Below are 246,165 nucleotides of genomic sequence, written 5' to 3' on the forward strand. Positions count from 1 at the left end.
AAAACTCATGCAAAGAAATATGTTTGAATGGGAACTTCAAATCTAAAGGTTTGGTTCATTCTTCACTGGTGACCTAAGGTAAGAATTTTTGTCTTAGATAACATGAGCCATCTGATTTCTTTAAATCTAATCAACAAAAAATGTTACTTTGCATTTTCTTCTGTTCTAAGTTCCCTAAAAAAGTAATACTTGATAGGTAATTATGTTATTCACATAATCTAAAAACAGTGCCTGTTTTTTAAAACAGGAATGGATTTCATGAGCAGTTTATGCCTGATATAATTCAGTATTATTGCAAATGTTATTCATATATATCTTTTTCTTTGCATCAACTAATAGGCAAAATAACCAGCTAGCATCATAATGACAGGATCAAATTCACATATAACAATATTAACCTTGAATGTAAATGAGATAATGCCCCAAGTAAAAGACACAAGACTGCCAAATTGGATAGTCAAGACCCATCAGTGTGCTGTATTCAGTAGACACATATCATGTACAAAGACACACATAGGCTCAAAATAAAGGGATGAAGGAGAATTTACCAAGTAAATGGAAATAAAAAAAAGCATGAGTTGCAATCCTAATCTCTGATAAAACAGACCGTAAACCAACAAAGATCAAAAGAGACAAAGAAGGCCACTACCTAATGGTAAAGGGATCAATGCAGCAAGAAGAGCTACCTATCCTAAATATATACGCACCCAATACAGGAGGACCCAGATTCATAAAGAAAGCTCCTGGAGACCTACAAAGAGACTTAGACTCCCACACAATAATAGTGGAAGACTTTAACACCTCATTGTCAATATTAGACAGATCAACGAGGCAGAAAATTAACAAGGATATTTAGGACTTGAACTCAGCTCTAGACCAAGCGACATAATAGACATCTACAGAACTCTGTACCCCAAATCAACAGAATATATATTCTTCTCAGCACCTCATTGCACTTATTCTAAATTGACCATGTAATTGGAAGTAAAACACTCCTCAGCAAATGCAAAAGAATGGAAATTATAACAAACAGTCTCTCAGACCACAGTGCAATCAAATTAGTACTCAGGATTAAGAAACTCACTCAAAACCACACAACAACAGGGAAACTGAACAACCTGCTCCTGAATGACTACTGGGTAAATAACGAAATGGAGGCAGAAATAAAGATGTTCTTTGAAACCAATCAGAACGAAGACACAACGTTATCAGAATCTCTGGGACACATTTAAAGCAGTGTGTAGAAGGAAATTTATAGCACTAAATGCCCACAAGAGAAAGCAGGAATGATCTAAAATTGTCACCCTAACATCACACTTAAAAGAACTAGAGAAGCAAGAGCAAACAAATTCAAAACCTAGCAGAAGGCAAGAAATAACTAAGATCAGAGGAAAACTGAAGGAGATACAGACACAAAAAAACCCTTCAAAAAAATCAATCAATCCAGGAGCTGGGTTTTTGAAAAGATCAACAAAATATATAGACCTTTAGCCAGACAAATAAGAAAAGAGAGAAGAATCAAATAGATGCAAAAAAAAAAAAAAAAAGATATAGAGGATATCACCACTGATCCCACAGAAATATAAACTACCATCAGAGAATATTATAAACACCTCTATGCGAATAAACTAGAAAACCTAGAAGAAATGGATAAATTCCTGGACACATACACTCTCCCATGTCTAAACCAGGAAGAAATAAAATCCCTGAATAAACCAATAACAAGTTCTGAAATTGAGGCAGTAATTAACAGACTACCAACCAAAAAAAGTCCAGCACCAGACAGATTCACAGCCGAATTCTATCAGAGGTACAAAAAGGAGCTGCTGGTATCATTCCTTCTGAAACTATTCCTAACCATAGAAAAAGAGGGAATCCTCCCTAACCCATTTTATTTATTTTTATTTGTTATTTTTAAAATTTTTTTATTATACTTTAAGTTCTAGGGTACATGTCCACAACATGCAGGTTTGTTACATAGGTATACATGTGCCATGTTGGTTTGCTGCACCCATCAACTCGACATTTACATTAGGTATTTCTCCTAATACTATCCCTCCCCCTCCCCAACAGGCCCCAGTGTGTGATGTTCCCTGCCCTGTGTCCATGTGTTTTCATTGTTCAACTCCCACCTATGACTGAGAACATGCAGTGTTTGGTTTTCTATCCTTGTGATAATTTGCTGAGAATGATGGTTTCCAGCTTCATCCATGTCCCTGCAAAGGACATGAACTCATCATTTTTTATGGCTGCATAGTATTCCATGGTGAATATGTGCCACATTTTCTTAATCCAGTCTATCGTTGATGGACATTTGGGCTGGTTCCAAGTCTTTGGTATTGTGAATAGTGCCGCAATAAACATACATGTGCATGTGTCTTTATAGTAGAATGATTTATAATCCTTTGGGTAAATACCCAGTAATGGGATCGCTGGGTCAAATGGTATTTCTAGTTCTAGTTCCTAGAGGAATTGCCACACTATCTTCCACAATGGTTGAACTAATTTACACTCCCACCAACACTGTAAAAGCGTTCCTACTTCTCCACATCCTCTGCAGCATCTGTTGTTTCCTGACTTTGTAATGATTGCCATTCTAATTGGTGTGAGATGGTATCTCATTGTGGTTTTGATTTGCATTTCTCTGATGACCAGTGATGATGAGCATTTTTTTATGTGTCTGTTGGCTGCATAAATGTCTTCTTTTGAGAAGTGTCCATATACTTTGCTCAATTTTTGATGGGGTTGTTTGTTTTTTTCTTGTAAATTTATTTAAGTTCTTTGTAGATTCTGGATATTAACCCTTTGTCAGATGGGTAGAGTGCAAAAAAATTTCTCCCATTCGGTAGGGTGCCTGTTCACTCTGATGATAGTTTCTTTTGCTGTGCAGAAGCTCTTTAGTTTAATTAGATCCAATTTGTCAATTTTGGCTTTTGTTGCTATTGCTTTTGGTGTTTTAGTCATGAAGTCCTTTCCCATTCCCATGTCCTGAAAGGTATTGCCTACATTTTCTTCTAGGGTCTTTAATCCATCTTGAATTAATTTGTGTATAAGGTGTAAGGAAGGGATCCAGTTTCAGCTTTCTACGTATGGCTAGCCAGTTTTCCCAGCACCATTTATGGAATAGGGAATCCTTTCCCCATGTCTTGTTTTTGTCAGGTTTGTCAAAGATCAGAAGGTTGTAGATGTGTGGTGTTATTTCTGAGGCCTCCGTTTTGTTCCATTGGCCTATGTATCTGTTTTGGTACCAATACCATGCTGTTTTGGTTACTGTAGCCTTGTAGTATAGCTTGAAGTCAGGTAGCGTGATGCCTCCAGCTTTGTTCTTTTTGCTTAGGATTGTCTTGGCTATGCAGGCTCTTTTTTGGTTCCATATAAACTTTAAAGTAGTTTTTTCCAATTCTGTGAAGAAAGTCATTGGTAGCTTGATGGGCATGGCATTGAATCTATACATTACCTTGGGCAGTATGGCCATTTTCACGATATTGATTCTTCTTATCCATGAGCATGAAATGTTTTTCCATTTGTTTATGTCCTCTTTTATGTCATTGAGCAATGGTTTGTAGTTCTCCTTAAAGAGGTCCTTCACATCCCTTGTGAGTTGTATTCCTAGGTATTTTATTCTCTTTGTAGCAATTGTGCATGAGAGTTCACTCGTGATTTGGCTCTCTGTTTGTCTGTTATTGGTGTGTAGGAATGCTTCTGATTTTTGCACATTGATTTTGCATCCTGAGACTTTGCTGAAGTTGCTTATCAACATAAGGAGATTTTGGGCTGAGATGATTGGGTTTTCTAAATATACCATCATGTCATCTGCAAACAGGAACAATTTGACTTCCTCTTTTCCTAATTGAATACTCTTCATTTCTTTCTCTTGCCTGATTGCCCTGGCCAGAACTTCCAATACTATGTTGAATAGGAGTGGTGAGAGAGGGCCACCTTGCCTTGTGCCAGTTTTCAAAGGGAATGCTTCCAGTTTTTGCCTGTTCAGTATGATATTAGCTATGGGTTTGCCATAAATAGCTCTTATTATTTTGAGATACGTTCCATCAATACCTAGTTTATTGAGAGTTTTTAGCCTGAAGGGCTGTTGAATTTTGCCTTTTCTGCATCTATTGAGATAATCATGTGGTTTTTGTCATTGGTTCTGTTTATGTGATGGATTACATTTATTGATTTGTGTATGTTGAACCAGGCTTGCATCCCAGGGATGAAGCCAACTTGATCGTGGTGGTTACGTTTTTTGATGTGCTGCTGGATTCACTTTGCCAGTATTTTATTGTGGATTTTTGCATCGATGTTCATCAGGGATATTGGTCTAAAATTCTCTTTTTTTGTTGTGACTCTACCAGGCTTTGGTATCAGCATGATGCTGGCCTCATAAAATGAGTTAGGGAGGATTCCCTCTTTGTCTATTGTTTGGAATACTTTCAGAAGGAATGATACCAGCTCCTGTTTGTACCTCTGGTAAAATTCAGCTGTGATTCCATCTGTTCCTGGACTTTTTTTGGTTGGTAGGCTATTAATTATTACCTCAATTTCAGAACCTGTTATTGGTCTATTGAGAGATTCAACTTCTTCCTGGTTTAGTCTTGGGAGGGGGTATGTGTCCAGGAAATATCTATTTCTTCTAGATTTTCCAGTTTATTCATGTAGAGGTGTTTATAGTATTCTCTGATGGTAGTTTGTATTTCTGTGGGATCGGCGGTGATATCCCTTTTATCATCTTTTATTGTGTCTATTTGATTCTTCTCTTTTTCCTTCTTTATTAGTCTTGCTAGTGGTGTATCTATTTTGTTGATCTTTTCTGAAAAACAGCTCCTGGATGCACTGATTTTTTTGAAGCGTTTTTCGTGTCTCTGTCTCCTTCAGTTCTTCTCTGATCTTAGTTATTTCTTGCCTTCTGCTAGGTTTTGAATGTGTTTGCTCTTGCTTCTCTAGTTCTTTTAAGTGTGATGTTAGGGTGACAATTTTAGATCTTTCTTGCTTTCTCTTGTGGGCATTTAGTGCTATAAATTTCCATCTACACACTGCTTTAAATGTGTCCCAGAGATTCTGGTACACTGTGTCTTCATTCTGATTGGTTTCAAAGAACATCTTTATTTCTGCATTCATTTCGTTATTTACCCAGTAGTCATTCAGGAGCAGGTTGTTCAGTTTCCATGTAGCTGTGTGGTTTTGAGTGAGTTTCTTAATCCTGAGTACTAATTTGATTGCACTGTGGTCTGAGAGACAGTTTGTTGTGATTTCTGTTCTTTTACATTTGCTGAAGAATGTTTTACTTCCAATTATGTGGTCAATTTTAGAATAAATGTGATGTGGTGCTGAGAAGAATGTATATTCTGTTGATTTGGGGTGGAGAGTTCTGTAGATGTCTATTAGGTCTGCTTGATGCAGAGCTGATTTCAAGTCCTGGATATCCTTGTTAACCTCCTGTCTTGTTGATCTGTTTAATATTGACAGTGGGGTGTTAAAATCTCCCACTATTATTGTGTGGGAGTCTAAGTCTCTTTGTAGGTCTCTAAGGACTTGCTTTATGAATCTAGGTGCTCCTGTATTGGGTGCATACAAATTTAGGATAGTTAGCTCTTCTTGCCATCTTAATCCCTTTACCATTATGTAGTGGCTTTCTTTGTCTCTTTTGATCTTTGTTGGTTTAAAGTCTGTTTGTCAAAGACTAGGATTGCAACCCCTGCTTTTTTTTTTTGCTTTCCATTTGCTTGGTAAATATTCCTCCATCCCTTTATTTTGAGCCTATGTGTGCCTCTGCATGTGAGATGTGTCTCCTGAATGCAGCACACTGATGGGTCTTGACTCTTTATCGAACTTGGCAGTCTGTGTCTCTTAATTGCAGCATTTAGCCCATTTACATTTAAGGTTAATGTTGTTATATGTGAATATGATCCTGTCATTATGATGTTAGCTAGTTATTTTGCCCATTAATTGATGCAGTTTCTTAATAGCATTGATGAGTTTACAATTTGGTATGTTTTTGCAGTGGCTGGTACCAGTTGTTCCTTTCCATGTTTAGTGCTTCCTTCAAGAGCTCTTGTAAGGCAGGCCTCTTGGTGACATAATCTCCCAGCATTTGCTTGTCTGTAAAGGATTTTTTTCTCCTTTGCTTATGAAGCTTAGTTTGGCTGGATATGAAATTCGGGGCTGCAAATTCTTTTATTTAAGAATGTTGAATATTGGCCCCCACTCTCTTCTGGCTTGTAGGGTTTCTGCTGAGAGATGTGCTGTTAGTTTGATGGACTTCCCTTTGTGGGTAACCTGACCTTTCTCTGTGGCTGCCCTTAATATGTTTTCCCCTCATTTCAGCCTTGGTGAATCTGACAATTATGTGTCTTGGGGTTGCTCTTCTTGAGGAGTATCTTTGTGGCGTTCTCTGTATTTCCTGAATTTGAATGTTGGCCTGCCTTACTAGGTTGGGGAAGTTCTCCTGGATAATATCCTGAAGAGTGTTTTCCAACTGGGTTCCATTTTCTCCATCACTTTGAGGTACACCAGTCAAATGTCGATTTGGTCTTTTCACATAGTCGCATATTTCTTGGAGGCTTTCTTCTTTTCTTTTCATTCTTTTTTCTCTAATATTGTCTTCTCACTTTACTTCATTAATTTGATCTTCAATCACTGAGATATTTTCTTACACTTAATCGAATCAGCTATTGAAGCTTGTGCATGCATCACAAAGTTCTCGTGCTGTGGTTTTCAGCTCCATCAGTTCACTTAAGGTCTTCTTTACACTCTTTATTCTAGCTAGCAATTTGTCTGACCTTTTTTCAAGGTTTTTAGCTTCCTTGCAATGGGTTAAAACATGCTCCTTAGCTCAGAGAAGTTTGTTATTACCAACCTTCTGAAGCCTACTTCTGTAAACTCATAAACTCCTTCTCCATCCAGTTTTGATCCATCAATGGTGAGGAGCTGTGATCCTTTGGAAGAGAAGAGGTGCTCTGGTTTTTGGAAGTGTCAGCTTTTCTGCTCTGGTTTCTCCCCATCTTTGTGATTTTATCTACCTTTGGTCTTTGATGTTGGTTACCTACAGGTGGGGTTTTGCTGTGGATGTCCTTTTTGTTAATTTTGATGCTATTCCTTTCTGTTTGTTAGTTTTCCTTCTAAAGTTCAGGCGTCTCAGCTGCAGGTCTGTTGGAGTTTGTTTAGGTCCACTCCAGACCCTGTTTGCCTGGGCATCACCAGTGGAGGCTGCAGAACAGCAAATATTTCAGAACAGCAAATATTGCTGCCTGATCCTTCCTCTGGTTGCCTCATCCCAGAGGGGCACTTGCCTGTATGAGGTGTCTGTCGGCCCCTACTGGGAGGTGTCTCCCAGTCAGGCTACATGCGGGTCAGGGGCCCACTGGAGAAGGCAGTCTGCCCATTCTCAGAGCTCAAACGCTGTGCTGGGAGAACCACTGCTCTCTTCAGAGCTGTCAGACAGGGATGTTTAAGTCTGCAGAGGTTGTCTGCTGCCTTTTGTTCAGCTATGTCCTGACCACAGAGGTGGACTCTAGAGAGTCGGTAGGCATTGCTGAGCTGCAGTGGGCTCTGCCCAGTTCAAGCTTCCCGGCCACTTTGTTTACCTACTCAAGCCTCAACAATGGCGGATGCCCCTCCCCTTGCCAGGCTGCAGTGTCACAGGTTGATCTCAGACTGCTGCACTAGTAGTGAGCAAGGCTCCGTGGGCGTGGGACCCCCAAGCCAGGCACAGGAGGGAATCTCCTGGTCTGCCAGTTGCTAAGACTGTGGGAAAAGTGCAGTATTTGGACAGGAATGTACCATTCCCCTAGGTACAGACTGTCATGGCTTCCCTTGGCCAGAAAAGGGAAATACCCTGACCCCTTGTGCTTCCGGGGTGAGGCGACGCCCCACCCTGCTTCAGCTCACCTAAGTGGGCGGCACCCACTCTCCAACCAGTCACAATGAGATAAACCATGTACCTCAGTTGGAAATGCAGAAATCTTCCATCTTCTGTGTCAATCTCGCTGGGAGCTGCAGACTGGAGCTGTTCGTATTTTGCCATCTTGGAAGCGACCCCCCTAACCCATTTTATGAGGATAGCATCATCCTGATACCAAAGTCTGGCAGAGACACAACAAAAAAAGAGAATTTCAGGCCAATATGCCTGATGAACATCAATGCAAAAATCCTCAATAAAATACTGGCAAAGCAAATCCAGCAGCACATCATAAAGCTTATCCACTATGATCAAGTCAGCTTCATCCCTGGGATGCAAGGGTGGTTCAACATACACAAATCAATAAACATAATCCACATAAACAGAACCAATGACAAAAACCACATGATTATCTCAATAGATGCAGAAAAGGCCTTCGACAAAATTAAACAGCCCTTCATGCTAAAAACTCTCAATAAACTAGGTATCAGTGGAACGTATCTCAAAATAATAAGAGCTATTTATGACAAACTCACAGCCAATAGCATATTGAATAGGCAAAAACTGGAAGCATTCCCTTTGAAAACCATCACGAGACAAGGATGCCCCCTCTCACCACTCCTATTCAACATAGTGCTGGAAGTTCTCCTCAGGGAAATCAGGCAAGACAAAGAAATTAAGGGTACTCAAATAGGAAGTAAGGAAGTCAAATTGTTCCTGTTTGCAGATGACATGATGTATATTTAGAAAACCCCATCGTCTCAGCCCAAAATCTCCTTATGCTAACAAGCAACTTCAGCAAAGTCTCAGGATACAAAATCAATGTGCAAAAATCAGAAGCATTCCTATACACTAATAAGAGACAAACAGAGAGCCAAATCACAAGTGAACTGCCATTCACAATTGCTACAAAGGGAATAAAATACCTAGGAATACAACTTACAAGGGATGTGAAGGACTTCTTCAAAGAGAACTACAAACCATTGCTCAAGAAAATAAGAGAGGACATAAACAAATGGAAAAACATTTCATGCTCATGGATAGGAAGAATTGATATCATGAAAATGGCCATATTGCCCAAAGTAATTTATAGATTCAGTGCTATCCCCATCAAGCTACCAATGACTTTCTTCACAGAATTGGAAAAAACTACTTTAAAATTTATATGGAACCAAAAAAGAGCCTGCATAGCCAAGACAATCCTGGGCAAGAAGAACAAAGCTGGAGGCATCATGCTACCTGAATTCAAGCTATACTACAAGGCTACAGTAACCAAAACAGCATGGTACTGGTACCAAAACAGATATATAGACAAATGGAACAGAACAGAGGCCTCAGAAATAACACCACACATCTACAACCTTCTGATCTTTGACAATCCAGACACAAGCAATGGGGAAAGGATTCCCTATTTAATAAATGGTGTTGAGAAAATTGGCTAGCCATATGCAGAAAACTGAAACTGGATCCCTTCCTTACACCTTATACAAAATCAACTCAAGATGGATCAAAGACTTAAACGTTAAGCCCCAGGACTATAAAAATACTAGAAGAAGACCTGGGCAATACCATTCAGGACATAGGCATGGGCAAAGACTTCATGTCTAAAACACCAAAAGCAATGGCAACAAAAGCCAAAATTGACAAATGGGATCTAATTAAACTAAAGAGCTTCTGCACAGCAAAAGAAACTATCATCAGAGCGAACAGGCACCCTACAGAAAGGGAGAAAATTTTTGCAATCTACTCCTCTGACAAAGGGCTAATATCCAGAATCTGCAAGGAACTTAAACAAATTTACAAGAAAAAAAAAACAACCCCATCAAATAGTGGACAAAGTATATGAATAGACACTTCTCAAAGGAAGACATTTATGCAGCCAACAGACATATGAAAAAATGCTAATCATCACTGGTCATTAGAGAAATGCAAACCAAAATCGCAATGAGATACCATATCATACCAGTCAGAATGGCAATCATTAAAAAGTCAGGAAACTTTTAATGCTGCAGAGGATGTGGAGAAATAGGAATGCTTTTACATTGTTGGTGGGAGTGTAAATTAGTTCAACCATTGTGGAAGACAGTGTTGCGATTCCTCAAGGATCTAGAACTAGAAATACCATTTGACCCAGCGATCCCATTACTGGGTATTTACCCAAAGGATTATAAATCATTCTACTATAAAGACACATGCACATGTATGTTTATTGCGGCACTATTCACAATACCAAAGACTTGGAACCAGCCCAAATGTCCATCAACGATAGACTGGATTAAGAAAATGTAGCACATATTCACCATGGAATACTATGCAGCTATAAAAAAGGATGAGTTCATGTCCTTTGCAGGGACATGGATGAAGCTGGAAACCATCATTCTCAGCCAACTATCACAAGAGTAGAAAACCAAACACTGAATGTTCTCACTCATAAGTGGGAGTTGAACAATGAGAACACATGGACAGAGGGAGGAGATCATCACACACTGGGGTCTGTCGGGGGTGGGGGCTTAGGTGAGGGATAACATTAGGAGAAACACCTAATGTAGGTGATAGGTTGATGGGTGTAGCAAACCACCATGGCACGTTTATACCTATGTAACAAAAGTGCATATTCTGCACATTGACCCCAGAACTTAAATTATAATAAAAAAGAAAGAAAGTATAAGAAAAAGAAACAGGAATAGATTTCATGAGCAGATTATGCCTGATATAATTCAGCTTTATTGCAAATGTTATTAATATATATCTTTTTTCAATATTTTCAGCCTTTGATTCAAAAGATACACAACTTCAATCTCCCTACCAAGTTTATCTAATAGCTCTTGCTCTTTTTAATAAGAAACAAATTTGTGTTTTAATTGGTGTATTTTTATTTGATATATATTTCAATTGATGTTTTCATTTTTTGCTTATTAATAGCTGCATGTATATATTTATTTAATCTTTACCATTAAAACAAGATCACAGTTACCATCTTCACTGCTGAGCACCCTACCTGGTATGCCTAAATACCAAACTTTTCTAGTATACTGGGAAATGCTGTTGTAATCCTTTTAACGTAATGACCCCTAGAATGTAAAAAGCTTTTAAGAAAAAATGCCAAGTGAACATTAGAGTGCCAACTAAGGCAACAGAAACACTTTCAAATTTTAATCTTGTATTTTACATAGATTTATTAGTATTTCTAAATCATATTACAAATGAAGTATTTTTTTCCAAGAGGTAAAATAAGATTAATTATTGTTTTGCTGTTGCTATTGAACTATTTTATGGTTTCATTTCTTTTAGTAAATCCATGGAGTTTTGATTATTGATTTATATAGTAAAAACTACGAATAAATAGTCTAGACCCAGTTATTTTTTAAATAAGAATGTAAAAGCAATCAGGTATTAAAGAGATCAGTTGAATCCTTGGTGAAGGAAATTAGCAGCAATCTGAAAGGGATGGCGTATAGAATCTATGAAATTAAATCAGAAGATAAAAGAAGAGTAAGAATCAGATAAAACCTTAACATGATTGAAACTGGAAGATGCTCAGAGATCTATGACACTGCAGACTTGCATAGCTGAGACCTAGCTTAAACTCAGCCTTAGGGTCCCCCATTTACCTGGCTGGCGATTCCTAACTGTAGGAAAGGGTTTGGCATGTTCACTTCTAGTTCAGGTAAATTTACCCAGGAAATATGTAGTGCCCATGTTTCATGTCCTGGTATCCAACTGCTGCTCCCTAAGTGAAGAAGATGAACTTACCCCTTGTCCTGCTGCAACATCATATACCACAGTCAGAAAAAAACAAAAGTTCTTCGCTATTTAAAATAAAAACTTCAAAAAGGTACTATCTTTAGCAATAGGTGAAACTGATTCTCTTACAAAAATAAATGTGACCATGAAATTTGCATAGCTGACTTCTACAGATTGTGATGATTCTAGGAGATACTAATCAAATGAAGGGAAAAAAATTTTGCTTTCCTGCCATGAACAGATTAACTTTGGTAACTTTTGGAGTATTGTTGTATTTTTGATTTGGTGAACTAATTCTTTTTAAATCTGAAGTTTGAAAGTAAGAGTCATTTTATTTTCTCAATGCTTTTGTTTCTGAGTATTTCCTTAACATAAGTAATTATTTCACGGTCCAAAATATTCTATCTAGTAACCTCAGCCCATCTTAGATGTTAACTCTGATGATAAAGTTTGTATTCATTGGGATGAGCCCTGCATATTTTGTTATTTAAGGTGTTTGCAAAAGCTAACTTGTTAGAGCATCTGATATTCCGAACATGTGATTTTTTATCTGAAATGTGTAATTTATGTTACATTTGTGATTTGGATTAGCATGTGTAGAATTTTATTAAATCTGTAAACTGATTCTGAATGTTTAAGAGAATTTGATTTACAAGAGTTAAGTACTAAGAATGATCTTGCTGATGTGTTTTGTTTGGCTACCTCAATCTATGTTTGAAGTGTTCAAGAAGGTCAGATACATTATATCTGTACTTGTTGCTTTAAATGATAAAAGTTGTAATTCTCCAAGTGTGGTTCCCACATCAGTAGCATCAGCATCATCTGGAAAAGTGTTAAATGTGCATATTTAACCTCAGACTTACTATATCAGAAACTGTAGGGATGGAGTCCAGCAGTTTGTGTTTTAATAAACTCTCTAGACTTTTGAGAACCACTGGCTTGAGGTAACTTAATTAAATAAGTTTATAAATAGGTTATTTGTTCAGGGGAATTTAAACTGTTAGGGGAACATTAGTTAAAGAGTACTTGAGGCCAGGCGCTTTGGCTGACACCTGTCATCCCAGCACTTTGGGAGGCCAAGGCAGGCAGATCATGAGGTCAGGAGTTTGAGACCACACTGGCCAGCATGGTGAAACCCCATCTCTACTAAAAATACAAAAAATTAGCTGGGCATGGTGGCACGTGCCTGTAATCCCAGCTACTTGGGAGGCTGAGGCAGGAGAATAGCTTGAACCTGCGAGGTGGAGGTTGCAGTGAGTGGAGACTGTGCCACTGCACTCCAGCCTGGACAACAGAGTGAGACTCTGTCTCAAAAAAAAAAAGTGTTTGATTTTTCTTAAGAGATTTAAAATTATTTTATTTATAAATGGAAAATCATGATTTTTTTAGTTGAACCCAATGCCTTAAAAAACTAGGTTTTAACATTTTTGACTTTAATATATTTAATATTAATTTAAATACAAGCAATGATAAGCAGTTTTTCAGCACATGAAAGTCCTTTTTGAATTTTAGAAAATTCAACTAATGAAGACCTAGATATATTTTAATTTTGCTTGTGTATTTCCCTGGTGACACCAATGTCAGGTCCAACAATTACGTGAGCTTAGGGTTCCTTCCTCCTCATTTCATATGTTTCAAAAATATAGGAAAAAAAGATATGCTAGGTTAGAAAAGTTATAACAAAGGAAGAGTTTTAAGGCTGGTTAGTAAACCAGCATGCTTTAAGAATTGCAGATCATAGTACTAAGAACTGACCACTTCAAAATTACTCATATTCTGTCTAGTGCTAAATTGTTTTCCAAATGTCACAGGAACAATTTTCATTATAATAGAGCTCCTGGTGCTTTATATCTCCACAGTAAAGTGGTGGTGCCAAGTACTGCATTTTTAGTTTTATAATTCTTCTAAATTTGTTCAAAATATTCAATGATAATAAACTACATAACCTATGTTACTTTTGTGTGGCAAAAGATTTTAGTAGTTCTGGGAAATCAATGGCCATAGAAATTACGCTTAGAACATGTAGCACTTGACAATAAAAGTATTGCTACTGACAATAAAATGTATTGTTGCTGACAATAAATGGCATTGTTACTGATAGATATGACAGAAAGTTTGTTAAAGTGTATCAAGATATACTGGACTTATTCAACTGTTAGTCATTTCTGCCAAACCACTTTAGAGGTAGAGCTATTTTTCTCTTGAATCCTCAAGACTTTGTAGTGTACTTAAAATCAATTTTACTACATTAGGGATTCTGCATTAATATGAATCCTAACCATCTCACATTTATGACAGTTCAAATAAAGACATAATATACTATAAAGTACATAAGGTACTTTTCTTTTTATCCACTGTAATTTCCCTTCTGCTCCCTGAAGCAGTGTTTGACCTTAGGAAGCCATTTTCTTCCTGAAATATTCTCACACTTTTAGTGATGATTTTCAGTTAGCTCCTACCAACTTATGAGAGCCAGTTGTTAATTTTTCAGGAATTCCATGAGCCAGTTGATTAAACTAGCCATTATTAAACATTAAAGTACAACAATTTACAATTAGATAAGTTACATATTTTTATTAATACATAATAATTATACACATTTATGGAGTACATGTGATATTCTATTACATCCATAGAATGTGTAATGATCAAGTCAGGGTATTTAGGATATTCATCACCTTGAGCATTGATCATTACCATGTGTTGGGAACATTTCAAGCCCTCTTCTCTTGCTATTTTGTAATATATAATGCATTATTGTTAGCTATAATCATCCTAGTCTGCTATTGAACATTAGAACTTATTCCTTCTATCTAACTCTATGTTTGTACCCATTAACCATCTCTTCTTCATCTCCCTACCCCTACACATAACCTTCCCAGCCTCCTGTAACTATATTCTACTTTCTACCCCCATGAGATAAACGTTTTTAGCTCCCACATATGAGTGAGAACATGTAATATTTGTCTTTCCATGCCTGGTTTATTTCACTTAACATAATGACCTCCAGTTCCATCCATGTTGCTGCAAATGACAGAATTTCATTCTTTTTTCACAGCTGAATAATATTCCATTGTGTATATATGCCATATTTTCTTTATCTATTCAACCATTGATAGACACTTGGGTTGATTCCATATCTTTGCTATTGTGAACAGTGCTGCAATAAAAATGGGGGTGCAAGTATCACTTTAATATACTGATTTCCTTTCCTTTGGAAAAATACCCAGGACAGAATTGCTGGATAATATGGTAGCTCTATTTTTTTAGTTTTTGACAAATCTGCATACTGTTTCCATAATGACTGTATTAATTTATGTTCCTACCAACAGTATATAAGAGTTCCCTCTTCTCCACATCCTTGTCAGCATCTGTTTTTTTGTTTTATTTTATTTTTTTGATAACAGCCATTCTAGCTGGGGTAGGATGATATCTCATTGTGGTTTTGATTACTGCATTTCCTTGATGAATAGTGATGTGCAGTTTTTCGTATAACTGTTGGCCATTTGTATGTCTTTTTTTGAAAAATGTCTATTCAGATCTTTTGCCTGTTTTTTAATGGGATTGTTTGATTTTTTGCTATTGAGTTGTTTGACCTCCTTGTATATTCTGTATATTAGTCCCTTGTTAGGTGGATAGTTTGCAAATATTTTGTTCCATTCAACAGGATGTCTCTTCACTATGTTGATTGCTTCCTTTGCTGTGAAGAAGCATTTAATTTAATATAGTCTCATTTATCCATTTTTGTTTTCATTGCCTGGGGTTTTGAGGTCTTAGCTATAAAATCTTTGCTTAGACCAATGTCCTGAAGTGTTTCCTCTATGTTTTCCTCTAGTAGTTAGTTTCAGGTCTTATAGTCAAGTCTTTAATCCATTCTGAATTGATTTTTGTATGTGGTGGGAGATAGGGGCCTAGTTTCATGCTTCTGCATAAGAATATCCAGTTTTCCCAGCACCATTTACTGAAGATAGTGTCCTTTCCCTAATGTATGTTCTTGGCACCATTATCAAAAATCAGTTGGCTATAAATACATGGATTTATTTCTGGGTTCTCTAATCTCTTCCGTTAGTCTATGTGCCTGTTTTTATACCAATACTATGCTACTTGGTATTGGCCACTATAACCTTGTGATATATTTTAAAGTCAGGGCATGCAATGCTTCCAGCTTTGTTCATTTTGCTCAGAATTCCTTTGGCTATTTGGGCTCTTTTTTAGTTCCATATGAATTTTAAGATTGTTTTTTCTATATGTGAAGAATGTCATCAGTATTTTGATAGAGATTATATTGAATCTGTGGATTGCTTTTGATAGGATGGTCATTTTAACAATTTTTTTTTCCAATCCATGAGCATGAAATATCTTTCTATTGCTTGGTGTTCTCTTCAATTTCTTTCATCAGCATTTTGTAGTTTTCCTTGTAGAATCCTTTTACTTTCTTGGTTAAATTTATTCCTAGGGTTTTTTTGTAGCTATTGTAAATAGGATTGCCTTCTTGATTTCTTTTTCTTTTAGTTCATTATTAGTGTATAGAAATGCTATGACTATTGTATGTTGATTTTGTATATTGAAATTTTATTTAAGTTATTTATCAAATCTAAGAGTTTCTCGGTGGAGTCTTTGGGTTTTTCTAAATATAAGGTTATGTCATCTGCGACGAGGGATAGTTTAACTTTCTCTTTTCCAATTGGGGTGCCTTTTATTTATTTATCTTGACTAATTGCTCTGGCTATACTTCCAGTACTATGTCGAATAGGAGTGGTGAAAATAGGATGGGCATTCTTGTCTTGTTCCAGTTCTTAAAGGAAAAACTTTCAGCCTTCCCCCATTCAGTATGATGTTAGCTGTGGGTCTGTCATATTTGGTCTGCATTATGTTGAGGTATTTTCCTTCTACATCTGGTTTGTTGGGAGTTTGTTTTATCATGAAGTGATGTTGAATTTTATCAGATGCTTTTTCTGTGTCTATTGAAATGACCATAAGGTTTTAGTCCTTAATTCTGTTAATGTGATGGATCACATTTATTGATTTGCATATGTTGAACTATCCTTGCATCCCTGGAAGAAATCCCACTTGATCATGGTGCATTATTGTTTTGATGTGCTGTTGGATTCAGATTGCTAGGATTATTTTGGGGATTTTTTGTGTCTATGTTTATCAGGGATATTGGCTTGTAGTTTTCCTTTTTTGTGTCTTTGGTTTTGATATCAGAGTAATGCTGGCCTTGTAGAAGAGTAAAGGAAGAATTATCTACTCTTCAATTTTTTTGAATAGTTTGAGGAGAATGGTGTTAGGTCTTCTTTGTAAGTTTGGTAAAATTTTGGCAGTGAAGTCATTTGGTCTGGGACTTTCCTTTTTTGTAAAACTTTTAAGTTTCTGATTCAATATTGTTACTCATTATTGGTCTGATTAGGTTTCCTATTTATTTCTGATTCAATCTTGGTAGGTTGTATACATCCAGGAACTTATCCATGTCTTCCAGGTTTTTCAGTTTGTTAGTGTTCATAATAGTCTCTGATGATCTTTTGTATTTCTGTGAAATAAGTTGTAATGTCTTCTTTTTCATTTCTAATTTTGTTTATTTTGGTCTTCTCTCTTCTTTTTTTTGGTCAGTCTAGCTAGTGCCTTATCGTGTTAGGCTATTCTCAAACTGCTATAAATACATACCTGAGATTATGAAGAAAAGAGATTTAATTGACTCACAGTTTTGTATGGCCAGGAAGCCCTCAGGAAACTTACAATCATGGCAGAAGGTGAAGGGGAAGCAGACACATATTCACATGGCTGGAGGAGAGAGATAGAGAGAGAAGGGAGAGGTGCTACACACTGTAAAACAAGCAGTTCTCGGGAGAACTCTATCACAGCAAGGGGGAAGTCCATATTTATGATTTAGTCACTTCCTACCAGGCCCCTCCTCCAACATTGAGGATTACAATTCAACATGAGATTTGGGTGGGGACACAGCCGACCATATCATTCCACCCTCAGCCCATCCAAAATCTCATGTCCTTCCCACATTTCAAAATACAAGTATGCCTTCCCAACAGTCCCCCGAAGTCTTAACTCATTCCAGCATTAACTCAAAAATCCAGACCACAGTCCAAACTCTCATCTGAGACAAGGCCAGTCCCTTCTGCCTGTGAGTCTGTAAAATCAAAACAAGTTAGTTACTTCCAAGATACAATGGAAGTACAGGCATTGGGTAAATACTCCCTTTCCAAAAGGGAGAAATTGACCAAAACAAAGGGGCTACAGGCCCCATGCAAGTCCAACACAAAGTAAGGCAGTCATTAAATCTTAAAGCTCCAGAATAATCTCTTTTGACTCCATTCTCATATCCAGGCCACAATGATGCAAGGGGTGGGCTGCCAAGGCCTTGGGCATCTCCATCCTGGTGGCTCTGCAGGGTATATCTCCCATGGCTGCTTTCATGGACTGGCATTGAGTGCCTGTGGCTTTTCCAGGTTTACAGTGCAAGCAGTAGGTAGATCTACCATTCTGAGGTCTGGAGGATGGTGGCCCTCTTCTCACAGCTCCACTAGGCAGTGCCCCAGCGGGGACCCTGTGTGGGTGCTCCAACTTCACATTTTCCCTCTGCACTGCCCTAGTAGAGGTTCTCCATGAGGGCTGTTCCCCTGCAGCAGACTGCTACCTGGACATCCAGGCATTTCCATACATCCTCTGAAATCTAGGTGGAGGCTCCCTTGCCTTCTCGGCACACAACTGCAGGCTTAACAGCATGTGGAAGCCACCAAGGCTTGGGGTTTGCACCCTCTGAAGCAATGGCCTGAGCAGTACCTTGACCCCTTTTAGACACAGCTGGAGCTGGAGTGACCACAATGCAGGGTGCCATGTCCTAAAGCTGCACAGAGCAGTGGGGCCCTGGGACAGGTGATGAAACCATTTTTCCTCACTTGGACCTCCAGGCCTGTGATGGGAGGGCCTGCTGCAAATGTCTCTGAAATGCCTTGGTAGCATTTTCCCCAATGTCTTGGCTATTAACATTGGGCTCCTCTTTACTTATGCAAATTTCTATAGCCGGCTTGAATTCCTCCCCAGAAAATGGGTTTTTCTTTGCTACCACACTGTCTGGCTGCACATTTTCCAAACTTTTATGCTCTGCTTCTGTTTTAAATATAAGTTATAGTTTCAGGTCATTTCTTTGTTTGTGTAAATGAGATTAGGCTTCAGAAGTAGCCAGGCCACATCTTGAATGCTTTGCTGCTTAGAAATTTCTTCTGCCAGGCTGGGTGTTGTGGCTCATGCCTATAATCCCAGCACTTTGGGAGGCTGAGGCGGGTGGATCACCTGAGGTCAGGAGTTTGAAACCAACCTGGCCAACATGGCGAAACCCGTTCTCTACTAACAATACGAAAATTAGCTAGGTATGGTGGTGGCCACCTGTAATCTCAGTGACTTGGGAGGCTGAGGCAGGAGAATCACTTGAACCTGGGAGGTGGAGGTTGCAATGATCTGAGGTCACGCCATTGCACTCCAGCCTGGGTGACAAGAGTGAAACTCTGTCTCAAAAAAAAAAAAAATTTCTTCTCCCAGGTACCCTAAATCACCTCTCTGAAGATCAAAGTTCAACAGATCTCTAGAGCAGGGGCACAATGCCACCAGTCTCTTTGCTAAAGCATAGCAAGAGTGACCTTTACTCCAGTTTCCAATAAGTTCCTCATCTCCCTCTGAGACCACCTCAGCTTGGACTTCATTATCCATATTACTATCAACATTTTGGTTACAACAATTTAACAAGTGTCTAGGAAGCTCCAAATTTTCCCTCATCTTATCTTCTTCTGAACCCTCCAAATTGTTCCAACCTCTGCCTGTTACCCAGTTCCAAAGTCACTTCCACATTTTCAGGTACCTTTATAGCAATGCCCCAATTTTCTGAGTACCACTTTTCTATATTAGTCCATTCTCACACTGCTATAAAGACATACATGAGACTGGATAATGTATGAAGAAAATAGGTTTAATTGACTCACAGTTCCTCATGGCTGGGGAGGCCTCAGGAGGCAGAATGGGAAGGGGAAGCAGGCACATCTTCACATGACTACAGAAGGGAGGCAGGGCAAGGTGCTACATACTTTTAAACAAGCAGTTCTTGGGAGAACTCTATCACAAGAACAGCAAGGGGGAAGTCTGCCTGTATGATTCAATCACCTCCCACCAGGCCCCTCCTCCAACATTGAGGATTACAATTCAACATGAGATTTCAGTAAGGGCACAGCCAAACCATATCACTTATTGACTTTACCTTTTCAAAAAGCCAACTTTTCATTTTATTGATCATTTATATTGCTTTTTTTTTTTAGCCCCTATTTTGTTTAGTTCTACGTTGATCTTCATTTCTTTCCTTTTACTAACTTTAGGTTTGGTTTGTTCTTCCTTCTCTGTTTCCTTGAGGTGCATTGTTAGATCATTTATTTGAAATCTTCTTAGTTGTGAAAGGTGTTTACTGCTATAAATTTCCCTGTTAGCACTGGTTTTGCTATATTCCATAGGTTTTGGTATGTTGTATTTCCATTTTCATTTTTTACACGAAAGTTTTTTTTATGTCCTTCTTAATATTTTCATTGACTCAATAGTCATTCAGGAGCATGCTGTTTAATTTCCATGAATTTGTACAGTTTTCAAAGTTCCTCTTGTTATTGATTTTTAATTTTATTCCATTGAGATCTGAGAAGATACAAGATATGACTTCAATTTTTAAAATTTGTTGAGACTTGTTTTGTGGCCTAAAATAGGGTCTATCCTGGTGAATGCTCCATATGCTGATAAGAATCATACATATTTTGCAGCTCTTGAGTAATATGTTTTGTATATGTCTGTTAGGCCCTTGTGCTCTAAAGTGCAGTTTAAATCCAATGTTTCTTGTTAATTTTTAGGCTAGATAATTTGTCTAGTACGGAGAGTGTGTTGCTGAAGTTCCCAACTATTATTGCATTGTAGCCAATCTCTTTATTTAAATCTAATATTTGCTATACATATAAGGGGTGCCCAGTTGTTGAGTGCATATATACTTACAATTGTTATCTCCTGCTGATTTGATTATTTTATCATTATGTAGTGACATTTTTGACTCTTTCTACTGTTTTTGACTTAAAGCCTGTTTTATTTGATACAATTATGGCTACTCCTGATCACTTTTGGTTTTCATTTGTGTGAAATATCTTTTTCCATCCCTTTATTTTCAGTCTGCGTGCCTTTACAAGTAAAGTGAGTTTCTTGTGGGCAGCATATAGTTGGGTCATTTTTTAAAAATCCATTTGATTTAATGGATTAAATTTATTTTTTTTAATCCATTCAGCCAGTTTTCTGTCTTTTAAGTTGAAAATCTAATATGTTTATATTCAAGGCTCTTATTAATATGTGAGAACTTTTTCCTGTTGTTTTGTTCATTGTTTTCTGTTTGTTTTGTATATCCTTTGCTACCTTCTTTCTGTCTTATTGTTTATCATTGTGGTGTGTGATTTTCTGTAGTGGTAACATCTGATGTCCTTTTTCTTCCTCATTTGCATGCCTGCTCTACCAGTGAGTTTTATACTTTTGTGTGTTATTATGATCATATATATTTGATCATAATATAAAATATACTGATTGATCTGAGTTGATTGATCTGATCAATCAACTGAATTGATTGATCTGAGTCCTTTTGCTTCTGCATTTGCATGCCTCCTCTACCTATGAGTTTCATACTTTTGTGTGTTATTGTGATCATGTATATTTTTCTTTGGCTGCCAGATATAGGAGTCCCTTAAGCATTTCTTACAGGACCAGTCTAGTGAAGAATTCCCTCAGTTTTTGCTAATCTATGAAACACTTTATTGCTTCTTCATTTTTGAATGATAATTTTGCTGGTTGTAGTATTCTTGGCTGATAGTGTTGTTTTCTTTCAGCACTTTGAATACATCATCTCATTCTTCCTGAGCCTGTAAGGTTTTTGCTGAGAAATCAACTGTTAATCTGATTAGAGTTCCCTTATATGTGACTAGATATCTTTCTCTTGCTGTTTAGGGAATTGTTTCTCTGTCTTTGACTTTTGATAATTTGACTATAATGTGTCTTAAAGAAGATTTTTTTGGGTTTGTGTCAATTTGGAGATTTTTGGGCTTCCTATATCTGTATATGTCAAACTCTTGCTAGACTTGGGAAGTTTTCAGCTATTATTTCATAATATAGGTTTTATATGCGTTTGCTCTTTTCTTCACCTTCTGAAACACCCAAAATTCAAATTTTCTTTGGTTGCTACATAGTATTCTATATGTCATGTAAGCTTTCTTCATTCTTTATTCTTTTTATTTCTCTAATATGCATCATAAATTTTAATTTCAGTAAATGGCAGAGTTTGACAGAGAAATAGCTTTGTAGGTAAACATTGAGATTATATTATTACAACATGTTTCCCCTTCAGGTTTTTTACGCAGGTTTATAAATAAATATATATATATATACACACACACATATATGGATACGTGTGTGTATATGTAAAAAGAATATATAAATATATAAAGGAAATATAGATATATGAAATGTAAGCATTGCTTCTTAAAAATTCATCATAAACTGCTTTTCTTTGCAGTGAATAAAAGTGTTTGACAAATCAATACCACTTCTAACTAGTCTTTAGAGTATAAGAACATGTGAATATCTCCATTGGGCCCTAATAGGCTGTGATGGTTAATACCGAGTGTCAACTTGACTGTATTGAACAATACAAAGTATTGATCCTGAGTGTGTCTTTGAGGGTGCTGCCAAAGGACATTAACATTTGAGTCAGTGGGCTGTGAAAGGAGACCCACCCTTAATCTGGATGGGTACAATCTAATCAGCTGTTAGTGCTGGTAGAATATAAGCAGGCAGAAAAATGTGAAAAAGAGAGACTGGCATAGCCTCCCAGCCTACATCTTTCTCCTGTGCTGGACGCTTCCTGCCCTCAAACATCAAACTCCAAGTTCTTCAGTTTTAGAACTTGGACTAGCTCTCCTTGCTCCTCAGTCTGCAGATGGCCTATTGTGGGACCTTGTGATCATGTGAGTTAATACTTAATAATCTCCTGTATATATGTATATTCCATTAGTTCTGTCCCTGTAGAGAATCCTGACCAATACAGATTTTGGTACCAGGAGTGGTTCTAGAGGAACAGAATATTAAGGTTGGAGGTTTTTTGTTGGTTTGGGGGTTTCTGGAGTTGGCTGCTTAATATGATTAGACCCAAAAATGCTAAGGACTCTGCTTCTAATAGTATGGAGAACACTGATAGTCCTTGGTGTGAACTGTTTAAAGAGTTATGCAAAATAAATGCATTTGACACTCCTGATTCATTGGTCATGAGAGGCAAGGTGTTTAGTGGCTCTATACATAATATCTTTGACCGTATGTGGACAACCAAGGAACATAATGAAGCTAGTTGGTTGCTCCTAAGTTCAGTGGACAATGATGAAAGAAAATGATGAACTCAGGGATTCTATCTCCTGGTCTCAGAAGCAGATACTGAGCCTCAAATCTGCTAAGACTGCCCTGAGTGAGAGTCTTATCTTCGGTAGAGAAAGAGCTGAAATTGTGGAAAAACAGACACAAGCTCTTATCATGCAAGTGGCTGACCTGCAACAGAAGGTGCATGCACAGCCTCACCAGGTATCTACTGTAAAAGTGAGGGCATTGATTGGAAAAGAATGGAACCCTGCAACTTGGAATGGGGATGTGCTAGAGGACCTGATGAAGCTGGGGACACTGAGTTTGTAAACTCTGATGATACTTCTTTTGTCAGAAGAAACAGCTTACCCATCCCCAGCAGTGGCAACATCCCCTCTCCAACCCATGTTGCCATCAGCCTTTCCACCTTTGTCTGAAAAGATAAACCCTGCACTGCCTGAGGGAACAGTGATGGCCTCCCCTGAGGCAGTTGCCAGGTAAGATAATGTTGATTCTCCTCAGGAGCCACCCCAGCACCTCTGTTTGCTCTTAGATGTATAACTAAAGTCCCAGCAGACCCCTAGAGACAAGTGAGGTTGAGACTGTGACCCATGAGGAGGTGCACTACACTCGAAAAGAACTGCTTGAATTTTCTAATTTGTATAAACAGAAATCTGGAGAACAGGCATGGGAATGGATATTAAGGGTGTGGGATAATGGTGGAAGGAACATAGAATTGGATGGATTTATTGATTTGGGCCCCCTAAGTAGGGACTCTGCATTTAATGTTGCAGCTTGGGGAGTTAAAAAAGGTTCTAATAGTTTATTTGCTTGGTTAGCTGAAATATGGATTAAAAGATGTCTCACTGTGAACGAGCTGGAAATGCCTGATCTCCCTTGGTTTAATGTAGAGGAAGGTATCAAAAGGCTTAGGGAGATTGGGATGGTGGACTGGATTAGTCACTTTAGACCTACTCATCTCAGCTGGGAGGGCCCAGAAGATACATCCTTAACCAATGCCTTGTGAAATAGATTTGTGAGGGCAGCACCTGCATCTTTGAAGAGCCCTGCAATTGCTCTCCTCTGTATGTCAGATCTAACAGTGGGAACCACAGTCATTCAATTACAAAATTTAAATACAATGGAAATAATTGGATCCTGAGGTGGCAGGGGCCAAGTGGCAAAACTAAACCATCAAAGGCAAGGTGGGGATAGCTACCATAATGGACACCAGAGGCAAAGTGGCAACCAGAATAGTCTGACTCATGTAGAGCTCTGGCATTGGCTAATTGATAATGGTATTCCTAGAAGTGAAATTGATAGGAAGCATACTGCATTCCTACTTAATTTATAAAAGCAGAAAACTTCTAGGTCAAATGGACAAAAGACTAATTTGAATTATAAAAACAGAATCATGGCCGCTCAATCAATTTCCAGACTTGAGCCAGTTTACAGACCCAGAATCCCTTGAATGAAGGGAAGGCTGGGTCCCCTTGAGGAAGGGCCCAACTATATTACCGACAATTTATGCAGTGAGTCTTTCTCCTATCCTTCCCCAAGGAGACTTTTGGCCTTTTACCAGGATAACTATGCATTGGGGAAAAAGAAATGATCGGACATTTTGAGGACTACTGGACACTGACTCTGAGCTGATATTGATTCCAGGGGAACCAAAATGTTATTGTTATTCTCCAGTTAAAGTAGGGGCTTATGGAGATCAGGTAATTAATGGAGTTTTAGCTCAGATCTGACTTACAGTGGGTTGAGTGAGTCCCTGGACTCATCCTGTGGTCATTTTCCCAGTGCCAGAATGCACAATTGGCATAAACATACTTAGCAGCTGGCAGAACACCCACATTGGCTCCCTGACCTGTAGGGTGAGGGCTATCATTGTGGTAAAGGCCAAATGGAAGCCATTAGAGCTGCCTGTACCTAGAAAAATAGTAAATCAAAAACAATATTGCATCCCTGGAGGGATTGCAGAGATTAGTGCCACCATCAAGTACTTGAAAGAAGCAGGGGTGGTGATTCCCACCACATCCCCATTCAACTCTCCAATTTGGCCAGTGCAGAAGACAGACGGACCTTGCAGAATGACAGTGGATTATCATAAGCTTAACTAAGTGGTGACTCAAATTGCAGCTGCCGCTGTACCACATATGGTTTCATTGCTTGAGAAAATTAACACATCTGCTTAAACTGGTATGCAGCCATTGACTTGGCAAATGCCCTTTTCTCCATTTCTGTCCATAAGGCCTATGAGAAGCAATTTGCCTTCAGTTGGCAAGGCCAGAAATATACCTCTACTGTCCTACCTCAGGGGTTAATCAACTCTCTAGCTTTGTATCATAATCTTATTCGGAGAGACCCTGATCGCTTTTCACTTCCGCAAGATATCACACTGGGTTTGTTACATTGATGACATTATGCTGATTGTATCCAGTGAGCAAGAAGTAGCAAACACACTGGACTTAGTGGTGAGATATTTGTGTGCCACAGGATGGGAATAAATCCAATTAAAATTCAGGTACCTTCTACCTCAGTAAAATTTCTAGGGATCCAGTCGTGGGGGGCTGTCGAGATATTCCTTATAAGGTGAATGATAAGTTGCTGCATTTGGCCCCTCCTACAACCAAAAAAGAGGCACAACGCCTAGTGGATCTATTTGGATTTTGGAGGCAACACACTCCTCATTTAGGTGTGTTACTCCAGCCCATTTATCAAATCACCCAAAAAGCTGCCGGTTTTGAGTGGAGTCCAGAACAGGAGAAGGCTCTGCAACAGGTCCTTGCTGCTGTACAAGCTGCTCTGCCACTTGGGCCACATGACCCAGCAGATCCAATGGTGCTTGAGGTATCAATGGCAGATAGAAATGCTATTTGGAGGCTTTGGCAGGCTCCCATAGGTGAATCACAGCAGAGGCCTCTAGGATTTTGGAGCAAGGCCCTGCCATCTTCTGAAGATAACTACTCTCCTTTTGAGAGACAGCTCTTGGCCTGTTATTGGGATTTGGTGGAAACTGAACCTTTGACTATGGGTCATCAAGTCACTATGTGACCTGAACTGCCAATCATGAACTGGGTGCTTTCTGACCCATCTAGCATAAAGTGGGTCATGCACAGCAGTATTCCATTATCAAACGGAAGTGGCTATATGTGATTGTGCTCAAGCAGGTCCTGAAGGCACAAGTAAGTTACCTGAGGAAGTAGCTCAAATGCCTATGGTCTCCAATCCTGCCACCCTGCCTTCTATCCCCCAGCCTGCACTGATGGCCTCATGGGGAGTTCCCTATGATCAGTTGACAGAGGAAGAGAAGACTAGGGCATAGTTCACAGATGGCTTTGCACAATATGCAGGTACAACCCAAAAGTGGACAGCTGCAGCACTATAGCCCCTTTCTAGGACATCCCTGAAGGACGGTTGTGAAGGGAAATCTTCCCAGTGGGCAGAACTGTGAGCAGTGCACCTCATTGTGCATTTTTCATGGAAGGAGAAATGACCGGATGTACAATTACATATTGATTCATGGGCTGTAGCCAACAGTTTGGCTGGATGGTCAGGGACTTGGAAGAAGCATGATTGGAAAATTGGTGGCAAAGAAATTTGGTGAAGAGGTATGTGGATGAACCTCTCTGAGTGGTCAAAAACTGTGAAGATATTTGTATCCCATGTGAGTGCTCACCAACGGGTGACCTCAGCAGTGGAGGATTTTAATAATAAAGTAGATAGGATGAGCTGTTCTGTGAACACTACTCAGCCTCTTTCCCCAGCCACCCTGTCATCTCCCAATGGGCCCATGAACAAAGTGGCTATGGTGGCAGGGATGGAGGTTATGCATGGGCTCAGCAACATGGACTTCCACTCACCAAGACTGACCTGGCTATGGCCACTGCTGAGTCTGAATGCCCAATTTGCCAGCAGCAAAGACCAACAGTGAGCCCTCAATATAGCACCATTCCTTGAGGTGATCAGCCAGCTACCTGGTGGTAGGTTGATCATATTGGAACTCTTCCATCATGGAAAGGGCAGAGGTTTGTCCTCACTGGAATAGACACTTACTCCAGCTATGGATTTGCTTATCTTGCACACAATGCTTCTACCAAGACTACCATCTATGGACTCACGGAATGCCTTATCCACTCTCATGGTATTCCACACAGCATTGCCTCTGACTAAGGCACTTGGTCACATGGCTGAAGAAGTGCAACAGTGGGCTCATGCTCATAAGCCAGGCTCATTCAGAGGTGGTATTGTTTCATTCTTCCATTGCTCATGGATCTCTCTGGTCCTACTATGTTCCCTATCATCCTGAAGCAGTTGGATTGATAGAATGGTGGAATGGCCTTTTTTTTTTGTCACAAAATACCAACTAGGTGACAATACTTTGCAGGGCTGGGGCAAAATTCTCCAGAAGGCTGTGATGCTCTGAATCAGCGTCTAATATGTGGATTCACGGGTCCAGGAATCAAGGGGTGGAAGTGGAAGTGGCACCACTCACCATCAACCCTAGTGATCACTAGCAAAATTTTTGCTCCCTGTTCCCACAAAATTACACTCTGCTGGCCTAGAGGTCTTAGTTCCACAGGGAGGAGTGCTGCTGCCAGGAGACACAATAATAATTCCACTAAACTGGAAGTTAAGATTGCCACCTTGACACTTCGGACTCCTCCTACCTTTAAGTCAACAGACTAAGAAGGGAGTTACAGTGTTGGCTGGGGTGATTAACCCAGACTATCAAGATGAAAGCAGTCTACTACTTCACAACGGAGGTAAGGAAGAGTATGAGTGGAATACAGGAGATCCGTTAGGGTGTCTTTTAGTATTACCATGCCCTGTGATTAAGGTCAATGGGAAACTACAACAGCTCAATCCAGGAAGGACTACAAATGACACAGACCCTTCAGGAATGAAGGTTTGGGTCATTCCACCAGGAAAAAAAACTGGACCTCCTGAGTTGCTTGCTGAAAGTAAAGGAAATACAGAATGGGTAGTAGAAGAAGGTAGTCATTAATACCAGCTAGGACCACGTGACTAGCTGCAGAAATGAGTTCTGTAATTGTCATTAGTATTTCCTCTTTCTACTGTTAAAAACATGTTTGTGCACATATACACTTGTACTAAGAAAAGATCTTCATTTTATTTCCATCTCAATTGTCATGTGATATAAGATTTATTGACTTCACATCAGCATTTAAGTATTATTAACTTTATGTAATAGTATTTTGGTTGGGGATTGGTGTGTTTCTAGTTATACAAAGGATAGTTGTAGTATGTTAGGTGTAATTATGATCTTATTATTGTCTTTGAAGATTATGTATAATATCAGGAGATATGTATGAGTTCACATTGACAAGGGATGGACTTGTGATGATTAATACTGAGTTGCAGCTTGATTGGATTGAAGCATACAAAGTATTGATCCTGGGTGTGTCTGTGAAGGTGTTGCCAAAGGAGATTAATATTTGAGTCAGTGGGTTGGGAAAGGCAGACCTACCCTTAATCTGGGTGGGTACAATCTAATCAGCTGCCAGCACAGCTAGAATATAAGCAAGCAGAAAAATGTGAAAAGAGAGACTGGCCTAGCCTCCCAGCCTACATCTTTCTCCCTTGCTAGATGCTTACTGCCCTCAAACATCAAACTCCAAGTTCTTCAGTTTTGGAATGCAGACAGGCTTTGTTTGCTCCTCAGCCTGCAGATACCTTGTGATTGCATGAGTTAATACTTATTAAACTCATATATATATATATATATATATATATATATATATATATATATATATATATATATATAGTTCTGTCCTTCTAGAGAACCTAGACTAATACGTAGGCCAAGTAGCAAAATCCAGCAGTAAATGGTAAATGTAACCATGCCTTATTTAAGATGCATCATAAACTCTTTTCTTTCAGTGAATGGCAGAGTTTGACAGAGAAACACCTTTATAAGAAAACATTGAAAATATGTTATTAGAACATGTTTCTTTCTCCATTGGGTGCTAACAGGTCAAGTAGAGAAATCCAGCACTAATAGGCAAAGATAAGCATGCTTTCTTTAAGAGGCATCATAAACTGTTTTCTTTCAATGAATGGCAGAGTTTGACAGAGAAATGCCCGTTAAGCATTGAGAATATGTTAATAGAACATGTTTCTTTTTCCATTGGTTTATATTACACAAGATTACATATGCAGCTACAAATGGAAAATATAAGCATGGTTTCCTAAGGATTTATCATAAACCGTTTTCTTTAGGTGAATGAAAATGACTGACAAATAAATACTTTTGAAATCTAACTTTTAGAACATGTTATTAGAACATGTTCATGTCTCCATTGGACCCTAGAAGGCCAAGTAAAGGAATCCAGCAAAAATAAACAAATGTAAGCATGCTTTTATTAAGATGCATTGTAAACTGTTTTCTCTCAGTGAATGGAAGGGTTTCACAGAGAAACACCTTTGTAAGTAAATGTGAGAATATGTGGAGAGGCCAAGATGGCAGACTAGAAGCTGCTCATTCTTCTCTCTTTTCTTTTTTATTAGTCTGGCTAGTAGTCTACCTATTTTGTTGATCTTTTGAAAAAACCAGCTCCTGGATTCATTGATTTTTTTGAAGGGTTTTTCATATCTCTATCTCTGTTCTGCTCTGATCTTAGTTATTTCTTATCTTCTGCTAGCTTTTGAATTTGCTTGTTCTTGCTTCTTTGTTCTTTTAATTGTGATGTTAGGGTGTCAATTTTAGATCTTTCCTGCTTTCTCCTCTGGGCATTTCATGCTATAAATTTCCCTCTAAACACTGTTGTGGCTGTGTTCCAGATATTCTGGTATGTTGTGTCCGTGTTCACATTGGTTTCAAATAACTTATTTATTTCTGCCTTCATTTTGTTATTTACTTAGTAGTCATTCAGGAGAAAGTTGTTCAGTTTCAATGTAGTTGTGCAGTTTTGAGTGAGTTTCTTAATCCTGAGTTCTAATTTCATTGCACTGTGGTCTGAGAGACTGTTTGTTATGATTTCCATTCTTTTGGGTTTGCTGAGGAATGTTTTACTTCCAATTATGTGGTCAATTTTAGAATAAGTGCGATTTGGGGCTGAAAAGAATGTATATTCTGTCAATTTGGGGTGGAGAGTTTGGTAGATGTCTATTAGGTCTGCTTGGTCAAGAGCTGGGTTCAAGTCCTGAATATCCTTATTAATTTTCTGTCTCATTGACCTGTCTAATATTGACAGTGGGGTGTTAAAGCCTCCACTATTATTGTGTGGGAGTCTAAGTCTCTTTGTAGGTCTCTAAAAACTTGCTTTATGAATATGGTTGCTCCTGTACTGGGTGCATATATATTTAGGATAGTTAGCTCTTCTTGTTGCATTGATCCCTTTACCATTACGTAATGCCCTTTTTGTCCTTTTTGATCTTTGTTGGTTTAAAGTCTGTTTTATCAGAGACTAGGATTGCAACCTCTGCTTTTTTTTTTTTTTTTTTTTTTTTTTTTGCTTTCCATTTGCTTGGTAAATATTCCTCCATCCCTTTATTTTGAGCCTATGTGTGTCTTCGCACTTGAGATGGCTCTCTTGAATATAGCATACTGATGGGCCTTGACTGTTTATCCAATTTGCCAGTCTGTGTCTTTTAATTGGGGCATTTAGCCCATTTACATTTAAGGTTAATATTGTTACGTGTGACTTTTATCCTGTCATTATGATCTAGCTGGTTATTCTGCCAGTTAATTATTGAAGTTTTTTTCATAGTGTTGATGGTCTTTACAATTTGGTATGTTTTTGCAGTGGTTGGTACTGATTTTTCCTTTCCTTGTTTAGTGCTTCCTTCAGTATCTCTTGTAAGGCAGGCCTAGTGGTGCTGGTGCCAAAATCCCTCAGCATTTGCTTGACTGTAAAGGATTTTATTTCTCCTTCACTTAAGAAGTTTAGTTTGGCTGGGTTGAAATTCTGGGTTGAAAATTCTTCTCTTTAAGAATGTTGAGTATTGGCCTCCACTCTCTTTGGTTTGTAGGGTTTCTGCAGAGAGATCTGCTGTTAGTCTGATGGGCTTCCCTTTGTGGGTAACTTGACCTTTCTCTCTGGCTGTCCTTAACATTTTTTTTCTCCATTTCAACCTTGGTGAATCTGACGATTATATGTCTTGGGGTTGCTCTTCTTGAGGAGTATCTTTGTGGTGTTCTCTGTATTTCCTGAATTTGAATGTTGGCCTGTCTTGCTAGATTGGGGAAGTTCTCCTGGATAATATCCTGAAGAGTGTTTTCCAACTTGGTCAGGTCGTTTATGTTCTTTTCTAAACTGGCTATTCTAGTTAACATTTCCTCTAACCTTTTTTCAAGGTTCTCAGCTTCCTTGCCTTGGGTTAGAACATGCTCTTTTAGCTCAGAGGAGTTTGTTACCCATCTTCTGAAGCCTACTGCTATCAATTCGTCAAACTCATTCTCCATCCAGTTTTGTTCCCTTGCTGGCGAGGAGTTGTGATCCTTTGGAGGAGAAGAGGTCTTCTGGATTTTGGAATTTTCGGCCTTTTTGCACTGGTTTTTCCTTATCTCTGTGGTCTTTGGTCTTTGATGTTGGTGAAGTTCGGATGGAGTTTCTGTGTGGAAATCCTTTTGGTTGATGTTGATGCTATTCCTTTCTGTTTGTTAGTTTTGCTTCTAACAGTCAGGCCCCTCTGCTGCAGGTCTGCTGGAGTTCACTGGAGGTGTACTCTAGACTCTGTTTGTCTAGGTTTCACCAGTGGAGGCTGCAGAAAAGCAGAGATTGCTGCCTGTTCCTGTTTCTGGAAGCTTAATCCCAGGGGGGCACCTGCCACATGCCAGTTGTAGCTCTTCTCTATGAGGTGTCTGTTGACCCCTGCTGGAAAGTGTCTCCCAGTCAGGAGGCACAGGGGTCAGTGATCCACTTGAGGAGGCAGTCTGTCCCTTAGCAGAGCTCGAGTGCTGTGCTGCAGGATCTGCTGCTCTCTTCAGTGCTGGCAGGCAGGAGTGTTTAAGTCTGCTGAAGCTGCACCCACAGCCACTCCTTCCCCTAGGTGCTGTCCCTGGGAGATAGGAGTTTGATCTATAAGCTCCAGACTGGAGCTGCTGCTTTTCTTTCAGAGATGCCCTGCCCAGAGAGGAGTAATCTAGAGAGGCAGTCTGGCTACAGTGACTTCATGGAGCTGCAGCGGGCTCCGCCAAGTTCAAACTCCCCAGTGGCTTTGTTTACACTGTCTGGGGAAAACTGCCTACTCAAGCCTCAGTAATGGCAGATGTCCCTACCCCCATCAAGCTTGAGCATCCCAGGTTGACTTCAGACTGCTGTGCTGGCAGGAAGAATTTCAAGCCAGTGGGTCTTAACTTGCTGGGATCCATGCGGGTGGGATCTGCTGAGCTAGACCACTTGGCTCCCTGGCTCCAGCCCCCTTTCCAGGGGAGTGAAACAGTTCTATCTCACTGGCTTTCCAGGCGCCACTGGGGTATGACAGAAACTCCTGCAGCTAGCTCGGTGTCTGCCCAAAAGGCCTCCCAGTTTTGTGCTTGAAACCCAGGGCCCTTGTGGCGTAGGTGAGAGGTGACAGCATGCTGGCAGCCTTCACAGCTCTCACTCCCTCTCGGCGCCTCCTCTCCCTGGGCTCCCACTTTGGTGGCACTTGAGGAGCCCTTCAGCCCACTGCTGCACTGTGGGAGCCCCTTTCTGGGCTGGCCAAGGCCAGAGCTGGCTCCCTCAGCTTGCAGAGAGGTGTGGAGGGAGAGGTGCAAGCGGGAACCTGGGATGCGCACAGTGCTTGTGGGCCAGCTGGAGTTCCGGGTGGGCGTGGGCTTGGCGGGCCCTGCACTGGGAGCGGCAGGCTGGCCCTGCTGGCCCCGGGCAATGAGGAGCTTAGCACCCAGGCCAGCAGCTGCAGAGGGTGTGCTGGGTCCCCCAGCAGTGCTGGCCCACTGGCACTGCGCTGGATTTCTCGCCGGGCCTTAGCTGCCTTCCCATGGGGCAGGGCTCGGGACCTGCAGCCCACCATGCCTGAGTCTCCCCCGCTCTCCATGGGCTCCTGTGCAGCCCAAGCCTCCCCAATGAGTGCTGCCCCCTGCTCCATGGTGCCCAGTCCTATCGACCACCCAAGGGCTGAGGAGTGCAGGCGCATGGCGTGGGACTGGCAGGCAGCTCCACCTGCGGCCCGTGTGCAGGATCCACTGTGTGAAGCCAGCTGGGCTCCTGACTGGTAGGGACTTGGAGAACCTTTATGTCTAGCTCAGGGATTGTAAATACACCAATCGGCACTCTATAACTAGCTCAAGTTTTGTAAACACACTAATCAGCATCCTGTGTCTAGCTCAGGGTTTGTGAATGCACCAATCTACACTGTATCTAGCTACTCTGGTGTGGACTTGGAGAATCTTTGTGTGGACCCTCTGTATGTAGCTAATCTGGTGGGGACGTGGAGAACCTTTGTGTCTAGCTCAGGGATTGTAAACACACCAATCAGCGCCCTGTCAAAACAGACCACTTGGCTCTACCAATCAGCAGGATGTGGGTGGGGCCAGATAAGAGAATAAAAGCAGGCTGCCCGAGCCAGCAGTGGCAACCCGCTAGGGTCCCCTTCCACATTGTGGAAGCTTTGTTCTTTCGCTCTTTGCAAGAAATCTTGCTGCTGCTCACTCTTTGGGTCCACACTGCCTTTATGAGCTGTAACACTCAACCGCAAAGGTCTGCAGCTTCACTCCTAAAGCCAGCGAGACCACAAACCCACCAGAAGGAAGAAAGTCTGAACACATCCGAACATCAGAAGGAACAAACTCCAGACATGCCACCTTTAAGAACTGTAACACTCACCGTGAGGGTCCACGGCTTCATTCTTGAAGTCAGTGAGACCAAGAACCCACCAATTCCAGAAACATAGGCACTGGAGGGAATTTCCTGGTCTGTGGGTTGTGGAGACCATGGGAACAGCGTAGTACCTGGACTGTAGTGCGCCATTCCTCATGGCACCGTCCCTCACAGCTTCCCTTGGCTAGGGGATGGAGTTCTCTGACCCTTTTTGCTTCCCAGGTGAGGTGACACCCCACCCTGCTTTGGCTCACCCTCTGTGGGCTGCACCCACTGTCTAACCAGGGAGATGAGTTGGGTACCTCAGTTGGAAATGCAGAAATCACCCACCTTCTGCATTGATCTTGCTGCAAGCTGCAAACCTGAACTGTCCCTATTTAGCCATTTTGCCAGCCCCAAAAAAACAGGTGATCCTTTTTTTTTTTCAGATGGTGTCTCCCTCTGTTACCCAGGCTGAAGAGCAGTGGGGCAATATCGGCTCACTGCAACTTCTGCCTCCTGCGTTCAAGTGAATCTCCCACCTCAGCCTCCTGAATAGCTGGGATTACAGGCACCCACCATCATGCCCGGCTAATCTTTCTATTTTTGTAGAGATGGGGTTTCACCATGTTGGCCAGGCTGGTCTTGAACTTCTGACATGAGGTGATCTGCTCACCTCAGTCTCCCAAAATGCTGGGATTACAGGAGTGAGCCACCAGACCCGGCCTATTTTTGAGCTTTAAAATTTGATGGCCCTGCTGGATTTCAGACTTGCATGGGCCCTGTAAGCCCTTTGTTTTGGCCAATTTCTTCCATTGGAATGGTGTATTTACCCAATACCTCTACTCCCATCATATTAGGAAGTAACTAGCTTGCTTTTGATTTTACAGGCTCATAGGCAAAAGGGACTTGCTTTGTCTCAGAAGAGACCATCAAATGTGGACTTTTGGGTTAATGCTGAAATGAGTTAAGACTTTGGGAGACTGTTGGGAAAGCGTGATTGGTTTTGAAAACTGATGACATGAAATTTGGAGGGGCCAGGAGCAGAATTATATGGTTTGGCTGTTTCCCCACCCAAATCTCAACTTGAACTGTATCTCCCATAATTTCCACATGTTGTGGGAGGGAGCCAGGGGGAGGTAATTGAATCATGGGAACTGGTCTTTCTCATGCTATTCTCATGATAGTGAATAAATCTCATGAGATCTGGTGGGTTTATTAGGGGTTTCTGCTTTTGCTTCTTCCTCATTTTCTCTTGCCATCACCATGTAAGAAGTGCCTTTCACCTCCTGCCATGATTCTGAGGGCTTCCCAGCCATGTGGAACTTTAAGTCCAATAAAACCTCTTTTTCTTCCCAGTCTTGGGTATGTCTTTATCAGGAACACGAAAATGGACTAATACACCTACTTTTGTGTGAACCCAGCCAGAGAGCACAGCTTCCTGCTGTCCTGGGAAGCACCTGGATAGCTGGGCATGTGATCCTACCCACCTCTGTTATTGATAGCCAGGGAGGTGATGCTTGCTAGAGCTTCTGGCTCAGTAGGCCACTTCTGTGTGAACTCTGCTGGAGGGCATAGATTCCTGCTGTTCCAGGAAACACCTACATGGCAGGGCACATTACCCCACCCAACCACACTATTGATAGCCAGGCAGACAACTCTTGCTAGAGATTCTGGTCCAGTGGCTTTGTTTCTGTGTGAACTCAACTGGAGGGTGCAGCTGCCAACTGTCAGAGGAAATACCCAGATGGCAGAGCACGTGACCCCACTTACACCACCATTGATAGCCAGGCAGGCAATGCCTTCTAGAACATTGAGCCCAGCAGCCCCACTTCTATGTGAGCTCAACTAGAGGGAGCAGCTTCTTGCTGTCCTGGGAAGCATGTATATGGCAGAGCATGTGACCCCACCCACCCCTGCCACTGGTAGCCAGGAAGGCAACACCTGATGGAGTTTTTGGATCAGTGGCCCCACCTCTGTGTGAGTTCAGCTATAGGGCACAGCTTCCTGTTGTCCCAGTAAACACCTGGACAGCAGCACACGTGACCCCACACCTCTGCCACTGGTAGCCAGGCAGGGAACACCTGCTAGAGCTTCCGGCTCAGTGGCCTCACTTCTATGGGAATTCAGCTGGTGGATGCAGCCTCCTGTTGTCCCAGGAAGCACCTAGATGGCAGGACAGGTGTTTGCACCCACTGCCACTGCTGGTAGCCAGGTGAGCCATGCCTGCTAGAACTTCTGGCCCAGCAGTCCTACTTCTGCCTGAAATTGCAGAGAGGCACAGTCCCCCTGTTGCCCTGGACACCCTGTGATCACAGGGTAGGCAATTTCACCCACCCCTACCTCCCACAGCCAGACAGGCCACACCTGTGAGAGCTTCCAACCCAGCAGTCCCACTTTTGCCAGAACTCTGTAGGGGGTGCAACCCTGTGTTTCTCCGGGAAGCACACAGACAGCAGATTAAGGCCAACCTGGCAAGGATACATCTTGTATGCCAACTGTGGCCCCTGCCTGATGGAGCCCCATAGACCAGAACACTCAAAAGAAGAAATGTTGGCACAGACAGTAATTGGATGGGACTCCTCCAAGATCCAAGAGCAGACTAGAATCAAAACCAATCAACCAAGCCTACCATATACCATAATCTAACCCCCAAGGGCATCAAAGAAGAAAGAAGAAAAAAAAATCCATCCAAAGATGGCAACTTCAAAGTAGAAGGAATATCAGCCTACACAGATGAGAAGGAATCAGCACAAGAATGGAAGTATTAGCAGCAGAATGGACAAAGCTGAGGAAATAATCTCAGAACTTAAAGACTGGCTTTCTGAAATAAGACAGTCAGACAAATTTTTTTAAAAAACAGAAAAGAAAGGAATGAACAAAACCCCTGAGAAATACGGTATTATGTAAAGAGACCAAATCCATGACTCATTAGTGTTCCAGAAAGAGAAGGGGAGAAACTAAGAAATTTAGGAAACATATTTCAGGATATAACATGAAAACTTTCCCAACCTCACTAGAAAGGTCATCATTCAAATTCAGGAAATGCAGAGAACCCCTGAAAGATACTATGCAAGAAGACCATCCCCAAGAAACATACTCATCATATTCTCCAAGGTTGAAATAAAAGAAAAAATGTTAAAGGCAGCTAGAGAAAAAGGGCAGATCATCTACAAAGGGAATCCTATGAGGCTAAAAGTAGACCTTTCAGCAGAAACCCTACAAGCCAAAAGAGATTGGGGTCCTATATTCAACATTTTTAAGGAAAAAAAAGTCTCAAACCAAGAATTTCATATCTGGCCAAACTAAGTTTCAAAAGTGAAAGAGAAATACAATCCTTATCAGACAAGCAAATGCTGAGGAAATTCATTACCACCAGACCTGCCCTACAAGTGCTCCTGAAAGGAGCGCTAAATAGGAAAGACCATTACCAGCTGCTATAAAAACACACTTAAATACACAGACCAGTGACACTACAAAGCAACCACACAAACAGATCTGCATAACTAGCTAACAACATGATGACAGAATCAAATTTGCACAGATGAATATTAACCTTGAATGTAAATGGGCTAAATGCCCCAATTAAAAAGCACAGAGTGGCAAGCTGAATAAAGAAGAAAGACCCAGTGTTACACTGTCTTCCAGAGACCCATCTTGGGGGCTGGGTGTGGTGGCTCACACCTGTAATCCCAGCACTTTGGGAGTACAAGGCGGGTGGATCACCTGAGGTCGGGAGTTTGAGCCCAGCTTGGCCAACATGGCAAGACTCCATCTCTACTAAAAATACAAAAATTAGCCAGGCATGGTGGCACACACCTCTAATCCCAGCTACTCAGGAGGCTGAGGTGGGAGAATTCCTTGGATCTTGGAGGTGGAGGCTGCAGTGAGCTGAGATCTGCCACTGCACTCCAACCTGGGCAAAGAGTGGGGTTCTGTCTCAAAAAAAAAAAAAAAAGAGAGAGAGAAAGAGAGAGACCCATTTCACATGCAATGACAGAAAACAGAAAAAAGCATGGGATGCAATCTTAATTTCAGACAAAACAGACTTTAAACCAACAAAGATTAAAACATAAAGGAAAGGTGTTCATTATATAATAGTAATGGGTTCAATTCAATAAGAAGACCAAACTATCCCAAATATATACACACCCAACACAGGAGCACACAGATTCATAAAGCAAGTTCTTAGAGACCTACAAAGAGACTTAAATTTCCACACAATAATAGTGTGAGACTTCAACACCCCACTGACCATATTAGATAGATCATTGAGGGAGAAAATTAACAAAGATATTCAGGACCTGTACTCAACACTTGAACAAATGGACTTAATAGGCATCTACAGAATTTTCCACCCCAAAACAACAGAACATACATTCTTCTCATTGCCACATGGAACATACTCCAGAATTGGCCACACAACAGTACATAAAGCAATACTTGGCAAAGTCAAAAAAATCAAAATTGGCCGGGTGTGGTGGCTCAAGCCTGTAATCCCAGCACTCTGGGAGGCCAAGGCACTTAGGGAGCATGGATCACGAGATCAGGGGATCAAGACCATCCTGGCTAACATGGTGAAACTCCGTCTGTACTAAAAATACAAAAAATTAGCCGGGTGTGGTGGCAGGCGCCTATAGTCCCAGCTACTCAGGAGGCTGAGGGAGGAGAATGGCGTGAACCCAGGAGGCAGAGCTTGCAGTGAGCTGAGATCACACCACTGCACTCCAGCCTGGGTGACAGAGCGAGATACCGTCTCAAAAAAAAAAAAAAAAAAAATCTAAATTACACTCTTGGGGCACAACACAATAAAAATAGAAATTAATACTAAGAAAATCACTCAAAACCATACAATAACATGGGAATTAAACCACCTGCTCTTTAATGACTTTTAGGTGAACAATAAAATTAAGGTGGAAATAAAAAAAAATGAAACTAATGAGAACAAAGATACAACATACCAAAACCTCTGGGACACTGATAAGGCAATGTTAAGAGGGAAGTTTATAGCACTAAATGCCCACACCAGAAAGTCAAAAAGATCTCAAATTAACAACCTAACATCACAAGTAGACGAACTAGAGAAGCAAGAGCAAATCAACCCCAAAGCTAGCAGAAGACAAGAAATGACCAAAATTAGAGCTGAACTGAAGGACATTAACAATTTTTTTAAAAATTTAAAGGATCAATAAATCCAGGAGTTTTTTTGAAAAAAATAATAAAATAGACCACTAGCTAGACTAACAAAAAAGAAGAGAGAAAATCCAAATAAACACATTAGAAATGAAAAAGGGGATATTACCACTTACCCCACAGAAATACAAATAACCATCAGGAAATATTATGAACACCTGTATGTACACAAACTAGAAAACCTAGAAGAAATGGATAAATTCCTGGACGCATACACCCTGTCAAGACTGAACAGGAATAAATTGAATTCCTGGACAGAGCAACCAAAAAAAAAAAAAAAATGCCCAGGACCAGACAGATTCACAGCCAAATTCTACCAGATGTATAAAGAAGAGCTGGTGTTATTCCTACTGAAACTATTTTAAAAATTGAGAATGAGGGACTCCTCCCCAACTCTTTCTGTGAGACCAGAATTATCTTGATTCTAAAACCTAATGGATACACAGCAAAAAAAGAAAACTTCAGGCCAATATCCTTAGTGAACATAGGTGCAAAAATCCTCAAGAAAAGTCAAGCAAACCTAATTCATCAGAACATCAAAAAGCTAATCCACACTATCAAGTAGGCTTTATTTCTGGAATGCAAAGTTGGTTTAATACACAAAAATCAATAAATGTGATTCATCACACAAACAGAACTAAAAACAAAAACCACATGATTATCTCGATACAGAAAAGCCTTTTGATAAAACTCAACATTCCTTCGTGTTAAAAAAAAGAACCTCAAAAAACTAGGCATTGAAAGAACATGTCTTATAATAAGAACCATCTGTGATAAAACCACAGCCAACATAGTACTGAATGGGCAAAAGCTGAAAGCATTCCTCTTGAAAACCAGCAAGCACAAGACAAAAATGTCCTGTCTCACCACTCTTATTCAACGTAGCATTGGAATTCCTGGCCAGAGCAATCAGGCAAGAGAAAGAAATAAAAAGCATCCAAATAGGAAGAGAGGAAGTCAAACTACCCCTGTTTGCAGACAACATGATTCTATAGCTAGAAAACCCCAGAGTCTTATAACCACCCAATGAGTCCTTCCTTTTGGCTGCACAAATGAAATTGATGCAATGAGACTATGACATTGCAGTAAACAGAGAGTTTAATAAACACAAAGCCACACATGCCACATGGGAGATAGGGTTATTACTCGAATCAATCTTTCCAAAGGCTTGGAAGTTAGGGGTTTTTCAAATATAGTTTGGTGGGCAGGGGTCTAAGGTAGGGAGCATGCTGATTGGTTGGGTTGGAGATGAAATCATAGGGAATCAAAGCTGTCACCTTGTGCTGAGTCAGTTTCTGGGTGGGGGCCATAGAACTGGTTGGTGGGTCCAGATGAGACTATCCAGTTGTCAGACATGCAAAAACCTCAAAAGACATCTTAAAAGACCAATTTTAGGTACTATAATGGTGGTGTTATCTACAAGAATAATTGGGAAATTGCAAATCTTATGACCTCTGGAATAATGGCTGGCAATTATTTAGAATTCAAGCCTCTCTTATCCTCCCTAACTAGGTGGCCTTTCATTTGCTATACAAGAATAGCTTAGTTTTGGGGAAGGGCTATTATTATCATTTAAACTATAAACTAAATTTCTACCAAAGCTAGCTTGGTCCACACCTAGGAATAAGCAAAGACAGCCAACCTGTGAGATTTTAAGCAAGTTGAAGTCAGCCATGTCAGATTTCTCTTACTATCTGTATTAGTTCATTTACATGCTGCTGATAAAGACATACCCGATACTGGGCAATTTATTAAGGAAAAAGCATTAATGGATAACTCACAGTTCCATGTGGCTGGGGAAGCCTCACAATCATGGTGGAAGACAAGGAGGAGCAAGTCACATCTTACATGGATGGTGGCAGGCAAAGAGAGAGCTTCTGCAGGCAAACTTTCTTTTTTTAAAACCATTAGATCTTTGAGACTCAGTCACTATCATGAGGGCAGTGCAGGAAAGACACACCCCTATAATTCAATCACCTCCCACCAGGCTCTTCTCATTACATGTGGGAACTGTGGGAGTTACAATTCAAGAGGAGATTTGGGTGGGGACACAGAGCCATACATATCACTGCCAAAATTTTGCAAAGATGATTTCAGTCCCTTCCCAAAAGCTCCTTGATCTGAAAAACAACTTTAGCAAAGTTTCAGGAAGCAAAATCAACATTCAAATATCAGTAACATTCCTGTACACAAACAACATCCAAGCTGAGAGCCAAATCAGGATTACAATTCCATTCACAACTGCCATGAAAAAGAAAAAAAAACCTAATACAGCTAACCAGGAGAGTGAATGATCTCTACAACAGTAATTACAAAACACTGCTCATAGAAACCAGAGACAACACAAACAAATGAAAAAACATTCCATGCTCATGGTTAGGAAGAATCAACATTGTTAAAATAGCCATAGTGCCCAAAGTGATTTACAAGTTCAATGCTATTCCTTTTAAACTACCAATGACATTATTCAAAGAACTAGAAAAAAAGATTTTAAATTTTACATGGAACGTAAAAAGAGCCCAAATACCCAAGGCAATTCTAAATAAAAAGAAAAAAGCAGGAAGTGTTACATTACCCAACTTCAAACTATACTACAGAGGTACAGTAACCTAAACAGCATAGTACTGATGCAAAAACAGATACATAGACCAATGGAACAGAATAGAGATCTCAGAAATAATGCCACACACCTAAAATCATCTGATCTTTGACAAAGTTGACAAAAACAAGCCATAGGGAAAAGACATCTCATTCAATAAATGGTGCTGGGATCACTGACTGGCCATATGCAGAAGATTGAAATTGGACCCCTACCTTAAACCGTATATAAAAATCAGCTCAAGATGGATTTAAGACTTAAATATAAAAGCTAAAACCATTTCAAAAAATACCCTAGAAGATAACTATATTAGTCCGTTTTCATGCTGCTGATAAAGGCATCCCCAAGACCGGGCAATTTACAAAAGAAAGAGCTTAAATAGACTTATAGTTCCATTTGGCTGGGAAGGCCTCAGTTATGGCAGAAGGCAAAAGGCACTCCTTACATGGCAGCAGCAACACAGAATGAGAGCCAAGAAAAAGGGGTTTCCCTTTATAAAACCATTAGATCTCTTGAGATTTATTCATTACCATGAGAACAGTATAGGAGAAACTACTCCCATGATTCAATTATCTCCCACTGGGTCCCTCCCACAACACGTGGGAATTATAGATGGGAATTCAAGATGATATTTGGGTGGGTACACAGAGCCAAACCATATCATTCCACACCTGGCTCCTCCCAAATCTCATGTCCTCACATTTCAAAACCAATCATGCCTTCCCTACAGTCCCCCAGAGTCTTAACTCATTTCAGCATTAACTCAAAAGTCCACAGTCCACAGTCTCATCTGAGACAAAGCATGTTCCTTCCACCTATGAGCCTGTAAAATCAAAAGCAAGTTAGTTACTTCCAAGATACAATGAAGGTACAGACATCGGGTTAATACAGCTGTTCCAAATGGGAGAAATTGACCAAAACAAAGAGGCTACAGGCCCCATGCAAGTCTGAAATCCAGCAGGGCAGTCAAATCTTAAAGCTCCAAAATGATGTCCTTTGAGTCCATGTCTCACATCCAGGTCATGCTGATGCAAGAGGTGGACTCCCATGGTCTTGGGCAGCTCCAGCCCTGTGGCTTTGCAGGTTAGAGCCCTGCTCCTGGCTGCTTTTACAAGCTGGCATTGGATGTCTGTGGCTTTTCCAGGCAAATGGTGCAAGCTGTTGGTGGATCTACCATTCTGGGCCCTGGAAGATGGTGGCCCTCTTCTCACAGCTCCACTAGGTGGTGCCCCAGTAGGAACTCTGTCTGGGGGCTTCAACCTCACATTTCCCTTCTGCACTGCCCTAGCAGAGCTTCTACATGAGGGCCCCAGCCCTGCAGCAAACTTCTATCTAGGCATCCAGGTGTTTCCATACATCCTCTGAAATCTAGGCAGAGGTTCCCAAACCTCAATTCTTGACTTCTGTGCACTCACCGGCTCAACACCACATGAAAGCTGCCAAGGCTTGTGGCTTCCACCCTCTGAAGCAGCAGCCTGAGCCATACTTTGGCCCCTTTTAGCCATGGTTGGAGTTGCTGGAACACAGGGTACCAAGTCCCTAGGCTGCACAAAGCAGGGAGTCCTGGGTTCGACCCATGAAACCATCTATTCCTCCTAGGTCTCTGGGCCTGAGATGGGAGTGGCTGCTGTGAAGACCTCTGACGTTCCCTGGAGACATGTCTCCCATTGTCTTGGGGATTAATGTTAGGCTCCTCATTACTTTTGCAAATTTCTGCAGCCATCTTGAATTTCTCCCCAGAAAATGGGATTTTCTTTTCCATCACATTTTCAGGCTATGAATTTTCCAAACTTTTACACTCCATTTCCTTTTTAAAACTGAGTGCCTTTAAGAGTAGCCAAGTCACCTCTTGAATGCTTTGCTGCTTAGAAATTTCTTCTGCCAGACACCCTAAATCATCTCTCCCAAGTTCAAAGTTCCACAAATCTCTAGGGCAGGGGCAAAATGCTGCCAGTCTCTTTGCTAAAACATAACGAGAGTCACCTTTGCTCCAGTTCCCAACAAGTTCCTTATCTCCACCTGAGATCACCTCAGCCTGGATCTTATTGTCCATATCACTATCAGCATTTTGGGCAAAGCCATTCAACAAGTCCCTGGAAAGTTCCAAACTTTCCCACATTTACCTGTCTTCTTCTGAGTCCTCCAAACTGTTCCAACCTCGGCCTGTTACCCAGTTCCAAAGTCGCTTCCACATTTTCAGGTATCTTTTCAGCAGTGCCCCACTCCTGGTACCAATTTACTGTATTAGTCCATTTTCATGCTGCTGATAAAGACATACCTGAGACTGGGCAATTTACAAAAGAAAGAGCTTTAATGGACTTACAGTTCCATGTAGCTGGGAAGGCCTCACAGTCATGGTGGAAGGCAAAAGATACTTCTTACATGGTAGCAGCAAGAGAGAGAATGAGAGCCAAGTGAAAGGGGTTTCTCCTTATAAAACCATTAGTTCTTGTGAGACTTATTCACTACCATGAGAACAGTATGGGAGAAACCACGCCCATGACTCAATTATCTCTCACCAGGTCCATCCCACAATACCTGGGAATATGGAAGTACAATTCAAGATGAGATTTGGGTGCAAACACAGAGCCAAATCGTATCAATCACCTAGGAAATACCATTCTGGACATAGAACTTGGCAAAGATTTCATAATGAAGGAAACAAAAGCAATTGCGACAAAAACAGGAATTGACAAATGTGAGCCCATTAAATGAAAAAGCTTCTGCACAGCAAAATAAACTATCAACAGAGTAAACAGACAACCTACAGAATGGGAGAAAATATCTGCAACCTAGGCATTTGATAAAAGGCTAATATTCAGAATTTATAAGGAAGTTAAAGAGATTTATAAGCAAAAAAAAATCCAACTCCATTAAAAACAAGGTAAAGAACATGAACAGACACTTTTCAAAAGAAGACATACATGTGGCCAACAAGCATATGAAAGAATGTTCAACATCACTAATCATTACAGAAATGCAAATCAAAACCACAATGAGATAACTATCTCACACCAGTCAGAATGACTATTATTAAAAAGTCAAAAAATAACAGATGCTTGCAAGGTTGTGGAAAAAAATGAAAAGCTTAGACTGCTGGTGAGTGTGTAAATTAGTTCAGCCTTTGTGGAAAGCAGTGTGGCAATTCCTCAAAGAGCTAAAAACATAATTACCATTCGACCCAGCAATCCCATTATTGGGTATATACTCAAAGGAATATAAATTGTTCCACCATAAAGACACATGCATGTGTATGTTTATTACAGCCCTGTTCACAATAGCAAAGACAAAATTAACCTAAATGCCCATCAACAGTATACTGCATAAAGTAAATATGGTACATATACACCATGGAATACTATGCAGCCATAAAAAAGAATGAGATTGAATGAGATCATGTCCTTTGCAGTAACATGGATGGAGCTGGAGGCCATTATCCTAAGCAAACTAAAACAGAAGCAGAAAAAACAAATGCCCCATGTTCTCATTTATAAGTGGGAGCTAAACAATGAGAACACACATATGCTAGGAGGGAACAATAGACACTGGGGCCTACTTGAGTGTAGAGGGAAGGAGGAAGGAGAGGATCAGAAAAAAATACCTATTGGGTACTATGCTTATTACCTGAGTGATGTAATTATCTGTACACCAAACCCCTGTGATATGCAGTTTACCTATATAACAAACCTGCACGTGTACCCCTGAAACTAAAATAAAATTTTAAAAGTATTTAAAAAGAGGATGTTATTAGAACATGTTTCTGTCTATATTTCTTCATATAACATGGTTTTACATATGCAGCTACAAAAGGCAAATGTAAGCATGCTTTTTTTAATTTTTAAAATTTTTATAGATTCAAGAGATACACGTGCACCTTTGTAACATGGATATATTGCATAATGGTGGGGACCAGGCTTCTGGTGTACCCATCACCCAAATAGTGAACATTGTACCAAATAGGTAATTTTTCAACCTTCACCTCTCTCCCACCCTCTCTCTTTTATTCTTTATTTCTTTTTTATCTGTCTGACTGGGTTATTTCAAAAGAACTGTCTTCAAATTCTGAAATTTTTTCTTGTTTGAGCTAGTCTATTATTGAAGTTCTTTATTAAGAACATCTAAAAAATGTCAATAAAAGCATTACTGCCTCAATCATTCTCTTAATATATCCTTTCAAATCAGAGATTACATTTCTGAATCAAATAAATGTATTTTTTATTTCTTTCATTAAATTACTTAGTTTCAGAATCTCTGTTTGGTTCTTTCTTATTATATATCTATCTCTCTGGTTAGTTTCTTATTTATATCCTTACTTGTTTTTCTGATTTCTTTGTATTATTTTTTTGTGTTCTCTTATATCTCACTGAGCTTCTTCAATATCATTATTTTGGATTCTTTTTCAGGCACTTCATGAATTTCTTTTTCATTGGACTCTGTTACTGGAGAATTATTATATTCTTTTGGGGTGTTACAGAATGAGAGAGAGGCGATGAGTCACTTTAATGGTGAAGCACATTAAAATCACCTGGGGAGCTTTAAAAAATACCAATGTCCAGGCCATACAACAAATCAATTATTTCAGAACCACTGGCGTAGGATCCAGGCTTCAGGTTGTTTTTCTTTGTTTGTTTGTTTGTTTCGGTTTCCCATGTGGCTTCACTGTGTAGTCAAAGTTTCCATTTCATTATGGCAAACACACTTTATTCATCCACTGGGAGCAAAGTGTCAACTAAATCATTCATTGGATTCTGAATGATTAAACTTTATGCTCTAAACTACAGTACATTTTGAAGCCTAGCTGAGCTGCAGTACTTGTTTTTCCAGGGCTGTCTTTGTGTTCACATCCTCTGCCTTTTAAAAATATCTCCCTGGCTGAGATGAGAAGACTGCTTGAGCCTAGGAGTTCAAGACCAGCCTGGGCAACATGGTGAGACTCTGTCTTAAAAAAAAAAAAAAAAAAAGGAAATGTCTACTTATAGCCTCAAAATATCTTAAGTTCATACGATATTCTACAGCTTCACAAGAGGCTTTTATTAACTAAGTTAACTTTCCAGTTTCTGTCCTTATAACCCAAAGAGACTATCCAACACAATAAAAAATCTAAAGCTTTAATTTCCATTTTCTTTTTCTTCATGCTTGCAATTTCTGGGCCAGCAGTTCTTAAACTGGGCACCCCAGACCTGCAGCATCAGCATTGCTTGGGATGTAAATTCTTCATTCTTATACAAAACCTACTAAACCAGAAACTCTGGGGTTGAGACCTAGTAGTCTGCATTTTTAACAAGCCCTACAGGTGATTCTCATGCACTTAATATTTAGGAACCACTGCTCTAGAGACATTAACTAAAGCAGCCAGTAATTAGAGGCAGAATGTAGGCCAAACCCTTCTCTTTGAGCCTTTTTCCTCATCTGCAAAATAAGGAGACCAGAAATGTTTGCTAAAGACACTTCCAAGAGTCAAATTTTGTAATTGTGTGAAATTTGATTTGGAAATGTAACATTTGATTTGAAAGGATATATTAAGAGAATGGTTGAGGCAGTAATGCTTTTATTGACATTTTCTAGATGTTCAATTTCAAATATGCTCTACATTACCTTCCATCCATTACCCAGAACTGCTAAGATGTGTTTGTCTTAAAGCAGCAGGGTGCTGTCTGGGGAGCTCTGAGAATGCACATGTGTGACAGGCTGAGCCTAAAGACTACTGCCTGGTGTCTGCTCTCCAGTGTCCAGCGTGCTTGTGCACTATCACTCCATGTTGCTGCCCACATGTCCCTGCCAGGCAGGTGTTGGTTGTTATTTGGACACTGAAGGGTCAGACCTGGAAGATTGGGACTAGAAGATGACGTCTCCATAATTTAAGGTGCTGTACAGAGTTGGTTCAGGTCATAGGACTTGTTCTTTCATCTCATCCTTCCTCAGAATCCTCCAGCTTTCATCTGGGGATCTTTTCAAATGAAACCACTTGTTATTGTGGAGGGTGAGGTGTCCTAATGCCCCACTCTTAGAACCCGAGCCAGTCGAGGCAGCTGCATCTATCTGCATGTTTTACCTGTGGAGTCCATACTTGTTGAGCTTTTTGTTTGTCTGTTTGTTTGGCATTGTTTTATTATATCATAAAAAGGTTTTCCTCTAAAAAAAAAGTGTTTGTCTTCCATTAACTCCTTTACTGAAACCAACAATTATGAACTTAATGCCCCTGTACAAAAACAAGACTAAATTGCCAGAAATGATTTCTATGACTTTTTTTTACTATTGTTCTTTAATGAGAAAGGTGCTAATTTGAGGAATCCTTTGTCAAAGATGAACTTGAAAACATTTTTGCAAAAGTCAGTGAGTCTTTTCCTTCTGAAATCATTTTCTAACTTTAAAATTACAAAGAAATTCGAGTTAGAAAGAGGCATCCACAAAATATGCAGAAGAAGCCTTATTTCCTTTTATAAACAGAAAGGCATATATCTCCTATTTAGAAAGCTACCCTCAGTCTTGGTGGCTGGCAAGATGGCCAAACAGGAACAACTCCAGTTTGTAGCTCCCAGCAAGATCAATGCAGAAGGCAGGTGATTTCTGTATTTCCAACTGAGGTACATGGGTCATCTCATTGGGAATGGTTAGACAGTGGTTGCAGAGCATGGAGGGTGAGTGCAGGCTGGAATGTTGCCTCACCCAGGAAGCACAAGGGGTCAGGGAAATCCCTCTTCTAGCCAAGGGAAGCCATGAGGAACTGTGCTGTGAGGAACAGTGTACTCTGGCCCGGATACTATGCTTCTCCCACAGCCTTCACAACCTCTAGACCAGGAGATTCCCTCCGGTGCCTATGCCAACATGGCCCTGGGTTTCAAGCACAAAACTGGGCGGCCATTTGGGCAGACACTGCGCTAGCTGCAGGAGTTTTTTTTCATAACCGAGTGGCACCTGGAACACCAGCAAGACAGAACCATTCATTCTCCTGGAAAGGGGGCTGAAGCCAGGGAGCCAAGTGGTCTAGCTCAGCGGATCCCACCCCCATGCGGCCCAGCAAGCTAAGACCCACTGGCTTGAAATTCTCAATGCCAGTACAGCAGTCTGCAGTCTACCTGGGACATTTGAGCTTGGTTGGGGGACAAGTGTCCGCCATTACTGAGGCTTGAGTAGGAGGTTTTCCCCTCACAGTGTAAAAAAAGCTGCCAGGAAGTTCGAAATGGATGGAGCCCACCGCAGCTGGGCAAAGCCACGGTGGCCAGACTGCCTCTCTAGATTCCTCCTCTCTGGGCAGGGCATCTCTGAAAAAAAGGCAGCAGCCCCAGTCAGGGGCTTATAGATCAAACTCCCATCTCCCTGGGACAGAGCACCTCGGGGAAGGGGTGGCTGTGGGCGCAGCTTCAGCAGACTTAAATGTTCCTGCCTGCCAGCTCTGAAAAGAGCAGTGGATTTCCCGGCACAGCTTTCAACCTCTGCTAAGGGACAGACTGCCTCCTCAGGTGGGTCCCTGACCCCTGTGCCTACTGACTGGGAGACACCTCACAGCAGGGGCCAACAGACACCTCATACAGGAGAGCTCCAGATGGCATCTGTGGGTGCCCCTCTGGGACGAAGCTTCCAGAGAAAGAACAGGCAACAATCTTTGCTGTTGTGCAGCCTCTGCTGGTGACACAGACCAACAGGGTCTGGAGTGGACCTCCAGCAAACTCCAGCAGACCTGCAGCAGAGGGGCCTGACTGTTAGAAGAAAAACTAACACACAGAAAGTAACAGCATCAACATCAACCAAAAGGACGTCCACACAGAAACTCCATCTGAACCTCACCAACATCAAAGACCTAAGGTAGATAAATCCACAAAGATGAGGAAAAACCAGCGCAAAAAGGCTGAAAATTCCAAAAACCAGAATGCCTCTTCTCCAAAGGATCACAACTCCTCACCAGCAAGGGAGCAAAACTGGATGGAGAATGAGTTTGATGAATTGACAGAAGTAGGCTTCAGAAGGTGGGTAATAACAAACTCCTCTGAGCTAAAGGAGCATGTTCTAACCCAATGCAAGGAAGGTAAAAACCTTGAAAAAAGGTTAGAGGAATTGCTAACTAGAATAACCAGTTTAGAGAAGAACATAAATGACCTGATGGAACTGAAAAACACAGCATGAGAACTTCATGAAACATACACGAGTATCAATAGCCAAATCGATCAAGTGGAAGAAAGGATATCAGAGATTGAAGATCAATTTGATGAAATAAAGTGTGAAGACAAGTTTTGAGATAAAAGAATAAAAAGAAATGAACAAAGGCTCCAAAAAATATGGGACTATGTGAAAAGACCAAACCTATGTTTGATTGGTGTACCTGAAAGTGATGGGGAGAATGGAACCAAGTTGGAAAACACTCTTCAGGATATTATCCAGGAGAACTTCCCCAATCTAGCAAGACAGGCCAACATTCAAATTCAGGAAATACAGAGAACACCACAAAGATACTCCTCGAGAAGAGCAACCCCAAGACACATAATCATCAGATTCACCAAGGTTAAAGTGAAGGAAGAAATGTTAAGGGCAGCCAAAGAGAAAGATTGAGTTACCCACAAAGGGAAGCCCATCAGACTAACAGCTGAACTCTCTGCAGAAACCCTATAAGCCAGAAAAGAATGGGGGCCAATATTCGACATTCTTAAAAGAATTTTCAACCCAGAATTTCATATCCAGCCAAACTAAGCTTCATAAGCGAAGGAGAAATAAAATCCTTTACAGACAAGCAAATGCTGAGAGATTTTCGCACCACCAGACCTGCCTTACAAGAGCTCCTGAAGGAAGTACTAAACATGGAAAGGAACAGCCAGTACCAGCCACTGCAAAAACATACCAAATTGCAAAGAATAGCAACACTATGAAGAAACCGCATTAACTAATGGGCAAAACAACCAGCTAGCATCATAATGACAAGATTAAATTCACACATAACAATATTAACCTTAAATGTAAACGGGTTAAATGCCCCAGTTAAAAGACACAGACTGGCAAATTGGATAAACAGTCAAGACCCATCAGTATGCTGTATTAAGGAGCTCCATCTCACGTGCAAAGACACACATAGGCTCAAAATAAAGGGATGGAGGAATAGGAGGAATATTTACCAAGCAAATGGAAAGCAAAAAAAAAAAAAAAAAAAAAAAAAAAAAAAAAAAAAAAAAAGCAGGGGTTGCAATCCTAATCTCTGATAAAACAGACTTTAAACCAACAAAGATCAAAAGAGACAAAGAAGGGCATTACATAATGGTAGGGGGATCAATGCAACAAGAAGAGCTAACTATCCTAAATATATATGCACCCAATACAGGAGCACCCAGATTCATAAAGTAAGTTCTTAGAGACCTACAAAGAGACTTAAACTCCCACACAATAATAGTGGGAGATTTTAACACCCCACTGTCAACATTAAACAGATCAATCAGACAGAAAATTCACAAGGATATTCAGGACTTGAACTCAGCTCTTGACCAAGTGGACCTAATAGACATCTACAGAACTCTCCACCCCAAATCAACAGAATATACATTCTTCTCAGCACCACGTCACACTTATTCTAAAATTGACCACATAATTGGAAGTAAAACACTCCTCAGCAAATGTAAAAGAACAGAAATCACAACAAACTGTCTGTCAGACCACAGTGTAATCAAATTAGTACTCAGGATTAAGAAACTCACTCAAAACTGCACAACTACATGGAAACTGAACAACTTGCTCATGAGTGACTACTGGGTAAATAATGAAATGAATAACGAAATAAGTAAGTTCTTTGAAACCAATGAGAACAAAGACACAACGTACCAGAATCTCTGGGACACATTTAAAGCAGTGTCTAGAGGGAAATTTATAGCACTAAATGCCCACAAGAGAAGGCAGGAAAGATCTAAAATCGACATCCTAACATCACAATGAAAAGAACTAGAGAAGCAAGAGCAAACAAATTCAAAAGCTAGCAGAAGGCAAGAAATAACTAAGATCAGAGCAGACCTGAAGGAGGTAAAGACACAAAAAAAACCTTTAAAAAAATCAATGAATCCAGGAGCTGTTTTTTGTTTGTTTGTTTGTTTGCTTTTAAAGATCAACAGGATAGATAGACTGCTAGCCAGACTAATAAAGAAGAAAAGAGAGAAGAATCAAATTGACTCAATAAAAATGATAAAGGGGATACCACCACTGATCCCACAGAAATACAAACTACCATCACAGAATGCTATAAACACCTCCACACGAATAAACTAGAAAATCTAGAAGAAACAGATAAATTCCTGGACACATACACCCTCCCAAGGCTAAACCAGGAAGAAGTCGAATCCCTGAATAGACCAATAACAAGTTCTGAAATTGAGGCAGTAATTAATAGCCTACTAACCAAAGAAACCCAGGACCAGATGTATTCACAGCTGAATTCTACCAGAGGTACAAAGAGGAGCTGATATCATTCCTTCTGAAACTACTCCAAACAATAGAAAAAGAGGGACTCCTTCCTAACTCATTTTATGAGGCCAGTATCATTTGATACTAAAACCTGGCAGAGACACAACAAAAAAGAAAATTTCAGGCCAATATACCTGGTTAACATTGATGCGAAAATCCTCAATAAAATAAACCAATTCCAGCAGCACATCAAAAAGCTTATCCACAAAGATCAAGTAAGCTTCATCCCTGGGATGAAAGGCTGGTTCAACATACACAAATCAATAAACATAATCCATCACATAAGCAGAACCAATGACAAAAACCACATGATTATCTCAATAGGTGCAGAAAAGGCCTTCAATAAAATTCAACACCCTTCACGCTGAAAACTCTCAATATACTAGGTATTGAGGGAACGTATCTCAAAATAATAAGAGCTATTTATGACAAGCTCACAGCCAATATCATACTGAATGGGCAACTGTTGGAAGCAGTCCCTTTGAAAACCAGCACAAGGCAAGGATGCCCTCTCTCACTACTCCTATTCAACATAGTATTGGAAGTTCTGGACAGGGCAATCAGGCAAGAGAAAGAAATAAAGCATATTCAAATAAGAAGAGAGGAAGTCAAATTTTCTCTGTTTGCAGATGACATGATTGTATATTTACAAAACCCCATCGTCTCAGTCAAAAATCTCCTTAAGCTGATAAACAACTTCAGCAAAGTCTCAGGATACAAAATCAAAGTGCAAAAATCACAAGCATTCCTATACACCAATAACACACAAACAGAGAACCAAATCATGGGTGAACTCCCATTTACAATTGCTACAAAGAGAATAAAATAGTTAGGAATACAACTTTCAAAGGATGTGAAGGACCTCTTCAGGGAGAACTACAAACCATTGCTCAAGGAAATAAGAGAGGACACAAACAAATATAAAAACATTCCATGCTTATGGATAGGAAGAATCAATATCGTGAAAATGGCCATACTGCCCACAGTAATTTATAGATTCAATGCTATCCCCATTAAGCTACCACTGACTTTCTTCACAAAATTGGAAAAAACTACTTTAAACTTCATATGGAACCAAAAAAGAGCCCGCATAGCCAAGACCATCCTAAGCAAAAAGAACAAAGCTGGAGGCATTATGCCACCTGACTTCCAACTATACTACAAGGCTAAAGTAACGAAAACAGCATGGTACTGGTACCAAAACAGACATATAGACCAATGGAACAGAACAGAGGCCTCAGAAATAATGCCACACAGCTACAACCATCCGATCTTTAACAAACCTGACAAAAGCAATGGGGAAAGGATTCCCTATTTAATAAATGGTGTGGAGAAAACTGGCTAGCCATATGCAGAAAACTGAAACTGGACCTTTTCCTTACACCTTATACAAAAATTAACTCAAGATGGATTAAAGAATAAAACATAAGATGTAAAACCATAAAAACCGTAGAAGAAAACGTAGGCAATACCATTCAGGACATAGGCATGGGCAAAGACTTCATGACTAAAACACCAAAAGCAATAGCAACAAAAGCCAAAATTGACAAATGGGACCTAATTATACTAAAGAGTTTCTACACAGCAAAAGAAACTATCATCAGAGTGAACAGGCAACCTACAGAATGGAAGAAAATGTTTGTAATCTATCCATCTAACAAAGGGCTAATATCCAGAATCTGCAAGGAACTTAAACAAATTTACAAGAAAACAAACAACCCCATCAAAACCTGGGCGAAGGATATGAACAGACACTTCTCAAAATAAGACATTTATGCAGCCAACAAACATGAAAAAAACTCATCATCACTGGTCATTAGATAAATGCCAATCATACCACAATGAGATACTATCTCATGCCAGTTAGAATGGCAATCATTAACAAGTCAGGAAACAACAGATGCTGGAGAGGATGTGGAGAAATAGGAATGCTTTTACACTCATGCTGGGATTGTAAATTAGTTCAACTATTGTGGAAGACAGGGATTTAGATCAAGGATCCAGAACCAGAAATAAATTTGACCCAGAATTCCATAACTGGGTATATATCCAAAGGATTATAAATCATTCTACTATAAAGACACATGCACACGTATGTTTACTGCAGCACTGTTCACAATAGCAAAGACTTGGAACCAACTCAAATGCCCGTCAATGATCGACTGGATAAAGAAAATGTGGCACATATACACTATGGAATACTATGCAGCTGTAGAGAAGGATGAGTTCATGTCCTTTGCAGGGACATGGATGAAGCTGGAAACCATCATTCTCAGCAAACTAACACAGGAACAGAAAACCAAATATCTCATGATCTCACTCGTAAGTGGGAGTTGAACAATGAGAACACATGGACACAGGGAGGGGAACATCACACACCAGGGCCTGTCAGGGGGTGGGGGCCAGGGGAGGGATAGCATTAGGATAAATACCTAATGTAGACGATGGGTTGATGGGTTCAGCAAACCACCATGGCACGTGTATACCTATGTAACAAAACGGCACGTTCTACATATGTATCTTGGAACTTAAAGTATAATAATAAAAAAAAAAAGAAAAAAAAAGAAAGCCGCCTTCTACCTTTTACAAAATAAGGATTCCAGGAAAAGGCAGTAATTTATTCCAAGCTAGACTCCCCTTGTAATTATAACTCAGATGTCTACCCTTTTTCCCAGTTTTCTCTAATGTGTATGCATAAGCAGATCTGCATTATAGTGTCACAGTCCTCTTGGCTTGAGCACACTGTGGGATCAGATGGTTTTCCCCACTGCTCTTACTGGGTCACTGCTGGCTGCACTTCTCACCATGCATTAAATAGTCCACTTAACCAGCTAATATCCCTTCTCTGTTGGAGCTAGGGATAAAATGAGGAATTCCAGCCTCTCCTTCCCTAACCTTCTGATTCCTTCCGTCTCATTGAGGCACGTTTTCTTTGAAGGTTAGGGAAATTTTCAAAGGGATTAACACCATGGAAACAGGGACAAAGTCCTTTCTAACTGGGACTTTGCCAGAGTCCTGCAGGTACAGCATCAGAGCCTGGAGGGCCCTTCTCTTATGTATCCCCCAACCCAAAGAGCCTGGTCCATGGTCTTTCCAGATCAATCCCAACCATTTCCCTCAAGCAGCCAGCCCCTACCCACAGGGAACAGTCATAAGTCCTGAATCCATTCTCATTCCAACTGTGTACTTCACCCAAGTCTGCGTCATTCAGTCTGGAGGGGTCCCAGGGATGCGGCTAGGCTTTTAGCAATGCTGTACTCAGCTTGTACTGCAGGAGCAGGCAACTATCACTGCTGCTCTTGGTATTGAGGACTACTATGGTCTTGTGTCCTGACTTGCTTCTCAATATTATCTCCAGTATAACCTGTTGGCTTATCATCATGTTGTTTAAGCATGAGACCTATTAGAATAAGCACATGCATATTTCTCATAGACAGTTATTGCACTTTTTGGAGAAGAGATTAAACAAGAAAATATTTCTTTAATGTTATGAGTTGAATTGTGTCTCCCGCAAAACTCATATATGAAAGTCCTAACCCCCAGTACCTCCAAATGTTACTTTATTTGGAATATATCTGTCATTGCAGATATACTTAGATGAGATGAGGTCATACTAGAGTAGGGTGGGCCCTTAATCCAATATGACTGGTGTCTTTATAAAAGAATGCCATGACTGAGACAGACACACACAGGGAGGATGAAGGCAAAAATCTGTACAAGCCAAGAAACACCAAAGATTTCCAGAAAACCACTAGAAATTGGCAAAGAGACATAGAACAGGCTCTTCTGCACAGCCCTCTGAGGGAAAAACCCTATTGACACCTTAATCTGGGGCTTCTAGCCTCCAGGACTGTCAGACAAGACATTTCTACTGTTTAAGCCACCTAGTTTGTGGTACTTTGTAATGGCAGCCCTAGAAAACTAACACACTTAAGTGTCCATACACTGCTTTTCTCCTCTGAAATTAGGAATTCCATTATTGTGTTTGTGTTCTCCACGCCCCTCCATTCCACCCCCAGCCACCATTGCCTTGGGGCCCACCAGAATAACATGAGATGAAATGCCTTTTAACAACTGGTTTGTTACCTGTATCACCCAAAATGAGCTCTGGACTGATCATTGTTGCAAAGATTCCATTGACTTTTTGGTCATATGAAGTTTTCTTTTGGGTGGGACATGGAGTGAAGAGTGGGGAGGATGTGGCCAATATTTCTAATAATGTTAGATGATCTTGGTACTTTAGGCTGCTTTGTTTTTTTTCTAAAAGGCCAATGGCCAGCCAGGAATGATGTGTAAAGTCAGCAATGGAAATTATTAACTGTCTAGCCAACACTGTCACCTATCTTTGACCTTTTTGATGGAACCGAACTTGGGTCAGTGGAGTTGATTGAGATCTCTTGAAGAGGGCCTCCTAGCAGAGGAGCCCTCTAGCATGCAGTACTCCATGTGTGCCAGAAGGTGTCGCTCCATCACAGCTGGTACTGGAAAGAAAGCCCTGCTCCTCACTAAATCCATTTCTTTTAAATCTAAGACCAAGTAGTTAGTCAGCTGTGGCCAATTGTGTATTTTCCTCATGTCATTACCCAGAGAAGATATGATCAGCTATTCAAATTATGATTAAATTATTGAGGTCATTTTAAAATTAATTTATCTTACAGTCAGGTATTTTAAGATTCTTAGTAAAGTGTGTGTTTATGCTAGGAACTTTTCAAAGTGGGAGTGGGGGGCAATGTATGTCTTGCTTTCTTTCAGGATAAAGTTGTTCTAGAGATCTAGTTTCCAAGAAGAAATCTGTCAAAATGTTTTGAAAAAGTAAAGCCAACACTTGGCATTTAAGGGACTGCTTCAGAGACTGGAGCCATGGAGATTGACTGCCTTCATTCACTAGGTGATCTGATGGGGGAGGACAATAGTGCACAGAGGTAGGCAGGAAACAGGCTCTAAAGGTATATTTGACTGCTCTCTAGGTATATGGCACACCTTTCCTTAGATTATTCTCTTCCACTGGGGGAAAATGATCATAATGAATGGCCTTCATAAATACAGAGTTATACGTGCAGAAAGAAAAACACACCTCCTCAACCCAGCCCTTCTGGGGTGGGCTCTGGACAGACAGAAGTTAATTCTTTAAACTGCTCATCTACTGCTTATAAAGACTAATCTCCAAGAATTTCATTTTGTTCAAAGTAAAGGCAAACTGACAATCAGTGCTTCTGCTTGGAGTTTATGTTGCTAAAAAGCAGCCATCAGATTTATACTACCTATTGTTGGAAAGACACTCTAATGGGTCTGATTTTAAATATATATATATATATAAACAATAGGTTTCTGGTTAAGGCCTGGAAACAGAAAATCAACAAAGAAGAATGGATCTTGATCTGCAAAGTGAAGCACTCTCTCAGTTGAGGGAAGAGAAAGATGCTGGAGAGGTTGAACTTGGAGAAATGGTTCTCATTCCTCATATGAACTTAGACTCTTCCATCTCTGATTGTTTATCCTTAAAGGGTGTATATGTGGGGCTGGGAGAAGACATCCATTAGGAGCTTGCAGGAAGGATGAGGAAGAGACACAACCTCATTTCATACCTGTAGAGATTTCTCAAAGGATACCAGGAGACTTGGAGTGTCAAAGTCCCAGTGGGGCCAATCTGGCAAAGCTCCTCTCCTCGCTCTATGTTAAGATTTGGGAAATTGTTTATGGCAAATTATTGTCTTAAGATGCCTGTTGGAGAAGGGATGGGAAATACATTTATCTCTGTTAAGGGGTTTCCTGAAGGATAGGGTTTGATTTCTACTGTGCGATACTGAAGAAACTCCATTTATTCTCTTTCTGAAGAGAGTGGACACCAAGACCTTTCTGAAGAAGGTAGTAAGTGCCACCTACCCTTTTGCTGAAGGGAGATGGATTGTGTCCAGGGAAAGCCTTAACTATTTTTTAAAAATCTATAATGAGAACATTTATAATTAATATACAACTTAAGTTTATTTCCCCCTATATTGACATTTCCTATAGTCACTCATGGCTCTTTAGTAAAGTTGGTTACAGATTACACAAACAGTCTTTTGTTGGTTATATTATCATTGCCTCTGAAATTCTGACCACCCCAGAAATGAAGCACTATAAAAGGACAAGTGGAGATCAGATAGCAGCTCTAGTACTAAAAAACTGACCCAGGCCAGGTGTGGTGGCTCATGCCTGTAATCCCAGCACTTTGAGAGGCTGAGGCGGGTGGATCACTTGAGGTTGGGAGTTCGAGACCAGCCTGACCAACATGGAAAAACCCCATCTCTACCAAAAATACAAAATTAGACAGGAGTGGTGGCTCACACCTGTAATCCCAGCTACTTGGGAGGCTGAGGCAGGAGAATCACTTGAACCCAGGAGGGGGAGGTTGCAGTGAGCCAAGATCGTGCCATTGCACTCCAGACTAGGCTACAAGGGTGAAACTCCATCTCAAAAAACAAAAACAAAAACTGACCTTGAGGCTGGGCACGGTGGCTCACACCTGTAATCCCAGCACTTTGAGAGGCCAAGGCATATATATATATATAAACTCCTGAGGCCAGGAGTTCGATACCAGCCTGGCCAACATGGTGAAACTCTGCCTCTACTAAAAATGCAAAAATTACCCGGGCATGGTGGCAGGCACCTATAATCCCAGCTACTTGGGAGGCTGAGGCAGGAGAATTGCTTGAACCCAGGAGGTCAAGGTTACAGTGAGCCCAGATCGTGCCACTACACTCAAGCCTGGGCAACAGAGTGAGACTACATCAAAAAATAAAATAAAATAAAATAAAGAAAGAAAGAAAGGAAGGGAGAAAGTAAAGAAAAGAAAAGACAACCTGGATAATGGGATTGTCTGGAAGGGCCCACTCAAACCATAGATTCATGAGAAATAATGACTTGCTCTGGTAAGCCACTAAGTGTAGGGTAGTTTGTTATGCAGCAAAAGGTAACTAAACAGTTTGGGAGGGGGCCACGGTGGGGAGCTGAGGAGACAGCTCTTGGGCTATATAAAGCTTGTTATGAAGAGCAATAGGTCTGGGGTGGGCCTGCTCTATATTCATCTAAAATATCCTCTTTGGCAGGACAATATGAAGAAATTCTGGTATTATTGGCTTGGGTTGACCCTGGGTCCAGTGAATTGTTAGGATCATGACAATTTCCATCCTTCCTTGTCATCATTCCTGGCAAGATGGGTGACAACTGTCCCTTTTATAAAAGGGGTCTCTCACTTATCTCCTCTGTAGTCATTCATTTTTAACTCTACTTATCATATATGGTCGCAAATAAGCTTTGAAGTTCATACAATTGAGAACTTAACGTTGAGTCAAGCTCTGCTGCTTTCAAGAGTCAGATGTACCTTGCCTGGAACCTCAATTCTCACTGGTTTTGTATGTAGATAGTCAGTGAGGCTAATGCTGTGTTTACACTGGTGTAAATGAATGCTGATTCTAATAATTTTATCAGTTTAGAAAACATAACTTGTATTGGCCAGGCGTGGTGGCTCATGCCTGTAATCCCAGCACTTTGGGAGGCTAAGGTGGGTGGATTGCCTGAGCTCAGGAGTTCGAGACCAGCCTGGGCAACACAGTGAAACCCCGTCTCTACTAATATACAAAAATTAGCCGGGCATGATGGTGGATGCCTATAGTCTCAGCTACTCGGGAGGCTGAGGCAGGAGAATTGCTTGAACCCGGGAGGTGGAGGTTGCAGTGAGCCAAGATTGTGCCACTGCATTGCAGTCTGGGTGATAGAGCAAGACTCCATCTCCAAAACAACAACAACAACAACATACCATGTATCTCACTATGCATCTTACTACAACCCGCCAGTAAGTATCATTATCCCTATTTCCCAGAAGAAGATGCTGAATTTAAATAAAGGATTCCAGATTTTCCATTACTCAACATTATTTTTCATTTAGAAGCTCATTTATAAGCACTTCTAAATGTCAGTTCTATAACTTAGATAGGTATCTGGTTTCTGAAAACGAAATTTTGGGTTGAAATGTTTCAGGGAATTTTTTGTTTTATTGGCTGAAAGTGTGGCTTTAAAAAGGCAAATCGGCACCTTTCTCACAATCATAATATTGCAATTATTTTACATATATATGCACACACGTGTACACATGTATGTACATGTATACACACATACACACACAAAATCTGTAGCAGTTCTGAAAATATAGAAAGGTTTTGTTAGTGGACCATATGGGGCAGTGAATCTGCAGAAGTTGGTTAAATTATTTCAGCAGGCTTCCCTCACTAGGCATAATGGACTCAATAAAAGGAAGCGTTGCTGCCACAGATATGAGTCCCCTGCCCAGCTGGAAGTGCCACCTACCCTTTTGCTGCAGGCCATTCACTCCACGGAAAGTCCACCTACTCCCCTTGCCTGCCCAGTAACTTCTTTCAGGATGGGCCTCAGTATCACTTTAGGTTCCACTGACCACCAAAACTCCCAGCTGCTATTATTTGCCAGTCTAGACTACTACATAGAAATCACCTGGGGATTTTGTGAAACTGAAGATTCTGATTCAGTAGTTCTGGGGTGAGGCCCTAGAGTCTAATAAGTTCCCAGGTGACATCAATACTACTTGTTCCTGGACCACAGTGAGTAGCAAGGGTCTGGACCAGCATTTTCTAAAATGGGTTTTTGACACTTTATAAATTTAACCATGACAACAAACATTCATAAATGGAAAGATTTATTCCTAAACACTCCCTCAAAATACAGCTATAAATTCTAGGAAGTCTTATGTCAGTATCAGTAACTATCTTTGAACACTATCCTTTATTCCCTGGACTTTCCTTTCCATGGCGCTCTTCTGATGAAAAGTTTCCAACTTCTTAAATAAGAGGATGAATCTAACTAAATTCTTTTTGTATTCTTAATACAATGTTTATGCTTATTTCCTGATTTGATATGGAGTTAGAGTGACTCATCCTGGAGTCCTTGGCATGACAGAACTCAAGTTTCATCTTGTGCTTTGATTGCCAAAGAGTTAGCTGCAGCACTTGTTTATAAGTAAATTGTATTTACTTTACTCACTAAGTAAAAATCCAAATAATAAGATCCTATTCATTCACCCTGGGGGCAGCAAGAGGCACAAAGCCTATCCTAGAGGACAGGATACTTTGGAAACTGGTGGATGGTTTTTAAAAAGAGGTACCTTTCTGCTCATGGCACCTATGGTTAATTAGAAAAGAAAGAAAAAATTGCAATGACACAAGTGAGGATGGCTTCTCTTCCACAACCTCTTCACATGCAGGGATGGCAAGCCCAGGCAGAGAGGAGCTCATTTAAATTCCTGACCTTCCTTGTGCTCTCTGAAGTACAAGGAAGCTGGAGTAGCTGCGAGTAGCTGCAAGCAGCAGCAGCCACAGCCTCTGGGTTGTTTCCTGACATTCTGGGACAGCTGACAAAGCTGTACATCAAAGGTAGGAGCAGAGACTTGGGGGCAGGCCAAATTAGACAGGAATTTTAGCTCTGTTGGATGATTTGGGGCAAGTTGCTCACTTTCCTAAACCTGTACAATGGGGATAATAGTATCATCTGCTAGGACTACTGAGAGGATTACATGTGATAATGTACATAAAAGATTCAGCAGTGCAAGGATGGGGAAGCTGCTGATTGTATTAATACTATCAAGTATTAATGAATGGTAGCTATTCTTTGTATTAGTATTCATACTATTAATCTCTGCTGGGAATGTCTCAACAGCCAGCAGCCAGCTAGCCCAGTCTTGGGGTCTCTCATTTACCTCCCTCTTCCCGCGCTATCAAGAAGCTTGGGTGGAGGTGGCCTGCCAGGTATTGAGATCTAAAGGGCAGGCTGGATTTAAGACCTCAGAGAACACAGCCACAATGAAAGGCAAGTGATGTGTCAGACAGGTCTCAGCAAGTTCAAAAACCAACACAAACATGAAGTCAAGTATGGAGCTGGTTTTTTCATTCAGAGGAGACTCACAGATGTGTTGGGGAAGCCTGGGCAGGGGTGAGCAGGGTGCCTCTGTAGTGCCCACTTATATTTGTAGATGTAATATGGGGGTGGCTAGTGCCATCCTCAGGTCCACAAATTATGCCTCCATCTCCTTGCTATCATTTTCTCAACATTGCTCATGGTTGCTGAGACTGAAGAGGTGACAATGAATCAAATCTGGGTTCAGATCATGTCTCTGCCCCTTTTTCAATTATGTGACTTTGGGGAATTTATCTCTTTGTTTCATTTGGTTTCATCAACTGTGAAATTAGGATTATTCACCTACACTTCAACGTTGTTCATAACTAGAATTGCAAGATTTTGACAACAAAACTATAGGACACATAGTTAAATCTGAATTTCAGATATAACCAACAAATTATTTTTAGTACAAATTTATTTTTTGGTTATTCTAGTTAGCAATTCCTCTAACCTTTTTTCAAGGTTCTTAGCTTTCTTGCATTGGGTTAGAACATGCTCCTTTAGCATGTTTTTTGCTTTTTATTGTTACTCACCTTCTGAAGCCTACTTCTGTCAATTCGTCCAATTTATTCTCCATCCAGTTTTTTCCTTGCTGGCGAGGTGTTGTGATCCTTTGGAGGAGAAGAGGCGTTCTGGTTTTTGGAATTTTCAGCCTTTTTGCACTGGTTTCTCCCCATCTTTGTGGATTTATCTACCTTTGGTCTTTGATGTTGGTGACCTTTGGATGGGGTTTCTGAGTGGATGTCCTTTTTGTTGATGTTGATGCTATTCCTTTCTGTTTGTTAGTTTTTCTTCTAACAGCCAGGCTCCTCTGCTACAGGTCTGCTGGAGTTTGCTGGAGGTCCACTCCAGACCCTGTTTGCTTGTATCACCAGCAGAGGCTGCACAACAGCAAAAAAATTGCTGCCTGTTTCTTCCTCTGGAAGCTTTATCCCAGAGTGGCATTCATCAGATGCCATCTGGAGCTCTCCTATATGAGGTGTCTGTTGGCCCCTGCTGTGAAGTGTCTCCCAGTCAGGAGACACGGGGTCAGGCATCCACTTGAGGAAGCAGTCTGACCCTTAGCAGAGGTGGAGCAATGTGCTGGGAGATCTGCTGCACAGAGCTAGCATGCAGGGACATTTAAATCTACTGAAGCTGTACCCACAGCTGCCCCTTCCCCCAGGTGCTCTGTCCTAGGGAGATGGGAGTTTGATCTATAAGCCCCTGACTGAGGCTGCTGCCTTGTTTTCAGAGATGCCCTGCCCAGACAGGAGGAATCTAGAGAGGCAGTCTGGCCACAGCGGCTTTGCCAAGCTGTGATGGGCTCCACCCAGTTCACATTTCCTGGCGGCTTTGTTTACACTGTGAGGAGAAAACCGCCTACTCAAGCTTCAGTAATGGTGGACGCTTCTCCTGCCACAAAGCTCCAACGTCCCAGGTCGACCCCAGACTGCTGTGCTCGCGGTGAGAATTTCAAGCCAGTGGGTCTTAGCTTGCTGGGCTCCATGGGGGTGGGATCTGCTTAGCTAGACCACTTGACTCCCTGGCTTCAGCCCCCTTTCCAGGGGAGTGAATGGTTCTGTCTTGCTGGTGTTCTAGGTGCCACTGGGGTATGAAAAAAACTCCTGCAGCTAGCAGGACCAGATGTATTCACAGCTGAATTCTACCAGAGGTACAAAGAGGAGCCGGTACTGTTCCTTCTGAAACTATTTCAAACAATAGAAAAAAAGGGACTCCTCCCTAATGCATTTTATGAGGCCAGCATCATCCTGATACCAAAACCTGGCAGAGACACAACAAAAAAAGAAAACTTCAAGCCAATGTCCCTGATAAATATTGATGCGAAAATCCTCAATAAAATACTGGCACACTAAATCCAGCAGCACATCAATATCTTATCCACCATGATCAAGTCGGCTTCATCCCTGGGATGAAAGGCTGGTTCAACATACACAAATCAATAAACGTAATCCATCACATAAACAGAACCAATGACAAAAACCACATGATTATCTCAATAGATGCAGAAAAGGCCTTCAATAAAATTCAACACCCCTTCACACTAAAAACTCTCAATAAACTAGGTATTGAGGGAACGTATCTCAAAATAGAAGAGCTATTTATGACAAACCCACAGCCAACATCATACTGAATGGGCAAAAGCTGGAAGCATTCCCTTTGAAAACCGCCACAAGATAAGGATGCCCTCTCTCACAACTGATATTCAATATAGTATTGAAAGTTCTGGCCAGGGCAATCAGGCAAGAGAAAGAAATAAAGGGTATTCAAATAGGAAAAGAGGAAGTCAAATTTTCTCTGTTTGCAGATGACATGATTGTATATTTACAAAACCCCATCGTCTCAGTCAAAAATCTCCTTAAGCTGATAAACAACTTCAGCAAAGTCTCAGGATACAAAATCAAAGTGCAAAAATCACAAGCATTCCTATACACAAATAATAGACCAACAGAGAGCCAAATCATGAGTGAACTCCCATTCACAATTGCTACAAAGAAAATAAAATAGCTAGGAATACAACTTTCAAGGGATGTGAAGGACCTATTCAAGCAGAACTACAAACCAGTGTTCAAGGAAATAAAAGAGGACACAAACAAATAGAAAAACATTCCATGCTCATGGATAGGAAGAATCAATATTGTGAAAATGGCCATACTGCCCAAAGCAATTTATAGATTCAGTGCTATATCCCCATCAAGCTACCTTGACTTTCTTCACAGAATTACAAAAAACTACTTTAAATTTCATATGGAACTGAAAAAGGGCCCACAGAGCCAAGACAATCCTAAGCAAAAAGAACAAAGCTGGAGGCATCATGCTACCTGACTGCAAACTATACTACAAGGCTACAGTAACCAACACAGCATGGTACTGGTACCAAAACAAATATATATATCAATAGAACAGAACAGAGGCCTCAGAAATAACACCACACATCTTCAACCATCTGATCTTTGACAAACTTGACAAAAACAAGCAATGGGGAAAGGATTCCCTATTTAATAAATTGTGCTGGGAAAACTGGCTAGTCATATTCAGAAAATTGAAACTGGACCTTTTCCTTACACCTTACATACAAATTAACTCAAGATGGATTAAAGAATTAAATATAAGACCTAAAACCATAAAAAACCCTAGGAGAAAACCTAGGCAATACCATTCAGGACATAGGCAGGGACAAAGACTTCATGACTAAAACACTAAAAGCAATGGCAACAAAAGCTAAAATTTACAAAAGAGATCTAATTAAACTAAAGAGCTTCTGCACAGCAAAAGAAGCTATCACCAGAGTGAATAGGCAACCTACAGAATGGAAGAAAATGTTTGCAATCTATTTATCTGACAAAGGGCTAATATCCAGAATCTACAAAGAACTTAAACAAATTTACAAGAAAAAAAAACCATCAAAAAATGGGTGAAGGATATGAACAGACGCTTCTCAAAATAAGACTTTTATGCAGCCAACAAACATATAAAAAGAAGCTCATCATCACTGGTCATTAGAGAAATGTAAATCAAAACCACAATGAGATATCATCTCACTCCAGTTAGAATGGCAATCATTAAAAAGTCAGGAAACAACAGATGCTGGAGAGGATATAGAGAAATAGGAATGCATTTACACTGTTGGTGGGAGTGTAAATTAGTTAATCCATTGTGGAAGACAGTGTGGCAATTCCTCAAGGATGTAGAACCAGAAATACCATTTGACCCAGCAATCCCATTACTGGGTTTATACGCAAAGGATTATAAATCATTCTACTCTAAAGACATATGCACATGTATGTTTATTGCAGCACTGTTTATAACAGCAAAGACTTGGAACCAACCCAAATGCCCATCAATGATAGACCGGATAAAGAAAATGTGGCACATATATACCATGGAATACTATGCAGCCATAAAAACAGATGAGTTCATGTCCTTTGCAGGGACATGGATGAAGTTGGAAACCATCATTCTCAGCAAACTAACACAGGAACAGAAAACCAAACACCTCATGTTCTCACTCATAAGTGGTTGTTGAACAATGAGAACACATGGATACAGGGAGGGGAACATCACACACTGGGGCCTGTTGGGGGATGGGGGGCTAGGGCAGGGATAGCATTAGGAGAAATACCTAATGTAGATGATGGGTTGATGGGTACAGCAAACCACCATGGCATGTGTATATCTATGTAACAAACCTGCACGTCCTGCACATGTACCCCAGAACTTAATGTATAATTTAAAAAAAGACGAGATGGGTAGATCACGAGGTCAGGAGATCAAGACCATCCTGGCTAACACAGTGAAACCCTCTCTCTACTGAAAAATACAAAAAATTAGCTGGGCATGGTGGCAGGCACCTGCAGTCCCAGCTACTCGGGAGTCTGAGGCAGGATAATGGCGTGAACCAAGGAGGTGGAGCTTGCAGTGATCCGAGATTGCACCACTGCACTCCAGCCTGGGCGGCAGAGTGAGACTCTGTCTCAAAATAAAAAAAAAGAAAAAAATTACCCAATCTGTTGATAGCTTTAACTTATAAAATGTCTTATTATTGAAAACATGGAGAATATGAAAATGTAGAAAGAAAGAAATCACACATGGTTTTACCACTCAGTAATCATCATTGTTAATATTCTGAAGTATGTTTTTTGAGGTGTTTTTTCATAAAGTGGTTTAATGGGGATACTTAAAAGTTGCTAGGTGGGGGTTCTCTGTGCATTTTCCCTTCAGTGGCATTTAAGAAAAGTGCTGCTGGCATTCCATCCACTCATTTTCATCTCTTCCATATCCTTCTTTCTTACTGCTTCTCTTGAAAAATTGCATTCTTTTCTTTATTTTTTTTTCTTTTTGCCTTTAAGGGATGTTACAGTCTTGCCAGTGCACCACAATGTAGCAATCTCTCATTTTGAGGTATCACCCAGAGCTCTTTGTCTCAGGACTAAGAAAATTAAGAAGCATGGACACAAAGGGTGAGGTTGGAGCAAAAGTTTAATAAAGTTTAATAAGCAAAGAAGAAAGCTCTCCACCACTGAGAAGGGGCCTGGAAGAGAGTTGCCATTTTTACAGTTGAATGCAAAAGCTTTTATAAAAGAGGATAGCTGGGCATTTCATCTGCATAAAGCATGAATTTCTGCTAGCTCCACCCTGTCCTCCTAGTGTACATGTGGGCCCTTAGCTTGAGGTACTCCAAATTGCTTTGTTCCCCAAAGTATGTGTGAGGGGGGCAGAACTTTGCTGAGCATGTCTGGACAAGTCACCTGTGAAGCCTTTCTTATCTGTGTGGCTGTGGCCATGTCTTAGGCAAGCCGCCCTGTGCAAGTTCCCTTATATGTGCCTTCAGGCTGTTCTTTTGTTTGAAAGAATTCAACCAATGACCCACTTTAACTGCCTCCCTGACCTCTTTCTTCCTTTCTCCTGTCTTATTTCCCTCCTCAAGGGTGGAGACCCTAACTGGTCTTAGGGGGAATGGGGTGATGATTCTTCTAGCTACTTCCTACTGGAAAGGGGCACTGCATGGGGAACAGCAGCTAGGGTTTCTCCTGGGGCTGGTCTAAGGATTCCTGGAAGAAAGGCATATCCATGTATTGTTTCATTTGCATTACCATTTGGAGTTTGATAGTCTTTAGGCAAGAAGAAACAATTTGGGTTATTAGAGGAAACAAGCAGGGGATAAGCACAGCTTAAAAATCCCAAGGCTGCTGACATGTACAGATAACTGGTGGCCACAGTTATGCCCACTAAGATTTGAGTGCAAGGGGCTTGGCTTTGGTTAACTTCCTTGGTTTTATTTTCCCAAAGAAACCTCTGGGTTATGGGTACCCTATTTACTCCCATCACCTGACAGGATTTGTAGGATAATTGCCAAGAACTAGAATATTCAGATTTGTACATCACCCATCCCTTTTTGCACTTTCTGAGCTGCAGCCAGAGATTGCTGGTTGGCTTATAGGAATAAGCAGGATTAGTTTAAAATGTAGGCAAAAACTTAAAAACAATCAATGAGATTAGAATTAATGACAAGCATATGATATGTTTTGAAACATAATTTTTCTGTCTCTACTCATTTTTGTTAAAAAAACAAATCATGATAGGACTGAGTTGTTTGCAAAATCAACTTTAGTTTTATACTTGGCCTGATTATTTGTACAAAGCACAGCAAGAATAATTATTTTTACATAGGTTTTTATATTATCTTTGATGAAACTGTTCCACAGGAATCTCAGAACTTTTTAAAGCTGAGCCCAGCCATGGGTTTGTACCCTCAAATACCTATGAGTTGGGTGAATTCCTCTCTCCTTGAGGTCCTAAGAACATGGTGTTCCTGGGCCTGTAGAAAGTGATATTCTTTACTCACCACAGGTTAGGAACCCTGTTCGGGGGCTGTGTAGACAAAGTATGAGGCAGTTTTCCCAAGGGGCTTTTATTGGCTCTGCAAGTCAAGCTCGATTCCTTAAAGGGAAGCACAGCCTTTAGTCAAAACCTTGAGAAAACAACCAGTTTCTCCAATTGTGTCCTCTTGTAAAAGAAAATGATTCTCATTGTGCTGATGCAAATAATTATATTGCCATGAGTTAAGAATACTCACAAATACTTTCCAAGTTCTAGAGGAACCAGAGAGAAACAAATAAATATGCTCTGAATTTTATTTACAGAAGTATACCTTACATAATTATTAGAGGCTATAAATAGCTTAAAATAAGTTTCCTTGACTCTGAAAAACAAAATAAGGATCAGCAACATTTTAAGCAAAAAGGTTAAAAAGTCCATTTTGTTAACTCTTGTTTTGCTTGATATTCATGAATATTTTAGCTCTTCATGAGTCCTGTACATTTTTCCTTTATTCCAATGTCATAATCTCCAAAGTTATCAGAAACTTGCATTTGAGAGCATGTGTCAAAGTCCTATAGCTGATTATAAACCATCCTTTAAAGAGGATTAAAACAAGACGATTTTGAATGGTGAAATGTCCAAGGTAGTTAGTCAAGAACATGACTGACAAATTTTATTATTTCTGTGTTTTACAATAACTTAACATAATAACCTTAATTATGATTTCTAGCATATACTCAGACATTAGAATTTTAGAAATCCCATACAATTTTGGAAAATATATTAATATTATTCACTAAAATATAACCTGAAGATCATTAAACACCATTTGGCCAATCCCATGTACCTAAACATGTTAAATAATCCTGTTTACCTCTCTTCTGGATGCTTCAGGGGCCTTCTGTAGCATCCAAAAGCTAGGGGTCAAGAGAGACAATTTTGAAACTGAAGTTTGATTTTGGGAAGTAAATGTTAGAGGTTCAAAACACTTAATATTACAAAATACAATTCCAGATTACCATAAGTTATTTATTTTGCCAAAATTAGGACTCAGAAACTTTAAGACAAGGCAAAAACCTTTATTCATTAAGAGGGAAGATTTAGCTTTCCAAACAGTTTGTCTCCTGTCTTCTCATTCTTCTCCCTGGCAGTTTATCTGCAAGGCAAATAAAAAATTTTCATTATCCTTCACTATTACATGAAAATCTTGTGCAAGGGAGAGAAAGCCAAATTTTACTCTTACATTGGTTTTAAAACAATCCTTTATCCCTAGGCAAGATTTACATTTCTATATCTTTTTACAATCTTTTACCACAAACACATTTTACTGTTCTTACACACCTTTCATGTAAATCTATTTTTCGTAGTCTCATTTACATGTTATAATGGTAACTCTTGGCAATTTTTAACTTTAATGTAAAACTGGTACATTGTTTTAATTATGTACTAGGCCCAGATAAGGTCTGACTTTTTCCAGCATAGTTAGGGGTGGGGTTAATCTTGTATGTACCCAGGCCTTACCAACTTGTAAAGCAGGCAGTTTACAACCTTGAAACATTTAGCAAACCTAGTATCTGACTTACATGATTTAGGCCACCTATTTACATTTTGACATCTGCATTTTACCAATTATTTTTAAAACTATTTTTATTTCTTAAAGATTAAAGTTATGTGAACTAAAAGGCATTACAGCTTTTATATTTCCTTTAAAAAATTTGATTTAAGCACTTATTTTTCTTTAAGCCAATCAATTAGAGCTCTTTTTATAGGCATCACACACAATACATATATAACTACACAAGCAAACAGAAGCAGATCCAGTATTTATCAGATATTTTTGTTCATCAATCTCCTAATTGAATTATTGGCCTCTGGGTGGTGCTGTTTAAGAGCAGGGCTAGGAAAGCATGCAGTTTCTAGGGTCTAATAAACAGGTATGCTGGAGGACAAAAACAGATTTTGAGAGGGATCTACCTGCCTCTAATTCCTGCGGTTTCATGAGGAAAATGGAGGTTTCTCCCAAAATGGAACCTGTGGTGCCTTTTCATTTTTTTCCCAAGGAGTCCCAGGCCATCAGAAATTATCTTAGGGCCTCTCATGCATGCATTAAGAGTGGCAAAACAAAGTGGAGAAAAAGAATTCAGTTGACTGAGAAAAAAACCTGTTCCAGAAAAACAAGATCCAAGAAGAGAAAAACATAAAGGCCTTGTACATATACTTGTAGATTGGATATCCAGTTTTAATTAAGCTAAGCACTCTTTAAGAAAATCCTTTTAAATCTCATGTTACCTAATTTTAGCCACATCAAATAATTAACATTTCTGGTTTTTGAACTTTACCAAAAGTAACCTAACAGGTGAAATCAAGAAGCCTCAATTAAGGTTATGATTTAACCATGAGTGTACAAGGTACTTTCAAAGGGGTGGTAAGCAGCTTTTGAAACCACCATTGCAAAATTGTAACTGAGATAGTAAAAGAAATCTGACCTAACCAACTCCATCTTGCGTCTAGCCTCCCAGCTGTCCTTGTTCATTCCTGGGCATAGGCTGAACCAACTCTGGGAGGAACTTATAGTTTATAGTCCAAAACAAAAACAATAATAGCCCTTTCCCAAAACAAACCTCCTTCTTGCCTGGGGGACCAGAATGCTTTTGTAGAACCAAGAAACCAGCCACAAGATTAGAAACTATGGGTTAGGAGTCATGTAGCTAGAGGCCACAGATTCTGACCCTCCCTAAACTGCTCCTAAGATCAGCATTTCAGATATTCTGCAGACCCTGCACTTGATGGATCAGCTGGCACCACTCAGAATGATAAACTGGCTCATCTGATCTTGTGACCCCAAACCAGGAACTGACTCAGCACAAGAAGGTAGCCTCAACTCCCTGTGATTTTATCTCTGATTTGACCTATCAGCACTCCCAGCTCACTGGCCTCCCTCTATCAACCAGCCATCCTCAAAAACTCTGCTCCACAAATTCTCAGGGAGAGAGACCCAAGCAATAACAGAACTCCATCTCCTGCACAGCCAGTCCCACATGAATCACCCCCTCTCCACTGCAATTTCCCCATCCTGATAAATCAGCTCTGTCTAGGCAGCGGGCAGGGTGAACCCATTGTGTGGTTACACTTTTACAAAATCTAGAACCTTTAAAGGAAACTCAGAGAAGGAAGATTTAAGAAAGGAGCTAGAAGTTGTTCATGGAGGGGAAGAGAATGAGCAAATGGCAAAAGTCACACAGCTATTAACTTGCAAGTATTCATTCCCCAAGCCAGGATTGAACCTGGGCTGCCATTGTAAAATGGCAGAGTCTAAAACAAAGTACTGCCATGTGGTTATAGGTCAAAATGTAAAACAAGATGGAGTCCTGCAGCAAAGCTTGTAACTGACCAGTTTACCAGGCTAGATTGAACTGCAAGCTTATGGAGTCCCAAGCCTGCATTCCATTCTAAGATACCCCTCTCTCTACCTTTTCCCTCAATTGAATCAGGAGACAGGGAGGTGTGTTTCACTAAAGACTCTCTCAGCCTTTCCAAAAAGGCTAAGGGATTTTCATCTAGTTATTGATCTATCATGGAAAGTTTGGAGTAATTAAGAGGCTTGGCTCTGGTCCTCCCTAAGCCCTCTAATATGCACATTTGAAAATGTTTTAATTTGCACTCATCTAAGGTATCACTGGGGTCTCAATTAGGTTGTTTAAGAGACACTGCCTCTCTTCCTACTAGGAATGGGGATTCTGTCTCTTTCTCAACCTTTCCCTTTTTGACTGGCTTTCCTTTTTGACTGGCTATAGGAGACAAGCTGTTTGTCTCTGAATTTCTCTGCTACCTGTAGGGCTGCCTGTTTCTCAGCAGCAGTTAGGGTTTGATTTAAGAGTACATCACATCCTTCCAGGAGACTTTAAATACTTGGGATAAATCCTGGAAGGCCTCTATATGTGAGTGATGTTGGGGCTTTCCCAGAGTGAACTGTAGGGTCTAAGGTTTAAAGAAGATCCAGGCTGCACTCAAGGGGAGTGCAGGCTTGAAGATGGGTTGTTACCTATCTAGGAAAGAGGGGAGAAGAAGTCTCCTTCCTCCTTTCGGAGTGACCCAGAGTGGCGAGAAAGACAAAAAGGACATCCCCATTCTCCTCTTCCCTCCTGTCTCCTCTGGGTCCTGGCAACCATCATAGGTGCCATGCATGGATGCAAGCATGACCTTCACCCATGGATCTGGAGGAGCTAGTCAGCAGGAGTAGCCATGTTTACCTGTGTGATACCCTAGCTCTCTGCCCTGCTAATTTCCTAGATCCAGTTGGCCCATAAGGCTCCGGGGGTACCCCAGGGGCTCAGAAGAGACTGTATGGTAGTTGAATTTGGGCAAGGCCCTTTAAAGGGGGGAGTGTCTTAAATCTATCCCTTACATCCTCTTACTACCACCCAGGCAAAGTTATAAATTCCTAAAGAATGGGACCAATTGACTTCTAAACATAAGATCCCTTTCTCACTTAGATGCCAATATAGCTGGATGCAGAATAGATGCCTCAAAATAACATAAGAATTGACTGGCCATCCTCCCTCTGATGATTTTAGCACTGAGGCTAAAATCTGTCTTGCTAGAGTAGCTTTCTCCTGGCTGCTGAAAGGGGAGTTATTCTGATTACAAATAGGCCATAGGGACTGATTACTGGGAGAGGGATGTAAGAGGGAAAGGAATCAGGGAACTAGAGTTTCGGGGCAAAGGGCTGACAAGGCTCCCCACAGAGAAAAATCCCATCCCACTAGGTGGTGCCGTAGGGTTTGAAATGTTAGGGAAAAACTGACTTTCCAAGCAGAGGTTAGAAAGAGAGGTTTGGGGCTTAATAGGCTGTCCCCATAATATGCCTCCTAGCAAGAAAAACTTAACTTGTCTTATAAAGGAACTGCTTAAACTCACTGGACGGTTCTGAGCTCTTACACTGAGAAAAAACAACCCAAATGGAGAGGAGGGTATTCACTCAGGGTAAAATATCCTCCCACACAGTGCCATGAATGCTTATTATTAGGGGAAAAGAAAGCCTTTAATAGGTGAAAGTCTAGACTGAAATATTGAAATTCCCCCATCTCAAGGAAATCACAGAAGCAGCAATTTTTTTGAGTTACATTCCTGGTTACTAAGGCACTTGCTAACTTTACCCAACAAGATTATCTCCCCAGGCTTTAAAAAGTCCCTTAACACAGCATGCGAAGAAGGGATAGCAGATATGATAGCCATGAAAAGAAAGGAAGGAAATGCGATAGAAAAGTCTGGAAGTCCTGATGCCGATACCCTGATGGGCTGTTGGGGGCCAGAGTTAATCCAGGGGTCTTCAGGTAACACCGAGGTGTAGCCCCAACCAGATGTCTTCAGTTGCCCCAGGGTCTCCTTCTGTTACTTGGGGGGTCTTTGTTCTTAGAGCTCCCAAGATGGTGGTGGGCAGCTCCCAAGATGGAGGGGGGCGCTCCCAAGATGGAGGGGGGCACTCCCAAGATGGTGGCAAGCCTTTTGTTCTCTGTCCTGGGGTTCTTGGCCTCATAGATTCCAAAGAATGGAACCTTGGGCCATGTGGTGAGTGTTATAGCTCTATTAGAAGCCATGGATCACGGAAGAGAACTATGGAACCCAGCGACTAGTGTTAGGACAAACCTGGGCACTTAGCCGTGCAGGAACAATGGCGAGCCTCTAGCCCAGTTGGGAGTGGCAATGGGCGTCTCACTGGATCAGAAGTGCAGCAGACACCCTGCTGGATCCAGAGGGGTGGAAGTCAGCGGCTAGCCTGTGACGGTGAGCAATAGCTTAGCTTGAGCTGGAACAAACACGGACGAGAAGAATGTGCAGTTGCAAGATTTAATAGAGTGAAAACAGAGAGAGCTCTGATACAACGGGAGGGGATGTAAAGGGGGTTGCCCAATCCAGCTTGAATGTCTGGGTTTATATCCTGATCATTGTCCTTTCCCCTATGCTCTCAGGTGGTAGATGATTTGATTATTTCTTTACCTCCTGCTTTTAGCCTAATTGGTATTTTAGTGAGCTCTCTTTACTACCTGATTGGTTGGGTGTGAGCTGAGTTACAAGACCCACGTTTAAAGGTGGGTGTGGTCACCTTCCCCAGCTACACTTAGGAATTCTTAGTCGGCCTAGGAAATCCAGCTAGTCCTGTCTCTCACTTCCAGTCCCATAGATGGCTAGGTCCTCTGTGAAAGGAAACTGGATTGGAACAGAGCCAACATTCCCACCACATGAGGGCAATCGGGGATTGACAAAGTCCTCTAAAGCAAGCCTGTCCCCTGAGTCTTGTAAGGCTGGCAGCCACTCTAAAAGCTTTTAACTGGCTGACAGGGGCCCAGTGTTTTGTTTAACTTTTTAAAATGGGGTGAAAAGCCTCAGAAATGAAAGTAGAGTTGGAGGTCCACTCCTACTCATTCTTCTGATCTTTCCTTTCCCAGCCAATGCACCAAAATGTTAGTCTTGCCAATGCACCACAATGTAGAAGTCTCTCACTGTGAGGTATCACCCAGAACTCTTTGTCTCAGGATCAAGAGAATTAACGAGCATGGACACAAAGGGTGAGGTTGGAGCAAAAGTTTAATAAGCAAAAGAAGAAAGCTCTCCACCACCAAGAGGGGGCCTGGAAGAGGGTTGCTGTTTTTACAGTTGAATGCAAAGGCTTTTATAAGAAACTGATGATAGCTGGACATCTCATCTGCATAAGGCATGAATTTCTGGTAGCTCCACCCTGTCCTCCTAGTGCACATGCGGGCCCTTAGCTTGAGTTACTCCATATTGCTTTGTTCCCCTTACTGTGCCTGTGTTAGGGGATGGAATTTTCCATTGTGGGCTTGTCTGGGCAAGTCACCTGTTTAGCCTTTCTTATCTGTGCAGCTGTGGGCACGTCTTAGGCAAGCCCCCCCTGTGTAAGTTCCCTTATCTGAGCCTGCAGGCTGTTCTTTTGTGTGAAAGAATTCAACCAAGGACCCCCCCTAACTGCCTGTCTGACTGGTTTCTTCCTTTCTTCAATCTCAGTGACACCAACAGGATTGAAGCATTATTTAGTCTCACTGATATTTGAGGACCAAGATGTTGATGATCATCATGCTGTCAGAAATCACTAATGTTTAATATATTTATGATATAAGGCTCAATAATTAGATGAAAGTCAAAATGAACCACTTTTGCAAAAATTATAGCAGTGAGAAAATTATGGCAGTGAAAGAGATCTGATTTAACCAACCCCCAACTTACTTTTAGCTGCCCTTAATTATTACTGGGCTTAGGTCAAGATAACTTTGAGAGACATTCAGTTTATAGTTTAAATGATAATAGCCCTTCTCCAAAATGCAACTGCCTTAAAGCTAATGAGAGAACACCAGACTAGGAGGACAGAGGTGCCTGAATTCTGCTAAGGTGTAGACATAAACCAGCCATTATTCTGGAGGTCACAAAATATGCAACTTCCCCAATTATTCCTGCAGAGAACATCACTATTGTAGAACCTAAGTTTGGCCTTTTGAGATTTTTTTTCCAGGATTTTTGGCAAGTCTATCGACAAGTGGCTCCACCTGGATCAGCCAACTACTCCTGTGGCCCCACTCAGAAGGGACACAGAGCAAAAGGACAGCTTCTGCTCCCTATGATTTCATCTCCAACCCAACTAATCAGCACTCCCTATACCCTAGCCCCCTGCTCACCAAACTACCTTTGAAAAGCCCTCACCTAAAAGCCTTGAATGAGATTGATTTGAGTAATAACTCTGTCTCTGACGTGGCATCGCCAGCATCAAAGTCCTTCTTTACTGTAATGCCATGGTCTCTGTGAGTTGATTTTGTTTGTGCGGTGGGCAGAAAGAACCTGTTGGATGGTTACAGAAATAGGCTATTTCAAGTAACTGACTATATGTTGCTAGTGTTTTTCTATTAATGTTATATACGGAGATAAATGATACAAATCTCTCTAGTCTTTCTCATTCAAATTAGTGAAGTTTGTTGAAGCTCCCCTTCTTCAGGAGATGTGGGAGGACTTTTTCTCTCACATAATTCACTAGGCTACCAATGGTAACTCATTTGAATTCTGTTCTATCGCCAGACAGTAATAGCAGCTCAGGTTAGTATTTATGTGAACATTTTTTCCCTGTTCTGTTAAAAAAAACCATGTATTTCAAGGCTCTGTTGTAAACAGGTTGACTTTAAATTAAATGTTCTTGTTAATCATTTAAGGAGAATCATTAAGTTATGACTGCCCTTTGGAACACAAATGTTTATTTAAGTTCAGTATTCTGCTTCCCTAGAAATAGGATTTCTATACTCTTTCAGACGAATATTTGGTAAAATGACTTGGCTGCTTCTATATTTAAACTTCCTTTTGAAATGAAAATTTGTTCCAACATGGATTCTAAAGGTTCAGCAAAACTGCTCATGAATGACTGGTTTTAGAAGCATCTTTTGATGTTTTAGAAATTTCTGTTAAGGCCAGGCACTGTGGCTCACACCTGTAATCCCAGCACTGGGAAGCTGAGGCAGGAGGATCACTTGGGCCCAGGAGTTTGAGACAAGCCTGGGCAACATAGGGAAACCTGGTTTCTACAAAAAATATATTTTTAAAATTTTTATTTTGTCCTGCAAGCAAGTTTAAAAAAAAATGAATTTATAAAATTAGCTGTGTGTGGTTTTGCATATGTATGGTCCCAGGTGGGGCCACGGAGTTTGAGGCTACAGTGAGGTATGTGGTGCCACTGCACTTGAGCCTGGGCAATAGAACAAGACTGTCTCAAAAAAAATTAACAAAAAAATTTTTATTAATTAGTTAACTCTCGAATCAAGAATATTCAAAACCTGTATTTTACAGATTCAAAATCTGTAAAATGTGGCTTATCTTTTTTCTTTAAGATATGTAGGCTGCTTTTTTTCTATTTTTTGAACATCCTTTTATTCTCCTAAAAGTTTTCTCTTTTCCATAAAATTAAATTTACTGTTGAAATTGCATCCTTCTATAAATTCAGATTGTTTATAAATATGGGTTTGGAAATTAGCCCGTTTAAATTTGAAATTATTTTATCTTGTATTTTTAAAACTAAAAAATAAGAATGTTGTGAGAAACAGAAACAAAAATTTTGCAGATGCCTATATTTAATATTTTTTCATTATGAAATTAAGATATAATTTACACATCATAGCATTTACCCTCTTGGTTATACATTCAGTAGTTTTAAAAATATATTCACAAATTTGGCCAATAGTCACTAATATCTAATTCTGGAATATTTTAATTAATCCAGAAAGAAACGGCATACTCATTAGCAGTCACTCACCATTCCACCCTCCTCTCAGTTTTCTGTTCCTATGGATTTACTTACTTTAGATGTTTCATAGAAATGGAATCTTACAATGTGACTTTTTGAGTTTGGCTTCTTTTACTTATTGTATTATTTACAAGGTAAATGCGTGTTGTAGCATGTATCAATACTTTGCTCCCTTTTGTGACTCAATAATGTTCCATTGTATGGATATACCAAAATTTGTTTATCTATCTGTTTATGGTCATTTGGGTTGTTTCTACCTGTTGCCTATTGTGACTAGTACTGCAGTGGATATTTCTGTACAAGTATTTGTATGAGTGCCTGTTGAATTCCTTGAGTGTACAGACCTAGGAGTGGAATTGCTGGGCCATACATTCTACATTAACATTTTGAGGAATTGCCCATTTTTTCCATAGAAGCTGCACCATTTTACTTCCCACCAGCAATATATAAGGATTCCAATTTCTTCACATCTATAACTAGACCATCCTCTCTAACACTTACTTTACTTTTTCTAATACCCATCCTAGGTATGAAGCAGTATCTCATTGTGGTTTGGATTTGCAGTCCCTTAGTGACAAATGACATTGCTCATCTGTCATCTGCTTGTTGGACATTTGTCTATCTTCTTTAGAGAAATGTCTTTTCAAGTCCTTTGCCAATTTTTATAATCAGGTTATTTGTATTTTTGCTGTTGATTTGTAAGAGTTTCTTTTCATATATTCTAGATATTAGAGCCTTATTTCAGTGGTCCTCAACCTTGTGGGAACCAAGAACTGGTTTCGTGGAAGACAATTTTTCCATGGGTCGGGGCTGGGGAGGATGGTTTCAGGATGAAACTGCTCCACCTCAGATCATCAGGCATTAGATTCTCTCTCATAAGGAGTGCACAACCTAGACCCCTTGCATGCACAGTTCACAATAGGGTTTGCACTCCTGTAAGAATCTAAAACAACCACTGTTCTGCCACGAGGCAGAGCTCAGGCAGTAATACTTGCTCCACTGCTTACCTCCTGCAGTGTGGCCAAGGTCCTAATGGGCCATGGACAGATACTGGTCCATGGCTTTGGGGTTGGAGACCCCTGTCTTATTTTATATATCATTAGAAAATATATATTTTCCCACTGTGTACGTATTTTTTTATTTTTAATTTTTGTGGGTAGGTGCATATAATTTATAGCATACATGAGAAATTTTGATACAGGCATTCAACGCCTAAAAATTACATCGGGGTAACTGGGGTATCCATCACCTCAAGCATTTATCATTTTTTTGTGTTACAAACATTCCAATTATACTCTTATTTTTTAATGTACGATATATTATTTGTTGACTGTAGTAACCTTGTTGTGTTATCAAATACTAGATATTATTCATCCTATCTGTGTTTGTACCCATTAACCATCCCCACTACTCCCTCACCCCTACTACCCTTACCTGCCTCTGATAACCATCCTTCTACTTTCTATCTCCATAAGTTCAACTGTTATAATTTTCAGCTCCCATGAATAAGTGAAAATATGGGAAGTTTGTCTTTCTGTGCCAGGCTTATTTCCCTTAACATAATGACCTCCAATTCCAATTCCATCCGTGTTGTTGCAGATGATGGGATCCTATTCTTTTTTATGGCTAAATAGTACTTCATTGTGTACCACATTTTTCAATCCATTCATCTGTTGATGGGCACTTAGGAAGCAATTTAAGTTGCTTCCAAATCTTAGCTATTGTGAATAGTGCTGCAATAAACATTGGATGCAGACATCTCTTTGATATACTGATTTCCTTTCTTTTGAGTATATACCTAGCAGTGAGATTGCTGGATCATATGGTATTTCTGTTTTTAATTTGAGGAACCTCCATACTATTCTCCATTGTGGCTGTACTAATTGACATTCCCACAAACAAGGTACAAGAGTTCCATTTTCTCCACATCCTTGCCAGCATTGGTTATTGCCTTTCTTTTGGGTAAAAGTCATTTAAAAATGTTTGTTAGGTGAAATAAAATATTAATTTATATTTGGTGGTAAAGGAAGACTAAAGAGATAATATATAAGCTGAGATCTGAAGGATAAATAAGTGTTGCCAGGTGGAGATGGTGGGAAGTGTCCTTGAAATAGATGGAAGAGCATGTTAAACATTTTGATTTTAAATTAGTGTATTTCAATTTTTAATGGCTATCTCCCTGTCTAGCCTGTGAGTTCCATGAGACTAGAAAGCATATCAGTCTTATTCTCTTAATTTATTTCCTGCACTTAGTACCATGATGGCAACAGTAATTATTGTTGAATGGGTGAACAAACAGGAAAATTAAAATGTACTATATTAGGGTATTTAACCAGGACAAAAACTTTCACTTGCTTATGGGCTTGTGACATTTATCTAGAACTACTAATATTCCTAATGCCTGAATGTCATTTCCAAAGTCTAGGTTTCACTTACCACAAATATGATACAACTCATTGATTTCATATTTTCTGAAAACACTTATGGTTCTGTATACTATTACTCCTTTTTTCCTCAGGAGCTACCAAATTTCGGTGTTCCAAAGCACTACCATGGTGTTTATCTGGTTCCTGGTGCCAGGTACTAGGCTTCCGCCTGTTGTTATAGCTTTCCCAACGCTCATTCTCACTGTCATACATCTGAACAAAGATTGCTTATGGATACATAGTACAATGTACAAACACACAATTATTGCTGTTCTGGGTTGGGCATTGTGTAATTTAAGAAGTAATCTAGCCAGACATAGTGGCTCATGCCAGTAATCTCAGCTCCTTGGGAGGCTGAGGTGGGAGGATTGCTTAAGTCTAGGGATTCAAGAACAGTGTGGATGACGTAGACCACGTCTCTACAATTTTTTTTTAAATTAACTAGGTATGGTGGCACATGCCTATAGTCCTAGCTACTCAAGAGGCTGAGGTGAGAGGATCACTTGAGCCAGAAGTTCAAGGCTGCAGTGAGCTATGTTTGTGCCACTGCATTCTAGCCTGGTGACAGAGCAAGGCCCTGCCTCTAAAATGTTTTTGAAAAGAAGCAATTAAGTAATAAAACTGTTTCCAAACTCAGCTCTGCCAGTGTGTGACCTGGAGGGAAATCACATCATTATTTGCCATTTCAACCATAAAATAAGGAAATATGCATTATAGTAACTTTTTTATGCTTTTATTTTAAGTTCAGGGGTACATGTTCAGGTATGTTACATGGGTAAACTTGTGTCATGTGGGTTTGTTGTAGAGATTATTTCATCACACAGGTATTAAGCCTAATATCATTAGTTATTATTCCTGATCCTCCCCCTGCCACCCCCCGCCATTCTCCAAAAGGTCCCAGTATGTGTTGTTCCCCTCTATGTGTCCATATGTTCTCATCATTTAGCTCCCACTTATAAGTGAGAACATGCAGTATTTGGTTTTCTGTTCCTGTGTTAGTTTGCTAAGGATAATGGCCTCCAGCTCTATCCATGTCCCTGCAAAGGACATGATCTTGGACATGATCTTGTTCTTTTTGGTGGCTGTATTGTTACAGAATTAACAACTTTACAGAATTAACAACTCAAATAGTAATAAACAAGATTTGATAAACTCCAAAGAATTTTACTTTTTTAATTGAGAAAGTTGAAAGAGATAATAAATAAAGTCTCTTCTATTTTTAACATTTTATAATTCTGGAATAGTCCAAAGTTCTCATGAGTGCCTCTATCTTTTCTCCAGGTAAATACTATTTCTATACTTGTCCATGGGATCCCATTCCACTCTCACAATGAGAAACTTAACAGAGCTACATGTTACTGAGACTGCTTTAAGTATTATTTTCCCAAGACAATACAAACCTGAGTCTGGCATCACTATTTTTGGCCTCATGACTATTATATGCCATTCCTGTAGGACTGCGATTAAGCATGAACCTTTCCAGCTGCCTTTATTTAATTATTTCTGGTTCCCAGGCAACTTGTTATTAGTCCATACTTCCTACTGTGCCCATGCTTCCACCTGTTCAACTCTGCCCTTTCCTCAGCTGGACACACCCTTTTCCCATTCTCTACCTAACAAACTCCTGCTCAGAATCCTAATTTCAAGGACTGGCACTGGACATTCTCTATTATTTTAGTTTGTGTTATTCTTACTTAGGATTCTTAATACGAGCTCTCTAGACATGTAGGTCCTGAGATTTTCTCACTTGCTTTGCATTCCATTTGCTTAGAGGGTAGGGAAGGACTATCTTATTAAGGGGGCAGATTCCTGGGCCCCACTCCTCCCATCCAATTCAGGCAGTCAGGGGCAATGCTGGAAATCTGCATTTAATACAAACATCCCAAGTATTCTGATAAAAATCATAGCCCATCCTTTCAGCAATACTGGAGGTTTAAATGAATGAGCTTCAGGGGTCTGTGAACCTCCAGAAATTCTTCAAAACATTTTGTGGCTTTACATATATTTGTATTTTTCTAAGGAAAGGTTTCATAACTTCCAACAGATTATTAAAGGAGTCTGTGATAGAATTTTTTTAAAAGCAACACTATATAATGTTAAATATTTACCATAAATATATATATTTGGCTTTGTTGAATAAAACTTTTTCCTTACTTAAAGGAAAAGAAAAAAGCATGAACTCAGAAATATCAATATCCTTTTTATAAATAAATCAATTTTGATGACTTGGTAAACTATGAAGTAGTCATTATAGAAAATAAGAAAAAACATACGAAAGTGTAAATGAGAAGACAAATATTACCCAATAACCCAGAAGCAACCACTGCTAATGTTTTTTTGTTATAGTTTTCTTTAAGGTGTTATTACTGAGTCTAATATAAGCATTTTACTCTGTAAGACATTCTTCGGTATACAAAAAAAGATAAAAATGTTTAAATTGACTAAGGACAGTAGACACACAAACACACAAACTTGGATTACACACTTTAGGTTCTGGAATGCTAGTTTTAACCTAAAGTAAGCAGCACACATCTATAATGCTGGAGGAAAGGGTAGTCCCAAATTCCACCTGTCATTTGCATTTAAACAGGAAAAGTACAAGACTAGTAGTTAGATAAATCTTGGTTCTGATCTCTCTTCCATCACTTCCTGCTTAAATAATTCCTGATAAGTCATTTAATATTACTGGGCTTCTGATGATTGACCTCTTATAGAGATAATGGCACATAACACTTTTGAAGGCAGGATGCAGAAATTTATGATATCCTGAGGTCCATTAGATATATGGATATACATATTCACAAACATACAATTATATGTATACATAGATACATATATATTTATATAAAATTATTATTATTCATGTTAGGCCATTGGAAAATGCAGGAGAGTATAAAGAAATAAAAATATCCTATATTCTTATAACTCAGAGGTAAAAGCTCTTATCCAGTGTGCTTTTTTAACACATAACAATTCAAGCTGCATCCATTTTGGCTTGGCATTGTCTTAGAGACACACAATGTATGTCTAATAAAATGATATGTGCCATATGTTGGATTTTTATTCAAAAGCAAATATTAATGCAAGGGATAGCATTGAGAACAGTGTAAGTAATGAAAAGATACATAAGTGCAGTACTTATATTTATACAAGCAGAATGTCAAATGCACTGTGTATAGAAGTTACATACTTGGACAGTTTATGATTATTTTTCACAGTATCCTTGCTTCACCATAAAATACAATGAAGTATACCTAAGGACTCTAACCTTCTATGAGTTGTAATATCCATGGAAACACAAAACTGGAAAATTCAGAATTGTCTTATTGATTTGTATCTGTATTTAACATAATGCTGGGCAAGGAACAGTGTTCAATAAATACTTATTTGTATAGCCTTTTACCTCTTTAACTAATCACACAACAGCTTCTATTAAACAAAAAGAAAAAGAAGTGAACCTTGTGCAATCCAAAGCAGAGTCCAAAGTAGTTAAAATGCTAAAAAGAAAACAATATTAGGCAGCCTGTGCTAAGTGTATCAAGTTGCCCAGGCACAGTTAACTGTCCTGGTTAGACAACTTCAGTTGCACAAGGCCTCAGGGTGAAACTGCAGCTGTGAAGAGGTCATAATGGTTGTGAAAAAGACAGGCAGTGGAAACGATCTTTGAGGAAACAGGTTGTGTAGTTGGCCTGGGTTGCTAGTGAAGGGCCAAGAAGAGGAAAAAAGGGAGAATAATAAGAAAGGTTTCTTAAGAGGGAATAACAGACCCAAGAGACGGTGGAACCCACTTTGTTTTCTAAGGAATCCTACAAGTTTCCTGTGGTGGACTGTAAATCACACACTTGTCATGACTACTCCACTTTCTCATGGGATTTCTGCCCTGCAGGAGACAATGCCACACTGAACTCTGCTTGGAGATACCTTGTGAAGCTCACTGGGAGTTTCTGAGAGCTATAAAATAGGTAGGGATTCTGGAGAACAGAGAGCAATAATTTTATTTCCAAGAGAATGCTGAGGTCTAACTAGTAGGGTTTAAATGATTAGCCCAAGACCACATGTCTTTTAGCAACAGAATTAAGTTTCTAGACCTCCCCTTCAGCACTGTATGTTACCGTGCCTCATCCAATTATCTGAATTGCAATGATCCTGCTAGGGAATCTTGAGGCTTATCAAGGTTGTTTTAAATTTTATAAACAATGGTTTGTTATTTATTCCGGAATATTATAGGCTCATCTGGAAAATTCTATCTGGAAAAAAACGATGCCCCTAAAGCCTGAATGGTTTTATATACCAAGATAAGACTGAGAGCCCAGAAGAGGTACAGGAAACACCTCAGACATTCTCAAAACTTTATACAAAATATATTTGCCTCAAAAAGCAAGGAGATAATGCTGAATAAAAGTTGACACATTATTGTGTAAACACTAATATAACAATATCTTTAAGCTTCTTTAACAATCTTAGCGCTTCAACATTATTTTATTTTTATTGACCTAATAATAAGTCATTTGAAGTTTTGCATAAAGTTGCCAAGTTCCTATTTCTCAGGGAAAAACTTTCAGTAAGGAAGAGCCCTTAATTTCTTCTTTAGTACCTGCTTAAATTGAATGGTTCCTCAAACATTACTATTATTTTTGAGACTGAGTTTCACTCTGTCACCCAGGTGGGAGTGCAGTGGCATGATCATGGCTTGCTGCAGCCTTGACCTCCTAGGCTCAAGTGACCCTCCCACATCAGCCTTCCAAATAGCTGGGCTACTGGTGTGCACCACCATACCAGGCTAATTTTTAAAAAATTTTTTGCAGAGACAAGGTTTTGCCATGTTGCCCAGGCTGGTCTCGAATTCCTGGGCTCAAGCGATCCACCCACCTTGGGCTCCCAAAGTGCTGGGATTACAGGCATAAGCCACTGTGCCTGGCCTCAGAAATATTTTGTACGAAGTAATAAACATAACCATTAAGTGCATAATATTTAAAGTCATTCATAAAACTCACCCTCCTAAATATGGGAAAAGACACATCACACAATCACCTTGCTGTTGATTACATGGTCTGGGGTCTCTGCCTTCTCCCCTTGCAACAGCCCTCTAGCCATGGGGGCTTGTTAAGAGTAGATGTGAAGGTTTCAGGTCGCAGCCTGTGGGACTACTGCTTAGTGTGTGGGGTGCTTTGCCTGCACCCATGGTTTCTTTAAGTCTTAAATGATGCCCGCTCCAAGCCATCATCCTAACCCCCACTCCTCCACTCCCGCCCTTGGCCAAAGCATAGATTGTAACCCCCTGCTACTCTCTGAGATTGGCCTTTGATGAGGAATTCAGGGCTTTCCCCATATCTTCTCTCCCCCACCTTTATCAAGGGGCGCTGCTTTTTCTTCCCTCCTTCTCAAGTGTCTTTTCGCACCATCACCAACCAACACCTTCCAAGACACTTCCTTGCTTTGGCCAGAAGCCATCAGGTAAGGTTGGAAAGAGTCTCTGACCTCCCTTGTTTAGTTTTAGAATCTCATTTACTCACTCTCCGCCAGCCTGGGAAATGACTTTGGGTCCTCAGCCCTGCCACTCTCTGCTGTCATCATCAGCTGATGCATTGGTTTTAGCTCAGGTTTTGATAAGGTGAAGAGAATTGTTACCAGGGTTACTCAGACCTGCCAGCTCTCAGAGTCCTTGGTGGTTAAACCTGGAGAAAGAGCACATGAAGACACTTGAAAGCACATATGATCCCTCTGCATTGTTTCATTTTCTTGTAATTGCTTTCGCTTTTAAAAATTGAAGAAGTTTTAAGCAGGGCTCTCATTTGGTCATCCTTGCAATCCACTGGGGTCTAGTTTGGAATCTCACAACTGGAACAAAAAGAACCTTGGATCCAGTGCATGCCTTGGTTTTGGTGCTGCTCCTGCTTCTCAAGATCCTCAGCAGGGATTAAGAAAGAAATTGGGGTACACAGCAGATCCCTGAAATTGGCAGACTTGACCTCCTGGAAAAATTGCTGTGTTTTTCACTTTCTGTTCAGGACCACTACTAAATGCTGAAATGTGGATGCATACCAAACTAAAAGTGATTCGTTGTGTACTAAAGTTTTTTAAAATTATTTGTGTAAAATCATCTTTTGAAGCAGAATCAAGTCTGAAAAGCAACTGATGTTTCCATTAATCTTTTTCTGGGGAAAACCTCAGTTCTAAGGATTTAGCATCCTGTAAGTGAAGTTTAACATAACAGTATTCCATAAGCAGCCTTTTTATGGTCAGACCATTGCCTAATTTTAATATAATTTTAAAATGTGTGCATTAATTAAAAAATGGGAAAAGGATCTTAATAAACATTTCTCCAAAGAGGATATATAAATGGCCAATAAGCACATGAAAAAATACTCAACACTCTTAGTCTTCACAAAAAAATGTAAATCAAAACCACAAGACACCACTTCACATTCATTAGAGTGGCTGTATTTTTTTTAAAAGACAATAGCAAGGGCTGTTATATTGTTATTGTAACTAAAGGCACAGAGAAATTGAAACTCATATTGCTGGCAGATATGTAAAAACGGTACAGTTCCTTTGGAAATCAGTTTGACGGTTTTTGAAAATGTTAAACATAGAGTTAACATACGACCCCACAACTCCACTCCTAAAATACTAATTGAAAGCCTGTTCACACAAAGCTTGTACACAAATGTTTATAGTACCATTATTTAAATAGACAAAAGGTAGAAACAACCCAAATGTCCATGAACTGATGAATGGACAAACAAAAAGTGGTTCATACATTCATCAGTCAGTTGATGAATCATGTTTAATGCCTGTTGGTAACACAGAATTTAGAGCCACTTTGCTTCACTCTTTTCCCAGTCTTGTTATTTATTTCAATGGAAACAAAATGTTCCTGTAAAGATGCCTGGATTTTTGGATATAGAAAAAGTTGTGGGACTGAAAAAAATGAGTGGAACAGAGATTTGAGTATGTAGAAAATAATCTTTTTAAATATTTGAACCAAATGTTCTAAAATTAGCTTATGGTGACTGCATAACCCTGTGAATATAGTAAAACCATTGATTTGTGGACTTTAAATGGCCGAACTTTATGGTATGTAAATTATATTTCAACAAAGATGTTAACAAAATTTTTAAATGTTATATTTTGTTTAGTAAGAAGGTATTTTTTTCTGAGATGCAAAAACATCATAGTTATCTTAACTCTTCCCCTCAGATTTTGGTGGCAACTTTTCATGTACTGTAAATATCATCAAAAGCAACCCCAAATCAATGATTAGTACTAAAAAGAGACCTTTTGTATCAAACACTGTTCATCTGCTGTTGGCAGTGGAGTTCATTTTTAATGCTACATTGCCCTCTTTGCGTCCAGTGTACTTTAATTTGCTGTTGGCTGCTTCCCAAAATGACCATATTTCTACTGCCCCCCCATTAAAAAGAAGAAACATCACAAAATTATTTCTTCAACATGTTCATTTTATACATCAGAATGAAAGGAGGTTACAGGTCTCCCATAGATTAGGGCTATTTACCATATCTCCTTACTTATTAGAGTCACAAATCTTAGCAGGAAGCCAGTTATGCAGATTGAAACATGAACTTCTTAGTCTAGCATTTTAATACTTTTTAATGGTGAAATTTATCTAGACTTATCTATAAAGTCTTTTGCAATTTGTGGTATGCTGAGTAAGAACTACAGAAGAACAAAAATAAAAGATTTTTTTAATGGCAACTTAAAAAATTATCACCACTTGTACTACTTACAAATTTTCCTCCAAAAAGTTACTTTGACTCATAGTCAATTTTTAATCTTGGAACAACTTCTTGCTATCACAAATACTTCAAGTGCCTAAAACATCTTCCTTACCAGCCAATATCTCCCGCTCCACTCTAAGAAATGCAAACTCGTTCAAGTTTAACCTGAATGCAACATAATTTGGAATCTTTCATTAAAATATATATCACACATTTTGAAGCCAAACATATTTTAAAATACCTGTTTTTGGTGATTTGGGGTACATATGCTTATCAGTATAACATATTTTAAAAGATTTTTTTCTACATACTCAAATCTGTGTTCCATTCATTTTTTCACTCCCACACCTTTTTGTCTATCCGATAATTCAGGAATCTTTACAGAAACATCTTGTTTCCATTGAAATAAACAACAAGAGTAGGAAAAAGAGTGAAGCGAAATGGTTCTAAATTCTATGCACCAACAGGCATTAAACATGCATAAACTTTTAAAGAGATGCCAAGACTCACTAAAAAGGAGAAAAAAAATACAACGAAGGTTTCTGAGTAGTTTTTAGTTACTCAATTTAAAAACTTTATCTTGTAAGCAAACTTTAACATCATCCAGAGCATCGCACTTATATATGAAAGAAAAAGTTCTTTATCACACCTTCAGAAATTACAACTACAAATTCCTAATCCCTTATTTAAAATCTTTTTGGCTAGATATGTTTCAAAATTCAGAACTTTTCTTAGAATAGTACGTCTGCCATATATTATGAAACACTTCCAGCAAGCTGTACTGTAATCAAACACAATATTTCTGTAGAAAACTTATGAATATTTACACAAAGGGAACATTCAGTTACACATAGCCTCACTTCCCTTCAGGTCAAACTTTACTGCTAAAGGAGTTAGAAACGACAGACAAAGGAATGGGGCCTGTCATGACATGTTAATTTGAAATCTAAATCTTTATCTTTGATAACTAGTTCAGAGTCAGTGTAAACATTTGGTCTTTCCTTCCACAAAAAAATGAAACAGTGTATTTAAAATTAAAAATGAAACAGTATATTTTATTTCAGAAGGTAAAAGCAAAATGAATTAATCTGTGAAACTAAGTCAATCACATTATGATCTTCTAGAACTTGGGTAGCTCCACTCTGGTTAAAGATTCCATTTCTTGGCACAACAGTAAAAGACATCAGATAGGCCCGGGGGTAAGCATCCCTGGGGTATTCAAATAACTTGGGTAGCAATGAAGAGCTGCAGAAGAGCAAGGAGACCCGAGATGATGTAGTGTGCTGCGGCATACCTGAGTTGGGCAAACTCAGCCTCCGAAGATTAAAGGAAAGAGCCCAAGTAGGAATCTGTGTGATCACTGTTCTTTTGCCAAGACACGGGGTGGACAATAAGATTCCTTTACAAAGCACTGGTGTAAGTGTTCGCCTGGTGCTGCAAAAAGCGGCTCACTGGGAATGGGGAGGAGCGTGTGGTAAGCCAGACCTGCGGCGAGAAGTTGGGTGAAAATGGGTCTTAACCATCGCTTCCTGCATCTATCCCAGAGGGTTGGGTACCTTCGTGGGCGGAGCGCGGCCTGCCCAGAGTGCCTTCTAGATCCTGGGTCAGGCGCCAAGCTCCCCAGCATCATGCAGGAAGCTGCAGCCCCGCAGAGTTAGGACAGCTCATTTGGCACCCGGCGAGCCCTTCCCAGGCCCGCAGCCCAGAATAGAGCCGGGGCCCAAGACGCCCACTGGAGACAGGGTCGGGTCCCACTACCGCGCAGGCCCGGCTCGCCCCCGACGTCAGGCACGGGGCGGGACCCTTGCAGCTGTCCGTCCAGTCCCGTTCCCCGGAAAGTGAGGGGCGGGACCCTCGCGGCTTTCTATCCAATCCTGTTCCCCGGCGAATGCGGGGCGGGACCCTAGCGGCCTTCAGTCCAATTCCCGCACCTTTGAGGCCCAAGGGGGAGCGAGCCGGTGCTGCTGCAGGCTGAGGCTGCGGCAGAGGCGGCGAGGCGCGGGCGGTGAGGACGGACAGGTCCGTTGAAGCAGCATTCCCTCCCTCCCCTAATCCTTCAACTCGGGGGCGGGGGAAAGTTAAGTCGTGCAGAACCGCAAAGGTGCCTGGATTTGGTGGGGGAGTAGTGTCATCAAGCATCTCGCCTGCTGGGGTCTCAGGGGTACCCTCAAGGTTGGGCCGCGGGGCTGCTCCGTTGTAGTGCTTAGATTTCTCTCACTTGATGGCCTCTTGAGTGCAGAGTTGCTCTTGGGTTGGTGGGAAGAGCCTCCGAGCTCTCATTGCCCTCTGCTCCTGCTTCTACCCCTTGCCACTCTGCGACGAACCTGTTACCCAGCCACTGAAAACGTATCCTCTACCCTTTGAACCCGTCTAATGGAAGGTGTACTTGTCTGAAACCTACTTAATTGTATGATCATTTACTCCTGCTCTCTAGCAGGTGGACTATTTGCGTGTGTTTGCAGTGATTCACGAAAAGTTTGTCTTGGGAACTCCCAACTCCTAGTTTGTCTGCATTCCACCTTCTTTCACTAGCTTGTTCATTTCTTTTTCCCTCTTAAATATTTGTTAAGCTTGTTTCTTTCTTCCCACAGTCACCGACTTAGTCCAGTTCCCTGTGATCTCAAAACAATTGTTGCAGCAGGCTCCTGGCAGTCTCAAGCAGTTCATCTTCTTGGTGTACTGGTATGTGACAATTCCTTCACGTATTGTTCGTGGTTCTTTTCCACTTTCTGTGAATTCATATCTAATTGCCCCCAGAAAGTCAATTCTAATTAAATCTAGCATAATCATTTTCTTAGTGCTATTGGAACCATCTTATTTAACTTAATCTTTGTGGTTGAGAATTCAAGAAAACTCTTCAAGAAAGAATCCAATAATTTATATTTTTAATGTGTACCGGTTGGTGGGTTAAGCACTATAGTGGGTATGTAACTAATACTCTTGCTTCCAGTTTTCTAGAGTCTATTAAGTGGCACAGAGGTAAACAGAATAGCTTATCTTCTCTGTATGTGTGTACTAGTCTTCTATTGCTGCCTTAACCAATTACACAAATGCAACAATTAAAACAACACAAATGTATTATCTCATAGCTTCTGTAAATGTGAAGTTTGGGTGGGCTTAGCTGAGTACTTGGCTTAGAATTTCACAAAACCGAAACCAAGGTTTCTGTAGATTTGGATTCTTTTCTGGAGGCTCTAGGGGAGAATCCACCTCCAGGCTATTTCAGATTGTTGGTAGAATTCACACTGACATTTCTATATCCTTACTGTTTGTCAGCCTGAGCCTCTTTCAGTTCTTTAAGGCCATCTGCATCTTCAAAGACACCACAAATCCTTCTCAAGCATTAAAGCAGTCTTACTTGTCTGCCACTGGCCAGAGAAAGCTCTTTGCTCTTATGGACTCAAGTGATTAGATTAGTTCCAATTCGATAATATCCCTATTTTAAGGTCAGTTCTGTAGAGAATATCACAATCACAGGAGTAATGATCTCACCATATTCGCAGGTTCTGGGGATTAGCAGGGGTGGAATCTTGGGGGCCATTCATAGTAATTGTGCCTACCACAATATGGTGGTTTCAGGCAGGATTATTTTGTTTTTATAATGTGCTTTCACAGGCATTGAAAACAAATTCTGACTTTATTGAATTGTATGATTAACCACTCTAAGATAAGGAAATTCACTTAAAGTTGGTTGCCCTAGGGGCACATGGCTAGAAAGTGGCAGAGTCTGTACTTGGATCCAGATCTACATTTCCATTAGGTACAAACCCATTTTTATGGATGGTCAAAATGGTGTGCAGCCAAAGTCAATAGATAGAAAGAAGCTAAAGAACTTTGAGTTAATTATTATTTCTCATTTTCAAATTATCTCTTTATATTAGTGGTACAGGCTAAGCTCTTCTCCCTACAATAGAAAGCCCAAAATACAATGGTATGAATAAAATAGAAGTTTTTTTTTTTCCATACATCTAGAGGTAGGAGTCCAGGACTAGTAGGGAGATTCTGCAATCCTGCATATATGACTTCCATAAATGAGGCCATGGTGCTGTTTAGTTCGTCACTACCTAGCAGGTAGTAAAAAGGAGGGAAAGTGCAGGGAGAACACATGCATTCCTTTTTGGGAGCATGACCTGGAAGTGACACACACAAGGTCATCACAAAGCCACACTGAGCTCCAAGAGAGGGTAGGAAAGATAAAACTGGGGGCTGTATGCACAGCTACAACTCAGGATTCTGTTAAAGCAGAGGAAAACAGGTATTAGCTGAAAATAGTCTCTTCTGTGTCCATGTTTTTGATAGTGTTCGATTCTGTAACCTATGAGTGGAATACTTTGTTTAGCGTTGCTATCAGTTTTAAAAAATAGTTTTTGAGAGAATAGGAAGTTCAAATTCAATATTAACGTTCTTTGATTTCTCAGTTGCTATTTTAACATATAATTACATTTAATATATTACATTATTTAATATAATTAATATATGATAATTTACAAAGGCTTTGAGAAACCTCATTTTTTATTTAGCATTTGTATACCTTATTCACATTTTGAGTTAGATTTCTTTGATAGCAATTAATACACGTGTCAATATGTTCAAGATTGCTTTGGAACACTTGAGACCATTCTGTGTAGACCTCATACGACCTGTGCAATTAAAGCAGCTTGTCATATGATTTATGTATTCTATAATAATCTTTAATTCTACAGTTGGACACTTCCACACCTCTTTGTACTTTGTGCTCCAAAGTTTTCTATATCAATGCAATATCAACACATAATCCTTTTCTATACATCAAATACTATCTACCCACTAAGATTTACTGCAGGTTCCCTTACCTTCTATCATGTTGTTTTGTATAGGGGAAAGATTGTAGTCTTAACAGATCTGGGTTTGGGTCCTGTGTTTGACATTAGGTAAGTTACTAAATTTCTGAGTTTTGATATATTCATATGTAAAATTGCAAAGAATGCCACCTTTCAGAGATAACATAAAAGTTAGAGAGCTAACACATGTTTTCTGTAATGCAAACTGGAGTACCTGGCAAATGCTAGGTGTTCAATAAATGGTAACTAATTATACCAGTCCCACTGATCACTCTTTACTTCTAGCACTTTGTGTCTACACATTCTTTTTAAGTTGGTTTTCTCTATCTGACAGATTTATAAATTTCATAAAAGCTGGTACCAAGTCCTAGATATGCTGTGGTCCCTAAATACTGGTTTAGTGAATTGTGAATTGTACCTAGGATACGTAACACTATCTATGAGATTGAAGTTGTGAGGGCTCTCTCTCTTTTCTTTAGGTTTCCTATTGTGATTTTATCATGGAAAATCAATTGGCTAAATCAACTGAAGAACGAACATTTCAGTACCAGGATTCTCTTCCATCACTGCCTGTTCCTTCACTTGAAGAATCATTAAAAAAATACCTTGAATCAGGTATGTTAATAATCTTTTAGTATATATTAATATTATTAGTAACTTAGAAAACTGTGATACTGTTGCTGGAGAAGGGGTCTCGATCCAGACTCTAAGAGAGAGTTAGAGTTCTTGGATCTCTTGCAGGAAGGAATTCAAGGTGAGTTGCAGAGTGCAGTGAGAAGAGACAGTTTATTGAAAGCTTCTCCATTATAGAGTAGGACATCCTCAGAAAGCAAGCAGACTGTCTTTAAGTTTTTCTTACATAGGGGTCTTATCGATGTAAAGACTAAGCTGTGCCTATGTGAGGGTGAGCAGACAGCATGACAAAATTTATTATTCTGTTGATTTAAAGAAAACAATCCTTGACATTTTAGTGCATGAATACATCAAAGAATTATGTTAATCATCTCAAAAACATATATTGTTATGGGTATTGAGACATCTGGACTTTCTACTGTTGTAGGAGTGTGTCATTGTAAGTATCTTTAGGTTGTTTCCTCAACTGTAAATATCTTATGACTGGGTCATGACTGGCAAGGAACGTGCCTTGCTAGTCTCAAGATGGAGCTGAATTTAAAATGGTGTTACTCTGGCTCTCCTGAGCTCCTGCTTCCCCAACATTTCCCCCTCTACTTATGAGAGAACCCTTAACCTTAAGGGGAGATAAAGGGTGAAGGTTGTTCTTTTGTAACTCCTTCCTGGAGGCAGTAGATGTTGATGGTTGGGACAGGGTCTTCTCATAATAGTGTGCAGTGAGCCTCTTCAGGGAGTAAGGGAGCTCCTTGCTTGCATGATATCCCAATTGTTTCTAGAAAGTTAATATACTAGGTTAGTAAATAGAAAGGTGAAACAGCTGCTAAACTATTTTATCTTGCAACCCTATACAATAAACACAACAGAAATAAAAGCACAATAACTAATAACAATGAATATTATAATACCAAGCATACTGAAAAGAAATGCTTTCCAAGTGCTGGAAAGCTCATGAAACTATGCTGTTATGGGGTCATAAGACCGGGAATCCATAGCCAAAATACAAGTTTCTAGAGAACTCATGTCCTGGGATATATTATGGCAGTAATCAGGAACATAATATTCAGTTTTGTTCAAGACACAAGTTCCTCCCTTGGCTGCAGTTAAAGAATGTATAAAGCCATATGGTTTTGCAAGCCCACTGGTCTTATTTGGGAAGTTTCTCCTGTCAGAAGTGTGATAGCCTGATGAGTGTCATTGAAAGCCGCACCAGTATGTTTTGCTAGAGCTTTTATTTGTAATTCAATGTCTATAGCTGCTGCTTGAAGAGAGAATATGGCCATAGGATAAAACCACCAAGAAGCCTGTTTTGTCATCAACTATGGTGGGCCTTGACTATTTTTCAGTTGGTGAGGAAGGAATTTAGATGTATAACAATATGTCGTAGAAGGTAATGTTGACCCCTAGTACATTGTCCAGTCCAGTTGTAAGGTAGGTATAGCCAATTGTGAGACCCATGTGCCCATAACCATCCCCAAGGAGAAGGATGAGCATGCAATCTTAGAGATTTATTTTGCCATTCTGTCCACTTTGATTAGTTAAGACCAGGGTCTGATTGCATTGTTGGGTGGCAACCACCCCATGTTGTAGGTTTCAGCCTGGAAGTGGCTGGTGTCATGTCTCTCAAGGCATAAGAGTACTTTACCTGTCACCTGAATTTGGGTAGCCATTAATCAACTAAGCCCATCAAAAATGGTATAGCCTAAAGTGGTGATGTTATTTAGTTATCTACAGAATAATTGAAAAAGGTGTTTTTTTTGTTTGTTTCAGTAGAGGAAGGGAAGGATAGTGGCTGGTGTCTTTTTGATATATTAGAAAAGGAAATATTGGCTAGGTGTGGTAGCTCACACCTGTAATCCCAGCACTTTGGGAGACTGAGGCAGGTTGATCACGGGATCAGGAGATCGAGACCATCCTGGCTAACACGGTGAAACCCCGTCTCTACTAAAAATGCAAAAAAATTAGCCAGGCGTGGTGGCGGGCCCTTGTAGTCCCAGCTACTCAGGAGCCTGAGACAGGAGAATGGCGTGAACCCGGGAGGCAGAGCTTGCAGTGAGCCACGATTGTGCCATTGCATTCCAGCCTGGACAACAGAGCGAGACTCCATCTCAAAAAAAAAAAAAAAAAAAAAAAAGAAAAGGAAAGGAAAGCATTTATCTCTTATAAACCATTCATTGGAATTGGAATGGCTTAAATTAGCCTATTTGATATGCCAAGGTAAGCCTGAGGTTGATGAAAGAGGTAATTCACTGCGTACCCAACAGTTTTTCTGGTTTAGAAGGGAGGCCGTAGTTTGTGCCCATTCTGTAAACAAATTAGCTCTAATATTATAATAGATCAAGTTTAATATTAAAACTAGTAATTTCATTTTGAGAGTAGTACTTATCCACTGGATGGATTCTTTTTTTGAAGAGAAGCCACAGGATTCTTTATTGGCTCACAAGAGTGTGCTGGAACAGTGGTCACCACGTTGAATGCCTGTGGGACTTTATGAGAGGCAGGTTTAATTTTGGATGAATGTACCCAAGTGTGTATTCCCTTACTCCACTAGAGGTACTTAGAAGCACTTGATAGGGTCCTCTCCACTTTGGAGAAAGTTGTCTATAGGAGGTCCTTCTTTCCAAGTCTTTAATATGACTAAGTCACCTGGTTGAACAGCAGAGTTATGAATATTTATGGAGGTGGTTCTGACACATGAATATTGAACAAACGTGCATGTAACATATGACTGTTTACCCTGCAATAGAGACTTAACCCTTGCCTTACGTGATCTTAGATTCTATTTATAATTTGGTATTTTATTGCCATAAAGAGTCTGTTTTGTCAATCTTATGATTTCTATTTTAATGCTAAGCTAGTCAGTTGTGACTGAATTCCAAGAAGAGGAAAGATATGGCAAGTCATGTCCAATCTCCCTGCTTCCCCTCATGGCCTGAATTAGTTTTCAGGTGTTTTGGATGCCCTTTGGCCAAGAAGAGGGTCCATTTTGTTGGGAAAGGGCTTAGAACTTTTAAAAACTTATTTATTTTAGTTTATAGTTCCCCTTTTTTTTGTTAAGGTATGCCATCAATGGCCAAGCTCTTATTTTGTCCAGTATTGATGTCAGGGTGGTGTGCTACCTGCCCTGGATCCATCATGTCCCTTGGTGGGACCACTATGGCCAAGGGACTTAAACAAAAGACTTATGGCCAATTAAACTTTCTAGGCCAGATGGGAATGGAGGTGGGCAGGCACTCCTTAACCTTAAAACCCCTTTTAAGCAACATAAGAGCCAAAAGCCAAATGGGACGGTTATAAAATTTGCTTATTTATAAATTCTATACATTAAGCTATTTTAATCTTGACTTGTAGCAATTAGCCATATAAAATACAACATTTTGTTCAGCTATAGAGGCAGTTTGCCTGACCTTGATTTGGAGGGTCTGAATTGATTTTATTCCCCACAACAAGCCCTTACAATCTCATGTGGTAGTCTCTGGGCCTGGAAGGACTAAATAGTTTCAAATTATAGAGGAAAACAAAACATAAGGAATTAATGTTTTAAACAAAAATGTCATAAGCCCTACCTAGTTATGAGAATGACATGAAAAGAAGCCCATACGTAGCCAAATACTTAAATTATTTAATATCAAGGCATAGAAAATTATATTCAGATATAGGCAAAATTATTAAATGAATCTTAATGTTTTGAATACAGGCCTGTCCCTATGTCTCTGTCTGTAGGTCTCATGAAAATAGTTTACTTTGATTGTCCAGGTCTAAAGACAAGGCTTTGATTAGCTTCAGCTTGCTATCAGATACTGGCAGGAGTCAGTGCCTTCTTTAGATGAGCTATATGTACTCAGGAGTCAAAGCCCTGTAACTGTAAGGCACAAGGATTAGTTAATAGCACTTGATAAGGACCCTTTTAAGGAACTAGAGGGAGTCCTTTAACGGATTTTTTTTCTTTTATTTTTCTTTTTTTTTTGAAACATGGTCTCGTTCCGTTGCCCAGGCTGGAGTGCATTGGTGCAATCTCAGCTCACTGCAACCTCTGCTCCCTGGGTTTAAGCAATTCTCCCAACTTAGCATCCTGAGTAGCTGGGATTACAGTCATGCACCACCATGCCCAGCTAACTTTTTGTAGTTTTAGTAGAGATGGGGTTTTGTCAAGTTGGCCAGGCTAGTCTCAAACTCCTGACCTCAAGTGATCCGCCTGCCTCCAGTTCCCAACATGCTGGGATTACAGGTGTGAGCCACTACGCCTGGCCCTTTAACTGATTCTTTTCTAGTATATATAATTATCAGGGTGGAGGTGGTATGTGTTAGGCCATTTTTGCATTGATATAAAGAAATACCTGAGGCTGGGTAATTTATTTTCAAAAAAGAAGTTTAATTGGCTCACAGTTCTGCAGGCTATACAGGAAGCATAGTGCTGGTATCGGCTTCTGGAAAGTCCTCAGGAACCTTACAATCATGGCAGAAGGTGAAGCAGGAGCAGGCACTTCACATGGTGACAACAAGAGCAAGAAAGAGAGAGTGACAGTGAGGAAGAGGTGCCACACACTTTTAAACAACCAGATCTGGTGTGAATCAGAGTGAGGGCTCACTTGTCACCAAGGGGACAGCCCAAGCCATTCTTGAGGGCTCTGCTCCCATGATCCAGCCACCTCCCACCAGGCCCCACCTCCAACACTGGGCGTTACATTTCAACATGAGATTTGGAGGGGACATCCAAACTATATTATGGTGATAATGGAGTTCATGGTGTGACTAAAAGCTGTAAAAAGATTCTACAGTCTTGTAGTGATTAATTTTTATAACTTTAATAAATCCCAGCAATAAGACTAAGTCAGAGACTTAATTTAGGATTTTGATTTTGAGGCTGTTTATTAAACATGTTAAAAGGCTGAAAACATTTGATCAAAACAGAAGCAGAGGTCATTGTAAAATAATAGTTACTCATTTAGCCAAAGTGATAATGAAAATGCTTTAGAAGCAATACAGAAGGTTACATGATGTAAAAACCTTAAGCCTTTTAAATCTTAGTTTTGGCAACCAAAAAAACCTAATAAAGACAGCATAGGAATTATACAATCTTGTTTCTTAAGACAGTTACCAAAAAGGCAAAGAAAAATTCTGCAGTGTGACTACTTCTGCTTATGGGAAGCCCATTTAGATAACCTGGACATCAAACCTGATGAAAAAAGTGCTTGGATTTAACTGGACCTAGGAAGAGTATATTCAAGGTTATGATTATAGCATAGGATTACCTCACTCTTAGGAACAGCATTAGTTTTTTGATTACATTGACAATTTAGATGTATTTTAAAAGCCAAAAGTACAGAATCAAGTTATACTAGAGGTAAACATTGCTTTTCTAGACCTTCAAGATAAAATATTTTAGCATTAGCTCATAACAACAGTAAAATTAGAACTGGAGAAAAAAAAAGTTGATGAGAAAGCTGAAGGAAAGAATTATCTCAGACCTCAAAAAAGCAAAAAGCAGTGAGACACAGTAAAAGCTGAACTTCTGGGATATGATTCTGAGACTTTTTAAAAGAAACAGTTTATAAAAGTAAAAGTAAAATTTCTTGTAATTTTATTAAGAGCAGATTAATACCATAAAAAAATCTTGTTTTAACATCGGGGACCAAAATTTAGAAAGACTTATTTATAAATGATTTTCTTTTCACTGTAACCAATTTAATCACATACAAAATTCCTTTCATGAATTCCCCTTCACAAATCTTATCATGACTTACACAAACCGTCTATGACATGCTTGGACTTTCTGACTTGTTCTAAACTTCTCTCTTTCCTAAATAATCAGTCATTTTACTTTAGGACAAAAATTTACCATACAAGATACTTTTTCATACAAAAGTATTCCCTTCTGTATAACCTTTCTTACCAAAAATATGTATTTTTTTTTTTTTTGAGATAGGGCCTCGCTCTCTTGCCCAGGCTAGAGTGCAGTGGCAAATTCACGGCTCATTGCAGCCTTGACAGCCCAGGCTCAAGTGATCCTCCCACCTCAGCCTCCCAAGTAGCTGGGATTATAGACATGTACCACCACACCAGGCTAATTTTTGTATTTTTTGTAGAAATGGAGCTTTGCCATGTTGCCCAGGCTGGTCTTGAACTCCTGCCCTGAAGCAATCCACCTGCCTTGGCCTCCCAACGTGCTGGTGTTACAGACATGAGCCACTGGGCCCGGCCAAAAGTACATTTTTATATTCATAACTTTCTTCACATCTCTCTCTCCCTACTTGTTCCTTTTTACCTTCTTTCATAGGTAAATTTTAAATAAGCTCTAAATTATATAAAATTATTATTATTTTTCAACTTGGAGAATGTTCACTTCCCTCAATTGAGAGATGCTGAATTAAATAACCCAAAGAATGAAAATCATCAAGACCAGAAAAAAATGACAGGTGTAAACTTCAGGGCATGCAAGCACAGGGCGACATGTGTCACTAGCGAGACACAGACAGCAAATAACAGCCGATTAAGAAACAGTAGGTACTGACAAATACAACTCTGAGACTCAAATAGGTTATCCAACTCTGGGTGGGGCCTCTAACCTCAACCTGGGGAATATGAGTATTCCTGTGTCTCCTGGGGCCTAGAAGGCTGAGTATATTGCAAAGTATATTGCAGAAAGGAAAAGGGACAACAAAGGGAATGGAAGAGACAACAAAGAGCACTCACCTATACATGAATCCAAAAACTTAGGAAGCAAGAAACCTAGAACTATTTGTCAGATGTTAGCATTTTATAGATAAAATCATTCCACAATTTTATTTTATTTTATTTTTCTGAGATGAGATCTCACTGTTACCCAGGCTGGAGTGCAGTGGTGTAGTCACAGGTCACTGCAGCCTTGACCTCCCCAGCTCAGGTGATCCTCCAACCTCAGCCTCCTGAGTAGCTGAGACTGCAGGCAGGTGCCACCATGCCCTGCTAATTTTTGTATCTTTTGTAGAGATGGGGTTTCACCATGTTGCCCAGGCTGCCAACATTTTAGAAACATGTTTCCCATATTATAAACATTTCTTAATTGGAAATGACTCAGATATCCAGTGAGTCATGCCAGGAAAGCCATAGACCAAAATTTTGGGTAAAGTAGTCTTCATGAAAGTTTGAGGGTTTTTTATTTTTGTTTTTGTTTGTTTGTTTTGCCTTTTCACATTTTGTTTTTCAGTTTCAAATGAGTTTCTAACATGTACATTTCTTTTACAGTTCTGGTTGAACTGTACAAGAAAAACAAAATCTCTAAGTAACCTAAACATCAAGTTTTATTTCAATACTAGTAGACTAATAATAACAGATTCAAATCAGGCAGAAAAGAAGAGAAAAATAGAGAGCTTTAGAAGACTCTGTTTAATTTCATAGTTGCAGGGCAAAAGTAACCACCAGAATGATAACAGGCTGAAGCTTCAGATAAGAGAATGAGACTCCAGGTTTCCACAGGGGGCAAGCAGATAAAGATTGCTGCCTGTTTTAACATGGGGTGTAAAAGCATCTGAGTCCTGCAATGTTTAAGATATAGCAAGAACAGGCTGGGCACAGTGGCTCACGTCTGTAATCCCAGTACTTTGGGAGGCCAAAGTGGGCAGATCACCTGAGGTCAGGATTCAAGACCAGCTTGGCCAAGATGGTGAAACCTTGTCTCTACTAAAAATACAAAAATTAGCTGGGCGTGGTGGTGGGCACCTGTAATTCTAGCTACTTGGGAGGCTGAGGCAGGAGAATCGCCTGAACCTGGGAGGCGGAGGTTGCTGTGAGCCAAGATTGCACCATTGCACTCCAGCCTGGGTGATAGAGCGAGACTCTGTCTCAAAATATATATATCAAGAACAAATCTTGTAAGTCCTCAGGTTCCCCATGCTATCCTGAGACATGACAAAGCAAACGAAAAGGTGACAGTCAGAAGGCAAGTGTGGAAAGTGAATGCAGTAAACCTCTGGGCTGGCCATAGGGGCCACTGTAAAGCTGCAGTAAAGCAAAGGCAACAAGTTGGGAAGTGATGAGAAGTATAGCTTTCCCATATCTGGCAAAGGGGACAAAGTGGATTAGTCCAAAGCATATACTGGCGTACATCTTGCAAGGCTACTTTAATTTTTATTATACCCCAGGGACTCTCACCCCATTGGGCTGGGACTCTAACCCAAATATTATACCCTAGAGACTCTAACCCCATTGGGCTAGAAATATTATCCTTGATAGGATGCCAAGACAGACCCCATTTATCAGAGGTGGCCAATTAGTGCTGTGCAGGCTGAATCTCCTCAGCATGGGATCTCATCCTAATGTCCCTTTGTAGTCACCAGAACATGCTACCAGATAAGGGGTCTTGATCCAGATGCTAAGAGAGGGTTCTTGGATCTCACGCGGGAAGGAATTCAAGGTGAGTTGCAGAGTGCAGTGAGAAGAGACAGCTTATTGAAAGCTACTCCATTGCGGAGTAGAGCGTCCTCAGAGGGCAAGCAAAGGAAGGCACCATCCTTATTTTAAGTTTTTCTTATATAGAGCCTTTATCTATGTAAAGACTAAACTAAGCTACGTCTACATGTGGGTGAGCAGACAACATGACACAATTTATTATTCTATTGATTTAAATAAAACTATCCTTGACATTTTAGTGTGTAAATACATCCAAACATAACTGTAATTATCTTGAAAACATATATTGTTATGGGTATTGGGATACCTGGACTTTCTGCTGTTTAGGAGTGTGTCCTTGTAGGTATCTGTAGGCTGTTCACTCAACTGTAAATATCTTCTTAATGTGGGTCATGACCAGCAAGGAATTGTGCCTTGTTAGTCTCCAGATGGAGCTGAAATTAAAACGGCATTACTCTGGCTCTCCTAAGCTCCTGCTTCCTTAACAACACTGTTAGAAGTTGAAGGTTTAATTGCTTCTTTATCTAGACTTGTAATAAAGTATAGGTGACTCTTGAACAATGCAGGGCTGGTGGTGCTGACCCATGTGTATTAGAAAATCCAAGTACAGGCCGTGCGCAGTGCCTCACGCCTGTAATCCTAGCACTTTGGGAGGCGGAGGCAGGTAGATCACGAGGTCAGGAGATCGAGACCATCCTGGCTAACACAGTGAAACCCCGTCTCTACTAAAAATACAAAAAAAAAAAAGAGCCAGGAGTGGTGGCGGGCGCCTGTATTCCCAGCTACTCGGGAGGCTGAGGCAGGAGAATGGTGTGAACCCAGGAGGCGGAGCTTGCAGTGAGCTGAGATTACGCCACTGCACTCCAGCCTGGGCGACAGAGCGAGACTCCATCTCAAAAAAAAAAAAAAAAAAAGAAAAGAAATTCAAGTACAACTTTATAACGTAAACAGTTGATTAACAGATAATTTTATGTTATATGTATTATTTTCTGAATTATTTAAGTTAGAGTAAAGCAAATGTTATTAAAAAATGATAAGGAAGAGAAAAATATATTTATTATCCATTAAGTGGAAGTAGATCATCATAAAAATCTTCATCCTGATGGTTTTCATGTTGAGTAGGTGGAGGAAGAGGAGGGACTGGTCTTGCTGTCTCAGAGGTGGTAGAGGAGGTGGAAGTAGGGACAGGAGAGGCAAGCACACTCATTATCAACTTTTATTAGGTATAAATGGACCTGTGCAGTTCAAACTCGTGTTGTTCGAGTCAACCATGTCCTTAAAATATCCAACTTTTTTTCTCTCTTTATGTTAATTTTTCCAGAGTTTGAAAAGCCAGATAGTGTAAATAGGCTTGTGATGAAAAATGCAGTCCTTTGCCCATCTCCCTGGCTCCCTCCCGACTTGCTAATCCCATTCTCTCAAGCAAGGATTTCCAAATCTTTTGTTTCTTTTCCGCCACTTTCATGTTGTCAACTCTTAATTTTATTGTTCTGCTCTGCTATTTAATACAGTACTGTGTTTTACATATCTGAGTCTTAAGATTTGCATAAGTTAGTAATAATAGAGGTGAGTTGGTGGTACTTGGTCTAAATACCTTAATACGTATTTTTCCTTTCTAGTGAAACCATTTGCAAATCAAGAAGAATATAAGAAAACTGAAGAAATAGTTCAAAAATTTCAAAGTGGGATTGGAGAAAAATTGCACCAGAAATTGCTTGAAAGAGCAAAAGGAAAAAGAAATTGGGTATTTGTTGTTATAATTGAATAATGATGATGTTTAAAGAATGATAAATAAAAAGTGCATAGTTTTTATTTTTAAATTATTGCTGTAAAAATTTTTACAGTTATTATTGTTATTTTCATAATCCAAAAGAAGGAATGAATCACTTAACTTTGGGAGTTTTCAGTGGGTGGATTCGGGAACTTGTTAAAATGCAGATTTGCTGGGATAAGTGATTCTGATTCACATGGCTGGAATGAGGCCCAGAGATTCTTATTTTAACAATCACTTCATGTGGTTTGGCTGCAGGTAATCTGTAGACCATGCTGAAGGAAAACATTTTGTCCAGGTGACTAGCTTGAAAAATCAGAAACACTAAAATAGACATGTCACATAGGTGGCATAGAAATATTTTCGTAGTACAATGGAGAAAGGGAATCATTAAAAATCAGAGTGGAGAATGGTTATGTATATTGTATATTTCAGTTAGATAAATTGAGGAAGCTAGTATAATAATTATTGAAGGTCTCAATAATTTTCCACAAAATTCTTTAACTTCTTCAGCTCAACCATTTCTGTACTTCTCTACTATGAATCAGAGGATGAGGTTGTATAATTCAAAAGCATTGCCTTAGTCTAGAAATAATTATTGTACCTATCATTTAGTTTTAGAAATAAAAAGCAAGCTGATTTTTTTTGATGAACCATTTATATCTGTGATGGAATAATAAAATTTCACACTTCCGGATTCCTTTGTTCTCAATTTTGAGCCTTGAGTTGTTTTAATTAAAGAGGGGTAAAGGTAAAGAAGTTGTTGTTTTATCTGTATCTTTTTTGTTTATGTCTCTTTCTGAATTACTAATTATAGTTTATAACATCACTTTCTTCAAACAAGACTCCAGGTAATTTGATAAGATGTGCTTACTTATGCATGGAATTCAATTGCATATTGTGAAAGAGGGACACATAGAAAACAGTGTCTGTGAAAAATCTAAATTACTTTGAAGCCTACTGAAAACTTTTATTTATTTGTTTTATTTATTTATTTTTTGGAGACAGAGTCTTGCTCTGTTGCCCAGGCTTAAGTGCAGTGGTGCAGTCTCGGCTCACTGCAACCTCTGCCTCCTGGGTTCAAGCTATTCTCATGCCTCAGTCTCCCATGCACCTGGAATTGCAGGTGCGCACCACCACACCCAACTGATTTTTGTATTTTTTGTAGAGATAGGGTTTTGCCATGTTGGCCAGGCTGGTCTCAAATTCCTGGCCTCAAGTGATCTGCCTGCCTCCGCCTCCCAAAGTGCTGGGATTACAGGTGTGAGCCACTATGCCCAGCCAGTTTTTATATTTCTGATTTAGTATTGCAGTTTTTGTTTGGAAAAGGAAAATTGTTAATGCCTTAATAACTGTTATTATTAGGTAAGGATTTATTGATTATCTATTATGCCCCAAGTACTCTGAAGAAACACCTATGTACTTTATTGCATACTTGTGACTACAATACAATGATATTTCTGAAGGTATCTTTTGGTGCTTTCTTGATACTCGTTTTTGATAGTGTAGTTAAAACAAATAATACCTAAGATCCTATAGCTCCCCGCTGAAAAGAAATTATCACAATAACATTTCTCAATATCTATGATGATTTAAAACAAGAAAACATGTTTTTATTTATTTATTTTTGAGACAGGGTCTTTCTCTGTCACCAAGGCTGGAGTGCAGTGGTGCAATCATAGCTCACTGCAGCCTTGAACTCCTGGGCTCAGGTGGTCCTCCTGCCTCAGCCTCTTGAGTAGCTAAGACTACATGCAGGCCCAGCTAATTAATTTTTTTTTTTTTTGTAGAGACAGGGTCTTTCTATGTTGCCCAGGCTGGCCTCTAGGTCCTGGACTCAAGTGATCCTCCCACCTTGGCCTCCCAAAGTGCTGGGATTATAGGTGTGAGTCACCTCACCCAGCCAAAAAACATGTTTTTAAATGTTGAAGAATAATTAAAGAACAAATATAGCTTGCTTTTTAAAATTCCCAGTAGTTACACATTCATGTATTATGAAGAACATTAAGCTGATGTTCTCAATTTCTTTTAGCTGGAAGAGTGGTGGCTGAATGTTGCCTATCTGGATGTTCGTATACCATCACAATTGAATGTCAACTTTGCGGGTCCTGCAGCTCATTTTGAACACTACTGGCCTCCAAAGGAAGGGACTCAATTAGAAAGAGGAAGTATAACTCTTTGGCATAACTTGAACTACTGGCAGCTATTAAGAAAGTAAGGACACATGTGAATTTAGTGACAGGCTTACCTGAAGTCTCAGGTAGCAAAATGTTGAGAAGCTTAATTTACTTATTTGGGGATGAACACTTCAGTTGTGGCTGGTTTTTAAATTTTATAATGACTTTTTGATCAAAATCCTTTTTTTAATAGAGAAAAAGTGCCTGTTCATAAAGTTGGAAATACTCCTCTAGATATGAATCAATTCCGAATGCTATTTTCTACCTGCAAGGTTCCAGGAATTACTAGAGACTCCATTATGAATTATTTTAGGACTGGTAAGTAAAAATGCAGATATCGTTTTTAGTAAAGGCACTGGAATTTGGGTAGCCTACTATGACGTGATGGAACATACACTTTTGAAGAATATTACTGTTGGGACTTTGACAAAGAAAGGTTTTCTGTGAGCCTTATATTTGAATCATTCTGATTAGATGTAATTTATGGGAACGGATTTTCTAAATGTATCTTACATGGTTCAACACAAACCTGATGCTTATATTTCATCATTTGAAAGTTTAAAGTTTACTTGAAGAGTAGAATCAGAGTATTAAGAAAATCCTGAAACATGAAACATATGATCTGGATGCTTCTCTTTCTACCCTCATTTTTTATTACCTGAATTGTCTTTTTGAGTGTTTACTTATATGTGCTTATCATGCCACAGTCTCCCTGTGAGTCTGCTTGTCCCTCCACCTTATATGAGGTAAAAGCCTGGAGTCACTCTTCCTTTTTTTTTTTTTTTTTTTGTTTGAGACAGGGTCTCACTCTGTTGCCCAGGTTGCGACCTCAGCTCACTGCAACCTCCACCTCCTGGGCACAAGTGGTCTTCCTGCCTCAGCCTCCTGAGTGGCTGGGACTATAGGCAGGCACTGCCATACCTGGCTAATTGTGTATTTTTTGTAGAGATGGAGTTTCACCATGATGCCCAGGCTAGTCTCAAACTCCTGGGCTCAAGCAGTCTGTCCGCCTCAGCCTCCAGAAGTGCTGAGATTACAGGCATGGGCCACCATGCCCGGCTTGGAGTCACTCTTCTTAGAGACACATGAGTTCAGATTGACTCATCAATTTTTTTTTTTAAACTGGCAGTTTAATGGCAGTTTCTGCTTGGTGTCCTAGCTTATCTTGAAATGGAAAATTCTGCTGTGGTAACTGTTTTTTTCACAGTTTACACTTACTGAAGAGTATAATTGTGAATGGATTTTTTTCTTACATAAAATGTTATTTAAAAGTAAAATATTTATAGCCAATCATGCTCATAGTATGAGGGGTATGAGCTTACTTTCATGTAGAACTCAACTCTTCTTTGTAAACTTCTTTACATGCTTGAGATATTTAATGTCCTCAAGCCCACATATATTTACCTTGATGTTACCAGTGAAACAATTAAAAGATTAGGGAAACTGAGTTATTCATGGTCTAAAGTTTAATGTGCAAATATGAATGGAAAAAATGAACAAGATAAAATTAATGTAAGAAGAGCAATAGCAAAAAGAGAAAATATGCATATCAGTTAAGAACTAATATCAATAGACCTGCTTTTGAATTGTCTTTATCGCTTAGTAGGTATATCCTTAGATAAGGTAACTCTTTTGGGTTATAGTTTGTAAAATGGGGATTCATTAATAATGCATCTCTTGATATGGTGATTGAAGCTGACATAGTTATTATATTTTGGGGCTTACATGTGAAGACATGTAGAGATAGGGATAAAGTGTGAGGTAGACATGAAAAAATCAGAATTCATGGCAAATAATATACAGAGAGTTCAAATAAGATTAGTAACTACATGGCAATTTTATATTAGATAGTCAGGGAAGGCCTCTCCAAGGATCTGAATGATAAGATGAACCTGCAGAGTTTTTTGGCTTTCTTTTGTTTAGTTCACTTTTGTTGTTGTTGTTACTTTTTGTGTGTGTTGAGGGCAGAATGCTCTGGGCAGGAATAAACTTGGCAGGTTCAAAGGGCAGTATGGATGGAGCAGAGTACACAGGAGGGAGCTGGATGGCCAGATTGGAAAGGTGACTAGAAGGTAGATCATATAGTACTTTATAAAACAAGGTAAGGTTTTTGGCTTGCGTTTAAAATGTGAACAGAAACTATTAGTGAGTTTTGATAAAAAGAATGATGTGACCAGATTTATGCTTTAAAAAAGATCATTCTACCTACTGTTTGAAGAATAGACTTTTAGAGGTGAGACAAGTTTATAAGCAGGGAGGTCAATTAGAAAGTTGTTCTTGTATTCCAAGTAAGTCATGATAATGGCTTGTACTAGGATTATGGCATTGGAGTGGTGAGAAGTTATACTCTGGATGTATTTTGGATTTTGGGTTAGCAGGAATATTCATATATTGGTTGTAAGATATAAGAGAAAAATAGGAATCAGATTACTTCAACATATTTGGCTTGAGCAGCTAACAGGGTAGGTGGGTACGTAGGTAGATTCATGAGGTGGGAAATATTGGGAGGAGATGATTTAGGGAGGAGAAGCAAGTGGTCTTTAAACCGTCTTGAATTTAAGATGCCTTTTAGACATCTAAGTGGAAATGTACATAGGCAGTTGGATTCAAGATTTGTAGTTTTGGGAATAGCTCAGGACTGCAAATTACAGACTTAGGAGTCATCACTACCAGGCATAGAAAGCAACTGTAAATCCATAACAGTAGCCAAGGTTACTTTTGGGACATATGTAAAGATGATCAGTGCTGATCCTTATCACAGGTTCAATACTGTATTTTCCAATCAGAGGAGGAGGAGCCAGCAAAGGAGACCAAGGGAAGTAGGAAGAAAACAAGGACAGTGGTCTCCCAGAGGCCAAGAGAAGGAAGTGTTTAATGCTTCTGAGAAGTCAAATGAGGTAAAAATGTGACCATTGGATATGTAAACATGATGTGGACAGAGGTTGCCCTTGACAAGAGCAGTTTTAATGAAAGTTGAAGAGGGAACCCCAGCTGGAAGAGATGAAAGCAGATTGATGAAGTGGTGGTAACATTTGGAAATAATGCTTGCAAGAAAAGTTTTGATGTGCACTGGGAGATCAAAAATAATTTTTTAAAGATTGTGATATTACATCATAGGCATTGTTACAGGAGAGGAGGAAAAATAATCTTGCAGGGGAGAAGATAAGGAGCCAAAGTCATTGAGAAGGTAAAAGCCAAGAGGATCAAGAGCAGAAAGGTGGAGGGGTTGGTCTTTGACAGGATCAAAGAAGAGAGGCAATTAGGAGGGAATGCAGAAAGTGTGAATCTAGAAGCAAACAGATTGGCCAGTTTTGTTGTAGGAAGATGAGGAGGTACTTTTTATTGCTTATGTTTTTAGTGAAATAAGAACTGAGGTCATCCACTGGGGTGGATGATTTGAGGAGAAAGGAGGTTTGAAATAGTCTTTTTGGAAAGTGGAAAAAACAAACATGCTGTGGAAATAATGGAGTTACTGAACACTGCTGAGTGCCCATTTGAGATGTGTGTTCATGCATTTAAAATTAGACGAGATGACATGCTGTGTTTTTTTCTTCAGCATCAGTGAGGGGCAGGAGGGGCAGGTGCAAAGGAAGAGGGGCTGAAGGATTAAAGTTTTTGTAAGGGAGAAATAATTTGGGGCCATTGAATCTATCATGTGTAAAGTGAAAATTGGGCCAGGCCTGGTGGCTCATGCCTGTAATCCCAGCACTTTGGGAGGCCTAGGTGGGCAGATCACCTGAGGTCAGGAATTTGAGACCAGCCTGGCCAACATGGTGAAACCCCATCTCTACTAAAAATACAAAAATTTAGCTGGGCACAGTGGCTCGCGCCTGTAATCCCAGCTACGCGGGAAGCTGAGGCAGGAGAATCACTTGAGCTCATGAGTGGGAGGTTGCAGTGAGCCGAGATCATGCCACTGCACTCCGGCCTGGGCGGCAGAGTGAGACTCCATCTCAAAAAAAAAAAAAGAGAGGGAGAGAAAATTGAAAAAATGATGTGTGTTGATGGGATGGGCAGAATTTAAGCCACTGAGGTTAGTCTCAATAAGGAGGCTATAATTAAAACTAGTTTTTTGTTTTTTGTTTGTCTTTTTTTTTTTTTTTTGGTCTGTCACCTAGGGTGGAATGCTGTGGTGTGATCACAGCTCACTGCAACCTCGACCTCCTGGGCTCTAACAGTCCTCCCACTTCAGCCTCCTGAGTAGCTGGGACCAGGCACATGCCACCACACCTGGCTAATTTTTGTATTTTTTGTAGAGACCGAGTTTTGCCATGTTGCCCAGGCTGGTCTCGAACTCCTGAGCTCAAGCAATCTGCCCGCCTCAGCCCCCAAAGTGTTGGGATTACACGTGTGAGCCACAGCACCTGGCCTGTTGTTTATTTATTTGTTTTTACCTACCCCCTAGGAGACCATTAAGACTAATTCAGTCATACCTTTCATCCCTGTTTACCACATTTACACAAAAAGCCCAGACTGTTCATGTTATCCCTTGTCAGCTGGATTCACGGATTTGTGCATGGTCTAATTTGATCCAAATTTCCCATTGCTCTGATCTACCCTCACGACTTCCCCAAACCCTTCTGCTGTACTTTCTGGAGCTCACGATCAGCAAAATCCATTATATCCTCAACCTTTTCTCTAAAAGATGTTACTAAAGCTTGATTATTCATTAAGCTTACTACTTCCCCTGTACCCTCGCAAGGGGGAATTTTTTTTTTCTTTTATATAGCACTACAGGGCCTGTGGGAGGTGTTGGTATCCTTTTTGTTTCCCTCTGCCCTTTCTGTTTTCCCTTCGTCCTTAACAATTTTAGCCTTTTTGGGGAAAAAAAAATGCCTTCAGGTTATATCACCACTACATTGTTGCAGTGACTTTCCTCCTGCCCATTCCCCTTCATCTATTGATTGCTTTAGCTCCAGTGCCTGTCTTTCTTTCCATTACTACCTCAGTCATATTCTTGATGATTTTAGCTTTCAATTGTAGACGATCCATAGGCTCTCATTTCCTTCAGTTTATAGCTCTAGGAAACTACATCTTTCAGTACTCCAACTCAGCTGTTCCTTTGGCCACATTGTGATTTACAGTTTAATGATGCTACTGCTCTCTTCATGGCTCCATTCCTACTTCCCCGTCTTCACTTCTTTCTGGTTCTTCACCATCATTACTCCCAGGCATACACATTCAAATCTTTGCTACCTCTCCCCAGTACTGATGTGGTAAAACCTAAACATCGTTTAAAATTTAATTTGTCTTTTCTCTACATATCAAAGATACCTACTCTAGCAATTTACTTGGCCAGAGAAAACCATAAAACTTACTTAATGATCTCAGTTAAATCTCAAGTTGGCCCCCAGCACTACGGTGCTATCTTCCTTGGTTAGCTTATTCTTTCACTTCCAGAGAAGACTGTTTTATGCCTTTCGCTCTCCTTCTTGTTAGCTAACAAACTCTTGTTTTTCACAACAGATATGAGCAATCTTCCCATCATGACATTTACCAGCCTTTCAGTGATGGGCAGAATAATGGTCCCCCATAGATGTCTACTTTCTAATCCCTGAAATTGTTAATATGTTAGGTTACATGGTAAAGAGGAATTAAGGTTGCTAGTCAGTTGACCTTGAAATGGGGACGTTATCCTAGATTATTCACATGTGCCCAAAGTATATAATCACAAGGGTCCTTATTCATGGAAGAGGGAGGCAAAGGAGAGAACCAAAGAGATGGAAGTATGAGAAGGTTATGATCTTCCCTTGATGGCTTTGAAGATGGAAGAAGGGGTTCATGAGCCCAAGGAATGTGGATAGCCTCTAAAAGCTGGAAAAAGGAAGGAAACCAATTTTCTTCTAGAGCCTCTAGAAGGAACACAGCCCTGATGGCACCTTCATTTTAGCCCAGTAAGACACATTTCAGATTTCTGGTCCTTAGACCTGTAAGATAATAAATTTGTGTTGTTTTAAGCTACCAAGTCAGTAGTAATTTGTTTTTGCAACCAGTGAAAATATACTGATTCAAATATTTGCCCATTCTCTACCCCCTTGCAATATGTTACTGCAAATTCATATACTTTTCTTTTCTTTTTAAAATACAGATGAACTCCTCTGACTCCTAAGGACAACTCTTCTATATCTGTGCTGAGTCCCGCTTCCTCTTGCTTAGTCAAGAAACTTGCTTTTGCATTATCCTCTCTCTCTGCTGCTTATCAGTTTTTTTCTTTACTTGATTGTTCCAGTCTGTAATATCTTCCATCTTAAAAGGAAAACAATTCACCTCATGTCTCCTTCAAGTATCAGGCCCCAGTCGAAGCCATCATCCTATCTCTCTTAGATTGTTCTCACCTGGACAACTTTAGTCACCTCCTAACTTGGCATACCTTCTCTTCACCCTTGTAATCTGTTCTCCATGTAACAGCTGGAGGGATCTTTTTAGTGAGACCACATTATCACTCCCTTGCTTAAAACCATCCATTGGTTTCCTTCCCATCATACTGGAAACCACTTTCTGAGGCCAGTATAATCGGGTCTCAACCTTATCTACCACTCTATCCTTTTCTCTGTGCCGCAGCTGCACTGACCTTGTTTTCCTTTAAGCAGATCAACTCATGTTTATTCTAATGCCTTTGTGCTTGCTGTTTCCTCTGCCTGAAACACTTCTGCGGGTATTTACATGGCGTACTTTCTCACTCCATTCAGTTTTCTGCTCAAATATCCGCCAGGTTTATTGTGAGGTAGCACCCTTCTGCCACCCTCACCCTTTCCAACCATTTATTGATTAATTTGGCATCAGGTTTATTTTCTTTTTTCTTTTCCAGCCCTAAACTTTGAAAGGGGTGTGGTCAGGAGATGACAGCAATAAAAGAGTGGTGGTCGTAGAGGTAAAAGGATCTGGAGGTTTTTGAAGGGGAAGAAAGAAGAAATGGTTTGGAGGTAGCCATGAGGAACAAGGAAAACACATATCTCATCCCCTAGGTCTTGAGGAAATAAGGTATAAGAGAAAAAAGAGTATTTTTATCAGGAGACTGTTCTTCCTCATAGTTGATGAAAAGATTTCATAAGATAATGTATGTAAAGCACTTAATACTGACCCGTAAATAATACCCACCACTATATTTCCTTCAAGCGGCAGTGTATGTCTTCTCTTTCTTCCTCTTTTTCCATTTTCTTTTCTTAGAAGGTAGGGGCAGGGATCACATAAGAAGATCCTTGGCAAAAGGACAAGTACCTAAAGATGGGGTTATATCAGAATAGTCTGAGGTTTACAGCAAACAAACAGTTCTTGGGGAGTTAAGGTGTGCCAAAGAAATCAGAGATAATCCATTGTCAGTGGCTTACCAGGTGTTACCAGACTGGACAAAATTCTTTTCCTTTGCCACTGGCATACTGTATCCTTTTCTACTGAAAATTATTTTATTGAGTTATCATAGCTAGATATTACTGCAATTAAATTATCTGATGAGTAATTAACATTAAAATAATCCAAAAGAGAAACCTGTTAATTCAAATGGCTGTCCTCCAAGATTCCACTGGTCTCCTTCTCCCCTTCCCATTTCTGTTCCTAAGTAAAATTAGAAAGGTCTGTAGTAGTTTGGGATTTATGTGGTTTTCAGGGTATTTGAAACTCATTGATTTCTAGATGTCTCACATGGAACAAGTGTCAGGAGTATGTATTTATATCATAGTAACTGCAATTCCATTAATACATTATTTTTGTTATGTGATATATTTGATGACTATATGATAAATAAAATACTGGAAGAATGCCTACTTTTCTTCTATTGGATATATGCATCTTTACTCCTGTTTAACCTTAGATTTGAGTCTTGTGTTTTCTGTTTCTGTTTCCAGAGAGTGAAGGGCGTTCCCCAAACCACATTGTAGTGCTGTGTCGAGGCCGAGCTTTTGTCTTTGATGTAATACATGAAGGATGTTTGGTCACCCCGCCAGAGCTTCTCAGGTTTTCAGACTACTTTCTTGAGTTTCATTAGGTCTTATGGTGTTGCTTGAATTAAAATATACATGTTTAGAATTGCCTTTCAAGGTGATAGTAAGCTGAAAAATAAGAATTTTATGCATGCTTTTTTAAAAAAAAATCTATTTGTATTTTTTATTTAAATTATTTTTAAATTTTACTAGACATATATAAATATGTTCACTTGGAGAAAAGGAAAACATTACATATATTACCAATTCCATTCCCTGCCCCAGAATTAATCACTCTTACTAGTTTAGTGTGTTCCATTGTTCCATACCTGTTGCAATGAATTTACATGTATACCTAGCTTAAAAAATATATATAATATATAATATGTATTATATATGTATATACATATATATGGTATACATCTTCTATGTATATGTTTTAAAGTATATTACAGAAAATTTCAAAATGTATAGGGGATTATATAATGATAACTCCCGTGTACCCATCTCCTAACTTCAACAGTTACCAACTCCTAGCATCAACAGTTATAAACTCATAGTCAATGCTGTTTCAACTATACCTCTTTTACCTTTTCCCTCACTTTCCCATGGATTATTTTGAAGATAATCTGACATAATATCCTTTCACTATAGATATTTCAGTATACATCTCTAAAATAGAAGGACTCTTAAAATACACATTTAGTACCATTATCATACCTAATGACTTCTAAAAAATAATTTTTTTTTTGAGACAGAGTCTTGCTTTGTGTCCAGGCTGGAGTGCAGAGGCACAATCTCGGCTCACTGCACCCTCCACATTCCAGGTTCAAGTGATTCTTCTGCCTCAGCCTCCCAAGTAGCTAGGATTATAGGTGCGCACCACCATGGCCAGCTAATTATTGTATTTTTAGTAGGGATGAGGTTTTGCCGTGTTGGCCAAGCTGGTCTTGAACTCCTGGCCTTAAATAATCCGCCTGCCTTGGCCTCCCAAAGTGCTGGGATTACAGGCATGAGCCACCACACCCAGCCAAATAAACAGTGTTTTAATATCATTAACAGAGAATCAGTTGTTCTAATTGTTTTCTAATTGTTGGGTATATATATCTATTTATAACTTAAATTAGTTTTATTAAATATTGCAAACATGTACAAAACTGCACACAGAAATGTACAACTAAATATTCATGTAACCTGCACCCAGGTCAAAAATTAGAACATTTCTAATACTCCAAAGATTCCCGTCATCCCTCTTCCAGACTTTCACTCCTTCCCAGGGGCAGTCATTTAGGTTGTTTACAGTTTGCATTATTATTTGAAAAAGGCTGCTGTGAAAATCCTTGTGTAAGTCTTTTGGTGTACACATGCATGTATTTCTGTCTGGAGCACACCCAGGAGAGAATTTGCTGAGTCATAGGATATGTGTATGTTCAGCTTCAATAGATAATGCCAGTTTTCCAAAGTAGTTATGTCTACTAGTGTGTGAATGTTGTAGGAGTTCCTTACATTCTGGGTAAGAGTTCTTACTTGGTTGTGTGTGTTGCAATACACAGAGTAGAAGATGTTTATAATTGATCTTTTGTTCTATTAAACACATCTTCCTGATGAACAGAAGTTCTTAATTGAATGAACTCCAGTTTATTAATCTTTTAATCTTTACCATACAGATTATACATTTTGTGTTCTGTTTTAAAAAATTTTTCCCTAACTCAGTGCCAAGAAGATAATTTCCTATGTTCTAGAATTTTGTGTTGACTTTTACGTTTGTATTTATAGTCTTCCTAGAGTTAATTGATTTTTTTGTTTGACATGAGGCATGGGGTAGTTGCACATTTAAAAAATAGTGTTATTTTTATAGTTAGCTTCTTTTAATCAACAATAAATGTAATCTTTCCATATTGGTACAAATACATCTACCTTATTCTTTTAAACTATTACATAGAATTCCATCAAATGGATATATTATAGTTGATGTGACCATTTCTTTATGATATGACATTAAAGTTGTTTCCATTTGTTGCTATAACAAATAATTAACATTTTCAAACATGCCCCTTTTTGTATTTGGATAAAATATCTATGGTTTGATATTAGAAGTGAAATGTTCACATCATCTGATGTATACATTTAAAATTTTTGACTGAGTCAAATTGTCATCCACAGTGGCATTGTTTTTTCTGCCAGTATTATGTGAGGACACCCACTTCTCCTAATCATTGTTGACATGGTACTATTAAACTTAAAACATATCTGGTGAGTGGGGGACACAGTGGCTCATGCCTGTAATTGCAACATTTTGGGAGGCTGAGGCTGGAGGATCACTTAAGGCCAAGAGTTGAAGACCAGCCTGGGCAACATAGGGGGACCCTGTCTCTATAAAAAGTTAAAAAATTAGCTGGACATGATAGTGCTACTTGGGAGTGCTCCCAGCTACTTGGAAGGCTGGGGTGGGAGGATCACTTGAGCCCAGGAGGTCGAGGCTGCAGTGAGCTGTGATTACGCCACTGCACTCCAGCCTGGGTGACAGAGCAAGACGCTGTCTCAAAAAAAAAAAAACAAAAAAAAAAAAACAAAAAAAAGCTATATCTAGTCAACTGACAGGTGAAAAATGGTTTTCATTGTTGTTCGAATTGGCATATCCCTCATTACAAGTGAGGTTGAGCATTTTTATATGGTTTATATGCCATTTATTTGTGTTTTCTGTGAGTTACTTTTGCCTATTTTTCTGTTGGCTATTTTACTTTATCCTTATTGATTTATAGCAATTATTTATATAGTCTCTACATTAATCTTTTATACATTATGTGTGTTGCAAACATTTTCTTCCAGTTAACTTGAAACAAATTTTGGAAATTGTCCAATCTTAATTTTGATTTAGGCAAATTTATCTTTTTAATCATTTGCTTTTGTATCTTGGATAATATTTGTGTGTCTTCCCATTACATGTTTTAGTTAGTGTGTTTTAAATTTGACATATAATTATTAGATCAGGCTTATTAATTGGATTATTCAAAGCCACTCTTCCAGAAATTAAACACATGTGCTTCATGGGCTGCATTCAGCCTGTGACCTATTTTGCTTGGATAGCAGAATTTGAATCACTATTTAAAAATCAGGAAAATTTACATAAACATCTGGATTTCTGTTTTTGCCTTAAAAAAACCCAAAAGTTCTGACAACTACCAATCTACTTTCTGCCTCTATAAATGTGCCTATTTTATACATTTTATTAATATAGGAATGGCATCTTACAACATGTAGCCTTTTGTGTGTAGCTTCTTTCACTTAGCATAATGTTTTCAAGGTTCATCCGTGTTTTAGCATGTATGAATACTTTATTCCTTTTTATTGCTGAATAACATTCTATTTTACAGATATGCCACATTTTATTAACTATTCATCAGTTGATGGACATTTGAGTTGTTTCTACTTTTTGTCTATTATGAATAATAGACAAATAGTAAATTATTCATAATGCTGCCGTGACTATTGTATACAGGTTTTCATGTAAACATATGTTTTCATTTCTCTTGGGTATATTTTAGGGGTAGAATTGCCAGGTCATATGGTAATTCTATGTTTAACTATTGAGAAACTACCAGAGAGTTTTCCAAAATGGCGCAGTATATTAGGGTTCCAGTTTCTCCACATCTTCACCAACACTTATTGTCTGCCTTTTTTATTGTAGCGATGCTAGTAAGGGTAAAGTGGGATCTCGTTGTAGTTTATATTTGATAATGATGTTAAAGATTTTTTCACATGCATTTTGGCCATTTGTATATATCTTCCTTGGAGAGATGTCTAATCAGATACTTGGCCAATTTTTAAATTAGTTTGTTTTTTTATTATTGAATTGTAATCGTTCTTTAGATATAAGTCTTTTTACAGATATATAATTTGCAAATTATATCTCCTAGGCTTGGCTTTTCACTTTCTTGATGGCCTCTTTTGATGCACAATATTTTTCGTTTTGACAAAATCCAATTTTATCTCTTTTTTTGTTGTTACATGTGCTTTTGGAATTGTATCTAAGAAACCATTGCCTAATCTGAGGACATGAAGATTTACACATATATTATCTTTTAAGATCTTTTTAAAAAAAATTGTGGGAAGGGGGAGATAATGTTTAAATATACATTTAGTTGGAAATGTTGGCAGGAATCGAAGTAGAGATATCCAACAAGCTTTTGGAACTTTGGTAACAGAGATTGAGAGAAAAAATGGTGTTGAAGTTAGAGAGTTGGTTGCCTCTTACATAAAGGTGATCATTGAAACTATTAAAGAAGTAGACGAGATTACCAAGGGAGAAACTTATAAGAGGAGCTTGGAAAGGCCAGTGACAGAAATTTGGGAAAAGACACATTCAGCAGTGTAAGGAGAACAAATGGTCAATGAAAAAGACTTCAGTGACGTATGGAGACGACAATGGGACCATGTGAAAAAATCAAGTAAGAAGATAATTTTAACATTCATACCTGAGTGTCAAACATTCTATAATGAGGAAAATTAGACTTAAATAAAGCTACTAGGTTTCCTTAATGGGACATTATTGGTGACTTTCAAGATAATCACTGGAGAACAAAAATCGAGGACAGTAAATTAAAGAGTGAATGGAAAGCGATGAAGCAGAAGCCAGACTGTGTGGGTTATAGAATATTTAAAAAAATATATGATTCTGTAATGCAGATATTTTTAATACAAATCTTTGTGCTTTGAAATATAAAAAATTAGATGTGTAGCTGAAAAACAGGTGCATAGTTAGCCAAGTTAAAGGAAAAGAGGGATTATCTTGTTACCAAATCTGTATCTCTTAATGGTGGCGATTTGGGCAGTTATGTGACCTTTTATTATCAAACTTAAAATGTCATTTCAGGTTTAACACACTTTCCTTTGTAATTTCTCCCTAATAATGACCACCTTGTAAAACGAACATGAAAATGATCATTTCAGGGAGGAAGTAAAAGTTTCATAGTCAAAACTCGTGCTTTGAGGTAGTTGGTAAGGGAAAGGTAGCAACAAGTACCATATGGAGAGAAACAGGTTGATTTTATTTAGAAATTCAGAGTTTATGCTAGTAACCACAACTGCAAAAGCTTTACTTATAATTGGAGCAAAATCAGTAGTTACTAAAGAAAGTAAGCAGGAAGAGAGGCAAAGCAAGTTGCTCTGCTATAGATGCAGATTGGTGAAGAAACCCTTATTCTGTTCCTCAGGACACCATTAATTTGCAAATAACAAGGGGGGAATTTTTCAGCAAGAAATGTATTTCTTTATCAGTGTTACAGATATAATGAACAAACAGAGGAGAGTATGCAAATCAGTAGATAAATGATGAATTCCAATTTTGAATGATGAAGTCAGAACTGATGGCTACTAGTAGCATTTTTTGACCATTTATTAAGCTACATTAGCTCACTTCCTGAGAAATCCTTGAAAGCTTTTAAATTGAAGTAATTTCTTAACATGTGCCATGAAATTGAGCTAAATTAAAGCTCTGTGGATTTTTGACTGATGTAAATTTCTTTATGGGAGAACCCAGTTATTTATCTGCTGTATGTTTAAAGATACATGAAATTCACCAATCTAGGAGCATAAAATACTGTGGAGGGGGAGTAGTTTATCCTTAGCTAATAGAGTCTTTAAAAATATAATGATTAGAAGTAACAAAGTGGCACATATGAAAATAGTTAAAACTGATTATATGGTATTTCTATTTTTTTTTGGTAAAACACAAATATTAATTGAGTATACAGTAAGTCCTCTGGTTAAATATATACGCACATAGATTTTAGTTAGATAAGATGTACATTATATTTGTGAAATTGATTACCAGGATATTTTTCAAGTTCTCCATTGTAAGGATATTTACAGTAAAAAGGATATTTACTTGCAACCTAGAAGTGCATGCACATTTCCAAAGTATATATCAGCGAAACTAAATTTAGCCAATAACTAAATTTATTTACTGAAATTAAATTATTGTCAAATATGCTTTTGGTGTTAATAGAACACAATCACTTAAAAAAATATGTGATGTAGGAAATCTATTGGCATCATAAGTGGTTTCTTTGGGTAATATATCCAAACATTTAAATATTGATCAATGTTATGACCTTTTAAAGGCCAAAGTAGTTACTTTCTGCCTGTACTCTTTTTTAATCTTCTTTTCATCTTCCATAAGACAACTGACATATATCCACAAGAAGTGCCATAGTGAACCTGATGGACCTGGGATTGCAGCATTAACTAGTGAGGAGCGAACTCGATGGGCTAAGGTTCTGATTTACACTTTTCTTAACGAAGCTTTTCTCTAACAAACTCTTTTGATGTATTGTATTTCAGTTGTAATATTTGATCATCATCTCCTTGCCCTTTAGGCACGAGAATATCTGATTGGTCTTGATCCAGAGAACTTGGCTTTGTTAGAAAAAATTCAGAGTAGTTTACTGGTATATTCCATGGAGGATAGCAGTCCACATGTAACACCAGAGGATTATTCTGAGGTACTTAACTACCTTCTCTTTTTTTTTTTATTGCAGATTTTTCTGGAAGACTCATATTTATTGAACATGGAAGTTTTTTTTCTTTTTCTACCTTTAGGCTCTTGAAACTTTTTCTTAGTTATACAATATACTTGTGCCAAATTGAAGCTTATAAAGTAGATAGTAAATTGGTAAATCCTTGCCACATTGTTTAAGTTTGTTTAGCTATATATTATACTTTGTTTAAAGAAGTATGACTTTGCATATCACATATCAGTGTTGCTCAACCTTTTCATTGCTTGCCTACTCAGAAAATTTACACAGAGCACTAGGTTAATGAGCTTTTCTTGCCAAAGGTGAAATGATAACCTAATCATAACCTGCACTAGTGTATCTTGACACCATAGTTGGGACTGTGTCTCCTAAGAATTATGTCACCCTTGTAAGTCATTTATTTTATCATTTGGTTAATTGCTGAACACATTGATGTCAGTGACGTTAAGGGTAAATATGGCCTTATTTTATGCTCCCCTGCCACCCCCAGGGTGACATTTGTGTCCCAGGAAATAATAAAAGATAGTAATTGTATTAGAAATCTCATAGTCTTTTGAAAATACTTAATTATTTTATAGTGAATTAATCGGTATTAAATAATAGGAAAAAATATCAAGGATTGGAAAACCTTGTAGCAAGGAGAGAGATTTTTTTTTTTTTTTGAGAATCACCAGACTTCTTTTTAAGGAAGAATGTATTTTAATGCAGTGTTGTTCAAAGTTTTTTGACCACAATTTTTAGTTACAAATACATTTAGATTGCAGCCCACTATATATACATGTGTATATGCATGCAAACACATATATAAAATAGGAGTTTCACAGAGCACTAATTACTTTTATTGTCTGTGAGGTACACTGATATTTCCAGTCTATTTTATTCTCCTTTTTTGTAAGGAATATTGATTATGATGCACTGAGTTAATTTCATGATCCATTAATAGGCCAAAGTATACAGTTTGAAAAACAGGTTTAGTAGGAAACGAATTCTTAAAATATTTCCTCCTAACTAGACTTTAATGACTAAACTTTTATCAAGATCTTTTATCCTATTCAAGTTACAAAACCCTTATCCTCTCAATTCTATGTTCTGTAAACATTCATGAATATTGTACCAGCATTTTCTTTTCTGGTAGGATTTTCTTAACTTGAGATTTTGAGAAGCCCCTAAAGTCAGGGCCAGAATTACTCTCTCTTGACTTTGCATATCACATATCAGTGTTGCTGATCATAACTATATTATGATTTTATTAAATTTGGTTGACGTGAAGAGGAATGGTGAGATGATATATGTGTTTAAGATGTAAATTCTTACAAACCAATATTAAACCCTTTTAATTTGGAAAAATTAAATTTATTTTAGATTATTGCAGCCATCCTTATTGGAGATCCAACAGTACGCTGGGGTGACAAATCCTATAACTTGATTTCCTTTTCTAATGGAGTATTTGGCTGTAATTGTGATGTAAGTAAACTACTGAAATTTTTCTCTTTTGATCTTTTAGGTTAAATTAATGACAATAAACCATAAATACTTGTGCTGGGGAACAGTGTAAGTGAATAGTAATTTAGTTTTATGGCACTGTGGTGAAAAGTTTAGTTATGAATTCTCATTGAAAGTATAGGACAAGTTATTTTCTTCTGTAGTAAGGCCAACAGTTTGTTGTGTACTATATCTGCAAAATGGGATTTGCATATAATATTTATGTAATATAAGCTCTTAAAACCCAGTATTATCTGCTTGCTGAGAATACCTATTTCAAAAGGTATTATATGGCATTATGTATGTGTTCTATGCAGAGCAATGCATATGGATATATTTATAGAGTTCAAGATTCACCTAGTAACTAGGTAACTATTTTCCTAAAATGACACATAATCTTTGGAACACTATTTAGGCTGTGGATATTAAAATGGCAGTTACTACCATTTTGACCATTTTCATAAAAAATGAACAACTTTTCTTGCTTCTCCTCTGTTCCCCTCCCATGGACATCTTCACTAGCTGTCTACTAACTGTCTGATAGGCATTCAGGAGGTCTATGAACCAAGAAAATTTTTTATAAAGGGGTTTGGGGCTGGGTATGATGGCTGATACCTGTAATCCCAGCACTTTGGGAGGCCAAGGCAGGTGAATCACTTGAGCCCAGGAGATGGAGACTGGTCTGGGCAATGGCATGAAACCCCGTCTCTACAAAAAATACAAAAATTAGCCTCACATGGTGTTGTGCGCCTGTGATCCCAGCTACTTGGGAGGCTGAGGTCTAGGAGGATCGCTTGAACCTGGGAGGTTGAGGGTGCAGTGAACAGTGTTTGGGCCAGTGCACTTCAGCCTGGGAAACAGACTGAGACTCCGACTCCAAAAAAAAAAAAAAAAGGGTTCAGTAGTTGTATTAATCCATATTCAGGTTTAGGTGATAGAAACCTAAATCAAACTAGCGTTAGCGTAAGAAGATATTTGTTGGCAAGGAGTTAGCTAAATTTGGGTAAAGCTGACTTCAATGTTCAAATGCTTTCATTAGAAATCTCTCCCCATTTTTTGGTACTGCTTTCTTTTGTTTGGCCTCATATTTAGGTAGACTGCCCAATGTGATTGTTGTACCAACAGTCTCATATCTTCATAGCTTTCTTCATAGACTCCCAAAGGAAATAGTCAGCTTCTTTGTTTCCAATGGTTACAGCAAAAGTCCTGGAATAATCCTCATCAGTTGTGATTGGCCTGTGTGATTCATGTCCCCATCCTGGGGAATCAGGTGCTTGGATGAGCTTGGCCTGGGTCACATGCCCAACCTTGGAATCTAGTGGGTAGAATCAGTCTCATTCAAACCACTACAAAGTGGTGCTTGGTTGCCTAAAGAACAGTAAAGTAGCTGTTATTTCAGAACAAGGTGGATTGGTTAATAGGCACTGAAAGTAAATGTCTATTGGAGTATCTCATCAGAGCTACAGTGAAAAGTTGCCACAAGTCATTTATTTTGAAGATGTTCTCTTTACTCTTCCTTTGAGTCTACTGTTGACAGAATAGTTCTTGTTAATTGCCTCAGTTTTCTTCTCTTCAGCTCCTCATTTGATTCTCCTTGACCTTCCTCAGTCTGGTTTATGTCCTTACCATTCCTTGCAAACTACCCTTTGTAAGGTGGTTAACTGCCCCCTGGCTTCTTCCCTTCATTTCCCTTTGACCTGTCTGCTGCAGTTGGTTACCCTCTGCATACATATTTTGACACTGCCTCTTTCCTCTTAACAGTATTTTCCTCTCTACTGATTCTGAAACTGACCTTAATATTCATCACACTTTTCCCCCTCTGACCACTTTATTGACCTATTGTTATATATGTAACTTGCAGCTATACTTTTCTAGCTTTTACCTATTATTCTCATTTGAGAGTTGTGTTTCATTATATGTTAAATTGTTCAAATTGGATGTTATATTGTTATATAAGAGTAAGTCAATCTCATCAAGAATAACTCATCTTGCTTTCCGTCCCTCATCCCCAAGACCATCAAAAAACACCTTTTGCTAAACTGATTTTTACTAATAGCACCAGTATCCTGCTGTTCACACAAATTCAAGATGAAAATAATTTTGATAATCTTGTCTGTCTCTGAATAAAGAATATTGGGCTCATAATGAGCATATCTCTCAGCATAACTGAACTGCTTTTTTATAGTGTGCGGACATGTTTTATGTGTGTGCATTAACATGCATATATTCATAAAATTGATCTGATTATCTCCACCTGATAATTTGCATTAAATTCCATGGAGGTTTCCCTTCTAACCTAAGATGATTATAGAGGGTGCAGTTTAACCTTTGTAAATCATCATTAGTGAAATACATATGCTGTAGGCCAAACATGGGAGCTCATGCCTATAATCCCAGCACTTTGGGAGACGAAGGTGGGAGGATTTGATTCCAGCAGTTCAGCACCAGCTTGGGCAACATAGTGAGACCCTCATCTCTACAAAAAATAAAAAATTAGTTGGGCATGGTAATGCATACCTATACTCCCAACTACTTGGGAGGCTGAGGTGGGAGGATCACTTGAGCCTAGGAGGTCCAGGTTGCAGTGAGCCATGGTTGTACCACTGCACTCCCACCCAGGCAACAGAACAAGACCCTGTCCCAAAAATAATAATAAGAAGAAAAATAAGCATATGTACTGTAAAATAAAGCTTATTTTACCCTAAAGCCATGTTGCTGGTCCATAATTTTAATTGTTTGAATATGTTCTTTTGTGATTATATTAATTCCATTTCCCTCCTATTTTATAAACCTGAAGTCAACTATATTGTCTTCTCTATATTGTAGGCTTTATTGTAAGGCTTTGCAGAGGGTGCATAGGAAGCATGTAAAAACTTTAGTTAATAATAACAATAGTTACTAATTATTGCTGTGAGCTAGATCCTTGGTAAGTACTGTGTAAGTGGTATAAAAATCATTTTTCACAGCATCTGTATGTATGTATGCATTATCTCTACAGGGAAATGAGGCAGTTTAATTAGAAAGCAAAGTAACTTTTTTACTATTGCCCAGCTAGGAAGTAGTTTGAACTCAGAACCAAAGCCTACATTCTTAAACACTATGTAAATACATATTGCCTCTGTGTAAGTGCAAGAAATGAAAGGTAAAAATTATGTGAACAAATAAAGCATCAGGATAGCATTGGAATTTTATATATTTTCTACCTTCTTTGAGATTATTAGCTTTCCATTAGGAGATGGGTGCTTAGAATTATAGCTCAAAGAGACATCCTTCACTCTTGCTATTTCCTACTGGCTCCAGTAAAATAGTTGGAAACTGATGCTGTTTGTCTTAAATGAAACAATATATTTGATAATATCTGAAAATTCTTTGTAAAATTGTAAAGTACCACACAGTTGTGAGATACTGTTAGAAAATGGGTTTGTCAGCGACCTGTGAGTCTTGTCATGTGTGCTGTTGTTGGCAGATAAACTGCTCAGGCATCTTATACTGACCTCCCTCAAGAGCCTTTCCTGATGTAGTTGTTGCCTGGTTGGTAACAATAAATCCTGTTTATAGGCTCCGCTGGGCCATGATACAGGCTACAGAGCTATAGTGTTAGGGTGACATTTAAGACACCTAATTACTCCTCTGAAACTGGGCCCATATCTTGATACTACTTCCCTTCTTTCCCTCCCAAGCTCGCAGTGTCACGTTCAGATCATGAATGATATCTGTGTCTAATGTAAAGTGGTGACAGTCACAAGGAACCGTCTGATGTAACTTTTATCTAAGGAACATGGGGAAAATGCGGGCAAAAACTTTGTTCTTCAAAATAGATGATGGGAAAATTCACTAACTGCAATTTCTTTCTCTAAATACACCTGGCAAACCTGAAACAGCCCCGTAACACCCAGCCTATCTTTCCCACATTTCTTAAACTGAGAATTATCACATTGGGACATTCATATGTATAAAAAACACAAAATGGTTATGCTTTCTAATATTCACTAAGTGGCCTAAGTCCTTACCTAAAGAAGTTCATGCCCATCCCAAATGCTTTCAGATAGGTTGCCATCCCCATCTGCTTTTCCACCCTGTTCTTACAATTCCAGAACATCTTCGTGTTGCATATATACACTTGCTTTGACTTCTAGTAAAAATAGCAATTAATTTATCTAGATTGTTTATATGTTATTTTATACACCCTCATGACCCCAAGCCCCACCAGAAGCCCTACTAGGTGCTTCCAAATTTAAACAACTTTTTTTCCAAAAAATAAAATATAGCAGTTACTGAACTGTAGGGAATCTTCTATCTTATCATATCCTCAAGAGGTGAGGCATTTGAAGACTCTATGCTTTATTATCTGTTAAGAATGGACACAAAGTGAAAATAAAATATTGGGTCAAGTTTTAAGTTGACATAAAGTATTCAGAAATCTTGTGTGTTCTCATTTTAGCATGCTCCTTTTGATGCAATGATTATGGTGAACATCAGTTATTATGTGGATGAGAAAATTTTTCAGAATGAAGGAAGATGGAAGGTATGTTTGAATAAATATTTCATCTTTTTTCTCCTAATAGTTCTATAGATAAAATATTTTTAAGTCTTCCCTATTTTCAGGGTTCAGAGAAGGTACGAGATATACCACTTCCAGAAGAGCTCATTTTCATTGTGGATGAGAAAGTTTTAAATGACATCAACCAAGCTAAAGCCCAGTATCTCAGGGAGGTATATTTTTCACTTTTCTCTTAAATAATAATGATTTTTTCTTTTAACAACCATATGTAAAAATTTGGCTGTCATCCAAGCATGTCTGCACAAAACATTTTAAAATTATGCCTTTAACACCTTTAATTCTTTATGTCTGGTGATTACTTTAATGCAGGTGATAATTTGCTTCTCTTTGGTGTATTCTCCTTAGGTGATTTTTCACCGTTCTCATTTAATTCTTCTTGTTAGGCATCTGATCTACAGATTGCGGCTTATGCCTTTACATCTTTTGGCAAAAAGCTAACCAAGAACAAGATGCTTCACCCGGATACGTTTATTCAGCTTGCACTTCAGCTGGCCTATTACAGACTTCATGGACAGTAAGGACCATTCAGTTTCTATTTTCACAGTCTTGAAGTCCAAGGGTATATCTTTTTTTATAGCTATTTCATCCTAACTCCTCAGTATTTTTGCTCACTTTTTTCCCAGCTGGTACTGTGTCCTATTTGTACTTCCATCAATAGAGTATTAGATTTCTGATCTGTGGTGGTTTCACAGTTTTTCCTTGTTACTTTATCACAGTATCCACTTGATAACTTTTGACGTGTCTATTCTCATCTGAAAGAGGATTGGTCATCTTTGGCATTCAGATCGCTTGGTTTTCTTGCAACGTCAGTTTTCTGATGGGTTCATGAAAAGTTGTGATTTTATAAATTATCCAGCCTTTACTCATTTTTAGAATAGGAGCGACATTAATTTTGTGACTTAATACATCCTAAGAAGAAGTAGAAGTCCCTCAATGTTGCTTTTTCATTGATAAATAAGTTATAATTGAACATATTTATCAGGTACATGTGATTTTTTTGATACATGCATAAAATGTGTAATGGTCAAATCACGGTAATTGGGATGTCCACTGCCTCAACCATTTATTACGTCTTCGTGTGGGGAATGTTCCAAGTCTTCTCTTCTTGGTATTTTGAAATATACAACAAATTATTGTTAACTATAGTCAACCTACTGTGCTATCGAACACTAGAAGTTATTCCATCTAACTGTACCATTATACCCATTAGCTAACTTCTCTTCAATCTCCTCTCCCCCCTACTCATCCCAATCTCTGTTAACCACCATTTTACTGTCTACTTCCACGAGATCAATTTTTTTTAACTCCCATATATAGGTGAGAACCTGCAGTATTTGTCTTTCTATTTCTGGATTATTTCACTTAACAAAAAGTTATCCAGCCTTACCCATGTTGCTGCAAATGAAGGGATTTCATTCTTTGTTTTTTTATTTTGGCTGAGTAATATTCCATTGTGTATGTATATCACTTTTTTTTTTTTTTTTGAGTCAGAGTCTTGCTCTGTCGCCCAGGTTGGAGTGCAGTGGCATGGTCTTGGTTCCCTGCAACCTCTACCTCCTGGGTTCAAGCAATTCTCCCTGCCTCAGCCTCCTGAGTAGCTGGGATTACAGGTGCCTGCCACCATGCCTGGCTAATTTTTATAGTTTTAGTAGAGATGGGGTTTCGTCGTGTTGGCCAGGCTGGTCTCTAACTCCTGAGCTCAGGTGATCTGCGTGCCTTGGCCTCCCAAAGTGCTGGGATTAGAGGTGTGAGCCACCACGCCCGGCCCACATTTTCTTTATCCATACATCTGCTGGACACTTAGGTTGATTCTATATCTTGACTATTGTGAATAGTGCTGCAATAAACATTGGAGTGTGGCTATCTCTTTGATATATTGATTTCCTTTCTCTTGGATATATACCTAGCAGTGGGATCATCAGATTGTAGGGTAGTTCTTTTTTTTTTAGTTTTGTGAGGCACTTTCAGACTGTTCGCCATAGTGGCTGTACTAATTTACATTTCCACCAACAATGTATGAGGGTTCCCTTTTCTCCACATCTTTGCTAGCATCTGTTATTGCCTATCTTTTTGATAAAAGTGATTTTTAACTAGGGTGAGGTGATGTCTCATTGTAGTTTTAATTTGCATTTCCCGATGATTAGTGATGTTGAGCATTTTTCATATACTTGTTGGCTGTTTGTATGTCTTCTTTTGAGAAATGTCTATTAAGATCATTTGTCACTGGGCGCATGGCTCACACCTGTAGTCCCAGCAATTTGGGAGGCCGAGGTGGGCAGATCACCTGAGGTCAGGAGTTTGAGACCAGCCTGGCCAACATAGCGAAACCCTGTCTCTACTAAAAATACAAAAATTAGCCTGATGTAGGGGCACATATCTGTACCTCTACCTACTCAGGAGGCTGAGGCACGAGAATCCCTTGAACCTGGGAGGCAGAGGTTGCAGTGAGCTGAGATCGTGCCACTGCACTCCAGCCTGGGCGACAGAGCAAGACACTGTCTAACAACAACAAAAAAGATTATTTGTCCATTTTAGATCAGATAAATTTGTGTGTTGCTATTGAGTTTTTTAAGTTCCTTATATATTCTGATTATTAATTTCTTGGGAGATGGATAGTTTGCAGATATTTTCTCCCATTCTGTGGGCTGCTGATTGTTTCCTCTGCAGTGCAGAAGCTTTTTAACTTCATATGATCCCATTCGTCCATTTCTGCTTTGGCTTCCATACTTGTAGGGTATTACTCAAGAAATATTTGCCCAGTTCAGTGTCTTACAGAGCATCCTCAATGTTTTCTTTTAGTAGTTTTATAGTTTCAGGTCTTATATTTAAGCCTTTAATCCATTTTGATTTGAATTTTGTACACGGTAAGAGATAGTGGTCCAGTTTCATTCTTCTGCATATGGATATCCAGTTTTCATGGAGCCATTTATTGAAGAGCCTGTCCTTTCCTTTGCTGAAAAGGAGATGCCTGTAAATACACGGATTTATTTCTGGGTTCTCTATTCTGTTCCATTGGTCTGTATGTCTGTTTTTATGCCAGTAACATGCTGTTTTGGTTACTATAGTTTGGCGGTATATTTTGAAGTTTGGTAATGTGATACCTCAAGCTTTTTTTTTTTTCCCCTGGTATTGCATTGGCTATTCTGGGTCTTTTGTGGTTCCATATGAATTTTTGGATTTTTTTTTCCTATTTTTGTGAAGAATATTGTTGGTATTTTGATAGGAATTGCATTGAATATGTAGATTGCTTTGGGTAGGATGGACATTTTAACAATATTAATTCTTCTAATTAATGAACATAGGTTGTCTTTCCATTTTTTGGTGTTCTCTCACTTTCATCAGTGTCTTATAGTCTTCCTTGTATTGATTTTTTTACTTTTTTGGTTCAGTTGATTCCTAGGTATTTTATATTCTTTGTAGCTATTGTAAATGGGATTGCTTTCTTGATTTGTTTTTCAGATTGTTTGCTTTTTGCATATAGAAATGCTACTGATTTTAATATGTTGATTTTATATCTTGCAACTTTACTGAATTTGTTTATCACTCTAATGGCTGTTTGTTGGTGTCTTAAGTATTAGATCATGTCATCTGCAGACAGGACAATTTGACTTTTTCCTTTGCAATTTGAGTGCTCTTTATTTCATTCTCTTTTCTAATTGCTTTGGCTAGGACTTCCAATACTATGTTGCATAAAAGTGGTGAAAGTAGGCATCTTTGTCATGTTCTAGATCTTAGAGGAAAGTCTTGCAATTTTTCCATGTTCAGTATGATGTTAGCTCTGGATTTGTCATATGTGGCTTTTATTGTTTTGATGTATATTTCTTCTTTACTGAGTTTGTTGAAAATTTTTTTTATCATGAAGGTATGTTTAATTTTATCAAATGCTTTTCAGCATCTATTGAAATGATTATAGGGTTTTTGTCCTTTATTCTGTTGATGTGATATATCATGCTTATTAATTTGCATATGTTGAACCATCTGAATCCCACTTAATCATGGTGAGTGATCTTTTTAATGTGCTGTTGAGTTCAGTTTGCTAGTATTTTGTTGAGGATTTCTGCATCTGTGTTCATCTGGGATACTGCTCTGTAGTTTACTTCTTTAGTTGTGTCCTTTTCTGGTTTTGGTATTAGGATAATGCTGTCTTCATAGAATGAGATTGAAAATATTCTGCCCTCTTCAATTTTTTGGAATAGTTTGAGTATAATTGGTATTAGTTCTTTTTTTAAAGGTTTATTAGAATTCAGCAGTGAAGCCATCAGGTCCTAAGCTTTTGCTTAATGGGAGACTTTTTATTGCTTCAATCATATTACTTGTTATTGGTCTGTTTGGGTTTTCTATGTCTTTATGTTTCAATCTCAGGTTGTATGTGTCCAGGAATTTATCCATTCCTTCTAGGTTTTCCAATTTGTTGGCATATAGTTACTCATAATAGTGTCTAATGATCCTTTATATTTCTGTGGTATTGGTTACCATATCTCCTTTCATCTCTGAATTTATTTATTTGAGTCTTTTCCTTTTTCCTTATTCTACCTACAGATTTGTCAATATTGTTTATCTTGTCAAAAAATTGACTTTTGGAGCTCTTGTAAAAGTTCAGATTGCTTACTGTTGTGGACTTGGAGTGTCTGCAACGAAAGGATACCCTGGCTGTGTGGGAAGGCTGGCTAGGGCTTTATAGCCTCATGGACTCATGGAGCGTGCTTCCTACACCGTAACACTGCTGAACAACCTCTTTGATTTGGTGTCTTTTTTGGCTGAGATGAAGAGTGATCACTGAGTTTTGTTCATTGGGGATTGCTAACCCCATCTCTACCCATTGTCTCTGGCTGCCTTTAGGATTTTTTTACCCTATAGGCAAAGATGCTTCCCTTAGGTTGAAGCAGGAATGATTTTTCTGTGAAGGAACCCAGCATGGAGATAAGGGTGTCTGTCTGCCTTGATCTCACTTCTTTCAGTGTAGTATTGTGAGTCCATGGGAGTTTTTCCACATGCGGCCTGGCAGCTTGAGGGCGGGGTGTTGTGGATAGAGTGGTCTGTTTCTCTTACCTTCTGCTTGAAGTTTTTTGCTTCTCTCTGGCCCCTGGGATCATCACAGCCTCCATTTTGGTTTCTGGGATACTCCTGAGGATAATTGGTACTAGATAGTTGTTTTGGTTTTCTGTGGGGAAGAGTGAAGCCAGATTGCTTCTACTCTGCCATTATGGTAACATGACTCCTCTCAGTTTTGCTTTTTTATCTAGTCTGAGAATATCTGTCTTTAAATATGTTATTTAGATAATTAAATTCAGTATAATTATCAGTAAATTTGTGTTTAAGTCTACCATCTTGCTCTTTATTTTCTAGTTATCCCATCTGTACTTTTTTCTTTTTCTTTTGAATTTTTAGAGCTTTAAAAAAATTGCTTCATTTTATTTCCAACATGAGCTATACTTTTTTTTTTTGTACAGTTGACCCTTCAACATCATGGAGGTTAGGGGTCCCCAAGCCCCCAGTGCATTAGAAAATCCAAGTGTGTGACCAGAAGTCTTACCAATAACATAAACAATTAACACACATTTTGTATATGTATTATATATTGTATTCTTACAATAAAGTAAACTAGAGAAAGGAAATTTTTGTTAAGAAAAATCATAAGGAGGCTGGGCATGGTGGCTCACACCTGTAAACCCAGCACTTTGGGAGGCTGAGGCAGGCAGATCACTTGAGGTCAGGAGTTCGAGACTAGCCTGGCCAACATGGTAAAACCCCATCTCTATGGAAAATACAAAAATTAGCTGGGTATTGTGGTGCATGCCTGTAATTCCAGCTACTCAGGAGGCTGAGATAGGAGAATTGCTTGCACCCAGGAGGTAGAGGTTGCAGTGACCCAAGATCATGCCACTGCACTCCAGCCTGGGCGACAGAGCAAGACTTTGGCACCATTGAGTAGGACTGGAGCTGGGTTAAAGGGCTGCTTCTGTGTCCACAGTCAAATGCACAGTTTTGGTGGGTCTATTACTGGGGAGCAGGTGGGTGTGATACCTTCCAGGTCCCTAGACAGATGGGACTTCCTCCAAGACTGCACAGAGAAACAGGCCTGGAGCCAAGACTCCAAGGTACCTCACTTCAAAGAGCTGCTCTTCTCTCCAGATCTTGACCCTCATATCCTGGCTGCTCTAACAGTTGCCCCAAGTAATTTATAGATTCGATGCTATCTCCATCAAGCTACTACTGACTTTCTTCAGAAAATTAAAAAAAAACTACTTTAAATTTCATATGGAACCAAAAAAGAGCCTGTATAGCCAAAACAATCCTAAGCAAAAAGAAAAAAACTGGAGGTATCATGCTACCTGACTTCAAACTGTACTACAAGGCTACAGTAACCAAAACAGCATGTTACTGGTACCAACACAGATATATAGACCAATGGAACAGAACAGAGGCCTTAGAAATAACACCACACATCTACAACCATCTGATCTGTAACAAACCTGAGAAAAACAAGCAATGGGGAAAGGATTCCCTATTTAATAAACGATGTTGGGAAAACTGGCTAGCCATTTGCAGAAAACTGAAACTGGACCCCTTCCTTATACCTTATACAAAAATTAACTCAAGATGGATTAAAGACTTAAACATAAGACCTAAACCCATAAAAACTCTAGAAGAAAACCTAGGCAATATCATTCAGGACATAGGCATGGGCAAAGACTTCATGACTAAAACAACAAAATCAATGGCAACAAAAGCCAAAATTGACAAATGGGATCTAATTAAACTAAAGAGCTTCTGCACAGCAAATGAAACTATCATCAGAGTGAACAGGCAACCTACAGAATGGGAGAAAATTTTTGCAATCTAACCACCTGACAAAGGGCTAATATCCAGAATCTACAAGGAACTTAAACAAATTTACAAGAAAAAAACAACCCCATCAAAAAGTGGGCAAAAGATGTGAACAGACACTTCTCAAAAGAAGACATTTATGTGGCCAACAAACAAATGAAAAAAAGCTCATCATCACTAGTCATTAGAGAAATGCAAATCAAAATCACAATGAGATACCATCTTATGCCAGTTAGAATGGCGATCATTAAAAAGTCAGGAAACAACAGATGCTGGAGAGGATGTGGAGAAATAGGAATGCTTTTACACTGTTGGTGGGAGTGTAAATTAGTTCAACCATTGCAGAAGACAGTGTGGCGATTCCTCAAGGATCTAGAACCAGAAATACCATTTGATCCAGCGATCCCATTGCTAGATATATACCCAAAGGATTATAAATCTTTCTACTATAAAGATACATGCACACATATGTATATTGCAGCCCTGTTCACAATAGCAAAGACTTGGAACCAACCTAAGTGCCCATCAATGATAGACTAGATAAAGAAAATGTGGCACATATACACCATGGAATACTATGCAGCCATAAAAGAGGATGAGTTCATGTCCTTTGCAGGGACATGGATGAAGCTGGAAACCATCATTCTCAACAAACTAACACAGGAACAGAAAACCAAACACCACATGTTCTCACTCATAAGTGGGAGTTGAACAATGAGAATACATGGACACAGGAAGGGAACATCACACACCGGGGGCTGTCATGGGGTGGGGGGCTAGGGGAGGGATAGCATTAGGAGAAATGCCTAATGTAGATGATGGGTTGATGGGTGCAGCAAACCATCATGGCACATGTATACCTATGTAATAAACCTGCACATTCTGCACATGTATCCCAGAACTTTAAAGTATAATAAAAAAAATTCTGCAAAGCCTTCAAATAGATGTTTTTTAAATCCAGTTTTTGTTGTTGTTCCTAGCATTAAGACTGGCTTGCCAGAAACTAGCTCATCATAGCTGGCATTGGAAATTTCACGCGGTATTTTTTTTTTATATAGAAGATATGTTCAAATCAGGTTCCAAATAAATTTTACACATTGCATTTGATTGATATACCTTATAAGTCTTTTTTAAATATGGGAATCTTTTTCCTACCTTTCTCTTATTGTATTTGATTTGATGAAGAAACTGGGTCATTTATCCTGTAGAGTTTTCTGAATTTTCCTGATTGTATTCCCATGGTGATATTTAACATGTTGCTCAGTCTCCTGTATGTCTTGTAAACTGGTAGTTAGAGCTAGAGGATTGATAATATGCATCAGTTCCTATTTTGGTTATGTTTTACAATAATAAATCCAATAGTTAATGCTCTTTGCTTTCTACTCCATCTTTTAAGATTAAGAGTGTGTTTACTTGTCAGCCAGCATCTATTATAAAAAGTTTACTCCCTGAATTTTTTACCTAACGTTTCAGTAGTCATTGAAGATCATTGCTAAGGTTCATTATTTCATTTGAGGTTACAGTGGTAATATTTTATTACTCATTTTTACTGCTTTTATTTTTAATTTGTTTTCCTGAAAGAATGTTATTTTAGTGCTATTTAAAAATATTATTCACACTTTCTCCTTCACACTTTGAAGGGATACCATTTCACTCCAGAGAGACAGAAACACTGAACAGAAGAGGCTTGAAAACTGTTTGAGCCCTCCTAGTACCCACATTCAGAGACTTTTCACTCTCACTTTATTTGATCTCTTTGACTCTAAATTCTAACCAATAAGAAAGTAAGAGAGTTTTATACCTAAAATTGCTATATCATTCTCCAACCCAGGAAAACAGATATCACCCTGGGGAACTTCTTAAATTATACTTCTACTTTATTCTAGTCCTTCATGTTCTATATGGAGGCACTAAAGGTCAAGGACTCTGTATTACCTATTTCTGTGTAATAAATTACCCCAAAACGTAGTGGCTTAAAACACATACTTTTTTATATCACACATTTTGTGGGTCAGTAATTTTATATCACATATTTTGTGGGTCAGTAATTTTATATCACAATTTTGTGGGTCATTTTTTGTGATGCAGCTTAGTTGAGTAACTCTGACTTAATAAAGGTTTTTCATGAGGTTGTAGTCAGTATCAGCCAAGGCTGTTTTCATCTGCTCTCCTGAGGGTAGGTCCACTTCTCAGCTCACCCACGGGAACTAGTAGCATTCAGTTCCTCCCTAGCTGTTGTCCAGAGGGTCACCCTCAGTTTTCTGCCGCTAGGGCCTCTCCATCGGGCAGCCCTCAGCATGGCAGCTGGCTTTCTTCAGATGAGAAATAAGAGAACAAGAGAGAGCTCTCTTTGTAACCTAATTGCAGATGTGATATCCCATCACTTGTGCTGTACTCTCCCCATTAGATGCAAGTCACTGTCTAGCCTGCGCTCAAAAGTGAGGGGTTACAGCAGAGCATAAATAGCAGGAGGCAGGAATCACGGGGGCCATCTTAGAGGCTGTAATGTATATGACCTGACAGCAGCCACGCCTTTGAAACAGCCCACATTATCAGAGTATTTTTTGCTCTTTGGTATTGGAAATAGGCTCTTTTTTGTTGAAAGTCTCCAACCTATCTGTGTTAAAGGGCTTAGTCTCTGAACAAAGCTAGCTTTATTAGGCAACTATATCTGTAATGATATTAGAGCATTTTCTTTCTTATGATACACTCTTTTAATTTTTTCTTGTAGCCCTGGTTGTTGCTATGAAACAGCTATGACAAGACATTTTTATCATGGCCGTACAGAGACTATGCGATCATGCACAGTTGAAGCAGTGAGGTGGTGCCAGTCCATGCAGGATCCTTCTGTCAATGTGAGTATTGGAAAGGAAAAAAACTCACAAGATTTGTTTAATTGTTCTAAAGGAACCGTGGTCTTTGAGTAACTAACTTCTTTGCTTCAGTTTTCCTGGATCATTAAAATACTTTGAGACATCTTTTCTGAGGTTTTTAAAGCATTTGTTCATTCACCAGTGAAATGTGTAATTGGAAACAGGGAAGGCAGGAAAAGGATCCCATTTGTGTTATTTTCTAGGCAAAGGGTCTTCAGTACTTTAGGTATTTCAGGACTTCTAATCTACCTTTAGAACAACACCAACAAAGTGCAGAAATCCCAAGGTGCCTTTAAAAGGAAGGTTTTCTTGATGTGGTTGAATGTTTTTGAAATGACAGATTCTTGTTTCATATAGTGGAACCAGGACAGTTGTATGCTTTGTTTCATACTCTTTTTTTTGAAGCATTTAGACAACAGCAAATTTCCTTCTCACTGTTATTTTAGTATTATATTTGTTTCTTTAGTTTTGCTAGATGTGGTTATATATGAGTGCCTGTATCTTAATTTTATAGAACTGCTTTATTGTCATTTTTAGTTATGCTTTCATTTTTGAAATATCGGTTGCTTTTATCTTTATACTTGTTAGTGTCACTTCAGTGCTGCCCACAAGTTCATAGTTTCCTATTCCAGGAAAGAAATAAGAAGCAGGATATACAGGGAAGACTAGGCGATAGAATAACTGATGGAAAGATATAGGAGTATGTGTTATAGATCTTCCTAGAAATCTTTCCTCTCCCAAATTACCCCAATCCTAATTACAATGAGCTTAGGATTTTTTTCTAGTTGGGTTTTGCACAGTGTGTTATTGAAGTGTCTCTCGATTTTTAATACAGCTTCGTGAGCGGCAGCAAAAGATGTTACAAGCTTTTGCAAAGCATAATAAAATGATGAAAGATTGTTCAGCTGGAAAAGGTACTTAAGTTAAAATTTTTCTGACTTAAAAATCTCTCATGGTGAAAAATTTTTTTCTAACCTGAGATTTGGGGTTTCATTGCAGGATTTGATCGTCACCTTTTAGGTCTCTTACTCATAGCAAAAGAGGAAGGTCTTCCTGTTCCAGAACTCTTTACGGACCCACTTTTTTCCAAAAGGTAATATAGTGTAGTGTTTTACAGCTTCATCAATTGGCTTCCTCTTTTTGTATATTAAATGGTTTTTAGAAACAATATAAGCATCTGTAGGCCTAGTAAAATGTTCTTTTATTGTGCCACACAGCGGAGGAGGTGGAAATTTTGTTCTCTCAACAAGTCTGGTTGGCTATTTACGAGTCCAGGGAGTGGTAGTTCCCATGGTACACAATGGTTATGGATTTTTCTACCATATCAGAGATGACAGGTGAGGCTTCTCTTTTTTATTCTTTCTGTGCTATAGAGTAGGAAAGGTATTACTTTTGTTTTTAAATGCCTTTCCTACACTGTGATTCTTATATTGCCATCTGTCACTTGCTACATAAGTAACTATTTTTTTCCACTTAGGCATTTAATGCATATTCATGTTTCTCTGTCCTGCTTTTGAGACACTTGTCAGATTAGTCCCTTAGGTGTCTTTATGCAGAACACTGTTTCAAGTCGATTCGGCAATCATATCATCATCCTCAAAATCAGTACACCCATGAACATATTTGGTTTGTACAAGGTATTTTATAATAAGCTCAGATAAAATGTTTAAATATATGGTGGTTCATGTAGTCATAGACAATATTAATGAGATAGAGAAAAGAGATTGGGTAAATTATACTTTTTAAAACAGTTTTACCAATTCAGATGCAGTTCACTTGGGCTGTGTGGAGTTTGACTTATGTTTATGGAAAGAATGAGAAAGAAAAGATCAAAACCTGGTATAAAAAAGAGTAGTGGAGAACAAGATAAAATGAAAGTGATAGCAAGGCTTGTAAGGTCCTTATCTACAGTCTGGCAGTCTCTTTACAGGGGCTTTTCAAAGCATAGTTGGCTTCATAAAAATTACGTGACTACATTTAGCACTATGTGAATAAGAAGAGGGCAGGCTTGGAGGCACTTCAGATAGAATGTGAAAAATTGGAATAGTAATATGCATGACATATTTCAGTTTCTAATACAACTGACCCTTGAACAACATGGGTTTGAACTGCATGGGCACACTTACATGCAGATTTTAAATAAATGAGAAAATTTTTTGGAGATTGAGACAATTTGAAAAAACTCAAAACTGTGTAGTGTAGAAATATTCAAAAACTAAAGTATTCATGAATGCATAAAATATATACAGATACTAGTCTATTTCATCATTTACTACCATAAAATATACACAAATCTACTATACAAAGTTGAAATTTATCAAAATATATGAACATAAGCCCTTACAGACTTTATATGGTGCCATTTGCAGTCAAGAGAAATGTAAACAAATGTAAAGATGCAGTTTTCAATCATAATTGCATTAAATTAACTGTGGTACACACTGTACTACTATAATAATTTTGTAGCTACCTCATGTTGCTACTGTGGTGAGCTAAAGAGTTGCAAGTATCTCCTTAAGATGTCACATAATGCTAATCATCTCTGCAGAAGCAGTTTGTCTCTTTAGCAGATCACAAAAAGTGATCTTTCGTGGTTTATTCTCATGTATTTTTCATTGTGGGTAGTACAGTATTGTAAACATTGAATAATACCATGGGACCCACATGTAGTGCTTCTAGTGATACTGCAAGTGCTCCCAAGAAGCAGAGAAAAGTCATGACATTACAAGAAAGAGTTGATTTGCTTGATAAGTATCATAGATTGAGATCTGTAGCTGCATTTGCCCATCATTTCAACATAAATAAATCTAGTATAAGTACTATTTAAAAAAAAAAAGGAAATTTGTGAAGCTATTGCTGCAGCTACACTGGCAGGCATTAAAACTTTGCCGTTTGCAAAATGCCTTTTGATCTCCAATTAAAAATGCAGCTTTTTGGTGGGTGCTATATTTTTTATAGCAAAAAAAATGCCTTTCTTGCTATAAAAAGGCATACCTATAGACTCTACTATGATTCTAGAAAAAGCGAAGTTATTATATGACAACTTTACAGGAAGGTGAAGGATCTGAAGCTGGAGAATTTAATGCCAGCAAAGGATAGTTTGATAATTTTAGAAAGAGGTTTGGCTTTAAAAATGTCAAGATAACAGGAGAAGTAGAGGCAGCAGACAAGTTCCCAGACACCATCAAGAAAATCACTGAGGACAAAGGATATCTGCCTGAACAGATTTTTAATGCAGACAAATGTGCCCTATTCTGAAAAAAAAAATGCCACAAAGGACATTTGTTAGTAAGGAAGAGAAGTGTATTAGTCAGGGTTCTCTACAGGGACAGAACTAATAGGATATTTAAGAAGTATGTAAGAAGCATTAACTCACACGATCACAAGGTCCCACAATAGGCCAGCTGCAAGCTGAGGGGCAAGAAAGCCAGTTTGAGTCCCACAGCTGAAGAAGTTAGAGTCCAACGTTCAAGGCCAGGAAGCATCTAGCACAGGAGAAAGATGTAGGCTGGGAGGCTAAGCCAGTCTAGTCTTTTCAGGTTTTTCTGCCTGCTTTATATTCTGGCTGTGCTGGCAGCTGATTAGATGGTGCCCTCCCAGATTAACGGTGGGTCTGACTTTCCCAGCCCACTGACTCAAATGTTAATCTCCTTTGGCAACACTGTCTCAGACACACCCAGGATCAATACTTTGCATCCTTCAATCAAACCAAGTTGACACTCAGTATTAACCATCACAAGAAGCAAGCATCAGGCTTTAAGGCAGAAAGGGATAGGCCAACACTACTGTTTTGTGCAAATGCAGTAGGGTTTATGATCAGGACTGCCTTTGTCTGTAAAGCTGTTAACTTTGAGCCTTGAAGGGAAAAGATAAACATCAGCTGCTAGTTTACAAGAAGGCCTGGACCAATGATAACCTTTTTTTCTGGACTGGTTTCTTTGATGTTTTGTCACTGAAGTCAGGAAGTACCTAGCCTTTTAAAGTTGTTTTGATTTTGGACAGTGACCCTGGCCACCCAGAACCCCATGATTTAAACACCCAAGGTGTCAAAATGGTCTACTTGCCCCCAGACATGTCTCTAATTCAGGCTCTAGATCGGGGGTTATAAGGACCTTTAAGGCTCATTACATGCAGGACTCAATAGAAAGGATTGTCACCAAGGATTGTCTTTTACCCCAATGGAAGAGAACATCATGAAAGTCTGGAAGGATTACACCATTGAAGATGCCATTGTTGTTAAGAAGAAGTCATGAAAGCAGTCAAGCCCAAAACAATAAATTTCTACTAGAGAAAACTATGTCCAGATGTACATGATTTCACAGGATTTACGACAGAGCCAGTCTAGGAAATCATGAAAGAGATTGTCGATATGGCAAAAAAAAGTGGAGGGTGAAGGATTTCAAGGTATGGATGTTGGGCCAGTTTCAGTGGCTCATGCCTGTGTTTCCAGCAGTTTGGAAGGCCAAGGTGGGAAGATTGCTTGAGGCCAGGAGTTTGAGACCATCCTGAGCAATATAGTAAGACCTCATCTCTATTAAAAAATTTGAAAAATCACGCACTAATAGTCACCACACCAGAGGAATTAACAGAAGGTGACTTGAAGGAGATGAGTGCTTCTGAACCAGAGCCAAATGACGAGGAGGAAGACATAGTAGAAGCAGTGCCAGAACTGATGTTAGATAATCTCACAGAAGCGTTCTGATTATTCAAGACTGTTTTTGATGGCTTTTATGACATGCACTGGACCCTTCTATGATAGGAGCATTGAAACTAAAGCAAGTGGGGCAAGGGTTGGTACAGTATAGAAACATTTTTAGAGAAATGAAAAAGCAAAAAGATAGAAATTACAATGTATTTACATAAAGTTACACTGAGTGTGCCAGCCTCCCCTGCCTCTTCTTTCATCTCTTCTACCCCAAGACTAGACCACTGCATTTTAAATGTATTACATGCTGATTGTAAAAAAAAAAAAGTTGTTAAATATAAAAACTACATAAGAACAAAGTTATCTACATTTCCATTACATGGCATAAGACTATAATTATATGATGCTCCCAACCTATAATGTATGTAGACTGTATATTTACACTGTAAATATTTGTGTCCTTTTTTGTGAATTTCATTCTTGCTTATTATTTCAAGCAGTTTACAATGCTATTAAGTATGCTTTGAGATATTTTGATGGTTGTATAATTTCCAGTCTTAGGATTCCTATGATTTATCTAACTGCTTCTCTACTATTTTGTTTTTCCATCATTACAAATAATGTATAAGGTTATAAACGTATCCTTTCTCATTTCATCACACCATTGCCAACTCTAGTTATTATAAAAATTCTGTAGGCTAGGCATGGTGGCTCACGCCTGTAATCCCAGCACTTTGGGAGGGATTACACTAGATCACTTGAGGCCAGGAGTTCAAGACCAGTCTGGCCAACATGGTGAAACCCCATTTCTACTAAAAATACAAAAATTAGCTGGTGTGGTAGCACACACCTGTAGTCTGAGTTACTTGGGAACCTGAGGCACGAGAATTGCTTCACACTGGGAGATGGAGGTTGCAGTGAGCTGAGATCATGCCACTGCACTCCAGTCTGGGCAACAGAGTGAGACTCTTTCTCAAAAAAAAAAAAAGTATTTACTCATTTGACAGGCAAAAAATAACATAAATTACTTGTTTACCTATGAAGTAAAACATGTTTTCATTGTTTTTGGCATTGTGTTTCTTTCATGAATTGTCTGTACATGTAGGAAAGGCTGTTCTTTAGAAAGATAACTGAAATTTTTTTAAAAAATTGACACTTGAATAAGAATGGTTAATCTGTGGAGAGAAACATGTTTAGATGCTGCTAAATATCTGGGAATTCCATGCCAAGTGTAGCTGGAGAATGATTCGTGATCATGAATCACGAGGTGAAAACAAGGCAGGACTTCCTAAAGGTTTCTGTATTACTTTTCTGCAAATATAATCCACTCAGACATTGGTTTCATCATTATATACTGGGCTAGAGCATGTTCTTATTTTTATTTCTCTTTGTTTAACTTAAAGCACATGTTGAAGACATAATTTACTCTTTTTTTAAGTGATGTGAAAATTGCATGGTTTTCCAGAAGCATTACATTGCACATTTTAATTTTGAGCCTAATTCATATTTCGCTATAGAAACTTCTGTCTGTAAAGTGGAAGACTAGCTCTAAGTCAGGCTTCTCTCCTATTTATTTCAGCTTCCCAGGGCCACTTTTCTCACTTGCCAGATCTGGGATTTCTTATTAGGAGTATCTCGAGAAAGATGGTGGAAGGCATGACTTGATCCCAAGAGTTTCTCTTTTTGACTCCTAGAAATAGCCTTTCTCACCTATCATCCTTCTCTGCCTTTTTTTTTTTTTCAAACTTTCTTCAAGTACTCTTTAAAAACAGTTTAAATTTCATTAAAAACTGTAGCATGAATTCATATTCCAACTCATTCCAGTAGCACTTTAGGAAGGACTTTTCTAGGAAGGAGGTTTTTTGTTCTGTTTTAAACGCAGTAAGACCTAGCTTCAGAGCACTCTAGGGCTCTAGCTAATTTGTTCCCCTTTGTCCCTAGGTGCTAGTCATCTAATGAATGAGGTGTTTCTTAGCATTATCTACAGATATGGCTTTACCTTCAATTGTGTCAGGTTACATTTACCTAATGTCAGCAAGACTTCACATTTCATGTATGAATATCCAGATGAAATAAAGTCCTGGTTGTATTCACCATCACTATTTGGAGCCTTTTGTGTAATCATTAATCATTATTTATGCTTCACAGGTTTGTTGTGGCCTGTTCAGCCTGGAAATCCTGTCCCGAGACTGATGCGGAAAAGCTAGTTCAGCTGACTTTTTGTGCTTTTCATGATATGATACAGCTGATGAACTCTACTCATCTTTAGAGATGAATCATCTATTAAGCACTTACCAAAACATATCATTAAACTGAGTGCTGGGAGTGAGTTGGTAATATGAGATGGGAAGGAATGTTGACTTGCTAACATTCCTTTAACAAGTTAAGAAAACTTGTTAAATGTAGAAATTAGTAGAATCATGCTCTCTAAATTTATTCTGCCATAGAAGGTAGAAATATTTTTAAGCTCCTCTGATGCAGCAGCAATGCAAATTATGACATAGTGAATATAGAACTATGCAGTATTTAAGCCTCAACAATCCAAATCTACAAACTTTAACAATGCAAGTCTTACTCTAATTTTTAAGTATTTTTGTTGGTACTTACATGGGTTATAAATCCTCTCTCTGGACATCAATGTAGAGTCCATCTTTCAAGCACTTTAATTTTTTTAGCTGCCAAAGGGTATGAATTACATTATTGTATGCTAATTTCCCTGAAATCAATGCCTTCTATGTTCACCACAGGGATACAAGCCTGTTATGTTTGATGGGAAAGACCACTACAATCTAATGGTGATCTAAAATAACTTTTTTGGGCTGGGTGCAGTGGCTCATGCCTATAATCTTAGCACTTTGGGAGGCCAAGGTAGGAGGATTGCTTGAAGCTAGGAGTTTGAGACCAGCCTGGGCAACAGGGTAAGGTCCTGTCTCTACAAGATCAAAAACTTAGCCGGGTATGGTGGTGCATGTGTGCCTGTAGTCCAAGCTACTTGAAGGCTGAGACAGGAGGATCGGTTGAGCCCAGGAGGTTGTGGCTGCAGTGAGCTGTGATGTGCCCTTATGCTATAGCCTGGGCAAGAGCGTGAGACCCTGTCTCAAAGAAGAAAAAAAGAGAAAAATAACTCTTTTGAACAAACAGACAAATTAGCTAGTAGTATGGAGATGTATACCCTCTATTACACACATAAAACCGTAACAAAATTCATTGTGGTGTATTATAATTAGTTTTGTGAATAGAAAAATAAAGCACTTATGTTTAAATTTGTTACAGTGACTTTTAAAGGATTAATGTTGAATCACATTGTCAGAATTTTTTCCTCCTCGCTGTTCAATTTTGTAGTTTTTACTCTCAAAAAATGAAATTCTCAAAATTATATAGCTTTTTGTTTTGTTTGAATAAATGATTCATTCCTGTTTGCTTTTCTGGTGCTTTTTGACCTCAGTTATATATTGCTGTGTAATTAACCATCCAAAACTTAGTGTCTTGAATCAGTTTATTGTTTCTCATTACTTTGTCAGTTGATTGATAACAGCTAGACAGTTCTTCTGCTCATCTTGCCTGTGTTTATTTGTACAGCTATAATCATCAGGCAACCAGGACTGAGGCTGGAAAGTTTAAGATCACCTCACCAACTATCTGTAAATTTGGTGGCTGGGACTGTCTCTCCTGACATGGTCTCTGATCATCTAGTATTCAGAATTGAGCTTCCTTACTTGGTAGTGAGAGTGTTCTGAGAGGTGAAGGTCCCTTGAGGCCTAGGCCCTGAAGTCACATGCCATCACCTGGCTGCATTTTGTTGATTAAACCAAGTCACAAGAGAAGTCCAGATTCAAGGAGTGGGGAAAAAGTAATATCTTGATAAGAGAAAGTCACTTTGTAAAAGAGTGGGCACAGAGGGCATGATTATGGGTACTATAGCAATCTGCCAGACATTTTAATATATGTAAAGATTACATCATACTCAGGGTACTGATTCTATACATCCCTTTTAAGAAACATGTACGCTCTGAATTTGATAAGACTGGTTTATTGCTAACAATTAAGCCCTTTACACTGTGCCAGCCTCTGTCCTGAAAAGCATCAGTACTATTTCTCTGTGAAAACATTCAGAGTTGGCTTCAGTAGCATTTGATACATTTCTTCACAGTTGGTATAGAAAAGGAAGATGAGATCTGAACTAAGAACCTTTTCCCCTCATTCTAATGCAGGGTTTTAAACTAGATAGCGAGGACATTTAGAATCATTTGGTTGGTTTATAAATACAGGTTGAACATTCCAAATTTGAACACCAGAAATGCTCCAAAATCCAAAACATTTTGAGTGCTGACATAAGGAAATGCTCATTGGAACATTTAGGATTTCTGGACTTGGGATGCTCAGCCAGTGAGTATAATGCAAATATTCTGAAATATGAAACACTTCTGATCCCAAGCATTTTAGATAAGAATACTCAACCTATAATGTGTAATGAGTTGCGTATTTTGGAGACTGCATCACCTGCACAGAAACCTCCTCTCACTCACACTTCACCACTTTTCCTAACTTGCCTGATGTGAATAATCACCTAGAGTGTATTTTAAAAAACAGATTCCTGGGCCTCAACCCAGACCTACTGAATCAATTATTTTGTTTACGAATAGATGCCCCATGATTCTGATCAGGCAAGTTTGGGTATCATTATACAGGAATAGGTCAAACACTACTTTGGGTCACTGCAGTAATGTACTTTTTGCCCCACTTTTATCTTGGTTAATCTGAAACTTGATCCACTCACACAGTGGTCACATTTGAAAAATTCTTTGGTAATATGGCTTATTACAGTTAGAAGAACTTTGGATGATTTACTGAATTTAACAACCTGATAGAGCGCTAAGAACTAATTTGTTGCAGAAAATTGTGGAGAAAACAAAGGGAAAATTATTGAAACATTTCAGTGTGGTTAGCTTCTAGGGGTTGTCTATATTTTTTGCTTTCCATCTAAACATACCTTTCATTGTAGGAAAAACGGATTTTCTGGGAAAAGTAGTCTATTTATAAAAGAGAACGCAGTTGCTATAGAAACTCAGCATGTATCATTGATGTTTGATGTTTGAAATTATACTGATAATTGTACATTTTAAATTAATGAGTTTAAAACTTTAAAAAAATACTTAATGATAGGGCTCTTTCTTGCTTTATGGAACCGATATGTGCTTTCAGAGTTAGCTCGGTAGGGCAATTTCATTTTCTCTTGATGTTGGATGATAAAGCTGGAAATTCATTCATTTAAAAAACTTTGATTCCACAATAGAATGATTTAGAAAATTACCAAGAGAGATGAGGCTATTGAACAATTTATTTTTCTTTTGTACTTGGGAAAATTATTCCCAAACTTTCCTGTCTACCCAACCCATTCAGGACCATAAGACCATTTCCCTATGTCTGTGGCTTCTATATTTCTACACCTGTACTTACCTTGAATTTTGTTCTTTTTCTGGATGTTTCTAATAACTTAGGGAGAGCTAGCCTGTTGTTTCAATACTTCATCAAGACAGGTGTCACTTCTAACTCTCAAATTTCAAATGCCGTAATAAACCCCAAATTGGGTCTTCTAAATTGATCTAGAATGAGACAGACATACCTATGTTTTATGATGACAAACCAGAAACTTATTTTACAAGTCAGATAAAATGGTAGAATAATTTGAATTTATTTTTAAAATATACTGTAGCAAAAGTTCATAAGTTCTGTGTCCCAGCCTGGACACTGACCATTGAAAAATAGATGCCTTTCTGTGCCAGCAGCTGCTGATGCGTGCCATGCTCCTTGACTCTCCCATTCTGAAACACCACTATTAAGTCTGCATTCTGGATGGTGGACAGGCGGTGAGCAATCACAATGCAGGTGCGGCCTTCTCTGGCTTTGTCCAGGGCTTCTTGGACAACCTATTGATAAATCAGACAGACACCTTATCCCAAAAATTGTATAAATTAGTTTTAACATTCAAGTAAATTTGAAAATGTTACCTTTCTAATCAACTTTTAATTTCTAGTATCTTAGAATCTTTGAACTTTATGCATGTGTATTTTGTATAATCAACATTTAATCTACATAGTTATGTTCTGCTTTTTAAATATAACACAAATGGGTTCCCATGCTGTAAAAAAATTCATAAGTATTTAAATTTTCTAATCTTCTGTTTAACTAGTTCCCTTTTGAGTATTTTCCAGTTTTTCATTCCTAATGTGCTAAAAATGTAATTTGTGCAGCTTTTTTCTTTTGAATGCTTTACTTTATAAAATATATAATCATTTTAGAAAATTTAGAATAAAATATTCCATTACTTCAAAATAACCACTATCAGCCGGGCAAGGTGGCTCACGCCTGTAATCCCAGCACTTTGGGAGGCCGAGGCAGGCGGATCACAAGGTCAGGATTCGAGACCAGCCTGGCCAACATAATGAAACCCTGTCTCTACTAAAAATACAAAAATTAGCTGGGCATAGTGGCAGGCACCTGTAGTCCCAGCTACTCAGGAGGTTGAGGCAAGAGAATCGCTTGAACCCTGGAGGCAGAGGTTGCAGTGAGCTGGATTGCGCCACTGCACTACAGCCTAGGCAACAACGAGACCCCGTCTCAAAAAAATAAAAATAAAAACCACTATCTAACGTTCTGTGTTTTTCCCCCTGTGCTTGTGTGTGTTTTTTTCATGGTTGACAGCAAAATCCCTTCTATTTCATAAATTAAATAAGACATAAGTTGGGAGGCCACACACACCTTTTCACTTTCAGTATCCAGAGCTGATGTAGCTTCATCCAACAGGAGGATTTGAGGTTGTCTGATGAGGGCTCGGGCAATAGCAATCCTCTGTTTTTGACCTCCTGAGAGCTGAGTCCCCTTATCTCCCACTCTTGTTTCATATTTCTGCAAGTTAACCAAATTATAAATATGTTGAATGAACTGTTGCTTAACAGTTGACAGTTCTATTTACAAGAAAAACATTTAGAGTCAATAACAGTTTCTATAACGTTGTTTCAACTTAACAGAGTGTTTATTTTCAAAATCAAACTAGAAAACTAGTGACTTTAATTCTCAATGGTATTCTACAATAGGCTATCTTATAATTAACTTTCTTTAAAATAGGAGGAGGATACTCTAAAATAACAAATGCTATAACGGATATATGAATCAATAAGTCATTTGTTGTCATTATCAAGTATTATGCACTGTACATAGTAGTATGTGCTATACTCTTATACAACTGGCAGTGCAGTCGCTTTGTTATGCCAGCATCACCACAAATACTTGAATTTTGTGTTGCACTATGATATTATGACAGCTATGTCACTAGGCAATAGGAATTTTTCAGTTCCATTATAATCTTATGGGAACCACTGTGGTATACGCAGTCTGTCATTGACCAAAATGTTGTTATGTAACACAGGACTGTAGTAGTATACACAGCACACTATGAAAGATCAGAAGAAGGAGATAGAAGTTGTTATGGAGACAGGGTAGAAGGAGAAAAAAGGGGAAATAAATGAAAGAAATCTTTTTAGAGAAGTTTGGGGAGCTAGATTTTGAGAGAGCATTCTAGGCTGAGAAAGAGCATATGAATAGAGATGTAAATTGAGTCAGTTCAGTTTGCAGGGCTTATGCAGTGATGTATATCATGTGAATTAATTTCCTAAGGTCCAGTGGTCACTTATATTAAGAGCTGAAGCTGTAAATTTTTCTATTCACAGTCAAATCCAATATTTGATTCAGGTCAATGTGCATTAAAGGTTGGTAAGGCTAACCAAAATGAAAGGGTTTTAAAATTTTATTTGTGGGTGTGAGTGATTTCTAACTATAGCAGAAAATAAAAGCAAAAATAATTAAGCTCTACGTCAGTGTAACCCAGTGGAACCCCGAATGCTGGAAGAATGCCATAAAATGAATTGTCCCTACCATCACTTTTAGGGACCTCAAGCCATCCTTCCAGGGCTACACATGTTTAAAGTGAACTAAAAATGGATCATGGACTGAAATTTAAAATGTAAAGCTATAAAACTTTTAGAAAAAAACATGGAGAAAATATTTTGGGCCTAGGGCTAGGCAACGAGTTCTTAGACTTGACACTGAAAGCATAATCCATAAAAGGAAGAATTGGTAAATTGGACCTCATCAAAAGTAAAACTTTTGCTCTGCAAAGACCTTCTTATAGGATGAATAAACAAGCTACAGACTGGGAGAAAACATTTACAAACTACATATCCAACAGTAATTACAATATGTTAAACAAACAAACAAAAAAAACTTCTGAAAACTCAGCAGTAAAAGATAAAAATCCAATTAGAATATGGGCAAACAACATGGAGACATTTCACCAAGAGGATATATAGATGGTAAATAAGCATATAAAAAACTATGTTCAACATCATTTGCCATTGGGAAATGCATATTAAAGCCACAGTGATGTATCACTACACTCTTATCAGAGTGGTAAAAATAAAAACTAATGACAACAGTAAATGCTGGCAAAGATTCAGAGAAACTACATCACTTACACATTGCTGGTAGGAATGTAAAATGGGATGGCCACTCTGGAAAACAGTTTAGCAGTGGCTTATAAACTAAACATGAAATTGCCATACTGCTCCACAATTCTACTCCTGGGTGTTTATCCCAAAGAAATAAAAACTTGAATTCATACAGAAACCTGTATACAAGTATTTACAGCAGCTTTATTTGCAATAGCCAGAAACAGGAAATAACCCAGCTATCCTTCAACAGGTGAATGGTTAAACTGTGGTACATCCACACTGTGGAATATCACTCAGTAATAAAAAGCAATGCCTATGAATACACACAACTTCAGGGAATTAGCTGAAAGACAAAAGTTAATCCCAAAAGTTTACATACTGTATATATTTTTATAAAACATTTTTAAAATATAAAATTATACAAACGGAGAACAGATTCATGTTTGCCAGAGTTTGAGAGGAATGAGGGTGGGAGGAAGGGATATATGCATGGCTCTAAAAGGGCAATATGAGGGATCTTTATGGAGATGAGAATGTTCTGTATCTTTTTTTTTTTTTTTTTGAGACGGAGTCTCACTCTGTCGCCCAGGCTGGAGTGCAATGGTGTGATCTTGGATCACTTTAACCTCCGTTTCTCAGGTTCAGGCGATTCTCCCGCCTCAGCCTCCTGAGTAGCTGCAACTACAGGTGCCCACCACGACGCCTGGTTGATTTTTGTGTTTTTAGTAGAGACAGGGTTTCACCATGTTGGCCAGGATGGTCTCAATCTCCTGACCTCGTAATCCACCCACCTTGGCCTCCCAAAGTGCTGAGATTACAGGTGTGAGCCACCGTGCCTGGCCAGTGTTCTTAATTAGTGGATCTATGAATCCCCATCTGCAATACAGCTGCACAGAACTAAATCCATATGCAAATGAATGCAAGTAAAACAAGGGAAGTCTGAATAAGATGAGTGGAGTGTATCAATATCAGTATCCTGCTTGTGATACTGTATACTAGTTTTGCAAGATATTGTCATTGGCAGAAACTAGGTAAAGGGTACATAAGATCTCTGTATTCCTTACAATTACATGTAAATCCATAATTATCTCAAAATAAAAACTATAATTGTTTTAAAAGTACCATAGGGCTAAACCAAACATGACTGCAGTCTAAATGCAGCCCTCAACCACCAGTCTGTAACCTGAAGTATGGTGGTTTTGAGCTTCTCACTACATTTGTATGAGGTAGGCATAATGTATTCCCATTTACAAATAAGGAAGCTTGGTATCCTGAAGTGCCTTGTCCAAGTTGTTAATGTTAGTAAATCAACATATTTTGTTACAAGATTTTGTTGGCATAACTTTGGTAATTGTTTGGGGGATAAAAAGTAGTCTCTTCTGATTTCAGCTACTCTTTAACTTACGTGGGGTAACGTCTCGATGAAAGGATGTATGTTGGCAGCTTTGGCTGCACTCACAATTTCATCCTGTGATACAACCCGGCTGTTGTCTCCATAGGCAATATTCTCGGCAATGCTGCAGTCAAATAGGATAGGCTCCTGAGACACGATTCCGAGTTGAGCTCTGAGCCACTGGACATTGAGTTTCTTTGCTTCTTGACCATCGAGAAGCTGAAAACCAAAGTCCACAAACTATAAGAAGGGTATAAAAAAGAAAAAAAAACTAAAAAGTTACTAGATTGTCCATTTGGAGGATCGTTGCATGAGGGTGTCAGCAGCTTCAAAACAACAACCCTCCAAGACTTATACCATTGAGGCCAGCATGGCCAACATGATGATTTTTATGGTGATTAAGCCATCCCTATCTTGGTCTAACTGGCAAAATGGTAGCACATTTGACCCTCTTTTTTCACACTTCTCTTTGTCCTTGTCTGCCCTCCTCCAGCCATCTGTGTCCTACTCTGCGTTAAAGAAGCCTGCATCAAGGTGTCCCACTCAGGTCTGCTGTCCCCAGAATAATCCTAACCCTTCACCTTGACTTGATTTCCCCTTCCCCCATGCACAGCAGTGAAAAAGCTGATCAGAAGCAGGGCCCCAAAAGCTGGTTGACTCTGGTCCTACCTCTACCTCTCTTTTCCCTGAAAACTACTAGCCTTAACTTTCCCTCACCTCTCTGATAGCACTAAGGACAAGAATCCCATGGAAAAGGAACAAGTTACAAAGGGCAGTGTCTTTGGGAGGATTATTTTTGCTGGCAGTGATGGTTTTGTTTTTGTTTTACTTGCTATAGGCAGGAGGCATGGTGCTCCTAGGGAAGTGTTGTAATATGTACTTGAAAATACAGCCTCGTGTAAGGTAAAGCTTACAGGCAAAGGAATAGACACAAGTCCAGCTAGTCTTGATCTCAATAAAGAAAAAAATTCCCACCATCGTATCAGCACACCATATTTACAGAGTTTTGGTGAGCTGGTTTGCCTATGTTACCTGCAGAATAGCTATAATAGCAAAGCAGAAGATTTCCAGAGAGAAACAACTAAATTAGGCTTAACAAGGCTGATTTAGGCTTAACAACTATTAATAAAAGAAACAAGGCTTAACACTTTGGTGACTGTCTAATGGGGACAGGCTCCCAGGGCTCTGTCATGGGTGCTGTCCCAAGGTTATGGCAGATACAAGCATTATCAGTAAGAGTTGGTCTTCACTCAAGGAAGAGAGCCACGGGGCTACATGCTAGAAAATCAATGACAAAAGCCAAATATGAAAGGGCTGGAGGTTGAGGATCAAAGTCAAAGTTCGAGAGCCGAGAATTCAAGGTAAGAGAAGGCAGCAAAACTGAAAGCGGTGGGGAGGCAATAAGCAGGTAGCACCCTGTTTTGGAAGTCAGCTTTGAATTTGGGCAGGAGTCTGTAGTTCACCTTTATAAGCCAGTAAGTCAGTATTTGCTTAGAACAATCAGACTGACTGGAAAGGCCCATGACAGGGTAAAAATTAAACTTATATTCAGTATTTTCTGAGCTAGACTGAATTCCAGACATTCTGTCCTATTGTCCCCATATATTTCCCAGATATGGTGCCAGTTGGGGTTTATAGAATGTGGTCATTGTATCAAACAGGATTCTAGGTCTACATTTGTCCAATATTTTCCATTATGACAATATTGGTTGGGCCAATTAAAATATAGCCTTCAATCAAGTTATAAGGAAATGTGCTCACCACTGTCCCCGCCAAGGGGTCGTAGAACCGCTCCAGGAGCTGGACCACCGTGCTCTTCCCACAGCCACTGCTGCCCACCAGGGCTAGTGTCTGGCCTTTCTTCACCTCCAGGCTCAGCCCCTGAAGCACTGGCACGTTTGCTCGGGTGGGATAGTTGAACACGACTTCATTAAATGTTATATTTCCTTCAAATTTATCCTGAATAAATGTTTAAATGTTGCTATTATAATTGGCCTGATAATTATTGGAATAAGAAATATTATTTCAAGGAAACTTTACCAAAGACTGTAGTAGAGAAACATAAAATTCATATTTGGTATAGTTCTGGTGCCAGTTAATATTGATAGCAAGTTATTATGGTGTGAAATGAAGGTGAGAGATAGGGGTATAGGTGAGATTAGACAAAAAGTCATTACCATGAGTTGTTATCTAACTTAGTTTCTGATTTCTTTAAGATATTCATTTAGCTTTCCCAACTGCTTATTCTGAAGCTGGAATCAAGCCAGTGTCCAAAAGACTCTAAAGGCTTGGAAATTTAGCAACAGTTTCTACCCAAAGTTTCAGTGGGCAGCCCTGATGGCAAACCCTGGCAGTTTCTTAAGTTCACTTTCTTTATCTCACTCACTGGGCACAGCAATTTTATCAGAACATGAAATACCTGGGAAAGTCCTGGAAAGACTGTGTTAAGTCCTAGCCTCTTTACCTACACAGCTGCTTGTATATTACAACGTGTAGCATCTTGTGTCATACAAAGAACACTCAGATGTGAGTTTAAGTTACCTTTATAGATAATAAAGCACAGGATTATTACTCTCATTGTGAACGAACTGCCCTTCTTACCAATTACATCTTAACTATTATAAAAAGTGATTAAAGTCAAATTACTAATTGCATTAACATGGCAGAATTATACCTTTATGTAGAAATGACTAAATTTTTGTGGAAACTATTCAGTTCTAATATATCTGGTTTTCCCTTTTTTTTTTATTTTGATGTGCTAAACTTCAGGATCCTTGAAACCACCTATAAAATTTTTAAATGTCAGTCAAGTTGCCCAAATATTAGCTATATAAATATTACAAATTAAATGAAACACATGTTGGTGTAATCATCACAAACTTATCCTGTAGCTATAATCTAGCAGACAGCAAACCTTAGGGAAAAATTGATCAAGCATCATCAGGCATCAGAGAACTTACAGGCTTCAGCCCCTCTTCACTGTAGCTGTCAATCAGAGGTTGTCTTTCAAACAGCATGAATAAGTGGGCTGCAGACAGCTTAGCTTTAGCATAGTCTGGAGCAAATGAACTGGCATGTCCTAGAGCCACTGCACCAAATACAATTGCAGAAAACACCCTAGACAGAAGTAGAGGAATTCAAAAATTAGCTTTTATAATTAACTCCATGATGTTTGAAAGTCTAAAGGTATAGTGCTTACCAGTATTTTTTCCCTTTACTCCTTAATCATCCCCTTTCTCCCCGACATACATTTTCATAAAATTCTAGTAACAAGAGAAATCTAGGAGAGGGGCAAGATCCACTTCCTGAGGGTTTACCTTTTCTCGACTTGCTTTCTGACTTCCCTTTGCATAGTAGCCCCTAATTTCTTAGGACTACTGTGACTTCCCAAAGGTTTTTACTTTCAAGAAGAGGCTTATAACTGAATCTGATCTGTGAGCTCAGCTAATTTTAGTTGCTGGTTATACTCTTTTTAGAGTTGAGGGAATTGAAGCACAAAGTGTGTAAGGGCCTTGATCAGTTCCAAGTAAGCTTTTTCTGATAAAGCTCTGGCCCTGACTTCCAGTTTGTGGTTTCTTCTGTACTACCACACAAATGATAATCATCATCACTGTAAATAATTTTTATTAGGGAAAATAAGCTTTTACTAGAAATAGCTTTTTATTTACAATTAAAATAACTATGCTATCAGTTATTATGCTTAGTATCTGGGTGATGACATGGTCTGTACACCAAACCCCCATGACATGAGTTTGCCTGTATTAACGAACATGCATATGTACCCCTGAACCTAAAATAAAAGTTAAAATAACTATTGACAGCACTCTGGAAAAAAAAGTCACCTTAAACTAAAGTTCTATTTTCTAATTATATGCTCTTTAAAGATGGATATTGATTATGACAACTTTTAGGAAGGGCTAAAGATCCTGAGATCTACAACTTCACAAAGCAATTTACTTCTGATACCAGCACTACCCCAGAGAAAGGAGTGGGAGTTCTCTACTAATAATGGAGAACTTTAAGTTTTCACCTTCAAATTTCTAAAGCTAAGATATTAAAAATGGGTTTTAATACCTAGGGGCTGGGATGAGAGGTATAGTAAAACTTTCCTTTAAATGCTTGACGAAAAGGTGAGTTGCCAAAAACTAAGTTTTAAAATAGTGATGAACAACCCACATGTGGCTGCATAGCTTCCCTGTACTGCCTAAAGCTGTCTTCTAGGTTTCCATAATTTAACATTTCAATGATTTTAAAAAAGAAAGGAAGCAGGAATAATGTGACTTTCCAACGGTTTTCACTTTCAGAAATGTTCTCAATATTTTTTATACAATAAATAGTTGTACTCTAAGTTGTAATCCCCAGCTGCTAGTTCCATTTGTCCCCCAAAATCACTCCTCACTTTTTACCCATCTCTACCTTCTATCCCCCTACTCCATGTCTGGGGATTCCAACTATCATGAACTGAATCAAAAGGTTTTCTTGTCCTCTGGTTTCATAGGATTTGGCCAATGGAAGGCACAGCAGAGGATAGGGAGGCTGGAAGGGAGTGAGGCCAAGGTATTTGTTTCTTTGGCTTCTTTCTTGTCAGATTGCTTGTGCAGTTGCTGTCCCTCCATCAAAGACCACAGAAAGCACCTATGCTGAGTTCTGGCTATCTTTCCCTTCTCTTGCCTTTAGGCTTAGGGTGGTAGCAGTTTCCAGCTGGGTATTGCTGGGGTGTTAACTTCCTTCTTGGGTACTGCTTACCTTAACACTTTCCAGGCCTTTGTAAATAGACCCTTTAGCAAACTCATCAATTAACCCATTTGCTGTGCCATTTGTTTCCTGCTGGGATCCTGATACAAAGATTATATAGATACATTTTTTCATGGTAATTTTAATTTTGGATGAAAAAAAAAACCCAGCTCTTAACACACTTTCGCTTTTTTGTCTTGACCCTGTTTCAAAAATGGCTGTTCACCACTGCTTTAAAATCATCCCACCAGAGCAGAAACATACCAAATGATCTTAAAAAGAGTTGCTTCCCTCTTTCAAGCCCAGATTGCAACCTAATGGAATGTGCTGAGCACATTATGAAAGAAGGCATCAAACAGAAAGACCAGTAGTTTGCCTTGGAAACCAAGGAAAAAGGAGAGGCTGAGAGGCAAATGTTGGCAGGGCTGTCTCATCTCAGGCCTGGTTAGGGAGAGAGTGCCTTTGCCAGACTTCCAACAAGTATTCCCATCTTGTTTTCCAGGCCATGTTTTGGTTGTAGATAATAGTAAGCTATATAACCCTGTTTTGAGTCCATGGTCACCAGCAACTTTCTAATTATGATTTTTTCTGCCTATATTCTATAATGAGAAAATTTGCATCATCCTGACCAGGATCATATGTACAACTAAAACTGTGCTTTCTGATCATTTTCATAAGCTTAATTGTAGCCCGCAAAATGAAACTGCACTTGGAGTATTAACAAGATCAGATCTCTGTGCCTGCCAGGATGGAAACTGTGGTAAATTTAAATCCCTGACCTCATCTTTGGACACAGGAGTCATTTTTTTCCTACTCTAAACTTTTGCATAAACCTACTAAAACCTTATTATAGAATAATCTTAATATTTCTAAAGCTACTTACAGAATAACATCTCTGAAGCGCATATGTCCATTCACAATGAGATATGCACCAAATCGAAAACAACCGGCATAGGAAAAATACATAAATGCTTGTGAGATACTAAAAGTAATTCCATAGATGTGTGCCTTCTGCACAGAATTCCTGAAAAGCAAATCAGTATACTTGTAACCATCTCTTCAGCCTCCTTTAGCGCTGTGTAGTGGAAAGAGCACGGCTTCTAAGTCTGGCCGAGTGGGTTTAAGTTCCACCTCCAGTTATATTAGTTTGGGTAAATGATAACTTCTCTAAACATTTATACCATGGAAATAATCACTGTAATGCAGAATTGTTTTGACAAAAACCATATAAATGTCTAGCACAGTGCCTAGTTCATAGTGGTTCCTCAAATGATAACTGATATTATTACATATTAATATCTGATGACTCCAATGTTCAACTCCTATTAAGCATAGTTGTTGTTTCAAAAATACCTAAAATGTCAGGATCTGAATTTAAGTTTGAATTATCTGAATGTGATTTACTACTATTATGTTGTTTCCTGTAACTAATTGTACTCTGTTAGGTTAAAATTCATGTTTCAGATTCACAAAAGTTGAGTCCCTGAAGTTTACATAGATATACACCAGAAGTCCTTTCCCAAGCTAGATCCTGCCAGCCGCCCCTGTATATAATTTATTTTGTACAGTTTCTAATTTGACTTCATGCTATACTTTATTGGCTTCTGAATCCTCCAAAAGAACTATAATTGAGTTACTCTCAAATATGAGGGTGTTTTTGGCAAAAGGAAAAATTCAAAGTATTACTAATTTGGATGGTTTAACTTATGTGCTGTGAACATGGTGTTACAAAACTTGAGCATTCTGTGAAGCTATTGAATCTTTAAATTATAACCAAGTTCATAATTAGCTTCACCTTTCTATTCTTCCTTAACCCTCCTTGAAGTTAAAAACAGGTCATCATTAATGGTGCATACATGTTTTATGTCAAACAACAAATGGACACAAAGGTGTAGCTGCATGTTATTTAGTATCATATGAAGTGTGCATAACTGAGGAGATGGCATAAATTGAGACTTTCAAAGATATCTGTTCAAATTTGCAAGTGTTCAAAACTACTGTTCCAGTCTGCAAAATTGTAATCTAAGTTGTGTTCAACTTTGTGTTAAAACATACTCATTTATAAAATCAGGCTGCAGTGGAAATGAGTGGCAAATGGTGCCATTAGGAGTTTCTTGAATTGCTCAACTATAAACCACTGAAATAGTCTGTGTTTCTTTATCTTCAGAGTAGGTTGGATCTGGTCCTCATTCAGAGAACAAATGAAATACTTTCCTCTGGAACATACCCAATAGCAAGTCTCACTTTTGGTTCAGTCTACACACTGCAAAGAAAGGTTTGAGCAATTCCTTAAAGGAATGTTTGTCTTAAGTCACCCAGATAGGTTATTTATGTTGCCTGCACTGATAACCAAAGACTGTGCAATTCTCTATATCTTTTACGTCTTGGAGACCTATTCTTGTTGTTTGCATAAGATGTAAAAAATATAATTCTGTGTCCTAGTCACATCAAAAAGCTACTTATTTTCAGTGACAGAATTGTTGAAAAAAGGCCACCCTTATAGTCATATCATTGTTTGGAGCAGCAGAGCTTTTATTATCTTTTTGGGACAATAATTCAGCCTTAGGAAAGCACTAGGTTCTTAGCAGGAATCATATGGTTCATTACCTGTAAGGTCCATACAATTTTTCAACATACATTGATTCAAATTTTCTTTCCTGGGTCAAAGACACAACTGTCCTAATATTTTCTATTGCCTCTGTTGCAATCTGTAACACAGAATAGACCTTCATTAGAAGTGGTGTTTTCACTTCTGAAATAATGAAAAATAAGCCCTAGGGCTCTGTCAAAAGTATCCTGAAGGTTACGTTGATAGGCTTTAATTTCCTTTAAATTAAAAACCAAAGGCATAATCTGTTCAAGACTAGCTTTATGACAAAACTGGTACTTCTGGCTGTGCTAAGTATGGTAGGCAAGTCTTTGTATGCTCAGGAAGGCTGATCAGCTAAGGGCAAGAACTGTGGCCTGGGAACCAAGGGCCTGGTTCTATTCCCAGCCTGCCACCAGGCAGTTACATGACTGGCCTTAGTCACAACCCCTTTGTGGCCTGGCTTTCTTCACAAGGCAGAGTCCTAAAAGAAAGGATTAGGCTGTGATTTCTAAGGGCCTATTGGAGCTGCCAATTATTTCCTCCCTGAGTATAACTTCTTATAAAAGCTGTCCACCCACAATGGGAAGGAGATCCCAATTGTCAACAACATGAGCATGCTTTAAATCCGTGATTAAATCAGAGTCAGACATCTGACTAATCTGGGTCAATCAGATTTGGTTTCCTGGCCCTGGACACAAGTTTGAACCGTGAGGCCCTGGGGCTTCAGAGGCTGATGTCACATTGGGTATGTGTAAGAAGCTGGTCTGAATATACAGCATCCGAGGAATGGAATAGATGTATAGGAAGACTCAGATATTAGAGCCTGTGGCTGTAAGAGCCAGTTACACACAAACTGCCTGTATTTCTTGCACTTTGGAGTGTCCTTATATCAAATCGCTTTTACCCAAACCAGCCAGAGCAGTTCTCTGATTCTTACAGCCAAACCACCCTTGACAAATGTTGATTGTCTGTGACTTAGCTATTTAGTCTAAATCTTAGTTCTGTAGTTGAGTCATCTAAACCAACAGCACATGGAGCATAAGATCTTAATTTTAGGTTTTTAACAGCTTTAAGACTTTTTTTTTTACCTCAGTTCTTAGCTTCTGCAATGAGCTGAAAGGAAGATATGTGATGCTTGAGACTGAATAACCATAGATTTTTCATTTGTAATAAAGATATAACAGATAGCAATTACAAGAATAGAGAAAAATTACTGAGCTTTTACTATGTCCAAGTATTACCTCATTCACCAATATGATCTCATTTAGCCTCACAACCTTGAAAGGGAAATAGTATTCCTATTTACACAGATGAGAGAACCGAGGCACAGAGAAGTTAACTGAATTGCCTTAAGTTCTAAAGTTAATAAGTAGCAAAGCAAGAATTCCAACTGAGACTATCTGATGTGGAGTCCATGTTCCTAAGCCATAATGCTATTCTGCTACCCCTGCTGTGTAATTTACACAAGGAGAAACCAGTAATGACTTGACACTCCTCTTGACATTCTAGTCATGGATCAACTCCCTTACGGGTTAGCTGTGGCACAGAGGGCCCTTAATCTCAGTGACCAGACAAGCCCTGGGTCAAGATGGTTATGAGGCAGTCTTCCCTCCCCACTCCCTGCCCAGTAACCAACACCCTCACTACCAAGCCCTTTTTGGAAAATTGGGATGGGAATACCTCAAACCCTGTTGTACTTTAATGATGATGAAACTGTACCCAGGTAAATGAGAGTGTTTCTTTTTAAATAGTGATTTGGGGTTTTTCTAGAACCTTCTTTCCGACTCTTAAGCAAGTGCTGACTGAGTAAACAATATTAAACTATGATTGAACTGCTGATATTAACATTTAAAACATTTTTAATCTTTCATATTTAAAATCTTTCATATTTCATATTTAATCTTTCATATTTCATAACCCTATTAGGTTAAAGTAGCTACTAAAAAAATTTAAACTGGCCAGTCTGAGTTATTCAATCTCTGATGCTTAGAATAACAGGGTTTTAGCTGGAAGGAACTTGGGGCAGTATCTGGTACAATTTCTCATTTTACTAAGGTAGGACATGAGGACTAGAGAAGTTGGGGATCTTCTCCAGCCTCACACACTGTGAATAGCAAGACCAAAGCTAATAACCCAAGATTTTGTTTTGTTTCAATACTGCTCAATTCTACCTGCTCTACTCTGACAAAATTCTAACAATTAATGGAGCTAAGACTATTAACTAGATTCAAGATGTTTTCTATCATGTAACTTGTCTAAGAAAAGTTTATTTTCATTCCATCCAACTGACCATTCTCCCATATGAAATGTGGAAAGAAGCAGGATTGAGGGGCAGGGGAGGAAACAGAGCTACACAGTGTTTCTTCAGCAGTTAGTTGAGACACTCAGAAGTCAAGGAAATGATGCCCTAAAGTACCCACAGCCAGCAGCCAAGAGAATCTTCAAGAACTCTAGACACCCAGGGGTTCCCAAGTCCTGGGAACCACATATTGTCCTAGCAAGCTCCAAGTCTTGGAGAGGATGCAGCGTGAAAATGAGGAGAGTGAATTCTGATGGAAACCTGGAGATACTATTATACCTAACGCTGCATGCAGCGGCAGCTGATGCTGATTACAAGAGGACAAGAAAGGATTTCACCAGACATAATTGGTTTAGTGGAAACATGGTTAGTCCGAATGTTAATCTTCCCTCTTAATATGGTGCCTCTGAAGCTAGTCACTCACCCAGTCTCTGACGCCTTCTTCCCTATAGAGATACTGTCTGTTCCACTTCTCATAACTAGTTAAGGTCAGTTGCAGTAATGCTTGTAAAAGGGCTTTGTAAAGTGCAATGCTATAAAACCTATATCACAATTTATATTTATTATCTGCTTCACTTCCTCATGTTTCAATAAAGGATAATAATTACATAAATAAGACTAAGAATGTTCATGGTTATAATCTACATGTGAACATTTCAGTGCATGTACTTGTAAATAAAATGTTTATGTGTAGATTTAGACACTTAAACACATATAAAGAGACCATATAGTAGAGGTAAGAGCTTTGAAACTAGACCTGAACTTAAATCCCAGCCAAATCTCTAACTTCTGTTTGAATCTCAGGTTCTGTATTTCTGAAATTGGGATAACAATAGTGCCTGCCTTATAGGATTATTGTGAAGATGTAATAAATTGGTGCATATAAATATGTAGCACAATAACTGGCACGTAGTAAGGCTCAAGTAAATGTTAAGCCCAATTGCCATTATAGTGAGAACCACAAAATTGAGGCATTACTGCCATCTGGTGGCTGCCATCTTAATTATAGAAATCACAGCCAAAAAGAAGAGGATCTCTTAAATGCCAGCACATGTCCGACCCTGAACAATTCACTTACAGTCTTCTGCATGAAGGTTTGTGAAACAGGGATGACATTTGTCCAAACAGTAGCATTTGGACATGAAGTAAAATGAAATGCACTTTGAATATTCAGAAGTTCTTTATCATAACTATGTTAAGTGCTTTCTATAGGCTCAACGTTTTATGTTAATCACCTTATATTTAAGTTCTAGACATTAATACAGTAAAATATTTCATACACAATTGACAATTATTAGTTGTAGTGGGCACAAACATTTAATTATTAAAGCCTGCATATCATGATAAATAATTCAAATAAAACACATGTCTAAAAACAACACTTAACACCAATTGAAATCTTATTTGACCTACCTTTCCAGCAGCTTCCAGTTCTTTTTTATCTCTTTTGGCATTTCCAGCCAACAATTTCATTTCAACAATTCCTGACACAGCAATAATTGGAACAACTGCTAATAGCAATAGGGTTAACTGCCAACCGTAGATAAATGATATGATAATACCAGTTCCAAGGTTAGCTATATTCTGTGCAATTAAAGCCAACCTGGTTCCTGTGGCCTGGGAGAGAAAAAGCACAAAGCAACTGTAGTTTTAAGCTCCAAATGCATGCGCTCCAGCCTTAGCCTCTTGGTCAGAATGATGAGTGGGTTCTATGCCTGAGCTACATTGGCTTACTTTCATTACAATAAACCCACAACACCTGTGCTTAACTCATGAGGCTCTGCAGACATTTCTTCATTGTGCCTTTACACTCTCATTCCTCTCCTGCCCACCTGAACCAACATTCTAGAACCAAGTAATCAACTTCTCTGCTTTGTGGATGGGCACTGGGGGTGCATGTATTTTTTCATAGATGCAATGTTCAAAGAGGAAACTAACTCCAATGTACCTGGGTAATTTTAAAGACCATTTAATTCAAAAGTGTAAAAGGGAAAGAGACCATCTGTTGTTACAAAGGGTACGTGTCCTAAGAGACATCCACCACAAAGCACATATAAGGATGAATTAGTGTTGTACCACTCAGAAAACAAAGGTGGCTGTAGCAACATTGCAGTCAGCTCTCTGCATCCATTCCTCCTTCTCCTGTTGTGTGGAAGCAGTGAGCTGCAAAGTAACCCACCTCAGCTAAAGGGGTGGGGGACGTAGGCCACTCAGAACACCACCATCCCCTGGAGACAGTGGTTCAGGGTGGGGCATGTGACCCAAATTAGCCCAAATTAGATTTCAGCAAAGGGTTTTTGTTTGGTGGTTGAGGTAGAGGTGTGTGCTCTCTTTCACTGGATGGGAAATAAGGAAGCCTGTAGTTCTAATTACTATTAGCAGCCATCCTGTGACTGCAGGGAATCAGCCTTGGGATAAAGCCAAAGCCAATGAGGGAACCTGGATTCTGGATTAAATCTGGAGGGGGCAGTGGGTCAATCAACCTTGAAGTTTAATCTTCTGCTTATTGTTTACAGCAGTTTTGATTTGAGCTTTCTGCTATTTCTAGCTGGAAGCATCTTAACAAGTGTGGGTATGCTACATGCTTATCTAAAACCATGTTATGTAAAAAACTACAAGTAGAGTGCAGTCTACCTACTCCTTGGACTTGGGCAGCATCTGTGGCAAGTCTTGTAGAAAGTGCACCAGTACTGTTTTTATGGTCATCAAACCAGCTCATGTCCTATGGCATAAAATACACGTTTATGTTAGTTCAAAATTAAAACAAGCAAAGAAAACCAGACAAAGCCTCCCAAAGCTCCAATGCTGAGGAAATTTAGGGGAGACCTCATATGCAGTGTAGAGTCCCTGGCCTTGCTCTGAGCACACACCCCCAGAATCTAGCAGAACCCAGCTTCCTGACTGCTCTGTGGTAGCAGGGAGGGCATCTCTGGTCTAGGGGGGCAGGGCTCACCCAGATGGCTGCCATGCTCCTTGCCAGCTCCTCCCAAGGCTGGGAGGCTGGTAGGCATTCCATTCACCCAATCATCAGGTCTTTCACTATGGACACTTCTGCCCTGATATGGTGTTGTCTCTCATAAAGGGTGGTGGAGCTGTCTTGGACATGTTGTTCTGATAGATTCTAGGCAGGAGAAAATAAGCACTGGTTTCTCACCAAGCTTTTGTTTGATTTTTTGTTAAACACTGATTGAAAGTGTGTCTGATCTCCAGTTAGCCACAGGGATAAAAAAAGAAGCATGTCTGAGACTTAATTTTAATTGTAAGCTACTCATCCATGGCATCTTTTACCTTCACATAAAATAATTTTTCCTGCATAGCAAGAGTTTAGGAGATACTGAAATAGGATTTGTAGACAGATTTAATCAGAATATACTACCTACTATGTGCCCATTTGTGAACAGAAATGTAATCAGTTCCTGTCAATTGAATGGATAATATTCTGGCCCTCTCTTAGGCATTTTCTATAAAAATAGATAATTCATGTTTGCATATTTTCCTATGTCAGGCACTAGAATGTGAACTTACGAGGAGAGCAAATAATGGATTATACAGTACCAGCCACCAGCACAGTGTCTGGTACATGATAAGTAATGTTTGAATAAACAAACAAGTGAATTAATGTGAAAATAGACCTCAAATAAGAAATAAACAAAACTCAATTATTAACATTTGAGGATACCTACAGTTAGTATGGTAGATTGTGGTACATGAGATTAAATGCTATCAACTAGGTTTTTCTTGGTTTAAAGACATCCTGGAGTCTCAATGGACTCACCAGGGCCTGCACAGGATCCAGAAAAGAGATACAGGTCTTCGAAATGATAGTGTCTACATGGAGAGAGATATTTACAGAATAAGCCAAAGCTACCCAAATAAAGCCTATTTCTATGAAAAAAAACAAAAACAAAAAAAAAACAAAAAAAACATGAGAAGTCTTTAGCTCTTGAAGGACCAGGACAATTTGCAGGACTCTGCCCCATCCTTGCGTGAATACCCTGGGGGGAAAACATGCATATCGACATAACAATAAGAACAGTAAGAAGCTTAATATGGAAGAAATGTGAAAGATCAGAAGGCATTCTCCAGCGCACACTCCTACCTGTCTTAGCATTGCTTTAAAAGCCATTGACCGCAGTCTTCTGGTGAGGATCTCGCCAGCTTTCCCAAACGTGAAACCCTGGTTGAGAAAAAAGGCTATGGTCTCTTTTGATCTTTATGTATGTAATTGCACCAGACCAATCATGTTCAACTTTTATGTAGCAAAGTTATGAGTTGTTTTACAGTTGCCACGGATCCTCAAGTCATGTTAATAACCTGAGCAGCCCCAGATGAATCAAGCATGCAACCATAGCAGGAACCTAAGTGCTCCGAAACAAGAATCAGGGACTGAATTAAGAAGCAGACACCACATGGCAGGATGCAGGATTCAATCAGATTGAGCTCTGACACCACCCCATGGCAGGATCCAGTCAGATGGTGCTTCCCGGCATCACTTCATTGCAAGATCCAATCAGATCACACTTCATTACCATACGCTTATAAAACCTGACCCAGCCTCCAGCTTGGGGAGATACTGCTTTGGGAACTAAGCTCTGTGAGCTTCTCACTTGTGACAAGTTATAAAATTCCTTTGCTAAATCCTCCTTGATGTGGTCATTGGGTTGAAACCCACCAAGTGACCAAACCTGCCCGTTGTGTGGGTAACAGTTGCTAGTATTCTGACACAGGTGCCTATATTCACATTGATTTTACATTATTTGTATGTTAACTATTTAAATAACAAAAGTCCAGGACCAAATACGAATTCAAAGCCCCCACGTCAAATTCATGTACTGCAAAATCATCAGTATGCATTACAATCAAAGGCCAAAAATCTTAAAGGTGTCCAGTTCTGGCTTCTAAACCATTCTAAATAGGTTTATTTTTCAAAACTTTGAAGGACAACATCTCAGTGACAAAGATACTGTGTTTAACTACAAAATTCAGTGTGTTCCTACTACTTCCAATAAACCAGTTAAATACAGAAGTAACAAAGTCCTACACACGAATTCATTTTGGCTCATGCAGTGTAAAGGAAGGATGACCTTAGAAACAAGATCCAAATGAGTATGCTGGTTCCTGGTCACAGCTCCACCTGCACTCAGATTGGGGAACAATCAGGGTACTCTTCCTTCCCCAGCCTCTTTGGGACAATTTCCTACTTTCTAATTACCACATCCAAACTGGAGAGGAGTCCAGATATCCAGAAGTGGGCTTACTTCTGGGACGTGTGAGTCTCCAGCCACAGTGTGAGTGTTGGGGTAGCCGTGCCGAGGGCACACGGGGGAGTGCACATCAGAACTGTTTACTAAGCCAGGGGGATAGATGATCAGTGCACCCAGTGAATCGGCCCCAGGTGTTCCTTGTCCAGGACCAGACTGCCCTCCCCCTCCATTTGCTGGCGGATTGCTACAGGTTCTATGCATCAGCCCACTGTTCCTGCGGCCCCTGAAACACATTTTCTAGCTGCACTCCCTAGCATGCCAGGGACTGGGGCTGGATCAAATCATTGAGTTGTGTCTAGTAGGGCAATGATTTCTAAATAAAAAACTTGGTTTACTTTGCCATTGGTTCAACAATAATAAAAGAGAAGCATGCTGGCATGACTAGGAAACACTATTTTGCTGACTTGATGGATTGTATTATATTCGAAAGGCCTATGTGGTGCCCACTGGGTTAAAGAGACAAAAGAAATTACAGAGAAGTCTAACTGGGTAGAAAAGTACAATTAGAGAGTTTGACTAGTTTATTTTGGCCAGGTCTACAACGTTAGAATGCAAAATATTATGTTCTTTCAAATAGTTCATCAATTAAGTAGGAAAAGATCAGAGAAGTTACTTGATATTCTATAAAGAGTAACAACAGAAAAGAGAATGCTATTGGACTGTACTTTCCCAGTTCCCAACCTGTTGAATTTAAGTTACTCTTATGTTCTGCAGTAAACTGAGGTCTCTTGTCCTTGGTAATGAATGTCTGCTGAGGGCAAACTTGTAATGTAATATAAGTTAGGACACAGGGAAGTCACACTTCCCCCTGATAAGGAGTCTACCCTCCAGCAGAGCCTTATGCCAATCATGTTTGCAATTTATTTCACTGTAAGAATTTGGAAGCTCCATTAGGTTTAATTTAATTTCTCTAATTAAATTATAAACTTGATGAGAAAGGCAAATCATGGGTACCTACCTGAAGGAAGAAAGTAAAAAAAGAAATAATTCCCAGAAATAAGAAAATCAAAGAGAATATGTTGCACTTCTGCTGCTTCACTGCATCATCGCCTGGTCCAAAAATCTACAAAAGAATATTTAAAACGCCCACTTGGATTACATAACTGATCCTTCTTCATTCCTCTCATAAATAGTGGCTTGAGTGTCACATGTTTAAAACTAGGCTTCAAATATGTAGGGTTTTGGTAATTGTGGTAAAATATACATAACACAAAATTTACCATTTTAACCATTTTTAAGTGTATAATTCAGTGGCGTTAAGTACAGTCACATTGTTGTGCAACCTTCACCAGTATCCATCTACAGAACTTTTCGCCTTCCCAAACTTCCCAAACTTGATACCATTACACTGACTCCCCATTCCCTCCTCCTCCCAGCTCCTGGTAATCTCTATTCTACTTTCTGACTGCATGGTTGTTAACATAGGTTGACATACTGCATATGGACTGTGAGTGGTTGCACATTTTAGCATTTGTTCCTCTTCCTATATGTCCCTTGCTCCCTGTGACTCCTCCCTGTCCCAGCCCTCCACTTCTCATTCCATCAGGCTTCCACCCAGAGGGGCCTTTCCTGAGCATCCTATCTGAAACAGCACCCCCAGCTAACACCTCTCTATTACCCTACCCATCTTTTAAAACTCTTGTTATCCCTCAACATGTTACATGTTTGTGGGGTTATTTTTTTGTTTGTCCATTGCATGTCTTCCCCGACAGAAACCGCTGTTTGAGGGCACAACTTGGTTTATTTGTGTACCACTGTATCTCCAGTGCCTGGAGCAGCACTAGGCAGACAGATGCCCCAAAATATATAGTCCACATTGCCTTGAATTGCAAGAGAGCCAGAGCTTGCTTTGTTTTGAAACTTTAAAAGATTTGGAGGAGGATCTTTTCTAATTTATTTATTTTTTGGCTTGTGGTCTTAATTGTGGATCGATGTCCAACATCACAAAAATAATAAACTCGTAACATGATGGAGAATTATTTATCCTCAACAACAAAGTCTCTCCAATAACATTAGAGCTTGACTGAAATTGTAGAATATGAATTCTGGATTTCATGGAATTGATGGAGGCTTTATATTTGTGATAACTTCCTTTAAATATCCCCCAATTAATTGAATGATTGGCTAGTATGTTTTCTTTCTTAGTCTTGGACTCCCCAAGCCTTGGAAGGATTGCTAAAATGGGGTGGCTATCGCTTTTTGAATACTTACTACAAGGCACACACTCTTAAATGCTTTCCAGATAGTTACCTATATAATCTCTTAATCCTCAGCCATGTTATGAGGTAGATTTATTGTATAGATGAAGAAACTGAGGTACCGAGAGCTATTGAGTGGTGAGGCCAGTCTATACCCAGTGCCTGGACTCTTATTAAACTCTATGACTTTAACCCCTCCCTGCTCCACTCTCTCTCCACCTCACTGTGCGACTTGTACCAGCTTTTCTACACAAACAGATTGGGGATCATTGTCTGACACCAGTTTCACCAAATGAAGAGAGCTCATTAGAATGCCTTCTTCATTGATTTTACATTTTATAATTTCATTAATATCATAACTTAGAGTGATTCAAAGGCTACTTATCTTTTCCCTCACAGCTTTTCTCAAAAGGGATTTAAGGACTTTGGCTTAGTTTAATTTAAGGCTGCTTAATCCCAGAATGGAGCCAGTCAGTGAGGTTGGGAGAAGCAGCAGCTGATGAATTGATCTAATTCAGGCTGTTATGTGGTGTTTGCAAACTTACCGCTATGATCTCTGAGAATATGACTGAAAATGCCGGCTGAAGCCCCCCATTGGCAATGGCACATACTGTTCCCACGACAAAGTAGGGCCATTCTGTTTTATTCAGTTTCAGGACCTTCAGAAAGGACACTGGTGGCACATTTGCTTCCTAGAACATATAAACATCAGGGCAAACTGGTGATGACACAACAGTTACCAGAGTCTGTAGACATAGAAAAGGCATGGCCATTGCCCTCAAGGGACTCGCAAACTAGGTGCAGAGAATGACAAGCAAACTACTAGAGAGTAGGACAGTATATTATAACATGTTAACAATGTTTACTGATTACACATCATAAGCTGAGTATGGGTTGTTCGGCCAAGAAATAACCTTCATGGGATGCTTAGCCCGTCCCTATTCTGGCCTCAGCAGACTGCGAGGTAGCAGGATCTGGGCACAAATACCTTGGCATCCAGCTCTGGAGTTACACAACACTGTATTGGTGTGACAGTCATGGCTGGACCACATAAGCCGAGCTGCAGTTTTCTCATATATTATGATACAGTCCTGCCTCTCTAACAGGGATGATATCTGGGTCAAATGAGACAATACACCTGAGTAGATGGATAAACATCTTTGCAAATGTAGGAAACCATTACTAACTGGAGAACATGGGCTTGGCCTCCTCACCCCAAAACCTTGCCTTTTCTGTACCATATTTCCAACTCACAAAACCAAATTAATTACATTCCTTTTCTCTTACCACACTTTTCCCTGTGCAGACTTCTCTTATTTCATAGCTTAGCTTGTCTGTGATTTTTTTGTTTACATATTTCCATTTCTAGTATGTAACTTTTTTTAAGGTAAAGATTATGTCTTTATATTCCTAGAAAGTAGTCCAATTCCTGGCACATATAAGATTCTCAGCAAATGTTTAATTAAATGTCTGGCCAAGCATGCAGGATTTAGGTCTCATAAAGAATGTTTTGATGATAGAAGCAGTTTAACATTAAACTTGAGACAGAGGTGACTATGGAATCCCAAAAACTTGAGGTCACTGAGAAAGGTTATATTTATATCTCTATAAAACAGAGAATATAGAAGTAGGTTCTACTGAGCCTTCTTTCAAATTACCCATTTTTTCTGTATTTCAGGGTTTTTTTTTTTCCTCCCTAGTTAACATTATCTTTAAGTCCCTATCTCCAGCATAATGAATGAATCTTTTTCTTTGGTTACTGCTCTTCAGCACACAAACAGGTCCCTCTAATCAGACTTAATCTCTCCCTCTCCTTTGGCATGTTGTTTTCTCCCTATGATGGTACTTGGGACAATCTTGTTGATTGCAGCATTTCCTGCCTCCCCCTCTTCTCTGTGCATTTCTTCAAGAGACGTGCTCCTATAAAATACTGGAGTTTAAAGAGATAGCAAAATAACTCTCAAAATAAATGAGGAAATGAAAAGTGGATAATTTCATAGCCAAAAGAGGGGAAATTGCTTATCTGACTTATAATAATGACGCTCCAAAATGGTACAATTGTTATTCTTCTTTCTATAAATATACCAAGATTAAGACCTCTAAGAGAGTCCTTGTAATTTCTGCAGTAATAGCATGCACAGATAAAAACAGATGCAATAAATTATTGGTAGAATTAGTTTTCTCAGGCCAACACAAGAGTAAAAATAAACTCAGTCTTCATTAACAAATAACATCAAAATATATCAAAACTATATCTTGAAATAAGGAAATCTTTTTTTGGAATGGATTCCCTCTGTATAATAAAATTATTTGTTCCAGCCTGGGCAACATGGTAAAACCTCGTCTCTACAAAAAGCACAGAAAAATTAGCCAGGTGTGGTGGCACACACCTGTAGTCCCGGCTACTAAGGAGGCTGAAGTGGGACAATCAGTTGAGCCCGGGAAGTGGAGGTTGCAGTGAGCCAAGATTGCACCACTGCACTTCAGCCTGGGCAACACAGCAAGACCCTGTCTCAAAAAATAAAATTAAAAATAAATAAATAAATAAAATTATTTGTTAACTGGAGTTAATAATCTCCTAAATCCAACGTTGCTATTTCTCACCATTCTCCTCTTTTTCTAAGTAAGAGAATTCCAATCTAATTTAGAATGTCAATGCATACAGCAAAAAAAAAAAATTGAATTTTCCATACTCATTGCTAAGTATGGCCATGTGATCGAATTATGACCAATGACTTATAAGTAATAGTATTGTGTGGGAATTCTGGAAAACCTCTTTGTTTCTTCCTGTTGCTTGGACCACAGATGTGATAGGTAGGGCTTCAGGAGCCACCTTAGATCATAAGTGACCCTGAGGATGGAAACCTGATGCCAGGGTAGTGCAGATAAAGATGAAGGGAGCTTGTGTCTATGGGGACTGTGGAGCTACTGTTCTAGCCCTGGGTTTTTCACCTCTAAGATTTTGGCATGTGAAACAGAAATAAAAACTCTTAATTTGCTTAAACGGATGCTATTCTGGGTTTCCTAATATAGATAATCAAATGTAATCCTACCCAATAGAGTATGCAAATATCAGGGCCTCTCGTTTTGGACCAGTCTTATTACCTCTGGACCTCAAAGATGAATGTCAAATTTAATTTTAATATTAAGCATCTCAGCGTAAAGACTACATTTCTGGATTTTTTTTCCCTTGAAAACCCATTTATAATTGGAACTGATTTCAATTCATTGTCAAATACATTTAAAATTTGAAAATTTTTTTCTTTACAAAGAGTATGGCTCATAGTAGCAGTCATCTGTGCCTGAAAAATATTTGCAAGGCTAAGAATTTCAATAATTGTAGCAAAACTACAAAGTAAAAGACTTAATTTAAGTGAAAAACAACTTACAAGTCCATCGGTTTCCACATCAAGGCTCTTCTGACACATTTGTGAATTTTTAAGGTTTTTCTGAGTAGAATGCCTAAATAGGCGAGATTTCCAGCCATTTGGGGCCATTCTAGTGGCAGCCTTTTCATCATTTAGTTCAAATTCTTCTGACTGGATCTGGCTTCCTGATGTCTGAAAGAATATCAAGACATTAAAGTGTGTGTGTGTGTGTGTGTGTGTGTGTGTGTGTGTCTCCAAATGGATGTAACCTCCAAGTTTAGAATCATAAAGCAATTTGGAATATTACATGTATCAAGATTTTCAGATTTCCTAACTGCTTCTCAATCAAGGATAGCTAGAAAACTATAAAGTATAGAAAGGTTAAATTCAATTTGAACAATAAGAAAATCGGAGTATAAGAATATTTTCTAAAAATTTAAAGACACATTTTTCGTAATCCAGAAGGTATATAGGAATTTACTTAATATGCAATAATCCAGGGAACAAGTCATGGCCACCAAGAAAGGGAAGAAGACTACATGGAAACACTAACAAGGGCTTGTTTTTAAAGCTACAAACAAGAAAAGCTGAATCAAAGGGCCTGGTCACTACCCACGGGAGGTAAAACTGTCTTCCTCGACTGGCTGAGTATGGTCATCTTCCTTCCTCACAGTCCTGCTCTCATGCACACAACGAGACCCAACATGCAGGCTCAGCCTCATTGCTGGCTGTGAGATCAGTTCTCTTTTTAATGGGAATGGGGGTGGGGGTGCTGATCTAAGGACTTCTAGTTCACTGCCTAGTAAGGGTGAGGGAACATCAAGCCCTGCTGGAGTTGGACTTTGGACTGGTTCCCTATTTGCTTCCTCCACTATTAAGATGTGTCCAACTACACATCTTAATAGTTTGTTCAGGGTCTTAGTCCTTGTAGTAGTGTCTTGTTCTTGCTCCTCCCTTCAAGACCTGCCCTGAACCCAATCCTTTGGCTAGTGCCTTACTGTACATACAATAGCCAATCATGATCTCTTAGTTTTCCAGTTGCTCATTCAACATCTGACAGAACACTGCCCATGTGCTTATATATTGCCTTGAACCACATTGCAGTGATATGTTCTGCTTGGTGGATTTCCTTATTTGCTCATTACTGAATCAGTTTTATACCATCTCTCAACAAAAACCAACCTAGGCTGCAGACTTTGTAATTGATCCCTTGCATTCTCACTGCCATCTGTTCCCACACTGCTACCAGATTTATTTTCCTAAAGGGCAGCTCAAAATCATCCCCAGCTTCCCACTACCTGCCCAAGCCTGGATCCCCAAAAATCTAGCTCATGGCAAGTCAAACCAGACCACCTCTCATGAATACCTCCCCAGAACTTTTCCTCTTTTGGTAATCTCATCCATGCTATCAAGAGGTCCATCTCAATGGACAGTTCTTCCAATAAGCCCATTCAGATTTTAGCTTCCTTCTATGACCAAATGAACATTACCTGTCTCTTTCATAATATTTTTTCTGTGCCTTACCTAAAACACTCAGTTGGTGTTGGGTGCTTCAGCTGAAAGGTCATTGAGCTCCAAGCCAAGATAGCCACTTTTCCACCAGGTGTTAAAAAGTATCTATTTAAAACCAATAGCCCTCATTTCTTCCACCCAGGTATACTTCAGTTGTCTCAAAGATTTAATTGTAAAAAAGCAGAACAAAAAATGCTGAAAGGAAATGGGGTAAATATCCTTTCGGAGAACAACCTCAAATCCTGAAGACATGGAGGAAAAAACTGACAACCTAATTACATACATTTTAAAGCTTCTTTATGGCAGCCAAATACAACAAAGTGAAATTGAAAGGAACAAAGCAGGAAAAAAAAATCTCTCCAATACACGCAAGAGAAGAGTGTATTTTCTTTTTATGTAAAGAGTTCTCACAAATCAATGAGAATATCATGAACAACACAACAGAAAAATATCCTAATACAGGAACAAATACTTTCACAGAGGAAGAAAAATATAAATGGCCAATAAAAATGTAGAAATAAGCTCAATCTTATAAATAGTTAAATTTGAAGATACTGTTTAACTCTTTAGGCTGGCAAAGATGAAAAATAAATACGAAATAGCTATCAGTGGCTGTTTGTAGGGATTTGGCTTATGATGACTTTCAAGTTTCTAGAATGTAATGTTTGGATTTTTTAAAAAAATGCTTGATTTTTAAAAAGAATGCATTACCTTTATAATCAGAAAAAAATTAAGATACATTTAAAAGAAACAACTAAGAGCCAACAGTCTACCTAATGGAAAAGCAGTGATACTTGTTAGAAACAATACCAAAACAAGGGTGAATGAAAACCAGGTTGGTCTTTGAAACTTGAGAAAAGAGTACTGCATTAGCTTGAGCATCTGCTGACTCTCAGGCTCACAGTGGGTCTTTCCCTCATCTCTCCAGCCTCACCAAGTAAGTGGGAGGGCAAAACTCAAATCAGAAATGGGAAATGTGGGGGTACCCAGGTGGAACTATTCAAAGGGGCTGAGAATCACAGAATGCCAGAGCTGGTAGAAATATCAGAGGTCATCTTACCTGAAGCCCCTGCTCATTTAGCAAGTGAGGATAACAAAACCCAATTTGGTTAAATGACTTGCTCAAAGCTATTGCCTAGTTGGTGACAGATTTCTATCATGCCAGACCACTGACTGTTCAGTCTTCAAATGTACAACTTTTCCTAAGAAAGTAAGCTTGGGAATTTGATATAGAAAGGTCAGAGCTGTCTGCATCTCTTTAGCAGTCTCCCAATCCAAGTCCTGATGGAAGCAGAGGTCATTCTTACAAGAGCTTATGGCAATAGGACAGCCAAGTGGTTATTTCACTTGAGGATTCAACATGTCATTATGGGCAAAATCACAGACCCTTGGTAACCACTCATGAAATTAAAACTAAAATGGATTTAAAGTAACATTTTATGCATTCCTAACTAGTGAAATGACAAAGACCCTTTATGGTGGCTAGGCCATATGGTAGCATTCGGCAGAGACACTATCATTGATTCCCTCCACTGTAGAACACCCTCTGGCACATGCAAGCCTGAGTTATAAAACTTTTCGTCATTTCATTTGGTATTTTCATTTGGGGGAATTTGCAAATTTTAGTAACCACCATTTATCATCATCTAATTTGTGTCAGGTCTTTTTTTTTTTAAAAAAAAAAAAAGAAAAACAGCTTTTTAAAAATATAATTAACATATCACAAAATCCACCCTTTTAAACATTTCAGTAGGTTGTTTTTAGTACACAAGTATTCAGATGTTTATTTTTCTAAACTTATAGCAACCTCTCATGGTAGGTTTGGTATTCCAAATGTAGAAACGAAGGCTCAGAAGAGTTACTTGTCAGAAAGCAAGGCAAAATTTTGACAACCTTTTTTGATCTACTTGTGCTCACAGTGGCAATATTTAGAATAGAGAAATACTGGAAACAGACCAAATATCTAACTTTAGAAAAATGACTAATTTCACACATTAATAAAATGAACTTCTGAGCACCCATTAAAATAATAGTATGTGGATGACGTATATCTGAAATGTTAAGAAAAAAGAACAAAAATATGTGTGTACATGCTAATTACAGTTGTATCAAAGCAAATGTATATACTTTCACAAATAGAATCGTTCATAGAATAAAATATTCTTAGGTTATTTATTCTGCAATGTTGCTCAAGTGACTGAGTATAATAACATGTCTTAATAATATGAAAAACCAATCATTATCAATATAACCTGTTTTAGGAACTAGAATGAATGAGTGCTCTTTTCTTTCTTTTTTCTCTGAGACAGAGTCTCGCTCTGTCACTCAGGCTGGAGTGCAGTGGTGTAGTCTCAGGTCATTGCAATCTCCACCTCCCGGATTCAAGCGATTCTCCTGCCTCAGCCTCCAAAGTAGCTGGGACTACAGGCGTGCACCACCATGCCCAGCTAATTTTTTGTATTTTTAGTAGAGATGGGGGTTTCACAATGTTGGCCAGGCTCGTCTCGAACTCCTGACCTCAGGTGATCTGCCCACCTCAGCCTCCCAAAGTGCTGGGATTACAGGCATGAGCCACTGCACCTGGCCTGCTTTTTCCTTTTAAAAGACAAACTATTCACTTCCTAGAGCCACAAATCTTGATGATGGTCTTATTAGGATCATCTGGGAAACAATTTTAGATCACATGAGACCTCCCTCAACCACTAGAGATCCTGGCTGGTCAAAAGGAACCCTACAGCAGTGCTCTGGAAAAGGCGGTCACTTGTCAATGACTTCCCTAAAATGTTTCTGGTAAAGTCTCTGGCATTCCATATAACTCAGAGCCGGGGCTCCTCGGACAAGTCGAAACACTTTTCTCGTCCTCTGACTCCCAAAACTCTGACCATCCCATTATGGTAGAAAGGACCTTTTAGTTTGACCACATTCCCCAGGCAATTAGGAATCTGTCCTAAGGAATATATCCATGATGTTTTTGGCACTTTCCCCTATTTTCTCACCTGCTACCTCTTTACAGATTCTGATTTAAAGTCTCAGATATACACTTTTAGGCATCTTGTTGAAGTTTCTTCTTGCTCAGTATAGCATTCACTGGATCATATTTTAATATTTAAAGAACACTATATTGAGGAGCAAATAGCAGAAAAAATTCCTGAAAAGCAAGTACCTGCATGTTGACAAGTTTGAAGTACACCCCTTCCTTCTTCATCAGTTCGCTGTGGCTTCCTTGCTCCACAATTACTCCATCCTCAAACCCAGCGATGACATCTGCATTTCGGACCGTAGACAGTCGGTGTGCTATCACAATGGTGGTCCGGCCTTCTCTGGCCTAAAAGAACAAAAATGTGGTGCATCAGGGTTACAGTATTGGCACACTGTCAATTAACATGCACAGTTAAGCACTTGGATGAATGCTGTTTGTAGATGATTAGAGAGTAGTTTATACTCCAGATCTCTGCGTGATTATGGCAAAGGCATCACTCTTTATGAAAAATTAAAGTCAGACGAGTTTGGGACCAGACAAGTGGCTAACCCCTTCAGTAGGAGGATGGGTGATTTCTCCAGAAACCTATGGTAGTGTCAGTGTTTACTTAAGAAAAATAAGGGTTTGATCCTTCTTCAGTGTTTTCACACTTGTCTGAGAAGCCCTAGCTCTAAGTTATATGGAATGCTAGAGACATCACCAGAAATATTTTAGGGAAGTTGTTGCCAAGTGACAGCCTTTTCCAGAGCACTGCTGTAGGATCTCTTTTTAAGAGCCTGATCTTAACTAATTCTGATGAACTGAAAGCAGGCAGTTTAGGTGAAAATGTACCTTGGGATCAGGACTATTAAAATTATGGTTCAAAAGCCATCCAAAGCATAATCTCTAGAGTAAGGCAAGTAAATCTGCTCTTTAACAAGTGCCCTAGGTGATTTTTATGCATGCTAAAATCTACAAATCACCTGTCTAACTAGTTTAGTGGCCTCATATGTTTGCTGGGTGGATTTATAAATGGGCATTTAAACCCTGGATAATGCCAATAAAAGTATTGATATTATGTCATTAATAATGGCTACTCTTTCTGACACTCATTAGCCCTTTTACCCAATAGCTTAAGATCACTCCTACTCTGAGACAATCAAACCACATCATTAGGATGGTTATTAGAGAATAGTCTAATTCACCTAAGTGGTTAACATATAAATTAAAAATGAGAGGCTAGATTCATAATAGGCAAAAAGTGGAAACAATCCAAATATTCATCAATTGGCAAACAGATTTAAAATGTGGTATATCCATATAATGGAATATTGTTAGGCCATAAAATAGAATGCATTTTGATTCACATCACAACATAGATGAACTTTGAAAACATTGTGCTAAGTGAAAGAAGCCAGTCACAAAAGATGACACATGGTATGATTTTATTTATATGAGATATCTAAGAGTAGGCAAATTCATAGAGACAGAAGGTAGATTCATGGTTGCCAAGGGCTAGAGTGAGGGTGGAATGCAGAGTGACTGGTTTCTTAATGAGGTGGTGAAAATGTTCTGGAATTCGATAGCAGTGATGGTTGTACAACCTTGTGAATATTCTAAAAACCCCGGAATTGTATATTTTTAAAGGGTGAATTTTATGGCATGTGTTTGTATCTCAATTTTTTAAAAATAGCCATGAAAATTCTGAAAAAGAAGTTAATGAGAGGAGTAATGAGAAGGAAATATCTCTAACAGATATTAGCATATAAAAAGCTACAGCAATTAAAATAGTAAAACCTAGGAAAAACCAGCACGTGAATGGGTAATTTGATCAATAGAACCAAATGGAGAGTCCAGAAATAGACATAAACCATCTAAGAATTTAATTACAATAAATATGGTACTACCTATTGGTAAAGAAAAGGTGAATTATACAATAAATGGTATTGGGACAATTGTGCAGCCATTTAATAAAGTAATGTGGTATTTCTACTTTAGTCCTTACATTAAAATAAATCCAGATGAATCAATTGTTTTTAAGTAAATATAAAAGAGAAACATCACTGGAAAGAGAGAGAGGCTAGAACACAGCTCTCTTGGACAACATTTAAGACTATTATTTGATTTTTAGTATATAAGCCCCAAAGAAGCACTCACAAATATTTACTTATATGGAAGCTGGGTTTAGTCCATATATAATAAGGCATATACAAAATAATTTGATTACTGTAATTATATTCATGATGCTAACAGTGATGAATAAATTGCTAACAATGACTATATTATCATGATGATGATAATAGGTTGATGATATGTCAACATATATACACAAAGGAATTGGAATCAGATGTATGAGTGAATGATTGCTATGTAAAAGAAATAAAGTACGTGTTCATCAATTTAGAAGTAAGCAACTGTCACCTTTGACCAAGAGAAGTTGGCCAAAGTAGAGCTTTGACACAAAAAATTGTTGTTGTTTTTTTTTTTTTTTTTTTCAGAGCTCCCAGACACCCTGATGATGACAGGACATTGATAAATAAATATCCTAGATTTAGGGACACCAGCTATTATGAAATTTAGACCTTTGACTAATTTGGGATGTTCAGGGATGAAAGGTGGGCCTAAACAAAGGGAGGACTAATCTACTAGCCTTTCTGGAACTTTGGTAAAACAGCATCAGAATGAAACCTTTTGGAATCTTTTTATAAAAATCACCATAAAATCACCGTTTTCATTCTTTTTTTTTTTTGAGATGGAGTCTTGCTCTGTTGCCAGGCTGGAATGCAGTGGCATGATCTTGGCTTATGCAACCTCCACCTCCTGGGATCAAGCGATTACCCTGCCTCAGCTTCCCCAGTAGCTGGGACTACAAGTGCCCACCACCACACCTGGCTAATTTTTTTTTTTTTTTTTTTTTGGATTTTAATAGAGACAGGGTTTCACCATGTTGGCCAGGATGGTCTCAATCTCCTGACCTCGTGATCCGCCAGCCTCAGCATCCCAAAGTTGTGGGATTACAGGCGTGAGCCACCACACCTGGCCACCATTTTGTTTCTTTTCCTGTTCTTCTATGATAACACCATGATCAGGAGTGTGCATGTAGGTATGAAACTGTATTGCCTTTCTTTAAAAGAGTCAAAATACAAAATCTGCTGTTATATCTTTCTTCAAGATCTTATATTTAATAGCATTTTATTTATTTTGACAAATAGTTGCTATCTGTAGAGTCAAAAGCTAATATGGTCATCACTATTAAAATTTATTTTAGGGCCGGGCGCGGTGGCTCACACCTGTAATCCCAGAACTTTGGGAGGCCGAGGCAGGCGAATCACGAGATCAAGACATTGAGACCATCCTGGCCAACATGGGGAAACCCCATCTCTACTAAAAATACAGAAATTAGCTGGGCGTGGTTGCATGTGACTGTAGTCCCAGATACTCAGGAGGCTGAGGCAGGAGAATTGCCTGAACCCGGGAAGCGGAGGTTGCAGTGAGCCAAGATCACACCACTGCACTCCAGCCTGGAGACAGAGCGAGACTCCGTCTCAAAAAAAAAATTATTTTAATGTAGACATATTTTCTCAATGAGCTGGGCCATCATAGTCAATTTAGTAAATATTTATTTAGCCTCTACTATGTGCAAGGCACTGGGCTGTTGAAGAGATTCAAATATGAATCTTTTTATTAATTCTGCCTCCTGGGGTGGTTTATTCTTCCTAGGAAAGAGAAGGCATAAAAATAAGTAGGTAACTACAGTAAGCTGTTGCCACACAAGGAAGGCCTGATCAATGTATAAAGGATCCACAAAATAAAAATATTATTCTTCCAGGATGGGTAATTGAGTAGAAATAACAGTAGATATAATAGTGATACATCCTTATGGTCCTCAGAGGCAAGACTACAATTTATGAAATTCAACTTTTCATCATTAAAAAGAGAGTTGGATTGTAAGTTAGAGTGACTGGCTAACTGATTGATTGGTATCTTCTTTGGGGACATAGTAATAAAGGGTTTATCTTTAAAGGTATGGTTTATTGTCTGTAAAAATATTAGCATAATTACCTTGCAGTGTGGAGCCAATTAGTGCAGATTATAAACTGTTTTCATAGCAACTATGGCAGATTAATATGGCCACAAACACTTTGCAGCTTCTCCTATACAGAAGTGGAGCCAATTTCTCTGCCTCCTCATATCTGGGCAGGCCCTGTAACTTGTTTTGACAAAGAAAATGTAAAGAAATTGATTTCTACAATTTCTGGAGCCCAGGCCTCAAGGGATCTCACACAGCTCGTCTGTTTGCCATCTTCGGATGTTACCCTGGAACCGCAGTGAAAGGAAGTTTCTCTAGCCTCCTGAAGGATAACTGGCTTCAGGGAGGAAAAGCAACCTGCCTTAGGCAACAGCCATCCCCAACTGCCAGGCACATGAGTGAGGCCACTTTGAATATTCCAGCCCAGGTGACCCTGAGCTGAAATAAGACTAGGCAAAACCAACAGAAAAACCACTTTACCAACCCACAAATTTGTGGGCAATAAAAGTTGTATTTTAAGTCACTAAATTCTTGGCTTAAAACAACTGATACAGAAATTAGTAATTAGATTGGTATGCTGCTGTAACCAAAAACCTAAAACATGTGACATTGGCTTTGGGATTGAGTGGTAGGTGGTGGTTGAAAGGAAGGTGATAATATTGTTAGTGGAGACTGAAACAAGAGTAAAGAAATTGCTATTAGAGGATAGAAAAGGAGTACCTTCATTATGTAACCTTGGAAAATTTGACAAAAATATTTCCTGCAGTGACTTGGAAGAAAGACATTTTACTTAATGAACCTGTACATCTGGCTGAGGAGATTTCAGACATCTCTAGACAGACTATAGGAGAGACAAGTGGATTCCCCTAGCTGTGTACAATGAGGTTTGGGAAGAGAATGATCAGCTAAAGAATGAGCTACTTGGTTACAAGGAGAATTTAAGACAATAAAGCAGACCCCAGTACTCAGTTGGAAAATGAAGTTGTTAGTCATCCAATAAAATTAGGGCAAAAATCAGAGTGTGTAGGTGTAAGATTTTTAGCAAAAATCTCTGAAAGATTTTAGGCAGAGCCTAGTGGACACTTTCAGCTACAAAAAAAAAAAAAGCCTTAAAAACTATTTAAGAGTTTTCTGATGGCAGGTTCACTTGCAGCCCAAAGAAGAGAGGAGCCTGTCTCAAAATAAAATATATAGGCATAACTTCTGGGGCTTGAGTAAATGACAGCTAGATTCTAAGTAAACTCACAAAGTCTTTAAGACAGTCCTTCAGCTTAGTCTAAAAGAGACTGAAAAAAATACAAAATGAAAAGGGCCCCAAATTTCTATGGGCAGAAACATGCAAAGAAATCCACTCAGCTGCAGATACAGATCATTTCTTATGAAAAAGGAAAGCCCTCTTAGAGGGAAGGTAAAAGACCCTGGAACTAAAGAGAACAATGGACTAGGGAACCCACTCCTGGGGAGCAGAATCAGGCCTTAATCAAGAAACATCCCATTTCCCTGGAGTAGTGGGGTAATTGGCTGCATGTCAGAATTGCTATGGCCAAGGACTGCTATGAGCTTTCTGTTCTCATCCTTTTTGAATGAGTATCTGCTATGATTATCCTGTCCCTGCACCGCCACTCTATGTTGAGAGTATGTGTTGATGATAACTTGTCTTTTTCATAGGTCTGTGGGTCAAGATGAGCTGAAAATGAAGACCCTCATCTGTATTAGACCACATGCAGATCTTCAGATACTGGTCTTTGAGCCAGATGCTATCACTGTATGAACATTTTGAGGGTCTGAGGAAGAGGTGACCTTCTTTTGCATGTGGAAGAAATGTAAATAATTGTGACAGAGGGCATGCTTTAGAAGATTCAATATGGTCACAGATTTTTTACTGCTCACCCATTAAGAGGCACAGTCTGTTATCTCCTCAAATCTGGGCTAGCCTATGACTTGCTGTGACCAACAAGATGAGTTCTGGAGTCTAATCCTCTGGACACTTCACACATTAGTCTTTGCTCTCTGGGTACACTGCCCTGAAACTTTCATATAAGGAAGCCAGGTTAGCCTATTGTATGAGTGTGAGAAGTCACATGGAGAATTGAGATGGCCAGCCAACAGCCAGCGTGTGAGTGAGGCCACCATGGACCATTTTAATGAAGCCAGCCCTCCAGGTAAATGCAGCCATGTGCTCAGGTGGAAAGAACAGAGGATCTACTCAGCCAATACACTGAATTGTTTTAAGCGTGGACTCAAGATAGTTTCTTACATAGCAATAGGTAACCAATTTAGCAACCAAAAAATAATAATAATAATAATCCTGGTAATGCTAATCACCATAATAATAGCAGCAGCCAACAATATCAAGTGTTTCATATGTGCTAGGCATGTGCTAATAACTTTACATGCAGTATCTTGGTTATTCTTTAAATAATCCTATGATACTATTTCTGTCCCCTCTTCCCCTATTACTTCAGAGATGTCTCAGGCTTAGAGAGGTTAGTTAACGTGCCCAAGGACACAGCTAGAAAAGAACAGAGCCAGGACTCCAATCCCAGCCTAGCATCAAAGCCTGTGCTCTTAACCATCACCCTAAGCTGCTAATGGCTTTTCCTGGAGACTTTAAAAAATTATGAGTAGTTCATCAGCTATTTTTAAAGTAAATATAAAAAAGGTTATCAACTGAGGAGTGTGCTATGATCCTATAGAACACGAAGAAACAGCTAAAATTGAATGAATTGACTTGTCCAAATACGTACTAAAACTTGCAAGATCACAGTTTTTCTGGCAGAGGTCATATTATGAAAAACAATACATACTGGTCATCTCCAATAATTCTATTCTTTTAGCACAGCAAGAACTATATTGTATATTGAATATCTGTATCCTGGAAATGATTGGAACCTAGACTCCAGGGCTGAATAGGACTCTTTTTTGTTTTTGATTTTTTGGTAAATATATCTCTCATTCTACCCGACTTTACTCTAAAAAGTCTATGCCAATACATGAATGTCTAATTATATTTTTAAGTTAGAATAACTTATGCATGTATTACTTTATGATGTACTGCTTTAAGTAACTTCAGAATAACCAACCATATACCAGTCTCATATGCATTATATTTTGACTCCTTAATATCATGATTTAATATACACAAAAGCAGTATAATTCAGTGCAAGAATTTGTAAGGAATAATTATTATTGTGTTATTAATCATTATTAAATTATATAAAATAAGTCAAGATATTGGTTAGGTGCAGTGGCTCACATCTATAAATCCTAGCACTTTGGGAGGTTGAGGCAGGATGATCACTTGAACTCAGGAGTTTGAGACCAGCCTGGGCAACATGGCAAAAACCCATCTCTACCAAAAATACAAAAATTAGCTAGGTGTGGTGGCGCACACCTGCAGTCCCAGCTACTCAGGAGGCTGAGGTGGAAGGATGGCTTGAGCCCAGGAGGTGGAGGCTGCAGGGAGCCATAATCACACGACTGCACTCCACGCTGGGTGACAGAGCAAGACCCTGTCTTAAAAAACAACAAAAAGAGTCAAGATATTAAGCTGATAAACCATGAGGCATTAATTAACTACAGTTTACAGCATAAAAGGGAATTAGGTTAACTTAGGATTCAGATATAAATTTTCCTGAGAAAATAAGGTTCGTGCAGCTTGTCTCTTAAATTGTAAGAGGTGGTTCAGATAGAATTCCTTAAGGAACTTGCACATATTATTACTGAACTGTCTTAAATCAAATATATTTATGATATTTATGTGTTTGAAACTAATTTCTATGGTGTCATCTGACTCTGGTATTTACATTGTGTTGTTAATACAGATGACATCAGCATTACCCCCAAAAGTGTACCAAGATAAGGTCTTTCCTGTGACACTTCAGCTTAGTAAAAATGCTAATGAGAGACTTAGAAATATCTGAGCTGGACAGATGAACTCAGCACCCTTAAAATGAATTGTTTATTTATATGCTTAGACAAGTACAGAGTTGAACTTTATTTCCAGAAAAGCACCTGGTCACCTACATGAATAGATAAAGATGATGTCACTGCCTACAAAATAGGGTGAGTATTCTGAATTAGTTTTCAGCTGGACCAGTGTCTGGGTAACCGGATTTAAAAATATATATATTTTAACATGACTACTTTTGGTCAAAAGTAGTCTTGCAATAGCCCATGTGCAAGAAATAAACAAAGCTAAATGGCTTGTTATAAAGACCTGGATCTGGGCTCACTGCACCATGGTCAAAACAAGTCAGTACCCTTCACCTGTCTCTGAAGACAATGTAACCTGACAGAAAGGAGAAATCAATACAGCTCCATGAGGTAGCTCCATTTGCTATGTTTCTGTTTCTCAGCCCAGACTCCGGAAGCACTGGCAAGAATCTTCAATAGGTTTCAATGTGGTGGTCCTTCAGCTTTTTAGAGTCTACTGACCTTATCCAGAGCTGCCTGTACCTCAGCTTCACTTTCTGTGTCCAATGCTGACGTGGCCTCATCCAGCAGAAGGATCTTGGGGTTGCGAACCAGGGCACGTGCAATGGCGATCCTCTGCTTCTGCCCACCACTCAGCTGGGCCCCTCTCTCTCCAACCAGGGTGTCAAATTTCTAACACAGAAAACATGGATCAGCTCTTGAAGTAACTTAAATTTAAAAAGGCTAGGAATTCTATAGAACTACATAAAGACAACATGGAGCTTTGTCTTAACTATTTTAATGTATCATAAAGTATGATAAGATAAATGAATTCTGAATTATAAAAAACTGACACATGCTGTATAAAATTTTATATTAATCATCTACCATGCTATAATCCTTTAACCCCTAACTGAGTCATTCAGGGGACTTATCTAGCAAAGTTGGACAATCTTGCATCTCAAACATTATTAGCTAAACCTTTGAAGAATAAACTCAGTCCTATGAGGTGAAATTCTAATTTCAAGGACAACTACTTTATCAGAGGCTTTACCTGTGGTAATTTCATGATAAACTCATAGGCGTTGGCCTCTTTGACAGCTTTCTTTATCTCATCCATGGTTACATTTCCACGGCCATAACAAATATTTTCAGCAATTGTGGTGGAAAACAGCACCGGCTCCTGACTCACCACACCAATGATTTCCCTCAGATAGTTTACATTAAAGTTCCTAATATCCTGCCCATCAATGTTAATCTGAAAGAAAGAAATATTTCCTATTAAGTATTTAACCATTTAATAGCTGAAGTATCAGGACCATTCATGAAAAACATCCTACCTAATATTTAACTTGGTTCAGTGTTTAGAAATAATAATTAGAAATAAACAGCAATATGCAAGAACAAAAATAAAAAGCTTATGCTCTCTCCTGATATTTATTTTCATATATACAGTTTTTTCGTGGAAGGATTATTTGCCATAAACAATTTTGGGTTTTATGTTTTTGGCATACCATTATTTTTATGTTCCAATATTAAATTTAAATAAAAATGCACACTTACCTTCCTGGTCTACATATAATTTTGATAGCTTATGGTGTTCTGCTTTTTTTTTGAAATGGAGTCTCGCTCTGTCGCCCAGGCTGGAGTGCAGTGGCCCATCTCCACTCACTGCAAGCTCCACCTCCCGGGTTCACACTGTTCTCCTGCCTCAGCCTCGAGAGTAGCTGGGACTACAGGCACCCACCACCATGCCCGGCTAATTTTCTGTATTTTTAGTAGAGACGGTGTTTCACCATGTTAGCCAGGATGATCTTGATCTCCTGACCTCGTGACCGCCCGCCTTGGCCTCCCAAAGTGCTGGGATTACAGGATTACAGGCATGAGCCACTGCGCCTGGCCCATGTTTTGCTATTTTTTACATGCTTTAATTTACTTCCTTTCTTCTTAAATATTTGACTTACTTCAATATTTATTGCAAGAGTAGAGAATTACTAAGTTGAAGATTATGATTTATTTTTTCTCCCTTGACAACAATTGCTTACATGTACAATGACTGGATTTGCTGGGCATTTGTTGCTTGTTAATAAAAGGCTAAATAATTATCTTAAAACATTTTAATAACTTACATTGTCAACAGGAATATATAAATATATCTGTTTCATTGTAATTTACTAGCACTGGGTTTTATCATTTTAATCTGTTTTCTTCCAATTAATAGGTATGAGGTGATAGCTTATATCTGTTTTCATTTGTATACATTTATAAAGTTGACCATTTCTTGAAACTTTTTACAAATCTTTATATATTCCAGAGAGTCGCATGTTCATAATGAGCAGGGTTACCTTCATATATTCATATTAACTTCTCTAATAATAAATATAATACTTTTTCCATATATAATAAATCTTTTGTTCCAATTCATTATTTTTGTCCTTTTTTTTTTTTAAATTTAGAGACAGAGTTTCATTCTGTCACTCAGGCTTTGGAGGAGCATAGTGGTGCAACCATTGGTGCAACAATAGCTCACTGCAGCCTTGAACTCCTGGGCTCAAGTGATCCTCCTGCCTCAGCCTCCCAAGTAGCTAGGACTATGGGTGCACACCACCAGGCCTGGCTATTTTAAAAAATATTTTGTAGAGACAGATTCTCATTAGTTGCCCAGGATGATCTCAAACTCCTGGCCTCAAGTGAACCTCCCACCTCAATCTCCCAAAGTGCTGAGATCACAAGCATTAGCCACCATGTCAGGCCTTTATTGCTTTCTTTCATCATAGTTTTATTGGTTTTTATTGGAAAGAGGCTTAAGGAACAACTGAATTAATCAATTATGCCACTGGGCATTTTTTTCTATTATTTCAGTGGTAAGAAAATTGTTAAATCATGATGTTAACAGTGAATATCTCTGAGTTATAGAATTTCTGAAGATCTTTTTTTTCTGTTAACATATGCTTTCTTTAAAAATGTCAGTTGTTTCAATAATAATTTAATTCTCAATGGTTGGTATTTTACCAGGTTCTTTTTAAAAAATAAAGAAAATATTTACACTTGAACCAACCCAGAGTTTACTTTAGTAAATGAGAATGGGCCTATGTTCCCCCATAGTAATATCAGATTTTTCCAATAATATTAATTTTATTAAATTAAATAAATAGTTCCATGTATTGTAGAAAATTATGTATTAATTCTGGAGATCTCTGTTCTGTCCCAATGCCTTTTTATGATTTTTGGTTTTGGCATGCCATTATTTTTACTTTTTACCTTATAATCTTCTGTTTTCACAATTATTGAATTATAATCCATTTTAATATCAGATAAACTCAATGCTCTAAAATTGGGACAACTGAGGAAATTCTGAATATAGCTCGTGGACTTGTATATTGCATTAATGTTAAATTTACTGATTTTTAATCATTGTTTTGTGGTAATCTAAGAGAATGTCCTTTTTAGGAATGTATTCTGAAGTATAAGGGTATACATAATACACACACACACACATAAACACACACATACACACACACACGGAGAAAGAGAAGATGATAAAGCAAGTGGGTCAAAATATAAACAATCTAAATCTGGGTGAAGGATCTGTGAGTTCTCTAGTTACAATTTTCTGTAAATTCAAATTTATAGCAAAACTTTTAAATGGCAAAAAAACATACCCTAGGCTATTACTGTCTCTGTGTTTCTAGAATTTTCTCAAGAGACTAGTTTCTTAAGAGACCATCCCACTTTCCCCCTTAGATATTCCTAAGTTTAAGAAAACTCAACTGTCTTGGATGAATTTAATTGCTGTCCTAAAATATCTGGTGACCCTAATTGTCATCAATTGTTCCCAACAATTGCTATATGGAGTATGTTTGACCAAACTCTAACTCATTGAAAGTAATCCTCTCAGTGGTTTGTAGACTGCTTTGCAGTAATTTAATGTGTTATGAAAGCTTAGTCAGAACAGAGGAGAGCTTTGTCCAGCTTCCACAGCTTTTATGACTTTTATTTAATGCATTTGTGAAACCAGCCCAAGGGTGTGAAGGCATTATCCATCGGCATTGCCATTTTGTAGGCTTTTTACCAAAACTGGATTCACACGCAAATTTGTTACTGAAAAACCAATTTCAAAGGGCCAATTTGTATCCAGCTTCCCACTCTGGAAAGCTTGGTTCTTCCCACTTACTGTGCCCTCATCAGGGTCATAGAGCCTCTGTATCAGCTGGACCGTTGTGCTCTTCCCACAGCCACTACTTCCAACCAGGGCCACCGTCTGCCCACTCTGCACCTTCAGGTTGAGGCCCTTCAAGATCTGTAAGGAAAATGAGAAAAAAGAACACACTTCACAACAAAGCCCTAAAATGGGAATAATTCGATTCAGTTTGAAATTTGAAAAAAAAGTATCAAATAAGGGAATATAACCCCCAAAGGAAAAGGCACATAAGTATCAAAATAATAGAGACTTTATTCTTTAAAATGATTCAACAATCAACCTCAGTTAGGAATTCCTATAAATATTACTTACAGTACCTTGACGTTAGCTCGAGAAGGGTAAGAAAAGTGAACATCATTGAACTCCAAATTCCCTTTGATGCTGTCTGGTTTGTGTCCTCTCTCTGAAAAACTGTCAATTTTAGGATTCTAAATAAAACAAAATGTAATGACTATTCCATCATAGCACAAACAAGTTGCATTTTTAAGGAATATGATTCAGCAAATTCCAAAAATAGGACCTGGAATGTCACAATCCCCTTTACATAAGAAAAACCCAAGATGAAGATTGTGTGTATATGTATGTGTGCTGTTTAAAGAAATACTCCTTTTCAGAAAATAGTGTTTTCCTGAAAAGTACGTAAGAGATATTCATCTCATTTCATATAATATTTCCCTTTAAGTTTTTGGCATATCCTCATAAATTTTCTAAATGGTCAGATATGCATATTTATACAAGTGCAATAACAAAAATATGCTATAATTGATATATATTATAGCCAAGTATTTCAGCATTTAGTGAAAATTAGCTCATTCCTAAATAATAAATGTAATAGATTGAATTGAGAAGATTGAATGGTTGATTATAGCAGTTATTTAGAAATAATGTAAACTTTTAATACAATCAGAAACTGAGCACTTTTCTCACGACTTGGATCAATGAAAAAGGAAATTGCTTAGATTAAATGATCAAATTTCACTTAGCTACCTTGCAATATTTGAATGCAGTGACTTACTTTTTTACGTCAAAACTTTTTCTTTTTCACTGTAGTCAGTTTATTTAATGTAGTTTATTTAAAATCATACCAAACATGCAGTGATAATTTTTTGGAGAGGGGGAACCCACAGCAAAATATACTGTCAATTTTGGTCCCACCGATAATTTATCTACCCCCCATCCCATATAGAAATCATAAGATTCTCAGTCTGGCTACAACATGAAAGTGAAAAAGATAAAAACTAGGAAGAGAAACGTCTTTGCTCTGCACTAGTGCAGATGTCCTTTTCCAAAATGAGATCAGTATTATTATATTATCTAAAGATACATTTAAAAAATATTAATAAGAGGTATTTTCTTTCATTTATTACTAACAGGTCATTCATTTCATATAATTAAATGTCACTTTAGTCAGTACAACTTATTCAATGTAGTTGATTCAAAAATATGCAAACTAAAGCCAGATTTAATTATACAAGCTCAAAGACTTCTTTTGGCACTAAAATAATAAATGACTTACATTATCAATAATATCAAAGATCACATATGCTGCTCCTCTTGCATTGGCAAAAGCATCAATACATGGGGCAGCCTGGCCAACACTGAAAGCTCCAATTAGGATTGAAAAAAAAACCTGAGCAAAATAACATGAGGAAAAGTTTAAGTCACATTCTGGCATTCATTATTATCTAAAATGTGATGTATATGTAACATAGTACATAAAGGATTAAGTTTAGGTTTATCCTTTCCTTTTTTTTTTGTGGAAGAGCAACATTTGCAAGGCTAATATAGCATTTTATTGCCTGAGTGGGTCTATTTTCTCAAACTACCTATTGTTCTCCTGAATACATACAGAGTTAAAAAGATTTTTCAAACCTATTTCATTGACTCACTCACAAATGCCACCAGAAAGAAACATTTTCAGTCAGTATTATTATTCCATCCTATATGATTTTCTCTAACTATGCATGGAATTACATAGACGGTTCAATATAAAACATGGCAGATTTTGGCCCTATGTAATGCTCCTAAAAAGCACCATGTCACATATATTTTTAAAGATTTTTAACATAAAAAGTAACAGTTTGCACATCATAAAACATAAAATCACTCCAGTGTGCACTGGTTAGCAATTCCTTTACACAGTTATTCTGTACTGTAGCATACAACACTTAACACATTTCCCTTCACAGTATTTTTTCACTAGGAAAATGAATTGATATAAAGAAGCTCAGAATACAGCTTCAGGAATCCAGATTATTAGCATAACTTAACTGAGAAAAACATAAGTGAAGATAAATTATTTTTTTCTCTCAGGGCATGGTAAAACTTCTACATATAATTTGGCTTTTCTCAAAACACAGCAACACTTCATGTTACCCATAACTCAAATATCAGTTAAATATCTATCCCCCATCTGCAATACAGATAAGGACCAGTAAGAAAGAAAAATAATGTTGACCAAAATAGTTGCCATAAGGTTAATGCAATAGAGTCCCTGCCCTCTATGCAGAGGGCTTTGCTTGGGCTCCCTCTGGGGATAGCAATCTCAGCCCTACCGGATAGGTGTCATTATCCACATACTACAAATGAGGAAATTAAGGCCATAGAGGACAAACTCATCACCAAAGGTGAACGGTTGTCAGGATTCAACCTCCCTTCTTCATAAAACATCAATAGTAAATGAGGAAGTGAAGAAAGGGTAGCAAGCTTCCAAACCGACTGCCAGAGAGAAGATGGAAGTGAGAAAAATTAGACTCAGCATTAATGAGGGCTCACCAAGTCGAACACCCACAACCTCTCAATGAAGTCTGAAGATACCACTGCATAAAGCATTCTGAAAATATTCACTTTCATAATGACCCCAAGTCATCATCAAAGGGCCAAATTATGCTCAGTATCCTCATTTTAGCAAGATAGGGAAGTACAGATGTTAAAAGATTTCTATTTAAATAGTTACATATTGTTCTGAGTCTCTGACATGAAAAGATGGTCACAAAATATTGGTAGTTCATAAATGTGGTTACAAAAAGATATACATAGTATGATCCCAGTTTTGAAAGAAAACAATGTGTATATATATAGAAAATGACCTGGAAGATATATGCCAAAAATTATCATCAAGAGAATATAAATTATTAGATTGTAAGTAATTTTAATTTTAAAAATTCTGTATCCTAATCCTTTGTAAAATTAGTATATATTATTTTAACAATCATAAAATGAAGCTATCTTCATTTTGATAAATAAAAACAAACTAACATAACATCTCTTCTTGTATTTCAGAGAGCTGATTGTTTTAAGTGATATAAATGTAACATTTTCTTGTGCAATGACCTATTCTGTAATAATGATGCTTACTTTCTTATACAATAAAACTCAACGGCAGAGGGAGGATGGCTCCCATCCATATTTGTTTATTCCTAAATTCATCCCATTTTTATTTCCTTTTATACATTGTATATGTTTCACAAATGGTCTAACCACATGCTATTTTCTTATCCACACTCATAATTATGACTTGTATATACTAGAAAGTCAGCTCTGCCCACTGGACAGTGGAAAGATTCACCAAAAACAAAAACCTATAATCATGTTCATCTTTCAAAAAGGAGCGATATCAAAGAAAAGAGAAGGTAGATGGAGAAATAAGATTTTCATATTCTTCATAAATGTTAGGAGAACTACTTACTGTCATTGCATTTCCAATAGTATATTCTTTTGATATGACTAGAGTGGATCCATACCAGAAGGCCAGTGCATATGATGCATATATTAACAGGAAGGCAATACCCATGGAAATGTTTGCTGAAATAGCTTTTTTAATTCCAATCTCTTTGGCATTTTCTAAATGTTTCTGATACCTACCAGAAAAATGAGAGGGAAAACATTATAATTAAGAATAACAATCCATAGTCCGAGTCACACTCGGCTCCTATATAGTTGGAGGTTTAAGTAACAAAGTCAGTCAAGGTAATGAACCCATGGTGAGACCCAGATCTTTGGGAATTGAACTAATTCAGGATCAGCCAGGCCTAGAACAGATCCAAGCCTTCTCTTTACTGGCCCGGTTCCATTTCCCTTCATCCATTCCAAGCCAACCAACATTCCTGTGGTTATTCCAGAATTGAGGGCTCACCCTGGGATATGGAAGAGCTTCTCCATCACCTTCACGGCAATATCACAAGTCAGGGTTAAGAGGGAATGAGAGAAACCAAGCCAAACCAGAATTGATTGTAAATGTCACTGGAACTCATAAACAGTTAGATTCTTAACTCTGGTCAATGTCTCTTCTCTGGAGAAAAGAAAATCGTCCCTCTATTGTCCACTGGGTGAGGGATGAAAATTTTACATGTTGTTGTACATAAACATAGGCTTCTCTCTTTGACTTTTTTAAAAATCAGGCTGACCTTCATCTGTCAAGCTAGATACAGGTTATAAGGTAGTCACTACTTATGGAATATGAGTTCTTATTCAATTTTTCCAGACTTTAGTTTCATATATGAAAAATGGATTTAATAATGCCTAATTTGCAAGATAATTGTGAGGTTGGTAGATAATTGTAGAAAGTAGTACAGTAGCTGGTTCATAGTTAGCAAGCCTGATCATTTCTCTTACTATTATATTAGTATCATTGTGTTCAACTTTTATCTCTTCCTGAGTTTTGCTCATTCTATTACTATCATATCTTTGAATCATAATTCAAATGCATTATTACTGGCTGCTGGCATTTGATATAAAGTTTAAAATATCTAGAATGATTCTGTTAAATTACAATTTTTTTTCATCAAGTTAAATCAAATCTACTTTTTCATACTAGACCCAGAGGGTATGTAAAATTTAATTTGGGCTCCCTGAAATTTAAAGAAAAATCCAATGGGTATGCAATGACACTTCGAGGGGAAAATATCACACAAACTAGGATATTTTTCTTTGTGACAAAAAAAAACAAAAAACAAAACACAGCAACACCAGTTTTAGTGTTGAACCAAATAAAACATGAGAATTCATTAGTCTTTTAAAAAACATATTCTGCCATCAGAAGGTTTGTCTTTTTTATTGCGTAAAGCACCCAGGTCTTCAGGGTGCTTTCCTCTGGTTGGGGGCTGCATTCATAGAGCACAGCTGCATCTCTGGGGGTAGCCAGCAGGCCACAGCTAGCGCTGTGATTTCTCCTGTGTGGCTGAGCCTCAAGGCGTGGCAGGAAGACTTGCATCTGCCCAGTGTGACACACAGCTCCAGTGACAGCAGCGGACACACTGTAATTACCTTTGCTTAGGTGGCTCGCTTACCGGGGCTAATGGAGCGGCACAGATTACACTGACATCCTGAGGTCCAACTGAGGGTTAGTGTGGTCTGTGTGGACTATTATGTACAGGAAGCAGCAGTGAGAGAGAAAAAAGGAAGAGGTTAGAGGATCAGAAACATGTTGGCTTTGAAGAGGGATTAAGGAATAGAAAAGTAGAAAATTAAATGGGGGGAATAAGGGAAACTTTGTTTTTAATGCTAGAGAATTTCCAGAGAATTTTTATATCCAAGAGTTGTGAGTATCAAGAGTCCCATAGAATAGCCAAAGAAAATACTTTATATGGAATCATACTTCAACTACAGTAGGGGATATTGTTATTTAAATAAAACCCTAAGTAATTATTTTCATTTAAGTAGAGCAGAATAGCCTTTTTCATAGGTGTATTCTTATCCCCAAACTCATTGAGATATACACACTAAAGATGTATACACAGCTTTTCATATGTCAATCATGCCTTGATAATTTTTTCAGAGAAGAGTTTGCAACATGCCTCCAGATACTGGTCAATTTTCCAGGCTTATCCTGGATCATTAAAGTTGAATGCCAGAGGCCTGGGTGGGAAGCCCTGCCTCATTGTTATGGAGGACCCACAAGGCCCTACAAAGAATTCTGGGCTATAACTAGGAAGTCGATGTTTTCTCAGGTTTTTCTCTTCTATATTCCAGTTCATAGTCATTAAGGAGTAAAATAAAATAAAAAATATTTTGATAAGTATTTTTAATATAATTATTTTCCTTTGTAACCCTACTTATTTTGTTTTTTGGGGCTTTTATTTATTTATTTTTTGGTTTTTAAAAAATTTTTACTCTTTTTTTGTGATAGAGGCTCACTCTATCATCCAGGCTGGAGTTCAGCTCACTGCACCCTTGACATTCTGGGCTCAAGGGATTCTCCTGCCTCAGCCTCCTGAGTAGCTGGGACCACAGGTGCACACCACCACACTCAGCTTATTAAAAAAAAAAAAAATTGTAGAGCCAGGGTCTTACTACATTGCCCAGGCTGGTCTTGAGCTCCTGGATTCCAGCTACCCTCCTGCCTTGGCTTCCCAAAGGGCTAGCATATTTTGGTTTATGCATTTAAAAACAAGGGAGTCCATTTGTATTATCACATAGCCAAAAGAGTCCATGGAACATAAATGATTAAGAATCTTGCTTTAGAGTCTGACATTCAACTATAGCCATCAGTAAAGGGTGCTTATAATTTATGCGAGAAGGGTTAATATTAGGAAAGGGAAGGTAAAAAACACATACCACAAAGAAGAAGCAACAAAATGTAAAAACACATTCCTTAAACCAGTGGCTAAAGAACCTTCCTGACCTTTCCAGCTCTTTGTTCTGGCCCCCGAAAGCTATCACAGTCCTGATGGCCCCCAGAGCCTCTTCTGCCACGGCGCCTGCTTTTGCATAAGCAGCTAGTTCTTTGTCACTAAATGCCGAGAGTATCTGGACAGAAAAGAAACAGTGATCACTTTTGTATAGGGAGAAAAGTTTAAAGGCACTCTGGTCAACCCTTTAACCTACTTTTTCTTCCCAAACCCTCTCCTTTAACAAATATTAAAGTCATGTAGCAAATGCCAGTGTTCTGGATCCAATGGCTGCGTCCACATCCCTCAAAGGCTATATCTGACCCACCCTGGTGATAGGCTCCCCAAGAGTACTCAGGAAAAAAGAAAATCCACACATAATTCTCTAAATAGCACTCTTGGGAACACTGTCAAGTTCCACATCTACTGTTTTTCTTTGTTAGTTGTAAGGTAAAATAAAATAAAACTTTACTGCTTTGAAAGAATTTACCATTCTTAACTTTATTGTGTCACAATTTTTTTTTTTTTTTTTTTTGAGACGGGGTCTCACTCTGTTGCCCAGACTGGAGTGCAGTGGCACGATCTCGGCTCACTGTAACCTCTGCCTCCCAGTTTCAAGTGATTCTTCTGCCTCAGCCTCCCGAGTAGCTGGGACTACAAGTGCACACCACCACGCCTGGCTAATTATTTGTATTTTTAGTAGAGACAGGGTTTCACTGTGTTAGCCAGGATGGTCTCAATCTCCTGACCTCGTGATCCACCCACTTTGGACTTGTGTCACAATTTTTAATTACTATAAAAACAATACTTCCAGACCTCCTCATGGGCATTCTGCTGAATAATAAGATAGCCAAACAAGATGTTTCAGGAGAAAAGCAAAGGAAGAATCAAAACAAAAGAGATACAGGTAGTTCACTGTGTAAATCATCAACGTCAGGATGAGCAAAAATTGCCAGTAAAATTTCTCAACTCTGAAGTGTTGGCTAAAGTAGAATACATTTTGTGTATTTTATTGCCAGGCAAAACTGGCAGAGTGCCACTTAACCATCACAGGTAATGATTAAAACAAATAGAACAAATACAAACTCTATTTAAAATTTTTATGTTCATGCAATAATTTGAGGGAAATGTTATATTTTAAAGTTGCACTTCCTTAACTAAGGGTAATCGAAGTAAGAACTGTGAATTTTTTTTTTTTTTGAGATGAAGTCTTACTCTGTCACCCAAGCTGGAGTGAAGTGGCATGATCTGGGCTCACTGCGACCTCCACCTCCTGAGTTCAGCGATTCTCCTGTCTCAGCCTCCCAAGTAGCTGGGATTACAGTCATGCACCACCACGCAAGGCTAGTTTTTCATATTTTTAGTAGAGACAGAGTTTTGCCATGTTGTCCAGGCTGGTCTGGAACTCCTGACCTCAAGTGATTTATGTACCTTGGCCTCCCAAAGTGCTGGGATACAGGAATGAGTCACCACACCCAGCCTGTGACATTTTGAATTATGTTAAAAATTAATTTCCTTATGAAAGCATCATATTAACACCATGTTACTGGATGTAGTTTCAACTGACATTTAATGTAGACCTGAACAGGTACAAGTACGAGACTTCTGCATATTAAAGATTACTGTGTGCAGGGGTTAACACACATAAAAAGGCCCAGCTTTCACATACCTTTGCCCAAACGGCTGCAGAGAGTCCTAGAATAGGGCTGATGGCCATTATCACAAGGGTGAGCTTCCATCCTCTGATGAATCCCACTATGAATCCTGCAAAAAACGTGGCTACTGCTTGAAAGAACATTCCAACCTTGTCACCAATTCCTTCACTGATTTTGGAGATGTCACTAAAAAAGATCACACCTAAGTGGTTACAGGCAGGAGGTTTCAGTTAGAAAGATGAAGTAGACATCCAACAAACACATAGACAAGTAAAATTTGTTCACTGACTGCAAGCCTCTTTCAGAGTCTTAGCCTCTTGAATAACATCTTCCCCACCTAAACACCGCACAAAGGAAGAAATTCAGGATTGATCAATGCTTCTAATAAGTTAGTATCATTAAGTTGATACTATTAAATGAGTCAATCCTATGAGAGAAGCATTAACATTTTGAGCATAAAAATGTATCTGTTTAAAAGCAAGAATTAAGAAGAACATTGCAACAATAATAAGCAACAGTAGTAGGGAAGTATTACTGCATTTCTTCTTATAGGGAAGTAATAGGGAAGAGATCTTTGCTTCTACTCTTGTCCCTATTCCCAACCAAGTCTATTCTCAACACAGCAGCCAGTGGGATGCTTTGAAAATGCAAGTCTGACCATGCTACTCCTCAGCTCAGAAACTTCCAGCGGCTGCCATTTCACTGGGTGAAAGCTGAAGTCTTGAAGTCTTTGTGGAGGTTTACAAGGCCCTAAATGTCTTGCTTTTCCCTTTTTTTTTTTTTTTTTTTTGACTTATTTGCTCAGGATGCCTTTGCCAGGACTCCCAGTCAGGAAAGTTTATCATCTATCTCCCTCTACTGGAATGTAAGCACCAAAAGGACAGAGATCTGTGCTTTGTTCACTGATATATTACGAACACACAGAATGGTACTTCGCACATGAAACACCCTCAAATATTTGTTGAATAAGTGAAGAGTTGACAATTACTAAAGCAAGTCTCTTTGTAAATTAATTCAATCATCTATTCATTGATTCAACCATCTTTACTGACAGTCTAGCACCTGTCACGTCCTGCAGTAGAAAGTTCCATGAGAAATAAACAGGTATAAGATGTGAATTCAGTCCTCAAATAAACCTACTATGCACCTTGGGGGAAAGCCAACATGCAATGGCATAGGCTATAGATGCTGCTAGACATGGCTGCCAGATGATCGATTTCTAATATAGATCAGATGCTCAATCTAGTAACATTTTTCATTTAAAATCTTTCCTTGACATATTTTCACACAGTAATTAATTTCTATATGAAAGTGTGACATTAACAATGTACCTACTCTGTTAGCCGCGTATTGAGTTCAGTGGTGTCGTTGATGTCAAACCATCCTATTTCCTGTCGTAGAATAGCATGAAAAAACTTCTGCCTAATTTTCCTGATCTGTCGACCAGCTGCCAAAGTCCAAAATGAAACTTGTATATAGGCAGCAACAAGAACTCCAGCACCCAATCCTGAGTAGTAATATGCATATCTGAAAAAAAAGAGAAAGGCTCTATTAAATACCTTCTCTTTTCTTTTTTCTTTTCTTTTCTTTTCTGAAACTGAGTCTCACTCTGTCACCCAGGCTGGAGTGCAGTGGCACCATCTCAGCTCACTGCAACCTCCGCCTCCTGGATTCAAGTGATTCTCCTGCCTCAGCCTCCCGAGTAGCTGGGATTACAGGCATGCACCACCATACCTGGCTAATTTTTGTATTTTTAGTGGAGATGGGGTTTCACCATGTTGGCCAGGCTGGTCTCGAACTCCTGACCTCAAGTGATCTGCTCACCTCCGCCTCCCAAAGTGCTGGGATTATAGCATGAGCCACCACCCCCACCCTACCATCCTTTATTCATCTCTTTCAGGAGAAATTTTCAGAACTGGAAATTAATCAATTTACTAAACTTAAAACAAAAACTGTATAGGACATTATAACAAACAGACATTACATTTTTCTTTTTTTAAATTATAAAGTGATGAGCTCCATGATGGCAAATCTATTTACTTGAACTGTTAGCCAAAGAAAATGGATAAATTTTTGTTGTTAACTGCAAAAAAGTTAATGATTTGTTTTTAACTGATATTGATAACTTGTGGATACAATTTAACTCCTCTTTAATAATTATATTCTAGACTTGTATATCTTATTGTACTGAAAAGTTCACTACTATTTACATATTGCAAATATAGTAATAAGCAGATTGAACATGTGAAATCGCCCTTTCCATATTGATTTTTCCACATTCTTTATAAAAAGAACCAAAAAACTTTGTTCCTATTTGTCAGAATTTGAAATATTTTAAAAAAAGATATGATAAAATGTCATGAATTCAAACGAATTTGGAATGTTTTACCAAATTAGTAGAAAGTTAGTATTTTAAAAAATAATAAGTACATATCAATACTTTCAAATTTTTATTATCTAATTTTATAAACTGCTTCCAGATAGACACCTTTCAGGCCTTTTAGCATACAGACAGCACTCGTTACAATCAGCAACACTGCTATGCAGACATACAAACATCATGCTTACAGGCTTTAGAGATTTCTATTGAGAAACTAGAAGGAGGAGAAAATGCCATAAATGACATTATTGGATCAAATGACAAAATTGGAATATAGATGTTATATTAGATAAAAGTACTGAAATTTACTGAAGCTAATAGCTGTACTGTGATTATGTAAGAAAATATCCTTATTCTTAGGAGTCATACTGCAGTAAAGGGCCATGATGTGTGCATCTTACTTTAAATTGGGATTTGGGAGCAAAAATGATAATAATAGGTGAATCTGGGTAAAGAGTACACGTTATTTGTATATTCTTATAACTCTGTAATTGGAAATTATCTTCAAATGAAACTTTAAAAAAGTAGACCATATATATGAGTTACCTAGTCATTTCTTCTTCCAGAATTTTGCCTGGATTTAGCAGCGACAAGGAAAAGTTCACTAAATTAAAAAATAAAATAAAACATGTTAAAAGATCAAACTATTAATAGGCATTGCCAGGTTTTTAAAAATCTGTTAATAATTTAAATGTATGAAAGCTAGAAGATGCTATTGTTAAGTTTCTCTTTAAAAAACACTTTTCTTTGCACACTTAAGTGCATTCTTTTCACTTTACTCAAGTAAAGAGCCCAAGGGTTTAGGTACTGGACATTAAGGGCCAAGAAAGGGGAAGATAAGCCCTCCCAGGTCTTTCCCCCATCCTGGCGGTCTCAGCCTTTAGCAAAGCAGCCTTCTAAGGAGGCACAGAGGAGCCACTGAAGAGACAAGGAAGCCACAAAACACACAGAAGACAGAGGAGGGAATAAGAAATATTTAAAATAGAAAACACAGGATTTAAGAGGCATTTTTTTTTTTTGGTGGCTCAAAGCACTTTATAGAACTTCAATAAATTTTATTTTTATATCTGTGTGTTTTTTCTTTACATGTCTCATATGACATAAGTAAGGGAAAGGCTAAGTTACATCCATCGCAAAGGAGGAAAAACTAGACAGGGAAGATAACTTAGTTGCTCAAAGGCATGTCAGTGATCACTGGCAATTAGTGAACATCCTGCATTCCACCTCTTGTTTACCAGCACTGCTGTATTCTAGTATTTTTTGAAGCAGTATTAATTGGAAAGAAATCTATTGTCTATTAATTTGAGCTAATTTGATAAAATGTCAATGTATCTTTCCTGATTTCCATGTTTTAATAATAGCTAATGTTTATTGAGCATTTATTAAATACCAGGCACTGCTCTGAATACTTTAGGTGTGTTAATTCATTTAATTATCTTATGAGGTGAGACTATTTCACAAACCCCATTTTATAGAATAGGAAATGGAGGCACAGATAAATAAAGTAACTTACTCAATGTCATACAGCTAGTAAGTGGCAGAGCTGAAAGTCAGCCCAGGCAATTTGGCCTATGCTCGTAACACTATACTATACTGATTTATTCATGTGACAATGACTTATTTTTATTTTTTAGAAAAGACAAATGAAAAAATAAGAAACAGCCTACATCTACTGCATTCACAAAATAATAGGATAAAATATCACCACAGCATTGTTGAGAAAACACATCAGGGTACATATTTCTCATTTTCCATGGTCCTAGGAGAGAAATTGGTCTCTTTGTTCCTTTGCCATGTGTAAATAGCCCAGGGGTCGTGTTTTCGTGTTTTCGTGGTGCTGTGTATCCTCCTTATCTTTTTCCAAAGAAAGATAAGGTTGAAACTTATTTAAAACTCAAACTACTGTCAGGATCAATTACCAGGCATCTGGCCCCAACTGCAGCATCATCTTTCCCCCAGGATTATAATTTCTACTGATGTTCACAGTGAAATTTCCGATTATTAATCTAGCTCTTTATAAGCTATCAGAACCTTGAAGATTCATACCCTATTTTACTTTTCATCTTATCAGTTCCTTTCTGTGTGTTCATTTCCATCCTGAAGTTTTAAATAGGGCAAATTGGAAGAGTATTTGGAACTAGAGGCAGGCAAGCTATTCTAAAGCTGTGGCATTTGTAAAAATCATTGTGGTTTTTTTATTTCCCTGAACTGAAAAATTGGGTGAAATCTTAAATAAGTTTTTCCTCTCTTTCAACACCTACCTCAAACTTTTAAATTCTCTCAATAAGGATACTGATATGGTTTGGATATTTGTTCCCTCCAAATCTCACGTTGAAATGTGATCCTCAGTGTTGGAGGTGGGGCCTGATGGGAGGTGTTTGGGTCAAGGGGACAGATCCCACATGAATGGCTTGGTGCCCTCCCTGAGATAATGAGCGAGTTCTCACTCAGTTCATGTGACAGCTGGTTGTTAAAGAGAGCCTGGCCTCTCCCTCCTGCTCCCTCTCTCTCCATGTGACACATCTGCTCCCCATTCACCTTCCCTCACTGAGTAAAAGCTTCCTGAGGCTTTGCCAGAAGCCCCAAACAGATGTGGGTACCATACTTTTACAGCCTGCTGAACCATGAGCCAAATAAACATATTTTCTTCATAAATTACCCAGTCTCAGGTATTCCTTCCTAGCAACACAAAATGGACTAACACAGATACCAACTCAAATTGACTCTCCCTCCTAGGAAAGAATCTATGAGCGTTCCAGATTGGACCCGCTCCTTTCTCAGAGTCTCAAGAATGGAAATCTAGTGCTGGGTTAGTAACCTGAGGAGCTCCAGAGTCCCCGGGGAAACTCAGAGTTTCTGCTGCCTGGGACAAAGGTGAACTAAACATATGTTGGTGTGTTGCCTGAAAAGTCATGGCCTGCTAGATCTGAAAAGAGCCTACTCCTGGTCTTGTCAGATGCTACCTATTCTGCTTCAGTCTCATAAACGATATCTACATGGTCATTTGGCTTGGTGGTACTTAACGCTGTCTGTGCATTAGAATTACATGGGGAGCTTAAGAATTACAGATGTTCAGGCTCCACTCAAGCCCAATGCAGCCAGAATCTCTGGTTGAGTCCAGAGCATCACATTTTTATAAAGTGCCCCCCGCCAGGCCCGGTGGCTCACACCTATAATTACAGCACTTTGGGAGGCTGAGGCGGGAGGATCACTTGAGGCCAGGAGTTTGAGACCAGCCTGGGCAACGTGGTGAAATCCACCTTTACAAAAAGTTGGCCGGGCATGGTGGCAGGTGCCTGTAGTCCCAGCTACACAGGAGACTGAAGCAGGAGGATTACTTGAGCCCAGGAGCTCAAGGCTGGAGTGAGCTATGATCACTTCACTGCACTCTAGCCTGGGCAACAGAGCAAGACCCTGTCTCAAAAAAGAAAAAGTACCCTGGTTGATTCTAATATGCCAGGATGGAGAACTTACACCCCAGTCCACCTGAATGCCTCCCGTAGTAAGGAACTGGGGAACTCCTGAAGCTGCCTGTTCATTTTAGAGAGTACCTATATAACCTATCCATTTTACAGATGAAGAGACAGAGTGGGTTGTTTCATTTCCAAGTTCTTATAGCTAGTTTGTCCCAATATTTATTGATCATTTACTATGTTCCAGACACTTTACACAAATCATCTCACTTAATTCTATCAGTAAATTGATGCTTACCTCTCAAAGATGAGAACAGTAAGGATTATAGAGGTTAAGAGACTTGCTCATGGTCACACAGCTTATGGGTGAAGGGTCTGAATAAGCAGTGTATACATTAAGGATTAGATAGGGAAACATAGTCTTCATTTTCACTTTTGAGTCTCAAAGTAAATCAATGTCTGCCTTCCCGGATTCTGCCCAAGACTTCTTTTTTTTTCAAAGGGGAAGAAAGAGAGGTATCCATCACCTCAAGCATCTCTCCTTTCTTTGTGTTACAAACAATCCAATTATGTACTTTTAGTTATTTTTAAATGTTGCCTAGGACTTCTTTTAACACATAGAACTATTCATTATAAAATAAAGAGCTGGTGTTTGTTCAGGCACCCTAGGCACTATGGACAGTTATGAAGATATCTTGGGGGCTCAAAATGGCATTTTTCCCCTCAAACAAGAGGCAATGCAAGGACAATCAGGGTGCAGCTATTTTCCCGCAGAATTTTCTAGACTATTATAGTCACAGAGACAGCATAAAAGATATCAAGTCCTTGACACTCTGCAGAAAAACTGTTTTCTCCAACTCCGTCCTTAATGTTTTGGATGCAGAATGTTGTGTGCATACTTTCTGCACAACTGACTCATTGTGAGGGAACAACCCTGTCATGGAGTGGCTTTATTCTGTTGACAAGGACGAGCTTTGCTCACAATAAGTCATTGTCAGACCCTCTTGTAATATGAACCTTTTTTTCTTCTAACATGCCTTTCTCATTTGGCTCCTATTAAGTCTGGTTGTCCAAGCATCCAACAATTCTAAAGAATAGACTAAGTAAACATCTCTAAGAGATAAGCTGGAACCTCAGCTAAGTACCTCACTCTATCTGTTCCCAACCCCCATGATTTTTGTTAAACTCTACAACTCTCAACACATCAATAAGCAGTCTGGATTTAGAGTGAGTATCCTTTAAAGATTTCATTGTCTTCTAAGAGGTATGAGAATATTATTTTTACAAACGACCAAAGAGTGGATGCTGGAAATTCATAACATTTGAGGAACTTTCCATCTAAATACTCCATAGCATCCAGTAAGCCTAATGAGAAACATGGCTACAGGGTACCAAGCATCATAACAGGAGTGTTTATAATTCGGAGGCTACCAAAACAAAGTTGGCAACTCTCGCGAGTTTATCTCTGTGTCAACCACAGTTCTGTAAGTGACTTGCTTGTGCCATTCCCCAGAGAGACCTTGAATTTGGCACCTCTCTGCCATGTCCAGCTTAAAGCCATTCAGTTTCATAATTAGGCACAAGTTAAAAAAAAAAAAAAAAGCAAACTGCTCCAAATAAGAAAGTTGGGAATTATTCTGGTATTAGTAAAAACAAAAACAGAACTAATAAAATTGGTCCAAAAGAGAAATGATGTGTGATAAGTGAATTGCATTGCTTTAATCTGACTTTAAAAATTTTAATTGTGATAAAATACCTTACATAAAGTTTACCATGTTAACTATTTTTAAGTGTACAGTTCAGTACTGTTAAGTATATTCACACTGTTGTCCAGCCAACCTCCAGAACTTTTTCAACTTGCAAAATTGAAATTCTATACCCATTAAACAACAGCTCCCCACTGCTCCTCCCCACAACCCCTATTAACCACCATTCCACTTGCGTTCTTATGAATTTTACTCTAGATACCTCATAAAAGTAGAATCGAACAGTATTTATCTTTTTTTGAGTGGCTCATTTCATTTAGCGTCATGTCCTCAAGGTTCATCTATGACATAGCATATGTCAGAAGTTATTTCCCTTCAAAAGGCTGAATAATATTCCATTGTATGTATCTACCATATCTTATTTTTCCATTCATCTGTTAATCTGATTTTTTTAACCCTGTGTAGAAGCCATTTAAAATTTTTTTTTTACTTTAAATTTATTTTTTCTTGGTAAAGGTGTATACGTCAACAGTTACAAGCGAGAATACAGGGAGACATCACACCCACCCATTTTCAAAGCCACTCACTTTCTCTCCCTAGAAGTAATCATCAGTTTCTCTACATTATTTCACAGATATTTTATGGACATATAAGTGCTTCGCTGGAAGGCTAATGTGAGTCACCAAGAGATAATATCTGCGACACTTGAAAAGAGGTGCTAGACCATACATGAACAGATAAAGTTGGGTCTTATTCCACAAAAATATTCCATTGGTGCTCTAATAAATGGTGCTTTATGGTTTGAAGATCAGGAAATGTGAAACCCAAAGATAATTTCAAAGTAGGGGCAGTGGAGATATGGTGCTGACAATTCAGGAGTTGGAGAAACGTCTTTGTAGTTTCTTTGATTTTTTTTTTCCAGATGAAATAAGATGGAAATCAAAGGCAGCTGGTGTAAGTTCCTATACAGTCATTGTCCTGCTACTAAAGGGATGGGTGAGAAACCCAGCTCCGCATCTGGAAGGTCAGACCATTTAATAGACCCTTGAGTATTAATGTGCATAAATGCATCTCTGATTCACTGTGGGGAAGGAAATGTCTTGCTAAAATACCATTGCTAATTCAGTGGGTCCAGATGTGGCCTGGGAGTCTGCATTTCTTTTTTCTTTTCTTTTTAAAATAATTTCAATTTTTATTTTAGATTCAGGGGGTATATGTGCAGTTCTGTTACATGGGGATACTGTGTGATGCTGAGGTTTGGGATATGAATGATCCTGTCACCCAGGTAGTGAGCATAATACCTAGTATTTGGTTTTTCAACACTTGCTGCCCTCCCTCCCCTCTCTAGTAGATCTCAGTGTCTATTGTTCTCATCTTTATGTCAATGTGTTACCCAATGCTTAGCTCCCACTTATAAGTGAGAATATGCAGTATTTGGTTTTCTATTCTTGTGTTAATTTGCTTAGGATAATTGCCTCCAGCTGTATCCATGTTGCTGGAAAGGACACAATTTTGTATTTATTTATTTATTTATTTATTTATTTATTTATTTATTTATTTTGAGACAAGGTCTTGCACTGTCGCCCAGGCTGGAGTGCAGTGGCACCATCTCGGCTCACTACAACCTCCACCTCCTGGGTTCAAGCAACTCTCCAGCCTCAGCTTCCCAAGTAGCTGGTGATTTCGTATTTTTTATAGGTGTGTAGTATTCCATAAGAAATAGATTTTTAACTGAGGTGTCTTAATATGGGCATCATCCTGCTCTATATGTATACAAAATTAATATGTTGTAGATCTGTAGATTTTCTAGGAAAACAAATACACAATAGAAAATTCCTACCTCTCCCATTTCTTTAAAGACTTTTTTTTTCTTGAGACGGAGTTTTGCTCTTGTTGCCCAGGCTGTAGTGCAATGGCAACCTCCGCCCCCTGGGTTCAAGCGATTCCTCTGCCTCAGCCTCCAGAGTAGCTGGGATTACAGGCATGAGCCACCATGCCTGGCTAATTTTGTATTTTTAGTAGAGATGGGGTTTCTCCACAATGGTCAGGCTGGTCTCGAACTCCCAAACTCAAAACTTAATTGCCACCACCTTGGCCTCCCAAAGTGCTGGGATTACAGGTGTGAACCACCAACACCCAGCCTCTTTAAAGACTTTTTAAACTATCTGTCCTACCACAACTTCACAATGTTTATGTTAAAGTTTTGGTCACTAGTCACAAATAAGCAATCCATTTAAAACTTTCCCAAGCACTTTTTTTTCCGAATCATCTATATTGACACTATACTATATATGATAATAAGCATGGTTTGGATGGCAGAAAGACCAGCAGTGTAACTATGGAAAAGTTATTTGCCCTCTCCAAGCCTTGGTTTTGCCATCTATCACAGAAGATAACATTACCTACTGTGTAGTATTGTTCTTGTGAGGGTAAAGTGGAATAATGTATGTAAAGTGCTCAGCATAGGACCTAGCACATAGTAAGCACAATGAAAAATCACCATTATTGTTATTTTTATTATAAAGAGGTTTTTTTCAGAAACTATATTACTTGAGAATAAATAAATAAACTTTTATAGGAGTTTGCTTTAAATATTCAAAGGATGCTTTTACTGGATTTTTAAAAGGCATTAATATTTATCAATATTTATGTAAACATATTCTGCTGTATTAATTAAACAATCCTATTCTCTTAGGAAATTACACGTAAGGCCTACAATAGTAACTAAATATGTAGTTCTCAGTCAGTGAACACTGTAAATTCTTATTCAATGCTGTCTAAATGATAGAGTAATTTTTCTTACATATCTTTGCTAAGAAAGCTGCCTTTCCTTTACCAGTGTTTTGAAAATATTCTACCATCTGTGCAACAGTAAAGCTTCACTCAGTCTTCTCCAGCCCAGTGCCCACAAGGTCTCTTAGAGAAAAGAGGCTTCAGGCTTGGTAGAAAGCATGAAAATTTTCCTTTCTATGTTGAATTTCGTTACTATGAAAATAACCATGTCTATTGGAGCCCCACTGTAATGCTATTGTCAGGGCCTCTCGTATTGATAACATTAACTTATGGGACACTTGGCTCTTCAGTAATCATAGTCCTTTGGGTGAGTTCCAAGGGACGTATTGAATCCATTCACTCTTTAGTGAAATGCCATCTCAAGTTCCAGTCAATCTGGTTGATCCAAAATTAGAGACAGAAAATGGGTATAATTTTTTTTAAGGTGAAGGGGAGAGAAGAAAAGAAAACCCAGAAACAGATCTACAAGCTAAACACAGCTAAGAAGTACTGCCATGTTTAACTGATGTGCTTTGAAACTCATCAGCAATTACTAATGGGATGGATACTGCATAGAGATACTCTCATTACATTTCCACTGTTCTCAAGTAGAGTGACTTCCTTACTTTATTTAGAAGCTTCCTGTGTATTTCCTTCACCTGTATTAAAAGTCAAACAACAATACACATATTTCTTTAAATTTAAACGAGTATTTGAACAATTTTCTGAGAATTTTACAACTCCTTCTATGATATCTGGAGTCAACCAGATATCCAAATCATTAAATAAGATGGTAATGAATAGCAAAATCAACTCCCAAATTTTTACCCAGTTAAAGAAATGCTATGGATTTTTTTAAAAGGTAAAGAAATGCTTACCTGGAAAGGAGAAGTTTCCTGCAGTATCAACAAATTTGTCAGTCATCTCTCCAAATACTATCATCATGAGGGGGAGACCTGATCCGTGAGCTATGGCCATGATGGTACCCAGCGACATAAACAATTTATCCTGCCAATCGGAGTATCGAAACTAAAAAAAGGAAATAAAATAATACTTAGCTGTGGAATGGAATTTCTCCTCTTCCATAATTATATATTCTTTGGATTTTTATTTAAAGTCAGTACTTTTTTAAGAGTTGTAAATGAATGTCTTAGAAAAGGAGGCCTTCAAATCATTAACAACTTAATTTCATGATTCTGTTTATTTTGTATTCTGTGAAGAAATCAATCTAATTATGTTTAATTGGTATCTGATTTGAATAAATAATTACTATACAATCAAAAGGGATAAAGGTTTAAGAAATATTATTTGATATCCCAGAGCTCCTGTGGTAATAAAGAACGGCTAGGGAAAGACATTAAGTTTAAACACACACACACACACACACACACACACACCACATCCTTTAAAAAAGCATTCAGAATATTTCAGAGGGAGAATTTAAAATAGAGGAAAATAGATGCTCTGAGTTTTGAGATAAGATCCCTTTAGAAGGTTTAAGTTAGCTTTAAAAAGGCAACTCAGTAGTGAAGCACAATAAACATTACAGTGTGTCTATATATGCACCTTAGGGAAGTCTTGCCTATGGAGATCCTTATGCAGAACCTTTTTTAAAAATTTAGTTTTCACCAGTGTCACCTGCCAAGTATGCAGAACCTTGAAGGGTAAGAGGGAGTTCGCTGGAGAAGAATCGGCGAGTGTAAAAGAAGTAGGAAGAATTTAGGCTTAGAATAAGAAGGTAACTAGAAACTACATGGAATGCTTAAGTAACCCCTGGCAGTGGAATTCCTGAAGGGCACAGTACAAAGTGTGGGAGAGGATGTTGGAGAGAGATAGAAGGCCTGCGCTGGTGGGCCACACCAAGAATCTTGGACACAGTACTACCTACAGAGGGGAAGGGTGATACCAGTTGTCACAGTGAAGTGCACAACCCTCAAGAACTAACCAGCAGTTCAGTGTTCTAACACTTCAAAGGACTTTGTTACTGTCTTATTAGTCCTCTTCCATTTCTCACCTTTTCTTTCTGTTTTTGATTGACCCATTTATGGCTCTCTTTCTCTTTGTTCTTCTTTCCTCCTCTGCCTTCTAGACTACATTTTCCTCATCTTACATTTCCATTTCTATAGCTTCCTATCTTTTTTTTCTCTCCTCTCTTTTAAAATGCTTTACTCTGCCCATTCCCCCCACCTCAGCCCCTTTTGGGGACAAAGAACAGTTATTGGGAGAGAGGGTGATGAGCCAGGCTTGGCACAGTGGAGCCTTTGAGGGCTGAAGCTAGGTCAGACTGGGTCAATAACCCGGGTGAGGCTGAGGTTAGAGGCACATGGTGGAAAGTGGATATGTGTGTACACCATTCTCAAAGATTTCCAGGAGTTCAGGCAAGGTTTCAGGGACAGGGACAAACTCCATCATCAAACACACAGGGCAAGCAAGAGAACCGAAAGAGACAAAGGGTCAGAAACCAGGCAGAGCTTGGATAAAACAATGGGAGCAGGTAAAGTCAAGAGCCAATGGAGCTGGGTCCCTAAAATTGTCACAAAGGGACCAGTGTCCCAAAGGTTCATTTTTAGTGGTTCTGGGAAAAGGAAAACAGAACACTTGAGTCTGTCAGCTATAGTTAAAAGCACAGGGTCAGGTTGTTAACATTAAAAAGCATTTTAAATGTTTTCATATTAATTGAATACAATTTTACAGCCTCTAAGCATAAATTTAAAACGAGGTGAATTTCACAGCAACATCCTAAGTAAACCTAGGTTTGTTTTCAGTGATTTTCCAGAAAATAATATATTTCTAACTCCTGTTAGAGCACAGTTTTATCCTCAACCTCTTTCAGGACAAAAAATATCTATTAAGATATCTAGTAAGAGGTGAAAATAAATATTAAATTTAAGTTTAACTTAAGCTAAAACTTCTAAATTCAAATGAAAATTTCTGTTCCTACATTAAGGTTTGTAGGATTGTATTTTCTGTAGGAGGCAGATTTAAAACCTATGCATTAAAACCAGCTTTCAGAGGCGGTTCCAAGATAGCTGATTAGGAACAGCTCCAGTCAACAGCTCCCAGTGCAAGTGACACAGATAACAGGTGATTTCTGCATTTCCTACTGAGGCCCCAGGTTCATCTCACTGCGGCTTGTCGGACAGTGGGTGCAGGACAGTAGGTGCAGCGCACCGAGCATGAGCCAAAGCAGGGGGAAGCATCCCCTCACCCGAGAAGCACAAGAGGTCAGGGAATTCCCTTTCCTAGCCAAGCAAAGCTGTGACAGACGGCACCTGGAAAATCGGGTCACTCTCACCCTAATACTGCGCTTTTCCAATGGTCTTAGCAAACGGCACATCAGGAGATTACATCCCACGCCTGGCTCAGAGGGTCCCACACCCACGAAGCCTCGCTCATTGCTAGCACAGCAGTCTGAAATCAATCTGCAAGGTGGCAGCGAGGCTGGGGGAAGGGTGCCCTCCATAGCTGAGACTTGAGTAGGTAAACAAAGCGGCCAGGAAGCTCTTGAGTAGGTAAACAAAGCGGCCAGGAACTGGGTGGAGCCCACCACAGCTCAAAGAGACCTGCCTGCCTCTGTAGACTCTGCCTCTAGGGGTAGGGCATAGCTGAACAAAAGGCAGCAGAAACCTCTGCAGACTTAAATGTCCCTGTCTGACAGGTTTCAAGAGAGTAGTGGTTCTCCCAGCACAGCATTTGAGATCTGAGAATGGACAGACTGCCTTCTCAAGTGGGTCCCTGACCCCCGAGTAGCCTAACTGGGAGGCACCACCCAGTAGGGGCAGACTGACACCTCACATGGCCGGGCAGCCCTCTGAGACGAAACTTCCAGAGGAACAATCAGGCAGCAACATTCGCTGTTCATCAATATTCGCTGTTCTGCAGCCTCCGCTGCTGATACCCAGGAAAACAGGGTCTGGAGTGGACCTCCAGCAAACTCCAACAGACCTGCGGCTGAGGGTCCTGACTGTTAGAAGGAAAACTAACAAACAGAAAGGACATCCACGCCAAAACCCATCTGTACGTCACCATCATCAAAAACCAAAGGTAGATAAAACCACAAAGATGGGGAAAAAACAGAACAGAAAAACTGAAAATTCTAAAAATCAGAGCGCCTCTCCTCCTCCAAAGGAATGCAGCTCCTCACCAGCAATGGAACAAAGCAGGACGGAGAATGACTTTGATGAGTTGAGAGAAGAAGGCTACAGATGATCAAACTTCTCTGAGCTAAAGACGGAAGTTCGAACCCATGGCAAAGAAGTTAAAAACCTAGAAAAAAGAATAGATGAATGGCTAACTAGAATAACCGATGCAGAGAAGTCCTTAAAGGACCTGATGGAGCTGAAAACCATGGCACAAGAACTATGTGACGAAAGCACAAGCTTCAGTAGCCAATTCGATCAAGTGGAAGAAAGGGTATCAGTGATTGAAGATCAAATGAATGAAATGAAACAAGAAGAGGAGTTTAGAGAAAAAAGAATAAAAAGAAACAAGCAAAGCCTCCAAGAAATATGGGACTATGTGAAAAGACCAAATCTATGTGTGATTGGTGTACCTGAAAGTGACAGGATTAATGGAACCAAGTTGGAAAACACTCTGCAGGATATTATCCAGGAGAACTTCCCCAATCTAGCAAGGCAGGCCAACATTCAAATTCAGGAAATACAGAGAACACCACAAAGATACTCCTCGAGAACAGCAACTCCAAGAAACATAATTGTCAGATTCGCCAAAGTTGAAATGAAGGAAAAAATGTTAAGAGCATGCAGAGAGAAAGGTCAGGTTACCCACAAAGGGAAGCCCATCAGACTAACAGCTGATCTCTCGGCAGAAACTCTACAAGCCAGAAGAGAGAGGGGGCCAATATTCAACATTCTTAAAGAAAAGAATTTTCAACCCAGAATTTCACATCCAGCCAAACTAAGCTTCATAAGCGAAGGAGAAATAAAATACTTTACAGACAAGCAAATGCTGAGAGATTTTGTTACCACCAGGCCTGCCCTAAAAGAGGTCCTGAAGGAAGCACTAAACGTGGAAAGGAACAGCCAGTACCAGTCACTGCAAAAACATACCAAATTGTAAAGACCATCAAGGCTAGGAAGAAACTGCATCAACTAATGAGCAAAATAACCAGCTAAAATCATAATGACAGGATCAAATCCACACATAACTATATTAACCTTAAATTTAAATGGGCTAAATGCTCCAATTAAAAGACACAGACTGGCAAACTGGATAAAGAGTCAAGACCCATCAGTGTGCTGTATTCAGGAAACCCATCTCACGTGCAGAGACACACATAGGCTCAAAAGAAAGGGATGGAGGAAGATCTACCAAGCAAATGGAAAACAAAAAAAGGCAGGGATTGCAATCCTAGTCTCTGATAAAACAGAATTTAAACCAACAAAGATCAAAAGAGACAAAGAAGGCCATTACATAATGGTAAACGGATCAATTCAACAAGAAGAACTAACTATCCTAAATATATATATTCACCCAATACAGGAGCACCAAGATTCATAAAGCAAGTCCTTAGATACCTACAAAGAGACTCCCACACAATAATAATGGGAGACTTTAAGACCCCACTATCAGCATTAGACAGATCAACGAGACAGAAGTTAACAAGGATATCCAGGAATTGAACTCAGCTCTGCACCAAGTGGACCTAATAGACATCTACAGAACTCTCCACCCCAAATCAACAGAATATACATTCTTCTCAGCACCACACTGCACTTACTCCAAAATTGACCACGTAGTTGGAAGTAAAGCACTCCTCAGCAAATGTAAAAGAACAGAAATTATAACAAACTGTGTCTCAGACCACAGTGCAATCAAACTAGAACTCAGGATTAAGAAACTCACTCAAAACCGCTCAACTACATGGAAACTGAACAACCTGCTCCTGAACGACTACTGGGCACATAACGAAATGAAGGCAGAAATAAAGATGTTCTTTGAAACCAATGAGAACAAAGACACAACATACCAGAATCTCTGGGACACATTTAAAGCAGTGGGTAGAGGGAAATTAATAGCACTAAATGCCCACAAGAGAAAGCAGGAAAGGTGTAAAATTGACACCCTAACATCACAATTAAAAGAACTAGAGAAGCATGAGCAAACACATTCAAAAGCTAGCAGAAGGCAAGAAATAACTAAGATCAGAGCAGAACTGAAGGAGATAGAGACATAAAAAACCCTTCAAAAAGTCAATGAATCCAGGAGCTGGTTTTTTGAAAAGATCAACAAAATTGATTGACTGCTAGCAAGACCAATAAAGAAGAAAAGAGAGAAGAATCAAATAGACGCAATAAAAAATGATAAAGGGGATATCACCACTGATATCACAGAAATACAAACTACCATCAGAGAATACTGTAAACACCCCTACATAAATAAACTAGAAAATCTAGAAGAAATGGATAAATTCCTCAACACATACACCCTCCCAAGACTAAACCAGGAAGAAGTTGAATCTCTGAATAGACCAATAACGGGCTCTGAAATTAATAGCTTACCAACCAAAAAAAGTCCAGGACCAGACAGAATCACAGCCGAATTCTACCAGAGGTACAAGGAGGAACTGGTACCATTCCTTCTGAAACTATTCCAATCAATAGAAAAAGAGGGAATCCTCCCTAACTCATTTTATGAGGCCAGCATCATCCTGATACCAAAGCCTGGCAGAGTCACAACAAAAAAAGAGAATTTTAGACCAATATCCCTGACGAACATCAATGCAAAAATCCTCAATAAAATACTGGCAAACCGTGGGCGCGGTGGCTCACGCCTATAATCGCAGCACTTTGGGAGGCTGAGGCGGGCGGATCACAAGGTCAAGAGATCAAGACCATCCTGGCTAACATGGTGAAACCCTGTCTCTACTAAAAATACAAAAACTAGCCAGGCGTGGTGGTGGGGACCTGTAGTCTCAGCTACTCGAGAGGCTGAGGCAGGAGAATGGCGTGAACCCGGGAGGCGCAGCTTGCAGTGAGCCCAGATAGCGCCACTACAGTCCGGCCTGGGCGAAACAGCGCAACTCCGTCTCAAAAAATAAATAAATAAAATAAAATAAAATAAAATAAAATAAAATAAAATACTGGCAAACCGAATCCAGCAGCACATCAAAAAGCTTATCCACCATGATCAAGTGGGCTTCACCCCTGGGATGCAAGGCTGGTTCAACATACACAAATCAATAAACGTAATACAGCATATAAACAGAACCAAAGAAAAAAACCACATTATTATCTCAATAGATGCAGAAAAGGCCTTTGACAAAATTCAACAGCCATTCATGCTAAAAACTCTCAATAAATTAGGTATTGATGGGAGGTATCTAAACATAATAAGAGCTATTTATGACAAACCCATAGCCAATATCATACTGAATGGGAAAAACTGGAAGCATTCCCTTTGAAAATTGGCACAAGACAGGATGCCCTCTCTCACCACTCCTATTCAACATAGTGTTGGAAGTTCTGGCCAGGGCAATCAGGCAGAAGAAAGAAAGAAAGGGTATTCAATTAGGAAAAGAGGAAGTAAAACTGTCCCTGTTTGCAGATGACATGACTGTATATCTAGAAAACCCCATTGTCTCAGCCCAAAGCCTCCTTAAGCTGATAAGCAACTTCAGCAAAGTCTCAGGATACAAAATCAATGTGCAAAAATCACAAGCATTCTTATACATCAATAACAGACAGAGAGCCAAATCATGAGTGAACTCCCATTCACAATTGCTTCAAAGAGAATAAAATACCTAGGAATCCAACTTACAAGGGATGTGAAGGACCTCTTCAAGGAGAACTACAAACCACTGCTCAACGAAATAAAAGAGGACACAAACAAATGGAAGAACATTCCATGCTCATGGATAGGAAGAATCAATATCGTGAAAATGGCCATACTGCCCAAGGTAATTTATAGATTCAATGCCATCCCCATCAAGCTACCAATGACTTTCTTCATAGAATTGGAAAAAACTACTTTAAAGTTAATATGGAACCAAAAAAGAGCCTGCATTGGCAAGTCAATCCTAAGCTAAAAGAACAAAGCTGGAGGCATCATGCTACCTGACTTCAAACTATACTACAAGGCTACAGTAACCAAAACAGCATGGTACTGGTACCAAAACAGAGATATAGACCAATGGAACAGAACAGAGCCCTCAGAAATAATACCATACATCTACAACTATCTGATCTTTGACAAACCTGACAAAAACAAGAAATGGGAAAAGGATTCCCTATTTAACAAATGGTGCTGGGAAAACTGGCTAGCCATATGTAGAAAGCTGAAACTGGATCCCTTCCTTACACCTTATACAAACATTAATTCAAGATGGATTAAAGACTTACATGTTAGACCTAAAACCATAAAAACCCTAGAAGAAAACCTAGGCAATACCATTCAGGACATAGGCATGGTCAAGGAGTTCATGTCTAAAACACCAAAAGCAAAGGCAACAAAAGCCAAAATTGACAAAAATGGGATCTAATTAAACTAAAGAGCTTCTGCACAGCAAAAGAAACTATCATTAGAGTGAACTGGCAACCTACAGAATGGGAGAAAATTTTTGCAATCTACTCATCTGACAAAGGGCTAGTATCCAGAATCTACAAAGAACTCAAACAAATTTACAAGAAAAAAACAACCCCACCAACAAGTGGGTGAAGGATATGAACAGACACTCCTCAAAAGAAGACATTTATGCAGCCAATAGACACATGAAAAAATGCTCATGATCACTGGCCATCAGAGAAATGCAAATCAAAACCACAATGAGATACCATCTCACACCAGTTAGAATGGCAATCATTAAAAAGTCAGGAAACAACAGGTGCTGGAGAGGATGTGGAGAAATAGGAACACTTTTACACTATTGGTGGGACTGTAAACTAGTTCAACCATTGTGGAAGACAGTGTGGTGATTCCTCAAGGATCTAGAACTAGAAATATCATTTGACCCAGCCATCCCATTACTAGGTATATACCCAAAGGAATATAAATCATGCTGCTATACAGACACATGCACAAGTATGTTTATTGCAGCACTATTCACAATAGCAAAGACTTGGAACCAACCCAAATGTCCAACAATGATAGACTGGATTAAGAAAATGTGGCACATATACACCATGGAATACTATGCAGCCATAAAAAATGATGAGTTCATGTCCTTTGTAGGGACATGGATGAAGCTGGAAACCATCCTCAGCAAACTATCGCAAGGACAAAAAACCAAACACCTCATGTTCTCACTCACAGGTGGGAACTGAACAATGAGAACACTTGGACACAGGAAGGGGAACATCACACACCGGGGCCTATTGTGGGGTGGGGGGATGGGGGAGGGATAGCATTAGGAGATATACCTAATGTAAATGACAAGTTAATGGGTGCAGCACACCAACATGGCACATGTATACATATGTAACAAACCTGCACGTTATGCACATGTACCCTAGAACTTAAAGTATAATTTAAACAAATTTAAAAAAATAAAGAAAAAAAAACTTCTAAAAAAATAAATAAAACCAGCTTTCATTTGATAAACAATTTATTCTCCAAAGTGCTAATTTTTTTTTAAATTGCCCTTACTGAGGCTTTTTAAACAAATAAAAAAAGAGGAGAGAAGACAATGAATAGGGGCTTTTGGTTACATGAGAAGTATGCAGCAGTGTTTGAGAGTGTGGATGTTTTGGTGTCTTTTTATCCATTTAATTACTAAGTTGGATTTCAGCTGACATGACACTTAATTCTAACTTCTTTGCTACCAAATAATGGCTGTCACAGTTTGAAACACGTCATATTTACCAAAAATGGGCAAATGCTTTCTTGAGCTGCCTCTGTAAGACATATTTCAAATGAAAACCAGATGAGGAGACTTCTTCCAAAAATATTGTCTTGTCTTGTACCAACAGAAAAGCACCGAAAACTGTTTTAAGCATAATCAGAATTCCTAATAGTTACCCCCTATTTAGCCAATTTTTTGGAAACCAAATGTGAATGTAGATTCCTTAAATTAAAATTTATGTACTTAACAATTACTTTCTTGAAATGCAAGCTTATTTTAAGCTAAATTTGGGGTGGGGGTCTGTGAAGCAAATGCAGAAATGCATTTTCTTGAAATTGTTGAGTTTGCATTGTGCTACTAACACAATTCCCATTTTCACTTTCCTTGCACACCAGTTAGCTCTGTCCGGTGTCATCGCCAGCCTGTCTCTACTTTTTAAAAAATCATCCATCTTAAGAATGTGGGTCATTGACTATAATAAGCCAAACTTATACAGCACAGGTGCAGCAAGGACAATTTATTGCTGTCTGCAGACAGTTTTTTGTTGTCGTTGTTTTTGAGACAGGGTCTTGCTCTGCCACCCAGGCTGGAGTGCAGTGGTGTGATCATAACTCACTGCAGCCTCAGACTCCTAAGACCCTCCTGCCTCAGCCTCCCAAGTAGCTGGGACTACAGGTTCATGCCATGACATATGCTATTTTTTAAGATTTTTATTTTTATTATTTTGTAGAGATGAGATCTCACTATGTTGTCCAGGCTGGTCTCAAACTCTTGTGCTCAAGCAACCCTCCCACCTCAGTCTCCCAAAGTGCTGGGATTACAAGTATGAGTCAGCTCGCCTAGCTAGACAATCTTAAAGTATTTGCTTTAAAGGTAATTGATTCAATACCTCAAATTTGAATAAAAGGTAGGATTATTCACATTTAACATTTCACAGCTTACCAATGTTAATACTCCAATCATTTTCACTGTCTTCGTTTTTTTCCTTTTTTGTTTGCTGTAAAAAATAGAATTGCTTCAATTTAAAACTGTTACAAAATGTTTTACAATCAATTGAACATAAATATGTTTAGTTACAATATTCAACTATTATATTTTCAAATATAAGAGTGATGTTCACAAAATGTCAAAATTATTCAGTTCAACAAACATAGCAAGCACAAAAGTAACTGTCGAAGGTACTACAAAGATACATGGATACATAAGAAATGGTCGCCTGCCTTACAGAGCTCACATACACAGGAAAGATAAGTATGCTAACAGTGTCGCTAAGTCAATTAAGTTATTTGTTTTCTAAAATTAAAAAAAATCATGATTTAAAATTAGGAATGTCTATTCTTCTGAAGGATTGTGGAGAGTGGTGTCAGGCAATCTTGTTGGTGATACATTCAAAGTACATCTAGAATTTAACCACTTATCACCAGTTTCATTGCTGTCACCAGTAGGGCAGCCTCCTGCCTAGTCTCTCCACTTCCACCTATGCCGCTTCAGTCTATCTTCAACTAGCAGTCAGAGTAATTATTTCAAAATGCCAAGCCATACACTACTTCTTTGCTCAAAAACCTACAATGGCTTTCCTTTTTCTTACAATAAAAGCCAAAATCCTTGCATTAACCTCTGAGGTCCTACACGATCTGTTTGCTTATTTCCTCTCTGACCACATCCCTACTCCCAAACCTGCTTACTCTGCTCCAACCAGCCTGGACTCTCTGCTGTTCCATGAACTCACCAAACATGTACCTGACTCAGGGTCTTTGCATTGCCAGTTACCTTTTCCGGGAATGCTCTCCCCTTAGATACCCACACAGCTGTCTCCTCTCATTTCTTTCAAGTCTTTGCTCAAATATTACCTTTAAAATAAGATCTACCCTAACCACCCTACTTAAAATTACAAAGTACTCCCCTTTTGTACTCCTGATCCCCTTAACCTGGATTAATGCTTTTTTCCATGGCGTTAATTACCTTCTAACATTGGCTGTGGTTTACTTATTTAGTATGTACATTATTTATGTCTGTCCTCCGTACTATAATATAAACTCTATGAGGGAGTGTGTGTGTGTGTGTGTGTATGATGATTTATATATATATGATGATTTTTACATAAATATGATGCATTTATCCAGGTAAATGATAAAGTTTTACTCATAAGATGATTCCAAATTATGTAAAGTATTGACTAAAATCACTGGACAAACATCTGCCACTAAATATGTTCAAAAGAATGTGCCATGGGCAATAGCAACATAATTAGAACAAGAATATAACTAATTTGATTGAAGCAGGCTTAACTTCCTTTAAATATATTATCTTTGGTCTGCTTTTATAAAAATTAGTTTCACTACATTTGATTTCATAATCATGTGGTCTTAACTTATTGTTAACTTTCTGTATTTCTCTTTTGAGCTGCTTTCTTCTTTCCAGCAGAAGCTGTGGGCTTCCCCTCTGAGGACTTTCCTGGGTTCTGAAGTGTTACTACACCTTTTGTAGGAATAGCTCCTTTGCACACGCATCAAATGTTAAGCCAGTGCAATACATAAATAGACTTCTTCATGAAAATGCCATCTATTAATAGACTCACAGTCAATCCCTGCCTAAACAGCCAGCTGATGAAAACCATATTTTTCTATTGCGTGTGTAAGTACTTCCATTGGAAGTAACACCATCTATCACTTTTTCAATTCTACATGGCAAAACTAAATTTTCTATGAAAAAATACAATGGTGCTTAGAAGAAATACAGCAAGGTTACTGCACAACCACATTAACAGGCTAAAATAATGCTTCAGTTTAAGCATCAGGTAGGCATGTTTTCAGTTAGCTAATCAAGCCCCTAGCAGCTTGAGGACAAACTACAGAGACTGATAAATTTGTCCCTCTGGGTGATCACTTGACACAGGTCAATTTTTTCTGGGTAGCCTGGTATGAACTCAGAGACCGTAATAGCCTCATAAACTATTTCAGGCTAAAGGCGAAAATGATTCACTATTCCCACAGTGAAAGAGGAAACAAAGACACACGCCATTGACTGGGAACTTCTGCCCCGCTCATAAAGCCTGTGAAGTGAGTTTAACAAGGGCCAGGGGAACCGAGAAAGACATGAAGGCAAAGGAAGCGCTGCTTCCCCCTACCACTTGAACAAAACTGATTCGGATGTACAGAAGTTCCCCCTCCCCACCTATCCTCCCAGAAAGGAGAAATACAAATAAGCCTGGCGATGAGAGGAGGGGGAGGGGTAAGACAAGGAGGAAGAGACATAACAGGGGATGGGCAGGAGGGGAGGGAGTTTTTGCTTCACTGCCCTTGTTCAAAAAGCACAGCCATCAACAGCAGATGTCTGACACCCTTTAAGTCTGAACAATCAGATGATGTATATGAAAGTCATTTGTAAAAGTTTCAAGAGTTACGTAATACAATGAATGTTATACAATGCAGATATTCATTGAATCCCCCCTGCACAAAGGGAAGGGAGCACTTTTCAAGACAGCCTTTTCTTCCTGAATCTGTTCCAAAAGGAGCCTCAGTGACATTCTTTGAGGCCACACAACACGTTTGCTCCAAGGTCAGAACCGGATGCAAGACCCTTCAAAGAAGCCTCCAAAACAAAGGTCTTCAAAGGCATCAACCGATTTTTACAACTTCTTTCCAAGGGTGAACTTAGTCCTGCTGATTGGCGTGTAACGGAAAAGCCAGTGGCTGCTGGGGATGTACCTGCTGATGCCCAGTTCAAAGTCGCCCTCCGCGCTCGTGGGGCGCCAGGCTGTTCCGTTCTTTGCCGCCTCAAGATCCATCTCAGCCTGAGGAGAAACCACAGCCTCAGAACCAAGTACACCCTCTCCGGCGGCCCGGCGCACGAGTCGCGGGGCCCGGGGGCACTGGGTGGAGGTCCGGCCACTCCCGCCCCGCGCCCCACGTCCCGGGTCTCCCTTCGAGGCCAGACGCGCCCGGACCTCTCTCACCTCGAACCTCGCGCGTGTCTGGCAGGGCCTCTGGACGCGCGGGCGCTGCAGCAGAGGGGCCTGGACTTTGCTCGCCGCGGCCTCGCCCCCGCCCCCGCCCCCGCCCCCCACGCGCGTCCGGCCCGGGAAACGCCTACCGTTGCAGCCAGGGCGAGGGCCGCGGCCCGCGAGAGCAGCTCCCGCCGCCCGCCCAGCTCTCTCCCCAGGCTAGGCGCGGGCCAGGGGCGCAGCCTGCCGCTCTTGCCGCCGGGGCGCCCGGCTGGGGCCGCCGCCCACCCTGGCGACCCGCCAGAACCAGCCCGGTCGCAGGATAAGACCGAGATCAGGCTGGAGCCTCGGGTGCCGAGAAAGCCTCGCCTGATGGGCCACCCAAGCCCCTGCAGATGACTGTCACACCCCATGGGCGCTCAGTTTTGTTTTTAAACCCATAGGGGAGACAGTTTCCGGACGCCCAACAATCACAGGGCGGCCCAGGACCGAGAGAGAGCAATAGACTCGCCTCTTGCTTCCGCATCCCCAGTTCTGGTCCAGGTGGCACTGAACCCAATTATCTCCAAGGACGGCGAGAGTCAGCCAGGGCCGGCAGGAACCATCACATTATGCTCCTTGGGGAGGAGGAACGCTGTTGGTGCCCTCTTAGCACTTAAGAGACACAGAGTTTTAGGGCTAGAGGGGTCTTCAGCGATCATCTAATTAAAACCCCGTATGTTTAACATATGAAGAAACGGATGCCCAGAGAGGTGAAGTCCTGCCTGAGGCTGCATCGGTGGAACCAGAGTCTAGGGGAAGCCTCCTGAGTCCCAGTCCAGTGCCCTGGCTCACTGCTCTCATCTAAGACTTCTGTCTGTATTGAATTGTCTCTGCTCCTACCACCTATTTGAGTATGACTTTCTTCTTTCTGATTAATTCCTCCACACTCTTCCCAAAAGGAAGTGTCTAAAACGGGGAGCCATAAGTTTCATGGCTTTGAAACCGGAGACTTTCAAACTCAGAGCTTCACATCTTATTAACTATGTGACTTTGGACACTGTGCTCATTTCTCTAGGCCTGTTTCCTTATATGTAAAATGAGGATAAAAACATCTCCCTTATCAGGTTATTGCGAGGAATAAATGAGTTGAGGATAAGGGAATTAAGTACTAGGTAAAAGCACCTAGTACTATGCCTAAAACATAGTAGGTGAGCAACAAATACAACTTTCCTTCCTTCTGATCAGGTAGCAGGATGACCAGTGGGTCCTTGCACCTGCTATGTCCTGTTAACACAATTGTTAGCCCAAGGCTTGTCTGAGTTCTCAGAGAACCTTAAAGCAGAGCATGGTATAAGTAGAGATGCTGGGTGGACCCTGGTGTGAATCTCACCTTTCCCATGTACCAGCTGTCTGGCCAGGTTATGTAATTCTTGACTCAGTCATTGGATCTATAAAATAAGGGTGTTATTAGGATTAGGGATACTGTGTGTAAAGTGTCCTGCACGTAGGAGACACCTAATAAATGGTGACTATTATTATAGTAAAAGTTCAGGCGAGGCCAAGGAAGAAAGACTGGAACAGGAGCCAGCAGCTTCGGCACTCACCCCTTACTTGTGCTGTGCCTCTGCATCCTGCTCTGCCTGCCACCTGGAGCTAAGGTGGAACTTGACTTGAAACTGCATGCTGGAGTAGAAATGAATTTAGTTGAGTATTTTTCCTCAAAATGTTTTCTCTCCATATCAGTCTACCATGACCATGAGGATTCTCTTCTTAAATCAACCCAAATTCCTTCCCTTCACTGGTCTAACAGGCGGTCAGATCATTATTTCAAGATACTCTGAGACGGAAGCAGTTGGAATTGTGTAGTTTGAAAGAAGGCTTGTGGTGACTGGAGGACATTATTAAACTCATTAGCACATAAGGAGATGACAGTTTCTTCAGTCTCTAATAAAAGAGAATTTGATAAAGTAAATGCAGATACTTGAAGGAGTAGGAAGGTTCAGAACAAAAACTAAAGCAAATAACATGTATGAGGCAATGAGGTGTATTTGCCTGTCTGTCTGTCTGAGCCGATTCACAAAGTTGTCCCTGCAAGAAGCCATGCCTATATGGCTGTGTTTACTTCTTTACCTGTATTACATCCAATTCCAGGAGCTCCTTTTATATTTATTTGATAACAGTGCAGTATCACTGAGAATTCCATCATTTATTCATCAACTAGAAGTTGAAGACTTACAATATTTAAAGCACTATGATAAACTAGATTTCTCCATTACACTCAGGCTGTAAGAAATCTTTACTTTCCCTTTACAGTAGAATATTGAGATACTTATGCATTGATGTAAGGCTGGAATTAATGCCCTACCACGCTATCTTACTTTTTCTATTTGCCCCATTGGTTCCATCTTTCTTTTTTATCCTCACTTTTGCCTTATTTTAGATCTGTTTAATATTATCATTTAGATTTCCTTTCTATAAGATGTATTCTTTTATTTTCTATTTAATAATGATCTCCTTTCTAGGGATTATGACATGTATCTTTGACTAATCATTGTACTTTTTCCTCTTCCAGGACAATGCAATGATTTTAGAACTCTTAAGTCTCTTTTTTATTCACCCCTAACTTTTACATTGCCATTGTCATGTACTTTAATTTTCTCTGTATATTCATGACTCTTCTGGGAATATTATTTCTTTATGAGTTGATACTTATTTAGCTTTATCAAAACATTTATCATTTTCTTGCTTTTTGTTTCTTCCTACATCTCAAAGCTACCCTCTTGGATCATTTTCCTTTCACCTAATGAGCACTCTTTCATCTACTGTCTCTTTCTTGTTTTCTTTAGTTTGTGACAAATTTTCTCAGCTTTTTTTTCCTGAAAATTTATTTCACTTTTATCTTGAAAAATTATCAGTTATTTATGGGTTTGCCTTACTAAATAAATATCAAAACTCATTATCAAACTATGGTAATTAGAGACATGTGTTTTGGAATGAGACAGACAAAGTAAAACAGAATCAATATCTTATAACTGATGGAACTAGAATTCGAATCCAGGGAGTATCCTTATCCGCTATGACTAGCAGGGAAGTGGAGATGGAGAACATACGTCAGATGTATCAGAGAGTTAAACACAGTCATTCTTTAATGCATCCTTCAGTCCACTGATCTTACCACCTTTTTACTGTTCCTCACCTCCTTCATGTCTTCTCTCTTAACTCAGCCTGAAAACACCCACAACCCTCTAGCCCTCTCTCTTTATCAGGCTTGCTTAGTAAAACCACAATCCTGGATAATTCAAGTTACTGAGCTACTGTGAACCTACACCATGCAGCAGAACATGTCTGAAGAAAAATACAAAGTCATCGGGCTTGCCTCGCCATGAACTTACATGGCCCTATACTGTATACATAATGTACTTATTATGTTTATTATTTATTGCCCACTCTGTGGGATGCAAGACTTATGAGGGCAAAGATTTTGTAAAATTCACTATGTATCCCAACGTTTACTGACCAATAGTCATAAGATGTTTTCTTAGTTCATTCACTCACCTGCTTTTCTAATAATTATTTCATATCGTCTGTTTTCTCAAATTCTGTTCTTTTACATCTTCACATTCTGCTAAATTACCGTGCTTATTTCACTGATGAAGTTGAAGTGTTTAGAATGGAACTCCATAACCTCCTACCATGATATTTTTCCACTTACCAGCATCTGTACCAACACTCTGCCTTTGCTGTTTCTGTAAATGAACTATTCATGCCTCTCTTTGCAGCCAGTCTTTGTTTGCATGTTCATCCTGTAGATCCCATCCCCTTTCACTTTCACAAGGAGCCATTCTTCCCTTTCTGTCCTATATCATCAATTTCCCCATGCCTGCTGGATCCCTCCTGTGAGCTTACATACATACTGTTATTTCTTCCATCTTGAAAAACAAACAAAAAACCTCTCTTGACCACACTTCCCCTGCCAGCTACCATCATATTTCCCTCTTTTCCTTTGGAGCTAAACTGGTTGGCAAAGTTTATTACTTTCTTCAATTCCTGTTGTTCTCTCTGAAACCCACTCTAAACAGAAGTTTGATCTTTCCACACTACCGAAACTATTTTTATAAAAGTCACTGATAATCTCTGCTTTGCTAAGTCCAAAGATCAATTCTCTGTTCTTATTTTACCTGACAAATTCAATAATTTGACAGATTTATCACTCTGTCTTTCTGAATATATCTTTTTCATATAGATTCCAGGACACCATATGTTTCTCGGATTTTCCTATGCTTTCCTGATCACTCTTCCTCAGTCTCCTTTGATGCCTTCTCTCTCTCTCTTTTTTTCAACTACTTACCTAACACTGGAGTGGTCCAAGGCTCATTCCTTGGACTTCTCAGTCTATTCTCGCCACTTCTGTCATGTCAGTCAGTCACACAGCTTTAAATACCATCTGTATCGAATAATTTCTAACTTTTTGTTTCTAGCCTAAAATTCCCTCTTGCATTCCTGACTCTTAAACACAAGTGCATCTTTGACATTCCTATCTGGATGTTTAACAGACATCTCAAGCTTAACATGCCTAACCTGCTCCTGATCCTTTCCCCAGGCTGGGCCCTCCAGTGAACTTCTGCATCCAGTTGGCAGCTCCAGACTTATAGTTGTCAACAAAAACACTGGAATCATCCTGCATTCCTCTCTTTCTTTGACACACCATAATCAATCTGTCAGGAAATCTTGTTGCCTTTACTTTCAAAATATATTCAGAATCTGACCTTTGCCCTGCACCTCCAGCTCTACCACCATCATGCAAGCCACTATCATCTCCACCTGATTTTCTATAATAGCTTGTTAATTGTCTCTCTGCCTCTGTCCTTTCCTCCTCTTCCGCCTTTGTCCATTGTCAAAAGCATGGCCTGGATGATTCTTTTGAAATGTGAGTCACATCACATCACTCTTCTCTTCACATTTCTGTGGTAGCCCCCAATTCACTCAGTCATGGCCTACAATGCTGTGCCCTCTCCGTGACCTCTCTGATCTCATTTTTATTTATTTTGTCTTTGCCTAACTCCACTCCAGCCACACTGGCCTCTTGGATATTACTCAGACAAGAGAGGCAGCACTCCACCTCAGGGTGTTTGTACTAGTTGTTCCCCCTGTCCAAAATTATCCTCCCCAAAATACTGACATGGAGGACACTCTCACCTCCTAAAAATCTCTTCTCAATTAGAAGTTGGATCTTGTACCCTCAGGACTCTCAGTTCCTCTTATCCTACTTTGATTTTCTTTTCCACAGCATTTATCACCTTCTAGTATACTATATCATTAAAGAATTTATTATGCTTATTGTCTCTTGTCATCTTAGTAGCACATAAGAGCCGTGAGAGTAAAAATATTAATATGTTTTCATTTCATTCGCTGGAATATCCAATAATTGCTGCCCACACTTACTATGTGCAAGGACCTGGGCTAAGGTTTTAGGATAAAAAGTTTTAGGCATATAAAGAAGGATTTAAACAAGGCTAATGCAAAAGTTACTCAGATTATATAGTATTTTATGAATTTACAGAGCCTATCACACATATATATCATCTCATTTGATTCTCAAAACAAGGAGCATGTTCAAGGTAAACAAGTGAGGAACTATTATTCTCAGTTTAGAGGTGGGGATATCAAAGTGAATTTTACACAGCTAGTAAACAATGGAATTAGGCTTCCAGCTCTGGCCACGTGACTTCAGCTTCTCATTCTGTATTCCTATTGAAGACCACTGTTAGACAGAAGCCTTACCTGTTGTATTTCTAGTGCCCACAGCACCAGTGGGCTCAGTAAATGTGTATTGAATAGATCAATATTTTTGAACTATAGCATAAAAGGGTTTGTACAAAAAGAATTTCCTATAAGTAAGAGTCAACAGAGAATAACAAATTCCATCTACCAAAGTATTTTCAAATTATATTCAAATATAAATTAATTAGCAACAATTTTTCCTAAAGAGGGTGCTATGATGGACTCTATTCTCTGTCCTGTTGACTTATATCTTGACAAATATGCTCTGTGGTCTTTTCCCCCACTATATTGCATTTGTGGCTATCTAACAATTCTCCAAATTTTCATGTCTGAAGATAGTGAAAATTTGACTATTCTGTTTGCACTTGGCTGCACTTAACTACTCTTGAATCATTTCCAAACTTTTGGTCACTAATGTTTTTTACTTCTGCTCAAACTACCTTCTCAGAGTTTATAGATCTTAATTTTTCCTGCCTTTACTTCCTTCAACCCATGTTACATCTTATACTTCTCCCAAAGTTTTTTTTTCTTTTTTAAAAAACCCTTCTCATTGCTTGACTCAGAAATTTTTTGCTTTGCCTTTGACCTTTCTCTTAAAAATATTATTTCCTTTTGGTTTCGTTCTTCTTTTGTTCATTATAAAATTCATCTAATTCGGCCCAGCACACCCAAAGGCACTCATAAAGATGTTGAAGACAAGGGTAATACTGATTCAGCTCTCTCTCTCTCTGTTTTCCACTAAACTCTTCCTTATACCTTCATAAACTAGGGTGGACTTGCAAAGGTACCATGACAAGAAGTAGTTAGAAGAATTTGCTATTAATCACTATGTTATATCATTTCTGCCAACGTGGATTAATGGGCACATTGAGAGTTCCAAGGTCACATTGCCTAATGAAATTCTTGTGTTCTGTGAGAGTAATGAAAACCACTGGGTGGACAGGGAGGGCTGCAAGGTGCCAAGGCCAACGATGAAATGGATAAGCAAGAGTAGGGTCACTAGGCTTAAGGTTATTGACATTTACTAACTCTTAAAGTTATTCTAAAGCTAACGCTTTTCAAAATAAAAGAATGACTAAAGGAAGTTCTCTAAATAGAAAATTATAAACAGGAGAAACTTAGAATATCTAGAATAAAGAACATGGTCAAGAAAAATATTGGTAAATACAAGAAACTTTCCTCTTCCTATTGAGTTTTCTAAATTATTTTTTATGGGTGAAGCAAAAATTATATCACTGTCTGATGTGGTTCTAAATATAAGTAAGGGAAATACATAAGACAATTACAAGTGAATGAGAGAGAGTAAAGGGATATAAGGGAGATAAGATTTCTACACTTCACTCAAACAAGTAAAATGATGAAAATAGTAAAGTATGATAAGTTATTTATATATAATGCAATACTCAGAGGACCACTAAAAAATCTACACAAATAGATATAGTCAAGACTACCACAGGTAGAGAAGAAGGGCAGGGCAAGATGGCTGAATAGAAGGATCTACTGATTGTCCCTCTCTACAAGAACACTAAATTTAAACAACTATCTATACACAAAAAGCAACTTTATAAAAGCCAAAAATCAGATGAGCACTCATAGTTCCTAGTTTTAACTTCATATCGCTGAAAGAGGCATTGAAGAGGGTAGGAAAGACAGTCTTGAATTGCTGATGCCACCCTTCATCCTCCCAGCAGTGGCCACATTGTGCGGAGAGAAAAGCTATGTGTTTGGGAGAGGGAGAGCACAGAGATTGTGAGACTGTGCATTGAACTCAGTGCTTCCCTGTCACAGTATAAAGCAAAGCTGGGCTGAACTCAGTTGACACCTGCCCACAGAGGGAGCATTTAGATCAGGCCTAGCCAGAGGGGAATCACCCATCCCAGTTGTCGGAACTTGAGTTCCATCAAGCTTCATCACTGTGGGCTAAAATGCCTTGGGGCTCTAAATAAACTTGAAAGTCAGTGTAGGCCACAAGGACTGCAACTCCTAGGTGATTTCTAGTGCTAAGCTGAGCTCAGAGCCAGTGGACTTGGGGAGGCACATGACCTACGGAGACACCAGCTGGGGCAGCTAAGGAAATGGCTTGCACCACCCTTCCCCCAACCCCAGGCAGCATAGCTCATGGCTCCAAAAGAGATTCCTTCCTTCTGCTTGAGGAGAGGAAAGGGAAGAGTAAAGAGGACTTTATTTTGCATCTTGGTTACCAGCTTAGCCACAGTAGGATAGGGGACTGGTCAGAGTCATGAGACTCACATCCCAGGCCCTAGCTCCTGGACATTTCTAGACATACGCTGGACAAGAAGGGAATCTACTGCTTTGAAGGGAAGGAACCAGTCCTAGCAGGACTCATTACTTGCTGACCTTTGGGCCCCGAATAACCATCAGTGATGCCCAGATAGTACGCCATGGACATGGACCTTGGGTAGGACTCTGAGATGTGCTGGCTTTAGGTAAGATCCAGCACATTACCCGCTATGGTGGCGGTGGTGAGAGACTCTTTGCTTGAGAAAAGCAGGTGGAAAAGTAAAGGAGACTTTGTATTGCACCTTAGGTACCAATTCGGCCACAGGGTCAAAGCACCAAGCAGGCTCTTGGAATCCAGGCCTTGGCTCTTTTATGGCATTTCTGGACCCGCCATGAGCAGAGGGTGCCCACTGCCCTAAAGAATGAGTTCCAGACCGGGCAGCATTCACCACAAGCTGATTGAAAAACCTTTGTGCCTTAAGTGAACCGTGGCAGTAGCCTGGAAGTACTCCCCTGGGCCTGTGGTGGTGAAGGCCAGGGGGCGAGGCTCTCCTGCCTGTGGAAAGGGGAGGGAAGAATGTGTCTAGTGGTTTGAGTGCCAACTAAACTGCACACCAAGTAGATTTCTAAGGATTCTGACTCCAGTCTCTGGCTCTCAGACTACACCTCTCAACCTACCCAGGGCCTGGGGGAACTCACCACCCTGAAGGGAAGGATACAAACGTGGCTAGATTTACTACCAGCTGATTATAGAGCCCCAAGGTCTTGAGCACACATTGGTAGCCAGGTAGTGGTTACATCAGGCCTTGAGCAAGATGCAGTACTGTGCTGATTTCAGGTCTGTCCTAGTGCAGCCCCAGTGGTGTAGCCACAGAGGAACTTGTGTCATCCCACCCCAAGCTCCAGGATGTCCAGCACAGAAAAAGAGAGAGGGAGAGAGAGAGAGAGAGAATTTGTTTGTTTGGGAGAAAGTAAAAGAAGACAACAAGAGTCTCTGCCTGGTAAGAAATTTTCTGGATCTTATCCAAGACCATCAAGGCAGTACCTCTATAAGTCTGTAAGAAACCACAATGTTACTGGGCTTAGGGTGCTCCCTAATGCAGATACAGCTTAGATCAAAATACCCAAGTACTTTCAAACACCTAGAAAAGCCTTCTCAAGAAAGATGGGTACAAACAAGCTCGGGCTGCAAAGACCAAAATAAATACCTAACACTTCAATGCCCATATACTGACCGATACCTACAAGTATCAATACCATCCAGGAAAACATGACCTCACCAAATGAACTAAATAAGTCACCTGGGAACAATACTGAAGAAAGAGATATGTGACCTGTCAGGCAGAGAATTCAAAATAGCTGTTTTGACATATAGACCAATGAAACAGAACAGAGACCTCAGAAATAATATCGCACATCTACAACCATCTGATCTTTGACAAACCTGACAACAACAAGCAATGGGGGAAAGGATCTCCTATTCAATAAATGGTGCTGGGAAAACTGGCTAGCCATATGCAGAAAACTGAAAGTGGACTCCTTCCTTACAACTTATACAAAAGTTAACTCAAGATGGATTAAAGACTTAAAACCCAAAACCATAAAACACTAGAAGAAAACCTAGGCAATACCATTCAGGACATAGGAATGGGCAAAGACTTCATGATGAAAATGCCAAAAGGAATTGCAACAAAAGCCAAAACTGACCAATGGGATCTAATTAAACTAAAGAGCTCTGCACAGCAAAAGAAACTATCATCAGAGTTAACAGGCAACCTATAGAATCTGACAAAGGTCAAATATCCAGAATCTACAAGGAACTTAAACAAATTTACAAGAAAAAAACAAATAACCCCATAAAAAAGTTGGCAAAGGATATGAAGAGACACTTCTCCAAAGAAGACATTTATGCAGCCAACAAACATATAAAAAGAAGCTCAACATCACTGATCATTAGAGAAATGCAAATCAAAACCACAATGAGACACCATCTCATGCCAGTCTGAATAGTGATCATTAAAAAGTCAAGAGACAGTAGATGCTAGTGAGGCTGTGGAGAAATAGGAACACTTTTACACCGTTGGTGAGAATGTAAGTTAGTTCAATCATTGTGGAAGACAGTGTGGTGATTCCTCAAAGATCTAGAACCAGAAATACCATTTGACCCAGCAATCCCATTACTAGGTATACACCCAAAGGAATATAAATCATTCTACTATAAAGACACGTGCACACGTATGTTTATTGCAGCACTATTTACAATAGCAAAGACATGGAACCAACCCAAATGCCCATCAATAATAGACTGGATAAAGAAAATGTGGAACATATGCACCATGGAATACTATGCAACCATAAAAAGGGATGAGATCATGTCCTTTGCAGGGACATGGATGAAGCTGGAAGCCATCATTCTCAGCAAACTAACATAGGAACAGAAAACTAAACACTGCATATTCTCACTCATAAGTTGGAGTTGAACAATGAGAACACATGGACACAGGAAGGGGAACAACACACACTAGAGCCAATTGGGGGTGGAGGGGCAAGAAGAGGGAGTGTATTAGGACAAATAGCTAATGCATGCAAGGCTTAAAACCTAGAATGATGGATTGATAGGTGCAGCAAACCACCATGGCATACGTACACCTGTGTAACAAACCTACACATTCTGTACTTATCTCCCAGAACTTAAAGTAAAAAATAAATAAATAAAATAGCTATTTTGAGAAAACTCAAAGAAAGTCAAGATAACACAGAGAAGGAATTCAGATTTCTATCGGATAAAGTTAACAAAGAGATTGAAATAATTTAAAACAGTCAAGCAGAAATTCTGGAGTTGAAAAATGCAATTGACTTACTGAAAATGCATCGAGGTCTTTTAATGGCAGAATTGATCAAGCAGAAGAAAGAATTAGTGAGTTATTTGAAAATACACAGTGAATACACAAAACTACACACACAAAAAGAATTTAAAAAATGAAACACAACTATAAGATCTAGAAAATAGCATCAAAAGGGCAAATCTAATAGTTATTGGCCTTAAAAAGTAGGTAGAGAGAGTGATGGGGTAGAAAGTTTATTCAAAGGAATCGTAAGAGGGATTTCATCAACACTGGATCTGTCCCACAAGAAATGCTGACGGGAGTACTACAATCAGAAAGAAAGGGATGTTAATGAGCAGTAAGATCATCTGAAGCTACAAAACTCATGGTAATAATAAGCACATAGAACACAGACTATTTTAACAATGTAACTGTGGTGTGTAAACTACTCTTATCTTAAGTAGAAAGACTAAAAGGTGAACCAATCTTTTTTCAAGACATAGGCAGCACAATAACGTATAAATAGAAACAATAAAAAATTTAAAAGCAGAGAATGAGTTTAAGGTGTAAAGGTTTTTTCAGTTTTCTTTTTGCTTGTTTGTTTGTGCAAACAGTGTTAAGTTGTTATCAGCTTAAAATAATCAGTTATAAGATAGTATTTACAAGCCCCAGAGTAACCTCAAATCAACAAACCTACAACAGTTACACAAAAGATATAAAGCAAGAAATTAAAACATACCTTCAGAGAAACTACCTTCACTAAAAGGAAGACAGGAAAGAAAATAGAGAAGATCACAAAACAACCAGAAAACAAATAATAAAATGGCAGGAGTAAGTCTTTACTTATCAATAATAACATTGAATATAAATGGCCTAGACTCTCCAATCAAAAGTCATAGAGTCACTGAATGGATTAAAACAAAACAAAACAACACAAAACAAGACCGAATGATCTGTTGCCCACAAGAAACACACTTAATCCATAAAGATACACATAGACTGAAAATTAAGGGATAGAAAAAGATATTCCATGCCAATGGAAACAAAAAAAAAAAAAGAGGAGGAGTAGCTATACATGTATCAGACAAAATAGATTTCAAGACGAAAACTGTAAGAAGAAACAAGGTTACTATATAATGATAAAGGGGTTGATTCAGCAAGAGGATATAACAATTTTAAATATATATGCACCCAACACTGGAGCATCCAGATATATAAAGCACATATCTTTAGAACTGAAGAGAGAGATAGATCCTAATACAATAATACTTGAAGACTTCAACTTCCCACTTTCAGCATTGAACAGAACTTCCAGACAGAAAATTAACAAAGAAACATTGGACTTAATCTGCACTATAGACCAAATGGACCTGATAGATAGTTACAGAACATTTCATCCAACAAGTGCAGAATACACATTCTTCTTCTCAGCACATGGATCATTCAAGGATAGACCATATGTTAGATCACAAAATAAGTCTTAAAACATTCAAAAACATTGAAATAATATTAAGCATCTTCTCTGACCATGATGGAATAAAACTAGAAATCAATAACAACAGGAATTTTGGAAACTGTGCAAACACATAGAAATTAAACAATATGCTCTTGAAAGACTAATGGATCAATGAAGAAATTAAGAAGAAAATTGAAAAATTTATTAAACAAATGAAAATGGAAACACAACACACCAAAACCTATGGAATACAGCAAAAGTAGTACTAAGAGGGAAGTTTGAAGCTGTAAGTACCCATATCAAAAAAAGGAAAAACTTCAAATAAGTAACCTAATGGTGCATCTTAAAGAACTAGAGAAACAAGAGCACACCAAACCAAAAATTAGTAGAAGAAAAGAGATAATAAAGATGAGAGCAAAAATAAATGAAACAGAGATGAAGAAAACAATGAAAAAAGATCAATGAAAGACAAAAATTAGTTTTTTGAAAAAATAAACAAAATTGACAAACATTTAGCCAGACTAAGAAAAAAGAAGATCCAAGCAAACAAAATCAGAGATGAAAAGGGCAATATTACAACTATACCATAGAAATTCAAAGGATCATTGCTGGCTACTAGGAGCAACTACATGACAATAAATTGGAAAATCTAAAAAAAAAAAAAAAAATAGATAAGTTCCTAGACAGAACCTACCAAGACTGAACCGTAAAGAAATCCAAAACCTGAACAGACCAATAATAAGTAACAAGATCAAAGCCATAATAAAAAGTCTCTCAGCAAAGAAAATCTTGGGACCCAATGGCTTCACTGCTCAATTCTGCCAAGCATTTAAAGAATAACTAATACCAATTCTATTTAAACTATCCTGAAAAATAAGGAGGAGGGAATACTTCCATACTCATTCTACAAGGCCAGTATTATCCTGCTACCAAAACAAAAGACACATAAAAAAGAAAAAACTACAAGCCAATATCACTGATGAGTATTGATGAAAAAAATCCTCAACAAAATACTAGCAAACTTATTTTAACAACACATTAAAAAGATCATTCATCATGATCAAGTGGTATTTTTCCCAGGGAAGAAAGATGGTTCAACATACACAAATCAATCAATGTGATACATCATATCAACAGAATGAAGAAAAGCTATATGATCATTTTGATTGATACAGAAAAAGCATTTGACAAATTCCAACATCCCTTCATGACAAAAACCATCAAAACACTGAGTATAGAAGAAACATACCTCAACACACACAAAAAAGCCATATGTGACAGATGCATGGCTAGTATCATAGTGAATAGTGAAAAACTGAAAATCTTTCCTCTAAGATGTGGAACAAGACAAGGATGCCCACTTTCACCACTGTTATTCGACATAGGACTGTAAGTCCTAGCTAGAGCAATCAGACAAGGAAAAGAAAGGACATCCAAATTGGAAAGGAAGAAGTAAAATTATCCTTGTTTGCAGATGGTATGATTTTATATTTGGGAACACCTAAAGAGTCCATCAAAAAACTATTCAAACTGATAAATAAATTCAGTAAAGTTGCAGCATACAAAATCAACATACAAAAATCAGTAACACTTCTATATGCCAACTGCAAACAATCTGAAAAAGAAATCAAGAAAGCAATCCCATTTACGATAGCTACAAATAAAATCAAACACCTGAAAAGTAACTTAAGAAGGGTAAGATCTCTAAAATAAGTGTTATAAATCATCAATGCAAGAAATTGAAAAGGACACCAAAAAATGAAAAGATACCCCATGTTTATGGATTGGAAGAATCAATGTTATTAAAATGTCCATACTATCTAAAGTGATCTACAGATTTAATGCAGTCTCTATCAAAACACCAGTGAAATTCTTTGCAGAAAAAAAAAATCCTAAAATTCATATGGAAACACAAGACCTAGAATAGCCAAAGCTATCCTGAGCAAAAAGAACAAAACTGGAGGAATCACATTACCTGACTTCAAATTATGCTACAGAGCTAAAGTAACCAAAGCAACATGGTACTGTCATAAAAGCTGGCCCCATACAGCACTGGAACAGAATAAAGAACCCCAAAATAAATCCATACATCTACAGGAAACTCATTTTCAGCAAAGATGCCAAGAATATACACTGGAGAAAGGACAGTCTTTTCAATAAATGGTCTGGGAAAACTGGATATCCATATGCAGAAGAATGAATAAAGGCCTCTATCTCTCACCTTATGCAAAAATCAAATCAAAGTGGACTAAAGACTTAAATCTAAGAAATGAAACTAAGAAACTGCCAAAAGAAAGCATTGGGGAAACTGTCCAGGACACTGGACTGGGCAAAGATTTTTTTTAGTAATATTCCATAAGCACAGTCAACCAAAGCAAAAATGTATAAATGGGATCACATCACATTAAAAAGCTTCTCCAGAGCATAGGAAACAATCTAAAAAGTGATGAGACACCCACAGAATGGTAGAAAATATCTGCAAACTATCCATCTGACAAGGGATTAATAACCAGAATATATAAGAAGTTCAAACAAACCTATAGAAAAAAAAACTCATAATCCGATTTAAAAATGGGCAAAAGATCTGAATAGACATTTCTCAAAAGAAGGCACACAAATGGCAAAGAGACATATGAGCATCATTGATCATCAGAGAAAAGCAAATAAAAACTACAATGTGATATCATCTTACCCCAGTTAAAATGACTTTTATCCAGATGACAGGTAATAATGAATGCTGGTGAGGATGTGGAGAAAAGGGAACTCTTGTATGCTGTTGGTGGGAATTAGTACACCCACTATGGAAAACAGTATGGAGGTGTCTCTGAAAACTAAAATTAGAACTAATATATGATCCAGCAATCCCACTCCTAGGAATATACCCAAAAGAAAGGAAATCAGTATATCAAAGAGATATTTGCACTTTCAAGTTTACTGCAGCACAATTCACAATAGCGAAGATTTGGCAGCAACCTAAGTGTCCATCAGCAGATGAATGGATAAAGAAATTGTGGTACATATACAAAATGGAGTACTATTCAATCATAAAAAATGAGATTCTGTCATTTGTAAACAACATGGATGGAACTAGAGGTTGTTATATTGAATGAAATAAGCCAGGCACAGAAAGACAAACTTCGCATGTTCTCACATATTTGAGGAAGCTAAAAAATGTAACAATTGAACTCATGGAGGTAGGAAGCAGAAGGATGACTACCAGAGGCTATGAAGGGTAGTGGAAGACAGTGTTACGGGAAACTGGGGAAGTTAATGGATATATAAAGAGAGTTAGAAAGAATAAATAAAACCTAGTATTTGATAGCACAATAGGGTGATTATAGTCAAAATAATTTAATTGTACATTTTAAAATAACAAAAGAGTATAATTTTATTGTAACACAAAAGATAAATGCTTGAGGGAATGGATTCCCCATTCACCCTGATGGGATTATTACATATTGCATGTCTGTATCAAAAAATAATAAATTTATACCCCCACTGTGTACACACAAAATTAAAAAATAAAAAAAGAACACCACAGATAAATCAAAATGGATTTTTTTACACTGCTTCAGCAGTGAAAGAAGTGTACTGCCTCATTTCCACAGATCGGGGTAGAAGTTCAGGTTTCTCGCATGATCTCCAATGACACTTGGGGTTGAGGGAGGTGGTCCTTGTTATTGCTGGGCAGAAGTGACAGTTCTGATTCCCCACTGGCCCTCTACTGATGTCTTTCTGGCTGGAAGGAGTAGAAGTGCACTGTTAGTCCCCCCACGTGGCCTCTATGGTGTTGGGGAGATGATCCTGTTACCATTAGGTAGTGTGGTAAGTCCTAAGTCTCCACTAGGCTTCCTCTTCCATTACCCCAGAGGGAAGTGGGTGGGGTGCCTCATTACTACAAGGTGGGAATGAAACATCTGTTCTCTACTTGGCCTTGTCTGACACTACCCTGGGGTGGGGGTAGACAGAGAGTGAGGTTGACATGCCTGGCAAGGGAGGAAGTCAAGTCTCCCTACTTTGCTTTTGCTGGAGTGAGTCTGGGTGGTGTCACAGTTTTTTCTACAATGTTTGGCTAGAGTAGAGTGACTGCTGTTTCAACGTGTTCTCTCTTGCTAGGCTGTCCCTTTCTGAGTCCTTTTACTAGGAAGGGCAGGACATTTTTGTCTGTGTACATTGGCATTTTTGGATTTTTGCCTTCTTTTGCTCCAAGTCTGAGATATAGGAGGCAAACAAACAAACCAGAAACTCACCACCATGTGTCATTCCTCAGATCCCAGGATCCTTAGCTAGTCTGTCTTATTCTCTCCACATTTCCATTGTCTTATGTTTGTTTTATTTATAATGTTCAGTGTTTTTAATTGTACTTAGTAGGACAAATAGGAAAAAGTATGTCTACTCCATTTTCCCAGAAGTTGCTGCCTAATTTTTTAAATCCACATTTCTCTAATAGGGTACAGAGGCAAAGGATGAATATTCTAAAATCAAATTAGCCAATCTTTGCGTTTGTTCATCAATAGAAGAAGGGCTGCAAAGTATTAGATAACAAGATTTATCTAAGTCATCTGCTCATTTTCCTCCTTCTCACTCTCTTACCCTCTCAGTAACATCCTGTCTATTTCATCTACTTACACAAATCTGTGTATTTTTCTAGATAAGACATGAAGGTGGGTGGACATTGTCTCAGTCCGGCCTCATGCTTACTCCACAGTAAAACATGAAATCAGATGCCAATAATTATAGACCTCGCCATAGCAGGACAATAGGCAATGTTAAAAAATGAGAGGATGTGCTCTTCATTTGTGTAGCCATAATTTATATACTAACTACACTAATTGCATTAATTATATGATGTTACATTATATTATACTACATTCGTTATACCTATTTTGCATCTTTACTCTTCTATTTGACAATGAGCTCCTTCAGGGAAGAGGATGAACCAAATCGGTTATCTGGAACATTGCAAGCCCCTGATAAATGCTCTTCTTTCTCTTCTTGCCCACTCCCTTTTCCACCACCAGCTAGTTCAGGAATTAAGGCAGAAAGACCAGGGGAGAAACATCCACAACTAATCTAGGCTTGAAGGCTTGAAGAAGACCTCTGAATGAATAACCAGGTAGGTCTCCATCAGTCCCTCAAGCTGGATCTTGCAGGAGGTGCTGGCCACCTTTCACCTGACCCCATACATCTTTGGAGATCCTGATTTATGCAGACACCAATGATTGGAAGGAAGGGTTGCGGTACCCTGTCTTCCACTTCCCTCTTTTAGAGTTCTGGCCAATTTTGTCAATATTTATTCATTTGTACAATAAATACTTATGGAGGAAGAGCAGGATGGAGTGAAAAGCATACCCACAGGCAAGGTTTTCCAAACTGTGACGTGAGGAATGCCAACAGGTGCTTAGTGATAACGAGTGTTCCATGATGAAGTAAGTTTGAGAAATGCTGCTTACCACACTCAGAAGATCACAATGCACATCACAGATCCTGAGAAGCTCTATAGTTAAAAAAAAGTCTTTTAACTTTGTTTCCAGTGTTTCCCCCTTTCCTGACACTGCAAAATACTCGCTGAAAGCACAATATTAATAATTTCTTTAAACTTATTCATAAAGCTACTCCTAAGAAAAATAATCCTAACAATTCCAAGAGCAGGGAAACAATGCCAAAGACAGATGCAGGTGAAGAATGGAGACATGGAATAAAGAAGGTGTGATGTTAATTTGACTGAGTCAAAAAGTAGATAAGGATATGGTGGAATATAAAAGAGATTTGATACAGTAGAGGCTAAGAACTAGGAGGAATTTAGACTTTCAGAGTTTATTGAGAGGATTTTGAGAAAGCAATGATTATACTGGTCAAGAATGGTGGATTCTTTTGCCATAATTTGAATTGTCATGTATCAGTCAAGGTCTCAGCATGAAACAAATGGCATATTCAAATTAGGATATTCAAGGAGGATGTAATGAAGGAACTATTTAGAAAGGTAGGAGTAGAACATAGGGCATAGTGGATATACCATAATAGATAGCAAAATATCTTGGGGCCACAAACACTGGGGAGGTGTATGGCCTTCCCTAGGCCAGCATGGATGAGGGAAAGGAGCAGTTCCCAGAAGCCATATTGAGCATCATGTAGATAGAACTGCTTCAAGAAGAGCAGTGATCCACCCCAACTGTCTCCAGGCACCCCCTTCAGCTGAACCCACAGAAGTCAACTTCCTAAAGTAAACAGCAGTGTGGAGGGGAGGGTGGAGAATAGATATGGAATGGCAAAAGGAAGATATCTGGCACATGTCTGAAGCTGAAGAATCTGGAAACTGCCAGCAGGTATTTTAACTCTACCATTTCCTGACTAGCTATGTCTGTTCATGATTCATGCAACACTTTTATTTGTTTTGTCCTTCCTTCTTCCTCTACTTTTACTTTAGGATCCAGGGGTACATGTGCAGATTTCCTACATGGGTAAATTGTGTGTTGCTGAGGCTTGGTGTACAAATGATCCTGTCATCTAGCTAGTGAGCATAGTACACAATAGGTAGTCTTCCAAAGCACACATGCCCCCACCTTTCCCTCTCAAGTAGGCCCCAGTGTCTATTGTTCCCATCTTTGTGTTCATGTATATTCAATGCTTAGCTACAAATTATAAGTGAGAATATGCAGTATTTGGTTTTCTGTTCCTGCGTTAGTTTGCTTAGGATAAGGGCTTCCACCTGCATCCATGTTGCTGCAAAGGACATGACTTCATTTTTTATGGCTGCATAGTATTCCATAGTATATATTTACCAAATTTTTGTTATCCAATCCAACATTGATGGGCATCTCCATTGATTCCATTTCTTTGCTATAGTGACTAGTGCTTTATGCAACACTTTGAAAGACAGCACCCATTGTGTCAAGACATTGTGTTGAGACAGTGAAGACACAAAGATAGTAAGATAGAGACTAGCCCTTAGGTATGTAAAATAGCTATAAACAGAGTGAAAATAGGAAATAATTAAAATATAGAGTGAAACATAAAGAAATACAGAAAGCATAAGGGAGTTCAGTGCAGAGAATTTTCATAGCTAACTTATGACTTTAGCCTTGATGGGCAATGCAATAAAATTGTTGGCTAAGGTAGCCTTTCTAGCATAAATGCAAATATCAAGAATTTTAAAAGAAGTATTTAAATCTAATTTCAGCTATCAATGAATGAATTTAATTTCATTACTATAACAAAAAATAATCCATAATCAAAATTTTAGCTACTCAAAAAAGTTGCTTTCTGAAGTAAAGTATATGATAAACACAAATTCATAAATGCTAATTTTTTTGTGAAACACCAGCATTTTGTGTTTAGTCTCTGACACTTTTAAACAGTCCTAAAAATATTTGTTCTCGTAAAGGAAATCCTTAGTATTGTTTTAAATAAACTTTAACCTATTTCCTTTTTGGCATATTTCTCTCCAGGCTTTGTCTATATGCATATGTTCTTGACCTGGACTCTCTGAATCCAAAGAACTTTATACCATTCTTTAATTAAAAGAGGTAGAATATTGTGGTCATGGGGTTTTTCAAATAATTCGGGAAATCTCAGCCATATTTTGGCTAGACCTGGCACTATCCCAAAATAACATGGAAAATCATTGATAAGTCCTGCATGAGTCATCTGTTTAAACTGAAGAATTGGGATAACGGTGTCATTGCCCATGCTGATCGAGACGTTTTGCACAAGAGAGAGTTGACAAGGGACAATGAACTCTTTCGGAAATTAAAAAATAATTTGTACTAAAATCTTGATGAAAATAGAAAGCCTCAACTGCAAACTGGCTTGAATATATAACTAAAATATTATATTTATGACTTAGATAATATTGTTTAGTTTTGTCTTTCTATTCTTGATTTAAAATAATATATATATAATATATATATATTTACACACACAAACATACATATATATTCCTTCCCTCACCTTGCCTTTCCCCCCATCCCCAAATAGAATAATGTGATTCCCTGCCTATGATATTAGAATGCTGTGTGCACCAACCCCCATGCTTGTGGTTGAAATTCTACAGATACAAAAGCTCTCTTGCAGTCTACCCACACATTCAGGAGTCACAAGGCAGGTGTCTGAAGTTGGTCCTTTTTTCCCTTTACTTATGGAATTTGTAAAGTGTTATATTTTCATCTTTATAATGGAAAAAGTAAAATGTGATTTATTTTACAAAATTTCACCGCACAGGTACATTTGAAAGAATAAGGCCACTCTAAAGTGAGGCATATCTCAACACTCATATTATTTCAAAAGAATCACAACAAAAATAAAAATAATAAAAGCTATTCTGGCACACAATATCCTTCAGGCTCAGGTCCTGCCTGGCCCTGCCCCATTCCTTGGGGCCTCTACCCACCCTTCCTCACACCCAACATCTAAAACTCTGACCGCACTGAATCACTTCTGGTTCCAGCCTTCTAAACTGTTCTATACTGCTCTCCACATCCACACTCCTCCTCTATTGTCCATCTGACATGCATCTATTCCATTATCCAGGAAGCTTTTTATTTAATAGACTTTCTTTTTTCGAGCATTTTTTAGATTCACAGCAAAATTGAGTGGAAGGTAGAGAGACTTCCCATGTACCTCCTATTTCTACACATTGATTGCCTTCCCACCAGAGTGGCACATTTATTGCAATGATTCCTCTACACTGACACATCATCACCCAAAGTCCAAATAGTTTATTTTAGGGTTCACTCTTGGTATTGTACATTCAGTGGGTTTGGGCAAATGCATAATGATATGTGTCTACCACTGTAGTATCTTATAGAGTAGTTTTACTGCCCTAAAAAATTATCTGTGCTTCATCCCTCACTCCCCCAATCTCTAGCAACCACTGATCTTTTTACTATCTCCATAGTCTTGCCTTTTCCAGAATGTGATGTAGTTGGAATTATACAGTTTGAACCTTTTCAGATTGGGTTCTTTCACTTAGTAATATGCATTTAATTTTCCTCTGTGGCTTTTCATGGCTCATTTCTCTTTAGCATTGCGTGATATTTCATTGTCTTGATGTAACACAGTTTTTCATCTATTTACCTTCCAAAGGACATCTTCGTTGCCCTGGAATATTTTTTAGCCCTTAAACCACTCTCCAGAGAGGTAACTGCTCTTTTCTTGGTCCCCACTACCACACCCCACCATCTTGCATCATGGCATCAATGCACATTACTAAACTTATGTCCTGTCTCCTAAGCTGTAAGCTCCTTGTCTAATCATTGTGCTCCCAATATCTAGGCCAGTAGGCACTTAAAATAATTGCTACATGGATAAATACAAAAATTCCTTTTCATGCAAGAGAAGTGGTAGCTTTGAAGAGCAAGAAAAATATGAAATGAAGGCAATCAGCTTTTTTTTTTGCTTATATCTTAAGTATTGGGTATTGTCTTAAATACTTCATTACAGTATTTAGTGCTCAACTAATTCAATGAGGTAGACATTGAAATTCCATTTTTTCCAATGCAGAAATAGGGGCTTAAAAAAAGTAAGTAACTTGCCCAAGAAGCCACACATTTTAGCAAACTGGCAGCCAGAACAGAAGCCCAGGTTTCTCTGACTGGAGAGCCTAGGAGCTTGGCTATACACCAAGCATAATCATACTCTTACACAGCGTCTTGTGTAGAGAAGGAAATCATTTAAATTTAGCCACCCAGTTGAGAAAGCGAAAACTGGGTTTCAACTCAAAGGTCACTTTTCCTTTTGACCCAAACTGACTCTTTTGAAAGAGCCCAGGTAAAAATATTTCATCATATATCTTTGCCCTTGCACATATCTGTAAGCATTCCTGCTTTTCTCTTTGCTATTCTGATTTCTCCAAACTGCAAGGGCAGAGGTCTTTCATCTCAGTGTCGGAAGTTCCAGCTGGGACAAAGGACTACAGTTGCAGGAAGTGCTCCCTGAAAATCTTGTGTTTAATCTTTGTTTTTTCCCAAGAGCAACAAATCTCTTATTTTTTTTCATTTAACAAATATTTTTATTGAAGACTTTTGATATGCCAAGTATTGATAGAGGTATTGATGTATACAATGATAAACCAGGTGCCCACCATGATATTGCAGCTAAGAGGGATTTTTTTGAAGATCAAGAGAGTTAAGGTCACTGAAAGTCCTTGATAGGCTCTGGAACTAGGAGGGTTATTACTTGTTCTGGTTATGAATTGGCTTAAAACAAATGGTTTTTATGATATCTTCTAGTTGTATAGATTGACTGGGCTCTGCTGAGGGTTCTCATCTCATGAGGTTGCGGTCAGATGCTTATTGGGTCCATCTTGGGGGCTGGCACTTGATGCTGGCAGTGGGCTAGGTCAGGTTACATAGTCACCCCATGTAACATGGGCTTTTCATAGAATAGTGACTGGATTCTGACAGTGCAGGATCATCACAGTTCAGGATCTGGTCCTTGGCTTAAAATACCCTGAAACCTATTTTGTCAAGCAGGGGTCTCAGAGGGAGACCCTGGAGATGGTGGGCACAGGACAGGAGCAGCAGAACCTTCACCAGGAGGATCCCCCCTGGTCCTGTGACCCATGCGTCCAGCTCGGGGCCCTCAGGTGGGGGCTGCAAAGAAGCTGGTTGTCCCTTGAAAGCTGGAGCAAGTGAGCAGGTACACTTGGACCTGAGGCTGTGGTTTTTCCCCAGGCTGAAGTGGATCTTGAGGTGGCAAGGAATGGAACAGCCTGGCGCCCTGGGAGAGTGGAGGGTGACTTTGAACTGGGCATCAGCAGATGTATGCCCAGCAGCCACTTGCTTTTCCATTACATGTGAATCAGCAGGGCCAAGTTCACCCTTGGAAAGAAGTTGTAAAAATCGGTTGATGCCTTTGAAGGCCTTTGTTTTGGAGGCTTCTTTGAAGGGTCTTGCATCCAGTTCTGACCTTGGAGCAAGTGTTAAGTGGCCTCGAGGAATGTCACTGAGGCTCCTTTTGGAACAGATTCAGGAAGAAAACGCTGTCTTGAAAAGTGCTCTCTTCTCTTTGTGCAGGGGAGATTCAATAAATATCTCTGTTGTATAACATTCCTTGTATTATGTAACTCTTAAAACTTTTACAAATGACTTTCATATACATCATCTGATTGTTCAGACTTAAAGGGTGTCAGACATCTGCTGTTGATGGCTGTGCTTTTTGAACAAGGGTAGTGAAGTAAAAACTCCCTCCCTTCCTGCCCACCCCCTGTTATGTCTCTTCCTCCATGTCTTACCCCTCCCCCTCCTCCCATCGCTAGGCTTGTTCTTTACTTCTTCTTTCTGGGAGGTGAGGTGAGAAGGGGGCTCCTACATAGCATCCTGTGTACCTGTCACCCAACTTTCTTCCATGATGACATGTAGTGACTGTAGTTCAAAATCAAATCCAGAACACTGAAATTGGTACAATACTGTTACTGTACTACTACAACTTTCATATATATATATTTTCTTTTCTAAAATTAAGAGCACACAATTTGCATAAGTCTTTTCTCTTTTATTCTGTATAGTGGGTAAGGCTCAGTCCTCAGGTGTTACTGTAATGATGGGCTTCCCTATTTTTCATGTACAATTACATGGCTTTAGATAGGAATCTTCTTTATATATTTTATATTAACAAAAGCCTTTTTAGATATTAATTTGTGATAAAATGAAACTGACCCAGAAAAAGTACACACTTTTTCACACACACAAAAAAAATTGGCAAAAGAACAGACACTTATTGAGCCTCTGCTATATGCCAAGGACTTTGCCAAACACCGGAACACAGTGACGCAAAGACAGTCCTCTCTCAAAGGGTTCACACATCAGAGCATGAGCCTTAAGCTGAGATATAAGAAAAACGCATTTCTAAAAAAGACCTCTTATTGAGACCTGGGGACAAATGGCTGCATTATGTGTCAGGAAAGAGACTGAAGCACATTTTGTCCCAACATCAGGAGTTGATTCTGGTGAACCAAACAGAAGAACCACCATTGTTAAAGTTGGGTATAACTGGATAATCTGGGGTGGAACTAAGAAAATAAAGAAGCCTGGGCTAGAAAAGGATTGAACTCAAACAAGTCGCACATGCTGGGATCCATCTGTGTTTTGCCTATATCTTGAGGGCCACACCTCAAACATCTATTACTTTGATATCATCTTCAAGCCATACAAACAAATCCTCCTCCTTCTAAAGAGTTCCTCATCTCCCTCACTGTCACAGTATTTCCCAGCTGGCCTCTATTCTCCCTCCCTCTCTTACTAGGCTGTGAGTGTTTCTCATAGCTACCTGTTCTCTGCTTTTACCAGCCCAACTCAGAGCCACATTACCCTCGTCGCTTGCATGTTTTCTCTTAAATAAAAGCATCTTATTTAGCTTCATTGATTTGAGGCATGTATTAGTTTCCTGAGACTACTGTGACAAATTACCACAAGCATGGTGGGTTAAAACAACAGAAGATTCTCCTCTCCTAGTTCTGGAAGCCAGAAATCCAAAATCCAGCAGGACTACAATTCCTTCATGGACTCCAGGGGATAATCCATTTTTTTGTCTCTTCCAGCTTTTGGTGGCTGCTGGCATTTCTTGACATGTGGCTGCATCACTCCGATTTCTGCTCCCATGATCACATCACCTCCTCTTCTTCTGTGTCAAACCTTCTTGTGCCTCACTTTTATAAGGACACTGGACCTTGGATTTAGGGCCCACCAGAATAATCCAGGATGATCTCCTCAAGATCTTTATATCTGTAAAGACCTTTTCTACAAGTAAAGTCACATTCATAGTTTTTGAGGATTAGGATCGGAGATGCCTTTTTGGAGGCCACCATTCAACTCACTGCAGGGCTTTTCCTGTCCAATCCCTCTGAGTGGGTATCAGTATTTTCACCACATTATGCTCCTATTCAGAGTCATCAATGGTTTTTCATTTTCTCTCTCTTCAAATCTGAATTACTCTGCCTGGCATTCTAGGCTTACCACAATTTGGCCCCACCTAAATTTGGTACCCCACCAACATCCCATAATTTACTTCACCAGACATTTAGTAGTGTCTACTATGCCTAAGACACTGTTTCTAGGCTTTTGGGGACACCAAGATAAATACAGTGTCACCCAGCCTTCACAGAGCGTGTGGCCCTGCTGAGGAGACAAATTTACACAGCTGACTATGAAACACAACACAACAAACAACACAGTCCCTTCCCACCAGGCAGCCTCTGCACTATGCACACTCCCGCTACTCTGCTGCATTCATCCATTCTCACACTGCTATGAAGACCAACACTTGGTCATTTATAAAGAAAAGAGGTTTAATTGACTCACAATTCCACAGGCTGTACAGCAGGCGTGGGTGGGGAGGCCTCAGGAAGCTTATAATCATGGCAGAAGGGTGAAGGGGAAGCAAGAACATCTTCCCATGGTGGCAGGAGAGAGAGAGAGGGAAGCAGGAAGTGCTACACACTTTTAAACAATCAGATCTTGCGAGAACTCACTCACTATCATGAGAACTTGCTGTTCTGCTGCCACAATCCAATCGCCTCCCACCATGTCCATTCCCCAACGCTGGGGATTACAATTCAACATGAGATTTGGGTGGAGGCACAAGAGCCAAACCATATCACATGCTTTTAACTATTATCCATGATGTGTGACACAGTTTGGTACTTAATCACATAGTCCTACAGCTTCACTACTGTAATCACCTTTTGTGTCACTCAAGAAAATGTTTCTTAAACATAAGAACTTCTGCTTCTCTTACTTTTTACCAGAGTTATTATAGGAGTGTTACAAATAATGGTGTACATGTCTTTGTGTGAGACTTTGCTTGTACTAAAATCATTTGTTGCATCTGAGATCACTGGTTGAATGTGGTAATTGACCCTGTGAGGTAAATTTGGAGAAAATAAATGGTGTGAAAAAGAGCACCCCCTCTCTGACAGCCTTTAATGCTAAAGGGGCAGCAATATACTCAAGCAGAAAAAGCTGGAGGCCCTGGGAGGGGCTCCACCTCCATGCAACTCCAGCCAGGGCAAAACAGTGAATAGGGAAACATGGTTCAGAGAGAGCCAGCGAGTGTCACCAACTACAGCAACTAGACTGTGCAAACGACAGTAAAAAATACTTTTATTTTTCTTTTTATAGACATCTAAGAATTTTTATCCCAGCTACTCAGGGGGCTGAGGCAGGAGAATCGCTTGAACCCAGAGGTGGAGGTTGCAGTGAGCTGAGATCACCAC

The 246,165-nt window shown here is 38.9% G+C and overlaps 2 protein-coding genes and 1 long non-coding RNA gene across 25 annotated transcripts, besides 7 other annotated features; 1 reads left to right on the forward strand and 2 right to left on the reverse strand.

The window, feature by feature from the left end:
* Positions 1-69,393: 69,393 nt before the first annotated feature.
* On the reverse strand, positions 69,394-89,539 carry TP53TG1 (TP53 target 1). The gene is made up of 3 exons (NR_015381.1): positions 89,090-89,539; positions 85,570-85,731; positions 69,394-69,491 (listed from the first exon to the last, which is right to left on the reverse strand). It is a non-coding gene; the product is annotated as a TP53 target 1 (long non-coding RNA).
* Positions 73,827-75,026: an enhancer, noted in NCBI's record as "MED14-independent group 3 enhancer chr7:86959096-86960295 (GRCh37/hg19 assembly coordinates)". NCBI's record gives its function as "activates an origin of replication core promoter dependent on BRD2, BRD4, P300/CBP and CDK7 cofactors, and independent of MED14, by STARR-seq in HCT116 cells {active_cell/tissue: HCT116}" and the evidence as "EXISTENCE:reporter gene assay evidence [ECO:0000049][PMID:35650434]".
* Positions 85,820-85,889: an enhancer, noted in NCBI's record as "active region_26231". NCBI's record gives its function as "activates an Ori minimal core promoter by ATAC-STARR-seq in GM12878 lymphoblastoid cells {active_cell/tissue: GM12878}" and the evidence as "EXISTENCE:reporter gene assay evidence [ECO:0000049][PMID:35858748]".
* Positions 89,527-89,736: a silencer, noted in NCBI's record as "silent region_18346". NCBI's record gives its function as "represses an Ori minimal core promoter by ATAC-STARR-seq in GM12878 lymphoblastoid cells {active_cell/tissue: GM12878}" and the evidence as "EXISTENCE:reporter gene assay evidence [ECO:0000049][PMID:35858748]".
* CROT (carnitine O-octanoyltransferase) lies at positions 89,711-143,841 on the forward strand. 4 transcript variants are annotated; one of them, NM_001143935.2, is made up of 19 exons: positions 89,711-89,814; positions 90,387-90,477; positions 93,095-93,230; positions 101,554-101,637; positions 103,253-103,377; positions 105,437-105,618; positions 105,775-105,899; positions 113,423-113,531; positions 119,679-119,772; positions 119,875-120,000; positions 121,396-121,497; positions 125,957-126,040; positions 126,121-126,228; positions 126,460-126,590; positions 135,636-135,759; positions 136,613-136,691; positions 136,777-136,870; positions 136,995-137,114; positions 142,571-143,841. In NM_001143935.2, exons 3-19 carry the CDS (start codon positions 93,116-93,118, stop codon positions 142,689-142,691), a joined length of 1,923 nt encoding a protein of 640 aa, NP_001137407.1. In that variant the 5' UTR covers positions 89,711-89,814; positions 90,387-90,477; positions 93,095-93,115; the 3' UTR covers positions 142,692-143,841. The 4 variants fall into 4 exon arrangements, with proteins under 4 accessions (NP_001137407.1, NP_066974.2, XP_011514639.1 ...); NM_021151.4 differs by lacking the exon at positions 101,554-101,637; XM_011516337.4 differs by lacking the exons at positions 101,554-101,637; positions 142,571-143,841 and adding an exon at positions 139,963-142,521.
* On the reverse strand, positions 109,943-220,074 carry ABCB4 (ATP binding cassette subfamily B member 4). Of its 20 annotated transcripts, none has more exons than XR_007060048.1 (31): positions 219,818-220,074; positions 219,433-219,518; positions 216,668-216,722; positions 206,805-206,955; positions 198,582-198,639; positions 196,991-197,182; positions 195,670-195,841; positions 194,015-194,139; positions 191,081-191,252; positions 188,909-189,022; positions 187,710-187,820; positions 187,366-187,491; positions 184,246-184,449; positions 183,714-183,884; positions 175,451-175,612; positions 170,797-170,967; positions 167,953-168,099; positions 166,168-166,272; positions 164,045-164,122; positions 162,584-162,667; positions 161,359-161,562; positions 157,664-157,764; positions 155,940-155,951; positions 153,283-153,439; positions 152,084-152,281; positions 150,335-150,562; positions 147,182-147,328; positions 146,176-146,349; positions 145,880-146,025; positions 134,060-134,201; positions 118,525-122,883 (listed from the first exon to the last, which is right to left on the reverse strand). XR_007060048.1 is itself a non-coding variant. In XM_011516309.4 (29 exons), the coding sequence occupies exons 2-29, from the start codon at positions 219,510-219,512 to the stop codon at positions 145,969-145,971; spliced, it is 3,864 nt and encodes a 1,287-aa protein (XP_011514611.4). In that variant the 5' UTR covers positions 219,513-219,518; positions 219,818-220,074; the 3' UTR covers positions 145,743-145,968. The 20 variants fall into 20 exon arrangements, 8 of the variants coding, with proteins under 8 accessions (XP_011514611.4, XP_011514610.4, XP_047276431.1 ...); XR_007060051.1 differs by lacking the exon at positions 219,818-220,074 and adding an exon at positions 219,681-219,727 and having other exon boundaries at positions 155,940-156,080; XR_007060047.1 differs by lacking the exon at positions 166,168-166,272 and having other exon boundaries at positions 150,335-150,541; positions 155,940-156,080.
* Positions 218,914-218,983: an enhancer, noted in NCBI's record as "active region_26232". NCBI's record gives its function as "activates an Ori minimal core promoter by ATAC-STARR-seq in GM12878 lymphoblastoid cells {active_cell/tissue: GM12878}" and the evidence as "EXISTENCE:reporter gene assay evidence [ECO:0000049][PMID:35858748]".
* Positions 219,454-219,593: a silencer, noted in NCBI's record as "silent region_18347". NCBI's record gives its function as "represses an Ori minimal core promoter by ATAC-STARR-seq in GM12878 lymphoblastoid cells {active_cell/tissue: GM12878}" and the evidence as "EXISTENCE:reporter gene assay evidence [ECO:0000049][PMID:35858748]".
* Positions 219,604-219,803: a silencer, noted in NCBI's record as "silent region_18348". NCBI's record gives its function as "represses an Ori minimal core promoter by ATAC-STARR-seq in GM12878 lymphoblastoid cells {active_cell/tissue: GM12878}" and the evidence as "EXISTENCE:reporter gene assay evidence [ECO:0000049][PMID:35858748]".
* Positions 219,854-220,103: a silencer, noted in NCBI's record as "silent region_18349". NCBI's record gives its function as "represses an Ori minimal core promoter by ATAC-STARR-seq in GM12878 lymphoblastoid cells {active_cell/tissue: GM12878}" and the evidence as "EXISTENCE:reporter gene assay evidence [ECO:0000049][PMID:35858748]".

Source organism: Homo sapiens, chromosome 7, assembly GCF_000001405.40.
Source record: "Homo sapiens chromosome 7, GRCh38.p14 Primary Assembly".
NCBI classification, from domain to species: Eukaryota; Metazoa; Chordata; class Mammalia; order Primates; family Hominidae; genus Homo; species Homo sapiens.

Bases quoted from the DNA above. Each gene is read 5' to 3' on its own strand.
- ABCB4 (XM_011516308.4), bottom strand. From the start codon at position 219,512: ATGGATCTTGAGGCGGCAAAGAACGGAACAGCCTGGCGCCCCACGAGC. The intron at 175,613-183,713 runs GTCAGTAGACTC...TTGTTCTTTTAG, and splicing joins TACAGGCAGCTCTGGATAAG to GCCAGAGAAGGCCGGACCAC. The intron at 161,563-162,583 runs GTAGGTAGACTG...TTTCTCTCCCAG, and splicing joins ATGCTGCCCAAGTCCAAGGA to GCCACAGGAACCAGGTTGGC.
- CROT (NM_001143935.2), top strand. From the start codon at position 93,116: ATGGAAAATCAATTGGCTAAATCAACTGAAGAACGAACATTTCAGTAC. The intron at 120,001-121,395 runs GTACTTAACTAC...AATTTATTTTAG, and splicing joins CACCAGAGGATTATTCTGAG to ATTATTGCAGCCATCCTTAT. The intron at 121,498-125,956 runs GTAAGTAAACTA...TTCTCATTTTAG, and splicing joins TATTTGGCTGTAATTGTGAT to CATGCTCCTTTTGATGCAAT.